We start from the raw sequence: 244,047 nt of genomic DNA on the forward strand, positions 1-244,047 counted from the left end.
ATACATCCCCATTACAGTATTACCTGAAAAGGATAGTTCACCCTAAAACCAGATTATATGGTGCCAAATCTTTCCTACCTAATGTGTATTCCAGACTGTTGAATTTAAAAAGTTGTCCATAGGAGTGCAAATCTATTCATGAATTCACTGGAATGTAGACTGAATTATTGGCACCAACCCTGACGAGAACCCTTTGATTTTGTGGTGAACAATCCCAATTAAAGTGCTATTTGCTTATTACTGTACCTCTCAGTAAGTCATAGGAAAAACACATTTCAATAGTGCAAGAAAATATTTATTTGCTACATATTTACATTCCTTCCACCCCTAGTGGATTGTACAATGCATATTTGAGTTGAAGCCTTAGAAATGAAAACTTACTGAAGGCTACTGTAAGCACAGTAAATATTAATGTACTAGAGCTGATTGCTTTTCTTATGTAGCAAATCCACTCTTACTTTCCTGTGTCTTGTTGTATGTGTATGATGTGTGTGTATGCTGTGTAGGTGTTTTGCAGTAGTAGTGCATGTGAAACTGATCTAGGCGCTATTCTGGGTGTGTGTTTTGGTGAGGGCTGGCCAGTGGTTTGTTACTGAGGTCTCTCCCCTTCTGGTGGCATGCAGCATCCACTCCATCAAGGAACTGTTCTGCTCGCTGGGTGGCTGACGTTTACTGTCGTCTAGGCAGTCTGGGTCCAGTAGACAACTCTCTGTAGAAATAAGATAGAACAATCATATAGTAGACCAAACATCAATATGAATTTTTTTTTTTTGCATTACTATGAACTGAAGTGTCACCTCACTAACCAGTGGATGATTCAAAAGTTAAATATAGGCAAAAAGATATTCTGGGTTCAAGTATTTACACAATAAGTTACCTCTTACTAGTAAAAACACTATCACATCGGTTTCAAGCTCACCTCTCCATTTACTGTCTTCATCAAGTCCAGCAGACAGACAGGCTTGGGCTAACAAAGAAAGAGGACTGTCTTACCAGCATCACAGCACACCCCAGGTGCAGCACAGTGTCCCTCCTCAGACCCACACACTCTTCCTCCGGCCTCACAGGGAGAGGGCAGGTAGTTCTCCTCCACACAACTAACTGCCTCTGGGGAGCCCACGTAGCAGCCCATCCCTTCCCCACAGCAGATACTGGGGCCAAAGCAGAGGCCCCGGTTTCCGGGGCCACATGACATGCACTGAAAATAAAAGGATCCCTTGTAAATAGCTGTGTAGAAGGTTAAAGCCAGGTAAGTTACAACACCGCTGATTGGCCTACTGTGTTTCAGTGGCTTAAATTAATAGTTACTTTTATTTAAGATTCAATACTGCAGGCATTATCAAGGAGTCACATAAAAGGATGATGTCGCAGGCTACATTTGATCTCTGGCAGAGTTCATTTGTAGGCTATTCACATTAAGCTGATTTGATGCGTATCTGTAAGAACTGTTTCATTAACCACGGAACAGAATGAATAGGCTACTTAATTTCAAACCAATGGATTCTTTGCACCAATAGGCCTAAAGTGTATTAAAACACCAAAGCTCTCACTTCCTTCCCGAACAACCTAATTAAAACCAATCAACTGTTAAAATTATTGCGAACAAAACAGTAACTTTCCTTAGAAAAATATTTTAAATCGAAAAATAACTTACCGGTCTTTGCAGATCAGGAAAAGAGCGCTTCCCGCCTCGCGGACAGTTCTGGATGTAGCATGCAGATGAGAGCGCGAGGAGCCCCAGGACGCACAGAAGTGGAATAGTAGAATCTGGCATCTTGTTCCGTCTAAAGTGCTTCGTCCAATTTGTACTGTAGGCTACGGCTACAACTGAACTCCTTCAAATGGCTCGTTGGCTTTTTTGAACGACTAAGAACTTTCCGTTATTTATTGGGATCGTCCAAATTGGTACAACGCTGATAAAGCTTAAGCTTCGCGCCTACGTCATCACATAATTTGCCTCTCCCCACCGTGACCATCGCCAATGTCCGATCTGATCTCTGATGATTCAACTGTCAAAATTAGGCTAATCCCTCTCCCATTTGATTAAAGACTATTTAGAATTGACCAATAACACTGGTAAATTAGATGAATGAGACTGACACTGCCTGTTTATATACAGTGGCAAGAAAAAGTATGTGAACCATTTGGAAATACCTGGATTTCTGCATAAATTTATCAAAAAATTTGATCTGATCTTCATCAAGGTCACAACAATAGACAAATCTGCTTAAACTAATAACACACAAACAATTATACGTTTTCATGTCTTTATTGAACACACCGTGTAAACATTCACAGTGCAGGGTGGAAAAAGTATGTGAACCCTTGGATTTAATAACTGGTTGACCCTCCTTAGGAAGCAATAACCTAAACCAAACTTTTTCTGTAGTTGCGGATCAGACCTGCACAACGATCAGGAGGAATTTTGGATCATTCCTCTTTACAAAACTGTTTCAGTTCAGCAATATTCTTGGGATGTCTGGTGTGAACTACTCTCTTCAGGTCATGCCACAGCATCTCAAATCGGGTTGAGGTCAGGACTCTGACTGGGTCACTCCAGAAGGCGTATTTTCTTCTGTTGAAGCCGTATTTTCTTCTGTTGTTGATTTACTTCGGGTGTTTTGGGTCTTTGTCCTGTTGCATCACCCAACCTCTGTTGAGCTTCAATTGGCGGATAGACAGCCTCACATTCTCCTGAAAAATGTTTTGATAAACTTTGGAATTCATTTTTCCATCGATGATAGCAAGCTGTCCAGGCCCTGAGCCAGCAAAGCAGCCCCAAACCATGATGCTCCTTCCACCATACTTTACAGTTGGGATGAGGTTTTGATGTTGGTGTGCTGTGCCTTTTTTCTCTCCACACAGAGTATTGTGTGTTCCTTCCAAACAACTCAGCTGTAGTTTAATCTGTACACAGAATACTTTGCCAGTAGCACTATGGAACATCCATGTGCACTTTTGCAAACTTCAGACATGCAGCAATGTTTTCTTTTGGACAGCAGTGGCTTTTTCCGTGGTGTCCTCCCATGAACACCATTCTTGTTACGTGTTTTACGTATTGTAGACTGATCAACAGAAATGTTAGCATGTTCCAGATATTTATGTAAGTCTTTAGCTGACACTAGGATTACTCTTAACCTCATTGAGCATTCTGAGCTGTGCTCTTGCAGTCGCTCTGGATAAGAGCGTCTGCTAAATGACTTAAATGTAAATGTAATCTTTGCAGTACGGCCACTCCTAGGGAGAGTAGCAACAGTGCTGAACTTTCTCCATTTATAGACAATTTGTCTTACTGTGGACTGATGAACATCAAGGCTTTTAGAGATACTTTTGTAACCTTTTCCAGCTTTATGCAAGCCAACAAATCTTAATCTTAGGTCTACTGAGACCTCTTTGTTTGAGGCATGGTTCACATCAGGCAATGCTTGTTGTGAATAGCAAACTCAAATTTTGTGAGTGTTTTTATAGGGCAAGGCAGCTCTAACCAACATCTCCAATCTCATCTCATTGATTGGACTCCAGATTAGCTGACTCCTGACTCCAATTAGCTTTTGGAGAAGTCCTTAGCCTAGGGGTTCACATACTTTTTCCAACCTATACTGTGAATGCTTAAATGATGTATTCAATATAGACAAGAAAAATACAATACAGTTTAAGCATGCTATGTTTGTCTATTGTTGTGACTTAGATGAAGATCAGATCAAATTTGATGACCAATTTATGCAGAAATCCAGGTAATTCCAAAGGGTTCACATACTTTTTCTTGCCACCGTACTTCAAGGAGTTGTCTGGAAAACGCTCTTGACAAGCCTATCCACTGTCAGGTTTTTGCCTAGGCCTATATGAAATGATGTGACACCATAGACATTCCAAACATATGCATTACAAAGAAATATAACCATTTCATTACATAATAATGCCAATGACTTCAATAATTGTCTCTAAAAACACATCCTAAACCTGTATTTCCATAACATAGGCCAAAATATAATTTGTAAGTGATTTCAACTCATTTTAGGTCATGCAAATGGTCTCCCCTTAATTAACCGTTTGCATCCCAATCATACAAGAGACTGGGAAGAGGGATGGCAATGTTAAAAGAGAAAGAAGGAACAGAAATAGTGAGTAATAGAGAAATGTTTGACTAAATGTGAAACAAAATGTGTGACATTGATCCAGAGTGATGTGCTTGTGACAGGTTATTAGACAGACAGGCAGACACAGAGAGAGAGCAAGCATTGTAAGACCCAGAGTGATGAGCTGCATCATAAATCTTCCATTTTGTTTATGGCACATCAAGCAGGACCTCTGAACATGAGCTAAAGAAGCTGTCAGTCCTTTACAGCGATGCCACTGCTAATTGCTCTGAATATTTATGACTGTTACACTAAACCAGCTGTTCGTATGCAAGGCAGAAAACAAAATGGAGCAACAGTGTGAAGTCATGGGGAGCCTTCAAATGAATGGAGCAAAAAGAACAATATCTACCCTCCACCCCCATGGCTGTATGGAAATGATGTGATGTCACAACCACAGCCAGTGCAACTAGTTGGGAGAGGAAACATGATTCCCAATGATATTGTTACATTAGCATACAATGGTGCAGCTTGGCACACACATTTCTTAGACTGACCAATTATTCCATACATAGTCTACTGTAGAGCAATGGCAGTTGTGGGGGAACTGTGAAAGAGACCAACATTCTGAATGGAACAATAGTTCATGGTTCCATCCAATAGGCCTTATGCACATTCCATGATCGAACGTTCTAAACACACTTCCTATCGGTTTGGCAATTTCCGGTCAGTCTAGTTGTTATCGACGATATAACGTTACTACCACTATATCGCAGTTTTTTTACTAGGTGTCTTCAGGACTTGCCTCAAATGAATATTGTACATCGAATTGTTACATCAGCCTCCGAGACTCCAGCTAGCAAGAATGACAAGGGGTTCAATATGTATATAGGAAGCTACATAGACAACTATGTTGATAACAACTAGACTGACCGGAAATTGCCAAACCGATAGGAAGTGTGTTTAGAACGTTCGTTCATAGAATGTGCATTAGGCCTATTGGCAACAGATTTCCATGCAAATATTCTAAAATATGCATAAAGAAAATATGCTAATTTTCTCACAAGTGGTGTTTCCACCAAACAGACTTACTGTGTTATGCCATTGTGCACACAAAATGTTATTTTTGCTTAAAAGATTTCATGTACCGAATACAAATCTAAAGCTCAATGTGTTTCTCATAGTTCATTTTACCTCTCACAAAAAGATCCCACCATGTCGAACAAACAAATTATCTGTAGGCATTTATAAAATTGTACCAAAACATCTTGTTTCCATCACAGCTGTAGTGACTTTTTTTATACTGTATGACTTTACTCGCATAAAAACTGTGCATAGAAACATGGTTTATGATAAATAATAAATAATAATAAATACCTTGAAATAAACCTTGAAACCAATATCAGTTGGACATGACATGGACAGATGGAGCAGGGAGAAAATAAGCTACAGCTTGTGTGTGGTTTTGCACACGAGCATATTTATGCAGTGACATTTGACACGTTTTTATTTAGGAATAAATCAAGCCATTGGAAATTCAAATGGGCCTTTCTAAATGAGTGTTAATTCTCAGTGTCCTAACAGGTGGCTTGTTGCATATCATACTGGCGTTAGAATAGTAAATTCTCAATAAGGGTCTCGTCAGAATTAGACAGAGGAAAAGTGACAAACAAATCCAATGCAGAGATGCGCCTGGGGACATCATGTGCATGTCTATAGCTCCGTTTATACCTGTGGTTAACATGCATCCTACATCCTGATATGGTCTGTTTACACTTATAAGATCACAATGCGTCTTTTAAACATCTACCCCTGTCTAAAAATGTGTGCACAATCATAATGTGGATGAGATCAAATCAAAATCTAATCTAATTTTATGGTATCGTACTCATATGTTGTAGATACAGCAAAATGCTTATATATATTTGTATTTATTTTTTATTTCACCTTTATTTAACCAGGTAGGCAAGTTGAGAACAAGTTCTCATTTACAATTGCGACCTGGCCAAGATAAAGCAAAGCAGTTCGACAGATACACGACACAGAGTTACACATGGAGTAAAACAAACATACAGTCAATAATACAGTATAAACAAGTCTATATACAATGTGAGCAAATGAGGTGAGAAGGGAGGTAAAGGCAAAAAAGGCATTGGTGGCAGAGTAAATACAATATAGCAAGTAAAACACTGGAATGGTAGTTATGCAATGGAAGAATGTGCAAAGTAGAAATAAAAATAATGGGGTGCAAAGGAGCAAAATAAATAAATAAATGAAATACAGTTGGGAAAGAGGTAGTTGTTTGGGCTAAATTATAGGTGGGCTATGTACAGTTGCAGTAATCTGTGAGCTGCTCTGACAGTTGGTGCTTAAAGCTAGTGAGGGAGATAAGTGTTTCCAGTTTCAGAGATTTTTGTAGTTCGTTCCAGTCATTGGCAGCAGAGAACTGGAAGGAGAGGCGGCCGAAGAAAGAATTGGTTTTGGGGGTGACTAGAGAGATATACATGCTGGAGCGTGTGCTACAGGTGGGAGATGCTATGGTGACCAGCGAGCGGAGATAAGGGGGGACTTTACCTAGCAGGGTCTTGTAGATGACATGGAGCCAGTGGGTTTGGCGACGAGTATGAAGCGAGGGCCAGCCAACGAGAGCGTACAGGTCGCAATGGTGGGTAGTATATGGGGCTTTGGTGACAAAACGGATTGCACTGTGATAGACTGCATCCAATTTGTTGAGTAGGGTATTGGAGGCTATTTTGTAAATGACATCGCCAAAGTCGAGGATTGGTAGGATGGTCAGTTTTACAAGGGTATGTTTGGCAGCATGAGTGAAGGATGCTTTGTTGCGAAATAGGAAGCCAATTCTAGATTTAACTTTGGATTGGAGATGTTTGATATGGGTCTGGAAGGAGAGTTTACAGTCTAACCAGACACCTAAGTATTTGTAGTTGTCCACGTATTCTAAGTCAGAGCCGTCCAGAGTAGTGATGTTGGACAGGCGGGTAGGTGCAGGTAGGGATTGGTTGAAGAGCATTCATTTAGTTTTACTTGTATTTAAGAGCAATTGGAGGCCACGGAAGGAGAGTTGTATGGCATTGAAGCTTGCCTGGAGGGTTGTTAACACAGTGTCCAAAGAAGGGCCGGAAGTATACAGAATGGTGTCGTCTGCGTAGAGGTGGATCAGAGACTCACCAGCAGCAAGAGCGACCTCATTGATGTATACAGAGAAGAGAGTCGGTCCAAGAATTGAACCCTGTGGCACCCCCATAGAGACTGCCAGAGGTCGTGACAGCAGACCCTCCGACTTGACACACTGAACTCTATCAGAGAAGTAGTTGGTGAACCAGGCGAGGCAATCATTTAAGAAACCAAGGCTGTCGAGTCTGCCGATGAGGATGTTGTGATTGACAGAGTCGAAAGCCTTGGCCAGATCAATGAATACGGCTGCACAGTAATGTTTCTTATCGATGGTGGTTAAGATATCGTTTAGGACCTTGAGCGTGGCTGAGGTGCACCCATGACCAGCTCTGAAACCAGATTGCATAGCAGAGAAGGTATGGTGAGATTCAAAATGGTCGGTAATCTGTTTGTTGACTTGGCTTTCGAAGACCTTAGAAAGGCATGGTAGGATAGATATAGGATGTCATAAGGTGAATGTACCAATTTGTAAGTCGCTCTGGATAAGAGCGTCTGCTAAATGACTTGAATGTAAATGTAAATGTAAATGTCTTTAGCAGTTTGGGTCAAGAGTGTCCCCCCCTTTGAAGAGGGGGATGACCGCAGCTGCTTTCCAATCTTTGGGAATATCAGATGACACGAAAGAGAGGTTGAACAGGCTAGTAATAGGGGTGGCAACAATTTTGGCAGATAATTTTAGAAAGAAAGGGTCCAGATTGTCTAGCCCGGCTGATTTGTAGGGGTCCAGATTTTGCAGCTCTTTCAGAACATCAGCTGAATGGATTTGGGAGAAGGAGAAATGGGGAAGGCTTGGGTGAGTTGCTGTTGGGGGTGCAGTGCTGTTGACCGGGGTAGGAGTAGCCAGGTGGAGAGCATGGCCAGCCGTAGAAAAATACTTATTGAAATTCTCAATTATGGTGGATTTATCAGTGGTGACAGTGTTTCCTATCTTCAGTGCAGTGGGCAGCTGGGAGGAGGTGTTCTTATTCTCCATGGACTTTACAGTGTCCCAGAACTTTTTTGAGTTAGTGTTGCAGGAAGCAAATTTCTGCTTGAAAAAGCTAGCCTTGGCTTTTCTAACTGCCTGTGTATAATGGTTTCTAGCTTCCCTGAACAGCTGCATATCACGGGGGCTGTTCGATGCTAATGCAGAACGCCATAGGATGCTTTTGTGTTGGTTAAGGGCAGTCAGGTCTGGGGAGAACCAAGGGCTATATCTGTTCCTGGTTCTAAATGTCTTGAATGAGGCATGTTTATTTAAGATGGTTAGGAAGCCATTTTAAAAAAAATATCCAGGCATCCTCTACTGACGGGATGAGATCAATATCCTTCCAGGATACCCCGGCCAGGTCGAGTAGAAAGGCCTGCTCGCTGAATTGTTTCAGGGAGCGTTTTACAGTGATGAGTGGAGGTCGTTTGACCGCTGACCCATTACGGATGCAGGCAATAGAGCTACAATAGTGCAGTAATACCGAACAATACACACAAATCCCCCAAAATAAAAATCAAGAAATTTCAGAAAGAGCCATTTCTGAGTCCAGAATAGAAATATGATTAGAAACTGGGTGGTTCGAGCCCTGAATACTGATTGGCTGACAACCATGGTATATTAGACCATACACCACCGGTAAGACAAAATATGTATTTTTACTGATTAAATTACATTGGTAACCAATTTAGCTCTAGGGGTTAAGATTATGGTTAAGGTTAGGATTTAGGTTAAAGGGTTAAGGTTATAGTTAGCTAAAAGGGTTAGGGTAAGGTTAAGGGAATGGTTAGCTAATATGCTAAGTAGGTGCATGGTAGCAAAAAAGTAGTTGCTAATTACCTAAAATGCTAAAGTTGTCCGTGATGAGATTCAAACACGCAACCTTTGGGTTACTAGACTTTTGAGTTATAATACCCTGCTTTCGTTTTTGCCTTAAGTAACTAACCTAAACTCAGCAAAAAAAGAAAAGTCCCTTTTTCAGGACCCTGTCTTTCAAAGATAATTCGTAAAAATACAAATAACTTCACAGATCTTTATTGTAGAGGGTTTAAACACTGTTTTCCATGCTTGTTCAATGAACCATAAACAATTAATGAACATGCACATGTGGAACGGTCATTAAGACAATAACAGCTTACAGATGGTAGGCAATTAACGCCACACTAAAGAGGCCTTTCTACTGACTCTGAAAAACACCAAAAGAAAGATGCCCAGGGTCCCTGCCCATCTGCGTGAACGTGCCTTAGGCATGCTGCAAGGAGGCATGAGGACTGCAGATGTGGCCAGGGCAATAAATTGCAAAGTCCGTACTTTGAGACGCCTAAGACAGTGCTACAGGGAGACAAGATGGACCGCTGATCGTCCTTGCAGTGACAGACCACGTGTAACAACACCTGCACATGATCGGTACATCAGAACATCACACCTGCAGGACAGGTACAGGATGGCAACAACTGCCTGAGTTACACCAGGAACGCACAATCAATCCATCAGTACTCAGACTGCCCGCAAATAGGCTGAGAGAGGCTGGACTGAGGGCCTGTAGGCCTGTTGTAAGGCAGGTCCTCACCAGACATCACCGGCAACAACGTCGCCTATGGGCACAAACCCACTGTCGCTGGACCAGACAGGACTGGCAAAAAGTGCTCGAGTCGCGGTTTTGTCTCACCAGGGGTGATGGTCGGATTCGCATTTATCGTCGAAGAAATTAATGTTACACCGAGGCCTGTAGTCGCGAGAGGGATCGATTTGGAGGTGGAGGGTCCGTCATAGTCTGGGGCGGTGTGTCATAGCATCATCGGACTGAGCTTGTTTTCATTGCAGGCAATCTCAACGCTGTGCGTTACAGGGAAGACATCCTCCCCCCTCATGTGGTACCCTTCCTGCAGGCTCATCCTGACATGACCCTCCAGAATGACAATGCCACCAGCCATACTGCTCATTCTGTACATGATTTCCTGCAAGACGTGAATGTCAGTGTTCTGTCATGGCCAGCGAAGAGCCATTCCATTGAGCACGTCTGGGACCTGTTGGATCAGAGGGTGAGGGCTAGGGCCATTCCCCCCAGAAATGCCTGGGAACTTGCAAGTGCCTTGGTGGGGTAACATCTCACAGCAAGAACTATTATCTAACCATATCAAACGTAACATACCTGTATCATACTAATTTGAGTGTCCTGGATTTACATTTACTATTTTACGTCTAGTCTATGCAACCAGTCTGGATCAGGACAAAGGACGCATGTTAGAACCGGGTATAAACAGGCGTGCTTTTGTTAATGTGCCTGTGTGTGTGTATGAGAAAGAGTGGGAAACACTTATTGCGCAGCACTTATGCGCATCTGACAGAAACCTTGGTGACATTACAAGCTTTGATGCTAATTCATGCTACAGCCTATCATGCTGACACCGTTACATTTTCCCCTTGTTTTAACTGAAATATAATTTTTTAAATACCCTCATCCTTTCAAAAGTTCTTCAAGAAAGTATTTATGTATTAGGAAAATGTATTGATATACCTTATAAAACAACTTAAAATAACAATTACATAAAGTTGTATTCTCTTCAAAACATTAAATCAACCAATTTTACCTGCCCTTTATTGTTTTCACAATCTGTTGTCTATCATGAGGCCCTGTGATTGAAATGATTCACTCTATATGAAAATTAGATTTAGTTACACAATATTTGTTGATGACCTTTGCAAACAAACACTTCTATAACTCCCTCCACGTCCTTTAGTGACTGACTGTTTGTCATAATGGCACCTAATTTTTATTTGACAGTCCACTTAGCAGGACCAGTGACATCTGGCGCACATCCTCTATTTCGTGAAGTATTTAGTATTTTATTAGGATCCCCATTAGCGGTTGCCAAGGCAGCACCTACTCTTCCTGTGGCCCAAACAGAAATAAAACATGACATCATACAAAACATTTCTCCATTATTACATTACAATTTTACAATACATGAATAAGAATAATGTGTGGGTGAGTGTAGAGTGTGTGTGTTAGAGTGAGTGTATGTGTGTGTTCACAGTCAGCATTGTGCCTTTATCTGTTTATTAAATCAGATTTCATTGCTAGCTTGAGTTACCTGAGGTGGGAGAGAGTTCCATGAATGGCTCTATATAGTACTGTGTATTTCTTAGCCTCTGTTCTGGACAGAGACGTCTGCAGTATATCTTGTGGGGTATGCACACTGACATAGCACACCCCCACAAGGCCACGCCACTGGGTATGTATGGCTGTCTGAGCTAGAGGTCGATCGATTAATCGGAATGGCCGATTAATTAGGGCAGATTTAAGTTTTCATAACAATCGGAAATCTGTATTTTTTTTACACCTTTATTTAATCTTTATTTAACCTGGCAAGTCAGTTAAGAACACATTCTTATTTTCAATAACGGCCTAGAAACGGTGGGATAACTGCCTCGTTCAGGGGCAGAAAGACAGATTTTCACCTTGTCAGCTCGGGGGATCCAATCTTGCAACTTTACAGTTAACTAGTCCAACGCAATAACGACATGCCTCTCTCTCCTTGCACTCCACAAGGAGACTGCCTGTTACGCAAATGCAGTAAGCCAAGATAAGTTGCTAGCTAGCATTAAACCTATCTTATAAAAAACAATCAATCATAATCACTAGTTAACTACACATGGTTTATGAGATTACTAGATATTATCTAGCGTGTCCTGTGTTGCATATAATCTGACTGAGCATACAAGCATACAAGTATCTGACTAAGTGGTGGTAGGCAAAAGCAGGCCATAAACATTCATTCAAACAGCACTTTCGTGCGTATTGCCAGCAGCTCTTCGTTGTGCGTCAAGCATTGAGCTGTTTATGACTTCAAACCTATCAACTCCTGAGATGAGGCTGGGGTGACCTAAGTGAAATGGCTGGCTAGTTAGCGTGTGCTAATAGCGTTTCAAACTTCCCTCACTCTGAGCCTTGGGGTGGTTGTTTCCTGTGCTCTGCATGGGTAACGCTGCTTCGATGTGGTGGCTGTTGTCGTTGTGTTACTGGTTCGAGCCCAGGGAGGAGCGAGGAGAGGGACGGAAGCTATACTGTTACACTGGCAATACTAAAGTGCCTATAAGAATATCCAATAGTCAAAGGTTAATGAAATGCAAATTGTATAGAGGGAAATAGTCCTATAATAACTACAACCTAAAACTTCTTACCTGGGAATATTGAAGACTCATGTTAAAAGGAACCAGCTTTCATATGTTCTCATGTTCTGAGCAAGGAACTGAAACGTTAGCTTTCTTACATAACACATATTGCACTTTTACGTTCTTCTCCAACACTTTGTTTTTGCATTATTTAAACCAAATTGAACATGTTTCATTATCTACTTGAGGCTAAATTGATTTTATTGATGTATTATATTAAGTTCAAATAAGTGTTAATTCAGTATTGTTGTAATTGTCATTATTACAAACACATTTTTTTATATATATATAAATCGGCCGATTAATCGGCATCAGCCTTTTTTGGTCCTCCAATAATCGGTATCGGTATCGTCATTGAAAAATCATAATCGGTCGACCTCTAGTCTGAGCTGTGTGTTAACTGATTGAAAATTAGCCTTGTGGTAACTTTGCTACATTTTACATGAACCATTTTACAGAACCATGCTAGCTCTGTGAAGAACGGGACCGCCAAATGCTGAAGCGCATAGTGCATAAAAATCGTCTTTCTTCAGTTGCAACACTCACTACCGAGTTCCAAAGTGCCTATGGAAGCAACGTCAGCACAATAACTGTTTGTCGGGAGCTTCATGGGATCACCATGCGCAATGCCAAGCATCAGCTCGAGTGGTGTAAAGCTCGCCGCCAATAGACTCTGAAGCAGTGGAAACGCGTTCTCTGGAGTGATGAACCACACTTCAACATCTGGCAGTCCGACGGACTAATCTGGGTTTGGTGGATGCCAGGAGAACGCTTCCTGCCCCAATGAATAGTGGCAACTGTAAAGTGTGGTGGAGGAGGAATAATAGTCTGAGCTGTTTTTCATGATTTGGGCTAGGCCCCTTAGTTCCAGTGAAGGGAAATCTTAACGCTACAGCATACAATGACATTCTAGACTACTCTCAGATTCAAACTTTGTGGCAACAGTCTGGAAGGCCCTTTCCTGTTTCATCATGACAATGCCCCCGTGCCCAAAGCGAGGTCCATACAGAAATGGTTTGTCGAGATCGGTGTGGAAGATCTTGACTGACCTGCACAGAGCCCTGACCTCAACCCCATCGAATACCTTTGGGAGGAATTGGAATGCAGACTGCGAGCCAGACCTTATTTCCCAGAATCAGTACCCAACCTCGCTAATGCTCTTGTGGCTGAATGGAAGCAAGTCCCCGCAGCAATGTTCCAATATCTAGTGGAAAACCTTCCCAGAAGAGTAGAGGCTGTTATAGCAGCAAAGAGGGGACCAGCTCCATATTAATACCCATGATTTTGTAATGAGATGTTCGACATTATCACAAGTGTTGTGATAATTGCGATGTTTGCTCTATAACCTGTTAGCTCATATGCCCTGTGACCATGACATATGCCTAAGGCCGAGACAATAAGAAGACACAGTGGCAGAATAAATTCAACAGCAAAACCCTGAGAGCAACCTCTGTCCGGTGAAGTCAACAAAGATAATGTTTCCGACATTTTCCGACAACTAAACAAATATGGATTCAGAACCACGGAGAGTCGCAACATTTCTTTATCATCATAGGGGTATGCTTAGTCTAATTCAGTGACAACTAAAAGATACCAAAAACAATTTAGTCCAATCAATGTAAGCTAAATATGATGTGGCTGTCCATGGTTCTGATTTGTGTGTTTGTGTTCGTGCAAGTAGAAAAACATGTTGACTCACCCTACTCATCCTCCTCTCTCATGTTGAAGAAATGGTCTACGACACTGTCATACAGTACACGCTTTATTTTTTTGTTGTTCTAGGCTACATCCTTCCAGGCTAACTTCCTTTCATGGGCAACATTAGCTAGTTAACATTAGCCTGACAGAGCTGGTGTAACGGAGTCAGGTTTGTAGGCCTCCTTCCTCGCACATGCTTTTTCAGTTCTGCCCACAAATTTTCTATAGGATTGAGGTCAGGGCTTTGTGATGGCCACTCCAATACCTTGACTTTGTTGTCCTTAAGCCATTTTGCCACAACTTTGGAAGTATGCTTGGAGTTATTGTCCATTTGGAAGACCCATTTGCGACCAAGCTTTAACTTCCTGACATATCTTGAGATGTTAATTCAATATATTCACGTAATTTTCCTCCCTCATGATGCCATCTATTATGTGAAGTGCACCAGTCCCTCCTGTAGCAAAGCACCCCCACAACATGATGCTGCCACTCCCGTGCTTCACGGTTGGGATGGTGTTCTTCGGCTTGCAAACCTCCCCCTTTCTCCTCCAAACATAACGATGGTCATTATGGCCAAACAGTTCTATTTTTGTTTCATCAGACCAGGGGACATTTCTCCATGTGCAGTTGCAAACCGTAGTCTGGCTTTTTTATGGCGGTTTTGGAACAGTGGCTTCTTCCCTGCTGAGCGGCCTTTCAGGTTATGTCAATAGAGGACTCATTTTACTGTGGATATAGATACTTTTGTACCTGTTTCCTCCAGCATCTTCACAAGGTCCTTTGCTGTTGTTCTGGGATTGATTTGCACTTCTCGCACCAAAGTATGTTCATCTCTAGGAGACAGAACCCGTCTCCTTCCTGAGCGGTATGACGGCTGCGTGTTCCCATTGTGTTTATATTTGTGTACTATTGTTAGTATAGATGAACGTAGTACCTTCATGCATTTGGAAATTGCTCACAAGGATACACCAGACTTGTGGAGGTCTACAATTGTTTTTCTGATATGTTTTGATTTTCCCATGATGTCAAGCAAAGAGGCACTGAGTTTGAAGATAGACCTTGAAATACATCCAAAGGTACACCTCCAATTGACTCAAATGATGTCAATTAGCCTATCAGAAGCTTCTAAAGCCATGACATAATTTTCTGGAATTTTCCAAGCTGTTTAAAGGCACAGTCAATTTAGTGTATGTAAACTTCTGACCCACTGGAATTGTGATACAGTGAATTATAAGTGAAATAATCGGTCTGTAAACAATTGTTGGAAAAGTTACTTGTGTCATGCACAAAGTAGATGTCCTAACCAACTTGCCAAAACTATAGTTTGTTCACAAGACATTTGTGGAGTGGTTGAAAAACGAGTTTCAATGACTCCAACCTAAGTGTATGTAAACTTCCGACTTCAACTGTACATTAATTATTAATTTTGGTTGCCTATCCTGACGTGAAGCTTGTTTTATAGAAAGTATTTGACTCTGATGTGTGCCACAGAAAGTATTTGACTCTAGCCACAAAATTAGAAGGCGGGGGGAGGATTTCAGCAAGGCCATTTTCTTGCCTGCCTAAATTCCCCACCCCCCCTTCTATCTTGGTACTGCAAGGCCTGGCACACTTTAGAATAATTTTTGGTGACCTATCATGCCCTCTGATGTGTGCCACATGAAGTATTAGACTCTAGTCACAAAAGGAAGTGGTTATTTCAGCAATAATAGTTTTCAGAGCCCTCTACTGTTCTCTCTACCCATCCCTCAATACCCCATCTCATCGTGCTTTTCCCTCCAATGGCTTTTCCTACATTTAAAAAAAAAACACTTTTTCTGTTTTAGTTTTTAAGAATGTAGGTACAGTAGTAATAATAAAATAATAATAACAATAATAAATAAAAAATGTGTACTCTGGGCAAACAAGAAAGTTAAAATATATAAGGCAACTTCAGTGCATATCCATAATCACAGTAAACTTATAATAATATTTAAAAAATAAGAAAAAAAAATACATATATAATAATATAATAAACAAAACTATGACAATGTGCCTCAATGAAGAATCCCTTCCCCAATAGGTCCCTTCGCCCTCAATAGGACACCCCCAGCACCTCCACCCTCCCCATCAACCTCCCCCCACTCATCAACCACAAAACACAATAATGATAATAATAATAGAAATTAAAATAAAAAATATATATATTAAGATATATACACATATGTACAGTAGATATACATAAACATATTCACAGGACACTCAACCTATCTCTTATCTTTGTCACTTACATCAGATATGCAGGTGACATTTCCACCTGAATGACAGCACATAATCAGCAAGACGGAGATGCTCTTCATCCAAAGGAATGCCTGCCCATTCTCAGATGTTAGATAATCGGAGATGATCACTACTTCCATTCACACCCTGCTGGAATCCCTACATTCTCAGATTCCCCTGTTATTAATCTCTATATTGTAATCAATAAACTGTTTCAAAATGCTGTACTTTTATTAACATATATGTTCAGATCATTCCTGAGAGAGAAGGGGTGTAATATCTCCAGATGAGCATGTGGTACCCTTCCTCACCCATGCCAACAAGATATTACTTCTTGTGGGGTCTTTACCTTGAAAGTAAGTATGAGAGTATAAATAATGAACAATTAACCTACTGAAAGTATATTGACTAAAAGGCAAAACAGAACTGTCAAATGATATTACAGCTGCATCATTGTATACTTGCGAATTAGAATCTTAAGTGTAACAATTTTGTTGGGGAAAACTGAAATTGCCATCAAATTTTTTTCCCCAGTTTGCTGAAAGTGTTCTGAAGGAGGAGTTGATTGTCTTTTCAAATACAGACAAAGATGTTAACATCATGAGAGAAGAAATAGCAGTCACTCTCCTCTAAAACACTGGTATGTTCAATTTCTAATTTAATATAATTGTAGATAAAAAATAAAAATAAAAATGTATATGGATCTTTTAAGGTAATCTTTGATCCAACTTCTGACTAGATGGCCACTAAAACACATGTAGTTAAATAATTATGTTACAAGAATCCTATACTATTCCCTTGTTCACTGTTTGCTCAGAAAAAAATATATGTAAAGCTGTATAGACTACTTGAGATTATGTTTTGCTAGATGACCTGAGCCAACTGTACCACTTCTGTGGGGAGGTGGACAATAATGAGGCAGACACTAACTGGGTAATTGCTTGTTCACTTCTAAAGGCACATTTTTAGGAGTACAAATTGGTGTAAGCAGTAATATTTCTAAAGAGTGTATCATTAGTTTTGTCTGATAATGAAGTGATTGTAATTCAAGAAAATGTATTTAATGTTGTAAACATATTAAACATTTTCATCATAAATTTCAGATTGGTTGTGACCGCTGCCCACGATGGTTCCACCAGTCCTGTATAAAAATAAAAACCATCCCATCATTGGAGGATTATGTCTGCGCTGCCTGTCAGGACGAGGTTAGGCTTGAGTTCCAGGCAACGGTATCACCTGGAAAACTTTCCATAAAAAGTGGACTAAATGTTCAGTTGAGCTGTTGCAGCTTTACAATATTTGTTTATGTTATTTATTGTATTTTTATATTTGATTTGTCATTTCATACCTTATTAGGCAAAGATCTAAATTTGTATTTCTTATTTAATGTTTGTTAATTAACAAACGTAACTTTCTTTTATGTTTTTCTGTAATTGTGTGATAATATTTGTGTATTATCATCAATTTCTTAAACATTACAAAATGTTTCTGAAATAAATGTTTGTTTCTTAATACTCTAATTTTGCTTTCTGTGACACACACTAGCAGTCAACATGGCCTACCAAAATGATTCTGAAGTATGCCAGGCCTTGCAGTCCCAAGATATAAGGGGGGGAATTTCGGCAATTTCGGCAATTTCGAAAAGCATTAAACATTTATGGAAATGTAGCTAGTTAGCTTGCACTTGCTAGCTAATTTGTCCTATTTAGCTAGCTTGCTGTTGCTAGCTAATTTGTCCTGGGATATAAATATTGAGTTGTTATTTTACCTGAAATGCAAGGTCCTCTACTCCGCCAATTAATCCACACATGAAACGGTTAACCAAATCGTTTCTTATCATCTCTCTTCCTTCCAGGCTTTTTCTTCGCTTGACTTTATATTGCAATTGGCAACTTTCATAAATTAGGTGCATTACCGCCACTGACCTAGTTCTCTTTCAGTCACACAAGTGGGTATAACCAATGAGGAGATGGCATGTGGGTACCTGTTTCTATAAACAAATGAGGAGATGGGAGAGGCAGGACTTGCACCTGCGATCTGCGTCAGAAATATAACTGATTTCTATTGTAGCCCTTGGCAGCGCAGACGCTCGTTGGCGCTTGCGAGCAGTGGGTGCAATAACTTATTAACATAGATTTCTACATTTATTTTGCAACGCTCCCATGTAGTCAGCCTGTAACGTGATCAGAAATTTCAACAAGCATGCAAGTCGTAACAATGAAGATTTGAGTGCGTGCGCGTTCACGCGAAGGGTGAGGGGAGAATTCTAGCAGGGGGAGCTTTTCGGCTCAACAGTGTTGACATGCTAACTAGTGATAACGCTATCTGTTCTTGTTAGCTAGCAACATATCTATTTGATGTAACTAGCTAGAAATCTAGCTACTTTAGTAAAATTGCGGAGTTCTATCACTTTTCGAGAACTAAATAGTTACATAACAAATAAATACAAAATACTTTACTTGATAGCAGTTTGTCGGACGGAGATCGCTCTCGCGTTGTCACCAGCTGTCTAATACCTTAGATACGGATAATGTGATTGGCAGAGACAGTACCATGGATAGTATACACGTTTTGATTGGTTTACAGTTTAGTACACTGCGGCGTGTGCCTGTCCAGCTAATGAACACAAAAGTTCGTATTTTAATAACATGTGCAAGAATTGACATTGCCAAGAAACGGAAATGTGTTCAGAATAAATAAATATGCACATGTAAAAATGTTCATCATTAGAGGTCTCTCCTACTCTAAATGAAATGCTGCAGATGTGCAAGGCAGGGTTTTCCTAGTTATGCAGTTGGTCAAATTGCATTCAATCAATTGATAATCAATATATGACAATAAAATTCTAATATTTACATGATCATATCATAATACTGAAATTGGCCATAATTTACCAACTGTATCCAAATAATCCTAATTATTGAACATGATTGGCCAATTGTATTTCTAATAAGAAATTAGCTACTGCAACATGTTTAAAACTGAAAGTCATATTAGTCGTAGTGGATGTGTGTACACTCTAGGCCAAAAAGGAGTTCTTCAATATTATTTAATCACGACTTTATTAATTAAATTCATATTAGCTAAGATTTGCTTTCTTCAAGCCATTTTTCAGTAACACAAAATAAGAAATAATACCAAAAAAAAACTTGGCAGCATTTTGTCTTTTAAGACATTGCAAGAGATGAAACAACAATAAAAAGAAACAGACAATGGTTTTTGAACGTTCGCTTTAGTTGTACTGTAACATGTAGTAGATCAAAATTAAAAAGATTTAATATATGTATATATTTATATATTTATATTGATATAGTAAAAAAAATTAAAGCAGAAATGTCTGTCTCATTAATTCACAATAATCCTCTTAAAGTATTCACACGCAATAGCTTGATATATTTGAATATATATGTACACATAAATAAATTATATTTACATCCAAGTACACTGACTTTCTGTCTCTACCAAGAACACAGCAGGACACAACAGAAGTACATAGCAGCAAATGTTGCCCCAAGACAGAGGGTATGTGGGCCTCCATCCCTCTATACTTACACCATCCTCATATAAACCAGTCCTCTAACATTCATTCTCTCTTTAAGTCCTCACTCCTTTCACCCCTCACTTCACAAAGGCATTCTCTAAATTGCCCAGACCCATTATAAAATATATGTCAACATATACTGTACACACTATAATGTTTAGAATAGTTTCGTATATTGTAAAATGTCCCATACAGCCAAATATAATCTTGATATCTATAAAGGTAGTATATATTGACATATACATAGTTTTTTCAAATAATGGTGGGTCCTGTTCAAACAAGTACACCACACAAAACTCCATTGTCTCAAAGAATCATTCCTAAAATACATTACTCTTCCTATAAAGTCTGAATCTCACCATGAGTATCTAACACCAAGTCTGCTGGCTCAGCTACAACCTGATGCTAGTGATCTTAAATAGACACTTTGCTCAGATAAGCAGCTTCATTGACCAACCTTGCCATGCAAAACAAACTCGCCCATTACCTAATCCCTAACATGTCCTTTTCTGTCACTTTAAGAAATATCAATAGAGACCAAAAGCATCTAGAACGTCAACAAATTACAAACTGCTTTTGGCTGTCACCTACATAGTTTCGAAACGAAGAAAAATGCCACAAAAAAAAGAGGTCATCCTGGGATTGATCAAGCCATTTTGTGTCAGTTGTCGCCACATGGTGGCAATCCTCAGTCACTGCAGCTACTGACAGCACAGAGAAACCTACATGTACAGCATCACTGGAGAGGTAGGAAACAAAGGCTTTTAAACCCAGCAATGTGCTGTTAATCATTCACAGCTGCAGTTCCATCAAATATTTGGAGATCTCCGATTGGTTTATACAACTGATCGTGTCATGCAATCCTGCCCCTTAGGGTTCTGAAGCCTCATTTCCATATCTCAACCAAGCACACCTCTCACCAGTCCCCCCCTTACCATGATACAATGCAATACACTCCTGAAAAACACATCTCACATCCCTTAAAAACGGCTTCTGTATCCTAACCTTTTGGTTGTTTCCTTAGTGATTTGGTGTGGTGGTGTGTTCTTATAGCACACATAAAGCCACAGGGGGAGGCTGTGTGGATGGATCTCCCCATTTACCTGAATCATAGCTGTCTTTACCTCGTTCCTATTGTTAACAGATTATTCTAATCTGTGTACATGACTAATAAACTTTGATTGGATTTTGATATAACCATGTGAATTAAGAAGAAGAACTGGCCCTGGACCTGTTGCACATGGCATACCATAACCACACATGCCCAACAGTCATGCCTCAAATCTGACACTTACAACAGTAGTGTTCAATGTTGTCCTTCAAGCCCCATTTTGTATATAGGTTGGTAAAACTGTGTTTTATTCAAACTCTCTGTCATACATTAGTTATTATGATGTCCTAGGCAAAATCTGCAGGATAATTCCCTTGTCTATACTTTTACATTATTTGTTAACTGTAGTAGTAGTATTGGGCTTGATTTAAATAGATTCTACAGGTTTTTTATTTCAAATAATTTCACCCACACACCGTCTTGCTCTTTATGATATATGAATATCATGCTAACAACAATGTAACAATAGCTTTTCCAGTAGTGTGTTACTCTTGACTCCAATCTTCACCCCAACCTAAATGTTCATTTGATTGCCTCATATTGTGGACAGCAGATCAATCAATCTAAAAACCTGCATACAAGGGGGCTTGAAGAGCGGCTTTGAATACCACAGTCTAAACTGTTATTTTTCTCCCCCTTTCCCATTGGTCCTCCATGCCTCTGTCCACCATTCATAGTGCAGTGCGTCCTAGGACCGCCCCGGGGTAGCAGTGAGTAGTATAACCATTTAGGACTGTACCAAATGAATGCTATTGATACAGGTGCTATGTGGTATGGTTTAATTATTGTAAACGTTTGTATTAGCTGAATTTAACTGATCGGCAGTGTTCTGGAAGGCCATATATCTACAGCAAATAGAATCTAGATCTCTGTAGACTCTATCCTCTCCAGACGGGTGGGCACCGGCCAGGGGGGGGGCAGCTGGTGGAGGGCAGGGGGAATTATTGTCCTCGGCGAGGGGAGGTGGGGAGAGAGAGGGAGGGTAGGGGGTGACGGGGGCAGGCAGGGGGATGGGGGCCAGGGACTGTCGGGTTGGTGAGGTGGGCGAGGGGGTGGTGTTGGTGGAGGTGAGCTTGGAGCCCAGCTGGCCGACGCGGAGCTCCAGGGCCTGGTTCTTCTGCAGGGTCTCCACATAGCTGAGCTGCAGCTGGGCCTGGTACTTGAGCACACGCTCCTTCTCGTCCATCCACACGTGGCGCTCCTTCTTGAAAGTGTGGGCCTGCCGCTCGCGCTGCTGCCGCTCGAGACGCAGCTCGCCTTGGAGGCGCTCCAGCTGCCGGCGCAGATCCCCCGCTTCCTCCCACTGCTGGTGGGCCTCCTGGCGCTGCTGGTGGATTTCCTGCCGCAATTGAGCCTCTTGAAGCTGGTGGGCCTCCTGGCGCTGGTGGGCCTCCTGGCGCTGGTGGGCCTCCTGGCGCTGGTGGGCCTCCTGGCGCTGGTGGGCCTCCTGGCGCTGAACTTTAGCTTCATCGCTCTGCAAACTCAGTATGGCATCTGGGGGAGGTACAGGGGGTGGAGGCAAGGCTGGGTAGGAGAAGGCAGAGCCCTCAGGTGGGCTGTGTGGGGAGGAAAGCCCCCCTCGGGTCCTGGATGCTTCCCTGCTTCCTCCGCCACCCCTAGCCTCGATGGCCCTATCCCTCGCACTGAGCTCACCTAGGGCCCGCTTCAGCCCCACCACCTCAGCCTCAAACATGCCCAGCTTGTCCCTCAGCAGAGAGACCTGGAGAGACACAGGGAGGGGAGCAGGAGGGTCAATCAGTAGTTAAAGAAAGAGGAAGTGAGGGTTAATTCACTTGAAGTCCTCACAAGGATAGTATAACAAGGAAAATTCTGAGAAGTGGGGACATTTTGCCAGTCCCCACAATGGAAAAGGTTATGTTAGGCTTATGGTTACAGTTAGGAGTTCGATTTTGAGGTTAAGGTTTAGGGAAAATGGGAATCAAGTGAGTGAGTGAGTGACTGAGTGAGTGAGTGTGTGAGTGTGAGTGAGTGAGAGAGAGTATTATTTGTGTCTTTCAAAGTGTATATGAATGCCTGTATCGGTATGCATGTGACTGACCCAAGAGCGCAAAACGTGTGGTGCACAGAGCAGAACAACTCTTCAAATTGTAGCTAGTGTTTCAGGTCTGTCTACCTCGGTCAGCGTCCTCTGCAGCTCCCCTTCGCAACGCTCCAGCTCCAGGCTCTTGGTGCTGTAAGAGTCCTTGAGGCCCAGCATGGCCTCCTCCCGGTCCCTCAGCTGGGCATTGACCTCCTTCAGCTGGCCCCGCAGGGCCACCATCTCCCCCGCCCGCTGGGTCACCTCCGCCTGGCTCTCCCTCAGCTGCTGCTTCAGCAGGGAGATCTCCCCAGCCTTCTGACACACCTTGAGGGGAGGAAGGGGAGGGGGGATGAAATGTATGAAGATGGTGGAAATAGAGATCAACAAGCATGTCTCTGTCTAATGGTTATACATGTACAGTATAGGACAGCTATTGCATATATGATCATTGGTTTTAGACAGTACCGTCCTTTTGTCCTTTTTTTGGCATGGACATCTAGTAGATGTTATGCTGGGCCCTCACTCATCTCCCTAGTATTCCACACCCAGCCACACACACCACCCCCTTAATCCCAGGTAGTCCCACCCCCCTATCTCACCTCCCACTTGGTCTCCTCCAGGCGGGGCAGGATATCGGCCTGCTCCTTCCTGTAGTCCAGGCACTTCCTCTCCAGCTCCTCCTTCTGGGCCAGCAGTGCAGCCATCTCCTCCTGTAGGCGCCGCTTATCCTGCGACAGACGGCTGATCTGGGCCTGCAAGGCACTCTGGGAGCGCTGAGCGCGACGCGTCACCTGGGTAGAAATACTTTTAGTAGAATGGACATTCCCCATTCAAATCAACATTTGGCAGTGGGTATACCGGTGGCAACCATATTGAGTGTACCATTTGGAATAAAATTAGAGAACAGTGATTAAATCATCTCTTTGCACAGAACTTTACTCTGCATCTCTAAACTGCTCTTTTAAACTCATTATTTGCCTTTTCTCAGTGTTTTTCCATGCAGCCATGGCTAATGGTATTGTGCTATATGATATTGGGTATAGCCTACCACCCCACAACCTGTGAACTGAGGAGCCATTCTATACTTTTAATATACAGTATATTCTGCAATTCCAATATCTATCTATTGTAGTTGTGTGGTCACCTGCTGCAGGCGTGAGGCATAATTCTGCCGCAGCTCGTCCATCTGGCGCTCCCACACGCGCTGCTTCTCCTCAAACACCTGGACGATGGCCGCCTCACTCTGGTCCAGGTTACGGCGCATGTGGAGAACCTTGCGGAGGGGAGGAGGAAGGGAACTCGGGTGTAATTAATGTGTATTGTGAGCTGCTCATATTTCCATACACTGCAGGAGGTGTTGATGGTTATTTCACAAAATGGCTGACATCTATTATCAAGGTAAGTGCATGAGGACCAGTTACTGCCCCACTAGTCTTTCATATTTCTTTGTACTTCTCATATGCAATGTCAATGAATGTTGAATATCAATTGATAGCATTTTAGGTGATCCACTATGTCTCCTTGTATTGCATTGTATGAGGGTAACACACTTCACCCACAAACTGCCACCAATGTGTAACACTCCAATATCACATATCGCTACTTCCAAAACCCTCAGTACTTGAAAACCTTGCACTACTATTTCAGACACAAGGCCTAACGTATCTTACCTACTTGACCATCAGCTAATAAGAATACAGTTGTCCACTCAGCGAGTTTCAAGGCTCACCCAATGGTTTTAACGGTTTATTCTTAAGCCATAGACACTATTATGTACACCGTAAAATCACTGGTACAGTTACCCATGCCCTCTACAGGTCATGCAAACTCCTCAAATAACAGATTTTTGTGATTACACTCCTCTCCATATGTACTTGGACAGTGACTCTAAAATTGTACATTTGGCTCTATACTACTCCAGCATTTTAGATTTGAGATCAAATGTTTTATATGAGGCGGCAGTACAGAATGTCACCTTTTATTCAAGGGCATTTACATACATTTTACAGTTTAGAAATGAAAGCACTTGTATCTAGTCCCCCCCCCCCCATTTGAGGAAGTCATTTGGAAAAGTATTTGGACAAATTAACTTTAAGTGTATTAAGGTAGTCAAAAGTTTAGTATTTGGTCCCATATCCGTAGCACGCAATGCCTACATCAAGCTCGTGACTCGTTGCATACATTTGCAGTTTGTTTTAGTTGTGTTATATTTTGCCCAATAGGAACAGAATGGTGACTTGAGTAGTTTTCTTTCTAAGTGAAAGATGTTTTCTGAACACTTCTAATTAATCCTGATAATGCCATCATTACAGAGGCTACAACAAAACATGCTACCTCTCAACATTGGGTATTGCCAGCATAGATTGTTCTGGCAATTCTCACATACTTAGAGACTTACCCAGAAAGACTGACAAATATGATTCAAACATGTATTGGCTCAGGGGGTTGAATACTTATCTAATCAAGATATATTATAGTGTTTTATATATTATATCATTTTTTGCAAATGTTAGAATTTTTCTTCCACTTAGACAGAGTATTTTGTGTAGATCGTTGACAAAACAATTGACAATTAAATTCTAATCCAACTTTGTAACTCAACAAAATGTGGAAAAAGTCAATCAAGGGGTGTGAATACTTTCTGAAGGTACTGTCTAGGTATAAAAAGAGCCAAAAATGTGCACTTTCATGAAGATTCTCAAAAATGGTTTATGATACAAATGTAAAAAGCATGTTAAACATCCTTCCTCCCAATAAAGTTTTTATGTGAGAATTGCCAGAACTATCTGAGATACCTAAAATGTTTTCGGGCCATGCTGGCGTGGAATAGTCCCATTACCATTAACAGGGGAGGTTAGCATTTTTTGGCGGATATGATCTTTGAGCCTCTAGCCTCATTTTTCACGATTCATTTATGATTATCAATAATCATGTTAGCATCCACATTAATGTAGAAGTGTTCAGAAACATCTATTCTTACACACAATCAAAGTGACTCCAAAATGGCACAATCCCGAAATACAATCCTGAAACACAACCGAAACAAACTGCACATACATGGAACGAGTTTGTGAGTCACAAGCTTGATGTAGTCATTGAGTGCAAGGAATATGGGACCAAATACTAAACTTTTGAATTCTTTAATACACTTGAGGTGAATTTATCCAAATACTTATGATTTACTTAAATGGGAAGGCTAGATAAATAAAGTGCATTAATTTCTAAACAGTAAAACAGATATGTAAGAAAATACCCTCAAAAAGCTGAATTCTGTACTGTCACCTCGTATTAAACATTTTATCTCAAATACAAAATGGTGGCGTATAGAGCCAAATGTGAGATTTTTGCTTCACTCTCAAAAATACATATGGATGGGAGTGTATATAAAATAACTGTATTCACTGTGCTATAGTTTTGATAATTTGTTCCCATTTGTTTGTTACTTCCAATATAATCTCTTAAGACTCCTCCCTTCTTAACCCCCCAATAGTATCTATCCTCTCCCTCCCTCTTTCTTTCCTCATCTCCCTCGCTGTCCTCACCTCTTGCTCTCTCTCCCATAGCCGGTCCTCCAGGTCCTGGATGACATCATCGGAGGAGGGAGAGGGGCGAAGCGGCGCGGGGGCGTCACTCAGGTGGCTGAGCCTCTGATAGGACAAGGAGCTCTTCCCGGAGGAAGAGCGACCACTATCCGAGGCGCTCAGTCCGTTCTGGTATCCACTATTACCCCCGCTACCGCTAATGCCACAAGGCTTGTCCAACTTCTCTGGGGCCCCCGTGGCCCCCAGGTGGTTGATGTGGCTGGTAGAGGCACTCAGGGGCCCCAGGACAGGCGGAGGCCCGTAGCCCGAGCCAGCATAGGTGGGCAGGCTGGTTAGAGAATTCCTCCCTGAGTCGGACAGGCTCCCCTGGCCTCCGCCCCTGCTGCCGCCCCCTCCTCCGCCTCTGGTACCTCCACCCCGGCTGCCAGGGCTGTCTGTGTCTCTGAGGGGTCCTGTTACACTGGGACCCCCACCACCTCCAGACCCTCCTCCGGCGCTGCGGCACACTCCTCCGGTTTGGGGGGGGCACACCAGATTCTGCATGGAGTGGAAGCTCTTGGGTACCACAGGCTTAAAGGCAGACGGGCGGACCAATCCTTCGTTGCTCTGGATGGGGGAGGAAGGCAAATGGTATTGGTGATGAAATATAACGCGAGGATTGTACAATATACGTTATTAGGTTTACAGGGATTATGAATATGCTGCTATATGTATAATTACTTAAACAACCAGCATACTGAAGCTAAATGTGAACTTGTGATCTTAAATTCCCTGATTACAAGGGGTATTCATCTTATTTACTATAGTTTATTAATATACCGGTACACAAACTATATATGTAGATATACATGTACCAGACCTTTTCATAAATCTAATATAGCGTACAGTAATAGCTAAGGCTAATGTTATTACAGTGCATGGATGAGTTGACAGGGGACGAGATCATATTTCATGTAAACAACTCCCTGTCATAAATGAACAACACTGATTTACAGCCGGTAGGTAACAAAGTACAGTACATGAATTTCCGACAGTTTTTTATTGCTTGCACCATAACATACACATGCCTGTGTATACTCATACTCGACCTACAGCCTGTACTTGGACACACACACACACCACACACACACCTGAACCCACCTGAACCTGCTCCATCTTCCCAGAGATGGGGAGGATGTTGGGGGGGTTGTTATGGTTATCCAGCTTGGCTGCGCTGGCGCCCGTCTCCTTGTACTGAGCCAGCTGTTGGCTACTGTTCTTATCATTGTTCAGCACGTTGTTCCCACAAATATCCAAACTCACCGCCCCTCTTGGCACCTCTCTACTCCCATCACGCCCATCCCTCTGGTCCCGCCCATCCCTCTGGTCCCGCCCATCCCTCTGGTCCCGCCCATCACGCCGCCCGCCTCCATTCAGAAACACTGCATTGGCCACCTGCCTCTCACTGTTACCCGCCGCTGCCGCTCGGCTCCCATTGGGAATGCCCCTATTGCCATTGGAGACATGTCTGTTGCCGTTGTTATGGATGGGGGCCCTCCTCTCTCTCTCTGTCCCCTCGCAGAGCGGCGGAGGACGCTCGCTGCCGTAGTAAGTAGAAGATTTTTCAACGGTGGCAAAGCTGCGTTCGTCCGCCGTAGTCCCCTTAGCATGGGTCAGGGGAGGAGGTTGCTGGGAGGACCTCTCGATGCTGTAACTCCTATCTTCCAAACTCCTGCCCCTGTGGGTAGAGTTGGAGGTGGAGGAGGAAGAGGGGGGTGGTGGGGGGGCGCGAGGCAGGCTGTTCTGCTGGGTGGTGCGGGTGCCCACGCTCCGCATGGCGATCTCCTGCTGCTGTTGCTGCTGACCAGAGGTGGTGGTGGTCGAGGAGGATTCCCCGCTGGCCACACTGCCCATGCCCTGGGGGCGCCCCCCCCCTCACTCAGCACCCCGTGCTCCACACGCACTATGATGGAGGGCAGGGAGGCAGCACCTGCCAACACACACTGCAGGACACACAGAGACAGGAACAGGGGAGAGAGGGGGAGAAAGGGTTCGTTAGGAGTAAGGTACACACTGTAAGTAACAGAATTACTTAATAACTATAGACCACATACAGACACAAGGAAGAGAGTAAAGGGGTTGACATAATGTGAAGTAGACACACACACATTTTTTTAGTGACCATACACACATGATCTATAGAGTGAGACATACTATATTGTAGGATATGACTTGATTCATATCTTTACACTAAGCTAAAGTGCCATAGGCCTATACGTCAGCCATGCCATTTCCTCATGCAATGTAATACTGACTGAACACCCCCCCCCTCCTCATCCCCCGGGATACTGATACAGTGGGTGAGGTCATCCTTTCGCCCCCTCCTTACTTCTCTCCACCCGTGATCTCCCCCCCCTCACCATAGCAATGAGTTCCCAATTCCCTGTTCCCTCCTCTCCTTCTCTTTCTGTCTCTCTGAGATAGGAGTCATACTATAAAGCTATTTAGGCGATTCAAACTCTTTAAGAACAAGGTTACTTTGACACTAATTGAGATTTCTTGAGCATTCAAATATGATGTATATTTTTTTGGGACAAAAATAAGTACATTGAATGTATGATTAAAGTATGAATTAGAGTACTTATTTCAGTATGCTTCCCCTTATACGGTTACACCTCATTCCACATCATATCACAATTCACATATGCAACAATAATGAAAGCACAGCTGATATAAAATGTAAAAACTGTTGATATTAAAGGGCCAACAAATAGCCTAGCCAATGCAAATGATTATCAAGTTCAATCAAATCATAAAAAATATTAACTACATTCTACATTAACAGATTGTACCTCAATTACAGATCCTGAATATACAACCATAGAAGGAAAGGTTATTCTGCTCTCTGCTCACACAACCTTCTTGTCTTGTTCCTTTCTCTCACCATCTCACACTCTACTTTGTGATTGGTTAGCAGAGCAGGTCTTTTGTACACCTGGTATAGTTGCATGTTAACCCCTTGCCTTCTGACACATACACACAGTTGTTCCCCCTGTGCCAATGATAATGACAAAAACCCATCTTCTTTATCAAACCTCTAATGGAAGGAAAAACATGGGAGACAATCGTCAATACTTCATTGCAAATAAGGCCTTGCACAGTTTTGTGCATATAAATACAGTACATCATGTATGTATGTATCACTGAGTCCAAAAAGGAACACTATCCATATTTGTATTATATCCCTGTCACTGAACCACACCCACAGGGAGCACTAACTGATTACTCACTAGAATATCTATCTCTGATTGAACATTGACCTAAAGGTAATATGTGAATTTATAGTCCATTGTACCAAGTGTAGCCTACTACTATCTGAGCAAAGATGCAGTCAAACCTTTGTGTGAATTCTCTCTCTCTCCATCGTCTCTTCATGCCTGAAGCCAAGCCTGTGCACATGAAGCTACTATGCTTCTATGTTACTTTGCTATAATAAGGTGAGTATTGACATTCCATCTCAGGTAGGACATGGGAACAGATTGGGATGTGAACAGGGGAGTACTGAATCCTTAGGATGAGGTGCTGTGTCCAAAACGGCATACGGTACGATACTGCCTCGGGCCAGCAGAGGGCCCTGTTCCAGTGTTGGCTGAGCTGTGGCACGTGCCTACACTCGCCTCACTGCCACAGTTACACACTCCTAGGCATTACATCATCGGCTCCATGCTTCAAATAGAGAGCGCGCACACACAGGCAGGAACTCTCTCTGGTGCGCGCTCCCCCATCATTCTCACACTTCCTCTCATTAAGGGAGTCTTCTCAATATAATCTCCTGTGTTGACATGCAGTATGAGATAATTCCTGGATTAATAGGTGTAGTCTACACACCAGGAATACATTTTGCTCCACATATTTTCACTACATTGTCCATACATAGACCCCTATATACACCTCAAATGCAAACAAACCGCCCCCCAAACGGTGACCGCTGCTATCCCACTACACACACTTAATTCAAGGCCTCAAATAGGCCAGGCGTAGAAGTCCCGCAGAGCAGTCACATTGGGTATAGAGGTAACCACTGCACTGTAGAGAATATTAAATAATATGCCAATTTTATCAGAGCTCCTTTGCCATTACCAGCATATTAAAACGGACATGCTAGCTCATACTTCTAGTCCATACATATCCTCATAATAAGCTTTATATCATGTCAATAATACAGTATTTGTTTCATATATGCTTGGTAGTGATGTAGGCCTACAAATCAGCCTATTGCACGTCCAAGCCATCTATTCCTTTTAAGTACCAAGATTGGTCTAAATTCTACTGTAGGCCATTTGCTCTTGGTCTGTCCATTTAAACTCCATGTATTCAAAATCCTCTGATTATTTTTGCAGCCGCTACAACAACCTCCCCATCACCACAGTGATGTGCATAGGCTGTCAGCTGACGCGGCAATGCTAGAGCACAATGGTGAAATGTTACTCGCTCCTCCATACCAGTGAAAAAGACCTAACCCAGCCACTAAAGGCAAGAAGAACGAGATAATTGGCATGATCTATTCTATCCGTTTTTCTTTTCATTCACGCAATAGATAATGCGTGTGTGGGTCACGCAAAGCGCTCTACTCCACTCGCAGCTCTCTCTCCGTGGGGGGAATCGGAAAGGAGCGAGCTCGAGAAAACATCAGCATCCGCTACAACCCTCACGCACAACCTCTCGCTTGCGCCTCACCGATTCCCATCTTTACTTTCAATCCAATGAGCAATATTAAAAAACACGGTCTCTCTCCATCTCGCTCTCCACTTATCTCTCTGCCACAACAACATTTGAATCACCCCAAATCCAACATGGAAAGCGGCAGGATAATGGATTGGCAATGCGGTGAATGACGATAAATATAGAAAAACGCAGGTGTAGATTGTGCGCCGCGCTGCGTCGCTTACTAGGTGCGCGTATTTCTCTATGGAAATGAAAGAGCGCTCGGCTCCATCTCTTCATAGCCGAGAACAGCTCCGCACTTACTATTAGCGGCAGAAGCAGCACAGACAACGCCGAATGAAGCCGAATTACGTCGCCCCACTGCTCCTCGGCGAGCTGTCCGATTCGGGGTTCGCAGATAGGGACGTTGAAGTGGCAGTAGGCCTATAGCCTACTCGTGTGGCTCTGGTCGGGGGAGACTGCAACCGCTATTGCCCGTAGCGGATATCGGGTGATGGAGACAGCGAGAGGATGCGTGTATCAGCTGTGTCACACACCCACCTCCGCCCCGCCCCTTCTGATAGAGCACAGCACCGCCCCCTTCCCAGACCCGCGCCTGCGCCCACACAAAGGTGTGAATTCTTCCTCCACCTTGGAATAGCACACAATGTATTGATTCTGTTCCACACAGAATACGTATGCAACTGCCGGAAAATGGGGACCCCTGCCAATCCTACAACATGTCTCTCCGTTTCTATCACTATGTATGCATCTGCACATTACATTCTGTATTTATTCCTTTGAGTACTGCACAACTGAATTACACATGACCGGACAGGTTGAGTGTGTGTGTTGCTCGGACTTCAGTTCTTAGTACCAAGGGCAAGCGAGGCCTTGGGCAAACATGATGCCCAGTTCCCAGGGGCAAAGAAAGCAGAGCTGGCTGTGTAGGTGAGGAACTGGAGCCTGAAATCAGCCTCACTCAGGACTAATCGAGAGACAGATTGCAGAAAGAGACGAGAAAGAGCATAAAGCAGGGAAAGAGGGCAGAGTGAAAGAGAAACAGACATGTTGAGCTGAACCGAACTGTTAACTTGTCTGGAATTGAATATTTGGTGCTGGTCATAAAGCCAACAGACACCATGTCCCATAAGAGATAAAGTTGACAAGAAGACATCTGTCTAAAATGGCCACTCCAACGACAAAAATAAGGATAGGAGAGAGAGATGAGTAGATGGATAAGTATGACATAGAACTCTGTCCTATTTACCAAAATCAAATACGTGTATGGCGTTAAAAATCACGGAGCTCACACACATAGGCCTTTATAGGGATACAAAAACATTACAACATACTTTCCATGCAAAACACATATATCCTTTCATTGCATATGAGAGTTGCAGGTTTTATTTGGAGTAAATCAGGATCAAATGTCAAGAAATGTGTGACTCGATTGCTACTCATAATGCCTTCTTCATACACACTCCACTGTGTGCACAATCATACCCACTACAACCACTCTTCTACACATAACCCCGTCAACACGATTAGAAAACAGCCATGGTCCTTCACACTAACACACAACTGCACACAAGCCACTCCAACACAATTCACACGCAACTCGCTTTGCCAGTCGTAGAGGGATTACACACGACCGCCAAGAGACTAAAAACACACATACACACTGATTCAGGTTGTCAGAGAAAACAATTAATACTTACATGGTACATACACACGCACTAAAGAAAATATGACCGTTGTCGCCACGTACATGGTGATCCACACCCACTCTGGTCATTTAAAACACATATGTATTCACATTTCATGCTGTACTGACCTACTACACATAAACATAACACAGGACCAGATAGGCTACACAGGGACCGCATTCAAGTACGCAAGTGAAACAGGATCTGACATCCATCTTTAATAACGCCACTGTTCTTTCTCTCCTCTCCTCCTATTGTTTAATTTCTGAGCCGCCATAGTTGAGTGTCACTTAGGGGGAGAATAGAAGAGTCAGAGGAAAACTGAGGGAGTGGAAGAAGGTATACAAAGGGAAATCTCACAGCTCCACTAGTAGGCTCGTCCCCGTCGGTTCTCTCTTCATCCCTCGCTCCACTCCTCCATGTGGAGTTGAACTGTAGTAATTCTCACCGCGTCCCAGCCCCTCTGAGCTACCAATAGCATCCTCTCGTCCCTCCATCCGCATCCATAAAGTACACGCGTGCGCAAACACACACGCGCTTTGTTGAAAATATGTCCGATTTACCTCGCAAAAAGTGTGAATATTAGGGTTCTAAAATAAATACATGTTTTGGAAATGCACCATATTTCAAACTATCTACATGAAAATCTGTACCTTCCCGTATATTTTTGTACAGTAAACTCGTGCTAGCACGTCCACACATGTACCTACATGCGTGTGTGGTGTACACACAGGATCCCACTCACTCACCCATGACCGCAACACCACCACTAAAATATGCTCAAATACCCTGCATTAGTCCTCTCCATTCACAAATTCACTGGCGACATCAACAATTTGTCAAGGTTACTATGGCAATGGTTTCTGTCCAATGAGAGAAGGGGCTGGACTCATGTGACAGAGTAGAAGGAAAGATGGCGGGAGGGGAAAGAAACTGATTATTTCTATTTACCAATGAGTGGTTGGTCTGCTGAAGTCATTGCTTGTAGAGGGGACATCATGTTCACAGAGAGTCCTTCGGTTTGGCTAACCCTAAAATCTTCCTATGCCTTCAGAAAGACATGTGGGACCGTGTTGAGGTATATTTAGAGCCATCTGACTGTCCATGAAGAGAGGTCATCAGTCCCTATATAGTCACATATACCCCAGGATACTTACTCTATACAACAGACAGGGTTCAGATTTCAATTTGGTTTAAGATAAAATCCCTAGACCCCTACTCGATGTCTCATTTGATGACAAGATGTTCCCACAAGGTGAATTTGGGTAGCAATTTATTTTATGGTACTGTTACCACCAGTGTTAGTATGGCTTTAGGTACTTTGATATAATTCACACAATTTCATAACCTATTACCAAATGGTGCCTATTGCAGGGGCTTGTTTAAATGACCCCCCCCCCAAAAAAAGTAATTCATTCTGTAGATTATTACTGGGTAATTATCATTGAATCATCTAACCTGATCATTTGCATACCAGCAAGCAAAATAATGTGTTAGATGATCTCATGGTTTTGCATTAAGATCATGTCCTGATGATGTTGGTTGGAAATAAACCTGTAGTGTCAGAGATGAGATATCAACACAAACAGATGAGTGGGAATAAGAGGAACTGGACTGGAAACTTCTGTTCTGGAACAGGAATAAAATGCATTCACACATTTCACTTAAACACAAAAACAGTTTAATGAATAAATAACATCACAAACAATCACAATGAACAGTCTGATTCATAGAGATGGGACTGTGACCCTGGAATAAGAGAAGGAATGTCTTCCTATGTACCTGAGGAAGAGATTGAGGGATAGTTTCCCGGACACAGATTAAGCCTGGTCTTGAAATAAAAAGAGAATCTCGATTGAACATGTTTCCCAATCCAGGATTAGGATTAATCTGTGTCCAGGAAACAAGTGGGTAAGGAAAACCTGATTCTAGGCAGGCTCTTAGCTATCTTAATTAATTAAGCCAATATCCATGGTCCTACCATCATCTGCAACCAAACACCATCAAGGAGATGGTTTTATTGATTGCCTTTAAGCAGGATAACCCTGCTTTATAGAGTGGTTTGTGCTGTAATGTAACCATCTAAAGATGCCAAACTGGAATATATTTTCACAGTGATATGTATTATCTAGTAACCAATAGCAGTGTCAACATTTTATGAAACCAGAAACATTCGAATACATAACATATTCAATACATCATATTTTAATATCATTAGTATATCAAGTCATATAAAGGCAAGAGCCATGTATTTACACTACCTGTTGTGGAAAGGCAAGCTGTCATATCCCCTTCAATTCTTCCTATAGTAGTAAACATCCATGCATTAATAAATAGTGCATCAATTAAAAGTGATAAAAGCTAGTGGCAATAATAGCCAAACGGGCTTTTTAAATTTAATTTCTCAAAGGAAACTCTAGTTTCAGTAAACTTCAGGTAAATCTATAAATAATCTATTAGATTTCTGTCCTCCATTTTGGAAACTTCAAGTGTCACTATGAAAGACTGTGCAAAGGGTTTAAGAAGTTAAGATAATGCATAGGTTAGAAAACAACCTGCAAAAATCATTTTAAAGAACCTTCCTGTAGGGATTTTTATAACTAGAAGAGGAGAATAGGTGATTGTACAAACATGGGCTATATTTCAACTTATGCTCAATTGAACATATTTTCTGGTTTTGAACTGTTTGAAACCATTCGCTGATCCTGAACACACCCCAGTGGTTATTTTGCAGTAATGGGAACAGGGTCAACGCTTGTGACGCCACGTGTTCAACTATATTGAAAAGAGCATATAATTTGTATAACGCACTTGCCCTGGTCACACAGACAGAAATAGCTTAAACATGTGGCACACTTTTTCAACCATCACAGCAAGCAAAATAACTATTGACCTTGGTCAAGTGAAGTTGGAGACTCTGGGCCTAAACTCCCACAAGGGAAAGATGTTATTCTTTTTAAAATGTATGTTGTGCAACTGTATACACACTGACCCGAGAGGAAAGTTTAGGCAGACAAACATTAAGAGAACATTAGAAAATGTATCGGATCTCTTTTTTGGCTCCTGACAGGATTCTACTATCTTGGTCAAGTGAAGCATTAAAAGGAACCAAAACATGACCAGCGAAGGGGCCAGTACTGCTGTCTAATATAGTCTGTTACAGGCCATGTGTGATCCTGGTTCGCATTCTGGTAGAAACCAAACCACAGCTCACCTTCTGGGCTACACATATAAACAGAACCCCCTTTAGCAGTCTCCACCTCCATCCACCTCCACCTGATTCAGTTCAGGGACCACCTCTCCTGCCCACTCCTCCCCCCTGTTGTCTCCGCCAGACTGGCCTACTCCCTGCTCCCTGGGGGTGAGGGGCTCTGTGTCACTGTCGTCCCCTTCCACCATGGCTGTGTAGTCACTCTGGGTAGAGGTGGGGTCCCCCGGGCAACTCAGGCTAATCACAGAAGCCAGGCAGGAAAAAAGTAGGCCCAGAATGGCAATGTAGAAGCTCTCCCCTGGGTAAGCCTGCATCCCCACTGCCCCTGCTTGGCTTCTGGTGCCAGGCCTAGGAGACCAAGACCCAGGCCAGGTGGTCCAGCCCCCTACCCAGTCCCACAGTAGCCCAAATTTGCCCTCCTGAAGGTTGCCGCTGATGACGTACAGGCAAGCCCCACACACTCCCAGCACGGACATTAGGAAAACAACTGGGGAGAGTGGAAGGGAGAAAAAGAGACAGAGGGAAAGGGAGAAAGAGAGCAAGAGGATGATAAACTCATTAATCCCAGAGAACTGCAGAGAGTGATGTAAACCAACATGGCTCTGCAAACATGACTCATGTCATTTTATGACACTTCATATTTTATGAGACCTGTGAGAGTATACTCTTCAAATTATGACTAGCGGATAAGAGCGTTGGGCCGGGCCTCCCGGGTGGCGCAGTGGTTAAGGGCGCTGTACTGCAGTGTCAGCTGTGCCACCAGACCCTGGGTTCGCGCCCAGGCTCTGTCATAACCGGCCGCGACCGGGAGGTCCGTGGGGCAACGCACAATTTACCTAGCGTCGTCCGGAATAGGGAGGGTTTGGCCGGTAGGGATATCCTTGTCTCATCACGCACCAGCGACTCCTGTGGCGGGCCAGGCGCAGTGTGCGCTAACCAAGGTTGCCAGGTGCACGGTGTTTCCTCCGACACATTGGTGTGGCTGGCTTCCGGGTTGGATGCGCGCTGTGTTAAGAAGCAGTGCGGCTTGTTTGGGTTGTTTACCGGAGGACGCATGACTTTCAACCTTCGTCTCTCCCGAGCCCGATGAGACAAAATAGTAGCTACTAACAATTGGATACAGCGAAATTGGGGAGGAAAAAGGGGTAAAATAAAAATTCATTTTAAAAAAGAACGTTGGGCCAGTAACCGAAAGGTTGCTGGTTCAAATCCCCGAGCCGACTAAATAAATAAAAAATAGGCAGAGAACGTAACCCTAATTTCTCCTGTAAGTCACTGTGGAGTAGAGTGTCCGCTAAATAACTAAACATTTCAAAATATATAAAATGACAGTATAGTGATAAAACCCTCAGAAAGAGAGACAAACAGACAGAGAAAAACAGAGCGGCAGCAATTGAGACCGAACGAGAAAGAAAAAGAGAGAATAAGAAAAGTGAGACAGACAAAGGGAGAAAAGTTAGATTACCAGTGGAGATGTGGAGTGACAACACCAGTCGAGGGTGGGACATCCCAGTCCCCAAGAAGTCCAATAAGAAGGAGGAGCTGGAGAGCAGGACAGCAGTGTAGCACAGAGCCGCCAGGGCATAGAGCAGCCACATCCCCCAGCCGTTAACACCACCCAGAGGACCTACAGGGAGCGAACACACACGTACTCTCAGTCAACTCCACACACACCACACTCCCAGGCTTCTGCATAAGTAGAGAGTAAATACGTTTAAGATCACAAACATGGAATTACGGACAAGTACAGGGCATAGGCCTTTACCAGATATATGTGGGTGCAGTTAAACTGTAGAAAATGTGAACTATACAGTGTCAAAACAGATGACGACTGTCTGGTAGCAGAAATAGAAGACAAATGTCAAACAATCTCTTCTTTGACGGTCCAGTCTTGCCCTTCCCTACCTGTGTCAGTGATGTTCTGGGCAGCGTGCAGTGTGAAGGCCACTCCATAGATGATTTGTTTTCCTCCGGGGTCAGTACTGTTCCTGACCTGGATCCAGTTGGGGTCAGCGATGGACGTGCACAGGGACACCAAAGTAAAGCACTGGCAAACCGCAGCCGGAGACATGCTCAGAGTCATGGCTGGAAGAGAGACGCAATGTATTCCCATCCATAACAATTTGTACAGTCAACTGTTGCTCAGAGAATTTGCAAAAGTTGCCAAATACATAGATGTAACGTCACCATTTAGGCACAGTGTTTTACTAGATTGTCTAACTGTTTCAGACAAATCATGTGTATGGTTAGCTGTCATAATATGACTTCAATGGATGTACAACAAAGAAATAAAAAGAGTTTATGCAATAAATAACCACGCAGCACAGAATGCTGTTGCAGGTTGTAAGAACATTTGACACTGTAAACCTGAAGTTGGGAAACTTTAAATGAAGAGAGATCTGTGGAATGGGTCGGTATTATTAAGGCATCTGTCACCTAACCCTTCACTTACCAGCAGCTAGACTAGCACTAACCCACTATAAGATGAAAATGTAGACTAGCTAGCTACTTGCTGCTAAGGGATAACCTAGCCAAGTAAAACACAACTCTACAATGTACTTCACATCAACATAGTGGAGTTGAGTTAGACTTGGCAAGGGATAACCAAGTGCCACAAAAAAAAAAGTAATATGACAACTGAATTGTCTATTGTTCAGCATATTGTCTGAAAATCAAGCTAAAGTGCCATCAGAAAGTATTCAGACCCCTTGACTTTTTACAAATTTGATTTTGTTAGTCTGAATTTAAATTGGATTAAATGTAGATTTTTGTCACTGGCCTACACACACACACACACACACACACACACACTACCCCATAATGTCAAAGTCAAATGATGTTAGACATTTTTACAAATGTATTAAAAATGAAAAGCTGAAATGTCTTGAGTCAATAAGTATTCAACCACTTTATTATGGAAAGCCTAAATAAGTTCAGGAGTAAAAGCATGAGATGACTACCTCATCTCTGTACCACACACATACACATAATTGTAAGGTCCCCCAGTTGACCTGTGAATTTCAAATACAGATTCAACCACAAAGACAAAGGAGGTTTACCAATGCCTCACATCTATTGGTAGATGGGTAGGGGGAAAAAGCAGACATTCAATATCCCATTCAATACACTTTACACTACAAAGACACAGGCAGTTGCCAGAGAGGAGAGAAAACACTCAGGGATTTCACCATGAGGCCAAACAGTTACAGAGTTTAATAGCTGTGATAGGAGAAAACTGAGGATGGCTCAACAACATTGAAGTTACTAAACAATACTGACTTAATTAATAGAGGGAAAAGGAAGCTTGTACAGAATAACAAATATTCCAAAACATGCATCCTGTTTGCAGCAAGGCACTAAAGTAATACTACAAAAAATGTGGCAATACTCTTTTTTTTGTCCTGAATACAAAGTGTTATGATATAGGGCAAATGCAATACAACAAATTACTGAGTACCACTCCCCAAAGTACTGTTTTCTGGCATCTTGAAGGCTGCGTTATGTTATGGGTATGATTGTAAACGTTAAGGACTGATGAGTTTTTCAGGTTAAAAAATAAACAGAATGGAGTGAAGCACAGGCAACAGACATCCTAGAGGAAAACCTGGAAAGCGGAGTTGACCACCAGACAATGGGAGATTAATTCACCTTTCAGCAGGACAATAATCTAAAACACAAGGCCAAATCTACACTGAAGTTGCTTACCAAGACAGTGAATGTATCGGAGTGGCCAAATTAGTTGACTTAAATCTACTTGAAAATCTATGTCAAGACCTGAAAATGGTTGTCTAGCAATGATCAACAACCAATTTGGACAAATTATGGACAAACCAGGTGTGGAAAATATAAGATTTACCCATGAAACCTCAGATGTAATCGTTGCCGAAATTGCCTCTACAAAGTATTGAATACTTGTGTAAATTAGATATTTCTGTATTTCATGTTCAATAGATTCTATTCTAAAAACATGTTTTCACTTTGTCACTATTGGGTATTGTGTCCAGATGGATGAGGGAAAATCTATTGAATAAAATGTTTTATTCAGGATGTAACATAAAATCTGGAATAAATCAAGGGGTATGAATACTTTCTGAAGGGTGTGTAGTCAGGTTGTACATGTGCAATTTCGCAATGCCTATCTCGTGTCCTGAGAATCAGTTGTCAATCAAGTAACTATAGCAGGCTACCTAGCATGCGCTTGCTATTTCAAATGCACGCGCACAATAATAAATCTACACAAGCTTGTTCTTTCGGAAATAGCTAGGCTAGCGTTACTTACCAGAGATACGAATACAAGGAAATCCACGAACATACAATCTATTTCTTTAAATGTATATACGTGCCTCACGGGTGTGGCTAAATATATGTTTTTTTCTGCGCCGACATAATCTAAAGCCAATTCAAAGCACGGAATCATCTAACTTTCATTTGGCTAATACTGGCTCGTAGACGGTCTTCCGGGATGACCGGAAATTACATTCACGAGTGCAATGTTGTCACTAGTTACCACAGCCACAAAGGCTATATCGTAAAACTTCCTGAAAACAATCATGTGTCTTTTGGTCTTTATTTAAGATTACGGTTAGGCATGAAGTTAACGACACCGCTAAGGTTAGGTGTAAAATCATATTTTTAAAGGATAAATTGGTTTATGACTTTGTGGCTGTGGTAACTACTGACGACACGAGTGCAACGGTGTGCAAACAATTAGTCAGGGATATTATGTAATTAACTAGCAAATCCAACAAAGCGTAAATTAGTATTTTTGCATACTGTACAATTATATACCTGTCTCTGACAGGTTCATATTTATCCCACCAAGGAATCAACAATATGCTAAGAAATCTGGAACATAAATCTGCTCTTAGATTGCAATAATGTGCAACGTACTCAAGGTATAACTGTGGGTAGTGATTGTATGGCCGAGTTTAAGATACAAATAAATATGGGCTGGAAATAGACATAAAAAGAGGAAACATCCAAAATCCAATTCACATGTCGACTTTATTCATATACAATCCGTATACTGAGTATAATGAGAACACTCAAAATAATCCAATAATTCAGTGTATGAAATTATAATTCTGAACCAGCATGAGTGTTGTCTAATCTGTTTGTTTATGCTTCATTACTTATCCGAGTTTGGCATCACAAATCTGGCAGCATTGAATATTTCAGGTTTTACTGTAGATTGATGAGGGAGTTTCTAGCTTTGGCAAAATCTGTCCTCAATGTGTTGTGTGTGTCTGTATATTTCCCATTAGGCGGTGTTTCGTATCTCGGGCGTGAGGTTGATGAGTGAGTTACTAGCTTGGGCCAGCTCGCTGATAGAGACCCTCCCTCTCTGTTTGATGAACTGAGCCACAGCGTTTAACTCTTCTGGCGTGATGGAGATAAACTTCCCTCTATCGTCGATCACTCCTGAAGAAAATAATTAGAATAAAGACGGTCAGACAGCAGAGAAGCAAGAATGCCTGACTGTACTCATTTACTCAGAGAAATAATGTTAATTTTGGCACACACTTTTATTCACATACCTGTGAGTTCACCATCAGCTAAGAGGTCCTGCAGTCTCGCAATTGCATCCTGTGAGCAAAGATTAGTTATGATGACCAATCTCCCTTCTCTCAACCACCACAAAAAAACACTAATATAACCTTGAACCTTGTGGAGACACAATCTGACACACATATTTAAAATGAGAACAGATAATTGAGTGCAGGAATCATAGTCCTGCACTCATGACACCCTTTGATAATTTTCCTGCCATCACCTGTGTGCGCATTCCAAAGTGTGACGCCAGGTCTTCCAGCAGTACTACCTTGGAGTCCTGAGAGATAACCAGAGGAAAAGAGGGTAAAAAACCTATACGTTGTTAACAATAAAATGTCACAATAAGGTGCAGAGCAATCGACTTGCCTGTAGGGGGGCAAGGAGACCCCCTGCTCTGCTAAAACCATTGACAACTGTGTGCCCTTTTCAAGGGAATGTTGAATAAATGTTAAGTATTTAGTTGTACATCACCTCTTGAACAGCAGTCAGAACTACACATTTCTGATTATTCCATACAAAACAATTGCTGACATTTACTGTAGCTCTATCATCATAATTATACAGCAAATAGCCTACCTGCATGCTTTTCATCACCAGTAAACATCAATTGATCATGTGATTTCAGATACAGTTGAAGTCGGAAGTTAAACATACACTTAGGATGGAGACAAAACTACTTTTCAACCACTCCATTAATTTCTTGTTAACAAACTATAGTTTTGGCAAGTTGGTTAGGACATCTACTTTGTGCATGACAAGTGATTTTTCCAACAATTGTTTACAGACAGATTATTTCACGGTATCACAATTCCAGTGGGTCAGAAGTTTACATACACTAAGTTGACTGTGCCTTTAAACAGCATGGAAAATTCCAGAAAAGGATGTCATGGCTTTAGAAGCTTCTGATAGGCTAATTGACATCATTTGAGTCAATTGGAGGTGTACCTGTGGATGTATTTCAAGGTCTACCTTCAAATGGGAAAATCAAAAGAAAGCCAAGACCTCAGAAAAATTGTAGACCACAAGTTTGGTTCATCCTTGGGAGCAATTTCGAAATGCCTGACGGTACCACGTCCAGCTGTACAAACAATAGTACACAAATAAACACCATGGGACGACAGCCATCATACCGCTCAGGAAGGAGACGCGTTCTGTCTCCTAGAGATGAACGTACTTTGCTGCGAAAAGTGCAAATCAATCCCAGAACAACAGCAAAGAACCTTGTAAAGATGCTGGAGGAAACAGGTACAAAAGCCTCTATATCCACAGTAAAATGAGTCCTATATCGACATAACCTGAAAGGCCCCTCAGCAAGGAAGAAGGCACCGCTCCAAAACCGCCATAAAAAAAGCCAGACTATGGTTTGCAACTGCAAAGATCATACTTTTTGGATAATGTCCTCTGGTCTGATGAAACAAAGAAACTGTTTGGCTATAATGACCATCGTTATGTTTGGAGGGAAAAGGGGGATGCTTGCAAGTCAAAGAACACCATCCTAACCGTGAACCACAGGGCTGGCAGCATCATGTTGTGGGTGTGCTTTGCTGCAGGAGGGACTGGTGCACTTCACAAAATAGATGGCATCATGAGGGAGGAAAATTATGTGGATATATTGAAGCAACAGCAAATGGGTCTTCAAAATGGACAATGCCCCAAGCATACTTCCAAAGTTGTCAAAATGGCTTAAGGACAACAAAGTCAAGGTATTGGAGTGGCCATAAAAATGCACTCACCTTAATCTTATAGAAATGTTGTGGGCAGAACTGAAAAAGCATGTGCGAGCAAGGAGGCCTACAAACCTGGGGTCAAAAGGAATGGGTCAAAATTCACCCAACTTACTGTGGGAAGCTTGTAGAAGGCTACAATTTAAAGGCAATGCTACCAAATACTAATTGAGTGTATGTAAACTTCTGACCCACTGGGAATGTGATGAAAGAAATCAAAGCTGAAATAAATCACTATTATTCCTGACATTTCACATTCTTAAAATAAAGTGATCCTAACTGACCTAAAACAGGAAATTTGTACTAGGATTAAATGTCAGGAATTGTGAAAAATTAAGTTTAAATGTATTTGGCCAAGATGTATGTAAACTTCTGACTTCAACTGTACATGACGATAGCCTCACGATCTCTCTTAATATTGGCTACCATTAAGTTGACATTTGGGTGATCTAAAATACAAGTGAAGTTAACTATACCTCAGTGTGAGTGGTTTAGGATCATTTCCCATCCTTTGTGGGCTCTGCATGTCAAGAAGGGCTCGACTGCCGATGTACTGTTAGCTGATCATGTTTACGCATATTGTGTTGCAGCCATGCGGTGTTGTCTTCGGTCTCTCTTTATGTAGATTTGTGGTATCTCTTGTGATGCATGTTTGGTCCTACATTTTTAATCCCAGCCCAGGTCCCCATAGGAGGCATTTTGTCTCTTGTTAAATAAGAATTTGTGCTTAATTTGACTAGTTAAATAAAAAATGCAATAAAATTCAAATACAAATATTACATTGCAATCTACCGGTAGAAATGTTGCACAGTTGGCTAAACAGAAACTATTCATATCTCGACTTATTCCACATTTTGTTGTGTTAGAGCCTGAATTCAAAATTGATTATAGATTCTTTCCTCACCCATCTACACACAATATCCCATAATGACAAAGTAAAAACATGTTTTTAGAAATCTATAGAAAATAAAATACAGAAATATCTCATTTACATAAGTATTCACACCCCTGGGTCAATACTTTGTAGAAGCACCAATTTCAGCTTTGAGTCATCTTTGGTAGGCATGTATCAGCTTTGCACATCTGGATTTGGGAATTTCTTCCCATTCTTCCTCAAGGATTTTTTCAAGCTCTGTCAAGTTGGATGGAGAGTGGCGGTGAATAGCAATCTTCAAGACTTTCCACAGATTTTAAATGAGATTCAAGACTGGGCCACTCAAGAACATTTCTCATTCTTGTTCTGAAGCCATTCCAGTGTTTGGCTGTATGCTTGGGGTCATTGTCTTATTGGAATGGAAATCTTCGCCCCAGTCTAAGGTCGTTTGCACGCTGGGGGAGGTTCTCATTACGGATTTGGCTCCATTCATTGTTCTCTCTATCCTTACCAGTCTCCCAGTCCATCGCTGAAAACCATCCCATAGCATGATGCTGCCACCACCATGTATCATGGTAGGGATGGTGTTAACCAGGCACAGCTCACACCCGTCTTTCTCCACACACAGCGTTTTGCAATTCAGGACAAATAGTTCAATTTGAATTATCAGTCCACATAATCCTTTGCCTTATGCTCTGAGGCTTTCCCATGCCTTTTTGCAAACTCCAGGTGTGATGTCATGTGCTTTTTATATCAGGAGTGGCTTCTGTTGGGCCACTCACCCATAATGCACAGATTGGTGAAGTACTGTAAAGACTTGTCCTTCTGGCAGGTTCTACCATCTCAGCCAAGGAACTCTGTAGTTCTGTCAGAGTGATCATTGGGTTATTGGTCACCTCCCTGACCGAGGTCCTTCTTACCCGGTTGCTCAGTTTGGTCGGACGGCCAGCTCTAGGCAGAGTCTGGGTAGTTCCATATTTTGTCAATTTTCCAACGACTTGGATCAATGAGCTCTTGGAAACGTTCAACACTCTAGTAATAGTTGTATACCCTTCCCCAGATACATGCCGCATTACAATTCTCTGAGTTCTATGAACAGTTCCTTGGATTTCATGGTATAGTTTCTGCTCTGGCATGCCTGTCAATTGTGGAACCTTACAGTACCAGTCAAAGGTTTGGACACACCTACTCATTCTAGGGTTTTTCATTATTTTCACAATTTTCTACATTGTAAAATAATTCTGAAGACATCAAAACTATGAAATACCACATATGGAATTATGTAGTAACCAAAAAAAATCTAAATATATTTTATATTTGAGATTCTTGAAAGTAGTCCCCCTTTGCTTTGATGACAGCTTTCCACTCTTGGCATTCTCTCAACCAGCTTCATGAGGTAGTCACCTGGAATGTATTTCAATTAACAGGTGTGCCTTGTTAAAAGTTAATTTGTGGAATATCTTTCCTCTTTAATGCATTTGAGACAATCAGATGTGTTGTGACAAGATAGGGGTGGTATACAGAAGATGACTTAAATGTAATGTAAATGTAAGATAGCCCTATTTGGTAAAATACCAAGTCCATATTACGGCAAGAACAGCTCAAAAGCAGAGAAACGACAGTCATTACTTTAAGAAATGAATGCCAGTCAATCCGGAATATTTCAAGAACTTTGAACGTTTCAAGTGCAGTCACAAAAACCAAGCGCTATGATGAAACTGGCCCTCATGAGGACCTCCACAGGAAATGAAGACCCAGAGTTACCTCTGCTGCAGAGGATAAGTTCATTAGTGTTACCAGTTTCAAAAATATGCAATTAACTGCACCTCAGACTGCAGCCCAAATAAATGCTTTAGAGTTCAAGTAACAGACATCAATTATTCAGAGGAGACGTGCGTGAATCATGCCTTCACAATTTCTACAAAGAAACTACTAAATGACACCAATAAGAAGAGACTTGCTTGGGCCAAGAAACATGAGCAATTGACATTAGACTGGTGAAAATCTGTCCTTTGGTCTGAGTCGTCCAAATTTGAGATTTTTGGTTCCAACCACCGTGTCTTTGAGAGACAGATTTGTTGAACGGATAATCTCTGTATGTGTGGTTCCCACCGTGAAGCATGGAGGAGGTGTAATGGTGTGGGGTGCTTTGCTGGTGACACTGTCAGGGATTTATTTAAAATTCCAGGCACACTTAACCAGGATGGCTACCACAGCATTCTGGTTTGCTCTTAGTGGGAATATCATTTGTTTTTAAACAGGACAATGACAAAACACACCTCCAGGCTGTGTAAGGGCTATTTGACCAAGGAGGAGAGTGATGGAGTGCTACATCAGATGACCTGGCCTCCACATTCATCTGACCTCAACCCAATTGAGACGGTTTGGGTTGAGTTGGACCGCAGCGTGAAGGAAAAGCAGCCAACAAGTGCTCAGCATATGTTGGAACTATTTCAAGACTGTTGGAAATGCATTCCAGGTGACAACCTCATGAAGCTGGTTGAGAGAATACCAAGAGTGTGCAAAGCTGTCATCAAGGCAAAGGGTGCCTACTTTTAAGAATATAAAATATATTGTGATTTGTTTAACCCTTTTTTGATTACTACATGATTCCACATGTTATTTCATAGTTTTGATGTCTTCACTATTTTTCTACAATGTAGAAAATAGTCAAAATAATGAAAAACCCTTGAATGAGTAGGTGTGTCCAAACCTTTGACTGGTACTGTATATAGACAGGTGTTTCTTTCTAAATCATGTCCAAACAATTTAATTGGCCACAGGTGGACTCCAATCAAGTTGTAGTGACATCAAGGATGATCAAAGGAAATTGGATGCATCTGAACTCCATTTGTAGTGTCAAAGCAAAGGGGTGTAAATGGTTACGTAATTTAGATATCTATTTCATTTTCGATAAATCTGCAAACATTTCTAAACTTTTCACTTTTTCATTATGAGATTTTGTGTGTAGATGGGTGAGGATTAAAATATATTTAATCAATTTTGAATTCAGGCTGTAAGAACAAAATGTGGACTAAGGGGTATGAATACTTTGAATGGATCTTTTTTATTTAACTAGGCAAGTCAGTTAAGAACAAATTCTTATTTACAATGACAGCCTAGGAACAGTGGGGTGCCTTGTTCAGGGGCAGAACAACAGCATTTTACCTTGTCAGCTCGGGGATTCAATCTAGCAACCTTCGATCTAGCAACTGGCCCAATGCTGTAACCACTAGGCTACCTGCCGCCCCATGAATGCACTGTAGCGGTAATGGATTTTTTTCTCCAACCCACGTAGGCCTACCTAATTAAGTTAACACTATTCCCTTTTCAACATTGTTTTTAAGTGTGTTTAATCACAATTGCTGTGGACAGACATGATAGGCTACATTGATTAATGGACGATGTCAAATTGGCTATCTAGCTAATAACAGATCATGTCAATATGGTTCGTTAACATTCAGGGGACATTCTTTATCCAAAGTGTTTGATTTGCTTGCCATCTAGTGGTGATGACAAAAGTCCAATAAAGTTTTTTTTTTTAATGGTTAGGCTATCCTCACACTTCTGAAATGACATGATCAATTGATCATGAAAAGCATGCAGTTAATTTCTATAGCCTATAACTATGATAGAGCTAAATATGGAATAATCAGAACTGTGGTAGGTCTGACTATTCTCTTCAAGAGGTTATGATGTTAAAACCAAATAGTTAACATTTATTTAACATTCCCTTGAAAACAGCACATTGTTGTTAAAGGTTTTAGCGGAGCTGGGGGTCTCCATGCCCTGACGAATTGAGGCTGTTCTGCGGGAAAAGGGTGGTGCAACTCAATATTAGGAAGATTTTCCTAAAGTTTTGTACACAGTGTGTATGGTACTGGTTAGGTTCCTGCTCATACCTTGATGTACTGGATGAACTCTTGTAGAAGGTTGCGTGACTATAAAAAAAGAACAAACATTTACATAAAATAGGGATTTCATGCCAGGAATCCAGGTTACCGAGATTTACCACCCAAAACTACTCCCTTTTCCCGAGATAAATAAGTACGAGAAACCGGTAAATTATTTACATGAACAACATAGTGTGAAATGGAACTGTTAAATTACATGCGATGTCTAAATGTGGCTTCTCTACGGCCTCTACATGATGAATCAACCTTCAGGGTGGGGACAGACAACCCATCTCAGTATGGAGACCTATCATCTCATGGTAACAAAATGTTTTTATTTTGACAGGTAGGTCTACATTTGCTGCAGCATAACCTACACTACAGTAATATAAAAAGACAGAATGCTTGTCTAATTTACCCAACTCCATCTGGCTTTCGGGGGTGACCTTGTTTTTTAATATAACAATTTTCTTATTATTGCAGCTGCTGAGTTTGAAAACAAATCAGTCGAATATCATTGCTTTAAAATCAGTGCCCCCGCAGGCACTCTCTAGCAGTCTCTCCCAACGCCATTGAAATTTTATCCAAACTAGATAATCCTGTTCTAAATTGATTTTTTAAAATATATATGTATATATATATATATATATTTTTTTATATATATATATATATGATGTCTTGGGAGTCCCATGCAGGAAAAGCTAGACTAGAATAGCTTGCTAAGGTGGCTTATGGTTGAGAAATTAACAGTAAATTGTCTGCCAAAAGCTCTGGTGGACATTCCTGCAGTCAGCATACCAACTGCACGCTCCCTTGAAACGTTATAGTGGTCTTTTATTGTCATCAGCTGAAGGTGCACCTGTGTAATGATCATGCTGTTTAATCAGCTTCTTGATATACCACACCTGTCAGGTAAATGGATTATCTTGGCAAAAGAGAAATGCTCACTAACAGGGATGTAAACAAATTTGTGGACATACGGCACAACACTTTACAGAAAAGCTTTTTGTGCCTATGGAAAATGTATGGGATCTTTTATTTCAGCTCATGAAAACAACACTTTACATGTTGCGTTTATATTTGTTCTCTCTCTCTCTCTCCATTCTTTCTTTCTCCCTCCCCCCCTCCCTCCCTCCCTCCCTCCCTCCCTGGGCCAACAAAAGGGGGACAGTGGGCCGTCATTTGCCCAGCCCCAATCTACTTGATAAAAACGGGTTTATGTCGACAGCCACCTAAACCAAACTATGTGAATACACTAGTAAACTACCTCTTCCTCTGTGACATCTTCAGCTTCACCCTGCTCCTCAACGACAAAGGACTGTTTGAGCCTTAGGTACTCCTCTTCCTCCTCCTTCTCCTGCTCCTCTTTGGCCCGCCGCTCCTCTTCCTCCTAAACAGAAAATAATAACAGGAGAAAGAAGGAATGAGTGCAAGAATGGGAATAATAAGTGATGTGTCTACCTGCATCTATGTTCAAAATAGTGAGATAGTGTGTTTATTACCTCTTTCTGCTCCTGTTGTCTCTCTTTCTCATCCTCCTTGCTTCTCTCCTGCTCTCGGAGCTCCTGCATTTTCTTCCTTTCCTCTCTCTCTGCCAGCTCAGCCTGAGGAACACAGCATCAAACCAAGTGGCCAAGAAGAACACTTGCAAACATAACATATAATGATTTGAAAATGCAGGGTGGGTCAAAAAAATATGGTGGATGCCCTTCACCTGCCTGGTTCTATCACAGCATTGCAGCTGAGAGAAGAAGCAGTGCTGCTGAAGGGAGAACGCCATTTGAGGAGAGAAAGCCATTGTAGACTATTGACTAGGCAAATATTATTGAGGCAATATTTTTGTTCATGGCAAACAGGAAAACAAGAAGCAGATTGGTCCTTTAAAAAAACTGCTGTATGTAAAATCAAATCAAATTCGAATCAAATTTATTTATAAAGCCCTTCAGCTGATGTCACAAAGTGCTGTACAGAAACCCAGCCTAAAACTCCAAACAGCAAGCAATGCAGGTGTAGAAGCACGATGGCTAGGAAAAACTCCCTAGAAAAGCCAGAACCTAGAAAGAAACCAGGCTATGAGGGGTGGCCAGTCCTCTTCTGGCTGTGCCAGGTGGAGATTATAACAGAACATGGCCAAGATGTTCATAGATGAACAGCAGGGTAAAATATTGTGTTCTAAACTGGAAAATAAATGTGACACTGGATGACAACATAATTATGTTTGTTTCCAACATTAGGGCTGTTTTCCTAAAGAAGTTAAATCCGCTTCATGTTTTGTTTCCTTGCCACAATACTAACGAGTATTGTGATACTGGTATCGTCCCAGCCCTACTATTGATTGACATGCTACTGATAACATATAATGGACAATCTCCAATGGAGAACTGTTCTCCAGCTGTTCCAGAGTGGTAATACCTCTCTCTGAGCCCGTTTGGCTTGTTTCTCCTCCAGTTTCCTCTGCTTCTTGGCTCCAAGCTTCCCTGTGGCCTGGAACTGCTGTTCCTCCTCTTCTTCCTGTTCCTCCACAGCCACTTCTTCTACAGGGCTGTCCTCTGAAGGAGCATTCACACATTTGTGAAACTTCATTTTCACAGTAGAAACACATGTGATACTCATTTGTGTGTGTATGTCAGATGTGTTACCATTGTCGGATGCGTCCCTCTGGGCTCGCCTCTGGGCCATTACCCTGCTGTTGAGATTTCTACGGCGCCGGGGCATGCCCACCCCACGCTCCTCGGCCACCTGCGGGCGAGGAGCTGCCACCCGAGCCAACACATCCTGCCTCTGTTCACGATCAGCTGGAGAGAGAGAGGGGGGGTTCAATTACAGATTATCGGGTCAATTTAGGCCCAAAACGAGTGCACATATGCGGAGAGGTAAAGAGCAGGAGACATGGGGAAGAGTTAATGGAGGGAGTCAGGGAAGGCAGATAATGGGAGCACAGACTCGATTACGTTTACTAGTATAATGTAGAGGAAGAGAATAGGGGAGGGAGACTTAAGTATAGCAAGATAAATAACGTAAATAAACGTGTCAACATGTTCCTTAGTCAGCTACAACAGTAGCTAGCTAACGTTAGCTAGCTACATTGAGAACTGACAGGTCATGACGAGCAAGTGACAGGGAAAAAAAATAAACACCCAAACAACCTCTACTTTTAACTTATAAATAGCCAGTGTTAAACACGAATAGCAACGCGATTGCTAACGTTAGCTGTTTTAGTATTGGTGTCGTTATCCAAACGCTTGGTAGCTTCAGTTAACTCCTTACCTTCCTCTGTTTTTCCTCGTACCTTCACAGCAAAAACGATCAACACAATAAGAATTGCTGCAGCAATCAAATACACCACAATGTCCATTGCAAATTTAAAATGGCTATTTCAGATTCTATGAATTTCACATTTCAAACTCTCTTCTCCACCATGACAGACACGTATGTTGTGTTGTGCTTCAGCCACCCATGTCACGTGATAGTCTTCTTCTTTAAGTTTTGATTGGCGAATCGCAACCAACGAATAAGTACATACACCGCCATCTACTGTGCTGGAGTGTGAGGCCGGTCACGACCTACCGAAAACACCATATTCTCTTAATTAACTAACCCCGAATTTCGAAGAAAATTAATATTTCCCTAACAAACCTCTCTACTCCCATCACCCCCACCCAAAATATCACCCACTCCACATTCAAGTCCAACCTCTCTGACCCTGTCAAACAACCTCTCATTCAACATCATACATTTCACAAAGTAATAATACATTTTCAAATGTTTCCTCTACCATACAGCCATTACACATTCGAGTACCATGTTTCCCTATCAATTTCAAAGACAAATTATGCCCTAATCTCATCCAACACAACAGAACGTCCTCCCTTCTATTCCCATTATATGACACTACCTCCCGTACAGATTTCCTTGTACTATAAACATTTCTGCCATCACTACTTTCACCCCATTGTCTCTGCCAGCAATCTAACCCATTTTTCAGAATAAATGTTTTCATTTCCCCTCTTCCCAACTGCACCTGTATTTCCACAATAGTTTTTTTCAATGCTTTTTTGCTATTATGAGCAGGAATCCAACAGAACTGAATTTCAATAACCATTCTTTTGTAATCCAGCAACAGCATAAATATTTCTAACCATAAAGCCTCACGTTCTGACTTTCCAGATTTTAAACTACACAAAACGAATACAGAGTCCGAACATATTACTACTCTTCTTGGTTGCACCTCCTATGTCCATTGCAATCCAACCATTATCGCCACTTCATGTAATATACTGGTACATCATTTGTTAGTCTCTTGCATATATTAACATCGAACTCAAGAATAAATACACATTCTCCTGTTTTCCCATTCATAGGATCCTTGGAACCATCTGTATACACTGCAAGGCAAGAACAAAACTGAGTACTAATATAATGATCCACTATTGTTTCTCCATTAGCTTCTTCACAACCACTGTTTATTTTCTTCCATCAGGCTATGATCAACATGTGGCCTTATATAAAACCATGGTGGCACATTTCCTATTGCCACAGATGGCACTATAACAAGGTCCCTGAGTCCATATTTATCAACCCTTTTCCCAATCTCTGACAAAACCCCTATTTTGATGTCGTTCATAGTCCCAGCAGTTTTCTAATACCATCAGTGTTGCCCAGTATGCCAGGGCTAGATGAACTCATCTAAGGGATTGTGGCATTTCTGCAGAATCTACCTGTAAAGCCTCAACAGGTTTAGTTTTAAATGCACCATCACACATCTTGAGTGCCCTCGCTTGCATTCTATCAAGGCTCAACATCGATGTAAAAGCCGCAGAACCATATGCAAAGTACCCATGTCACGTGATCAACTAGCGTTGTCTCATTATTTAAATGTCAAATCATAGAGCGTGAAATACCAGAACCGTGTGGCTAGACAAATTCATAGCATAAAGACGGCAAGGCGCAACAGAGGGTGGTGACTACAGCTCAGTATATCACGGGGCCGAGCTCCCTGCCATTCAGGCAGTGGCGTGTATTCATGGATACTAAGGGAAGCCAGACTTTTTCTAAAAATTGATCAAGAAAAAAATATAAAAACATAAAATAAAGTATATTTTGTCTCTGTGTTTCATAATTGTCCTTCAATGTGAAAGAGGCGAAACATCACCCCCTGTCTCTGTAGGTGTTGGCCATCTACCTGATGCTGTCTGGTCCAAAGGAGTACAACATTGTTTCCGCCCGTAGCATTGAATGCAAGAGAAGCCAGGGGTCATTTTGGCCTCCCTTGATAAACAATTATAACATAATAGCCCATCAGCATTGAGCTAAACTGAGTGAGCTCAACTGTGAATGGTCCTGCCGCACCAAAAGAAAATGTAATGGGAAGTCAGTTTGGACTTGGAGTCAATCTAATAAAATTGCATTGAGAGCATATGTAATTGACAGAAACAACTTGAATTGTTGCATCTGGTTGTGTTGTTGAATTCCAGTGGCTAGCCAGCTAGCTAAAATTGTCCCTTTCCTAAATTATCCATGAATGGAGATAGGGATTTGGACATGTGGTTTTACTTCATTCTCCGTACTGGCCAATGATTATAACGACGATTCTGATCCAACCATTAATTCATACATTGTACTTCTGGCCTGAGTGGATGGAAGTTAAATATGTTGCGACAGTAGATGTAGAAGGCTAATGTTAACTAACTAACGTTGCCTATGATCATCACTCAATGCCTAAGTTTACCTCCACTGTATTCATATTATACCATACCTTTGTCTGTACATTATACCATACCTTTGTCTGTACATTATACCTTGAAGCTATTTTATCGCCCCCGGAAACCTCCTTTTACTCTCTGTTCCGGATGTCCTAGACGACCAATTCTCATAGCTTTTAGCCATACCCTTATCCTACTCCTACTCTGTTCCGCTGGTGATGTAGAGGTGAATCCTAGCTCCAATCCTATTCCCCAGGCGCTCTCTTTCGATGACTTCTGTAACCGTAATATCCTTGATTTCATGCATGTTAACATTAGAAGCCTCCTTCCTAAGTTTGTTTTATTCACTGCTTTAGCACACTCTGCCAACCCGGATGTCCTATCCGTGTCTGAATCCTGGCTTAGGAAGACCACCAAAAACTCTGAAATCTCCATCCCTAACGACAACATTTTCAGACAAGATTGAATGGCCAAAAGGGGTGGTGTTGCAATCTACTGCAGAGATAGCCTGCAGAGTTCTGTCCTACTATCCAGGTCTGTACCCAAACAATTTGAACTTTTACTTTTAAAAATCCAACTCTCTAAAAACAAGTCTCTCACCGTTGCCACCTGCTATAGACCACCCTCGGCACCCAGCTGTGCTCTGGACACCATATGTGAACTGATTGCCCTACATCTATCTTCAGAGCTCTTGCTGCTAGGTGACCTAAACTGGAACATGCTTAACACCCCAGCCATTCTACAATCTAAGCTTGTTATCCTCAATCTCACACAAATGATCAATAAACCTACCAGGTACCACCCCAAAGCCGTAAACACGGGCACCCTCATAGATATCATCCTAACCAACTTACACCTCTGCTGTTTTCAACCAAGATCTCAGCGATCACTGCCTCATTGCCTGCAACCGTAATGGGTCAGCGGTCAAGCGACCTCCACTCATCACTGTCAAACGCTCCCTGAAACACTTCAGCAAGCAGGCCTTTCTAATCGACCTGGCCCGGGTAATAAGCAATAAGCATTTTTCTACAGCTGGCCATGCTTTACACCTGGCTACCCCTACTCCGGTCAACAGCACTGTACCCCCAACAGCAACTTGCGCAAGCCTTCCCCATTTCTCCTTCTCCCAAATCCAGTCAGCTGATGTTCTGAAAGAGCTGCAAAATCTGGACCCCTACAAAACAGCCGGGCTAGACAATCTGGACCCTTTCTTTCTAAAATCATCTGCTGAACCCCTATTGCTAGCCTGTTCAACCTCTCTTTCGTGTCGTCTGGGATTCCCAAAGATTGGAAAGCAGCTGCGGTCATCCCCCTCTTCAAAGGGGGGACACTCTTGACCCAAACTGCTGCAGACCTATATCTATCCTACCCTGCCTTTCTAAGGTCTTCGAAAGTCAAGTCAACAAACAGATTACCGACCATTTCGATTCCCACTGCACCTTCTCTGCTATGCAATCTGGTTTCAGAGCTGGTCATGGGTGCACCTCAGCCACGCTCAAGGTCCTAAACAATATCTTATGAAACAATATTGTGCAGCCGTATTCATTGACCAGACCAAGGCTTTTGACTCTTTCAATCACCACATCCTCATCGGCAGACTCGATAGCCTTGGTTTCTTGCCTCGCCTGGTTCACCAACTACTTCTCAGACTGAGTTCAGTGTGTCAAATCAGAGGGCCTGTTGTCCAGGCCTCTGGCAGTCTCTATGGGGGTGCCACAGGTTTCAATTCTTGGGCTGACTCTCTTCTCTGTATACATCAATGACGTCGCTCTTGCTGCTGGTGAGTCTCTGATCCACCTCTACGCAGACGACACCATTCTGTATACTCCTGGCCCTTCTTTGGACACTGTGTTAACTATCCTCCAGACGAGCTTCAATGCCGTACAACTCTGCTTCCGTGACCTCCAACTGCTCTTAAATACAAGTTAAACTAAATGCATGCTCTTCAACCGACCGCTGCCTGCACCTGCCGCAACAAAGCATCCTTCACTCATGCTGCCAAACATACCCTCTTAAAACTGACCATCCTACCGATCCTCGACTTCGGCGATGTCATTTACAAAATAGCCTCCAATACCCTACTCAATAAATTGGATGCAGTCTATCACAGTGCCATCCGTTTTGTCACCGAAGCCCCATATACTACCAACCACTGCGACCTGTACCCTCTCGTTGGCTGGCCCTCGCTTCATACTCGTCGCCAAACCCACTGGCTCCAGGTCATCTACAAGACCCTGCTAGGTAAAGTCCCCCCTTATTTCAGCTCCCTGGTCACCATAGCAGCACTCACCTGTAGCACGCGCTCCAGCAGGGATATCTCTGTGGTCACCCCCAAAACCAATTCTTCCTTTGGCTGCCTCTCCTTCCAGTTCTCTGCTGCCAATGACTGGAACAAACTACAAGAATCTCTGATACTGGAAACACTAATCTCCCTCACTAGCTTTAAGCACCAGCTGTCAGAGCAGCTACCAGATTACTGCACCTGTTCATAGCCCATCTATAATTTAGCCCAAACAACTACCTCTTTCCCTACTGTATTTATTTATTTATTTTGCTCCTTTGCACCCCATTACTTCTATTTCTACTTTGCACATTCTTCCATTGCAAATCTACCATTCCAGTGTTTTACTTGCTATATTGTATTTACTTCGCCACCATGGCCTTTTTGTTTTGCCTTTACCTCCCTTATGTCACCTCATTTGCTCACATCGTATATAGACTTATTTTCTACTGTATTATTGACTGTATGTTTGTTTTACTCCATGTGTAACTCTGTGTTGTTGTATGTGTCGAATTGCTTTGCTTTATCTAGGCCAGGTCGCAATTGTAAATGAGAACTTGTTCTCAACTTGCCTACCTGGTTAAAGAAAGGTGAAAAAAAATATAATAATTCAAGGGTTTTCCTTTATCTTTAATATTTTCTACACTGTAGAATAATAGTGAAGATATCAAAACTACTAAATAACACATATGGAATCATGTAGTAACCAAAAAAGTGTTCCAGATACTTCAAATAGCTACATTTTGCCTTGATAACAGCTTTGCACACTCTACTTTTTCTTTTTTCGATTGCAGCGTTAGTTCTTGGTAAATGTTGCAATTCTTCAGCAATTCCTGGACCTGTCACCAAAAACAAGCTACATATGGACAGTACCAAAATAAATGATCTAATGACTCTGCCTTCTCGCAGCAAAATCTGCAAAGCTGGGAAGATTGTATACCCATATACAGTTGAAGTCAGAAGTTTACATAGACCTTAGCACATGACATCATGCCTGGAGTTTGCAAAAAGGCATGGGAACGCCTCAGAGCATAAGGCAAAGGATTATATAGACCGATAATGCAAAGTGAACTCTTTGGCCTGAATGTAAAATGCTGTGTGGAGAAAGACGGGTGTGAGCTGTGCCTAGTTAACACCATCCCTACCATGAAGCATGGTGGTGGTGGAAACTAATTTGTGACCAAGCTTTAACTTCCTGACATGTCTTGAGATGTTGCTTCAATATATCCGCATAATTTTCCTTCCTCATGATGCCATATATTTTGTGAAGTGCACCAGTCCCTCCTGCAGCAAAGCACCCCCATAACATGATGCTGCCACCCCTGTGCTCCATGGTTGGGATGGTGTTCTTCAGCTTGCAAGCATCCCCCATTGTCCTCCGAACATAACGATGGTTATTATGGCCAAACAGTTCTATTTTTGTTTCATCAGACCAGAGGACATTTCTCCAAAAAGTACAATCTTTGTCCCCATGTGCAATTGCAAACCGTAGTCTGGCTTTTTTATGGCGGTTTTGGAGCCGTGGCTTCTTCCTTGCTGGGCGGCCTTTCAGGCTATGTCGATATAGGACTCATTTTACTGTAGATATAGATACTTTTTTACCTGTTTCCTCCAGCATCTTCACAAGGTCCTTTGCTGTTGTTCTGGGATTGATTTGCACTTTTTACACCAAAGTACGTTCATCTCTAGGAGGCAGAACTCGTCTCCTTCCTGAGCGGTATATTGTTTGTACAGATGAACGTGGTACCTTCAGGCGTTTGGAAATTGCTCCCAAGGATGAACCAGACTTTTGGAGGCCTACAATGTTTTTTCTGAGGTCTTGGCTGATTTATTTTGATTTCCCCATGATGTCAAGCAAAGAGACACTGAGTTTGAATGTAGACCTTGAAATAAATCCACAGGTACACCTCCAATTGACTCAAATTATGTCAATTAGCCTATCAGAAGCTTCTAAAGCCATGACATAATTTTCTGGAATTTTCCAAGCTGTTTAAAGGCACAGTCAACTTAGTGTATGTAAACTTCTGAAATAATCTGTCTGTAAATTGTTGGAAAAATTACTTGTGTCATGCACAAAGTAGATGTCCTAACCGACTTGCCAAAACTGCAGTTTGTTCACAAGACATTTGTGGAGTGGTTGAAAAATGAGTTTTAATGACTCCAACCTAAGTGTTTGTAAACTTCCGACTTCAACTGTATATAACATTTTATTGGTTGCAAGAATTTTGCATAATCATTTAAATAGAAAAATCCGTTGTTGTTTTGTGTATCAGTTCATAAACCATGTGCCATGGAATTGGTACATCGAAAATCTCTTCCCAACTATTTTGCAATCTACATGGCACAGCGGTCAATTTCTTGGTCCTTAAATGGAACTGGTATAGTTTTTTATTTATCACAATTGTCTTTGGTCATAGTGGAGTTTGGAGTGTGACTGTTTGAGGTTGTGGACAGATGTCTTTTATACTGATAACAAGTTCAAACAGCTGCCATTAATACAGATAACGAGTGGAGGACAGAGGAGCCTCTTAAAGAAGAAGTTACAGGTCTGTGAGAGCCAGAAATCTTGCTTGTTTGTAGGTAACCAAATACTTATTTTCCACCATAATTTGCAAATAAATTCATAAAAAATCCTACAATGTGATTTTCTGGATTTGTTTTTCTAATTTTGTCTGTCATAGTTGAAGTGTACCTATGATGAAAATTACAGGCCTCTCTCATCTTTTAAATGGGAGAACTTGTACAATTGGTGGCTGACTAAATACTTTTTTTGCCCCACTGAATATACTGAGATCATGTGACAGATCATGTGACACTTAGATTGCACACAGGTGGACTTTATTTAACTAATTGTGTGACATTTGAAGGTAAGTGGTTGCACCAGATCTTATTTAGGTGCTTCGTAGCAAAGGGGGTGAATACATATGCACGCATCACTTTTCCATTTGTTAGTGTTTAGAATTTTTTGAAACAAGTAATTTTTCATTTCACTTCAGCAATTTGGAATATTTTGTGTATGTCCATTACGTGAAATCCAAATAAAAATCTATTTAAACTACAGGGTGTAATGCAACAAAATAGGAACAACACGAAGGGGGATGAATACTTTTGTAAGGCACTGTACATTACAAAGTAATTCAAAGTAATTCTGCTGTTATGAAGTCAAATATTTTGTGTTAGGTTCTTCAATCTCTCCCATCTTCCAAAGAACATCTGCCAGGTACTACATCACACACACACACACACACACACACACACACACACACACACACACACACACACACACACACACACACACACACACACACACACACACACACACACACACACACACACACACACACACACACACACAAATCTTATCCTCCTCCCTTCATCCTCTCCTCCCACCCCTGCTTTTTCCCTTATCCCCCTCCTCTTCCACCTCACCAGTTACTTCTCTCCCACACTCCCTACTGTAAACAGTTTGTCTCCACAAGGCTGTGTAATCCCAGACGCATCCTCACGTGTTTTGGTGTTTTTTTTTCAAGTATTAATTACCCTGTGAAGTGAAAGGGAAAATGTGACCCATCCAGCCCTTTTTACTATAATACAAATGGAGTTATGTATCTGTCAACTCCTTTTTTTACAGGATATTACAGCATTCTATAACTCATGACATTCAATGAGGTTTTATTGCTTGGTATTAAATGGGGCTATCCTATATAACTTCAAATAACAACACAGTAATGTATTCTGATTGAACTTGACCATTTTTCATACACAGTATGTGACCGTCTTGCTATCCTTCAGATTTATATATTTTGACAAAAGGTAGAAAGGGGCACTGGATGAGAGGAACGTGTGAACAGCCAATGTGAATGAGACAGATACAGGAAGCAGAAAGGAGAAAAAGAGAACTGGTGACTTGTGCAGAATGTGGTAATGATATAATGACTGTGGTAATGATATAATGACTGTGGTAATGACAGATACAGTAGCTAGAGTGATAGCAAAATCAACAGAGATAACTGTTTGATCAGGCCTCTTCCCAGTCAGCTGCTTCCCACTCCCTTCCCCAGACAGACTGACAGACAGACACAGCTGCCAGACCAAAATACCCCTGCCTGGCCTGAACCAACCCCAAGGATGGGAGGACACCCAGGCAGACCTGGGCAAGTCCCCCCTATGGAGCATGCCTCCCCAGTACTTCCACTCCCAATCCCCTTGACTCCCACAGCTCCCCCTCCCACCCAATCCACACACCCCTGCCCCGTCATGGTACAGTCCCACAGTCCCAGGAAGGCCAGTCTATTTATGGAGGGCGGGGTCTGGCTGAGGAGAGGGGCAGGTGCTCAAAGTTTTTGGAGACTGTGAGAGTCGGTGAATGCACTTCAGCCAGCACTTTCTTCCTCTCCCACTCTTTTTTTTCTGTGAGGTGTTCCAGTCTTCTGTCCACTTGGTAATGACCCTGGATATGGACAATGTGGAGGTGTTTGATACTGGGGTAAAGGGCAGAGGCCTCAGGACCACCAAGGACCTCTGTGCTGGGGAGGTGGTACTCGCTGAGCCCAGCTTCGCTGCAGTGGTCTTCGACAGGTAGGGACCAATGCATGGAGATTTTGGTCATAATGACAAAATTTCTCAGTGGCATGTACACACACATCAATTATTTCTAAGTAAGAAAGACAAATTGAATGCAAAAAGGATACCTTCATGGTTGCTGTATCAATTCATATCCTTAACAATTTGATATTGTGGTTCTATTTATTTTAAAAATACTTACATTCTGCTATGTCTTTGATGGGTAGGGCCTGGTTCATGGTTTGTATCGTGGTGGCCAAAAGGCCATGTATAGTATTGCTATTTCACAGTGGAGTGAGCATATCCATTACTCCTCAGGTGCCAGCCTGGTCTCATACATTACATTTACATTTAAGTCATTTAGCAGACGCTCTTATCCAGAGCGACTTTCAAATTGGTGCATTCACCTTATGACATCCAGTGGAACAGTCACTTTACAATAGTGCATCTAAATCTTAAAGAGGGGGGGGGGGTGAGAAGGATTACTTTATCCTATCCTAGGTATTCCTTAAAGAGGTGGGGTTTCAGGTGTCTCCGGAAGGTGGTGATTGACTCCGCTGTCCTGGCGTCGTGAGGGATGAGTTGTAGGGGGTTAATGGCACAGGCAAGGAGACCAGCCAACAGCGAGTTGCAGTAATCCAGACGGGAGATGACAAGTGCCTGGATTAGGACCTGCGCCGCTTCCTGTGTGAGGCAGGGTCGTACTCTGCGGATGTTGTAGAGCATGAACCTACAGGAACGGGCCACCGCCTTGATGTTAGTTGAGAACGACCGTGTGTTGTCCAGGATCACGCCAAGGTTCTTAGCGCTCTGGGAGGAGGACACAATGGAGTTGTCAACCGTGATGGCGAGATCATGGAACGGGCAGTCCTTCCCCGGGAGGAAGAGCAGCTCCGTCTTGCCGAGGTTCAGCTTGAGGTGGTGACCCGTCATCCACACTGATATGTCTGCCAGACATGCAGAGATGCGATTTGCCACCTGGTCATCAGAAGGGGGAAAGGAGAAGATTAATTGTGTGTCGTCTGCATAGCAATGATAGGAGAGACCATGTGAGGTTATGACGGAGCCAAGTGACTTGGTGTATAGCGAGAATAGGAGAGGGCCTAGAACAGAGCCCTGGGGGACACCAGTGGTGAGAGCGCGTGGTGAGGAGACAGATTCTCGCCACGCCACCTGGTAGGAGCGACCTGTCAGGTAGGACGCAATCCAAGCGTGGGCCGCGCCGGAGATGCCCAACTCGGAGAGGGTGGAGAGGAGGATCTGATGGTTCACAGTATCGAAGGCAGCCGATAGGTCTAGAAGGATGAGAGCAGAGGAGAGAGAGTTAGCTTTAGCAGTGTGGAGCGCCTCAGTGATACAGAGAAGAGCAGTCTCAGTTGAATGACTAGTCTTGAAACCTGACTGATTTGGATCAAGAAGGTCATTCTGAGAGAGATAACGGGAGAGCTGGCCAAGGACGGCACGTTCAAGAGTTTTGGAGAGAAAAGAAAGAAGGGATACTAGTCTGTAGTTGTTGACATCGGAGGGATCGAGTGTAGGTTTTTTCAGAAGGGGTGCAACTCTCGCTCTCTTGAAAACGGAAGGGACGTAGCCAGCGGTCAGGGATGAGTTGATGAGCGAGGTGAGGTAAGGGAGAAGGTCTCCGGAAATGGTCTGGAGAAGAGAGGAGGGGATAGGGTCAAGCGGGCAAGTTGTTGGGCGGCGGGCCATCACAAGACGCGAGATTTCATCTGGAGAGAGAGGGGAGAAAGAGGTCAGAGCACAGGGTAGGGCAGTGTGAGCAGAACCAGCGGTGTCGTTTGACTTAGCAAACGAGGATCGGATGTCGTCGATCTTCTTTTCAAAATGGTTGACGAAGTCCTCTGCAGAGAGGGAGGAGGGGGGAGGGGGAGGAGGATTCAGGAGGGAGGAGAAGGTGGCAAAGAGCTTCCTAGGGTTAGAGGCAGATGCTTGGAATTTAGAGTGGTAGAAAGTGGCTTTAGCAGCAGAGACAGAAGAGGAAAATGTTGAGAGGAGGGAGTGAAAGGATGCCAGGTCCGCAGGGAGGCGAGTTTTCCTCCTTTTCCGCTCGGCTGCCCGGAGCCCTGTTCTGTGAGCTCGCAATGAGTCGTCGAGCCACGGAGCGGGAGGGGAGGACCGAGCCGGCCTGGAGGATAGGGGGCATAGAGAGTCAAAGGATGCAGAAAGGGAGTAGAGGAGGGTTGAGGAGGCAGAATCAGGAGATAGGTTGGAGAAGGTTTGAGCAGAGGGAAGAGATGATAGGATGGAAGAGGAGAGAGTAGCGGGGGAGAGAGAGCGAAGGTTGGGACGGCGCGATACCATCCGAGTAGGGGCAGTGTGGGAAGTGTTGGATGAGAGCGAGAGGGAAAAGGATACAAGGTAGTGGTCGGAGACTTGGAGGGGAGTTGCAATGAGGTTAGTGGAAGAACAGCATCTAGTAAAGATGAGGTCGAGCGTATTGCCTGCCTTGTGAGTAGGGGGGGAAGGTGAGAGGGTGAGGTCAAAAGAGGAGAGGAGTGGAAAGAAGGAGGCAGAGAGGAATGAGTCAAAGGTAGACGTGGGGAGGTTAAAGTCGCACAGAACTGTGAGAGGTGAGCCGTCCTCAGGAAAGGAGCTTATCAAGGCATCAAGCTCATTGATGAACTCTCCGAGGGAACCTGGAGGGCGATAAATGATAAGGATGTTAAGATTGAAAGGGCTGGTAACTGTGACAGCATGGAATTCAAAGGAGGCGATAGACAGATGGGTAAGGGGAGAAAGAGAGAATGACCACTTGGGAGAGATGAGGATCCCGGTGCCACCACCCCGCTGACCAGAAGCTCTCGGGGTGTGCGAGAACACGTGGGCGGACGAAGAGAGAGCAGCAGGAGTAGCAGTCTTATCTGTGGTGATCCATGTTTCCGTCAGTGCCAAGAAGTCGAGGGACTGGAGGGAGGCATAGCCTGAGATGAACTCTGCCTTGTTGGCCGCAGATCGGCAGTTCCAGAGGCTACCGGAGACCTGGAACTCCACGTGGGTCGTGCGCGCTGGGACCACCAGATTAGGGTGGCCGCGGCCACGCGGTGTGGAGCGTTTGTATGGTCCGTGCAGAGAGGAGAGAACAGGGATAGACAGACACATAGTTGACAGGCTACAGAAGAGGCTACGCTAATGCAAAGGAGATTGGAAGGACAAGTGGACTACACGTCTCGAATGTTCAGAAAGTTAAGCTTACGTAGCAAGAATCTTATTGACTCAAATTATTAAAATGATACAGTACTGCTGAAGTAGGCTAGCTGGCAGTGGCTGCGTTGTTGACTTTGTAGGCTAGCTGGCAGTGGCTGCGTTGTTGACACTACACTAATCAAGTCGTTCCGTTGAGTGTAATAGTTTCTACAGTGCTGCTATTCGGCGGCTAGCTGGCTAGCTAGCAGTGTTGATTACGTTACGTTGCGTTAAAAGAACGACAATAGCTAACCTAGAAAATCGCTCTAGACTACACAATTATCTTTGATACAAAGACGGCTATGTAGCTAGCTATGTAGCTAGCTACGATCAAACAAATCAAACCGTTGTACTGTAATGAAATTAAATGAAAATGTGATACTACCTGTGGAGCGAAGCGGAATGCGACCGGGTTGTTGAGTGCGGAAGTTCTATTCGGTAGACGTTGGCTAGCTGTTGGCTAGCTAGCAGTGTCTCCTACATTAAGGACGACAAATAGCTGGCTAGCTAACCTCGGTAAATTAAGATAATCACTCTAAGACTACACACTCTAAACTACACAATTATCTTGAATACGAAGACAGCAAAGACAACTATGTAGCTAGCTAACACTACACTAATCAAGTCGTTCAGTTGAGTGTAATAGTTTCTACAGTGCTGCTATTCGGTAGACGGTGGACGTTAGCTAGCTGGCTAGCTGCTGGGCAGATAGCAGTGTAGACTACGTTAGGACGACGAAATACGATAATTACGCAATTATCTTTGATACAAAGACGGCTATGTAGCTAGCTAAGAAGAAATTGCTAAGATTAGACAAATCAAACCGTTGTACTATAATGAAATGTAATGAAAAAGTTATACTACCTGCGGACCGAAGTGCAGATGCGACCGCTCGCTCCAACCCGGAAGTAGTTTATCACTGTAGTGTTTTTGCAGACTTTACTGTAGTATTCAATATAGTGTTTTGCAGACTTGACTGTAGTATACTGCAGTATTTACTGTAGGGTTTTTGCGGACATGACTGTGGTATGCTATAGTATTCACTGTAGGGTTTTTGCAGACTTTACTGTAGTATTCACTATAGTGTTTTGCGGATATGACTGTAGTATACTATAGTAATCACTATAGTGTTTTGTAGACTTGACTGTAGTATACTGCAGTATTTACTGTAGGGTTTTTGCGGACATGACTGTAGTATGCTATAGTACTCACTGTAGGGTTTTTACAGACTTTACTGTAGTATTCACTATAGTGTTTTGCGGATATGACTGTAATATACTGCAGTGTTTTTGCGGACATGACTGTAGTATGCTATAGTATTCACTGTAGGGTTTTTACAGACTTTACTGTAATATTCACTATAGTTTTTTACGGATATGACTGTAATATACTGAAGTGATGCAACGGTTTGTGACAGGCCACCTATTGAGTTGGGTCAACAGTTCTGAGCAATGCAACAGACCAGACAACACTGTAGCAAAAATATACCATTTTTATTACAATTGTAACATCTAAACGTTAGACACTTTCTAGGCCCATTAAATAATGTAATTGATTATTGTCATTGATAATTGCCATTAACAGCCAATTAATTATGTAGGTTCATTGCTGTTGTGGAGCCTTCGGAACTGTGTCACGCTGAGGATTATTTCTGTCTGTAATAAAGCCATTTTGTGGGGAAAAGCTCCTTCTGATTGGCTAGGCCTGGCTGCCAAGTAGGTGGGGCTATGCCCTCCCAGGCCCACCCATGGCTGTAGCCCTGCCCAGTCATGTGAAGTCCATAGATTAGGGCCTAATTAATTAATTTAATTTGACTGATTTCCTTATATGAACTGTAACTCAGAAAAATCTTTAAAATTGTTACGTGTTGTGTTTATATTTTTGTTCAGTATAGATTGGAATGTACTTTATCTAGTGTAGATAAGCGACACACACACAAACACAAACACATATTACAATACAGTGTATCAATCTCTCCATCTACTGTACAGGTGGATGGCCCATGAATAAGACCACACTTTCAGTTCTGTGCACTGTACTCTGTTTCTAAATGTGTATGAGTATGTGTTTGAGAGTGTGTGTGCATTGAGGGGTCTCAGTCTCATTATCTGCTGGAATGCTGGTCACAGATATCCCTGCTTACTGTTGGCCAGTGTGGAACCATATAAGCGCTAGCGTCGGGATGACAGCAGACATAGCAGGTATGCAATGAAAGGATCACGCTCTTTGGAAAGAGGGGTGTGTGAGCTTTCCAAAACTAGAGAAGAAGAATAGTGTAGGGGCTGTTTGTGTGTGTCTTGTCCCCTGGCAGCTATCTGCTTACAGAAGATGTGTTGAAGCTTTACAGCATGCCAATAATCATTGCAGGCATTAAGCTAGTTCCATTTCCTTTTAGACACACTCCCAGACACTCATAGGATAAACTGTTTACACACACAAGCCTGTCTTCAAGGTGTGGCCATTATTTTATGGCTGTTTAGCATTGTGTTTTTGGCATAGCCATGTCACTTACATATGTTTTTAGTCCTACGCTGAAGCTTTTTGCACAATCTTTGCACACCTAGGAAAATATTGTGTTGTAGTCCACTTAGTCGTTCTATTTTTATATACAAAACCATACTGTACTCACCCGCCTTCACCTTAAGGCAAAGTTCAGAGATCGAGGAAGTTGTGTACAACATGCATGTCGAGAAAGCAAGTTTGAATGCTGCTAGATGAAAATCGCTTAGAAAGTCTGGCCTCATGTGTATTGCGTGATTGTCTATTATAGAAATGGGATCTCAGGAACCTGTTTATTGGCACATCAGGGGAATGATAGCTGGGACCAGTCGGGTGCCTGTCCACCGGGGTGGGGTGTATTTAGTGATTTGGGGGCCTCCCCTACCTTTCCACAGACATTACTTGCTATGATTATGTTTATCCCACAACTGAATATATTTATTTCAAAAGCTTTTTTTCATTTCAGGAATTTATTCAATATATAGGCTGCATAAAGTTGTTAACAATCAGTCAGTGGGGACCACCTGGTCAGCTGGGGCACGTTTAAATGGAAAACTATGAAACATACTGTAGCAAGGTTTGCCTCTGCCTGTCATAAAAACATATATACAAGCGCAATCACACAAACATGATTAAACATTGTTTTAGGGTAACGTTTTGTTGTTTTCCTCATTGTTGAAATGGTTGAGATGTTTGCTTCATGTTCAAGTGTCAAGGTAAAGCAAATCATGTCCTTATTTGTTCAGTTTGGATATTACTTTATAATAAGCTCACATAAAAAAAATACTACAGTTTACTATAGAATACAATACAATACAATACAATTCTATACTTACTATAGAATTCTATAGTACTCTGCAGAGGTGGGAACAAGTCATTGTTTTATAAGTCACAAGTAAGTCTCAAGTCTTAGCACTCAAGTCCCAAGTCAAGTCCCAAGCTAGGTCCCAAGTCAAGACAGGCAAGTCCGAGTCAAGTCTCAAGTCAAGAACGTCAAGTATCAAGTGAAGTCTCAAGTCCTAAACTTTGAATTTTGAGTCCTAAACAAGTCATAATGTGCTCTTCAACAAATGTAATACCATTTCATATTTTTAACAAGATGAAGTTAGTATATTACATTTACGCAAATCATGAATGCTTTTAAAAATATATATATATATTTATTACTTTCCAAATAAATGTTATATTTCCATGGAAATACATGGGTAGCCATGATAAAGACACATCCCCCCAATTGTGATCGACTATCGAGGATTGCTATGGGGCGCAATCGGGCGATGTCGGCTTGTACACAATTGCCCAACCTTAACACACACACACAGAACACACACACACACACTCTCTCTCTCTGTGGTTACGGTAGGCTAACGTATGTCAATGATTTTAGGAACAGCAGTAACTGTCAGGATTTGGCCAGGGTTGTTCCGGTTTTTGGTCACTAGATGCCCCCATTGTGCCTTTTGACCTTTTGTTTTCCCTTGATCCCCATTATTATTTGCACCTGTGCCTCGTTTCCCCTGATTGTATTTAAACCCTTTGTTTTCCTCAGTTCTTTGCTCTGTGTTTGTATGTTAGCACCCAGCCCTAGTACTCTGTGAACTCTTGTTGATCCCGGTGGACTCTCTTGTGGAATGCTGTTTTTTTGTTCTTGTTTGTTTGTTTTTGAGTATCTTTTGAGGCTTTTTGTGCTATACCTTCCACCTTGTGCATTTACCTTTTTGTCTTGGAGGATTACCTTTGTTCTTGTGGAATTCCTTTTGAGGTTGTGTAGTTACATGTTTTCCTGAAGAACTTCACTTTTTACTTCATTAAATACACCGTCTCAAGTACTGCTGTGTCTGCCTCATCTTCTGGGTTCTGCCGACTATTCGTGACTCAGTTGGTTAAGTGACTGTTTCTCACTCCGGAGACCCGGGTTCGTAACCGGGTCCTGACAGTAACATCAGGCAGGATTTAGGCTACCAACTGCCTAGCCAGTTGTAGGTCAATCCTGGGTCCAATGATCACGTTCCCGCACTGACTGACTATGTGGAGGCTCATTGATTTAACGTTATGTTAGCCTACACTAGTAAAGTAATAAAATATATAACTGTTGGCTATATTAGCCACAACTTACCCTTCTTTGTGCAGCTTCAAATGTCGAACAAAGTTGGAAATTGTTGCGTCTCCGTCTGTAATTTCCCCCCCGCATGTTTTGCAAGTTGAAATCAGTTTTTTATTGATACGTCGTCTTTATATCCGAAAATAAAAATGTTGGGAATCATCTTTCCAAGGGCTCCATCTGAATTCACCCGCCGACATTCCTCTGCACTGCCACGCACAACTTTTTTTCAGCTTGCACAATTTGATTGGCTGCTGTCCGATTCAAACTGTAATCCGTTAAATGAAGAGTTGATGCTCTGCCCACTTTTTATAATAGCATCAGTTTTTATATTTGGGCTTGGAGAGGTTATCAAGTCAGGTCGAGTCAAAAGGTTCAAGTCCAAGTCATTGGTGTTAGAGTCAAAGTTGAGTTGCAAGTCATCATATTTGTGACTCGAGTCCAAGTCATGTGACTTGAGTCCACAACCTCTGGTATTGTGTAGTAAACTGTAGTACACTGTAGAATACTATATTACACTCTGTAGTATCCCTCAATCATGTGTAGTGCTTACTATAGAATGTTGTAGAATATTGTAGAATATTATACTACATCACCGTAATATCCCTCGATCGTGTAGCGCTTACTATATAATTTTGTAGTATACTGTAGAATATTATACTATACACTGTAGTATCCCTCGATAGTGCTAATATCCCTCGATAGTGCTTAATATATACAGTAATTTTGTAGTATGCTGCCAAATATTATACTACACACTGTAGTATCCCTTGATCATGTAGTGCATACTATAGAATGCTGTAGTATACTGTAGAATAATATATACTACATACTGCATTGATATGCTAATATTAAATTAGCATATGTCCCTTTCATTCCCCTCCCCCATACCTCAATGTGTGCCACCCATGACTGAAAAACCTTCATGCCAAGTAGAGACCATATATTGTTAAATAAAATATTCTCCATACCTAATTAATTCAATGGAAACACAAATGACATCGGAAGAGCAGGAGGAGGCAAGTTTGATAACGACTCACCCCGCTCCTGTACAAAGGACCGAAGACAGCTTTTTAACATATTTTCCATGTCTTAAAAATGATTTACTTTTGTTAAATCATTTGTACACATTTTAAATGGCTTTTACAGAATTGGATGTTTTACATAGAAAAGTGCTTTTAATTATGGCTTGTTTTTATTGGTTTTAACATGTACTTTTTAACAAATGTACATGTAATATCCAAATGCTGTTTTATGCTTTTATGCCATTTTTACGTGTAAAGAAATGACAAAAATATATAAGAGCTGTTTTAAAGGAAATGCGATAAAACTTTCCCAAAATAAAAAATCAACAATAAGCACAACCATTCATCCCACTACTCAAAAATCACAAACCTCCCCTCCCAGTATCTTGAAGAAGAAGTTTCCATCCCCTAAGTTAAATTTTTAATAAAGTTATTTCCTCTTTCCTCCAACTCAAGTCCCCTAAACCGGGTTTGTATCCTATTCCCAACCTTTACCCTAAACCAGCTTCGTGTCCTCTTGTATTTTTTACTTTACTTCTTTACTTATTAAAATCCATAAAAATGTGTTTTCATCAAGTTGAGAAAAAAAGGAGATCTCCCCCATCCTCTCCCCCTTGTACCTTGCCAAACCTGATCTTCACCAGACAGAAGGTCAACCTAACCGGTCAGACCACTGTCCTACCTACAGTACATACAGGTTATTGTAATGTAGTCTGTGTGTAGCTGGTGTAGAGGGGTCAGGCACAGGACAGCCGATATGAGTAAATAAACGTATTTTACTAAAAAAATAGACAAATAAAACACAAAATAAGCGAGCCCACATAAACGGACCATATTACATAAAAACAATCACTCACAAACAAACATGGGGGAACAGAGGGTTAAATAATGAACAAGTAATTGGGGAATTGAAACCAGGTGTATAAGACAAAGACAAAACAAATGGAAAATGAAAAGTGGATCGGCGATGGTTAGAAGGCCGGTGACGTCTACCAATGAACGCCGCCCGAACACGGAGAGAGACCGAATTCGGGGGAAGTAGTGACAGTTATGGACAATTTGCTTTTTTGTGTTTGTCCAGTAAGTTTCCTCAAGGAGAAAACCCCCATTTTTTTTTCAAGATGATTAAAAAGATAATAAAACAAAAGACAATTCAACAAAAGCACTATAGTAAATACTACATATACTACAGTAATGTCTGCAAAAACAGTACAGTAAACACTACATTCATGTCCACAAAAACACTGCAGTAAATACTACAGTATTCACTCTAGTGTCTAGTGTTTTTGCCCAAAAACCCTGCGCAAAAACACAACCGTGAATACTATAGTCAAGTCCGCAAAAAAGGTACTGTGAATACTATAGTATATACTGTACATCAGTTGGGATCTCTATAATCTTGAATATGAGTTCCTAAACATAGCATGCACGTGTATCCTTGTAGCTCTGTGGGCTAATATAGTCAAAATATTTGCCTCGGTGTAAGTTGAGCCAATGACCATGGGGTAAGTTGAGCCAATAGTTGAGCCAATGGCAAGTTGAGCAAATCTAAGTGTTTTCTTCCTAGGTGTGATGCAAGGCATCATCGCTGAGATGTGAGGTAACAACAGTGCTGGCCTATGTTAAAAGTGTAAAAAATAATGTACAAAATGTTTGTTAGGTTTAAAGCCTGTTAAAAGACGCTTAAAATTATTAACAGACAAAAAAGTGATTGTGATTGTATTGAATTGTGTTTGGGAAGTAAAGATAGACATGGTTTTAAAAAGGTAGTGGTAATATTTCATTCAGTACAGACATTTGGACACGGTTTAACTTTTAACCGGGGGAGGGTCGTGCCAAATGACCACTTTTTTTGGACAAGTTATGTTTTCAAAACTGTAATGTTTACATGAATTCTGATTATTTCCAGGTATACACAACATTCTGAAATATATGCAGATATCTTTGCTATAAAGAAAATTTGATTTCCTTTTACGGAATGATGCTGATTGTAAAAAATGGCTCAATTTACCAACTCTCCCCTACATATAGTAAACCAGAACAGATATAGTGGTGGAGCTCAACAAGTACACGGAATGACAGTGGAAACATTCTCAGAGGAAGTGCAAACAGAGTTTTAGAGAGAGAGAGAAGTTTGGAAGAATACCATCATATTTCTGTAAAGTCATCTCAGTATAGCCCATTACATAAATACAGTGCATTCGGAAAGTATTCAGACCCTTTCACTTTTTCACATTTTGTTACTTTACAGCCGTATTCTAAAATTGATTACATTGTTTTTCCCCTCATCAATCAACACACAATACCCCATAATGACAAAGCAAAAACAGGTTTATCTTTCTTTTTGCAAATATATTAAAATAAACAGATCACATTTACATAAGTATTCAGACCCTTTACTCAGTACTTTGTTGAAGCACCTTTGGCATCAATTACAGCCTCAAGTCTTCTTGGGTATGACGCTACAAGCTTGGCACACCTGTATTTGGGGAGTTTCTCCCATTCTTCTCTGCAGATCCTCTCAAGCTCTGTCAGGTTGGATGGGGAGCATTGCTGCACAGCTATTTTCAGGTCTCCAGAGATGTTCGATTGGGTTCAAGTCCGGGATCTGGCTGGGCCACTCAAAGTCATTCTGGGACTTGTCCCGAAGCCATTCCTGCATTGCCCTTCTACCCTTCAGTACCCTTCTCCAGATCTGTGCCCTGACACAATCCTGTCTTGGAGCTTTACGGACAATCCCTTCGACCTCATGGCTTGGTTTTTGTTCAAATGTATACATTTGCAAAACAAATTACAAACCCGTTTTCGCTTTGTCATGGGGTATTGTGTAGATTGATGAGGATTTTTTATTTATTTAATCCATCTTAGAATAAGGTTTAATGTAACAAAATGTGGAAAAAGTCAAGGAGTCTGAATACGAGGCAATATTTATTGGGTCTGTATGAAAAAGGGCGAGGGAAAAGGGTGATGCACTGAAAAAAGGGCAAGGGAAGAGGATAGCCAGGAAAGACATATAGAAAAAAGGAGAGAGGAAATATGAGGTAAGTAGTTAAGGGACTGAGAGATTTAAATGCTGACACAGAACAGGTCTTTCTCTTCACTGATAAGGTACAGAAATGGCTCCCCACTCAGTTTGCTGTGAGAGCGTATTATCATTCATCCCTAAACCTATACTATCCAGCACACCAACATACCCTGTTTAAAAAAAATCTATTTAATGTCTTCTCCAACCTGCTGGCTTCTCACACTACCATGGCCATCTAATCACCCCCATCTTCAAATAGGCGCAATCACTCGTTTTAAGACCCACCAGAGTGAAAATTGCTAGTGAAATAAATCCACTCCATTATCAGTCCATGATGTCATCCACTGGTCATTGCCTTGCGTTGTTATTCTCTACCCCATATACACTAATTATACTAAACATTGGGAACAACTTCCTAATATTGAGTTGCACCCCCCCCCCCATTTTGCCCTCATAACAGCCTCAATACGTCGGGGCATGGACTCTACATGGTGTCAAAAGCATTCAACAGGGATGCTGGCCCATGTTGACTCCAATGTTTCCCACAGTTGTGTTAAGTTGGCTGGATATCCTTTGGATGGTGGGCCATTCTTGATACACACAGGAAATTGTTGAGCGTGAAAAACCCTACAGCGTTGCAGTTCTTGACACAAACCGGTGTGCCTAGCACTTAGTACCATACCCCGTTCAAAGGCACTTCAATCTTTTGTCTTGCCCATTCATCCTCTGAATGGCACATGTACACAATCCATGTCTCAATTGTCTCAAGGCTTAAAGATCCTCCTTTAACCTGCCTCCTCCCCTTCATCTACACTGATGGAAGTTGTTTTAAAAAGTGACATCAATAAGGACTCATAGCTTTCACCTGGATTCACCTGGTCAGTCTGTCATGGAAAGAGCATTACATTTACATTTAAGTCATTTAGCAGATGCTCTTATCCAGAGCGACTTACAAATTGGTGCATTCACCTTATGACATCCAGTGGAACAGTCACTTTACAATAGTGCATCTAAATCTTAAAAGGGGGGGTGAGAAGGATTACTTATCCTATCCTAGGTATTCCTTAAAGAGGTGGGGTTTCAGGTGTCTCCGGAAGGTGGTGATTGACTCCGCTGTCCTGGCGTCGTGAGGGAGTTTGTTCCACCATTGGGGGGCCAGAGCAGCGAACAGTTTTGACTGGGCTGAGCGGGAACTGTACTTCGTCAGTGGTAGGGAGGCGAGCAGGCCAGAGGTGGATGAACGCAGTGCCCTTGTTTGGGTGTAGGGCCTGATCAGAGCCTGGAGGTACTGAGGTGCCGTTCCCCTCACAGCTCCGTAGGCAAGCACCATGGTCTTGTAGCGGATGCGAGCTTCAACTGGAAGCCAGTGGAGAGAGCGGAGGAGCGGGGTGACGTGAGAGAACTTGGGAAGGTTGAACACCAGACGGGCTGCGGCGTTCTGGATGAGTTGTAGGGGTTTAATGGCACAGGCAGGGAGCCCAGCCAACAGCGAGTTGCAGTAATCCAGACGGCAGATGACAAGTGCCTGGATTAGGACCTGCGCCGCTTCCTGTGTGAGGCAGGGTCGTACTCTGCGGATGTTGTAGAGCATGAACCTACAGGAACGGGCCACCGCCTTAATGTTTTGTATACTCCGTGTATAAGCTATGTTCCCAGGACAGTTTGGAACTTCATTTCCCACAGGGCCTATGTAGTAGTTTGGACTGATTTCTCTAGGGACCATGTGTGTGGGCCTGCCATTAGGTTTTATGGTAACAGGTTTCCACTAAATCTGATAGTTACCAAGGGCAGAAGGGAGGATGAGAGCGCAGCAGGGTTTGATTTTCAATTGTTTCAGGGGGCTGGTAAAACCCCTGAACCCCATAAGAAATCATGACCTCTAACCCTTGACCTCTCCACTTTTCCCAGTCTGTCTCAGCAGGTGTGTCATAGCTGCTTCCGTCGCCAGGCCAACCTCCACCGCTGCGCCCAGTGTAAGTTTGCCCATTACTGTGACCGCACCTGTCAGACTGCATGCTGGGACGAGCACAAGCAGGAGTGTGGTGCCATCAAGAAGAACGGAAAGGCCCCCAATGAGAATGTCCGGTAAGGGAGGAGAGAGAGTGGAGGAGGGAGAAAAATAGAGGAGAAGGAGAGAGAGTTAGCGGAGAGAGGTGGTGTAGGAAGGAGAGAGAGGGGAGTAGGAAGAGAATGGATGGACAGGGGAAGGTGAGTGGTTGCCAATGCCTTGCCAAGTTGCATATAAAAGAAACCAGGCTATGTCAGCCACTCATATAAAACTATAATGCTAACTCTCCCTGTCCCTCTCCAGTCTTGCTGCCCGTGTGCTGTGGCGCATACAGAAGGACACAGGCATTGTGTCGGACAGCCAGCTGACCTCAGTGGACCAGCTGGAGGACCACGTGGCCGACATGCCCGCCGACAACCTCAAAGAGCTCAAGATCGACGTGCACAACTTCCTGGACTACTGTCCCAACACCAGGCATGGTGTGGAGTACATCTCACACATCTTTGGCATAGTACGTATCAATGAGTTAGTCATCTTACCATCCAGATATCTCAAACTTTAGCACAGTACGTACAAGACCACTACTCTCTATAGACTATGAGGTAGTGTCATTAACCATTAATCTCTTTATTCCTCTCTCTCTGTCTTCTTCCACTGTCATTCTCATTCCATCTCTCTCCCCTCTCTTTCTTTTTTTCTCTCCATCCCCCCCTTTCTCCATCCATCTGTAGATCAACTGTAATGGTTTTACTCTGAGTGACCAGAGGGGTCAGCAGGGAGTGGGAGTAGGTCTGTTCCCTAACCTGTGTCTGGTCAACCATGACTGCTGGCCCAACTGTGCTGTCATCCTCAACCATGGCAAGTATGTATCTCCCAAGAGAGGGAGAGGGAGAGATAAAACGTTTGTACGTGATTTGTACTCTTAACTCTTTGACTGCCATCTCTTCCAGTCAGTCAGCTCTGAATGCAACCTTCCACTCTAAGAGGAGGTGGGTCTCTCTGCCTGCTTCAAACTAACATCTAACCTTTGAACCTTGAGCATCCGATCCTCAAAGATCTCATTAACACATGTTATTAACCCTCAATCACTGGACGTTAGTGAGGAAGTCAACAGAACAACAGTACCAAATGACAGTCAGGCATTCTAATCTTGACCCTGACATTGAATAGTGTGATTTCCCCAATATTTCCCTATGTTTCCTTCTTTACCACAGGACCGTTTCATCATTAAGCATGATCAAATTACTCATTATCATAAAATTATTATCAAATCTAACCCCTAAAGTTAATAACTGAGGGGAAAACAGAATATTACGAAACAAATTGTGTCTGTCCGACTATAGCATGGTTTGTTTAGCTCTCAGTAGGATTGAGTTGCTATTCTGCTTGAGGCTTTGTTGTGTGAAATGTGTCTATTGTTAGATTTTGCTCAGTTTTCAGTCAACTACCTGATAAGATTACTTCAAACATCACATCATAACATGAATGTATTTTTAGACTTCTAGACTGCCTGCACTATGTTGGTGATGATGGCTGTTTTTGGTTGTCTGTCCCAAAACATGCTTTGTTAGAATGTTGTTTCAAGTTGAGTGAAATGAAAACCCCCACACTGAGCTTGCAGCTGGGCTATGGATGTTCCTCCAAAGCATATTTATTATTCATCAGGAGCCAACAGTCCAAGATGTTGAGCTCTGAACGATCAATATAACTTTCTCTGAACCACGAGCTGCAAGGATTATCCAACCAGTGATGTTTATGTTTGCTGACTGGTCAATGAAGGTTTCCTATCTCCAAAAAAATACAAAAATGCTGTCAGCTCCCTGGCCAACTATGTCACTGCAATAACTTTCCTGGCCTTTCGCTATTGTAGCAATTGAGAGAGAACATTCGTAGCAGGGCTTGAACTTCCAGACCTGTCCTAGTAGTGCAGCGGTCTAAGGCACTGCATCTTAGTGCATGGTTCAAATCCAGGCTGTATCACATCTGTCTGTGATTGGGAGTCCCATCAAATGTTGTACAATTGGCCAAGTGTCGTACGGGTTTGGCCAGGGTAGGCCTTCATTGTAAATAAGAACTTGTTCTTAACTGACTTGCCTAGTTAAATAAATAAATAAAAACAGGGAAAGCTGTAAAGGTCCAGAGACCTACTAGGGGCTACACTACACTACCCCCTTTACCATCCCTTATGGTGACTACCGTCACACTACACTATCCCCTTTACCATCCCTTATGGTTACTACCGTCACACTACACTATCCCCTTTACCATCCTTTATGGTTACTACCGTCACACTACACTATCCCCTTTACCATCCCTTATGGTTACTACCGTCACACTACACTACTCCCTTTACCATCCCTTATGGTTACTACCATCACACTACACTACCCCCTTTACCATCCCTTATGGTTACTACCCTCACACTACACTACCCCCTTTACCATCCCTTATGGTTACTACTGTCACACTACACTACCCCCTTTACCATCCCTTATAGTTACTACCCTCACACTACACTACCCCCTTTACCATCCCTTATGGTTACTACCATCACACTACACTACCCCCTTTACCTTCCCTTATGGTTACTACCATCACACTACACTATCCCCTTTACCATCCCTTATGGTTACTACCGTCACACTACACTACTCCCTTTACCATCCCTTATGGTTACTACCATCACACTACACTACCCCCTTTACCATCCCTTATGGTTACTACCCTCACACTACACTACCCCCTTTACCATCCCTTATGGTTACTACTGTCACACTACACTACCCCCTTTACCATCCCTTATAGTTACTACCGTCACACTACACTACCCCCTTTACCATCCCTTATGGTGACTACCGTCACACTACACTATCCCCTTTACCATCCCTTATGGTTACTACCGTCACACTACACTATCCCCTTTACCATCCTTTATGGTTACTACCGTCACACTACACTATCCCCTTTACCATCCCTTATGGTTACTTCCGTCACACTACACTACTCCCTTTACCATCCCTTATGGTTACTACCATCACACTACACTACCCCCTTTACCATCCCTTATGGTTACTACCCTCACACTACACTACCCCCTTTACCATCCCTTATGGTTACTACTGTCACACTACACTACCCCCTTTACCATCCCTTATAGTTACTACCCTCACACTACACTACCCCCTTTACCATCCCTTATGGTTACTACCATCACACTACACTACCCCCTTTACCTTCCCTTATGGTTACTACCATCACACTACACTACCCCCTTTACCCTCCCTTATGGTTACTACCCTCACACTACACTACCCCCTTTACCATCCCTTATGGTTACTACCATCACACTACACTACCCCCTTTACCTTCCCTTATGGTTACTACCATGACACTACACTACCCCCTTTACCATCCCTTATGTTTACTACCATCACACTACACTACCCCCTTTACCATCCCTTATGGTTACTACCATCACACTACACTACCCCCTTTACCATCCCTTATGGTTACTACCATCACACTACACTACCCCTTTACCATCCCTTATGGTTACTACCCTCACACTACACTACCCCCTTTACCTTCCCTTATGGTTACTACCCTCACAGTACACTACCCCCTTTACCATCCCTTATGGTTACTACCATCACACTACACTACCCCCTTTACCTTCCCTTATGGTTACTACCATCACACTACACTACCCCCTTTACCATCCCTTATGTTTACTACCATCACACTACACTACCCCTTTACCATCCCTTATGGTTACTACCATCACACTACACTACCCCCTTTACCATCCCTTATGGTTACTACCATCACACTACACTACCCCCTTTACCCTCCCTTATGGTTACTACCATCACACTACACTACCCCTTTACCCTCCCTTATGGTTACTACCATCACACTACACTACCCCCTTTACCCTCCCTTATGGTTACTACCATCACACTACACTACCCCCTTTACCCTCCCTTATGGTTACTACCATCACACTACACTACCCCCTTTACCCTCCCTTATGGTTCTGTTCTTTCAGCATGTGACATGCACAAGCTGATCCTAGAGCAGCTGTTACTCTGGCACTAGGCTAACCTTGCCGCCCTGCTCCCTCAGGGTTGAGCTGCGTGCGCTTGGTAAGATTGCTGAGAATGAGGAGCTGACGGTGGGCTACGTGGACTTCCTGAACGTGTCAACGGACCGCCAGAGAGCCCTGAAGCACCAGTACCACTTTGACTGCACCTGCAAAAGCTGCAGCAAGAACCTCAAAGATGACCTAATGATGGCTGCCAAGGAGACCGAAGGCAACAAGGTGGGAGAAGTAGTTACATGTTGAGGGCAGAGTTGGGGTCAATTCATTCCATTCCAAACAGTGGGGTCCTGGGTCCTTGGCCCCATGCCGTACCCAGACTCACGTTGGGCACATAACCCTATCACGCAGATGGGCATCTCACAGCTGATGCACCAGAAGCATGTAGTCAAATGCACAAATGAACACCTGATCATACCTCTGAGGGCCCAGGGGCCAACAACACATCACCCTAATTACTTTTCAGTTCAATAAAGTTCCATGTGTAACGGATGTGAAACGGCTAGCTTAGTTAGCGATGCGCGCTAAATAGCGTTTCAATCGGTTACAATCGGTCCCTGGTTCGTACCCGGGTATGGGCGAGGGGACGGTTTAAAATTATACTGTTACACATGCTTCCCCTCTCCCTTAATGGATCTCAACTCTCACTGTACTCGTGCCTCACATGAGATCCCAACCCTAAATATCAGCTATCATAGATAGAACAAAATACATGTAGCAGTTGAAATGAAATTAAGCTTTTCTGATTTCATCTGAGATATGGTAACCTAATGCTGAATTCCAATTGATTGTCTGAGACATCGCAAAATAATATGACTAACTCTCTTATCACATGACCATATCTTTAGACATGGGTCAATGCCATGGACCTGGATATGTGTTATATCAGTATCTATGTATGGGAGTTGACTTTGAGCAAATTATGATTAAGTCACAAGGTGTGTAACACAAGTATAAGTCTGTGTCCTACACTAGTCCATTTTTGTAGTTGCCGGACCATTAGTCTCCTCACACAGCTGCTGTGTCTGTGAGAAGAGACTACTGGGACCTGAACACATTATACAACATTTCCTTCAATGGAACACTGTTTTCAGAGTTGTTGGATATGTCACTCTCTTGTGGTTGTCTGCAGTAGTGCATTTTGGTCATCGGGCATTTTCCTTTACTGTCAATGATCAGGAGTGAATGATGGTGGGATGTGCAATGTGCATACTCCCAAATGTTAATACACTGACGCTGTTGTCTTTACTATATTCTCTCTCTCAGCCCTCTGATGAGCTTGTGAAAGAGGTACAGGAGTTAAGTTTGGAGTGCCTGGCCAAGGTTGAGGCAGCTCGTACTGCAGGTGACTTTCATGAGGTAACAACAACAACCCCCTCCTTTACCTTTAGGGATGGCTTTGGAGTTTGGTAAATACCTCTCTTTCACTGTTCCATATAATTCACTCTCCCTCTTTTGTTAAACCTGCTAAATTCCCCCTCCATCCCTCCCTTTCCCTGCACAGGTGGTGAAGCTGTGTCGTGAGTGTCTGGACAAACAGGAACCTGTGTTGGCTGATACACACCTGTACCAACTGCGTATGCTGAGTGCAGCCAGTGAGGTGCTGTCCTACCTGAAGTTCTTCTCTGAGGCTGCAGAATACTCACGCAGGATGGTGGAGGGATACATGTGAGTGTTTGTAATGGGGACAGAGTGGTGGAGACTAATCTAATGGACCATATGAAGATTTGCATGTCTACAGCTTTAAAATCCGATTTCTACGTTTACATTTCAGTCATTTAGCAGACGCTCTCACCCAGAGCAACTTAGTTAGTGTATTCATCTTAAAATAGCTAGATAGGACAACAACATACACTACATGGTCGTTGAACATCTCATTCCAAAATAATGGGCATTAATATGCAGTTAGTCTCCCCTTTGCTGATATAACAGCCTCTACTCTTCATTGCTGCGGGGACTTGCTTCCATTCAGCCGCAAGAACATTAGTGAGGTCGGACACTGATGTTGGGCGATTAGGCCTGGCTCACAGTTGGTGTTCCAATTCATCCCAAAGGTGTTCGATGGGGTGAGGTCAGGGCTCTGTGCAGGCCAGTCAAGTTCTTCCATACCGATCTCGACAAACCATTTCTGTATGGACCTCACTTTGTGCACGGGTCCATTGTCATGCTGAAACAGGAAAGGGCCTTCCCCAAACTGTTGCCACAAAGTTGGAAGCACAGAATTGTCTAGAATGTCATTGTATGCTGTAGCTCTAAGATTTCCCTTCACTGGAACTAAGGGGCCTAGCCCAAACCATGGAAAACAGCCCCAGACCATTATTTCTCTTCCACCAAACTTTACCGTTGGCACTATGCATCTGGGCAGATAGCATTCTCCTGGCATACGCAAACCCAGATTTGTCCATCGGACTGCTAAATGGTGAAGTGTGATTCATCACCCTAGAGAACGCGTTTCCACTGCTCCAGAGTCCAATGTCGGCAAGCTTTACACCACTTCAGCCGTGCTTGGCATTGCGCATTGGTGATTTTAGGCTTGTGTGCAGTTGCTTGCTCCCAACGAACAGTTCTTGTGCTGACATTGCTTCCAGGGGCAGTTTGGAACTTGGTAGTGAGTGTTGCAACTGAGGACAGATGATTTTTACTCACTTCAGCCCTCACCGGTCCTGGTCTGTGAGCTTGTGTGGCCTACCACTTCACAGCTGAGATGTTGTTGCTCCTAGAAGTTTCCACTTCACAATAACAACACTTACAGTTGATCGGAGCAACTCTAGCAGGGCAGACATTTGACAAACTAACTTGTTGGGAAGGTGGCATCCTATGACATTACCATGTTGAAAGTCACTGAGCTCTTCAGTAAGGCCATTCTACTGCCAGTGTTTGTCTATGGAGATTGCATAGCTGTGTGCTCGATTGTACACACCTGTCAGCAACGGTGTGGCTGAAATAGCCGAATCCACTAATTTGAAGGGGTGTCCACATACTTTTGTATATTTAGTGCACTAATTACTTAATCTTAAACATGTTCTCTTTTCCTCCCCTTCCCTTTGCACCAACCCTCTTCTATCTCTTCTCCTGTGCAGGAAGTTGTACCACCCCAATAACGCCCAGTTGGGCATGGCCACCATGCGGGCTGGCGTGACTCACTGGCACGCAGGGCTCATCGAGGTGGGCCATGGCATGATCTGCAAGGCCTACGCCATTCTCATGATCACACATGGACCCAACCACTCCATCACCAAGGACTTGGAGGTACACTAGACTACAGGCTGCCTCAATAGTTTGATTAACCTATGACATTAGAAAAAGATAGCATGGGGCCAGTTCAGTAGGGTATAATGTTACAAAACATTCAATAAAAATGTGTGGAAGGGAGATATGATTGTCAGGTAGAATAGTGAAGTGTAAGCTCTATTGTTTACATATCTATAATTTCACCTCACTGAATACTAATTTCCCAGATTATACCAGACCAGTCTACCTTTTGACCCCTGACCCCTTGTTTCCTAGTCAATGCGTATGCAGACCGAGATGGAGCAGAGGATTTTCAAGCAGAATGAGTGCGTCTACCACAGCATGAGAGAGGCTGCCCTGCAGAACAAGTCCATGGGCATGATGGCTGAGGCAGTCAGTGTTGAGGACAACGTCAAGGCCCTCTTCCACAAGCAATGAGCTTCTGTACACACCACTTTCATACCATTGAAATGCAGTGGTCACCAAATCTGCCCCCCAAAATAATAATTGGCTGGCCCTCAACTACATCTGTAAGGCTCAAAGTTCCTATGAACGCCTTACCTTTTTGGAGTTAGTAAACATTAAATCAGTATACCCACCATGTGCCATATTACCATGTAAAATATTCAATGATAAATGCAATAAAAGCGAACACTGGATAGAGTCTGGAGTCTGTTTTGCTATACATTGCAGCTGAACCAATCAAAGCTAAGGATCAGCTCTTTATAGACAAACCATAGAAGTCAATACATTTTCTTAATTTATTCAAAAAGGGTTGAGAGATCACTAAATGCGCTTACTTATCCTCTTGCAGACGATGGGGCGAAGCGTCATGGTCTGGACAGATAAAGGGTGCACACAGATGAGGTTTTACAGCCCAGTTACATTTGAAGGAGGGAAATTCCACCCCTTGTTGACAATTCAAACCCATTCTAGTCGCCAACCATAATACTCACAACGATGATGTTCCATGACTGACTCAATTCCCTTCAGTGAGACGTTTAGCATGTTCCCAACCAGGTTCACCTTAGCCTGGGAAAGGGTAGAGGAGTTAGTGCATGACATACCATGCAAGAGTAACAAACTAGAAATTCCAATTTAGCACACTACGGCTTGTTATAAGTAGGTTTTAGCACCACTCATAGAATGGGTCATGGAAAAAAGAACACACTCAAAGTAGGGAGAGCAACTGTTCATTGATCGCTACATGTGTAGACTTTTGCTCCAGTTCTAAGGAAACTGATAAACATTTTATATGGTGCAAAAGCTGAACTGGGACAAATGCCTGCACACTTTGGCCCTCCAGGACTGGAATTCCCCATCTATGTAATTTACAGTTTAAGTACAAGTTAGCCAATGTGCAGGTGCGCCCATGAGGCCACAAGTAAGTGTGGGTGTGTCTGGTTGAGCAACTCACCTTGTTCTTCTCTCGTGTCATCGTCTCCAGCTTAGCCCCCTGGCCAACTGTGAATGAGTCTCAAATCAAATCAAATCAAATTGTATTGGTCACATACACATGGTTAGCAGATGTTCATGCGAGTGTAGCGAAATGCTTATGCTTCTAGTTACAACAATGCAGTAATATCTAAGAAGTAATCTAACAATTCCCAAACAGCACCAGCGATGAATATGTACAAATAAATATTTGGATGAGCAATGGCCGAGTGGCATAGGCAAGATGCAATAGATGGTATAAGATACAGTATATACATATGAGATGAGTAATGTAAGATCTGTAAACATTATTAAATTGGCATTGTTTAAAGTGTCTAGTGAGTCTCTTTGTAGGCAGCAGCCAGTTAGTGATTGCTGTTTAGCAGTCTGATGGCCTTGAAGCTGTTTGTAGTTTGCCCCCGGTGATGCATTGTGTAGACTGCATCACCCTCTGGAGAGACTTGCGGGTTGAGGGCGGTGCAGTTGTCGTACAAGGCGATGATACAGCCTGACAGGATGCTCTCAATTGTGCATCTGTAAAAGTTTGTCAGGGTTTTAGGTGACAAACCAAATTTCTTAAGCCTCCTGAGGTTGAAGAGGCGCTGTTGCGCCTTCTTCACCACACTGTCTGTGTGGGTGGATCATTTCAGTTTGTCTGTGATGTGTACTGCATGCCGAGGAACTTAAAACTTTCAACCTTCTTGACTACTGTCCCTTCGATGTGGATAGGGGAGTGCTCCCTCTGCTGTTTCATGAAGTCCACAATCATCTCCTTTGTTTGATTGACATTGAGTGAGAGGTTGTTTTCCTGACACCACACTCCGAGTGCCCTCACCTCCCTGTAGGCTGTGTCGTCATTGTTGGTAATCAAGCCCACTGCTGTTGTGGCGTCTGCAAACTTGATGATTGAGATGGAGGCGTGCATGGCCACACAGTCATGGGTGAACAGGGGGTATAGGAGGGGACTGAACACGCTCCCTTGTGGGGCCCCTGTGTTGAGGGTCAGCGAAGTGGAGATGTTGTTTCCTACCTTGACCACCTGGGGGCGGCCCGTCAGAAAGTCCAGGACCCAATTGCATAGGGCGGGGTTGAGAACCAGGGACTCTAGCTTAATGATGAGCTTGGATGGTACTATGGTGTTGAATGCTGAGCTGTAGTCAATTAACAGCATTCTTACATAGGTATTCCTCTTGTCCAGATGGGATAGGGCAGTATGCAGTGTGATGGCGATTGCATCATCTGTGGACATGTTGGGGCAGTATTCAAACTGAAGTGGGTCTAGGGTGTCAGGTAAGGTGGAGGTGATATGATCCTTGACTAGTCTCCCAAAGCACTTCAGGATGACCGAAGTGAGTGCTACGGGGCGATAGTCATTTAGTTAAGTTATCTTTGCCTTCTTGGGTACAGGAACAATGGTGGCCATCTTGAAGCATGTGGGGACAGCAGACTGGGATAGGGAACGATTGAATATGTCCGTTATCACAGCCAGCTGGTCTGCGCATGCTCTGAGGATGCGGCCAGGGATGCAGTCTGGGCCAGCCGCCTTGCGAGGGTTAACACATTTAAATGGTCATCTTGAAGTGGTCTCCATTCTGCTTGATCTCACCTGCATCCCTTTGCAGACCTAAGGGTTGAGAAGGAACACAGTACACATGGAACTACAGTATGTATACAAGCAATTAGTTATTATTTTAAACATTGTAAACCCTACTTTACAGCCTATGGCAATGGTGTGCTGGCTCCCTTGGGATTACAATACAAATATATATTATTTTCTAGTTTGAATTTGTAGTGAAGACATCTTTAGATGAATGAATAACCGTAGCTGAGGAGCACCATAGTTCGATTATAAATAAGACAGAAAAACTCAACTGACCTAGCAGTAATTTTTGGTGCAGGCATTAAGCCATTGGATACAATAACCATTGGGAGGGGGGGGTATTTTTAAGACCACAAATAACAATAACTGTAGCGACCCTGTGTTTATAAACGCATGCTTTTGTGACACAGTCGGTGCCACGCAGGGCTACCGGCCGGGTAGGTTGAGGGTACGCCGACTACCATGGACGAGTTCACTTTGTTTCGCTAGGCCTACATTACGATCAAACCCAGCTGCAGCTAGGGGGAAATCAGATTTTCATCATTTTGATACCATATTTATAGCTGTATTAAATATATGGAATTAATTTTCAATTCAATATAATGGTTTGCGTTTTCAACGTCACAATAAATAGAATATGTCAATCTCAACCAACAGTAAATACATCCCTCCCTACCTTGTAGGCCTACCCAATAACAAAGGCTTGACAATCTCCGAATGTCATTAAACTTTTTGGTGTTTTGTAACATATGTCTCTTTCCATTCATCTTTCCGCTTCATAGTTTGGATTGATTGATTAATTGATTGAATTTATTTGTCAGATAATATCAAAATGTGGTTGTCTCTTATTAAACTCCTTTGAATGCAGTTTGCCATAATGACCTGCAGGTGACGCTTTAGAGTAGATATTTTTTAAACGTTTGGCACCAGATTGACCTCTTTACTTTGAAATTCGAACTCTGGTGTTGCACCAATACAGTTCCCCGGGTCAACTCGTAGCTACAGTACGCTACTTCGGAGCTATTTCTTCTTATAGCAAGCAGACGGTAAATAATCCTAATTTAAAATTGTCTGGACTAGATGCGATAGTCAGCAGCATTGAATTTACCTAACCATAATTTATTTCAAATAAATAAACTATAATATGTTTTTTCAACAGTAGTTTACTGTAAATTTAAGCTGACAGTTATGTTTTCTATTATGCTATGTATTAATAATGCAATCTAATCCCATAATTAAAAAATTAACATGAACACATGTTTTTGAAAATACAGTAGGCTGACTGTTATGCATTATAATAATGTTATTACATTATAGTCCAATACTCACTTATGAACTGTTGATCCATGTGCCCAGATAGATATGTCTGCCCTTACATCCTCATTGTAAATGATCTGTCAAATTGCTACAACAATGAAGCAAACTTAACCCAAAGGCTTATCATCATACTATTTTTCATCATACTGTTTTGACTACTGACAGGTGTCAGATATGCAGTACTGCAGCACGCGTGGCGGTGTCCAGGGTTGGGACTTTCAGGATGTTTTGTTATCGGGATATGCACCAGACGGGGGGATGTTCATGCCTGAGACCCTCCCCACCCTGACCCCTGATACCCTGAGGTCCTGGAGCTCCCTGTCCTACCCACAGCTAGTGACAGAGGTCTGCTCCCTGTTCATCCCTACAGAGCTGATCCCTCGAGCAGACCTAGACGGTGAGACCTGGAGGGTTTGGGTAGCTGAGTGACACGTTGATGGATTGATTGATGGGTGTATATCAAAATGAAGCAACTCTGTTCATGTCCCTTCCTCACCGCTTTTCCTTCACTCTCTCTCTCTCTCTCTCTTTTGTGTGATCCTTCTGCCCATCTCACTCTTTCACACCTCTCTCCGCTCTCTCTCTCCCTCCCTTGCCCCAGGCCTGGTGAGTGCGGCCCTGTCTGGGTTCGCCGTGCCGGGGGTGGTGAGCTTGGCCAGGCTGAAGGGTGGGCTGTGTGTGCTGGAACTCTTCCACGGTGAGACCCTGGCCTTCAAGGACCTGGCAATGACCTGCACCGTGCGCTTCCTCGACTACTTTCTGCGCAAGGAAAGCCGGCGCGCCATCGTATTAGTGGGTGAGAAGGGGCACTTTGGGCAGCATTTGGAGTGTTTACATGTTTAGTTACATGCTAGGTCTATTATGTTGATGTATATTACATCTTACTTCCCTCTCCCACGCTGCGGCCTACCTTCCTAGGCACATCTGGGGACACGGGTGGTTCAGCCATCCAAAGTGCGAGAGGCCTTGGTGGGGTAGACGTGGTAGTGGTGTACCCCCGGGGTCGCATAACTCTTGTGCAGGAGAAACAGATGATCACCTGCCTGGAGGACAATATCCATGTGTTTGCAGGTTAGAGACAGGGCCAAATAGTATGCGGGAGCAATATTCTAAAGTGGCTTTCTCTCCTTGCCCCCTTCTTTGATAGTGAGAGGTGATGGCCATATCATGGGAAAATATAGGAGTTTTAGTCTTCAGTAATAATGATCTTACCTTAACCTGTGATAAGATGGTCGGTATGATAACACAACCCTAATTTTTCTCCCCTGCACTACTAGCGGATGGCAGTTCTGATGACATCGACGTGCCCATCCGTCGACTGTTTTCAGACCAGGAGCTGGTGAAACAACACGGCCTGATGAGTCTCAACTCAGTCAACTGGTCTCGTGTCATGGTGCAGCTGGCACACTTCATTTATGCCTACCTGCATGTGAGTGGGCTGGAGCAGGCAGAGACGGGGGCACCCCTACCCGCCTTGGAGATGGTAGTGCCCACAGGGGGAGCGGGGAATATCGCCGGTGAGAAGTTTTACAATGACAGAGTGTTTCCACTACCTTTTCCCATTTTTGCCCCTTTTTGTATATATTTGTTTTATTAGAGATATATTTATATTTCTTCCTTACTTTTTTGCTCAGAGGAAAGGATACTAAGCCATTTGAGAGTATTGGAACATAGCTCATGTTTTTCTCTGGTTTTCCTTAATCTCTCTTCATTCTTTGTCTGTCTCTCTGTCCCCTCTCTCAGCCGGCTGCATTGTGAAGCAGATGGGGATACCGCTGTGCCTCGTTGCCATGACAAACGCTAATGACATAGTGCACAGGACTGTGCAGAGTGGGGACTTTTCTATGGCAACCAATGTCACGCAGACCATGGCCCCGGCTATAGACATTCAGGTGCTGTGCGTGATGGCTCATCACTTTGTTTAAGGTTTAAGAAGTGTGTGTGTGTGTACGTACTGTGGCTAACACTGTGCTCTCACCCCAGGACCCCTATAACATGGAGCGTGTGTTCTGGCTGCTGTCTGGTAGAGATGGAGCCCTGGTAAAGGGCATGATGGAGGAGTTTCAGCACTCTCACAGACACACTCTGCCTGAAGCTCTCCACAAACAGGTCAGATGCATGAATACATAATTGACATGTTCTTGTAGAAAGATAAGTGCCCAGTACCGTTGGTTGTTTAATGTTCTCTCTCAAATCACCACACATACTTACCCCTCCCCCCTGACATCTCAGTCAACCAGACAGGTCCTACAGGCCTTAGTTTTGTCACACCAGGACTACTGCCCAGTTGTGTGGTCAGGTGCGGCAAAGAACGACATAGGCAAATTGCAGTTGGTCCAGAACAGAGCAGCACTTATTGTACTTAGATGTACAGTACCTGTCAAAAGTTTGGACACACATACTCATTCAAGGGTTTTTCTTTATTTGGACTATTTCCTACATTGTAGAATAATAGTGAAGACATCAAAACTATAGAATAACACAAATTGTATCATTTAGTAAGCAAAAACAATCAAATCAAAATGTATTAAATATTGTAGATGATCAAAGTAGCCACCCTTTGCTTAATGACAGTTTGCACACACTTGGCATTCTCTCAACCAGCTTCACCTGGAATGCTTTTCCAACAGTCTTGAAGGAGTTCCCACATATGCTGAGCACTTGTTGGCTGCTTTTCCTTCACTCTGATGTCTAACTCATCCCAAACCATCTCAATTGGGTTGAGGTTGGGTGATTGTGGAGGCCAGGTCATCTGATGCAGCACTCCATCACTCTCCTTCTTGGTCAAATAGCCCTTACACAGCCTGGAGGTGTGTTGGGTCATTGTCCTGTTGAAAAACAAACGATAGTCCCACTAAACGCAAACCAGATGGGATGGCGTATCGTTGCAGAATGCTGTGGTAGATATGCTGGTTAAGTGTGCCTGGAATTCTAAATAAATCCCTGACAGTGTCACCAGCAAAGCAACCCTACACCATCACACCTCCTCCTCCATGCGTCAAGGTGGGAACCACACATGCAGAGATCATCCTTTCACCTACTCTGCATCTCACAAAGACACTGCGGTTAGAACCAAAAACCTCAAATTTGGAACCATTAGACCAAAATACAGATTTCCACTGGTCTAATGTCCATTGCTCGTGTTTCTTGGCCCAATCAAGTCTCTTCTTCTTACTGGTGTCCTTTAGTAGTGGTTTCTTTGCAGCAATTCAACCATGAAGGCCTGATTCATGCAGTCTCCTCTGAACAGTTGATGTTGAGATGTGTCTGTTACTTGAATTCTGTGAAGCATTTATTTGGGCTGCAATTTCTGAGGCTGGTAACTCTAATGAACTTTTCCTCTGCTGCAGAGGTAAATCTGGGTCTTGCTTTCCTGTGGCAGTCCTCATGAGAGACAGTTTCATCACAGTGCTTGATGGTTTTTGCGACTGCACTTGAAGAAAATTTTCCGGATTCACTGACCTTCATGTCTTAAAGTAATGATGGACTTTCATTTCTCTTTGCTTATTTGAGCTGTTCTTGCCATAATATGGACTTGTTCTTTTACCAAATAGGGAAATCTTCTGTATACCCCCCCCCCTACCATGTCACAACACAACTGATCAGCTCAAACGCATTAAGGAAAGAAATTCCACAAATTAACTTTTAACAAGGCACACCTGTTAATTGAAATGTAGTCTAGGTGACGACCTCATGAAGCTGGTTGAGAGAATGCCAAGAGTGTGCAAAGCTGTCATCAAGGCCTAGGATGGCTACTTTGAAGAATCTCAAATGTAAAATATATTTAGATTTGTTTAACACTTTTTTGGTTACAACATGATTCCATATGGGTTTTTTCATAGTTTTCATGTCTTCCCTATTATTCTATAATGCATAAAATAGTAAAAATAAATAAAACCCTTGAATGAGTAGGTACGTCCAAACTTTTGACTGGTACTGTACATGGAGGGTGAATGCCAGTAACACGCATGTCAATATCTCCTGGCTCAAAGTTGAGGAGAGATTAACTGCATCACTATTGGTCTTTGTACCAGGTGTTGAAGGTACCGAACTGTCTGTTCAAGCGGTTGGCACACAGTTCGGACACTCATTGGTACCACACAAGACATGCAACCAGAGGTCTCTTCACAGTCCCCAGGTCCAAAACAGACACGGTGAAACACACAGTATTAAATAGAGCCATGAATACATAGAACTCTCTGCCACCCTAGGTAACTCAAACTAGCAATAAAATCTGATTTAATAAAAAATCAGATGGCACGACGGGGACTGGGAAGAGAAAAACAGACATTTTAATGTATTTATTGTATTGTATTTTGCATTGATATGTGATGCGTGGTTCTCTTGCCTGGCTATCTTAAGATGAATGCACTAGCAGTGTGTCGCTCTGGATAGGAACATATGCTAAATGACTAAATTGTGATGTAATTGTAGTGCTATGTACACTGAGTGTACAAAACATTAAGGACACCTTCTCTTTCCATGGCAAAGACTGACCAGGCCAATTCAGGTGAAAGATATGAGCCCTTATTGATGTCACTTGTTAAATCCACTTCAATAAGTGGCAGCAGCTAATTGGGGATCCTAATAAATACTACTCCTCCCCTCCTCTCTCTGTCTCCAGTTGTCTCAGGTCATCACAGCAGGTGCAGTAAGAGATGAGGGGATAGTGGAGACCATGCAGAGATGCTGGAAGGAGAACCAGTATCTACTATGTCCCCACACTGCAGTGGCTGTGTGGCATCACTACCATTATCCCCCAACTGCAGGGGTCAACAGGTAAGAGACACAGACACATACACACACTTTTAGTGTTTTACTAAATAAACACATTTCTTAGTTGCAGGCTCAACCATTTACATAATGCATCATGGCTGCATACCAAATACCGCTGTCTAGCTCACAATTTTAAACCCCTTCCCCTGTCTAGGTGTTGCATAGCAACAGCCTCTCCGGCCAAGTTCCAGGCGGCGGTGCAGAAGGCAGGGCTGACCCTTGACCTCCCTGAGGCAGTGCGGGCTCTGGACAAGATGTCCACTCGCTACCTGGCCCTGGAGCGGGGCCAAGACTGGGGCAAGGACTGGGAGTGCATGCTGAAGCAACACATCCAGGCTATAGGCTCAGCCAGGCAACGTGGAGTGGCCTACTACTCAACTGTGGAGTGTAACTAGTTATTTAAGAAATTATGGATGCACACTGATAATTCAGATGGAACTGTTAACTGGCATTTGCCATGGATTATCATAAATAACAAACACTTATGAACTGATGAGATTGTTTTATAAAGTGGATAATAGACAACTTACTGCTAATACCAGCAATAATATGCCCACAGTTAGATGTTTTATGAACTGTTTTGAAGAGATCAGTTTTATATGATCAGATATTGTTACAGTATAAGAAGATTGTTTATTGTATACGTTTGATCAGAATTCAGATGAAATGGTGTAATTGCCAAATGGTGTGTTTTGCAATCAAACTTCTGCACAATTTATTGCCTGACCATAAATGCTGACAATAAAAGTTGCAGAGGCAATCATGTGTGCAGGAGTAATTACAGTAAATTATTAGAACGGAACTATGAAGTCAGCAGCATACCACCCTGCATACTACTGCTGGCTTGCTTCTGAAGCTAAGCAGGGTTGGTCCTGGTCAGTCCCTGGATGGTAGACCAGATGCTGCTGATCGTGGTGTTGGAGGGTCAGTAGGAGGCACTCTTTCCTCTGGTCTAAAAATGTATCCCAATGCCCCAGGGCAGTGATTGGGGACATTGCCCTGTGTAGGTTGCTGTCTTTCGGATGGGACGTTAAACGGGTGTCCTGACTCTCTGAGGTCATTAAAAGACCCCATGGCACTTATTGTAAGAGTAGGGGTGTTAACTCTGGTGTCCTGGCTAAATTCCCAATCTGACCCTCAAACCATCACGGTCACCTAATAATCCCCAGTTTACAATTGGCTCCTCTCCCCTGTAACTATTCCCCAGGTCATTGCTGCAAATGAAAATGTGTTCACAGTCAACTTACCTGGTAAAATAACAGTTAAATAAAAATGATTCGGTTTTTATTCCCATCACAACATGTAAGAGAGACAGTGTGGTGGTGGACATGATGCCTGTCAATATTGCCTTAAGAAATTTCCTGTGTACCATAGGCTTTAGCATTCACTTCAGAAGACATAGGACCGTAGGTTTATATGGGTAACATGGGTTTCTCTCACAAGCTGTCGGTTTGTATCTTTGGATATGACCTTTTACAGCCCGAACTCCTGATCTATTGTACTGTCAGGCAGCTGAGAGGGACTTTGGTCTCATAAAGATGATGTCAGAGGTTGTTTGTCTCAGCTCTGTTCCTACTCTGTTCATGCATCGTAAAGTAAGACATATACATATACAGTACACACATAAACACAAAAACTCATCCATACCGTTTATATATTTCAGCAACATCTCGTGGTGAGTTTTAGCGTGTGTGTTTTGGTATTGGAAATACTTGAGACCCGAGTTGACTTGAAACATGCAACAATGACTAACCAGAAAGTTGTTTTTGTACAGTAAGCTGCATTTGTCTCAGAGCACAAGCCATTACACAAGCAGTTACAAGCAAAAACCCATATTTTACATCTATATATCTGCTGTAGAAAATGTATGTACATACTGCAGGTATGCCTGACATTGAAACATGCAACAGATTTTTTTACACTATCCTTCAACTCAGGACTGTCCCTGAAAACGCCTAGACTCTAGGCCCTAGAGGCTGTTTTATTGGTGGCCTCTGTGGGAAGGGGTGTGGCTAATCATGTGCAGTAGCTTCATCAGCAGATCGCGGTCATGGCTACTGCTCTCCGGCCTCACAGGGAGAGGTCAGGTAGTTCTCCTCCACACAACTAGCTGCCTCTGGGGAGCCCATGTAGCAACCCATCCCCTCCCCACAGCAGATACTGGGGCCAAAGCAGCGGCCCCTGTCGCACGGGCCACACGACATGCACTGGAAAGATAATAGGAAACATAATGTTATAGTTAGTTGTCGTTCTCAACTAACATCAAGGCGGTGGCCCGTTCCTGTAGGTCCATGCTCTACAACATCCGCAGAGTACGACCCTGCCTCACACAGGAAGCGGCGCAGGTCCTAATCCAGGCACTTGTCATCTCCCGTCTGGATTACTGCAACTCGCTGTTGGCAGGGTCCCTGCCTGTGCCATTAAACCCCTACAACTCATCCAGAACGCCGCAGCCCGTCTGGTGTTCAACCTTCCCAAGTTCTCTCACGTCACCCCGCTCCTCCGCTCTCTCCACTGGCTTCCAGTTGAAGCTCGCATCCGCTACAAGACCATGGTGCTTGCCTACGGAGCTGTGAGGGGAACGGCACCTCAGTACCTCCAGGCTCTGATCAGGCCCTACACCCAAACAAGGGCACTGCGTTCATCCACCTCTGGCCTGCTCGCCTCCCTACCACTGAGGAAGTACAGTTCCCGCTCAGCCCAGTCAAAACTGTTCGCTGCTCTGGCCCCCCAATGGTGGAACAAACTCCCTCACGACGCCAGGACAGCGGAGTCAATCACCACCTTCCGGAGACACCTGAAACCCTACCTCTTTAAGGAATACCTAGGATAGGATAAAGTAATCCTTCTCACCCCCCTTAAAAGATTTAGATGCACTATTGTAAAGTGGCTGCTCCACTGGATGTCATAAGGTGAACGCACCAATTTGTAAGTCGCTCTGGAGAAGAGCGTCTGCTAAATGACTTAAATGTAAATGTAAATGTAGTTACATTGTTATTATAGATAAAAGTGATATATTTATAGAAAAGGGAAGTTGTTTTAAGCTTTGTGGTTTAACAAAAAAAATGGTACAATACAACATACAATATTGACATACAGTAACCTTTGATTTAACTGTGCAATCTCAACCCTTCCAAGGTAAGAGGCAAGCCTCTATGGCAGGCAACCACCAATCTAGCTCTATAACAGACACACAGTTACAATAAACAGTAACAAAGTGGAACTGCTGAGAATGACAGTACCTTTCTGTATGGGAAGTCTAGTGCTGATCTCTTGCCTCCTATGGGGCAGTTGGAGATGTAGCAGGCAGTGCACACAGATAGCAGGAACAGCAGACAGAGGGCAGACACTGGGGCAACAGACATTGCCACTGAGAATGAAGGAAAAAATATTTAAGTTTTATAAAGTGGATGCGTCTTGTCTCAGGATAAATATAATATAGTAAGATTAATCATAGTCTATTGTTGCAATATTTTTTGCAAATATCTGTTACAAAAAACATTTCCTGCAGTTATGTTTTTTAAGATAAAATAGATTTAAAAGATTGTCAGAGAAAATACATACTGTTTGAGACACAAAATTACACACAATGAGTTCAGCTTTACACAGTTCTACGCCACATTCTTAAACATTATTGTATGAACAACAACAGTAGGAGGGAGGATGTTAAGGGTAAGACGGGAGCTATGACTTCAGAGTTGTTTGTGTGTGTGTGTATGTGCGTGCGTGTATGAGAGAGAGAGGGACATATTTGAGTGTGTGTGTGTGCGTGACAGAGAGAGGGAGTGTGAGAGAGGGACGTATGAGTGTGTGTGTGTATAACTTAACTCAGCCTATACATTTAACTCAAGCCATTATTTGAACACTTATTTCCACCACAACTTAATTTTTCAAATTACACTAATTATTACTCAGTCCACCTAATGGAAAAACGTTAATTGACGTCATAGGCCTACATGATAATGCTGAAAAATGAACATTGAGAAAGTGTCACGTTCTGACCTTAGTTCCTTTGTTTTGTCTTTTGTTTTAGTATGGTCAGGGCGTGAGTTGGGTGGGTTGTCTATGTTAGTTTGTCTATGATTTTCTATTTCTGTGTTTGGCCTGGTATGGTTCTCAATCAGAGGCAGCTGTCAATCGTTGTCCCTGATTGAGAACCATATTTAGGTAGCCTGTTTTCCATTGTGTTTTGTGGGTGGTTGTTTTCAGTCTTTGTGTGTTTGCACCAGACAGAACTGTTTCGGTTGTTTCTTTGTTATTCAGTGTTCAGTTTTGATTATTATTAAAAATCATGAACACTTACCACGCTGCACCTTGGTCCTCAACTTCTTCCCACGACAGCCGTTACAGAAAGGCACATTTGGAAAGTCCTAGTGGACATATTTTAATACATCTAATAATAATAAAAATAGCTCATCTTATAATTGTGCGAAAATATGCGACGGACTAAGAAGAATTCATTTATGAATTTGTAAAATGTTAATGTATCCGTGTATAAAATTGCTTTGATGAAAGGGTACATCACAGTTGAGACTTGGCGTGTCAAAAATACATTTAATTTCTGACAGATGACAGAGACATGCTCCTCTGTCAAAAATACATTTAATTTCTGACAGATGACAGAGACATGCTCCTCCCCCGTTGACTGTCGACTCCACCTGTGATGGGCATTCCGTCTTTTCGGCTCATTTGGCTCCGTTCACTCAAAAGAGCCGGCTCATTTCGTTCCCAAACGGATCTTAGTGTAAAATGCGACCTAGAACCTACAAATATCAAATGTAAAGCCCAAAAGGTAGGCTACCAGTATATCAGATCGTGAAATGCGCGTTCAAATACATTTTTACCTGACCAAATTATTAGATGGTCTCAGTGGTTTTGTGGAGGGTATACGCCGCACACCCACTTATTTCTTAATCCCCATTAATACATAACAATTTAGTGTAGTGGATGTATACGCCACTTCGATTAATAAGGCTGATGGAACAGATCAGATGTTTAGCTTTAAATGTTGATAAACTATTTCTTCACATTTTAGTCGCAACCATGTACAGACGACGGTGGGGCTTTGGGTGAATGTTCCAAAATGCAATTTGCAAGACGCCGTTCTAAAATGTGCACCACACATGCGAGCGGTTTCATGAACAGAGATGGACATTTCCGTTAGAAATGTTGAAAGAATGGGTGTTTAAATATGCAACAACTATCATGGGTTGCTAATATGACTAGGATAATGCATTTGGCTGCTAGACAATGAAAGAAAGTTTAAAGAAAACGCATACGAGTAGGCCTAAGTGTTTATAAAACATAATTGCCTACACGTTTCTATGGTGGGGTTTTGGCTATAGGCTACTTTCAAGTAAGGTAAGACATGCGTCATAATATGAGCTAAAAAGTCCAGGTGTCAAACTGTTAAAGAATACACATATATATAGCAATGCTAATGATAAGGATTTGGAGAAAGGCCTCTCTATTAAATGTTAATTACAGTAGCTACAAAGTAGCCTATGCCTACCTGTCAGAATGATATCATGATTATTTGTGTCAATCCAGTAGGCATTTATTTAGCAAGCTACAGAAACACTGCTAACCAAACAACAGTGCTAGGTGCCTGCACACTTGAATTAAACTACACTCCAAAAACAACATTTCTTATATTTTTCCCAGACCTCAAAAGTGGACTTAGAACAGCGTTTCCCAACCCTAGTTCTGGAGTACCCCCCCACCGACCGTGTAATTTTGTATTGTAACCCTGGACAACCACACCTGCTTCAACTTGTCAACTAATCATCAAGCCCTCAATGAGCTGAATGAGGTGTGGTTGTTCAGGGCTCCAACAAAAAGTGTACTGTTGGGGGTACTCTGACTTAGAACATAAAATGGTGTTGTTTTTCTGTTAAAAAAAAGAAAGTGTGGCTTTGAGAGTGAAAACCTGAAAAATGTAGCGAAAATAGGAAACCTGTGATTAAAAACAACAACATGTATCCATTTCAATGGTAGGCCTACAATTAGCCTAGATATACAGTACAGATTGGGTTGGCCTAACTTTGAAAAAACAATATGGGATTTATCGTTTTAGGTCATTCTGAGTGTAGGCTATGTCACTGTTTTTCATATAATTTTTGCGTCTGGAAAAAATTGAGTATACCTACTTCTCCAGGCATCACTACACCATTGGATGGCCTGTTGTCTTTGGGGCACTCAACATATCAGCTTGGATGGGCTCTCCCCACTATTTGTGGTTTCTGCAGTGAGGATTCACCCTCATTAGTTAATCATTTTGTAACTTATCTGCAGAAAAACGTTGTTTTAAACTCACAAAGCAGTAGTAGCAATATGCAAACCAGGGAGCCAAATTAACGTCTCTTTCACCAATGCGATTCGGTTCCCGACGTTCACCAAAAAGATCCGTTCAAAAAGAGCCGTTCGTTCGCGAACGACCCATCACTACTGCCACGGTGAGTCGGACAAACATGGCGGCGGTTCGGTAGATCAAGACCGGACGACGAGCTTTATTTTATTAATGTCATCAATCACGGATAAACCAGAGGCCGAGAATAACTGAATAGAGACTCCGTGTATAGTGGCAAACGGAAACATATTATTATTTTTCATCCAAGAAACGTCATACATGTTTGTGTGACAACAGTGAACAGTAGAACGCTTCACTCACAGCGCAGTGGATAATTTTGCTGGACATCCTGAACCTTGTTTGGGATTTTAGGAGACTCCAGAGAAATGTGTGGGAGGTAAGATGTCAATGGCATTTGTTTACGTGGTTCTATGGTTGTTTTCGTCCCAGTTGGCTTAATTATATTTCTTTACTATCGTGCGTGTGTGTCACTGTCAGCTGACACGTATTTCCTGACAGGTCGATACCCGAATCGGGAGATGGGCAGTAAACTAAGGGAGATAAGGAGAAAAGAGAATGAATACACACAGCATGAGTTATTGTTGGACGACTGACACAGGTGTTGTCAGCCCTAGTTTATAATTACCAAAAGCAGTGTCCATATCAGTCTATTGTCATGGCCATACAGTTCTCAAATATGGTCTCACATTCACATAATTGTTTTGGGGTATGCATTTGCACATAATGCCAAATAGTTATATACCAATATAAAAATGCCTTTGTTTGCATGATAGTAAACGATAGATGTACAAATAATACTAGTCATTGTTGACTAATAACATAGTTATGACATGCGATGTCCTGCATCCAGTACTATTAGTTATTTTCCACTGTAAGCCACAGGCTGACACTAGACCCCTCCCACATGTGATTCATATATGATGTTGAACATTACTATTCAACTCCCCATTCAACCTCCCCTCCTCAACCCATATTCCCCCATGGATGGACTCCCTTCATGCGATGAGCTCTAATGTTTTCCCCATAGCTCATACTAGCCCTCTGTGTATTCTTTGTTTTTATATGCAGTTATATGTCAGTGTACTCAAACATAGGTAAGTGTCAAGCAGGTCAGGCTACTGGTAACCATGGACCATCAGAAGACAATATATATAAAAAAGTACAGTTGAAGTCGGAAGTTTACATAAACCTTAGCCAAATACATTTAAACTCAGTTTTTCACAATTCCTGACATTTAATCAGAGTAAAAATTCCCTGTCTTAGGTCAGTTGGGATCACCACTTTATTTTAAGAATGTGAAATGTCCGAATAATAGTAGGGAGAATGATTTATTTCAGCTTTTATTTCTTTCATCACATTCCCAGTGGGTCAGATGTTAACATACACTCAATTTGTATTTGGTAGCATTGCCTTGAAATGGTTTAACTTGGGTCAAACGTTTCAGGTAGCCTTCCACAAGCTTCCCACAATAAATTGGGGAATTTTGGCCCATTCCTCCTGACAGAGGTTGTGTAACTGAGTCAGGTTTTTAGGCCTCCTTGCTCGCACACACTTTTTCAATTCTGCCCACAAAATTTCTATAGGATTGAGGTTTGGGCTTTGTTATGGCCACTCCAGTACCTCGACTTTGTTGTCCTTAAGCCCTTTTGCCACAACTTTGGAAGTATGCTTGGGGTCATTGTCCATTTGGAAGACCAATTTGCGACCAAGCTTAAACTTCCTGACTGATGTCTTGAGATGTTGCTTCAATATATCCATATCATTTTATTCCTCATGATGCCATCTATTTTGTGAAGTGCACCAGTCCCTCCTGCAGCAAAGCATCCCCACAACATGGTGCTGCCACACCCGTGCTTCATGGTTGGGATGGTATTCTTCGGCTTGCAAGCCTCCCCCTTTTTCCTCCAAACATAATGATGGTCATTATGGCCAAACAGTTCTATTTTTGATTCATCAGACAAGAGGACATTTCTCCAAAAAGTGCCATCTTTGTCCCTATGTGCAGTTGCAAACCGTAGTCTGGCTTTTTTATGGCGGTTTTGGAGCAGTGGCTTCTTCCTTGCCTGAGCAGCCTTTCAGGGTACGTCGATATAGGACTCGTTTTACTGTGGATATACAGTGGGGCAAAAAAGTATTTAGTCAGCCACCAATTGTGCAAGTTCTCCCACTTAAAAATATGAGAGAGGCCTGTAATTTTCATCATAGGTACACTTCAACTATGACAGACAAAGTGAGGGGAATTGTAGGATTTTTAATGAATTTATTTGCAAATTGTGGTGGAAAATAAGTATTTGAGTTTGGAAATTGCTCCCAAGGATACACCAGACTTGTGGAGGTCTACAATTGTTTTTCTGAGGTCTTGACTCATTTGTTTTCCCATGATGTCAAGCAAAGAGGCACTGATTTTGAAGGTAGGCCTTGAAATGCATCCAAAGGTACACCTTCAATTGACTCAAATTATGTCAATTAGCTTATCAGAAACTTCTAAAGCCATGGCATCATTTTCTGGAATTTCAAAGCTGTTTAAAGGCACAGTCAACTTAGTGTATGTAGACTTCTGACCCACTGGAATTGTGATACAGTGAATTATAACTGAAATAATCTGTCTGTAAACAATTGTTGGAAAAATTACTTGTGTCATATGCAACGTAGATGTCCAAACCGACTTGCCAAAACTATAGTTTGTTAACAAGAAATTTGTGGAGTGGTTGAAAAACAAGTTTTAATGACTCCGACCTAAGTGTATGTAAACTTCCGACTTCAACTATGAATACAGTCGTGGCCAAAAGATTTGAGAATGAAACAAATATTAATTTTCACAAACTTTGCTGCTTCAGTGTCTTTAGATATTTTTGTCAGATGTTCACATTGTTAAAATAAGTGGTGATCCTAACTGACCTAAGACAGGGAATTTTTTACTAGGATTAAACGTCAGGAATTGTGAAAAACTGAGTTTAAATGTATTTGGCCAAGGTGTATGTAAACTTCCGACTTCAACTGTATTTAACCAACCACAACTTACCCATTTTAAATTCATACATTATTTTATCTAGCCTAGTAGTGAAGTTAATCTAGGTCTTATACCATTTTTATCTGAGGTTTCTAGGGAATGTACAAAGGCAGCTTCCATCTAGAGTGTAGACTTTGCATTATGGACAAATTTTATGCATTGACTCGGTCGGCATTGTTTGCATATCAGTGTTGCTGATGGTTTTAACACAGAGAAGTGGGTGTTAACCATGACTGATTACATGTGTGTGTCTGTGTCTTTCTGTGTTGAGAGAGAGAGAGAGAGAGAGAGAGAGAGAGAGAGAGAGAGAGAGAGAGAGAGAGAGAGAGAGAGAGAGAGAGAGAGAGAGAGAGAGAGAGAGAGAGAGAGAGAGAGAGAGAGAGAGAGAGAGAGAGAGAGAGAGAGAGAGAGAGAGAGAGAGGATTGGCCCACAGCTGCTGTACAGAGCTAGAGCTGCTCTGTGATGTCTGTCACTGAAGCTGTCTGACTTCCTAGGCCTTTCAATGACTAGACTAGCAACTATGCACTCTGCATAGCACAACTGTTACTGTATACTTAGCTAATCAAGGTTGAAAATGGCCTTACCCCTGTGAAAAGTTTGATGCTTCTTACACCACATCAAACTTTCTATCTCAGGATATAAATCATAACATGTGATATACAGTACCAGTCAAAAGTTTGGACACACCTACTCACTCAAGGTTTTTATTTTATTTGTACTTTTCTACATTGTAGAATAATAGTGAATATATAAAAACTATAAAATAACTCATGTGGAATCATGTAGTAACCAAAAAAGGGTTAAACAAATCAAAATATATTTTAGATTAATCAAAGTTGCCATCCTTTGCCTTCATGACAGCTTTGCACACTCTTGGCATTCTCTCAACCAGCTTCACCTGTAATGCTTTTCCAACAGTCTTGAAGGAGTTCCCACATATTCTGAGCACTTGTTGGGTGCTTTTCCTTCACGCTGCGGTCCAACTCATCCCAATCCATCTCAATTGGGTTGATGTCAGTTGATTGTGGAGGCCAGGTCATCTGATACAGCACTCCATCACTCTCCTTCTTGGTCAAATAGCCCTTACACAGCCTGGAGGTGTGTTGGGTCATTGTCCTGTTGAAAAACAAATGATAGTCCCACTAAGCGCAAACCAGATGGGATGGCGTATCGCTGCAGAATGCTGTGGTAGCCATGCTGGTTAAGTCTGCCTGGAATATGGACTTGGTCTTTTACCAAATAGGACTATCTTCTGTATACATTGTCACAAAACAACTGATTGGCTCAAAAACAAGGCACACCTGTTAATTGAAATGCATTCCAGGCGACTACCTCATGAAGCTGGTTGAGAGAATGCCAAGAGTGTACAAAGCTGTCATCAAGGCAAAGGGTGGCTACTTTGAATAATCTCAAATATAAAATAGATTTTGATTTGTTTACCACTTTTTGGGTTACTATATGATTTCATATGTGTTTTTTCATAGTTGTGACGTCTTCACTATTATTCTACAATGTAGAAAATAGTAAAAATAAAGAAAACCCTGGATTGAGAAGGTGTGTCCAAACTTTTGACTGGTATTATATATATATTACATTTCCTTCAGTGACTCAAGTTTAACACCAGGTCCCTAGCCTCAAGCAAATTAATCCCTATGTCTCAAGACAGGGGTCAACTAGGTTGACTTTAAAACTTGCTCTACAAGCTCTAACACAACAGCATCCATCCAGATAACCAATGCCTCTTTTATTCTTTGTTCCTCTCCCCAGGTAATCTCCAGTCACTCTTTACCACCCCTTTCCCTTTCTCCCCTTCCGTCTCCCCCCACCCACCCTGCAATTATGGCATCATCCCCTCCTGCAGCCCCCTCGACAACGTCCCCCTCTACCCTCCGCCCTCCCTCAGCTTTGGACTCTCTCTCCATGTCCTCTCTCCTGTCTGGGGACCTGGAAGACGAGGCGGGAGACAGAGGGGGGGAAGAGGGTGGCCTGGGTGACCTGGAGGTGAACCCGTACGACGGCTTGCCCTTCTCGTCACGCTACTACTCCCTGCTGGAGGAGAGAAAGAGGCTTCCTGTTTGGAGCCTTAAGTACCGCCTGCTGGAACACCTGGAGACAAACAGCATGGTCGTGGTCAGCGCCCCCAGTGGCACGGGAAAGAGCACACAGGTAAGAGGCATGCATAATACGTACAAACATGCACGCACACACAGGCATGGGCACACACATGAGCGCTGGTGGTGAAGAGCACTCTCACTCTGTCTCCCTCCATCTCTTTGTCTCTATCTCTGTCCCTCACCTTCTCCCTCCAAGGTGCCCCAGTGGTGTGTGGAGTATGCCCAGTCCCATGAGTTCTCCCATGGCTTGGTGTGCTGTTCCCAACCCTACGCTGTGGCTGCAGCGAGTCTGGCCCTCAGAGTGGCTGATGAGATGGACCTGAGTCTGGGCCTGGAGGTGGGCTACTGTGTCCCCCATGATGATGGCTGTACCCCCGATACGCTACTCAGGTGAGGAGGGAGGTATACACACAGGTGTGCATGAAGATTGGGCCATGTGTATGTACACACACATACACATAGGTACAAGCTTGGGTACACACCCATCACACTATATGACGGTATGGTCCTTACTTCCTCTTTATCTTCTTCTAACTAAAATCAAATGTATTTCTAAAGTGCTTTTTACTTCAGAAACCCAGCCTAAAACCCCACACGGTGGTTTGTCTAACTGGTTTGTCCACCCTCCTTTCTGCTCTTCCCAGCCTGGATTAAAATATTGTTGTCCTTGTGTTCTTATCTCTCTTTCTCTCTCTGTCTCCCCCTGAGGTGCAATACAATCAAATTAAAAGTGCAATATGCAGAAATTAAGTGAACTATTGGAATTTTAGCAACCAGGAAATGATGGTTGATTTCTACATAGTGCATCTTTAAGACCGGGAAGCATAGAAATAGCACACACAGAACATATTTACCGCTTCTGTGTAAGAATTACAATGTAATGAGAATGACAGATCTATAACTTCATTTCTAAAAAAAAAGTTACATATTGCATCTTTAAGGGGTGAGTTTGTTTCTCTCCATGATCTCTCTCAGGTTTGTCAGTGACTCTCTGCTCCTGGGAGAGATGATGTCGGACCCCCTGCTGCGTCAGTACGGGGTGCTGGTGGTGGACGAGGTGCAGGAGCGCACGGTGCCCACCGACGTCCTCCTGGGCCTGCTGCGGGATGTATGTGACCAGCGCTCCGACAACCTCCGTGTGGTCCTGCTCACCGACCCCTCCCTCGCCCCCAGCCTTGCCACCTTCCTGGGTGAAAGAGTTCCGCTTCTAACACTGGGTGAGCCTGTCGGAGGTACACCCGACACAGAGACGAGGAGGAGACCACTGGTTGTCATGGAAACGGTGTACAGGGATCCTGGAGGGAGGGAGTCGGCGGCAGCAGCGTGTCATATAGTGTTGGATCTTCACCGCAGGGGGGAGGAGGGGGATGTAATGGTCTTTCTCCCCAGCGCCCAGGTAGATGCACGCACACACACAGTATACTAAATATATCCAAGCTAATCTCATTAACTACTGGGGCTGTTTTTATCAGATCAGTAGACTGTAGATGCCAAGTAGGACTACTGCTGGTACAGAGAGATGGCTCAGTGGGTTACGTTTGGACGGGTTAGTTAGGGTAGTTAGGGCTAGTTGGTGTTAGTGTAGTTGGGGTTAGTGGGGTACATGCAACAGTAGAGTTGTGATATTACTTCCCACACGATGTAAGTCGTTTTGGATCAAAGTGACTGCTAAATCAACTTTTCTATCCCATATTTTCTTGTCCGTTTCTGATCGACTTTCTTCCATCTGAAAATCCCTATTGAACTGAGTCTTATTTCTTAATGCTTTGTTGTGCTGTGTTTTGTAATATGCCATCCTCTTCCTTGTCTGTTGTTGCCTCTCATGCTGGGGACAGAGAAATGGGGGCACTGTAACCTTAGACTGCTGAATGGCATCAGTGTGTATCTGGTGTCCTGGTTAATGCATCCAGAACACACACACACAGATTGATAGATAAATAGATACATACACTTCACCCAGACATGCACATATTTTAGGATATTATTCATTTCCAGCACAGATCCCTGTCATATTCACATCTACCTCTCACATACACACTCCCACTATGTCAACATCACCACAACCTAGCTCCTTGCCGCATTCCCGGCCATGGTTTCAAATCCAGAGGCATACCTGGACTTAAGTACAGTAGTTGACACCATGGCTGTAAAACACAGGGCTAGCTACCCAGCAGAACTGATCTGGTTAAGGCTTATTATAAGAGTCACAATGAACAGAGTACTGTTTGCCAAGTCTCAACTCAGATCAACCTAAACTATGCGTTTAGGGAGAGAGAGGGGGTGAAACACGAGAAAGGAGCAGGAGAATGGGCACAGGGGATATACCCCAATATGCTCAAATAGATTATTTATTCATTTAGATTACGTTTGACTTTTTAAAACAATAAAATCTCATTGGTTTAGATAGCTTAATGTGAGGATGCCATTAAAAAGTGTGTGTAACGCAGTTCTTTGTTTGTGGAAAGAGAGTCGGACCGAAATGCAGCGTAGTGGTTGCTCATGTCTTTAATCAAGAGATCGCGATACATGAAATAACTTATACATATACAAAAACAACAAACGGAACGTGAAACCTATTACAGCCTATCTGGTGAAACTACACAGAGACAGGAACAATCACCCACGAAATACACAGTGAAACCCAGGCTACCTAAATACGGTTCCCCATCAGAGACAACAAGAATCACCTGACTCTGATTGAGAACTGCCTCAGGCAGCCAAGCCTATACTAGACACACCCCTAATCAACCACAATCCCAATGCCTACAAAAAAAAACAATAAGACAATACAATAACCCCATGTCACACCCTGGTCTGAACAAATAATTAAAGAAAACACAAAATACTAAGACCAAGGCGAGACAGTGTGAAGACTTTGCCAGGGGGTGGGGTGGGGCAGTGGCAAAGATGAGGAGTTGCTTCCACTCTTCCCCTTTAATTGCCCTCAGTCTGTACCCTATGGTCAATCCCTTTAACTGGTTAGCATATCAAATCCCACACAGCTACAGGAAGGAGGGAGAAAATGATAGCCTTCAAATCCAATCCAATTGTATTGGTCACATACACATCTTTAGCAGATGTTATTGCGGGTGTAGTGAAATGCTTGTGTTCTAGCTCCAGCAGTGTAGTAATATCTAACAATTCACAACAATACACAAATCTAAAAGTAAAAGAATGGAATTAATAAATATATAAATATAAATATTAGGACTAGCAATGTCGGAGTGGCATTGACTAAATACAGTAGATTTATATGAGATGAGTAAAGCAGTATGTAAACATGATTAAAGTGATTAGTGTTCCATTATTTAAAGTGGCCAGTGATTCCATGTCTATGTATATAGGGCAGAAGCCTCTAAGGTACAGGGTTGAGTAGCTGGGTGGTACCCGACTCGTGCTGGCTATTTAACAGTCTGATCGCCTTGAGATAGAAGCTAATTTTCAGTCTCTCAGTTCCAGCTTTGATGCACCTGTACTGACCTTGCCTTTTGTGGGGTGAACAGGCCGTGGCTTAGGTGGTTGATGATCTTTTTGGCCTTCCTATGACATCAGGTGCTGTAGGTGACCTGGAGGGCAGGCAGTGTGCCCCCGGTGATGCGTTGGGCAGACCACACCACCCTCTGGAGAGCCCTGCGGTTGCAGGCGGTGCAGTTGCAGTCCCAGGAGGTGATACAGCCCAACAGAATGCTCTCAATTGTGCATCTGTAAAAGTTTGTGTGGGTCTTAGGGACCAAGCCGAATTTCTTCAGCCTCCTGAGGTTGAAGAGGCGCTGCTGTGCCTTCCTCACCACAGTGTCTGTGTGGGTGGATTATTTCAGTGATGTGTACACCGAGGGACTTGAAGCTTTCCACATTATCCACTGCGGTCCCATCGATGTGGATAAGGGCGTGATCCCTCTGCTGTTTCCTGAAGTAAACGATCAGCTCCTTTGTTTTGTTGATGTTGGAGGGGTAGAGTGGAGTTTGCAGGGGTAGAGTGGAGAGCGGAAAGAGTGGATGCATTTGGAACACTAAACTCTACATTGCATTCATGCACTGCATTTAGGGAGCTTAAATAGCATGTTCTCCTTTCATTGAAATGACAGTGTCTCTACTTGTCCACTCATTCACTTGTCTAACAAAGGACAAGTTTTAGAATGTCAGGAAATAAAGTTTCTCAAGAGCGTGTCAAGGTGCCCAGGATAGAACAGTATACAGTGCATTTGGAGTATTCAGAACCCTAACATATTTTGTTATGTTAACAACCTTATTCTAAAATGTATTTAAAATGTTTTATCTACACACAATACCCCATATTGACAGGTATATATACCTGTATATAGGGAAATATTACATTTACAGACCCTTTACTCAGTAATTTGTTGAAACACCTTTTGCAGCAATTACAGCCTCGAGACACTACAAGCTTGGCACACCTGTATTTGGGGAGTTTCTCCCATTCTTCTCTGCAGATCCTCTCAAGCTCTGTCGGGTTGGATGGGAAGCGTCGCTGCACAGCTATTTTCAGGTCTCTCCAGAGAAGTTTGATCGGGTTCAAGTCCGGGCTCTGGCTGGGCCACCCCAGGACATTCCGAGACTTGTCCTGAAGCCACTCCTGCATTGTCTTGGCTGGGTCGTTGTCCTGTTGGAAGGTGAACCTTCACCCCAGTCTGAGCTCCTGAGCGCTCTGGAGCAGATTTTCATCAAGGATCTCTCTGTACTTTGCTCCGTTTATCTTTCCCTCGATCTCAGTCCCTGCTGCTGAAAAACATTCCCACAGCATGATGCTGCCACCACCATGCTTCACTCTAGGGATGGTGCCAGGTTTCCTCCAGACGTGGCGCTTGGCATTCAGGCCAAAGAGTTCAATCTTGGTTTCATCAGACCAGAGAATCTTGTTTCTCATGGGCTGAGAGTCCTTTAGGTGCCTTTTGGCAAACTCCAAGCGGGCTGTCATATGCCTTTTACTGAGGAGTGGCTTCCGTCTGGCCACTCTACCATGAAGACCTGATTGGAAAGGAAAGGGGGATGTACAACTGAATGACTTCAACTGAAATGTGTCTTCCGGCTTTAACCCAACCCTTCTGAATCAGAGAGGTGCGGGGGGTGGCCTTAATTGGCATCCACGTCTTCGGCGCCCGGGGAACAGTGGGTTAACTGCCTTACTGAGGGGCAGAACGACATATGTTTACCTTGTCAGCTTGTGGTGGAATGCTGCAGAGATGATTGTCTTTCTGGAAGCTCTGTCAGTGACCATCGGGTTCTTGGTCACCACCCTGATAAAAGCACTTCTCCCCCGATTGCTCAGTTTGGCCGGACGGCCACCTCTAGGAAGAGTCTTGGTGGTTCCAAACTTCTTCCATTTAAGAAGGATGGACGCCACTGTGTTCTTGGGGACCTTCAATGCTGCAAACATTTTTTGGAACCCTTCCCCAGATCTGTGCCTCGACACAATCCTGCCTCGGTGCTCTACAGACAATTGGCTTGGTTTTTGCTCATGCAATGTCAACTGTGGGACCTTATATAGACAGGTGTGTGCATTTCCAAATCATGTCCAATCAATAGAATTTATCACAGGTAGACTCCAATCAAGTTGTAGAAAAATCTCAAGGATGATCAATGGAAACAGGATGCACCTGAGCTCATAGCATTTTTTTAATAAGGCTGTAATATAACAAAATGTAGGGAAAGGGAAGGGGTCTGAATACTTTCTGAATGCACTCTATATTATCAACCATCTCTCTCTCTCTGTTTCTCAGGAGATAGATGAGTGTGGCTTTCTGCTGCAGAAGGAGTCTGTGGCCCTGAGTCCTCAGCTGGGGCCCCTCAGAGTTCTACACCTCCATACAGGCCTTGGGGCGGCCACCCAGCGCGTCTACGAACCTGAGCCAGAAAGGCCTTCTGGTGACACGGAGGGGTCTGAAGGACTGGAAGGGCCAGGGATCGGGGTGGGGATGGGAGTGAGGCGCAAGGTTATCCTCACAGACACCCTGGGGGAGGCCTCCTTCTCTCTATCTGCAGTGCGCTACGTCATAGACACAGGCATGCAACTCAAGACAGTGAGTATTCATTTATCAGAGGTGGGAGGGAGTAGGAGTGTGTGTGGTACGATCTCACACAGTGGGCTCATCCCCGTTGTCAAATGTGGCAATGCTACAATGCCGCATAACCTCAACAAACTATTGAGGTGTACCGAGTTGCAGTGCCATGCATAACCTCCCACTCTTCTGCCTCCGTGTCATAGGTTTACAACCCTCAAATCAGAGCGGACTCACAGGTCCTGCGTCCAATCAGCCGGCACCAGGCAGACATGCGGACGCAGAGGGTAAACGGTGACCTACCAGGTAGGTTAGGGTCAATCAAGCCGTTTAAATCTTCATGGAATGTGGTGTTTTTCTCATTTAAGAGAAAGGACATAGATAGCTGTTACAGGCCAACTATCCTCTCTATGTGTTCTTATGACCCCTCTCTCCTGTCCCTCCAGGTCTGTGTTTCCGTTTGTACCCCCAAGCTCTTTATGAGGAGGGCATGGCAGAGGCCCGCAGCCCAGGGGTGATGGAAGAGAACCTCAGCCACCTAGTGCTGCTGCTCAAGAGGCTGGACATCGCTGACATGGGTCAGTGCAAGTTCCTGGACAGGCCTGGTAAGGAGAGTCATGCATCATCTAGCTAGTTGAGTCTTGCTCTTCTCCTTTGAATGAATAAAGTGCACCTTTTTTTCATGGGAGTTTGTGTTTACTAGGTACCTTCTATTTTGTGATATCAGACAAAATATAAATATAATATCTTCCAATATCCCTCAATTTCTTCAATCCATCCCTCTCTCTTTTATTCCCTTCCCCCCAGCTCCCGAGGCTCTGATGCAGGCTCTAGAGGACCTGGACTACCTTGCAGCACTGGATGATGATGGGAACCTGTCTGAAGTGGGCATCATTATGTCAGAGCTGCCTCTGGAGCCTTCGCTGGCTAAGGCCCTCATCGCTGCCTGCGAGTTCGACTGTGTCAATGAGCTGCTCACCATTGCCGCCATGCTCACAGGTACACAGGACAGACACACACACTACACTCACTACACTGACCACGGTGCTTATTACTGGCTATAAAATGTGCCTTTACTCATAGCTTCTCTTTTTTACGTGCAATTCAGAATATTGCTTTGTTTCTATAACTTTTACTTTTTGTTCTTTAACATTTATTTAAATTCTCTACCTGTGTGTGTTCCCAGCTCCCCCCTGCTTTGTGACCCCACCACCCCAGAGGGAGGAGGCAGCAGCCACTCACAGACGTCCACTGTTGCACAATGAGGGAGACCACCTCACCCTCATCAACATCTACAACGCCTATATACAGCGTGAGTCTATATAATACTACACACACACGCACACCTGCAATGTACAGGAGGTTTGGTTTATGCGCACAAATACACACGCACACAAACATCAACTTATAGATGTACACATATGGGCACAACATGTATTTTACACAGTTCTCCTCCTGAATAGTAATCTGACTGCTCTTTTAGACAATGAGGATGATGCCTGGTGTACTACCAACTTCCTGAACCCCGCTGCATTAAGATTGGCTGGGATGATTAGGGAGGAGCTGCTGGAGGTGATGCAACGAATAGAGTTGCCTGTCTCGCCTCCTGCGTTTGGTTGCCAAGACAACTGCACTAATATCAAGCGTGCGCTCATCTCAGGGTTCTTCCTCAAGGTAAAAAGACTCATCAGTTCACTTCTCCATTGAAGATTAGTTTGTTAGTTAATGTTGTGTGTCTGAAATTTGACAGGGAACTATATATAGACCCTAACCTCTCTCTCTCTCTATCCTCCCCCCTATTTGTCTTTACCTTACTGTCTTTCTCAATTTTCATATTTTCTTCTTTCTTTCCATTCTGGTGTCTCTCTGCCTTTTGCCCCCTCCCCCTCGGTCTCTCCTGCTATTTCTGTACTTGTTTCTCTATTTTGTTGCGTTTTCTCTTCTCCCTTCCCCTGTCTCTCTCTCAGGTGGCTCATGATGTGGACGGCTCAGGTAATTACCTCCTGTTGACTCACCGTCACGTGGCTCACCTCCACCCCTTCTCTTCCTATCTGTGTCGCCGGCCACGCCCCAACCCCCCCTCCTGGGTGCTCTACCACGAATTTACCATCTCCCACGACAACTGTGTCCGCACCGCCTCCGAGGTGCATCCCCACATGTGAGTAAACCCAACATTTTTTTGTGAACTTTTGTTGTAGTTGGTATGCATGTAATGCACACAGTAACCCTGAACTTCTTTAGGCCATCCACATAGTGGCGACTTTGCTCCCTATTGGAATACTAGTCATTTGATAGACAGTTCAGTAAACTGTACTATCTGTCAGAAGATAGTGGGTGCATTCCAGGTTGTCATGCTGCGCAGATGATCAGATCGAACAACCACAAGCGTTAAACTTCTACGGAACCATGTTAATATGATATAGAAGTCTTCTGACATGTGCACATGTCATTACATTGAGGTAAACTAGGCATTTAAGTGCATTACTTTTATGTAACCTTGTTTTCTGTGGGAAGGTTGGTGGAGCTGGCCCCTCAGTACTACCTGGGCAACCTGCCGTCCAGCGAGGGACGGGACCAGCTGATGGAGCTGAGACAGAGTCTGCTGCCCCCAGAGGAGGAACAGGAGAGGGGGCCAGAGGGGACCTATGACACACCCCACATTGAGGACCACTTAGACAGGACCGCAGATCCACGTAATCAGGACAGCACTGAGCTGTGTGTCATACAATAACGGGAACGGAGTGGCCGACCAAAAGCAGAACCAAGGGAGTAGAACCTGAGATGGAGGACATGGATGCACTATGCATACTCAAAGTGCTTACTGGGAACACACTACAGAACTGTACTGTTGCACAGACAGCTGATGAGGGAGAGAATGTACAGTACACTCTCCAGCCATACACAGCTGTATGGAAGCAGTTGTTTACATCAGAGTGAATAGGGCTCACCTACAGGTGTTAGTGAAATATTTTTCAAATGAGATTACATGCATTTTTGGCACATGAAAATGTTTGAGACTGAACCTGCATAGTTCCTATAAAAGAAACTGTATACTGGTACCCAACGTAATATACAGTGTATTTGGAAAGTATTGAGACCCCTTGACTTGATTTTTGCTGTGACATGCACTGTCAACTGTGGGACCTTACATAGACAGGTGTGTGCCTTTCCAAATCATGTCCAATCAATTGAATTTACCACAGGTGGACTCCAATCAAGTTGTAGAAACATCTCAAGAAGTTTCAATATCGAGTCCCATAGCAGAGGGTCTGAATACTTACCAGTATGTAAGTAAGGCATTTGTTTTTTATTTTTTATAAATGTGCAAATGTTTCTAAAAACTGTTTTTCACTTTGTCATTATATGCATTGTGTGTAGATTGATCGCCAAAGAGTTCAATCTTGGTAGAATAAGGCTGTATCGTAACAAAATGTAGAAAAAAGGAAGGGGTTTGAATACTTCCCGAATGGACTGTTGAGAATTATATATTGTCAGAAAAGTTTACTATTTTACAAGGGTACCTGATACTTCACTGAAGATATCAGTCAGCTGTCAGGTGGACATGCATCCTTTCAATGATGACAGTTGAGGTATGGCATTGATGCCGTCACTTCCAGGGAATGTGTTTTTGTTGTTTGTTGTGGCACCAGCACCTATCTCTTCAGTGGAAACTTTGATCCCTTTGTAGAAGTGCCCAATCACAGAAGTTTGATGTGGACTGGACATGTGATTCTCAGGGCTCAGTTGGGTTTATGGAGGGTGATCTACCATTGTACAGAGCTTCCATGTTGAGGGATTTAAAATCCTGTTTTTGCTACCGTTCTTTGTATTCTATTGGGTTTAGTGTTTGTATCTGGACCCCCCTTCCCCCCACCCCAATGTGTTTAAATAATCAAATATTTGTGTGTGCAAATCAAGGGTGTCAGGTCAGCCTCCCCTATCTAAAACAACTTTTAAGTATATGATATTGAACATCAAAATAAAAGGTTAATTTGTTGAATATCGACTTGAAATAGTTAACTACTTAATTTGAAAGGATTCCTCCGGCCTTTGATGTTAGCCGACACCAACCTGTCAAAGATGGAGCGTTTGTGTGGTAGAGGGAATCCAAAACCAATTGTATGCCTTACGAAAACATTTTTTCTAAATATTCTGAAAGAGTATTTGGTATTTCATTTTGGATCCACATTAGCTGTTGCGAAAGCCGCTCCTACTCTTCCTGTGGTCCACACAGAACATGAAACATAATATAGAACATTAACAGACAACAGTTTAAGGACAGAGCTACATACATTTAAAAACGGCACACATAGCCTACATATCAATGCATAGATAATATCTAGGTGGGAGAGGAGTTAGGTTTGCTTTATCAGTTTTAAACCAGGTTTGCTGTTCATTTGAGCAATCGATGGGAATTCCATGCAATAATGGCTCTATATAATACTGTACGCTTTCTTGAATTTGGAGACTATGAAAAGACCCCTGGTGGGGAAATTGTGTGTGAGCTATTAATGGACTTTGCAAACTATTTAGAATTTAACACGTTTCTTATAAAAATAAGTGATGCAGTCAGTCAGTCAAAACATTATTACGGACAGACTTCTTCCCCACCATTGAATCTATACGTTTTGACCATGACACAGTTTACTCATTGTTACCTTAGATTGTAAACTCATATCTTGGAACAGAACCTTCAATGGGAAGTATTGAACAAGTATTGAGAACCTTTGATGTTGGATGTGTTGAACACTGATCGACCCCAGAAGAAAAGCATAGAAAATATTGGTCGTTTTAAATACATTGTACATCAGGGGTAGGCAACTAGATAAGACCTTTGGAAAAAATATGCCCTGCTAGATCTGCCCCGGTCAACTGTAAGTGCTATTATTGTGAAGTGGAAATGTCTAGGATCAACAACGGCTCAGCTGTGACATGGTAGACCACACAAGCTCAAACTGCCTCTGGAAGCAATGTCAGCACAAGAAAAGTAGAGGCTGTTATAGCAAAGGGAGGACCAAGTACATATTAAAATGTTTATCATTTTCGAATGAGATGTTCGACGAGCAGGTGTCCACATACATAACTAAAAGCATGTTTTTCTTCCCCATTTGTGGGAAAATTGTAAACAAATTTCCGAAATTAAACTAATCTTTAGTCAAATTCCTGGTGATTTTAGTCTTTTAAAACCAGAAAATCACACCCTCAATTTTTTGGGGCCTGCAGGACGTCTGTTGCCGACCCGTTGTACAGCAATTGTACAACCTGAGTGCACAGGGCCAATGTGTCAGATTGGTTTAATTACCCCTAGTAACATTACAAGACACCAAAACATCTTATTTCAAGGTCTTCTCTAATAAAAAAATGCAGATAACATAACACATTCTATCTTAAAAATACCAACAGATGACACACACAGAAGTAAACTGTCAAACTTTATTTGAAGATCAAAACCAAGCTACAGCAGTAGGACATGTCCATATCGTAGTGACCAAATATGCAAAGTGTTTGAAAAGGCTGCAATCAAGCACGTTCAAAATGGTTAAAAAGAACATGTTCAGAGAAAAATGTATGTTAGAGTCGATGCACATGGCCATAGTAAAATTAACCTAGTCTGTTTCAACCATCCCCAAAAAAAGTTAAAGAAAAAAATTCATTTCAGAGCACTTTTGGTTAGCACGTTTTGCAATGCATTCAGTTGTTCATTCATTGATTATAAGAAGTAATTTGTGATGATTTGTCAGTATATGCAGCTTGCAACATGGTGGATCACCAGGTCCTGTAGCAGGACACAGGTGGAGGTCAGCCCAGGTAGAGGAGGGTGATAGGGGAGAGAGGGGGGGTTTGGAGAGTTAAGGAAGGCAGGGTCATAGCTGGAGTAGGAAGGTGGGGATAGAGATGGGGGACAGGGGGAAGGGGGGGCTGATTTCGAGGCTTTGTCCTCATTTCTTCTTTGGTTTTGCCTCCAGAGGCAGTCCAATATCTTTCCCCGCGCAGCTTCAAACCTGAGAACAAAAAGTTGTGACATCAGACAAACAAGGACCAATGGTAAAATTAAAAGTACTGATGAATAAGGTGGCATTACGCTACTCTGAAACATGATAAAACATAGGGGTTGATTATTAACAATGTCAGTGACAGTCTGTCCCAGATTCCACTCACCGATTGCTCTCTCAATTTTGCCCATGACCTGATTGTTGGGAATTGCTTTTCCACACTCATAGTCTGCGATGACCTGAGGCTTCTCATTAATTTTCTGAAAGTCAAAGCCAAAAGAGAAGAAATCAGTGACCTAAAAACATGATATTTAGACCTACTGTCAAAAACGGTTGAAATGTCAGTCAGAGGCCATCTCATTTAAGCTACATACACACATGATTAGATGCATCTCGGAAGTGTCCTCCTGTCCTCATCTACAGCTGTACAGATGTGAATGTATTGGACATTGTTTTCACCTACCCTGTGTTTTCAGATGAGTACAGATGTAGAGAAGACGAGGAGAGTAAGACATAGAAATTCTGACTACAGAAATGCACCAATGTCCTTATGCTGTGGTATTCAAAGTCAGGGGGAGATGCAGTGGGGTCCCCCCCAAAATAAAAAATGAATACATATGAATAGTACAGATTATTGTATGGGGTAATATACAAACTATTTTGAGAAAGATTCTTTTCATTTTGATAAGGGATTAAAATGTAACAAATTAAGGGTTATTTGTTAATGAAAAAATCTCAAATGTACCAATTTTAAGGTTGTGTCATAATATTTGGGGTGGGGTGGTAACAAAAGTTACTGCGAAAAACATTGGGTCCCGAGAAATTATGGCTGAAAAATTGGGGTCCTCACTGAAAAACGTTTAATGCCTCTGTCCTAATGAGTCATGTGGGTCTGCAGCAGCTTTACTCACAGTGGCCAGATCTTTCTGGGTGAGGCCACTGTTCTGGCGGCCCTGCTGGATAACCTTTCCCACCTCCAGGGAGACCCTCAGGTGCTGCAGCTCCTCTGTCTCCCGGTCCAGCTTGGCAGTGTTCTTGGTCACCAGGTGCTGCTTGTTCTGCCCTGCAGACCCTGTGGACACAGATGAATTGGCGTGGTTAGTAAACAAGCCATGACATAATTTCATTCAGAAATCAATCCATCATGTTCCAGACCTCCAAGTAGGGGAGATGGTTGCACATGAATTGCTATTTATAATAAAAGGCTTACATTTCTTGGTAGTATCGAGGTCTTCTCCACGTCTCTGTGCAGCTGTGATAGCCTAGAGATAACATAGTACATTATTCAACACTTTACTATATCATTCCATAACAAAGGGATACATTTAGCTAGTATAGATGAGTAGTCCAGGACAGGGTGCGGATACAACACACAATCCAAACACAAGCCAGCTACAAAAATGTTTTTAAATGGTGTTAATTAACAAAAAATACATATTTTCAGTCTCCTGATTTTTTCTTCTTCTTTTCAGTCTCCTGAGGGGGAAAGGTGTTGTGGTGCCCTCTTCACAACTGTCTTGGTGTGCTTGGACCATGGTGTCCACATCACCAAGGAACTTGAAACTCTAGACCTGTTCCACTACAGCCCCGTCGATGTTAATGGGGGCCTGTTCGGCCCGACTTTTCCTGTAGTCCACGATCATCTCCAATGTCTTGCTCACATTGAGGGAGATGTAGTTGTCCTGGCAGTGTGTCTCAGATCTCCTCCCCATCATTGTCAGTGATCAGGCCTACCACTGTTGTGTCGTCCGCAAACTTAATGATGTTGGAGGTGGGTCATGCTTGGCCGCGCAGTCGTGGGTGAACAGGGAGTACAGGAGGGGATGAAGCACGCACCCCTGAGGGGCCCCTGTTGAGGATCAGCATGGCGGATGTGTTACGTACCCTTACCGCCTGGGGGTGGCCGTCAGGAAGTCCAGGATCCAGTTGCAGAGAGATGTGTTTGGTCCCAGGGACCTTAGCTTAGTGATGAGCTTTGTGGGCACTATGGTGTTGAACGTTGCGATGCGTAATTCTTCCAACAATAGTTTACAGACAGATTATTTCACTGCATCACAAATCCAGTGGATCAGAAGTGTACATGCACTAAGTTGACTGTGCCTTTAACTTTCTGGATATAGGGGGCGCTATTTTAATTTTTGGATGAAAAACGTTCCCGTTTTAAACAAGATATTTTGTCACGAAAAGATGCTCGACTATGCATATAATTGACAGCTTTGGAAAGAAAACACTGACGTTTCCAAAACTGCAAAGATATTGTCTGTGAGTGCCACAGAACTGATGTTACAGAAAAAAAAACAGATAAAAATCCAATCAGGAAGTGCAGCATTTTTTAAAAACCGCCTCATGGCAATGACTCCTTATATGGCTGTGAATGGGCCACGACTGAGCTTAGTCTTTGTCGCTTCCCCAACGTGTCGGCAGCATTGTGACGTTTTGGTAGGCATATCATTGGAAGATTGACCATAAGAGACTACATCTACCAGGTGGTCGCTTGGTGTCCTCCGTTGCAATTATTGCGTAATCTCCAGCTGCAGTATTTTTTCGTTTGCTTCTGATGACAAGAGAACTGCCACCACTGATAGATTATTGAATAGATATGTGAAAAACACCTTGAGGATGGATCCTAAACAACGTTTGCCATGTTTCTGTCAATATTATGGAGCAAATTTAGAAAAACGTTTGGCGTTATAGTTTAAGTATTTTCGGTCGATTTCTCAGCCAAACAGGATGAACAAACATAACGTGACGTTTTTCGCCTTCAAAAATATTATTTTTGGAAAAAAGGAACATTTGCTATCTAACTGGGAGTCTCCTGAGTGAAAGCATCTGAAGTTCTTCAAAGGTAAATGATTTAATTTGGTTGCTTTTCTTATTTTTGTGAAAATGTTGCCTGCTGCCAGCACGGCCTAGCATAGCATTATGCCATGCTAAACTTACACAAATGCTTGTCTAGCATTGGCTGTAACGCATATTTTGAAAATCTGAGATGACAGTGTTTTTAACAAAAGGCTAAGCTTGTATTTGAATATATTTATTTCATTTGCGATTTTCATGAATAGAAAAAGTTGCGTTATGGTAATGCGCTTGAGGCTATGATTACGCTCCCGGATACGGGATTGCTCGTCGCTAGAGGTTAAACAGCTTGGAAAATTCCAGAAAATGTCATGTCTTTACAAGCTTCCGATAGGCCAATTGACTTAATTTGAGTCAATTGGAGGTATACCTGTGGATGTATTTCAAGGCCTACCTTCAAACTCATTGCCTCTTTGCCTGACATCGTGGGAAATGATAAAGAAATCAGCAAAGTCCTCAGAAAAAAAAGTCAAGAAAATAAAATTGTAGACCTCCACAAGTCTGGTTCATCCTTGGGAGCAATTTCCAAATGCCTGAAAGTACCACGTTCATCTGTACAAACAATAGTGCGCAAGTATAAACACCATGGGACCACGCAGCCATCATACCGCTCAGGAAGGAGACACGAACGTACTTGTGTGAAAAGTTAAAATCAATCCCAGAACAACAGCAAAGGACCTTATGAAGATGCTGGTAAAACAAGTCCTATATCGACATAACCCGAAAGACCGCTCAGCAAGGAAGAAGCCACTACAGAGACGTCATCTGCTTGGCTCACCCTTCTCACCACTGAGTTGGAGGACTACCACTCCATCGTTATGGATCTGGCATTCATTTTGGTGGCGCAACAATCTGAAACTGCCATTGCCGGTTCTGCTTTCACTACCTATTGGCTTCTGCAGTGGAATGTCAGCACATACTGGTGCTCTCAACAGCGGTACTGTAGCCTCTGCGGTTGTCCATCCCACCCTTCCTGCATCCTGTCTGCCCCGATGCCAGTAGCCGCTAATGCATCCCACACTGCCTCTGCTTGTTGCGTGGCTCCACTTCTGGCTGCCCCCCTCCCTCCAATGCCCTGGTTACATTTTCCTTAAACTCACACTTCGGCACCTGCTCACACCCTCTGCCAGTGACCAACTCTCCACCACCAGTCCCACTGGTCCTGTGACTGCCATTCCCAGAGTCTCACCTTCCATCCCTTCCAGCAATGAACACTGACATCTCAGCCAGTTACTTGCAGCTCCTCATCTCAGCCATCTTAACATGCCGCTCCTTCTGAGCCATTATTAATCAGGTTCCATCGCCTCGGCAATGGTTCCAATCTGAGACTAAATCATCCCTCTATGGCTATCCTGCTGACCAATTCATTGGACACTCGTTACGCATCGGAGCTGCATCCATGGCATCAACACCATACAACTCCCCGGATGCTGGTCCTCTCAAGCCTATCATTCCTACATCTGCTGACCTCAACAGCCACAACATGCTCATCTTTCAGAACCTGCATTAACTCAAGTCCTGCCTCATTTTACAGACAGTCTACCTCACACACAGAATCCTACCCAATCAGCCAAAAGCAGATTGGCTCACCAACTGAGCCTGAATCACCAAAGTTTTTTTTTCTCCTTGCGACAGTCGCTTCTGCTTGCTCTCCTGATGTTTAAGGTTGGGTTACTGTGGGCATCTCATCCATACGCTTGTACTACCTAAACTATAAATCTCCAATGACACGCCACATGCGGTCCAGAACAGCGCATTTCTCTCAATGGTCTGACTACCTTGGAATTAGTTTTGGCGATTGTCATCACCACAGCAGTCTAACTACCATGGCTTGATGACATCTGAGACTCCAAGCAAAACTCGACATAGTAGGGTTGGCCTGATGACATTCAATCGAATATCGTGATATTTGACATTGAAGATAAATTGTGAAGTGAAAGACAGCTGCGATTTTGATTTGTAAATTTAAAAGTAATGAATTAGGCTGCATCTACAATGCATTTATAAATTATTCAGACCCTTTGACCTTTTCCACATTGATTTTTGTATTTATTTAATCAATTTACAATCTACACATCTTATCAAATGTATTAAACAACTTATTTACATATCTGTTCAGACCCTTTGCCGTGACTCAATTGAGCTCAGGTGCATCCTGTTTTCATTGATCATCCTTGATGTTTCTACAACTTGTCAATTGAACGGGACATAATTTGGAAAGGCACACCTGTCTATATAATCAAATGTATTTTTAAAGCCCTAGGTTTCTTCCTAGGTTCTGGCCTTTCTAGGGAGTTTTTCCTAGCCACTGTGCTTCTACACCTGCATTGCTTGCTGTTTGGGGGTTTTAGGCTGGGTTTCTGTACAGCACTTTGAGAGATCAGCTGATGCTTATAGGCTATGAGGGTTGGCCAGTCCTCTTCTGACTGTGCCATATATAAGGTCCCACAGTTGAAATTGTACTTTTAAATTATGTAATGGGAGAGTGGAAGAAGTGAAAATATTGTCTAATCAACAATGACAAGCCACCCGGGTCTGACAACTTGAATGGAAAATTACTGAGGATAATAGCAGACAATATTGCCATTCCTATTTGCCACATCTTCAATTTAAGCCTACTAGAAATTGTGTGCCCTCAGGCCTGGAGGGAAGCAAGTCATTCCACTTCCTAAGAATAGTAAAGCCCACTTTTCTGGCTCAGATAGCCGACCACTGTGCCCGTTACAACCCTTAGTAAACTTCTGGGAGAAGAAAAGTGTTTGACCAGATACAATGCTATTTTACAGTAAATAAATTGACAGACTTTCAGCACACTTATAGGGAAGGACATTCAAAAAGCACAGCACTTACACAAATGACTGATTGGCTAAGAGAAAATTATTAAAAAGATTGCAGGGGCTGTTTTAGACTTCAATCATCTGCTGCTTGAAAGCTTTACACCCCCTGCTATGTTGTGGATAGAGTTTCCTGTAATAGAACAGGGTGTTCTTTAATGGAAGCCTCCAACATAATGCAGGTAGAATTAGGAATTCCCCAGGGCAGCTGTCCAGGTCCCTTTTTCAATCTAATGACAGGCCAAGGGCTTTGAGAAATGCCAGTGTCTGTATGCAGACGACTCAACACTGTACATGTCAGCTACTAGAGACTGAAATGACTGCAACACTTAGAGCTGCAGTTAGTTTCAGAATGGGTGGCAAGGAATAAGTGTGTCCTAAATAAAAATAAAAGCATTGTATTTGGGACAAAGTCATTCACTAAACCACATCTTCTAATGAATAATGTGGAAGTTGAGGTGACTAAACTGCTTGGAGTTACCCTGGATTGTAAAATGTCATGGTCAAAACATATTGATACAAAAATAGCTAAAATGGGAAGAAGTCAGTCCATAATAAAGCGCTATGCTTTAGGCAGGTCCTACAGGCCCTAGTTTCGTAGCCACAGAGGGACTTAGGAAAATTACAACTGGCTCAGAACAGGGCAGCACGGCTGGCCCTTGGACGTACAGAGAGGGCTAACATTAATTATATGCAAGTCAATCTCATGGTGCAGTCCAAAAGCCACTCAGTAGAAGGCACACGACAGACTGACAGATTCTCTGGTCTCAAACCAAGATTGAAATATCTGGCATGAATGGCCAAGCATTACGTGAAAACCTGGCACTATCCCTACGGTGAAGCATGGCGGTGGCAGCATCATGCTGTGGGGTTGTTTTTCAGGGGCAGGGAAAATCCAGAAAATCACATTGTAGGATTTTTTTATGAATTTATTTGCAAATTATGGTGGAAAATACAGACCTGTAACGTCTTTAAGAGGCTCCTCTGTCTTCAACTCGTTACCTGTATTAATGGCACCTGTTTGAACACTTCATCAATATAAAAGACACCTGTCCACAACCTCAAACAGTCACACTCCAAACTCTACTATGGCCAAGACCAAAGAGCTGTCAAAGGACACCAGAAACAAAATTGTAGACCTGCACTAGGCTGGGAAGACTGAATCTGCAATAGGTAAGCAGCTTAGTTTGAAGAAATCAACTGTGGGAGCAATTATTAGGAAATGGAAGACATACAAGACCACTGATAATCTCCCTCGATCTGGGGCTCCACGCAAGATCTCACCCCTTGGGGTCAAAATGATCACAAGAACTGTGAGCAAAAATCCCAGAACCACACGGAGGGACCTAGTGAATGACCTGCAGAGAGCTGGGACCAAAGTAACAAAGCCTACCATCAGTAACACACTACACCGCCAGGGACTCAAATCCTGTAGTGCCAGACGTGTCCCCCTGCTTAAGCCAGTACATGTCCAGGCGCATCTGAAGTTTGCTAGAGAGCATTTGGATGATCCAGAAGAAGATTGGGAGAATGTCATATGAAACCAAAATATAACTTTTTGGTAAAAACTCAACTCGTCGTGTTTAGAGGACAAAGAATGCTGAGTTGCATCCAAAGAACACCATACCTACTGTGAAGCATGGGGGTGGAAACATCATGCTTTGGGGCTGTTTTTCTGCAAAGGGACCAGGATGACTGATCCCTGTAAAGGAAAGAATGAATGGGGCCATGTATCGTGAGATTTTGAGTGAAAACCTCCTTCCATCAGCAAGGGCATTGAAGATGAAACGTGGCTGGGTCTTTCAGCATGACAATGATCCAAAACACACCGCCCGGGCAACGAAGGAGTGGCTTCGTAAGAAGCATTTCAAAGTCCTGGAGTGGCATAGCCAGTCTCCAGATCTCAACCCCATAGAACATCTTTGGAGGGAGTTGAAAGTCAGTGTTTCCCAGCAACAACTCCAAAACGTCACTGCTTTAGAGGAGATCTGCATGGAGGAATGAGCCAAAATACCAGCAACAGTGTGTGAAAACCTCATGAAGACTTACAGAAAACGTTTGACCTCTATCATTGCCAACAAAGGGTATATAACAAAGTATTGAGAAACTTTTGTTATTGACCAAATACTTACAGTGCCTTGTGAAAGTATTCGGCCCCCTTGAACTTTGCGACCTTTTGCCACATTTCAGGCTTCAAACATAAAGATATAAAACTCTATATTTTTGTGAAGAATCAACAACAAGTGGGACACAATCATGAAGTGGAATGACATTTATTGGATATTTCAAACTTTTAACAAATCAAAAACTGAAAAATTGAGTGTGTAAAATTATTCAGCCCCTTTACTTTCAGTGCAGCAAACTCTCTCTAGAAGTTCAGTGAGGATCTCTGAATGATCCAATGTTGACCTAAATGACTAATGATGATAAATACAATCCACCTGTGTGTAATCAAGTCTCCGTATAAATGCACCTGCACTGTGATAGTCTCAGAGGTCCGTTAAAAGCGCAGAGAGCATCATGAAGAACAAGGAACACACCAGGCAGGTCCAAGATACTGCTGTGAAGAAGTTTAAAGCCGGATTTGGATACAAAAAGATTTCCCAAGCTTTAAACATCCCAAGGAGCACTGTGCAAGTGATAATATTGAAATGGAAGGAGTATCGGACCACTGCAAATCTACCAAGACCTGGCCATCCCTCTAAACCTTCAGCTCACACAAGGAGAAGACTGATCAGAGATGCAGCAAAGAGGCCCATGATCACTCTGGATGGACTGCAGAGATCTACAGCTGAGGTGGGAGACTCTGTCCATAGGACAACAATCAGTCGTATATTGCACAAATCTGGCCTTTATGGAAGAGAGGCAAGAAGAAAGCCATTTCTTAAAGATATCCATAAAAAGTGTAGTTTAAAGTTTGCCACAAGCCACCTGGGAGACACACCAAACATGTGGAAGAAGGTGCTCTGGTCAGATGAAACCAAAATTGAACTTTTTGGTAACAATGCAAAATGTTATGTTTGGCGTAACAGCAACAACCTGAACACACCATCCCCACTGTCAAACATGGTGGTGGCAGCATCATGGTTTGGGCCTGCTTTTCTTCAGCAGGGACAGGGAAGATGATTAAAATCGATGGGAAGATGGATGGAGCCAAATACAGGACCATTCTGGAAGAAAATCTGATGGAGTTTGCAAAAGACCTGAGACTGGGATGGAGATTTGTCTTCCAACAAGACAATGATCCAAAACATAAAGCAAAATCTACAATGGAATGGTTCAAAAATAAAGAAATGCAATCCAAGTCATCTCATGAGTTCCGTGTTTGTGGCCCCCACCAAAGTTGCCCATCCTTGATGTTTAAGTTATCAGAGTTAGTAAAAATTTGAAGAGCAACATTCTATGAAAAAGTTGTTTTGTAACTGTAGAATAAATTGAATGTTTATTAAAAAAAAGAAAATTACATGGCAAGTCACCAAGTCCTAGAGAGATTTACTTCAAAATCAAAATGCTGGGGTAAGCCTAAACTACACAGCCCTTATTTTAAGTTTCTATAATCCCTTGTGGGAAAAGCTATTGGAAAAGTTTCCCTGTGTGACCGCTAGGTTTTATGGGTATTGAGACTCCTCATGTGGTACTCTATACAGGCAGAATTTTTTTTAATGTCATACACGTGGTATGTGATATACCACGGCTGTCAGCAAATCAGAATTCAGGGCTCAAAACACAGTATAAATAAATAAATTCGATTATATTTACAATGTGAGATTTTAAAAAAAGTACATATGCTATAGGGCTGTCCCTGCCTAAAAAAAACTAAAGTAGTCTTGTTCTTTTGACCAATATTTTTTTTTTTTTAAACATGTATTTTTCCATATATAGTCACACCCTATGTGACTAAATTAAATCAACTATATGCATGGAGTTTGTCTGATGCTTTAAGCTTACGTTTTGATGAAATACGACAAATGCCTCTCCAGAGATCTAGATAACCAACCAACAAAAAAACAATCTGACCCAACTATTCTCCTCTCGCAGAGTCTGCCATTACTCTCCTGAAATAGGCGGCAATAGGCTACACGAGTCTGCCACCTTTCATGTGGGAAGCCAATTTATCTTACCATTTCTACCGATCTGTGTGCCAGTTAAGGTTAATATGCACATTTTTGTGAAAGTTATTTAATTTATAATAATGTCTTCATATCTCAATCATTGCCATGTGGTTAATCAAAATTCTATCCAAATGAAAAATAAACCTAAAAAGGTAACTTTAATTGCCAACCATATAAAAACAGCCTACATAGCTGCAAGTAGAAAATATAATAAATATCCTATAAATCACATTGTTGCAGACAGGCCATGTGCAGTCAGACTTCAAACATTGTATCAACTATTATCTTGGGTCCGGCTGAAGCTTGTGCTAGCGAATTTGCAACATTGCATAAAATATTCTGGGCCCTCAGTTTCCATAGTGACACACCCTTCTGTATGCTATTTGCGCAAGGTATGAGAAACACACCTGGACTAGGTCAGGAGTACACAGTAGCTGAGTACAGGCACCTCAAATGTTCTACTGCTTCAGCTCAAGAGTATTGTGGAGCACCTGCACCTAAATATAAACAGCACCAGCACCCAAAATGAGTACCGAAACCTATTTCAGTTAAGCATGGATAAGTAATAAGTTAGGCCAATTTTATGACGTTTCCACTGGATCAGAGCATGACATTTTTCCCTTTCACACTGAGTGGTTGTCAAAAGGGAGAGAGCTGGAAAGACTTTTCTAATACATTGAACCACTGTAAATCAATTCTTATTTACAATGACTGCCTACACCGGCCAAATCTGGGCTATTTGTGAGCCGCCATATGGGACTCCCAGTCACGGCCAGTTGTGATACAGCCTGGAATCGAACCAGGGTGTCTGTAGTGACGCCTCAAGCACTGAGATGCAGTGCCTTAAGACCGCTGCGCCACTCGGGAGTCCAAACCAGAGTTCAAGTAACAGACATCTCAACATCAACTGTTCAGAGGAGACTGCATGAATCAGGCCTTCATGGTCAAATTGCTACAAAGAAACCATTACTAAATAATAGGAAGAATAAGAAGAAACCTGCTTGGGCCAAGAAACACGAGCAATGGACAGACCGGTGGAAATCTGTCCTTTGGTCTGAGGAATCCAACCACCGTGTCTGTGAGATGCAGAGTAGGTGAATGGATGATCTCCGCGTGTGTGGTTCCCACCGTGAAGCATGGAGATGGTGGTATGATGCTTTGCTGATTTATTTAGAATTTGACCAAGGAGAGATGGAGTGCTGCATCAGATGACCTGGCCTCCACAAGCACCCGACCTCAGCCCAGTTAAGATGGTTTAGGATGAGTTGGACCGCAGAGTGAAGGAAAAGCAGCCACAAGTGCCCAGCATGTGTGGGAACTCCTTCAAGACTGTTGGAAAAGCATTCCTCAAAGCTGGTTGAGAGAATGCTTAGAGTGTGCAAAGCTGTCATCAAGGCAAAGGGTGGCTACTTTAAATAATATAAAAATATATTTTGATTTGTTTAACACTTTGGTTACTACATGATTCCATATCAGTTATTTAATTGTTGATGTCTTCACTATTATTCTACAATGTAGAAAATAGTAAAAATAAAGAAATACCCTTGAATGAGGTGTCCAAACTTTGACTGGTACTGTGTGTGCGGGCGTTACTGCTCGACTCAAAACAACCTCCGTCAACTAACAGACTAACAACCAAACAATCAAATAATTGTGGTCAGCACTAATATGCACTACTCATTTGGGGGATTTTAAAGTGAAACATGGCCTTTAAGATAAAGAATTAACAAATTCAGAAGAGGACTAGTCTTGAATGCACCCGCTAACTAGTTGCCTTAAAAGCAGCTCCCTAATGTAGCAACTCAACAAGCACCAGCTGCTTCTAATTGCCAATCAGCCTAGCCAAACTCATGGTAACATTCCATCCATTAAACCCTCAGATGTAAAGTCCCCTTTTTAGAGGATCTGCGTGGTTCTGGCCGACATTTTCGCTTATAAAATCGATCTGTGGACACCGTAGATTGTAATGGCTGGCAGTGAGAAATAGCTCTGGTTTCCACCAAGACAGTATATTTTCAGAGCCTGTGTGACTTAGGATGTCAAATCTGAAACCACATTACGCTGGAATGTTCCCCCTACCATTTAATTTACTTTTCCGAATGACTGTCCATAAACTCCTGGCTGAACCCTACATCACAGCCAATGACAAAGCACATGCCTGCAATCATTACATCGTAGTGCAGCAGGAGAGTGGTTTCCTCATGGTTATACATTGAGATCGATTATAGCCATTGACCTAAAATACTTTTCATTTTAAAACAGATAACACAAACGGACAAGATTAATATGAGATGAAGGGCAAGTTCCTAACGACTTCAGGAAGCCAAGCTATAGTAATTTGACATTCACAGCAATGGGGGCAGAAGTTTTGATCAAGAGTGACCTCTCTAACACTAAACATACAACTATTTTACAGTTGTGGAATCTTAAGTTTTTATAAATTTGATTATACTACACTGAACAAAAATATAAATGCTACATGTAACAATTTCAAAAATTGTACTGAGTTACAGTTCATTTCAGGAAATGTATTAATTAGGCCCTAATCTATGGATTTCACATGGATGGGCAGGAGCGCAGACATGGGCGGGCCTGGGAGGGTATAGGCCTACCCACTTGGGACCCAGACCACCCACTGCGGAGCCAGGCCCAGCCAATCAGAATTAGTTTTCCCCTACAAAAGGACTTTATTGCAGACATAAACACACACACACCACCCCCCCGGGCCGATTCCGCAAGTGAAGCTGGATGGAGATCCTGGGGTGGTGTGGGTCCGCGACTGAGGCAAGTTGGAAGTTGTGCCAATTCTATAAAATGACATTGAGACAAATTATGGTAGAGAAATTAACCTTCAATTCTCTGGCAACAGCTCTGGTAGACATTCCTGCAGTCAGCATGGCAATTCCACACTCCCCCAATTTGAGACATCTGAGGCATTGCCTTGTGTGACAACTGCATATTTGAGTGGCCTTAAATTGTCCCCAGCACAAGCTGCACTTGTATAATGATCATGCTGTCTAATCAGCTTCTTGATATGCCATACCTGTCAGGTGGATGGATTATTTTAGCTCACTAACAGGGATGTAAAAAAAGTGCACAAAATTAGAAATGTGGAATCTTATTTCAGCTCATTAAACATGAGAACGCTAGATGTTGCACTTTTGTTTAGTATATATTTGAAAGCTTATTTCAAGCCTTATTCATACAGTTTTGTTGTAGGAAATACATAAGATATTAGTTTTCAAATTTGTACATTAATCAAATATGTAACGTTACTTGATTGTGTGCTCAAGTGAGTACACCTCGGCAATAACCATTTTCACCAGAAAGGTGAGATTACCCTTGGAGTATGCAGCATTACTAGATATTATGGCCCTGATAGGATCTAAATCATTATTTTATACAGATTCACATTGAGATTGCATTCAGTTACATTTAACTGGTTAACTCAATTACACAGATTTCCATGTTTGGTCCTTAACCAAAGTGAATAAAAATATTAAATCGACGTTAGACAATTGACTAGCTAGATGAAAACCCACAGTCGTTTCCTGTCCACGTCGATCGGTTTACCTATCGACCAGGAAATTCCAAAGAGAAGCGAGAAGGTTGTCGCCCGGGATGTATAATATTAGTAAGGTTGCCTGCAGGCAGTGACCGTGTGTAGCCAACATGGGCTCAGTGGTTGGATTCAACCGCATGTTCACATGTTGGCTAATGTTAGCTGCTATAGCTAACGCTAGCTGACTAACCGTACTGTACCTGCTTAGATTTGGCCTGGGCAGCAGTCGGACCCTTCTTCCTCAACACAGTCACAGTGTCCCAGTCGCTTTCTGCCATTTTTCCCAGGAATTATTACCTTAACCGTACGACAATAACTATATATACAAATATAAACCTATCAGCCGGGGGGGTATTGAAACGATAGCTGACAATGTAGGGCGACGTAAGGCTTACTTTGCTACGCTGACAAACGACGGAGTCATTGAGGGGATTCGTTTATGGTTTTACTCCGGGGGGAGGAGTTTAACTGGGTAAAGGTGATTGCATTCGTTTTGGAACCAGACTGCCCCGGGCGTGAGCCGGGTGCCGTTCAAAGCCCACGGCGAAGTATGTTCAAAACAAAAGTGACTTAATTAATCACGTGGTGTAATGAGTAGTATTCTGCGTTTTCACATGCAAAATTGATTGCTTTGATAACTCTGCCTTTCCAATGAAAACTAGTTTGACAATTCAAATATATATTTTATGGGAAAAATGTGTTTCTGAACGATGCACATTGTTGAAACATTACCGAGCGGCGCAGACGACGTTTCGATTTGAGAAGGGCGCTCTTCCCTTCCTGCTTTTGACCGTCCTCGTCATGGGCCATAGACCGGTGCCGCGCGTCTCAGTATAATCGAATACGCCCACTACAGTAAAGACTCACCCGTCAGTGACTCACCGACGCGTCTTTCAATTCCAAAACTTTATTGAAACAACCTCGTTAACAGGTAAATAACAGAGCTACTACAGCGCCCTCTTCTGTTGGAAAGAAAGTGCCTGAGAACCAAGGAAATGTCCATGTTCCAGTCAATGATGTGTGTATATATACAGTAACTCATTGCATATACCTTGATACTACACATAGCAACGATTAAAACATTCCCTAACCAGAAACCGTGGATTGATGGCAGCATTCACGTGAAACTGAAAGTGCGAACCACTGCTTTTAATCAGGGCAAGGTGTCTGGTAACATGACCGAATACAAACAGTGCAGCTATTCCCTCCGCAAGGCTATCAAACAAGCTAAGCGTCAGTACAGAGACAAAGTAGAATCTCAATTCAACAGCTCAGACACGAGGCATGTGGCAGGGTCTACAGTCAATCACAGACTACAGGAAGAAATCCAGCCCAGTCACGGACCAGGATGTCTTGCTCCCAGGCAGACTAAATAACTTTTTGGCCCGCTTTGAGGACAATCTAGTGCCACTGACACGGCCTGCAACGAAAACATGCGGTCTCTCCTTCACTGCAGCCGAGGTGAGTAAGACATTTAAATGTGTTAATCCTCGCAAGGCTGCAGGACCAGACGGCATCCCCAGCCGCGCCCTCAGAGCATGCGCAGACCAGCTGGCCGGTGTGTTTACGGACATATTCAATCAATCCCTATACCAGTCTGCTGTTCCCACATGCTTCAAGAGGGCCACCATTGTTCCTGTTCCCAAGAAAGCTAAGGTAACTGAGCTAAACGACTACCGCCCCGTAGCACTCACTTCCGTCATCATGAAGTGCTTTGAGAGACTAGTCAAGGACCATATCACCTCCACCCTACCTGACACCCTAGACCCACTCCAATTTGCTTACCGCCCAAATAGGTCCACAGACGATGCAATCTCAACCACACTGCACACTGCCCTAACCCATCTGGACAAGAGGAATACCTATGTGAGAATGCTGTTCATCGACTACAGCTCGGCATTCAACACCATAGTACCCTCCAAGCTCGTCATCAAGCTCGAGACCCTGGGTCTCGACCCCGCCCTGGGTACTGGGACATGTTTCGTATTGCGTCAGATGGGAATATTGACGAATACGCTGATTCGGTGTGCGAGTTCATTAGAACGTGCGTCGAAGATGTCGTTCCCATAGCAACGATAAAAACATTCCCTAACCAGAAACCGTGGATTGATGGCAGCATTCGCGTGAAACTGAAAGCGCGAACCACTGCTTTTAATCAGGGCAAGGTGTATGGCAACATGACTGAATACAAACAGTGCAGCTATTCCCTCCGCAAGGCTATTAAACAAGCTAAGCGTCAGTACAGAGACAAAGTGGAATCTCAATTCAATGGCTCAGACACAAGAGGCATGTGGCAGGGTCTACAGTCAATCACGGACTACAAGATGAAATCCAGCCCAGTCACGGACCAGGATGTCTTGCTCCCAGGCAGACTAAATAACTTTTTGCCCGCTTTGAGGACAATACAGTGCCACTGACACGGCCTGCAACGGAAACATGCGGTCTCTCCTTCACTGCAGCCGAGGTGAGTAAGACATTTAAACGTGTTAACCCTCGCAAGGCTGCAGGCCCAGACGGCATCCCCAGCCGCGCCCTCAGAGCATGCGCAGACCAGCTGGCCGGTGTGTTTACGGACATATTCAATCAATCCCTATACCAGTCTGCTGTTCCCACATGCTTCAAGAGGGCCACCATTGTTCCTGTTCCCAAGAAAGCTAAGGTAACTGAGCTAAACGACTACCGCCCCGTAGCACTCACTTCCGTCATCATGAAGTGCTTTGAGAGACTAGTCAAGGACCATATCACCTCCACCCTACCTGACACCCTAGACCCACTCCAATTTGCTTACCGCCCAAATAGGTCCACAGACGATGCAATCTCAACCACACTGCACACTGCCCTAACCCACCTGGACAAGAGGAATACCTATGTGAGAATGCTGTTCATCGACTACAGCTCGGCATTCAACACCATAGTACCCTCCAAGCTCGTCATCAAGCTCGAGACCCTGGGTCTCGACCCCGCCCTGTGCAACTGGGTACTGGACTTCCTGACGGGCCGCCCCCAGGTGGTGAGGGTAGGCAACAACATCTCCTCCCCGCTGATCCTCAACACGGGGGCCCCACAAGGGTGCGTTCTGAGCCCTCTCCTGTACTCCCTGTTCACCCACGACTGCGTGGCCACGCACGCCTCCAACTCAATCATCAAGTTTGCGGACGACACAACAGTGGTAGGCTTGATTACCAACAACGACGAGACGGCCTACAGGGAGGAGGTGAGGGCCCTCAGAGTGTGGTGTCAGGAAAATAACCTCACACTCAACGTCAACAAAACTAAGGAGATGATTGTGGACTTCAGGAAACAGCAGAGGGAACACCCCCCTATCCACATCGATGGAACAGTAGTGGAGAGGGTAGCTAGTTTTAAGTTCCTCGGCATACACATCACAGACAAACTGAATTGGTCCACTCACACTGACAGCGTCGTGAAAAAGGCGCAGCAGCGCCTATTCAACCTCAGGAGGCTGAAGAAATTCGGCTCGTCACCAAAAGCACTCACAAACTTCTACAGATGCACAATCGAGAGCATCCTGGCGGGCTGTATCACCGCCTGGTACGGCAACTGCTCCGCCCTCAACCGTAAGGCTCTCCAGAGGGTAGTGAGGACTGCACAACGCATCACCGGGGGCAAACTACCTGCCCTCCAGGACACCTACACCACCCGTTGTTACAGGAAGGCCATAAAGATCATCAAGGACATCAACCACCCGAACCACTGCCTGTTCACCCCGCTATCATCCAGAAGGCGAGGTCAGTACAGGTGCATCAAAGCTGGGACCGAGAGACTGAAAAACAGCTTCTATCTCAAGGCCATCAGACTGTTAAACAGCCACCACTAACATTGAGTGGCTGCTGCCAACACACTGTCATTGACACTGACCCAACTCCAGCCATTTTAATAATGGGAATTGATGGGAAATTATGTAAATATATCACTAGCCACTTTAAACAATGCTACCTTATATAATGTTACTTACCCTACATTATTCATCTCATATGCATATGTATATACTGTACTCTACATCATCGACTGCATCCTTATGTAACACATGTATCACTAGCCACTTTAATGATGCCACTTTGTTTACATACTCATCTCATATGTATATACTGTACTCGATACCATCTACTGTATCTTGCCTATGCTGCTCTGTACCATCACTCATTCATATATCCTTATGTATATATTCTTTATCCCCTTACACTGTGTATAAGACAGTAGTTTTGGAATTGTTAGTTAGATTACTTGTTGGTTATTACTGCATTGTCGGAACTAGAAGCACAAGCATTTCGCTACACTCGCATTAACATCTGCTAACCATGTGTATGTGACAAATAAAATTGGATTTGATTTACACAATATCCCTCATTCATAATGATGTTACTATACAATGTTACTATGCAATGATGTTACTATACAATTCCCACTTCAATGGGTTGAAGTGGGAATTCAGAAGTGGAATGGAGGAGCCCATATTTGCAACATTGTCTCAGAGCATTTCGTATTATTATGTATGTAAACCCGAGACATCTGTTTGTTTGGTATGTCATATATTTGAATATCCATCATCCATTTCGTGTGATATGTTACGAATTGTAATTTGTGCAATATGTTATGAATTGCAAAATATACAATGTTACAAATGTCCTAAATGTATATGTTAGTAATTCCAATTTGTTGTGGCTAACATTAGCTAGCTCTAGGGATTAGGGTTAGGAGTTAGGTTGACAAAAACATAAGGTCTTTGTCCACGCAGAAATCAAATTGGCACAGCTGGATTGTACAATACTTACCCATTTATTATTTTTTAAATGATTCTGCTCTGTCAAATTTGTTGTTGATCATTGCTAGATGACCATTTAAGTCTTGCCATAGATTTTCAAGCAGATTTAAGTCAAAACAACAACTGATGAACATTCACCGTCTTCTTGGTAAGCAACTCCAGTGTAGATTTTGCCTTATGTTTTAGGTTATTCTACTGCTTCCGGTATGTGGGTCAAATCACTAAGGAAGCCAAGCCAGTAAAAAAGCCATATTACAACCTATGTTGTGATAATTGTGTAGTTTGCTCTTTAACCCATTTGTTCATATGCCACAGTGATGTACAATAAAGCTGTGACATCAAAAAGAAAAGTCACACAATGCTGGAATGAACTCAAGTACAAATGCAGTGCATTCAGAAAGCATGCAGACCCCTTTAAGTTTTCTACATTTTATGTTGTTTTTATTCTAAAATTGACTAAATTTGTTTTTTTTTCCCCATCGTCAATTTACACACAATACCCCATAATGACAAAGCAAAAACAGGATTTTAGAAAATGTTGCACTCAAAATAAACCCTGAAATATCACATTTACATACAGTTGAAGTCGAAAGTTTACATACACTTAGGTTGGAGTTATTAAAACTTGTTTTTCAACCCCACACACAACCAAAAAAACGTTAGTTTTGGCAAGTCTGTTAGGACATCTACTTTGTAATTTTTCCAATTGTTTACAGACAGATTATTTCACTGTATCACAATTTCAGTGGGTCAGAAGTTTACATACACTAAGTTGACTGTGCCTTTAAACAGCTCTGAAAATTCCAGAAAATTATGTCATGGATTTAGAAGCTTCCGATAGGCTAATTGACATCATTTGAGTCAATTGGAGGTGTACCTGTGGATGTATTTCAAGACCTAGCTTCAAACTCAGTGCCTCTTTGCTTGACATCATGGGAAAATCAAAAGAAATCAGCACAGACCTAGGGAAAATAAATTGCAGACCTCCACAAGTCTGGTTTATCCTTGGGAGCAATTTCAAAATGCCTGAAGGTACCATGTTCATCTGTACAAACAATAGTAAAAAGTATAAACACCATGGGACAACGCAGCCGTCATACCGCTCAGGAAAACGAGTCCTATATCAACATAACCTGAAAGGCCACTCAGCAAGGAAGAAGCCACTGCTCCAAAACCGCCGTAAAAAAGCCAGACTACAGTTTGCAACTGCACATGGGGAAAAAGATTGTACTTTTTGGAGAAATGTCCTCTGGTCTGATGAAACAAAAATAGAACTGTTTGGCCATAATGACCATCGTTATGTTTGGAGGAGAAAGGGGGAGACTTGCAAGCTGAAGAACAACATCCCAACCTTGAAGCACAGGGGTGGCAGCAACATGTTGTGAGGATGCTTTGCTGCAGGAGGGACTGGTGCACTTCACAAAATAGATGGCATCACGAGGAGGAAAATTCTGAGGATATATTGAAGCAACATCTCAAGACATCAGTCAGGAAGTTAAAGCTTGGTCGCAAATGGGTCTTCCAAATGGACAATGACCTCAAGCGTACTTCCAAAGTTGTTGCAAAATGGCTTAAGGACAACAAAGTCAAGGCCATCACAAAGCCCAAACCTCAATCCTATAGAAAATTTGTGGGCAGAACTGAAAAAGTGTGTGTGAGCAAGGCCTACAAACCTGATTCAATTACAACAGCTCTGTCATAAATAATGGGCCACAATTCACCCAACTTATTGTGGGAATCTTGTGGAAGGCTAACTAAAACGTTTGACCCAAGTTAAACAATTTCAAGGCAATGCTACCAAATACTAATGGAGTGTATGTAAACTTCTGACCCACTGAGAATGTGATGAAATAAATAAAGCTGAAATAAATCATACTCTACTATTATTCTGACATTTCACATTCTTAAAATAAAGTGGTGATCCTAACTGACCTAAGACAGGGAACTTTTACTAGGATTAAATGTTAGGAATTGTGAAAAACTGAGATTAAATGTATTTGTCTAAAGTGTATGTAAACTTATGACTTCAACTGTAAGTATTCAGAACCTTTTTTTCAGTTCAAGTCCGGGCTCTGGCTGGGCCACTCAAGGACATTCAGAGACTTGTCCCGAAGCCACTTCTGCGTTGTCTTTGCTGTGTGCTTAGGGTCATTGTCCTATTGGAAGGTGAACATTCGCCCCAGTCTGAGGTCCTGAGCACCCTGGAGCAGGTTTTCGTCAAGGACCTCTCTGTACTTTATTCCGTTCATCTTTCCCTCGATCCTGACATGTCTACCAGTCCCTGCTGCTGAAAAACACCACCACGGCATGGTGCTGCCACCACCATGTTTCACCGTAGGGATGGTACCATGTTTCCTCCAGATGCGACGCTTGGTATTCAGGTCAAAGAGCTCAATCTTTGTTTCATCAGACCAGAGAATATTATTTCTCATGGTCTGAGAGTCTTTCAGTGCCGTTTGGCAAACTCCAAGCAGGCTGTCATGTACCTTTTACTGAGGAGTGGCTTCAGTCTGGCCACTCTACCATAAAGGCCTGATTGGTGGAGTGCTGCAGAGATGGTTGAATTCTGGAAGGTTCTCCCATCTCCACAGAGGAAATCTGGAGCTCTGTCAGAGTGACCATCGGGTTTCTTTGTCATCTCCCTGACCAAGGCCCTTCTCCCCCGATTTCTCGGTCTGGCCGGGCGGCCAGCTCTAGGAAGAGTCTTGGTGGTTCCAAACTTCTTCCATTTAAGAATGATGAAGGCCACTAACTTCTTGGGGACTGTCAATGCTGCAGGCATTATTTGGTACCCTTCCACACATACTCCTCCCAGTCGATGAGGTACTGGAGAAGCCCCGTCCAACACCTCAAATCCAGGACTTCACGGACCGAGTACGCAGGACCTCCCTCGATGTCCAGAGGAGGAGGCAGGGCATCACTGGGTCCTGCCTCAGCGAGGGGACCAGGCACCACAGGCCTGATGAGAGACACATGAATAGTTGGGTTAATGCGATAATCAGCAGGGAGTTTATTAACCCTCATGACTTTAAATGGCCCCACAAACCGCGTGCACAGCACCCGGCAGGGCAGGCAGAGGGGCAGGTTCTGGGTGGAGAGCCAGATCCGGTCACCTGGAGAGAAAACAGTTGCCTCACTGCGGTGGCGGTCAGCCTGTTCCTTGTGCCGACGCACGGCCCGCTGGAGACGATTGTGTGCAGTGTTCCAGATCTCCTCAGCCCACCGAAAACACTCGTCCACCTCGGTCTGGCTCGGATGCCAAGTTGCCAGGGCCGGCTGATACTCCTTTCCAGTGCGTGTTGGGGTGAGGTTAGTGGAGGAGTGGCGAAGGGAATTCTGCCCAAGGTAGAAAATCCACCCACTCCCCCAGACGGGCCTGACAGTAACACCTCAGGAACCTGCCCACTTCCTGATTGACCCTCTCCGCCTGCCCATTTGCTTGAGGATGGTACCCGTAGGTGAGACTGACCATGACCCCCCAGGCGTTCCATGAACGCCTTCCATACGCGTGAGGTGAAATGAGGGCCACGATCTGACACAATTGTCCTCCGGGATCCCGTAGTGCCAGAAGACATTCATAAAAAGAGCCTCCGCAGTTTGCATGGCCGACGGGAGCCCATTCAGAGGAAGGAGGCGACATTACGAGATACTCGTAATGCCCCGTGGTCGTGGAAAAGACCGTTTTCCATTCGTCGCTTGCACGAATGCACACCAGATTGTAGGCACTCCTCAAGTCCAGTTTCGTGAAGTACTGTGCCCCGTGCTTTTGTTCGATGATGATTGGGATAAGGGGTAAAGGATAGCTGAACATAATGGTGGCTTTTTTCAGTTGTTCGATAATCAATGCAGGGGTGCAGCCCCCCATCTTTCTTAAGTCTCCTCTCGGACCCCGAAATAACAGGGTTATGCCAACTCAACCAGGGGAGACCTAAAACAACGGGGTGCGTGGGGGTGTCTATAATCAAAAAGGTGATCTGTTCTAAATGATTATGGGTCAGCAGAGAAACGGGAACAGTGATGTGATGTACAAGCCTTGTCCCTATTGGACGAATATCCAGGGCTTGAACCGGAATGGGTGACTGTAAGGGAACCAAAGGAATGCGTAATGCAGAGGCCGGTGAGCTAAAAGATTCCCGGCAGCTCCGGAATCAATCAGAGCTAACGGGAGTGAGGGGCTAGGATATTCAAGGAATCTAATGGGAAAACACACTGGTTGAGTTAACAGAAATCTTGCATCCTCCCTGGGTTGGAGCAGGGCAATTCCCTGGCTTGTCACCTCCTCGCCTATTAGTGGATAGAGGGCAGGTCAGGGAGAAATTACCCCTTTCTCCACAGTAGGAGCAGAGGCCCAGATTCTTCCTTCTCCTAAGCGCTGCCTCGGGTAAAAGTGCAGAGCACACCTCCATCGGCTCTGGCCACAGGGCTCCGGATTCCACGCAGGTCGTCGGGACCACAGGAGGTTGTCCAACCGGATCGCCATGCTGATGAGCTGGTCGAGTGACAGGTTATCATCACGGCAGGCTCACTCCATCTGTACCTCCTCCCGCAGTCCGCTGCGTAAAACGGTGATCAAAGTCAACTCGTTCCATCCGATGGAGGCCGCGACAGTCCGGAACTCCAGGGCGAACTCTGAGGGGGTCCTAGATCCCAGGTGTAGTCTGAGTAGGCACTCACCCCCCCAGGCCCTCCACGGGATGATCAAACACCGAGCGGAAGAGGATGGTGAAGTGCTCTTAGGACTCGGCCTCGGGTCCACCCGTTTCCCGCTGTCTCCATTAGATGGGTTGATTATTCTGTCCCGTTGTATAATGATAGGAGACAGTAAAATGACCAATAAAGTGTGTGTATATATATATTCATTCATTCCCCACACAATACATTGCTCATCCAATTGACAGACTTGAATACAAATCTAACAAGGACAAGGGTTTTGAAAAAGCACAACTGCTTTATTTTTTCTCTCAATAAGGAAAGGGCGATTATGATCACATATCTGAAAGGATAAACATCAGGTAGGATAAATACAGTATGATCAGTTCCAGAGTGAACAGGTCCTCTGACAAATGAAATATGTATCCTAAAAGTACCAACAAAAAAAGCATCAGGACGATATCTTGGTGTAGGTACAGTAATGAGTGAAGACGAGAGCAGGCGGAAACCAAATTAAGTTTCTCATGTGTGTATAAGACGTTTCAGTGTACACCTTCCAGTCTGTCCAAAAAGCACAGTAGAGATGGGCAATAAGCCAATCCACAAGTGAAAGCAGTCCACCCTGTGAGAACATCATAGTGACCTTTGAAACACTTACCCTTTTATTAGTGATACAATACATGACTCAAACATGATTTTAGACTCCCACCCTCCCCGACTGACCATAACTCTGAATATAGTTGAACAGGTATGCATCATGTACAGACGTCAGTGAAACTGCCATAAAAGACGAGTCTGAACATTTTGTAGTGTCATGGAGCATTAATACGCAGAAACATTTATAACCAGTTATGACATTGGAATAGTAAGTTTCAAAATGAGTGCCCCCTTTTTTTTTTAAAATCACAGATGCCAACAGTTCATATTATTTTTCTAACAAAAATGCTTTAATATTTCCTTCTTCAGAGAGCCCAAAACAACTGCAGCGTTCACCAAAAAACCTACGCGAAGAAAGTACATCAATTCATCAAGCAATTCTAAACACCCTCTTTTGTCGTGAAATTATAACATAAAAATAGATATTTGGACCCTGATTGAGAGTTAGGCTGCGTTTATTGCTAGCGCCACCCCAGAGGCCTTACATGGTGCTGAATGTTCACTAGAGAGGTGTGCCTACTCATTCCTTCACTAACCCCTCCACCTTTCCACCGAGTTGTGTTCAAAAAAACAAACAATAGAGAAGTGTTAAATAGCTCTAGGAGCAAAAGCAAAAACACTATAGGAGAGGGAATATAAAAGCACTTGACATGTATCAGATGTGAATTCAGATTTCAGCAACTCATTACAACCAGAAGGATAGCAATAAAAAGCAACATTTCAATCAGCTGTTGAGATCGTACAGTAAGTCATTGAAGCCCGTCGTCACTCCCAAACACTATAGATACTCCCTAACACTATAGAATAAACAACATTTTTTGCCAGCTCGGTTGATCAAAACCTCACACTACGGCAGCAGTGTCTGCTGTCTTTTGAAATGTTGCGATAGGGTCCTGAATTAGGGTCCTGAATTAGGCTCTACGATTAACACACATTCAGCACATCACATGCACACACTGCATCAACGCTAGGATAGCTTCAAATGAGGCAAGATGATGATTTCTCTAAAAATGTCCTAGTTTTTGCTTCTGTTTACAAAAACACATAGGAGAGAGAGAGAGAGAGAGAGAGAGAGAGAGAGAGAGAAGAGACAAAACAAAAGCAAAAGAAACAGCATTCAAAAAAAAATAACGGAAACATTTTCTAAAAATCGAAGCAGTTTTGTCACAGTTCACGAGCTGTGTGAAGTACCCCAGGGGTCTCTGAGGGCGACACGCCCTAATTCACACCTTTCCATGTTTACACACAATGATGTCCTTAAAATCTGTCTTTGAAGTCCTTTAACAATAGAGCAAACAGGCGATGATTACTTAAAAAAAAAAAAATTAAAACTACCAGCAAAAATCTTCAAAAAGTGAAGGAAAAGGACATTTGTTTTTTACGCTTACAGATTTGATTTCTTGTGGTGACATGTCAAGTGTCTGCCTCCTCTACTGGGCTATAGTCCAAAAAAGTAGTGTGGCAAAAACGGGGTGAACTAGGTGTGAACTATCTGCAGGAGCTGTTCGTTTCCTTTTTTGGATGCAGAGCAACACAGAAAACGTGCATTTATTTCAGATGTTTTTTTGTTACCGTTCTTCTCTCGAAAAAGGACAATGTTAATAAATAAGGAGAACCATGAGTCTGCTTACACACACACACACACACACACACACACACACACACACACACACACACACACACACACACACACACACACACACACACACACACACACACACACACACACACACACACACACACTGTTTAATAATAATAAGTGTCCGGTTCTGATAGTTTGGGGAGTTGGTACAGTATGCCTGCTTGCTCCTTAGTTTGGCGCCCGATCTGGGGGTTGGCAATAGAGGCTGGTAGGTGGCTCGAAAGAGGGTGCACGGGGTTGTGTCTTCCAGGGGCAGGTTGGGTGGAGGTTGAAGGTCCATTGCCATGCCTTGCCCTCCACTTTGACAGCCTGGGGTTTGATGGCTCAGGTGCATGGTGCTGGTTTGCCCTGCCAGCCGGGAAGGGACTCCTGGAGTGTGCTGGTCATCAGGCCCCACGACAGTGCCTTCCCCTCACCCACCAGCTGGCGCTCATTTCGCAGGGCTTTACTCTAAAACACACACATGAGAAACGCATGGATAACATTTCATATCTTTTTCAAGTGGACAACAAAACAATAACAAATGTCACCAAGGAGGGAAATAGTTAAAACAATCTAATTTCAAAACGGTCTAATAGCAAGAATTAGACACCATTAGAAAAAAAGCTATTATCAAGCATCATTTTCGTTTTGCTACAAGTATTATGCACGGGAAAAGATTAATACAGTATTTGTGTAACATTTCAACACATTCAAAAGAAACACCAGAGCATTCATGTAAGAACTGCTTGCTGTGTGTAAAGAACATGACCCTCTTACATCCAAGTTGTAAATATTAGAGGTAAATATGTATGACATTTGATTTACAGCATTTATTTATCGCCTATGACATTTTCTTTGTGCATTTAATTGTGTTCATGTAATGATATGGGATTGTATGTGTAATTTGTTTTGTGCATATAATTGTGATAATGTACTGATATGTGATTTTGTATTTCTTTCCTTTTGTTTCCATAAATGCCCATCTAGAGACACGGGTGTTAAATTAGCATAAACTAGAAACCCTCCTGCAATGCATCGCACGATTGTTTGTTCAATGTCTTTGTACTTGTCCCTATCCAAATATACCAGTAAATGATACTACGTGCCTACAAGATTAGGCTACCCATGTCTATGAGCACCATTTGATTAAATACAGTTCCCTAGGTAAGTTTAAAGACAAGTTAATCTTGTGATGATTATTTTTAACCTCAAGTACCATATTACTGGTTATGACACAATATGTTCATTATTAATTACAATAGTTCATAGCAGTGCATCCAGTTGAGTTCATTCAGAGCCATATATAGTCTGTTCAGGGCAACTTTGACAACTAGACACTAGTTGCTTCTTAACAGACAGAGAGTTGAGGTGCTGACAGTGGACTTTAACCAATCAAAATTAAGGTCAAAATCGATGGAAACGGCAACTACCAAACTCTCTTCATATATGGCTTTGATTTCATACATTGGATTGAAGAAAAACAAAAAACGAAATGGATAAAAATCTAATTACCTATATTTACAGTGGGTGGCTCACCTTCATGCCATCCTCCAGCCCTTTGACAGTGGGCTCAGGGGCCGAGGGGGGGCTGGAGTGGGGTGGCTCGCGCCCGGGATTGGGGTAAGGGGGGGAGCGGATGATGACTGTCTTGTTGACCTGCATGACAGGTCTCTGGATGGGGGTGGGAAAGGGGCCGGTGGTAGGGGGACGCATGTGCATAACCATGCTGCCCTGGGGAGGGGGGACCTGGTGGAACACACACACACTGTTAGCATGGCAACACGTCTCAGTATATATGCATGGGTATTTTTTTTAATGCAAATATTAAGGGGGTTGCGGAGATGTGTGCAAAGCTACAAATATTTTCCAGACTGAATTCTAAAATTACATTTCATCAAATTGCTTTATGCTCGTGACTCAAACGTACACTAAGGTCTTGAGAGGCCATTGTGCCAGAACAGTTCAGGGAAGCTGCATGTCAAAACTGATTAGTCATTCAAGTGGTGCAACATCACAGTGATTTGAACAAGCAGAATGATTGAGTTGAGGTTTCTATAACCTTGCCGTGTAGGGGGCACAGCAGGGCCTCATACCAGCCGGTGGCCGGGTCTCTGTAGCAGCAACTACAGGTCAGGCCAGGGCCACTGCAAGCCCAGCCTCGCTGCTGAACGGCCTGCATGGATGAGGTCTTCTGTTTCCAATGAAATGGGAGGGGGAGGCTATATGAGTGTGTATGGGCAGCTGGGATTATGTGTCAGGACCGTTTGTGTGTGGTGGGGTGGGGGTGGGGGGTACCTACTACTGTAAAAGCCTGTAAAAGTGCCTGTAAAATTGTGTTTGTTTGTATGAGAGTGTGTGAAGTGCACTGGAGAACCTTGATTGTCAGTTGACCTAGTTGTTGATTGTAGAATGTGAACAGTAACTAGTACTACCAAGGTGCGTGTATGTACCTAATGTGTGTATGACTGTGTTGGGTCATACCTGCTGGTTGTAATGCCCAGGCAGAGGGCCCACGGGGCCAGACTGCTTCCCACTGGGGCTGGCAGACCCTGGTCTGATGGGAGAGAGGGAAAAATATAGGTTTACCATTGGCTTCCAATTACATCTATATCATCACTTTCATGCCATTATATGATCACTAAATGTTTTTTAAAATATTGGACAAACTAGAAGAAAACTAAAAGTAAATGCAGCTGTGCTGTCAGTTTCTTGACAAGTCTAAACATTTTACTGGCAGCGAACCATGTAGAATCCTTTGGAATGTTATAATAAAATGAAGACGTTTATAAGGATATGAACTAAGAGAAGACGTTTTGTGATTAAACATAAGTTTCAAGGTGACACTTCGCTGTTCCTGCTCACCTGTTGTATCCTCCAGGCATGCCCTGGGAGTGATTGGGCTTGTCAGAGAACTGGAAGCCTATCTTTTCCATCTGGGAGGTCTGGAGAAGGACAACAAACAAACATCCCCATTAAATATACAAGTAAGAACATCTCAATGCCATCTATGAAATGTTGTGGCATTAAAGTGATAGTTCACCCAAGTGACAAATTCACTATAGTTGTTCCTTACCTTGTAAGTAGTATACGGACCGGTAGACATTGGGAAATTCTGCAAAAAAATCAAGTAATTTTGTAATTTAGGTGAACTATCCCTTCTATTTCAAAGGGATGGGTTTCACTACATTCAACGTGCATTTTTGTTTGTTTATACATGAAATGTTTCCAAATCCAACCTAAAGCTAACATTTACCAATCATTAGGGTAGTTAAGCTGTAACATTGTTGGAAGGGACACTTGGTGGGTCTGTAGAGCTCACCTCTCTACTGCCGGTCATGACAGGGGGCTGGGAGCCAGGGGGGAGCATCCTGCGGGCAGCTCCGACGGAGAGGTTCTGGCCCTGCTGGAGCTGGATGGATTGGGGCAGGATGAGGTGCTGCTGGGCAGAGCCATATCGCAGCTGGGAGCCCGGCAAGGGCATGGTCACCTGGATCGAGAGAGAGAGGAAGGATCATTGTTCGGGCCTTTTAAACATTGAATGAAGAGAGTATAATGTTTCCATTAGAAGCAAAGTAAACTGTTCCTTCAAACTAAGTGTGCCACTGACAGAGTTGTTCCCCTTACCTGGATGAGCTGGGAGTCCATGAGCTGGGAGGAGCTCATGCCAGGGCCCTGGTTCATCTGGCCGTCGTAGACCATGGCCTGGCTGCCGTTCATGGGCTGGTAGTGGGAGCCCGACTGGGGCTTGACCATGTCCGATGGCTGCATGCCCGGGAAGGCCGAATAGGGCCCCTTCAGGGGGCCACCGCCTGACAGCACCATGGGGTTAGGCTGAGACAGATTGGGATGCATGTACACCTGGGACCTGAAGGAGGGAATGGAGTTGAACATCTCCTGGGACTGGGAGACGGGAAGGCCTCCCCGGAGACCGAGCTGGGCCTGCAGAGAGGTGTGTAGGGAGATGGGGATCTGCTGGGCAGCCGCGGCCGCCTGCGTGCATACACAGGAAGGAGTGAATTATAATATTACAGTTTACCCTCCCCCCACCAGTGCATTTTCATGACAAATTGGACATATCACAAATTGCCATGCAAAATGTCATTATTGACTCAGCAAAAATCAAGCACTTTTGGCATGTATCACAAAAACAAAACAAAATCCAGGAGGCACCGATTATTGCCCAAAATATAAAATATATATATTTTTTTACACTAACGTTCAAAGGTTTGGGATCACTTAGAAGTATCCTTGTTTTTGAAAGAAAAGCACATTTTCCCCCCATTAAAATAACATCAAATTTATCAGTAATACAGTGTAGACATTCTAAATGTTGTAGGTGGAAATGGCAGATTTTTTATGGAATATCTATTCAGGCATACAGAGGCCCATTATCAGCAACCATCACTCCTGTGTTCCAATGGCACGTTGTGTTAGCTAATCCAAGTTAATCATTTCAAAAGGCCAGCATCCAGGAGTCGCCTCTTCGCTGTTGACGTTGAGACCAGTGGTTTGCGGGTACTATTTAATGAATCTACCAGTTGAGGATTTGTGAGGCGTCTGTTTCTCAAACTAGACACTAATGTACTTGTCCTCTTGCGCAGTTGTGCACCGGGGCCTCCCACTCCTCTGTCTATTCTGGTTAGAGACAGTTTGTGCTGTAGCTCAGTTGGTAGAGCATGGCGCTTGTAACGCCAGGGTAGTGGGTTCGATTCCCGGGACCACCCATACGTAGAATGTATGCACACATGACTGTAAGTCGCTTTGGATAAAAGCGTCTGCTAAATGGCATATTATTATTATTTTTTATTAGTACACAGCAGTGTACGAGATCTTCAGTTTCTTGGCAATTTCTCACATGGAATAGCCTTCATTTCGCAGAACAAGAATAGAAGTTATTTGTTTCTGGTCATTTTAAGCCTGTAGTCAAACCCAAAAATGCTGATGCTCCAAAATACTCAACTAGTCTAAAGGAGGACCGTTTTATTGCTTCTTTAAAATCAGGACAACAGTTTTCAGCTGTGCTAACATAATTGCAAAAGGGTTTTCTCTAATGATCAATTAGCCTTTTAAAATTCTAAACTTGGATTAGCTAAAACAACATGCCATTGGAACACAGCAGTGATGGTTGCTGATAATGGGCCTCTGTAGATATTCCATTAAAAATCAGCTGTTTCCAGCAACAATTGTCATTTACAACGTTAACAATGTCTACACTGTATTTCTGATCAATTTGATGTTATTTTAAACGTACAAAAAAAGTGATTTTATGTCAAAAACAAGGACATTTCCGAGTGACCCCAAACTTTTGAACGGTATTGTATATAAAGAAGAAAAATAATTGGAATAAAATCCTGTAAGACCCTATACTTGTAAGTGTAGTACCTGTTGGTAGCTCTGCTGCTGGGTCATGGTTGGGGGCACCAGCCGAGGCTGGCTGGGAAAGACATGGCCGTCCAGATACAGCGGGGGGACATGGTTACCTACAGAGACGGAAATACAATTGTTATTTCAAAGGTATAATAACAATGCACAGATTTACATTTCATACAACGCATAGTCTTTTGGCAAATATAGCAATAATGTCAATGTTTAATGTGCGAGTGTCCTCTTACCCTGCATGGACATGGAAGGCGCCACGGAGGCAATGGGCATGGGGGGCATGGACACCCCTCCGAAAGAGCTGTAGCTCACCCCACTGGAGGAGCCCACGCTGCAAGGGGGCTGGGCGCCAGAGGCACCCCCACCAGGAGAGCCCTGCTCGGGGAGAGACTGGGAGTTCTCCCACGCCTTACGGGCCGACTCCATCTGAGAAAGATGGGACGAAGGGATAGAAATGGTCGGTGAAATTACACAAAAACTTTTGTGTTTACTAACGTTTATTTGATCTAACCTTTACTTAGCCAGGTAGGTAACTGAGAATTACATTTATTTAAGACTAGTGTTTAGAGATGTCTGGAGTGTGGAGAGTGTGAGGCAGTGGGGTATGTACCTTGAGTGTGAGGTCAGCACTGGGGAAAGAGATGGGGTTGAGGTTGATGCCAGGCTGCAGGTGGTCTCTACGCAGCATGGGAATGGCCTGGGTCAGGGCCGGCTACACACACACAAAGGTTATACACATCAACAACTAGCCAATGACATCCTTTGTCCATTTTACATCTCATTTATGGTATTTATTTTATCAAGCCACTTCAAGTGTAGCACTTGAAGGATTCCTTTTAATAGCCCACCTTATAATCATGAGGTGACAATGGGAATCCAGTTGAACTCAGTGTATTTGTACTCACATTGCTAACGAGGGCGTCCTGCAGCTTGGTGACAGGGTTGGACACGGGCACTGGGGTGGAACCGGGTGGCAGACTAAAGTCAGAGTCCTTGGCACTGACACCAAACTCGATGGGTGGCACAGGCAGCACCGTGTCCACGTGGAGGTCCACGCCGTTGACGGGAGTGATGGGCCTCCCCTCCAGACGCTCCACACCCTCCGAGCCCTTGCGGTGCTTGAGTGAACGTTCGTTGCCGATGGGACCGGGCTTGTGCTGCTCCTTGCTCTGCTCAGGGCCCGCGTCAGAATCCTCCGAGTTGGGCTCGCTGCCTGTGAAGGAGACCTGCTTGGTCCACGAATCTCCTCCAGATGACTGGATTGAGAGAGCTGAGGGAAGGAATAGAACCATAGAACCAATGTATTATGTTATACAGTTGACAGCACAAGAATGTTCCTATGTAGTTTGGAGGGAAAAGCTGAGTATGGGAAACAGTTATCAGATGGGGTGGAAGATGAGGTGTGTGAAGGCTGGGGTGTTGCCCCTATTCCTACCTGAGCTGTTAGTCTCCCAGATATCTGTGCCCAGGTTGTTGGCAGAGAGTCCCTCTTCTGGCTGATCAATGGTCATGCCCCCCTGCTTCTTGGCAAACCGCGGGGGCATCTTGGAGGTGATCGGTCTGTTTTTTACTGTAACCTGCAGTGTGGCAAAGAAATGCTTTTTTTCCATAGATTAAGTAGAACACAGCACCTCAAGTCATGTACAACTGTACTTAACATAACATATGATTGAGATATTTAGGAAAAAAAATAGTATTTTTTTAAAGACGTATCGTTGCTTGCATGAATCCATTAGCAATTATGTCCCCGATTGAGTCTGTAATACCAAAATGTTTCAAGCAGACCACCATAGTCCCTGTGCCCAAGAACACAAAGGCAATCTGCCTAAATGACTATAAACCCGTAGCACTCACGTCCATACCCATGTAGTGCTTTGAAAGGTTGGTAACGGCTCACAGCAACACCATTATCCCAGGAACCCTAGACCCACTCCAATTTGCATACCGCCCAAACAGATCCACAGATGATGCACTCTCTATTGCACTCCACACTGCCCTTTCCCACCTGGACAAAAGGAACACTTATGTGAGAATGCTATTCAATGACTACAGCTCAGCGTTCAACACCATAGTACCCGCAAAGCTCATCGCTAAGCTAAGGATCCTGGACTTCCTGGCTAATGATCCTAAACACCTCCCTCTGCGATTGGATCCTGGACTTCCTGACGAGCCACCCCCAGGTGGTGAGGGTAGGTGGCAACACATCTGCCACGCTGATCCTCAACACTGGAGCTCCCCAGGGGTGCGTGCTCAGTCCCCTCCTGTACTCCTTGTTCACCCATGACTGCAGGGCCAGGCACGACTCTAACACCATCATTAAGTTTGCAGACGACAACAATGATCACCGACGAGACAGCCTATAGGGAGGAACTCAGACCTGGCCGGGTGGTGCCAGAATAACAACCTATCCCTCAACGTAACCAAGACTAAGGAGAGGATTGTGCATGACAAGAAAAGGAGGATCGAGCTCGCCCACATTCTCATCGACGGGGCTGTAATGGAGCAGGTTGAGAGCTTCAAGTTCCTTGGTGTCCACATCAACAACTAGACTGGTTCAAACACACCAAGACAGTCATGAAGAGGGCACGACAAAGCCTATTCCCCTTCAGGAAACTAAAAAGATTCGGCATGGGTCCTGAGATCCTCAAAAGGTTCTACAGCTGCAACATCGAGAGCATCCTCCTGACTGGTTGCATCACTGCCTGGTATGGCAATTGTTCGGCCTCTGACCGCAAGGCACTACAGAGGGTAGTGCGTACGGCCCAGTACATCACTGGGGGTAAGCTACCTGCCATCCAGGACCTCTATACCAGACGTTGTTAGAAGGCCCAAAAATGGTCAAAGATCCCAGCCTTCCCAGTCATAGACTGTTCTCTCTACTACCGCATGGCAAGCGGTACCGAGCCTCCTAATTGTCCCTAGAATTTCTAAGCAAACAGCTGGAGGCAGGGCTTTCTCCTATAGAGCTCCATTTTTATGGAACGGTCTGCCTACCCATGTCAGAGACGCAAACTCGGTCTCAACCTTTAAGTCTTTACTGAAGACTCATCTCTTCAGTGGGTCATATGATTGAGTGTAGTCTGGCCCAGGAGTGGGAAGGTGAACGGAAAGGCTCTGGAGCAACGAACCGCCCTTGCTGTCTCTGCCTGGCCGGTTCCCCTCTTTCCACTGGGATTCTCTGCCTCTAAACCTGTTACGGGGGCTGAGTCACTGGCTTGCTGGGGCTCTCTCGTGCCGTCCCTGGGGGGGGTGCGTCACCTGGGTGGGTTGATTCACTGTTGTGGTCGGCCTGTCTGGGTCCCCCCCCCCCTTGGGTTGTACCGTGTCGGAGATCTTTGTGGGCTATACTCGGCCTTGTCTCAGGATGGTAAGTTGGTGGTTGAAGATTTCCCTCTAGTGGTGTGGGGGCTGTGCTTTGGCAAAGTGGGTGGGGTTATATCCTTCCTGTTTGGCCCTGTCCGGGGGTGTCCTCGGATGGGGCCACAGTGTCTCCTGACCCCTCCTGTCTCAGCCTCCAGTATTTATGCTGCAGTAGTTTATGTGTCGGGGAGCTAGGGTCAGTTTGTTTATTTGGAGTACCTCTCCTGTCCTATTCAGGTGTCCTGTGTGAATCTAAGTGTGCGTTCTCTAATTCTCTCCTTCTCTCTTTCTTTCTCTCTCTCGGAGGACCTGAGCCCTAGGACCATGCCCCAGGACTACCTGACATGATGACTCCTTGCTGTCCCCAGTCCACCTGGCCATGCTGCTGCTCCAGTTTCAACTGTTCTGCCTTACTATTATTCAACCATGCTGGTCATTTATGAACATTTGAACATCTTGGCCACGTTCTGTTATAATCTCCACCCGGCACAGCCAGAAGAGGACTGGCCACCCCACATATGCTCTCTCTAATTCTCTCTTTCTTTCTCTCTCTCGGAGGACCTGAGCCCTAGGACCGTGCCCCAGGACTACCTGACATGATGGCTCCTTGCTGTCCCCAGTCCACCTGACTGTGCTGCTGCTCCAGTTTCAACTGTTCTGCCTTATTATTATTTGACCATGCTGGTCATTTATGAACATTTGAACATATTGGTCATGTTCTGTTATAATCTCTACCCGGCACAGCCAGAAGAGGACTGGCCACCCCACATAGCCCGGTTCCTCTCTAGGTTTCTTCCTAGGTTTTGGCCTTTCTAGGGAGTTTTTCCTAGCCACCGTGCTTTTACACCTGCATTGTTTGCTGTTTGGGGTTTTATGCTGGGTTTCTGTACAGCACTTTGAGATATCAGCTGATGTACGAAGGGCTATATAAATAAATTTGATTTGATTTGATTTACCGGAGTACAAAGTCTAGGACAAAAAGGCTTCTCAACAGTTTTTACTCCCAAGCCATAAGATTCCGGAACAGGTAATTAAATGGCTACCCGGACTATTTGCATTGTGTGCCCCCCAACCCTCTTTTTACGCTGCTGCTACTCTCTGTTTATCTCTCATTCATGTACATACTACCTCAATTGGGCTGACCAACCAGTGCTCCCGCACATTGGTTAACAGGGCTATCTGCATTGTGTCAAGCCACCCACCAACCCCTTTTACGCTACTGCTACTCTGTTCATCATATATGCATAGTCACTTTAACCATATCTACATGTACATACTATCTCAATCAGCCTGACTAACAGGCTGTATGTAGCCGCGCTACTTTTATAGCCTCTCTACTGTATATAACCAGTCTTTTTACTGTCACTTTATTTCATTAACTTACCTATTGTTCACCTAATACCTTTTTTTGCACTATTGGTTAGAGCCTGTAAGGTTGCACTTCACTGTAAGGTTGCATTTCACCTGTTGTATTCGGTGCACGTGACAAATAAACTTTGATTTGGAATTATTTAAATTTGACTCAAAACTGGGTCTATACTCTAGGCTATTTTGAATGTTCTGTCAACTTACAGGAGCTCCTTGTTCCTTTCTCCTTCTGTCGTCTTCCTGTGGGCGCCGCAGCTGTTTCTTGGGCAGGTCTTGGAACCCATCTGGACTAGGACACCCAGAATCCCCCTCAACTGGAAGACACACGTGCGCCACATTAAATCAGTCATCTGGCCCACCAGGTTGAGACCCCTGGTTTAGATTTAATTTGAGCCTTGCTTAATTGACTCAAGTAGGTGTTATTATGAAGTTGGTGCCTAGCATACTCACTGGGGTAGCTGTTGAGGTCGTACTGAGACAGTGGTTTGGCCAGGTCTCCCTTCACAGACCTGGGCTTCAGCTCCTTGTCCAGCTTCTTCCCCGAGGGTTCGTTTGCCTGGTGGCCCTCCTCAGACTGCTCAACATTGTAGACTGGGCCTGACTCCTCTGGGCTCCTGCTGGAATCAGGTAGAGACATTCCATGAGTCAGGTGTTACCACTTAAAACATATTATTGTGCGAAAGTGTTGCTGAGGTTTGTTTTTAGAAGCTCCGGTATATTGATGTCTTGAGAATGTTTTGAAACAATTAAGTCAAGACAAAACAATATCAATAGTTTTGTTGAACGTTCTCACACCAAGTTCGCATAAGCCAAAGTTAGCACAGCACTCACCTCTTATGGTTGGAGGACCCTCCATTCGGCCAGCCGTCATTCCTGTTACAGGAGGGCAGAGTGTTAGGTTTCTCTGAAGAGCGTGTCATCTTGTTCCCATCCACCTCGCCCTTCCTGTTCTGCCGGTCCACCAGGGGGCGCTGGCTGGAGAAACTCCTCTTGGCCAGCTCCCTCTTCTCTCCAGACCCAGGATCCCCGTGGCCTGAGTCTGAGTGCACATCTCCCCCGTGTGTCTGCTGCTGCTGCTGCCCTCCCCCACGCTTCTCCCTCCAGTCACTGAAGTCGCTGTTCTCTGAGCCAGTCTCCCAGTCCTCCGCCTGGCCGTGCTGACCACCGGACCTACCCCCCACTCCGGAGTAGTGGCCACTGGACCAGCCGTCCTCTTTACCTCCCTCCTTGGAGCGGCTCGGCCAGGGGTTCGCGAATCCTTCTGATCCATTGATGTACTCATCGCTGGTCCACTGGCCACTGCCAGGCTCTCTCTCTTGACGTAGTCGGCGGAAACGCGGGGGCTTGTCCTGGCGCGGTGGCCTCCGTCTTCTCAATGGCTGTTGTCCAGGGTTGTCGCTGTCTATGTAGTACTCACCCTCCCCGCTGCGGTCCTCAGCGCCGTTCTCCATGAAGGAACCAGTAGAGCCAGTAAACTTGGGGGTGTATTTGAGGGGCTCACGCTCTGCAGGTGGTCTCCTGGGATAGGTCTCGGTGCCCAAGACGTAGCCGTTCTCCTGCATGGGCCCACCGCCACTGCCAAACTGAGTCCCCCGTCCTCTCCAGGTGGAGATGTCTCTGGAGCCGTTGTTGAACCCTCGGCTGGTGTTGTAGCCCCTGCCAGTATCGAGTCTGGGAGGCAGGGAGCGGCCAAAGCCTCCGAAACCCCTGCTGCTGGCTTTGGCCTTGTCGCGGGCGTCACTGGCCGCCTGTTCTTCCGTGTACACCTTGTTGGACCTCCAAGAGTCTCGGTCGGCCTTCCTGGTCTCTCCCTGCTCTGGGTAGCTGCCACCCTCTCCGTTTTCAGAGCCCTTCTGGCGTCGCCGCTTGGGCAGCTCCTCATACTCTGAGGTCTCGCTCAGAGTCTCGCTGACGTTGCGCCTCCTCGGCTTCCCCCTCTGCAGGTCCTCCACCTTGACAAAGTCCCTGGGCAGTCCTCTGCCTCTGCCTGGTCTCTGGGTTCCAGCAGCGTCCCTGCTGTTGATATTGTTGTTGTAGCCTCCTCTGGGGTTCTCTCGGCCTCCCCGGCCACCACGGTCTCCTCTTGAACTGAACTCCTTGAAGCCGCCACGGCTCCGACCTCTACCCGTTCCCCTGGCTCCGGCAAAGGCCTGCTCCTCATCGATGAAGATCCAGTTGTTGCGTCGTGGTGCACCAGGCTCCCTGCTCTCCTGGCTGTCTCTGGAGGACTGGCTCTTTCCGCTGTCCCAGCTGTTTTCCTTCGGCAAATCCTCACTGTGGGTACTGGCTGGCCGCTCTATTTTAGCAGGAACTGGTGGTTGTTGCTTCTCTTCTGGCTGCTTCTCAATAGCAGGCGAGGCCGATCGTCTGTTACTTACTAGGGGCTGGTTATCTTTCTTCAGGTCATATACGTTGGTGAGCACCTCCTTTTCCAGGCGGTAAGGGACTACCTTCTCCTCAGGCTCCACTTTGGGCTTCTCGTTCTCCTTGTCCTCCACTTTGAGGGCCTTTAGCACAGGCTTCTTGATGGGACCGGTCCTGCGGGTCAGGGTCCTACCGCCAGTCTCAGAGGGCTGGCTTACACTGCTGGCAGGGGTGCTGGAGTCAGGATCAGACCACTGGTTCTGACCACCAACACCAACTTCCTTCCTCTGGCCTCCATCTCGCCTATGGAAGTCTGAGTCAAAAAACTTTTCCTTGGAGGTGTCGAAGACTTCGTCACAGGGTTCAGTGCCGTCCTTCAGGTACCTGTCTTTGGGCTCCTGTTTGGGGTAGTCGCTGTCTGCATGCTGCTGCTGGGGCCGGCTCGGGGCTGAGGAGAGCAGGCCTTGGTCGTGCGGGTGGTGATCCCTGTCGGGACCTTTGCTCTGGTGGTAGGCCTGATGGGAGAGGTCACCAGATGGGTTGTCTAGGCATTCGTTACCACTCTCTTCGTACAAGCCCTGCTGGGAGCATGTCCTGTCAAACCGGTCGTCTGGCTGGCTCCTGTCTGAGCTCTCGTGCTGTCTCTGGTAGGGTGGGGTGAAACTGCGAGGGGGGTAGCCATCTTGGTTCCACAAGGGGTAGGGCTCGGTGGAGGGGGCCCTCCGCTCCTGATGCATGCTTGGATGGCAGCCATCGTCAGAGGGGGACCCTGGGCTGTTCAGATGGTCTGGCTGCATCCTCGATTTCATAATTCCTACACAAACACAGAGGTGGTAATCTACAGTTCGAGATGATACAGATGCAGGATTATTTGGAGATCCATATCAATCTAGAAAGTTTTGACCATGATGTCACTAAACTAAAAAGTCAATTAAGAAATTAAATCAGGAAATTCATCATTCCCTTTAGTAAAATAACACTATTTTCTCAGGTCTCACCTGAAGAGTGGACAGCATTGGGGTAGTAGTCCACGGGGGAGCGGCCCTGGGCCATGCGGGGGTCCAAGAAAGGGGGCATCATCATCCAGCGGGGGTCGAAGCCCAGCATGTGTGGGGGGTAGTACCCCCTCGGGGGGTGGCTGGAGCCCGAGGGGGCGAGGTGGCCAGACTGCTGCTGCTGCCAGTGCTGCATTTTATACACTTGGTCCTGAGAGGGGGAGGGACGACAGCGCATGAACCCATTATGTTCACACTGGTAGAATTATTCACCTCACATAAAAAAGTGACTAGATGCATTTAAAGAAGTGTACTATATGCAGCGAGTGGTTATTTCCTGTTTTGTCAATTGCCTATTGCTGTGCATCCACCACAGAACTGATTAAAACACTACACAACAGAACAAAAACAAACACACCCATTTGCCCCCTTCATAATACACGACGTCCGTCGTTACAGATAACACCTGCTCCTGTGAACTGACGGGCCTTTCTCAAGCCGCTAATCCCACCAGGAATTAGGGGAGGGATAAGGATTTTTGGGGCTGGAGGGAAGGGGCTGCTGGGAAAGCATCAGATGGCGTTGGCCGGGCGGCTCACCTGCTGCTGCTTTTGGAAGCGGGGCGGGACGGGCTTGGAGGCCTGGTGGTTTGTGTAGTCGGGCAGGGGAGAAGTGGGATCAGCCCCGCCATCGTCCTCATTGCGGTAGGGGGCGAAGCCCAAGGTGCCCTCTTCCCTGTAGTCCTGCTGGCCGGGGGAGTGCTCCAAGGGACACTCAGTGTCTGGGACAGGAGAGGGAGCATGTTATAATCCTACTTTTACATAGCTACCCATGTTTCCAGTGTTGCCATGTTTGGAGTTTTCCAGCCAAATTGGACTACTTTGAAAGCGGTGTCGCGGGTGAAAATGTATTTGTCACGGGTGGCAGGTTTTTGGGCTACTTCTAAATTGTACAGTGGCCACCATGGCATTTATCTTAAAAAATATATAAATTTCACTGTGACCTGCTGCTGCTGACTATCAGGCAGTGAGCAAGCTGTTATTGAGTGAGTGAATGGTGGAGAGGGGGAGAGCCGAAGGGGTGTGTGTGTGTTGAGAGCACAGGCTGAGAGAGTGCTGCAGTAGAGGCAGTTGAGTCACGGAGACAGCAGCACGCATACACGTCATGACAACTTTTTACCAGTTGTAGATTGGTCATTACGGAGACGACCTTTTCCATAAAACCTTCTAATGCGCTAAAACTGATATAACAGTGACAAAGCATTAGAAAACTACTTCAGGAGCACTAGAGCTCTTTGGATAGATTTGCTCAGGAGGTGATTTAAAGTAGACTGCATTCTAATGTCAACTTTTCTTATGTCCTAAGAACAGCCTTTAGCCTTGGTATATTGGTCATATACCACACCTCCTCTGGCCTTATTGCTTAATCATAGCAGTCAAAACAAGTTAAATCCACATCCATTGATGGAAAATGATCTGGAGAGATGAATAAGGTCAATTCATTTTTCCCTTGCAATATATTCTTACACTCGCAAGAATTATTTTGACGGAAAACCAAATTTTGCTTCTTAACCTACATCATTAGAAATGACATCGATATTCCTTCTTAATTCGCTCAATAACGTTATGGGAAAAGGGTTTATTGGATAAATTTGGCAACTCTCGGGCAAACATTTTTGGGGGCCTAGTTTTCAAGCCTTGTGGGCAGTTTCAGAGGTCATTGGGCTAGAGATTTGAGTTATTCCTGGCAACCCTGTATGTTTCCTACATGACAAATCAAATCAAATTTTATTTGTCACATACACATGGTTAGCAGATGTTAATGCGAGTGTAGCGAAATGCTTGTGTCATTCAGTAATAGCCATACCGTTTGAAATTAAGCGTTTTACTGAAAGTGCACACTATGACTGAGAATTGCAAGTTAGTATTTTCAACTGATAAATCTGAATAAATAAATGTTTACTAAACAAACACTAATGGCGGTTTGGTGTTACCTTTCGTACCATATTGCCAGCTCTCCTGGTGGTTTTTGCTCTCTCTCCCAGGGGACAGTGCTGCCTCCTTGCTCTCTGCATCCTTCACTCCCTCCTCAGACCTTGACAACTGTCTCTCAGTCTTCCCAAACCTCTCGTCTAGCCTCTTGAGCTTCTCGGCGCAGGCGGCAAGTCTCTCCTCACGGGCGCGTCTCTCCTCCTCCTCCCTGCGCCGACGAGCTCTCTCCACTGCCTCAGAGAGTTCCGGTGATACAAACTTGGCCCGGGCTGGGCCCTGGCGCTCCTCCTGGTCATCCAGGGGTTCACCCTGGTGGGCCATGCCAGGCACGGAGCTCTTCTGCTGGGCCTAGAGACGCCACAGAGGATGGTTCGGGTGTTAAAGTGGGGACTACATGGTTTCTGTGTACAACGGACTTAGACACCAGCATATAAATGTGACTCAATTGTTCTCTTCCTACAGGTGTATGTACTCTTTATGCTTTAACCTCTTCGGGGTAGGTGGGACGGTAGTGTCCCACCTGGCCAATATCCTGTGAAATTGTAGAGCGCGAAATTCAAAATACAGAATTCGTAATATTAAACATTAATGAAAATACAAGTGTCTTACATCGTTTCAAAGCTTAACTTCTTGTTAACTTCACTAGGGTACGTAGGAAGCTAGCGTCCCACCTGGCCAACATCCAGTGAAATTGCAGAGCGCCAAATTCAAAAATAGAAATACTCATTATATAAATTCATAAAAACACACAAGTGTTATAAATCGGTTTAAAGATGAACTTATTGTTAATCCAACCACTGTTTTCAAAAAGGCTTTACGGAGACAGCATACCATGCGATTATCTGAGAACAGCGCCCAGCAGACAAATCATTACAAACAGTTACCAGCTAAGTAGAGTTACACAAGTCAGAAATAGCGATAAAATTAATCACTTACCTTTGATGATCCTCATATGGTTGCACTCACAAGACTCCCATTTACTCAATAAAAGTTTTGTTTTGTTCGATAAAGTCCCTGTTTATATCCAAAAACCTCATAACTTTGTCAATATAAAAGGTAAACAAGAAAGGCGTGCTCTCTGTCACGCTCATGAAAAACCTCTGGGACACTGTAGGGTCCACTCATTCAGAGTGGTCTTACGCTCTCATTTTTCAGAATACAAGCCTGAAACAATTTCTTAAGTCTGTTGACATCAAGTGGAAGCCAAAGCCAATGGATACTGTAATGGCATTCAATAGAAAACTACAAACATAAAACAATCTCACTTCCTGGATGGATTTTTCTCAGGTTTTCGCCTGCCAAATCAGTTCTGTTATACTCAGACATTATTTTAAGTTTTTGAAACTGTAGTGTTTTCTATCCAAATCGACCAATTATATGAATCTCCTAGCTTCTGTGCCTGAGTAGCAGGCAGTTTAGTTTGGGCGCACTTTTAATCTGGAAGTGAAAATAGTGCCCGCTACCCTAGTGAAGTTAATCCAGCCGCTTTGTCAGATTTCAAATGGGCATTACCGCGAAAGCACACCATGCGATTATCTGAGGACAGCGCCCAACGTACAAAATCATGAAACATTTTCCAACCAAGCAGAGGCATCACGAAAGTCAGAAATTGCAATAAAATAAATCACTTACCTTTGAAGATCTTCCTCTGTTTGCAATCCAAAGGTTCCCAGCTACATCACAAACGGTCCTTTTGTTTTATATCCCAAAAAAGTCAGTTTAGTTGGCGCGCTTGACTCAGTAATCCACCGGTTTCCCTCATTCAAATTGCATACAAATAAATCCCAAAAGTTACCAATAAACTTCGTCCAAACAAGTCACACAACGTTTCTAATCAATCCTCAGGTACCCTAATATGTAAATAAACAATCAAATTTAAGACAGAGAATAGTATGTTCATTACCGGAGATAAATAACGAAGTGCGGGCCCTCATCCATGTGCAACACTACAGACAAAATGGGAGCCACTTACAAAAACTACAAATTCTAGCTAATTTTTCAAAAAACAAGCCTGAAACTCTTTCTAAAGACTGACATCTACTGGAAGCCCTAGTAACTGCAATCTGGGAGGTATTTATTTTATATTCCCATAGACAACTATTATAATGAGTGGTGAGCTCAAAAAAAAACATTCTGAATGGATTCTCCTCGAGTTTTCGCCTGTCATATCAGTTCTGTTATACTTACAGACATTATTTTAACAGTTTTAGAAACATTCTATCCAATACTACCAATTAAATGCATATCATAGCTTCTGGGCCTGAGTAACAGGCAGTTTACTTTGGGCACCTCAAGTCATCCAAACTTCCAAATACTGCCCCCTACCCCGAAGAAGTTAAGGCCTAAATATTAGTTAATCTTACAGTGACCTCCACCATATCTCCATATAAGCTTCTGCATTTATATCCTGGAAGTTGTAATTAAACATTCACTTTTTAATCACTACAAGGCACTACAAGGCAATTTGAGTCTTATTTCAATCAAGGGTTATTGATAATAGTCATGTGCATTGTCTGAAGACTTCATAAAGGTAAAGGTGAAATGACTGGACAGGCTTCTGCCACACTTATTTAAACTCAAAACTTCAGAGATCAGTGGTATTGAAGGCTAGGGGACCAGGCAAGGGTAGCAGTCTGAGGCACAGTGGACTCAGGTATGACCTTACCTGTGGTTCTCCAGAGGGGAACCTGCTGTTGGTCTTCCTGTGGGCCATCTGCTCCTGGAAGGCCAGGTAAGCCTCCTCCTCAGGGCCCTCCTGGGGGTACGCCCCCTCTCCTGTGCTCAGCGACAACTGGTGCTCGCGACGCTGGTTCTCCCATTCAGCCCTGGGTCAGAGATAGAGCGCACAATCAGTCACTGCTACAAGGTCACTGCTCTTAAAACTACAGAAATAACACCAACAATATTCCATTCAGTCACAAACACAAAGGGGGTGGGGGTAATTTCACCACATCTTGTTCTTTTCGGCGTGCTCCTCCTCATCGTCACTGAACTTGAGTTTCTCGCCATAATCCACTTCTTCATGGATACCTGGAATGGTAAGAGAACAACATTTTTATCAAGGTCAATCTAGTTCCGCTACGGCACATCCACAGAAATGTTGTTTCAGTCTTTGTATGATGCGATAACAGAAAGCCCCCCCACCTGCCCAGCCATCTTCACAGTCATTGTCCAGCTCGTCCAGATCCTTCAGGTCCTCTGGGTTGATGATGGCCGGACGAGGGGGTCTGTCACCGGGCCGACGGATGGGTCTGGAGGAGAGGTTGCGGGAGGGCCCACGGATGAAGCGGTTTTCTTCTCTCCTAACCTCACCGCTATAAGGAGATTATGAACATGGGGAGGTGAGAGACCTGCGATTATTTTTGCAAAGAAAACAAAAGAATTCACAGAATCTTCAATTGTATTATCCATTTTAATCTTTCATTATTTTAACTGAGCATCGCTTTCAGAGAGTAGGCATATGCTGGTGACAACTTACTTGACAGGCTCTTGGTTGATGTTGGGGTAGGGCTGTCTGAAGGTGGGCCGGTTGTCAAAGCGAACTGGGGCGACCACAGTGACAGGGCCAGTGTGTTCAGCAGTGCCAGGAGCATCACGAGTCTCTTTGGGGCACATCTGAAAACCAATAGACAAAAAAATGTACAGTCAGAATAGAACCTTGCATTAAGGTGTCATGAAGTGAAAATAAATTAAGAGTAGTATTGTGCTACTTACGAAGGCAGGCAGCATGTCGTGGTAGGTGGTGGTGGTAGGGTGGTGGAGCTGGTGATGGTTCAGGGCAGGGGGGGTGGGCCTGCGGAGGGGCTGGGCAGGGCGCAGACAGGGCTCCTTGGGCTCTAGGACTGAAGGGGCGCTGACAACGGTGGCAGGGGTGGGACTGACCATGGAGGCAGAGAGGGGGACAGAGGGGGGAAGAGGTGGAGGGGGGGCTTCCAGTCTCAGCTACGCCGCTGGCCTTGCCCTCGGAATCTGAGGGCAGGCCTGCTGGCAGGGATGAGGGCACAAGGTTCCTCCCACCACCCTCCCTCCAACTTGTCACATCTGGAAAGACAAGAGGAAAACAAATTTGAGAAAATAAGCTTGTGTCTAAGGAGTTAGAGCGTGAAATTGCAGTGTATTCAGTTTTTTAAAGTATGTGCACAATATTTTCCCACAGCACTTATTAGCAACTGCTCCACTATTCAGGCATGTGGATTCCTTTTGAACTGGAGTACATGTTTGTGCCACCACAGCTATGTCCACTGGACTCACTCTGCGGGCGGAGGCTTGGTCCGGGCCCATACGACGGATCGAAGGCGCTTCTTTCCTTGCCAGCCTTGTCCTGTTCCCCAGCAGCCTTCAGCGTTGGAAATTCCTCGTGAGAGAAGGGCTGCAGTCGGTTTGAGGCCCTTAAACCTGCTGCCGCCATGGAAACAAGAGGCACAGCTGTCAGTCACAGCAGAGTCAAAAGAAATGGAGGCTGATGGAAAATCATGAGGTGGAGGCATGCAGTAAATTGTCTGATAGCACCTCCATCAATGTTGAACAAAGAGACAAAGTCATTTTGAACAGTTGAGTTTTCCATTCCAACTCACCATCTAGTTCTACGGCCTTTCCATTTAGCTGGGCCCATTGCTTTGGTCCACCTGTGTTTGTGCTCTGTGGAAACAACAGAGGAAATTGTATTAAAGAGATTTCAGTCTTGGAGGTGTGTTTCCTGACCAATTTTGCATTCAGGTTGGAAGCCTATTTCACTTCCTTAAAATACCCAGAATGAATTGAAGATTACTCAAGTTATCTGTAATGAATTTTGACCGAGGATGTTTTAGTTGCTCAATTTTACATCTAAGGTATTTCGCAAGTAAAAGAAATGCGCAACGTGTGTAAACAGTCAGAGCTGCTAGTCTAACCATCTATGCTATTGATTAGTGAGCAATCACCGCAGCTCTTCACCCCATGTTAGGGTGCAAATAAACATCAAAACCCAACCTTCATTTACCGGATGTACCAAACATTTTAGAAACGATTGACTTTATGCCTAAAATTATCCTATTTACACTTTGTAGTCAATTTTGACACACTTTCAGACTCATATCGATGCCAAATAGGCAATTTTCAAAGGGATTCATTGCTTCTTAAAGGCAGTCACTCTAAGAAAAGAAAAATAACAATTCAAAGTGAAACCGAAAGATGTAGATGACAAAAATCAAGAGGCCAAGCCCACCTCCTGACTGGCTACCGGTGTGGGCTTCTGGAGATTGGAGACAGATTTCTGCAAAGCCAGCTGTGGCTGCAACTCCAGCAGCTGTGCTGTTGATGCAATGGAACTGAGGGAGGGGAGAGAGAGAGGGAACCGTCACTCTAGAGATAGAATAGATACATATACATCTTGATACAGACATGCCATACTGCGCAGTTTCACTTTTACACATTACAGAACTTGGACACTTGTAACCCAGCTATAAACTCTTGATGAATTTATCCCAGCCAAACAGTGAAGAATTAGAAATAAATAGTACTCCCACTCTGTTCTTTCTCACTTGCCAGGCAACATAACACAAACAGACTCACTTTTCTGTTGTCAAATGACTACATTTTAGTCATTGAGCCAGAGGCTCTTATCCAGAGCGACTTACAGTAGTAAGTGCACGCACACATTTTTCTTACTTTTCATACAGGTGCCTCATGGAAATCAAACCACAACCCTGGCATTGCAAGCGCCATGCTCTATCAACTGAGCCACATGGGACCAGTGTGAAAAATGTCATGCCTGCTATGCAAATAAATAACACTATAAAGTAGCAACATGAACGCTGGTTTTATAAATGCCATGTTTGGTGTTCAATCAACATTGCCATATACTCACTGTATGTTAGCTCCTCAGTCTTCCTGCGCCCACTCCTCCAGCCACCCACAGACTCGCACACACCAAACAGAGTGGTCACTTCCCACCAATCAACTCCCACACACAGACAGCTCTACAGATTGCATGTGAGCTAACCTTGAGGTAGCAAACACGAACGCCTCTCAAGTCTGACACAAGGCTATCTTTCCTGCAGCTGTACATGGGGCTAATGCCTTGATCACACCTAGTGTCATTGCGTAAAATTCAACTTCTGCTCAAAATTCAACTTCTGCTACCATTTCTGTCAAGCCGTTTACGCATACAGTTTGACAAATCAAACGTATGCACCACACAGAACGCACTGCAACTACCTCTGCAACGCTGAAAGTCAAACGCAGCCTTCCATTGGAAATGAATGTACTTCTGGTGTACCAAAATGCAATGACGTTGTCTGTGTGATCGAGACGTACACTACCTTTCAAAGGTTTGGGGTCACTGAGAAATATCCTTGTTTTTTAAAGAAAAGCACATTTTTTGTCCATTAAAATAACATAAAATTGATCAGAAATACAGTGTAGACATTGTTAATGTTGTAAATTATAGCTGGAAATGGCTGATTTATAATGGATTAAAGAAGCACTAAAACTGGCCTTCTTTAGACTAATTGAGTATCTGGAGCATCAGCATTTGCGGGTTTGATTACAGGCTCAAAATGACCAGAAACAAATATTCTTGTTCTGTTCTGAGAAATGAAGGCTATTCCATGCGAGAAATTGTCAAGAAACTGAAGATCCCGTACACTGCTGTGTACTACTCCCTTCACAGAACAGCGCAAACTGTCTCCCACTCCTGATGCTCCAGATACTCAACTAGTCTAAAGAAGGCCAGTTTTATTGCTTCTTTAAGCAGGACAACAGTTTTCAGCTGTGCTAACATAATTGCAAAAGGATTTTCTAATGATCAATTAGCCTTTTACAATGATAGACTTGATTAGCTAACACAACGTGCCATTGGAACACAGGAGTGATGGTTGCAGATAATGGGCCTCTGTACGCCTAAATAGATATTCCATAAAAATTCAAATCAACCTACAATTGTCATTTACAACATTAATAATGTCTACACTGTATTTCTGATCAATTTGATGTTATTTTACGGACATTTTTTTTGCTTTTCTTTAAAAAATAAGGACATTCCTAAGTGACCCCAACCGTTTGAACGGTAGTGTACGTGTTTGAACGCATCCATAAAGAAGTGCACGCAGACAGCACTGGAAAGTGTACAGAAACACAAACCTCAGCAAAGTGTGTACCAGGTGAACAAATACCCTTTTCTTTGCTCATCACTCATTCTTGCATCATCCAATGTTACCCTTTGGTTGTGTAAAAGATGACTCGTTCTCTCAGAAAACAAAACCTATTGAATGAATTTAACATATTGCATCATAGCAAAACATTAATCCAAGAGTGCATCTCAATAGTCTATAGCGGCATCCTTTCCTCATCTCCACTAATTAATCTGGAATAACCTGTAAAAAATGATTACATCACAGAATTTAATGCACATCACTTGTCAGTTTTCAGATCAGTGAGATGACACAGCCATTTTAAACTACTGAGACTATAAATCATTAAGCCGCTGTTAGCCAAATTCTATTTCTCCCTGGAACTTAATTGAATATATAGCACTGATTGGCCAGTGTTCACTCAATTGGTTTATTCAATGTACATCAGCTGCTGATTGAAATGGCAAGATTGCTGTGTCTACAGATTTTCAATCTTCAAGAAACTGAGTTGGGTATAAATGCATTCATCTGCTATCCAGGCCACCTTTCCCAGTGTCTGTTCTGGGCTCTCTCACCTACCTCTTTTGATCGGTTTGTTCCTGTGTGTTTGCCCATCCTGTTCCGTCTTTGGGCACGATAATCACGTTTGGATCGTTTCCTTTGTTCTCTGACTTCAGGCTCGGCAGGTGAGCAGGTGGGGGCATGCGCCGGGCTGCGGCCACTTTGCCAAGACTCTGTAAGCCATGTCGCGGAACTGCTGGGAGGAAGAGGGGGAGTGAGCGGACACAAACGGAAGGAAGGAGAGAGGTGTGAATAAAGCTCTTTGCAAACTTTATGTATTGGTCAAGCTTCATGGGCCTTTCAAATCCTTAAAGCCACACACACAGGAGTTGAACACAGAAGTACTTGAGAAAGAATGGACAATGACTTACCTGCTGTTTTCTGAGTTTCTATAGACTTTCCCTTGTACTTATCAAATAGGCTGAGTGAGGAGTACTTGCTTTTCCCATCCTTGGACTTGGTTATTTGCCCCAAACGATCGGACATTGCGATGTAATGTCATCGAGTATGAAAATGTTTCTATGCGCCTCTTCTTGTGCCTTCTTTTTCTGCAGAGAGAATAGAGGATACAATGTTATCTAACAAACTACAGCAGCTTAGAATTGGAAAGGAATATCCTATATATTCTACAGCGTGAAGGAAAATGTATTCAATTTCCCAAATGCAACGTTTAAAGGATCCCCAAACTCATTGCTAAACAAAAAACAAGGCCTACCAGCTAACTACACATTCCACAGCAAAGGCGAAATGCAGCTCTGGCAAGGGAAAAGACTGAGAACAGTAATTGATCAAAACAACATTGGGGGGCGAAATATTCACATAAAACATTTTGATTAAATGGTCAGTCAGGCACATCCAAATACACATGACCAGTTCTGCGTAGTTTTAAGTACATAATATCAAGGGTGGTCTGGAAAGCATCACTCTTCACACTCACGCAGCAAGGCACACACAAATATTTAAAGGAGGTTTATAGCCATAACAGGGCAGTAGAGGATACAGTCTACCACTTTGACGGTTCAAAGCAACAACGTTCAAAGACAGCAAAGATGAGGGCCACTAGGAGTATGGAAGACTGCCAGACAGTCTTCTAGTGGTGAGCAGTGGTAAAACTAAACACATGCAGATGGTTCCACATAGAACAGGCATGGAAAATATGTTCAAATAACACTCTTCTGAAATCCTCCTTTCCTTCAAGACAACTGGTGTGAGAGAAGTGGAAAATGAAATAGGAATGTCAGTGCCATAGTCCTGCTTAGAATAGGGGTGTTAAGGGAAAGGAGATAAGGATAGGAAACCAGTTGTAACCACAGACACAGCCAGGATCACAGTGGACTTCAGAGAGACTACTGCTCTAGAGAGCTGCTCCTGGGCTTTCAGGGTATAGAGTAAACAACTATTCATAGATGGCATGACACGGCCAAGTGATGGAGGAGCAATTGTTATGACCGTTCTGAAACTGCCCTCCTTCGGCAGCGCCATAGTGGTGCCCTAAAGTGGTGATAAGCCCAGTCATTCTGGATGGATGCTAACTACAGTTTAGTCTAAATTGCACTATAAAATTGAAATGTTATTTGTCACATGCTCCAAATACAACAGGAGTAGGTAGACCTTACCGTGAATTGATTTCTTACAAGCCCTTAACCAACAAAGCAGTTCAAGAAAGAGCGAATAAAAAAATAAATTTTACAAATAAAAAAAGTATCAAAATAATAACGAGGCTATATACACTTCAGTCGAGGTCATTTGTACATGCAGGTATGGGTAATGTATAGCTAGTCCGTAGCAGCATTGTAAAAACAAATGGAAGGAAGGGAGGGTGTCAATGTAAATAGTCCGGGTGGCCATTTGATTAATTGTTCAGCAGTCTTTTGGCTTGGGGGTAAAAGCTGTTAAGGAGCCTTTTGGTCCTGGACTTGGTGCTCCGGTACTGCTTGCCGTGCGGGAGCAGAAAGAACAGTCTATTACTTGGGTGATATGGGTCTGACAATTTTATGGGCCTTCCTCTGACACTATAATGTCTGGAAATACGATGACATTGTTAAAAGTAGTGAAATATTTAGTAGGAAACAACTTTGCCCGCATTATCATGTCGTCAAACTTACAGATGGCAATGCTGTCAACAGCTAGCAAAGTTCGCCAAAAATAGCAAGCAATGCTAATGTTAGCTAGCTAAAACCCAGTGGCCTCCAATCTTAGCTAGCTAGCTAACATTATACTGCATATTAAGTCCCCGGGACCACCCATACGTAGAATGTATGCACGCATGACTGTAAGTCGCTTTGGATAAAAGCGTCTGCTAAATGGCATATATTTAAATATGGTGATCGGAGACCCACTTCATCAAAATGATGACAAAGGGTTTTCCTGCAAATGATTTGCCTCCTTTCGAAAGTCACTCATTTCCAGGTCAATTTAATGATCAAATCTTCATCAGCGCTCATCAATGACGCATTGAGTAGAATGCTCAGTCGGGCATAAGTCCAAAACAAACTTTCAAAATAATATTGTGACAAAACATGGAATCCATGAATAGAATTGGGCAGCCACGCAATCTAGGCCTACTCCTTAACAGACTTTGAATTACTGGAGCTACTTTAACAAAACCCTACTGTGATGAGGCCTATTGCAATTTGTGATCTAGAAATAGTGTTCTCTGATGTGAAAGAACATGCATTTACAAAAATGGATACCGGTTAACCTGCTGATACTGATCTGACTGAAGAACCAGACATTGATGCCACCACTTAGAAATGTTAATAGAGTACGCCTACATTCAAGCCGCTTCAGGTTCCAGCCTTCAAATTGGAAGGTTGCCTGGGGTACCTCCACTGAGTATTGAGTTTATTATTAGTAACGATACTAGAATTGGTAGAATGGATGTGCCAATTCAAAGTGATAATCCGCCAATGGATGCATATTGCATCATCTCTCAGGAAGTTAATACAGTGCTCAGAGCACTACATTTCTGCTGATACTGTCCTTGCATTCAATGACATTGCGGAAATATACACTGCTCAAAATAATAAAGGGAACACTTAACCTCTTGAACCTCTGGGGGCAGTATTTCATTTTTGGATGAAAAACGTTCGTTTTAAACAAGATATTTTGTCACGAAAAGATGCTCGACTATGCATATAATTGACAGCTTTGGAAAGAAAACACTGACGTTTCCAAAACTGCAAAGATATTGTCTGTGAGTGCCACAGAACTAATGCTACAGGCAAAACCAAGATTAAATTTCATACAGGAAGCGAGACAGATTTTGAATGTGCTGTGTTCCAATGTCTCATATGGCTGTGAATGCGCAAGGAATGGGCCTACACTTTCTGTCGTTTCCCCAAGGTGTCTGCAGCATTGTGACGTATTTGTAGGCATATCATTGGAAAATTGAACATAAGAGACTACATTTACCAGGTGTCCGCTCGGTGTCCTCCGTCGAAACTATTGCGTAATCTCCAGGTGCGTGCATTTTTAAATTTTGTTCAGAGGAGAAACCAAACTGCCACGAGTGATTTATCATCGAATAGATATGTGAAAAAAACCTTGAGGATTGATTCTAAACAATGTTTGCCATATTTCTGTCGATATTATGGAGATAATTTGGAAAAAAGTTTGCCGTTGTAATTACTGAATTTTCAGGGGGTTTTCTTAGCCAAACGTGATGAACAAAACGGAGCGGTTTCTCCTACACAAATAATATTTTTGGAAAAACTGAACATTTGCTATCTAACTGAGAGTCTCCTCATTGAAAACATCCGAAGTTCTTCAAAGGTAAATTATTTTTTATTTGAATGCTTTTCTTGTTTTTGTGAAAATGTTGCCTGCTGAATGCTAGGCTTAATGCTATGCTAGCTATCAATACTCTTACACAAATGCTTGTGTAGCTATGGTTGAAAAGCATTTTTTGAAAATCTGAGATCACAGTGTTGTTAACAAAAGGCTAAGCTTGTGAGCCAATATTTTTATTTCATTTAATTTGCGATTTTCATGAATAGTTAACGTTGCGTTATGGTAATGAGCTTGAGGCTATAATTACGCTCCCGGATACGGGATTGCTCGTCGCAACAGGTTAAACAACACAATGTAACTCCAAGTCAATCACACTTCTGTGAAATCAAACTGTCCACTTAGGATTGATTGACAATAAATTCCACATGCTGTTGTGCAAATGGAATAGACAACAGGTGGAAATTATAGGCAATTAGCAAGACACCCCCAATAAAGGAGTGGTTCTGCAGGTGGTGACCACAGACCACTTCTCAGTTCCTATGCTTCCTGGCTGATGTTTTCGTCCATTTTGAATGCTGGCGGTGCTTTCACTCTAGTGGTAGCATGAGACGGAGTCTACAACCAACACAAGTGGCTCAGATAGTGCAGCTCATCCAGGATGGCACATCAATGCGAGCTGAGGCAAGAAGGTTTGCTGTGTCTGTCAACGTAGTGTCCAGAGCATGGAGGCGCTACCAGGAGACAGGCCAAGTACGTCAGGAGACGTGGAGGAGGCCGTAGAAGGGCAACAACCCAGCAGCAGGACTGCTACCTCCGCCTTTGTGCAAGGAGGAGCACTGCCAGAGCCCTGCAAAATGACCTCCAGCAGGCCACAAATGTGCATGTGTCTGCTCAAACGGTCAGAAACAGACTCCGTGAGGGTGGTTTGAGGGCCCGACGTCCACAGGTGGGGGTTGTTTCTTACAGCCCAACACCGTGCAGGACGTTTGGCATTTGTCAGAGAACACCAAGATTGGCAAATTCGCCACTGGCGCCCTGTGCTCTTCACAGATGAAAGCAGGTTCACACTGAGCACGTGACAGAGTCTGGAGACGCCGTGGAGATCGTTCTGCTGCCTGCAACACCCTCCAGCATGACCGGTTTGGCGGTGGGTTAGTCATGGTGTGGGGTGGCATTTCATTGGGGTGCCGCACAGCCCTCCATGTACTCACCAGAGGTAGCCTGACTGCCATTAGGTACCGAGATGAGATCCTCAGACCCCTTGTGAGATCATATGCTGGTGCGGTTGGCCCTGGGTTCCTCCTAATGCAAGACAATGCTAGACCTCATGTGGCTGGAGTGTGTTAGCAGTTCCTGCAAGAGGAAGGCACTGATGCTATGGACTGGCCCGCCCGTTCCCCAGACCTGAATCCAATTGAGCACATCTGGGACATCATGTCTCGCTCCATCCACCAACGCCACGTTGCACCACAGACTGTCTAGGAGTCGGCGGATGCTTTAGTCCAGGTCTGGGAGGAGATCCCTCAGGAGACCATCTGCCACCTCATCAGGAGCATGCCCAGACGTTGTAGGGGGGTCATACAGGCACGTGGAGGCCACACACACACAGTGAGCCACTTTTTGACTTGTTTTAAGGACATTACATCAAAGTTGGATCAGCCTGTAGTGTGGTTTTCCACTTTAGTTTTGCGTGTGACTCCAAATCCAGACCTCCATGGGTTGATAAATTTGATTTCCATTGATAATTTGTGTGATTTTGTTGTCAGCACATTCAACTATGTAAAGAAAAAAGTATTTAATAAGAATATTTCATTCACTCAGATCTAGGATGTGTTATATAGTGTATATGTCTGCTCTACCCTCTGCTTTTCTACATAAAACCCCTTGTGATGACCCCAATATCCCGTCATTCACTAGGTCCTCCCGTGTGGTTCTGGGATCTCCCAGATCGAGGGAGATTATCAGTGGTCTTGTATGTTTTCCATTTCCTAATAATTGCTCCCACAGTTGATTTCTTCAAACCAAGCTGCTTACCTATTGCAGATTCAGTCTTCCCAGCCGGGTGCAGGTCTACAATTTTGTTTCTGGTGTCCTTTGACAAGCTCTTTGGTCTTGGCCATAGTGGAGTGTGACTGTTTGAGGTTGTGGACAGGTGTCTTTAAAACTGATGACAAATTCAAACAGTTCAAACGAGTGGAGGAGAGGAGTCTCTTAAAGAAGAAGTTACAGGTCTGTGAGAGCCAGAAATCTTGCTTGTTTGTAGGTGACCAAATACTTATTTTCCACCATAATTTGCAAATAAATTCATTAAAAATCCTACAATGTGATTTTCTGGATTTTGTTCTCTCATTTTGTCTGTCATGGTTGAAGTGGTACCTATGATGAAAATTACAGGCCTCTCATCTTTTTATGTGGGGAAACTTGCACAATAGGTGGCTGACTAAATACTTTTTTGCCCCACTGTATAGGGCAGCAGCCTATAAGGTGCAGTGTTGCATAACCGGGTGGAAGCCGGCTAGTGATGGCTATTTAACAGTCTGATGGCCTTGAGATAAACGGCTTCTATCAGTCCCTCAATCCTAGCTTTGATGCACCTGTACTTACCTCGCCTTCTGGGTGATAGCGGGGTGAACAGGCCGTGACTTGGGTGGTTGATGTATTTGATGCTTTTTGGCCTTCCTGTGACATCAGGTGCTGTAGGTGTCTTGGAGGGCAGACCGCACCACCCTCTGTAGAGCCCTGCGGTTGCGGGCGGTGCAGTTGTCGTACCAGGCGGTGATACAGCCTGACAGGATGCTCTCAATTGTGCATCTGTAAAAGTTTGTGAGGGTATTAGATGCCAAGCCAAATTTCTTCAGCCTCCTGGGGTTGAAGAGGCGCTCTTGTGCCTTCTTCACCACACTGTCTGTGTGTGTGGACCATTCAGATCATCAGTGATGTGTACGCCGAGGAACTTGAAGCTTTCCACCGCAGTCCCATCGAAGGGGATAGGGGTGTGCTCCCATCGCATTTAACTACGTCAAGGTGACTGGGAATATGGGCGAACACAAACAGTGTAGTTATTCCCTCCGTAAGTCAGGCAAAATGTCAGTACAAGAGACAAAGTGGAGTCACAATTCAATGGCTCAGACAAGACCCCTGTGGCAGGGTCTACAGACAATCATGGATTACAAAGGGAAAACTACCCACGTCGCGGACACCAACGTCTTACTCCCGGACAAGCTAAACACCTTTGCCCCCATTGAGGATAACGTAGTGCCACCGACGTGGCCCGGTCCCAAGGACTGCAAGCTCATGTTCCCCGTGGTCGACGCGAGTAAGATTTTTAAGCGTGTTAACCCTTGCAGGGCTGCAGGCCAAGATGGCGTCACTAGCAGCAGCCTGAGCATGTGCAGACCAGTTGGATGGAGTGTTTACAGACATATTCAATCTCTCCCTATCCCAGTCAGCTGTCCCTACTTGCTTCAAGATGTCCACCATTATTCCTGTACCCAAGAAAGCAAAGGTAACCCAACTAAATGACTATCGCCCTGTTGCACTCACGTCTGTCATTCTGTCATCATGAAGTGCATTGAGAGGCAAGTTAAGGATCTTATCACCTCTACCTTACCGGAGACCCACTTCAATTTGCTTACAGCCCCAATAGATCCACAGACGATGCAATCGTCATCGCACTACACACTGTCCTATCCCATCTGGACAAGAGGAATACCTACGTAAGAATGCTGCTCATTGACTATAGCTCAGCCTTCAACACCATAGTACCCTCCAAGCTCATCATTAAGCTTGGGTCCCTGGGTCTGAACCCTACCCTGTGCAATTGGTTCCTGGACTTCCTGACAGGCCACCCCCAGGTGGTGAAGGTAGGAAACAACACCTCCACTTTGCTGATCCTCAACACAGGGGCCCAACAAGGGTGAGTTCTCAGCCCCCTCCTGTACTCCCTGTTCACTCATGCCTCCAACGCAATCATTGAGTTTACAGACGACAACAGTGGTAGACCTGATTACCAACTATGATAAGACAGCCTACAGGAAGGAGGTGAGGGCCCTGGTAGAGTGGTGCCAGGAAAATAACCTCTCCCTGAACAAAACGAAGGAGCTGATCGTGGACTTCAGGAAACAGCAGAGGGAGCACGCCCCTATCCAGATCGACGGGACCACAGTGGAGAAGCCGGAAAGTTTCAAGTTCCTCTGTGTTCACGTCACTGAAGATCTGAAATGGTCCATCCACAAAGATAGGGTGGTGAAGAAGGCACTCTTCAACCTCAGGAGGCTGAAGAAATTCAGCCTGGCCCCAAATACCCTCACAAACTTTTTACAGATGCACATGAGTGCATCCTGTCAGGCTGTATCACTGCCTGGTACAGCAATTGCACCACCCATAACCACAGGGCTCTCCAGAGGGTGGTGCTGTCTGCTCAACGCATGACTGGGGGCACAGCACCTGCCCTCCATGACGCATGACTGGGGGCACAGCACCTGCCCTCCATGACACCTACAGCACCCAATGTCACAAGAAGGCCAAAAAGATCATCAAGGACGTCAACCATCCTAGCCACGGCCTGTTCACCCCTCTATCATCCAGTATAGGTGCATCAAAGCAGGGACTGAGAGACTGAAAAACATCTATCGCAACGCCATCAATGGCCATCAGTAGCCAGCTTCTACTCAGTTCCTCAACCCTGCACCTTAGAGGCTGCTGCCCTATGTACATATCATGACTTGCCACTTTAATAATGCAACACTAGTCACTTTAATCATGTTTACATAGTTCTTTATTCATCTCATATGTATATACTATATTCTATACTACTGTATTTTAGTCAATGCCACTCCTACATTGCTCAGCTAATATTTATATATTTTTAAATTTCATTATTTTACTTTCAGATTTGTGTATATTGTTGTGAATTGTTAGATACTACTGCACTGTTGGAGCTAGGAACAAAAGCATTTCGCTACACCCGCAATAATATCTGATAAATGTGTGTATGTGACCAATAAAATTTGATTTGATGTGCATCAGGCCATGCAAAACGTGCTAAAGCCTTCAAAACAGGCCAAGTCGTGACGTCAGTGATCTTCAGGTCAGATAGTCAGAGCTCTAGAACGACGTCAGAGTTCCCAGTTGGATGACCATTCAAAACAATTTTCCCAGTCAGAGCTCGTTTTCACCCACGAGTTCCCAGTTATTTTGAACGCTGCATCACTCCTGTACTCTTCTTCCCTTGACGTCACTTTTCCAACATGACTTCGGTCAAATTCATATAAAATATACATTTCTCCCAAAATACAAATGCAAAGTGATATGTCGTATTGGGACTTTTAGTTGGATGGATGAAACAAATCAGAATGTTTTAACAGCAACCTAATTCTGTAATCTTTCGTTTGAAGTTCATTTAAAGTTCCAGTGTGTTGTCGCCGTTATTTCTTGACGCGCATCGGTTCTAGCGGGTTAATATTTATGGTAAAAAGACATTCACTCAATTATTTTAAAGATGGATCCAAATAATCATATAAAATCATCAGCAAACAGACGGTTCAAAGGCAACAAACCCCCAAATAAAACGTAACGCAGCTTTCTAGCTAACACCAAGGCATAATTAAAATGGCAGTTTGCAGTGATGTTAGCCAGCTATTTTAAACGGATGCTAGCTAGTTAACGTTAGCTAATATAATTACAAAACATGGCTGATGCTGGCTACACAATACATATTGGTTTATGTCTATCAATTACAATAGTAGTAACAGAGGGAATTAGGCCACGGATGAATCCATGTTGATAGTCAAATCATAACGTACTGTCGCTAATCAAACGTAGTGGCAGGCAGGGGCGAGCCAACTAGTTAGCCATCCGGAATTGCTAACAAGCTACACGCTTGGTCTGCACAGCATCACAGTATGTAAACATTGCGTTGTTTATGTCTGCGAGTTCGTGAAAAAATGAGGTGACACACTGCCATTAGTCCTTAATCATAACAATAATGTATTAGGTATTGATATAACTCAGTTTAAAATAACATTGACAATAAAGTTATTTAGCTAGATGTCAAGTTAGCTAGCCTAACAACTAACGTTACCAGCTAGCGAAGATTGTGAGACGGCAAATCAGCTGAAGTTCCTGTCTTGTATTCCAAAAACAAATCCCCAGAAAACGCACAAATTTGGCATTTGAGACTAGAACACGTAGCTATAATGAAACCCTTGCCTTTTAGCTGAGAACAAAGTATATAAGCAATTTTTCAGATTTCAGGACCACGGAAGGCAGCGATAAATACATAGGACAAGATTATTAAAAATGGCTGCTGCCCAGAACAAAGCAACAATAAAACTGGGCAGTCGGAGAAGTCAATGCAAAAACATACACATAACCCCAAAACACATTAATAACTCACCGATTTTACTTGTTAGTATTTCCTGTGATCAATAATGGCGATTTAACTCCTAAATATTACGTTTCTTCAAAGGATGGCTGATGATTGTGCTGCCGACTCTTAATCTATTTGACCGTTTACTTGAGTTGTTGGTGGGCAACCTACCCGGCCTGAAAAAGAAAGTCCTTGCTCTCGTCGACTGGTGTGGCTGTATACGGATATGACGAACAAAATGGAGCAGTGACCCCTAGTGTCCTTTTTAGAACATTACATTTCAGTTACAGAGATTTATGAACTTGAATTTGCTTATATTCAATGTACACTGATATCACATTTGTGATATGTTTCCCCTTGAGTTCTTCTCCATGTCTTATTTATTTTGTATGATTTAGTGATGAATAGGATGAGAGCTTCTTGCATCAAAACATGTCATGTTTCTTGTGGAAAACATATATTATGGTATGTCATTGCAAAAAAAAACTGTGCACCAGTTAATGCCTTGGGCAAAAACAAGTAATTCTCATGAAAAGCAATGAGTCAGTAGCAATGCTGTGCTTGACATCGGCCTCTTCGAAATTGCAGTGATCTTATGGTTGCTCTGGCTCCAATAATATAATAATATATGCCATTTAGCAGACGCTTTTATCCAAAGCGACTTACAGTCATGTGTGCATACATTCTACGTATGGGTGGTCCCGGGGATCGAACCCACTACCCTGGCGTCACAAGCGCCATGCTCTACCAACTGAGCTACAGAAGGACCAATATCAAGTTCAGTGGTTGAGGAGACAAACTGCAGCCAGCAGCACTGTATCGCATGCTTTTTAATCACTGTCTTGGTCAGTAATGGCAAACTCGATGCCAACAGTCCACCTCCAGTGAGCAGAAAACATGTATTTACAATGGCGTCAGTGAGTGACGGGAGGGTAGGAAGAGCAAGGTAGACAATGATCTGGGTAATCACATTAACCTAATGGGAATCTCCACTACATCCCAAAGGCAGCTGGGATGGGTGGATGCTGCTGTCTGGGTTCACTTTCTATTTGTGTGTGTATGTGTGTGTGCGTGCGTGTGTGAGTTTGGTTTGTGTGTGTGTGTGACTGTAGCTTATGTGTCTTGTGATGTTGTAGTTGCTGATGTTCTTTCAGATTATGATTTAGAGCAGAATCACGTCATTGTCTACTAATCCCATCTGACCTCTACTGAAACCTTGTGATTATGAGTATGGGACTAATGAAAGGTTAATTCAATTTTATGTCACTCAAACCAGTGTATGTGTGTTTGTGTGTGTATCTGTGTTTGCCCACATATGTACGCTTGTTTATTCCATGTGTAACTCTGTGTTGTTGTTTGTGTCGCACTGCTTTGCTTTATCTTGGCCAGGTCACAGTTGTAAATGAGAACTTGTTTTCAACTAGCTTACCTGGTTAAATAAAGGTGAAATTTAAAAAATATATATAATTATAAATCTGTGTGTGCATGTTTTTGTGTTGTGTGCCTGTGTGACTGCGTATCTGTCTTTAAGTGCGTCTGTGCGTATGTCTGTGTCATGGTGCTATGAGGACAGTGCCTGGTGTTTAGAATCCACGGACCCATCTAGTTAAGTAGACAGAAGCCTTGGCCAAACTACTATCAATGTGTGGCACGTACCGCGACAATAGTCTCACATAGCCTTTATTGAGACAGCATACAGACACTAACTATTGATTCATACTTTTAGTGAGACACATAGGTGCACAGTACCTACACATTCAATTTAAAAGACCAACACAGTGATATTTCAGAGCAATAACAGAGTCATTTGCGAGTATTGTACCCTTATAAAATATGGATTGAGAATCAGTCATAGTAGAGTAAGAGCTTAAAATGCCCTCCGGAGGGCGCACTTGTCAAGCTATTTGAATGACTAGACTGGTGCATTGGAATGACAAACCTTGTTCAAATCAAAGCAAATTTCATTAGTCACATACACATATTTAGCAGATGTTATTGCGGGTGTAGCGAAATGCTTGTGTTCCTAGCTCCAACAGTGCAGTAATATCTAACAATTCACAACAGTGCACACACATCTATAGTAAAATAATGGAGTTAAGTAGTATTAGGACGAGCAATGTCGGAGTGGCATTGACTAAAATACAGTAGAATAGAATACAGTATGTACATATGATATGAGTAAAGCGGGATGTAAACATTATTTAAGTGGCCAGTGATTCCATGTCTATGTATATAGGGCAGTTTTAACATTCATAGGCTTTTGCATTTGCACACAATGCACTCATCAATGGTTTGTCAGTAATGTGTGAAGAAGGTGTTAATTACTTTCCCTGCTCTGAGGGGTAAATTGATGGATTGGTCTCTAAGGGAGTGATAAGAGTCGCAGATAGAAGCTATTGTAGCTTAGGGAGGGGATACTATTGAAATAGAGAAATGCACATAATATAAAAAGCTATTGCATAATTAAAATCACATGAAAATAACCATAACTGTCTAATTTTACACAATGACACTTCACTTATTATTGTCCGTGTAGAAATGAATACTGGACTAAATATTATGATTTGTGCAATGCACAGTATCTGTTCTACATCCTGCTTGAATATGTCAGAAATGCGCTGAAAACAATTGTATCATGGCAGAGGAAAACAGCTACGGTCTCTCTCAGAGTTGCTCCAGGCAAGATTGGCTATTGCCTGGCAGCATAAACATGTATGAGGATGAGTCAGAGGGAGGTTCAAGCCCTTTCACTTTTAGATGCAGTTAGTATGCCTACAGATATCAAGCTATAGGCGAGATCAATAAAGAAAGATTCCTTGGGTTGTTTTTTTCAACAATGTGATGTAACTACACATTTCTACCTGTAATCATGTTTCCACTTGTGGAATTTCTGTCCATAAACAGCCTTTTATGAATTAAATTAACAATGAAATGAAATCAATGAATCACTCATTTTTAACCATTAAAATACTGACACAATGATTGGGTTAATCAATACTGTCATTATTACTCTAGGTTTTTATCCGAAAACAAACTGACAGTAACACTGCTTTATGCTTCCCTGTGTGTGTGTGTGTGTGTGTGTGTGTGTGTGTGTGTGTGTGTGTGTGTGTGTGTGTGTGTGTGTGTGTGTGTGTGTGTGTGTGTGTGTGTGTGTGTGTGTGTGTGTGTGTGTGTGTGTGTGTGTGTGTGTGCGTGCGTGCGTGCGTGCATGCGTGTGTGTGTGTATTTTGATGCAGTTAGTTTTGGGGTATAGGATCTGACAAAGTTGTATTGCATTCTATATTTGGCACTTAGTGAAAAAGGGAAAATCTCAATTGCATACTCCTTGCGTCCTCCCTCCTTTCTTCTCATCTCCTTCTCAAAACCCATTGGATGAGAAAGCCAGAAGTCCCTCCCCTCTGTTCTCCTCCAATGGGTTTTGAGAAGCAGATAATGGGGGTGCCACAGGGTTCAATTCTTGGACCGACTTCTCTGTATACATCAATGATGTCGTTCTTGCTGCTGGTGAGTCTCTGATCCACCTCTACGCAGACGACACCATTCTGTATACTTCTGGCCCTTCTTTGGACACTGTGTTAACAACCCTCCAGGCAAGCTTCAATGCCATACAGCTCTCCTTCCGTGGCCTCCAATTGCTCTTAAATACAAGTAAAACTAAATGCATGCTCTTCAACCGATCGCTGCCTACACCTGCCCGCCTGTCCAACATCACTACTCTGGACGGCTCTGACTTAGAATACGTGGACAACTATAAATACCTAGGTGTCTGGCTAGACTGTAAACTCTCCTTCCAGACTCACATCAAACATTTCCAATCCAAAGTTAAATCTAGAATTGGCTTCCTATTTCACAATAAAGCATCCTTCACTCATGCTGCCAAACATACCCTCGTAAAACTGACCATCCTACCGATCCTCGACTTTGGCGATGTCATTTACAAAATAGCCTCCAATACCCTACTCAACAAATTGGATGCAGTCTATCACAGTGCCATCCATTTTGTCACCAAAGCCCCATATACTACCCACCATTGCGACCTGTACGCTCTCGTTGGCTGGCCCTCGCTTCATACTCGTCGCCAAACCCACTGGCTCCATGTCATCTACAAGACCATGCTAGGTAAAGTCCCCCCTTATCTCAGCTCGCTGGTCACCATAGCATCACCCACCTGTAGCACGCGCTCCAGCAGGTATATCTCTCTGGTCACCCCCAAAACCAATTCTTTCTTTGGCCGCCTCTCCTTCCAGTTCTCTGCTGCCAATGATTAGAACGAACTACAAAAATCTCTGAAACTGGAAACACTTATCAGAGCAGCTCACAGATTACTGCACCTGTACATAGCCCACCTATAATTTAGCCCAAACAACTACCTCTTTCCCTACTGTATTTATTTTAATTTTATTTATTTATTTATTTTTCTCCTTTGCACCCCATTATTTTTATTTCTACTTTGCACATTCTTCCACTGCAAATCTACCATTCCAGTGTTTTACTTGATATATTGTATTTACTTTGCCACCATGGCCTTTTTTTGCCTTTACCTCCCTTATCTCACCTCATTTGCTCACATCGTATATAGACTTATTTTTCTACTGTATTATTCACTATGTTTGTTTTACTCCATGTGCAACTCTGTGTCGTTGTATGTGTCGAACTGCTTTGCTTTATCTTGGCCAGGTCGCAATTGTAAATGAGAACTTGTTCTCAACTTGCCTAACTGGTTAAATAAAGGTGAAATAAATAAATAAATAAAAATAAGGAGAGATGAGTGAGGACGCAAGAATTATGCAATTGAGATCTTCCTAAGGACTTGAGGACTTGAGAACAAGTACAAATGTGTGACACTAGCACCCCTGTATATTGATCCATTTTGTGAGATTTCGATTAAAAATGTAGTATTCTTTTACATATCAGACCCTTTCAAGGTCAAGTTCAAGTTTCAACTTTATTTGTCCCAGAAGGCAATTGGTTTTGCAGCAGAGGAGCATATGAGACATAAGAAACATGTACAAATCCACATACACAATGATACTGAATAACATTGGACTAGCACATCGTCCATGGGCTGACAGCCATCGATGTAAATATCTACAATACTAATGTTTAACATTAGCAGCAGCACACAAGTATAGCAATGGTACAAAGTTACATAACAAGTAGAGTGCACATCTTTGAATCATCACATCAATATCATCAAAACTATGCTGACCAAAATCATCATCATCATCACAGTCATCAACCTCACTATCACATTACCATCATCATCATCATGTTATGACAACCAATGATAATGATGCCAGTTCAAGTTTGGACAGACTACAAAGGGCAACAGAGTACCACAGTAGGAGTCATAATACCCATAAAACCTAGCGGTCAAACATGGAAATGGTTCCAATCATTTTTACACCATTAATTCTGCCCATAGGGGATTTAAGAAACACTTCAAATAAGGGCTGTGTTTCATGTAGGCCTACCCTCACGTGACGTTTTGATAACTTTGTAAATCTCTCTAGGATAAGGTGACTTTTATCAATATAAAAGCTGTTAATGTGGCTATTATAAAGAACTACAAATGCCATGATGATCTGGATGAGACTGACAAATCGAGGCAAAGGTAAGAATCTCTGGATTAACTCTCTAATGTTAGCTAAATGTAGTAATTCATAAATTGGCTTAATTTCTTTTAATGGACAATTCTGTGAACTGTCTTGTACTGGTTTTAAATTGACACAATACCTGTTCTCAAAAGCTAGAGATGCCATGCAGGAACTTGTACGTATTTGTAGTTTTGCATGATGTCTACTTTGATGCTTATTACCATTTTTCATCTGAGAGTAAATAGAGCCTACACTAAAAACTAAAATCCCCAATGTGAAAAATGAATGGTAGAAAAATTATTGGAACCATTTCCCTGTTTGACCACTAGGTTTTATGGGTATTATGACACCTTCACTGTGGAGATCTATCGGCTCTGGCAGGCACCCAGGCAGTATTAAAAGTTCAATGCAGCCATTTTTATCTCAGTATAAAATCCTTTCTGGGTAACAATTAAGTACCTTACTGTGTTTGTAGCACATTGTAGCAATTTCTCAAGCCACAATTTTGCTAGAACTGTCTGGTAGTGGTCTGAGTGGGGAGGGGAGAGAAAACTGAAAACTAGCTGTTATTGGCAGAGAGGTTTGGAACTCTCTTTCACCAGGCATGCCAAAACTCCATCCCACCCAAACTGGCTGAAATTTCAGGCGGTCTTTTCAAACAGCTCTTACACTAAAAGGGAATTATCATCATCTTCACAATATCACAGTATTATTCAAACCTCGTAGTTTGGAAATATATATAAAACATAGGAAATCACTTTTGTTGACTGCACTGGGCCTTTAATAGAGTGCTGAGTCCGAGCTGGCCCACAGACTGAGCGGAGGATTTATTTATTTTATTTAACCTAGGCAAGTGAGTTAAGAACAAATTCTTATTTACAATGACGGCCTATCCCAGCCAAACCCGGACGACTATTGTGATCAGGGACGGAGAAAGAGAGGGAGTTATAGTTAACAGCTTTTAGAATCCTAGCATAAGACAAAGAAGGACATGCCAATGACAACGTTATGAAGGATACGTGAAGCTACTCACTGGAGCCAAAGTTTCTAAGATGATCTGGTCCATTTTCTACCATTCTCCCCACCACCATATACACTGAGTGTACAAAACATTAGGAACACCTTCCTAATATTGAGTTGCACCCCCAACTTCTGCCCTCGGAACAGCCTCAATTCGTCAGGGAAAGAATTCCACAAGCTGCCAAAGCATTCCACAGGTATGCTGGCCCATGTTGACTCCAATGCTTCCCACAGTTGTGTTATACACAATCCATGTCTCAATTCTCTAAAGGCTTAAAAATCCTTCTTTAATTAACCTGTATGCTCCCCTAAATCTACACTGATTGAAGTGGATTTAGCAAGTGACATCAATAAGGGAGCATAGCTTTAACCTGGATTCACCTGGTCAGTCTATGTCATGGAAAGAGCTTAATGTTTTGAATACTCACTATATTTCCTAGATCATATATAGTGTAGAGATTGATTTAATTGTCCAATTCCCCTTCATTTGATCCTGGTCTGTATCTGGGTGCATTACATGTTGGCATTGGTTGGGCACAATGACAGGGGTTTTCAGTATGGGATCCACATCTTAGTTCCTGGCCCTCCTCCACCTCCTTCTATCTCTCTCTGTTAGTCTCTCTGTCTCCTCTCTCTCTCTCTCTCTCTCTCTCTCTCTCTCTCTCTCTCTCTCTCTCTCTCTCTCTCTCTCTCTCTCTCTCTCTCTCTCTCTCTCTCTCTCTCTCTCTCTCTCTCTCTCTCTCTCTCTTGCTCTCTCTCAGATTCAGACTCAGACAAACTTTATTAGCATGAATGACAAGGCCACTATTGCTAAAGCGAAGTGAGATACATTTATAATTCTCTCTCTCGCTCTCTACGGCCGTCAGAATCATCCGCCTCTAGTCAGCAGCTACTGGCAGGCAGCGACAGAACCCACTGAAGGACACTCATATCTCTCTCTCTTTCTCTCTCTCTCTCTCTCTCTCTTTCTCTCTCTCTCTCTCAGAATCATCCCCCTCTAGTTAGAAGCTACTGTGAGAAAGCGACAGAATCCACCGAATGACGTTCATCTCTCTCTCTCCTCTTTTCTTACTCGCTACCTACTGCCTATCACTCTTCTCAGCCTGCTGCGTTTCACTGGACATGTTTCAAGTGAATATGTAGGAAATTATTTACCTGTTATCAGTGGTGTAATTGCGTTGGCTCATTGTTGAATGATGCATTATGAAAATGATGAGTAAGAGACTTGGAGGTGATGTATAATGGTGCTATATGGTCTAGGCTAGCAGATGTAGTAAGAACGGGCTGAAAGGACCTGTCAGTAAAGGATGTCCTTCCATAATGAACATGACCCAAATACATGTGCTTATTATTCATAGAAACTCTATAACAGACAGGAAGAGAGAAGCAAGGTTACCATGTCGATAGAGAAGAAGAAAGTGAAAGATGGGCCGAGAAGTAAATAGAATACGATATTGAATGAGGAAGTCTGAGAAAAAGAAACAATCTTTTTCAATTTCTCTTTCTCTTTCTCTTTTCCTGTTATTTATCTTTTTATATGAATATACGGCCTCAGTGCAACAGAGTTGTCTGTCCGAAAATGTCTTGCTATATAAAGGGTGGCAAGGAGGTTATGACACATTTGGCAAAGCACCAAGTGTAAATACCTTTTATTTCACCCTTTATGTGGTATGATTTTGCTTTAGTTGTAAATCATCTATATAGTGCTTATGAAGACTCCATTAATGCTTTATAAGTTGTTACTTTAAAGTGTGACAGAGTTGTGGGACAGAGTTGTCACCAGTCATTTCAGAACACAAACTCAGGCATGAGGCATCGCCAGTACTTCCTGTGTCGGTCAGCTTTCTATTGTAAAAACAAGTGATGACAAGAAGCTACAGTCTCAGTGATACCAAAAGCAAATCATCTCTCTGTGATAATGTTAGACAACTGTAACATAGGTATGTGAGAAGGAGAAATGTGAGTGAAAAAAGCCTAAAATAATGGACACCTCTTTGTTTCTATCCTCAAGATCAGACAGCATTGAGACATGATATGGTCTACACCCATCTGCCTTGCAATTTAACCATGAATGAAAGCAGAAGAGTTAAATATATACTTAGTGAGCACAGTTGAGCTCAGTGCTGAACTATCCAGGTCTTGTACTGCATCAGTTTTGAGGGAGAACTGTACAGGGATGTTAGTTCATCTCAGCCATTATGACACAGATACAGAAATGTTATGTCTATCCAAGTCTATGGTCCTGGCCCATCACCTTATACAATATCATTGCACCCTAGTGTCAAAACAATCTATAGGCCTACAACACAGAAATGGCTCCTAGCCTTCTATGCATACGGCTACTTTCTGTCCCTAAAACCAAAAGTCAAAATGAAATAAATATAAAAACAAAATATATAATATTTTTATCAAACTGACACTAAATAAAAACTAGGGAAAAAAATGGAATATAATTAAACACACCTGATTTTTTTTTTTTGTGATGCACTAAATCAGACATTGTGTTTCTACAGTTTCCTGATTTCTGTGTTGTGTAGGGAGGGGGGGAAATAGATCAGACTACATGTAGCACTCTGAATGCTTACAAACATTCCATGTTCCACTATAGCAATTCTCATCTTCTCGCTCGTCATGAATGCTTTAGACACTGCACATTCTAGGCAAAATGTTCTCTTAAATGTGACTGAACAGAAGGATACACAAACACGAAACAAACACGCAACACTAGATTTCCTACCCGCAAAAAGTCATGATTAATTCATGAGCTAATTTTAAAACTGTACTGTAGTACGCCCTTAGAGTACCCCAGGAAGAGTAGTTGGTTCCTTAGCAACAGCTAATGGGGATCCATAAATACAAATACAGTTGAAGTCGGAAGTTTACATACACCTTAGCCAAATACATTTAAACTCAGTTTTTCACAATTCAATTTTTGTTTCATCAGACCAGAGAACATTTCTCCAAAAAATACAATCTGTGTCCCCATGTGCAGTTGCAAACCGTAGTCTGGCTTTTTAATGGCGGTTTTGGAGCAGTGGCTTCTTCCTTGCTGAGCGGCCTTTCAGGTTATTTCGATATAGGACTTGTTTTACTGTGGATATAGATACTTTTGTATCTGTTTCCTCCAGCATCTTCACAAGGTCCTTTGCTGTTGTTCTGATTGATTTGCACTTTTCGCACCAAAGTACCTTAATCTCTAGGAAAGAGAACACGTCTCCTTCCTGAGCAGTATGACGGCTGTGTGGTCCCATGGTGTTTATACTTGCGTACTATTGTTTGTACAGATGAACGTGGTACTTTCAGGTGTTTCGAAATTGCTCCCAAGGATGAACCAGACTTGTGGAGGTCTACAATTCCTTTTCTGAGGTGTTGGCTGATTTATTTGGATTTTCCCATGATGTCAAGCAAAAAGGCACTGAGTTTGAAGGTAGGCCTTAAAAGACATACACTGTTACACCTCCAATTGACTCAAATTATGTCAGAAGCTTCTGCAGACATGACATAAGCCAGCCGCTCCAATGTGTCGGAGGAAACACCGTACACCTGGCGACCTGGTTAACGTGCACTGCGTCCGGCCCACCACAGGAGTCGCTAGTGCGCGATGAGACAAACCCTCCCTAACCCAGACGACGCTAGGTCAATTTTGCGTCGCCCCACGGACCTCCCGGTCGCGGCCAGCTGCGACAGAGCCTGGGCGCGAACCCAGAGTCTCTGGTGGCACAGCTAGTACTACGATGCAGTGCCTCAGACCACTGCGCACCCCAGGACGCCCGAAAAACGAGTTTTAATGACTACAACCTAAGTGTATGTAAACTTCTGACTTCAACTGTATCTATTTTTCTCTCAAGGCAAGGGGATAGCAGTCTGCACGTACCTTGTAGTGTATGAATGTCTGCTATCTCCCGATTTTTCAAGTCTCTCGGGAGACTTTTTAGCTCTCCTCTCCTCCCCTTTCCTCTCCTCCCCTTCCCACAAAACTATAATAACCTTGTTGCACACATGTTGTTACACATCATTAAATATATTGATGCACAAATTACAGGCAGTAGCCTACAATTAGCAACATGGAACTAAATTTATTGAACATGAAATGTCTATCACATAATTGAAATATATTGGTCTATGTAAGCTTGATTATGAGTTGATTATTTGAATCAGCTGTGTAGTTGTGCTAGGGCAAAACCCCAACATGTCCACTCCTTGGGGTCCCCAGGACCGTGTTTGGAAAACGCTGCTATTGGTCTTTGAACGAGTCAACTGTCCAGTCAATCAACTCAGGAAGAACCTGAAAGAAACGGTAGCTGGACAAGTGGGGAGTTGCAGTAGGATCTAAAAGCAGTTGGTCAGTGGTAGAACAGGACAAGTGGGGTCATGGTTCTAGGTTGACTCAGAATGGACAGCTCTGTAGGAACAGTAGGAATATAATACAAATATGGAGTTATATGTCAACTGGGCAGCACACACTATTTGTTACACAGAAAGCCAAGCCAATAGCACATGGTTGCTGTTCCTGATGACTCGCTAACTTCTTCCCTGTGTGTGAATAGATTGACAGGGTGTGTCAATGTGTGCGAATCAGTGAATGTATTGTTGGTCACTTCAATATGCCATCATTATGTTGTTTTACATATTCATAAGCATGATCAAGATGAACTTTTCATTAGTAATTTCATACTTCACATTTTCTTTACATAACAACTTTTGTCCATAATCTCTTATGACCGAAAATAACTTATAGACATCAGGAATGCAATTACTCACCATGGACTAGCAGAATCCTCTTTTTCCTTTCACGACTGACAAGCCTGATGCGAAGGATATGCTGATTCCTCGTGAACAGGCCCCAATCCCTGTGATATGCGTGAAGAGGAGGCGGAGAAAGAGGGGCCGAAGGTCCAGCTGCCTTCGGAGAGTTTGCAGGCGATCTAATAAACCCCCACTTCTCTCCATTCTGCTAGCAAACATGCAATCTTTGGATAATTTGTAAGTCGCTCTGGATAAGAGCGTCTGCTATAAATGACTTAAATGTAAATGTAAATAATAAAATTGACGAGTTCCACGGAAGATTAAACTACCAACGGGACATTAAAAACTGCCACATCTTATGCCTCACAGAGTCGACAACATCAACATACAGTTGGCTGCTTATACGATGTACCGGCAGGATAGAACAGCGGCGTCTGGTAAGACAAGGGGCGGTGGTCTATGTATTTTTGTAAACAACAGCTGATGCACGATATCTAAGGAAGTCTCGAGCTATTGCTCGCCTAAGGTAGAGTTTCTCATGATAAACTGTGGACCACACTACCTACTGAGAGAGTTTCATTTGTATTCTCGGTAGCTGTTTACATACGACCACAGTCAGAGGCTAGCACTAAGACAGCATTTAATGAGCTGTATTCCGCCATAAGCAAACAAGAAAACGCTCACCCAGAGGTGGCGCTCCTAGTAGCCGGGGACTTTAATGCAGGGAAACTTAAATCAGTTTTTACCAAACTTCTATCAGCATGTTAAATGTGCAACCAGAGGAAAAATAACTCTGGACCACCTACAGTGGGGCAAAAAAAGTATTTAGTCAGCCACCAATTGTGCAAGTTCTCCCACTTAAAAAGATGAGAGAGGCCTGAAATTTTCATCATAGGTACACTTCAACTATGACAGACAAAATTAGAAAAAAAATCCAGAAAATCACATTGTAGGATTTTTACAATTAATTTATTTGCAAATTATGGTGGAAAATAAGTATTTGGTCACCTACAAACAAGCAAGATTTCTGGCTCTCACAGACCTCTTTAAGAGGCTTCTCTGTCCTCCACTCGTTACCTGTATTAATAGCACCTTGTCCTTGTTATCAGTATAAAAGACACCTGTCCACAACCTCAAACAGTCACACTCCAAACTCCACTATGGCCAAGACCAAAGAGCTGTCAAAGGACACCAGAAACAAAATTGTAGACCTGCACAAGGCTGGGAAGACTGAATCTGCAATAGGTAAGCAGCTTAGTTTGAAGAAATCAACTGTGGGAGCAATTATTAAATGGAAGACATACAAGACCACTGATAATCTCCCTCGATCTGGGGCTCCACGCAAGAGCTCACCCCGTGGGGTCAAAATTATCACAAGAACGGTGAGCAAAAATCCCAGAAGCACACGGGGGGACCTAGTGAATGACCTGCAGAGAGCTGGGACCAAAGTAACAAAGCCTACCATCAGTAACACACTACGCCGCCAGGGACTCAAATCCTGCAGTGCTAGACGTGTCCCCCTGCTTAAGCCAGTACATGTCCAGGCGCATCTGAAGTTTGCTAGAGAGCATTTGGATGATCCAGAAGGAGATTGGGAGAATGTCATATGGTCAGATGAAACCAAAATATAACTTTTTGGTAAAAACTCAACTAGTCATGTTTGGAGGACAAAGAATGCTGAGTTGCATCCAAAGAACACCATACCTACTGTGAAGCATGGGGGTGGAAACATCATGCTTTGGGGCAGTTTGTCTGCAAAGGGACCAGTACGACTGATCCCTGTAAAGGAAAGAATGAATGGGGCCACATATCGTGAGATTTTGAGTGAAAACCTCCTTCCATCAGCAAGGGCATTGAAGATGATACGTGGCTGGGTCTTTCAGCATGACAATGATCACAAACACACCGCCCGGACAACGAAGGAGTGGTTTCGTAAGAAGCATTTCAAGGTCCTGGAGTGGCCTAGCCAGTCTCCAGATCTCAACCCCATAGAAAATCCTTGGAGGGAGTTGAAAGTCTGTGTTGCCCAGCAACAGCCCCAAAACATCACTGCTCTAGAGGAGATCTGCATGGAGGAATGGGCCAAAATACCAGCAACAGTGTGTGAAAACCTTGTGAAGACTTACAGAAAACGTTTGACCTCTGTCATTGTCAACAAAGGGTATATAACAAAGTATTGAGATCAACTTTTGTTATTGACCAAATACTTATTTTCCACCATAATTTGCAAATAAATTCATAAAAGATCCTACACCTCCCTCTGCAACTGGATCCTGGACTTCCTGACAGGCTGCCCCTAGGTGGTAAGGGTAGGTATCAACACATCCGCCATGCTGATCCTCAACACAGGGGCCCCTCAGGGGTGCGTTCTCAGGTCCCTCCTGTACTCCCTGTTCACTCATGACTGCAAGGTCAGGCACAACTCCAACACCATCATTCAATTTGATGACACAACAGTGGAAGGCCTGATCACCGACAACGACGAGACAGCCTATACATTTACATTACATTTAAGTCATTTAGCAGACGCTCTTATCCAGAGCGACTTACAAATTGGTGCATTCACCTTATGGCATCCAGTGGAACAGTCACTTTACAATAGTGCATCTAAATCTTAAAGGGGGGTGAGAAGGATTACTTATCCTATCCTAGGTATTCCTTAAAGAGGTGGGGTTTCAGGTGTCTCCGGAAGGTGGTGATTGACTCCGCTGTCCTGGCGTTGTGAGGGAGTTTGTTCCACCATTGGGGGGCCAGAGCAGCGAACAGTTTTGACTGGGCTGAGCGGGAACTGTACTTCCTCAGTGGTAGGGAGGCGAGCAGGCCAGAGGTGGATGAACGCAGTGCCCTTATTTGGGTGTAGGGCCTGATCAGAGCCTGGAGGTACTGAGGTGCCGTTCCCCTCACAGCTTCGTAGGCAAGCACCATGGTCTTGTAGCGGATGCGAGCTTCAACTGGAAGCCAGTGGAGAGAGCGGAGGAGCGGGGTGACGTGAGAGAACTTGGGAAGGTTGAACACCAGTCGGGCTGCGGCGTTCTGGATGAGTTGTAGGGGTTTAATGGCACAGGCAGGGAGCCCAGCCAACAGCGAGTTGCAGTAATCCAGACGGGAGATGACAATTGCCTGGATTAGGACCTGCGCCGCTTCCTGTGTGAGGCAGGGTCGTACTCTGCGGATGTTGTAGAGCATGAACCTACAGGAACGGGCCACCGCCTTGATGTTAGTTGAGAACGACAGGGTGTTGTCCAGGATCACGCCAAGGTTCTTAGCGCTCTGGGAGGAGGACACAATGGAGTTGTCAACCGTGATGGCGAGATCATGGAACGGGCAGTCCTTCCCCGGGAGGAAGAGCAGCTCCGTCTTGCCGAGGTTCAGCTTGAGGTGGTGATCCGTCATCCACACTGATATGTCTGCCAGACATGCAGAGATGCGATTCGCCACCTGATCATCAGAAGGGGGAAAGGAGAAGATTAATTGTGTGTCGTCTGCATAGCAATGATAGGAGAGACCATGTGAGGTTATGACAGAGCCAAGTGACTTGCTGTATAGCGAGAATAGGAGAGGGCCTAGAACAGAGCCCTGGGGGACACCAGTGGTGAGAGTGCGTGGTGAGGAGACAGATTCTCGCCACGCCACCTGGTAGGAGCGACCTGTCAGGTAGGACGCAATCCAAGCGTGGGCCGCGCCGGAGGTGCCCAACTCGGAGAGGGTGGAGAGGAGGATCTGATGGTTCACAGTATCGAAGGCAGCCGATAGGTCTAGAAGGATGAGAGCAGAGGAGAGAGAGTTAGCTTTAGCGGTGCGGAGCGCCTCCGTGATACAGAGAAGAGCAGTCTCAGTTGAATGACTAGTCTTGAAACCTGACTGATTTGGATCAAGAAGGTCATTCAGAGAGAGACAGCGGGAGAGCTGGCCAAGGACGGCACGTTCAAGAGTTTTGGAGAGAAAAGAAAGAAGGGATACTGGTCTGTAGTTGTTGACATCGGAGGGATCGAGTGTAGGTTTTTTCAGAAGGGGTGCAACTCTCGCTCTCTTGAAGACGGAAGGGACGTAGCCAGCGGTCAGGGATGAGTTGATGAGCGAGGTGAGGTAAGGGAGAAGGTCTCCGGAAATGGTCTGAAGAAGAGAGGAGGGGATAGGGTCAAGCGGGCAGGTTGTTGGGCGGCCGGCCGTCACAAGACGCGAGATTTCATATGGAGAGAGAGGGGAGAAAGAGGTCAGAGCACAGGGTAGGGCAGTGTGAGCAGAACCAGCGGTGTCGTTTGACTTAGCAAACGAGGATCGGATGTCGTCGATCTTCTTTTCAAAATGGTTGACGAAGTCCTCTGCAGAGAGGGAGGAGGGGGGAGGGGGAGGAGTATTCAGGAGGGAGGAGAAGGTGGCAAAGAGCTTCCTAGGGTTAGAGGCAGATGCTTGGAATTTAGAGTGGTAGAAAGTGGCTTTAGCAGCAGAGACAGAGGAGGAAAATGTAGAGAGGAGGGAGTGAAAGGATGCCAGGTCCGCAGGGAGGCGAGTTTTCCTCCATTTCCGCTCGGCTGCCCGGAGCCCTGTTCTGTGAGCTCGCAATGAGTCGTCGAGCCACGGAGCGGGAGGGGAGGACCGAGCCGGCCTGGAGGATAGGGGACATAGAGAGTCAAAGGATGCAGAAAGGGAGGAGAGGAGGGTTGAGGAGGCAGAATCAGGAGATAGTTTGGAGAAGGTTTGAGCAGAGGGAAGAGATGATAGGATGGAAGAGGAGAGAGTAGCGGGGGAGAGAGAGCGAAGGTTGGGACGGCGCGATACCATCCGAGTAGGGGCAGTGTGGGAGGTGTTGGATGAGAGCGAGAGGGAAAAGGATACAAGGTAGTGGTCGGAGACTTGGAGGGGAGTTGCAATGAGGTTAGTGGAAGAACAGCATCTAGTAAAGATGAGATCGAGCGTATTGCCTGCCTTGTGAGTAAGGGGGGAAGGTGAGAGGGTGAGGTCAAAAGAGGAGAGGAGTGGAAAGAAGGAGGCAGAGAGGAATGAGTCAAAGGTAGACGTGGGGAGGTTAAAGTCGCACAGAACTGTGAGAGGTGAGCCGTCCTCAGGAAAGGAGCTTATCAAGGCATCAAGCTCATTGATGAACTCTCCGAGGGAACCTGGAGGGCGATAAATGATAAGGATGTTAAGCTTGAAAGGGCTGGTAACTGTGACAGCATGAAATTCAAAGGAGGCGATAGACAGATGGGTAAGGGGAGAAAGAGAGAATGACCACTTGGGAGAGATGAGGATCCCGGTGCCACCACCCCGCTGACCAGAAGCTCTCGGGGTGTGCGAGAACACGTGGGCGGACGAAGAGAGAGCAGTAGGAGTAGCAGTGGTGTCTGTGGTGATCCATGTTTCCGTCAGTGCCAAGAAGTTGAGGGACTGGAGGGAGGCATAGGCTGAGATGAACTCTGCCTTGTTGGCCGCAGATCGGCAGTTCCAGAGGCTACCGGAGACCTGGAACTCCACGTGGGTCGTGCGCGCTGGGATCACCAGATTAGGGTGGCCGCGGCCACGCGGTGTGGAGCGTTTGTATGGTCTGTGCAGAGAGGAGAGAACAGGGATAGACAGACACATAGTTGACAGGCTACAGAAGAGGCTACGCTAATGCAAAGGAGATTGGAATGACAAGTGGACTACACGTCTCGAATGTTCAGAAAGTTAAGCTTACGTAGCAAGAATCTTATTGACTAAAATGATTAAAATGATACAGTACTGCTGAAGTAGGCTAGCTGGCAGTGGCTGCGTTGTTGACTTTGTAGGCTAGCTGGCAGTGGCTGCGTTGTTGACACTACACTAATCAAGTCGTTCCGTTCAGTGTAATAGTTTCAACAGTGCTGCTATTCGGGGGCTAGCTGGCTAGCTAGCAGTGTTGTTTACGTTACGTTGCGTTAAAAGAACGACAATAGCTGGCTAGCTAACCTAGAAAATCGCTCTAGACTACACAATTATCTTTGATACAAAGACGGCTATGTAGCTAGCTATGTAGCTAGCTACGATCAAACAAATCAAACCGTTGTACTGTAATGAAATGAAATGAAAATGTGATACTACCTGTGAATGCGACCGGGTTGTTGAGTTCTATTCGGTAGACGTTGGCTAGCTGTTGGCTAGCTGTTGGCTAGCTAGCAGAGTCTCCTACGTTAAGGACGACAAATAGCTGGCTAGCTAACCTCGGTAAATTAAGATAATCACTCTAAGACTACACACTCTAAACTACACAATTATCTTGGATACGAAGACAGCAAAGACAGCTATGTAGCTAGCTAACACTACACTAATCAAGTCGTTCAGTTGAGTGTAATAGTTTCTACAGTGCTGCTAATCGGTGGACGTTTGCTAGCAGGCTAGCTGCTGGGCAGAGCAGTGAAGACTACGTTAGGACGACGAAATACGGTAATTACGCAATTATCTTTGCATAGACGGCTATGTAGCTAGCTAAGAAGAAATTGCTAAGATTAGACAAATCAAACCGTTGTACTATAATGAAATGTAATGAAATGTAATGAAAAAGTTATACTACCTGCGGAGCGAAGTGCCGATGCGAGGAGGGAGGAGGTCAGAGACCTGGCCATGTGGTGCCAGGACAACAACCTCCCTCAACGTGATCAAGACAAAGGAGATGATTGTGGACTACAGGAAAAAGAGGACCGAGTGCACCCCCATTCTCATCGACACGGCTGCAATGGAACTGTTTGAGACCTTCAAGTTCCTAGGTGTCCACATCACCAACAAACTAACATGGTCCAAGCACACCAAAACAGTTGTGAAGAAGGCACAACAAAACCTATTCCCCTTCAGGAGACTGAAAAGATTTGGCATGGGTCCTGAGATCCTCAAAAGGTTCTACAGCTGCACCATCGAGAGCATCGCTGCCTGGTATGGCAACTGCTCGTCCTCCAACCACAAGGCACTACAGAGGGTAGTACATCACGGCCCAGTACATCATAGGGCCAAGCTTCCTGCCATCCAGGCCCTATACCAGGCGGTGTCAGAGGAAGGCCCTAAAAATTGTCAAAGACTCCAGACACCCTAGTCATAGACTGTTCTTCTCTCTCCAGACCAAATTCACGTAGACTTGTTAGATAAATAACACACATTTCTAAGAAGTGGAAGATATGTTCTATGTGTACAGTTTCTATGCTTCCCTTTCCTAAGTTTTGGTTTTGTACACCAGCTTCAAACAGCTAAAAATACAATATTTTTGGTTATGGAAAAGATATTTAGATGGTACAATTCTCTACACTTATATGTGCTTGTTTTGTCACATAAACTGAAATTAGACAAACTCTTTGAATTTTAGCCACCAGTTAATGGAGGAGTGATTTCAGCATAGCTGGTAACATAGTCCCTAAATCCAATGGTGCAACACAATACAGAGAGGTTGTTGAATTGATAGTAATCAGACACGGAATGCATGTATTGACTAGGAAAAAAGAGGATGTACAACAAATTACTTGGCTAGCTAGCAAGTAAGCCTTCATGGAGCAGAAAACAGCTATCTGAATCTATAATGTTTTTACATTTGATATTTGCTAGGATTCCATCCAATTTGCGACAGATTTTCATGCAAATATTCTAACATCTGCATGAAATAATATGAGCATTAAAAGTCTCTGCTTGATGATGTCGTGTTTAATGGAAGCCTCTCCTACATAATCCAGGTAGAATCAGGAATTCCCCAGGGCAGCTGTCTAAGCCCCTTACCCTTTTCAGTTTTTACTAACGACATGCCACTGGCTTTCGAGAAAAGCCAGTGTGTCTATGTATGCAGATGACTCAACACTATACACGTCAGCTAGTACAAAAACTGAAATGACTACAACACTTAACAAAGAGCTGCAGTTATTTTCAGAATTGCTGCAAGGAATAAGTTAGCCCTATATATTTATAAAACTAGAAGCATTGTATTTGGAACAAATATTTCACTACAGCCTTAGGGATCCCTGCTCTTTTACATGATGGTTTTTCATGGGGGCGGGAGAAATAACGAGGAGGCAACTTGATTTAACTCCGATCGCTTTTATTAAAATGTTTACAGTGCGAACAGTGAAACAATTAATAAATCATGCTGCGAGAGGTACGGGTTCCAGGCAAATAGGTGCCGGAACAAAATAAGTCAAATCTGAGAGGTGCCGTATCCTGTTCTGGCAGGATCCGGCTCAAATTAAGCACTGACTGAAAGCATAAGCTACAGCTACAGTAGCCAGTGCATAAAATGTGGTGAGTTTTTGACTCAAAGAGAGAGAGAGATATTTCGTAGTATGTTTTAAAAAAACTTTCACTTACTTAGCTAGCATTGAATGCACCTGGCTCAAAAGGAAAGGGATGCTATGCTAATTAGCTGACTATGGCTATCCAATACTGGAACTGTCATGTTTTGTCTTATATTGTCTTGTCATTTTGCTTTCCCTTCTGTTCGTTTCCCCCTGCTGGTCTTATTAGGTTCGTTCCCTTTTTTCTCTCTCCCTCCCTCTCTCTCCTCTCTCTATCGTTCCGTTCCTGCTCCCAGCTGTTCCTATTCTCCTACTCAATCATCTAGTCTTTTCACACCTGTTCCCTATCTTGCCCTCTGATTAGAGTCCCTATTTCTCCCCTTGTTTTCCGTTTCTGTCCTGTCGGATCCTTGTATTATGTTCGCCGTGCTGTGTCTTTGTCTCGCCCTGTCGTGTCTTGTTTCCCTCAGATGCTGCGTGTGAGCAGGTGTCTGAGTGTGCTACGGTCGGTGCCTTCCCGAGGCAACCTACAGTTAATGGTCGAGTCTCCAGTCTGTCCTCGTCACTACGAGTGGAATTAAGTTTTTTATGTTTTGTTTTCTGCTCTGATTGTCCAGGAGTATTGCCTATTTCCTTTACTGGAATAAAGACTCTGTTTTCGCCAAGTCGCTTTTGGGTCCTCATTCACCTGCATAACAGAAGGATCCGACCAAGAATGGACCCAGCGACTATGGATTCTCTCTACTCTACTCTCGAGTTCCAGGGAGCGATGCTCGGCAGACACGAGCAGGAATTGTCTGCTGCTCGGCATGCCGTTGAGACCCTGGCCGCTCAGGTCTCCGACCTCTCAGGACAGTATCAGAGTCTTCGTCTCGTGCCACCAGCTACTTCCTGGTCTTCCGAGTCTCCGGAACCTAGGGTTAATAACCCACCATGTTACTCTGGGCAGCCCACTGAGTGCCGCTCCTTTCTCACCCAGTGTGATATAGTGTTCTCTCTCCAACCCAACACATACTCAAGAGAGAGAGCTCGGATTGCCTACGTCATATCACTCCTTACTGGTCGGGCTCGGCAGTGGGGCACAGCTATCTGGGAGGCAAGCGCTGAGTGTACTAACGATTATCTGAACTTTAAAGAGGAGATGATAAGGGTTTTTGATCGTTCAGTTTTTGGGAAAGAAGCTTCCTGGTCCCTGTCTTCCCTATGTCAAGGTAATCGATCCATAACGGATTACTCTATAGAGTTTCGCACTCTTGCTGCCTCCAGTAACTGGAACGAGCAGGCGTTGCTCGCTCGTTTTCTGGAGGGACTCCACGCTAAGGTTAAGGATGAGATTCTCTCTCGGGAGGTTCCATCCAGCGTGGATTCTTTGATTGAACTCGCTATTCGCATTGAACGACGGGTAGATCTTCGTCACTGAGCTCATAGAAGAGAGCTCGCGTTAACTGTGTCTCCCCTCTCTCCGACACTACCATCTTTCCCCACTGACTCAGGTGTTGAGCCCATGCAGCTGGGGGTATTCGCATTTCGACTAAGGAGAGGGAACGGAGAATCACCAACCGCCTCTGTCTCTATTGCGGTTCCGCTGGTCATTTTGTCATTTCATGTCCAGTTAAAGGCCAGAGCTCATCAGTAAGCGGAGGGCGACTGATAAGCGCTACTAGACGGTCCTCTCCGTCAAGTACCTGTACTACCTTACCGGTCCATCTACGCTGGACCGGATCGGCAGCTTCCTGCAGTGCATTAATAGACTCTGGGGCGGAGGGCTGTTTTATGGACGAAGCCTGGGCTCGGGAACATGACATTCCTCTCAGACAGTTAGGGAGCCCACGGTCATGTTCGCCTTGGATGGTAGTCCTCTCCCCAGTATATTATGTGAAACCCTACCTTTAACCCTCACTGTATCTGGTAACCATAGTGAGACCATTTCTTTTTGATTTTTTGTTCACCTTTTACACCTGTTGTTTTGGGTCATCCCTGGCTAGTGTGTCATAATCCTTCTTTTGATTGGTCTAGTAATTCTATCCTTTCCTGGAACGTTTCTTGTCATGTGAAGTGTTTAATGTCTGCTATTCCTCCTGTTTGTTCTGCTCCCTCTTCACAGGAGGAACCTGGTGATTTGACAGGAGTGCCGGAGGAATATCATGGTCTGCGCACGGTCTTCAGTCGGTCCAGAACCAACTCCCTTCCTCCTCACCGGTCGTATGATTGTTGTTCTGATCTCCTCAAGAAGCGTTTTGCATCCGCTCCTATCCTTGTTGCACCTGACGTCACTAAACAGTTTATTGTCGAGGTTGACGCGTCGGGGTGGGCGTGGGAGCCATTCTGTCCCAGCGCTCCGTACTGACGATGGGGTCCACCCTTGCGCGTATTTTTCTCATCGCCTGTCACCGTCGGAACGTAACTATGATGTGGCTAACCGTGAACTGCTCGCCATCCGTTTAGCCCTAGGCAAATGGCGACAGTGGTTGGAGGGGCGACCGTTCCTTTTGTCGTTTGGACTGACCAAAGGAACCTTGAGTACATCCGTTCTGCCAAACGACTGAATGCGCGTCATGCTCGTTGGGCGTTGTTTTTCGCTCGTTTCGAGTTCGTTATTTCTTATTGCCCGGGTACTAAGAACACCAAGCCTCATGCTTTATCCCGTCTCTTTAGTTCTTCTGTGGCTTCTACCGATCCCGAGGGGATCCTTCCTGTTGGGCGTGTTGTCGGGTTGACTGTCTGGGGAATTGAGAGACAGGTTAAGCAAGCACTCACTCACACTCCGTCGCCGCGCGCTTGTCCTAGTAACCTTCTTTTCGTTCCTGTCTCTACTCGTCTGGCTGTTCTTCAGTGGGCGCACTCTGCCAAGTTAACTGGCCACCCCGGCGTTCGGGGTACGCTTGCTTCTATTCGCCAGCGGTTTTGGTGGCCTACTCAGGAGCGTGACACGCGCCGTTTCGTGGCTGCTTGTTCGGACTGCGCGCAGAATAAGTCTGGTAAAAAAAATTCTGCTTCTGCTCCTGGTCTTGCTGGGTCTCAGTCTGTTCCCTGCCACCGCATCTCTCCTGGTCTTGTTCCTGCCCTTGCTGTGTCTCAGTCTGTCCCTAGTTGTTACTCTCCTGGCCTGTTTGGTCCTGTTTGCTCTAAAGCTTTCAGTTCTCTACCCGTGTCTCATTTTTTGTTTTAGAGTAGTACCCTAGTTTCCCTTTTTATCGTTTTCCGTTACGGTCCTGAGGAGAGGAGTTGGGTTCTTTCTCGGGACGTGCTGGACCGTTTGTGATCTATGATTTCCTCCGTTGCCGCCAGTGTTCCTCCTCGAGTGCGCCAGGAGGCGCTCGGTGAGTGGGGGGGTACTGTCATGTTTTGTCTTATATTGTCTTGTCATTTTGCTTTCCCTTCTGTTCGTTTCCCCCTGCTGGTCTTATTAGGTTCGTTCCCTTTTTTCTCTCTCCCTCCCTCTCTCTCCTCTCTCTATCGTTCCGTTCCTGCTCCCAGCTGTTCCTATTCTCCTACTCAATCATCTAGTCTTTTCACACCTGTTCCCTATCTTGCCCTCTGATTAGAGTCCCTATTTCTCCCCTTGTTTTCCGTTTCTGTCCTGTCGGATCCTTGTATTATGTTCGCCGTGCTGTGTCTTTGTCTCGCCCTGTCGTGTCTTGTTTCCCTCAGATGCTGCGTGTGAGCAGGTGTCTGAGTGTGCTACGGTCGGTGCCTTCCCGAGGCAACCTACAGTTAATGGTCGAGTCTCCAGTCTGTCCTCGTCACTACGAGTGGAATTAAGTTTTTTATGTTTTGTTTTCTGCTCTGATTGTCCAGGAGTATTGCCTATTTCCTTTACTGGAATAAAGACTCTGTTTTCGCCAAGTCGCTTTTGGGTCCTCATTCACCTGCATAACAGGAACTCTTCCAAGTCAAGGTAAGGTTCTGGTTTTATTAATGTATTGCCACTGGGGCCTGCCAGTGTAGGTGCTAAACTTCTTTCTGCTGACACTATACTGCATGATTGGAGCGGTTTTACTTACGTGTTACATGCTGACCACTCCACTTGCGTTATGTGCATGAGCTTTGCAAAATAAATGTACACATACATGTTATTCAACCATTGCACCCAGATTGCTCATGCATTTCAACAAGCGTCTGCATAGCCAGGGGCTAAAATAGAACGTGGCTGCAAGTCCCACCTCTCCCATTTCCTCATTGGTTTTTGGAGCATATACCCATGTGAGTGATTGAAAGATTAACTAAGGTCCACACTCCAGTCCAGTTGGTGGTCGTAATGCACCTTAAAGTTGGTTTCCAACTGCCTTTTTAAGTCCAAAGAAGACTGAAGGAGGAGAGATTAATTTAGGGTTCGAAATTAATATAGTTGATTCAACCTGCTTGTCCTGATCACGCCTGGACAAAATCAACATACGTGAGTTGGCATATGCAGACGTGGTCTGGTCAGCATGTTAGTTCAAGCTATCTATGTTGACTATGAAGTTAGCTAATATGGTGACAACAATTTTTTTAATTAAAATTTTACCTTTATTTTACTAGGCAAGTCAGTTAAGAACAAATTCTTATTTTCAATGACGGCCTAGGAACAATGGATTGACTGCCTGTTCATGGGCAGAACGACAGATTTGTACCTTCTCAGCTCGGGGATTTGAACTTGCAACCTTCCAACGCTCTAACCACTAGGCTACCCTGCCGCCCCAATATAGGCTGTGTAGCAGTTAACGGTCAGGATATGAAGGTTTGGTGAGGAAAGTTTTTTTTGCCTGGTCACAGACATCTGATGTGTTGTGCACTGAAGTAGATAGATCCGAGAAGGAATTGTGTATATACAACAAGCTGTTTGTATGTGGCTGCTATGAAAGGGAAGTGTGCTTGCGTGTGATCAGGGGTGTATTCTTATTGTTCAGAAATGTGGTGGGTACTCTCTTCGTTCGCTGGACATTATCCTGCTAACGGTTCCAAATGTCCGAACTGAATTTGGTAAAAGGGCTTTTAGGTACTCTGCGCCATTGTCTTGGAACGCCAAACAAAATACTTTTAAATTGGAAGAACTTGTCACGATTGGTATTTTTAAATCACTGATGAATGATCTTGAGACTGATTCCCTGACCTGTCAATGTTTTTAATTTGCTATGGTTTTTACTAGATTACTTAGTTTTTCATGTTGTTTGCCTGTAATTTTTGTAATGACTTGGTGCTGCATATCTTGGCCAGGACGCTCTTGAAAAAACAGAGATTTTAAATATTTATGAGCCCTTCCTGGTTAAATAAAGGTATAATAATAATAATACAAATTATTTGCTCTGATTCTATTGAAAAACATTTCTTTAACAGAAGCAAACGGGAACAAAACTCTTGTTTGAAACTACACACTATATCAGCTAGATTCAGGCCTGTTTTTAATGGAACCTGATTTTAGTTGGAACTCAACTCCTCGAAAGAAGGTCAGTTTTATTGCTTCTTTAATCAGGACAACAGTTTTCACCTGTGCTAACATAATTGCAAAAGGCTTTTCTAATGATCAATTAACCTTTCAAAATGATAAACTTGGATTAGCTAACACAACGTGCCATTGGAACAGGAGTGATGGTTGCTGATAATGGGCCTCTATATGCCTATGTAGATATTTCAATAAAAACACCCGTTTCCAGCTACAATAGTCATTTACAACATTAACAATGTCTAAACTGTATTTCTGATCAATTTAATGTTATTTTAATGAACAAAAAATGTACTTTTCTTTCACAAAGAATGACATTTCTAAGTGATCGCAAACTTTTGAACAGTAAGTGTATGTTTAGATTTAATTTTGATTACTGTTACAAATGCAATTTGAGTTAATTGGATTCGTTTTGACATTTCTTGATTACTTGTGTTGTTTTGTGTGATTATTTGTGTACTTGTTTGACATTTTACTGCATTGTTAGAAGGTAGTAACATAAGCATTTCACTTCACCCGCTATAACATCTTCTAAACTGTGTACGCAACCAGTAAACTTTGATTTGATACACCACCATCAAAACATAGATGTCACACACATATGCATACACTCATACGCGCACGCAGAGAAAAACAACACGAAAATAAGTCATGGCAAATGGTGTATTTATGAGCATGCATAAACAACCTAGGAAATACTGAACAAGACATTTCACTTTTTCAGAGTCCACATCTTACAAAGGCTATCGATCCATCTTCTTCATTTTGTAAATTGGACTGGATAAATTGAAACACTGCATGAAAATGACTTTTTTTATCATCCATGTGCAAAACAAATCATGCTGACTTGCACAAATGCAATATTGTATCTATACATACAGGTCCAACCCAATTAAAAATATTTTTTTGTGGCAGCAAAAAGGCTACAGCTAAAATAGTTTGGTTCCCAAGTCCATAATATCACAAAAAAAACAACTAAAATAGATTATTAGCAGAAGACCAATAAATGAAATATGTGAATGAAGGCATACACTAGGTAAACTCAGCAAAAAGAAAAACATCCCTTTTTCAGGATCCTGTCTTTCAAAGATAATTCGTAAAAATCCAAATAACTTCACAGATCTTCATTGTAAAGGGTTTAAACACTGTTTCCCATGCTTGTTCAATGAACCATAAACAATTAATGAACATGCACCTGTGGAACAGTCGTTAAGACACTAACAGCTTCAATTAAGGTCACAGTTATGAAAACTTAGGACACTAAAGAGGCCTTTCTACTGACTCTGAAAAACACACAAAGAAAGATGCCCAGGGTCCCTCTTCATCTGCGTGAATGTGCCATGGGCATGCTGCAAGAAGGACTGCAGATGTGGCCAGGGCAATAAATTGCAATGTCCGTACGCCTAAGACAGCGCTACAGGGAGACAGGACGGACAGCTGATCGTCCTCACAGTGGCAAACCACATGTAACAACACCTGCAAAGGATTGGTACATCTGAACATCACACATGCGGGACAGGTATAGGATGGCAACAACAACTGCCTGAGATACACCAGGAACACACAATCCCTCCATCAGTGCGCAGACTGTCCGCAATAGGCTGAGAGAGGCTGGACTGAGGGCTTGTAGGCCTGTTGTAAGGCAGGTCCTCACAAGACATCACCGGCAACAACGTAGCCTATGGGCACAAACCCACTGTCGCTGGACCAAACAGGACTGGTAAAAAGTGCTCTTCACTGACGAGTCGTGGTTTTGTCTCACCTGGGGTGATGGTCGGATTCGCATTTATCGTCGAAGGAATGAGTGTTACACTGAGGCCTGTACTCTGGAGCGGGATCGATTTGGAGGCGGAGGGTCCGTCATGGTCTGGGGCGGTGTGTTACAGCATCAGCGGATTGAGCTTGTTGTGATTGCAGTGAGTTATGGGGAAAACATCCTCCTCCCTCATGTGGTACCCTTTCTGCAGACTTATCCTGACATGACCCTCCAGCATGACAATGCCACCAGCCATACTACTCATTCTGTGCGTGATTTCCTGTCCTCCTGTCAGTGTTCTGCCATGGCCAGCAAAGAGCCCGGATCTCAATCCCATTGAGCATGTCTGGGACCTGTCAGATCAGAGGGTGAGGGCTAGGGCCATTCCCCACAGAAATGTCCGTAAACTTGCAGGTGCCTTGGTGGAAGAGTGGGGTAACATCTCATAGCAAGAACTGGCAAATCTGGTGCAGTCCATGAGGAGGAGATGCACTGCAGTACTTAATGCATCTGGTGGCCACACCAGATATTGACTGTTACTTTTGATTTTGACCCCACCCCCTTTGTTCAGGGAAACATTATTCCATTTCTGTTAGTCACATGTCTGTGGAACTTGTTCAGTTTATGTCTCAGTTGTTGAATCTTGTTATGTTCATGCAAATATTTACACATGTTAAGTTTGCTGAAAATAAACGCAGTTGACAGTGAGAGGACGTTTCTTTTTTTGCTGAGTTTATAAAGATATCAGGTATAATACATATTTTGTACACTTCAGTGAACATTCATGACTTTACCCAGACTGCATAGGTTTACTCATTGACTTTAACCCTCCAAAATACATTACATTTGGCTCACAAAGGCACAAACATAAGAGATCTTGCATGCATTGCACACACACATGCACAGATACACACAGACATGCACAGACACACAGAGACACATACGCAATCATCCACACATACCCACGTCACACACACACACACACACACACACACACACACACACACACACACACACACACACACACACACACACACACACACACACACACACACACACACACACACACACACACACACACACACACACACACACACACACACACACACACACACAGTGTCAATGGTAAGCCCAGGCCTGATGGAGACTTCTCACAGATGTTGTTCAGTCAGTGAGGCATGAAATAAGCATCATTACCAAACCGACAGTGTCTGTTTGGTTAATGCTTATTGCTGCAGGGAAGGAAAACAATATGGAATACACATACACATCTATCATGAAACTGCTAGCCTCAAACTAATCAAAACCTACTTTTGAAACTTATTTGGATAAGATAAATATTTAACCCAGTAGAAAAATCCCTGATCTAGACAACAATGATGCTATTTATTTTACATAATAGCCCATTTCAACGACAGCAGAAATATATTCATTTGGAGTCCAGTCCATCTCAACAATTGGTAGTTTTAACAATTGATAGTTTCCAGCAGAAACATACAAACAACATAATTGAAAGGAAATCAAAGAGCTTCCTAACATCTCTTTTCTTAATATGCAAATGGACCAATCATGTGTGGACACATTTCAAAACCTTTAGAAAACCATTTCATCCCTTCAAAGTACTGGGCAATATTTTGATCAAGTACAATTAAAAACATTTCAAAAGACAAAAAGGGGTAAAGGTTGACAGACAGGAGGAAAGAGGAACGGGGGAAAGAGGAAAAGGATGCAGAAGAGAAAGAGGAAGGTGAGGAGTGGTGGAATAGGCAGAAAGAAAAGAAAGAAACTGACAGCAGTGAGAACCAATAACATTAGATATACGCCAGTGTGGGCTCTCAAGCATTATGATTAGTTCAGTGGAAGAGAAAAGGTGGTAGAGACATTACAGAAGTCTTTGTAAATATGAATAAATATCAACACTACCACATTTTCTTTCTTTGAGTCATCAATGATCAAAATGACTCCAACGAGCACATTTACCTCCCTCAAATAACATTTACGGCAAATACTGTAAATGAGGTCACCCAGATAGGACCTAATTGTGTGTATAGAAGTTATTGTCATCACAGATAAAGCTTATATGTAGGTCTAACACAGCCTTAGACAGTAGGCCCTGATCAGGAAAACCTCTCGTCAGGAAAAACTCCTGGCCTTACTTATATGGCTTCATAAAGCCAGGCTTTACAGCTTCAAACAGGAGTTGAGGGCCTTGATAGATAGCCCTCAATAGAAAGGGCTCCAGCTGAGGGTCCCTATAGAGATGAGGGTCTGACAGGCGCTGGACGACAGCCACACCGTCTCCACCAGGCTGAAGTGCAGCAGGCCAAGGGCGAAGCCACACGCCATGTCGGTTAGGTGGTGCCTACCCAGCAACACCCGGGACATGCCCACCAGGAAGGCCCAGAGCACCAGCAGGATACGGAGTGGAACGGCCAGGACCAGGTGGGAAAGCAGGAACTTGGACACCATGGCAGCGCGACTGGCGTGGGCCGCCGGGAAGGAGTACACGTCCATGGCACAGTAGTCCAGGAAGCCCGGAGTCATCTCCCAGGGTCCTTTGCGTTTGATCAGCTTCTGGACACCGGCCACAGTCATGATGTCAAGTAGGAGGGCTGAGGAGGGAGGATTTTAAAAAACAATGTTGCATGAAAAAGCCCAATTAGATCAATTAACCATAGGGCAGTAAACAATAACACGCAATATCAGTAGTGATGTAATATCTGTTACAAGGCTAAGCATCAATGGTTAAGCAAAGAGGCGGGCCAGGAAGTACCTCAGCAATGCCGCAGTGGATTTAACGAAGAGCCGAGAGTTTGTGGAACAGTAGCGCATCGCCTCACCCCCCCTCTCTTCCCTGTATGTGATCAGAATGTATGAGACTCTATGCTACAGCATCCCAATGGCAACATTATCAGACTAGCAGCCTAGGTACTCTATAAATAGCTAGCTTATATAGCTTATAGTTAGTTCAGCTTTTGCTTAATTTATGTGCACTGTCTGTGTAGTCATTTGATCTGAGGCGACTGTCGCTCAGAGTATTTGCAAGTGAAATACTGAGATAGAAACATTTTCCTCCTCAAACCCTTGTAATAAGACTGTAATAAACTGGTAACAGATGTATAATAGACTTACTTAACCATGCTTGGGTGTGATATAGATACCTATGAATGATTTAAATATGTCTGACTTGATGCAGGCCTAAAGTTGATATTTTCATGTCATGTCTTCTGCAGACCTCTTTTTTAGAGCATCCAACCCTCTTTGTGCAGCCCAAAATATCCCCACAATCACCACCTTTCATTTTTGATTACCCAGCTACCACCCCACCCTGTGGAATCTGTCAGGACTCAGGATTACAACATTGATTACGCTGCCTTCTTCCTGTACACCCACACACACATAACCCCCTAGTTCTGGACTAAAGTAAACTGTTGGCAATTAAAGAATTTACTGTGGTCACCGACATTAACATTACATGACATGGAATGGGACGAAAGAACTGGGTTAAGGATGAAAAAGGAAAAGGAATGTGGGGAAAATTAAAGAAGGCAAAGAGAAGAAAATGGACAGCATGGAAGTGAGTAGGTGGTACATTGGGGTCATTCTGGGACAGTGGGGACACAGCGCTGAGTCGCTTGGAAAGAAAGCAATTGGTACCAACTATAGGACCCAGCTCTGCTCTTTGATACAGCCCACCTCAGCACTACTGAAGGTAAAGGAGGAGACCCATGGATTTCACCAATCTAGAATGTTATGTACTGTATGATGCCCTTCAAAGCAAAAAGATGTGTATCTTTTCTAAAATCGAGCACACAGCCATGTAATCTTCATAGACAAATATTGGCAGTAGAATGGCCGGTACTGAAGAGCTCAGTGACTTTCAACGATGCCACCTTTCCAACAAGTCATTCATAAAATGTCTGCCCTGCTAGAGCAGCCCTGGTCAACTATAAGTGCTGTTATTGTGAAGTGGAAATGTCTAGGATCAACAACGGCTCAGCCGTGAAGTGGTAGGCCACACACACAGAACAGAACCACCGAGTGCTGAAGCGCATAATGTGTAAAACAATCATCTGTCCTTGGTTTCAACACTTACTCCCGAGTTCCAAACTGCCTCTGGAAGCAACGTCAGAACAATAACTGTTCGGTGGGTGGCAGCTTCATGAAATGGGTTTCCATGGCCAAGCAGCTGCACACAAGCCTAAGAGCACCATGTGCAATGCCAAGCGTCGGCTGGAGTGGTGTAAAGCTTGCCGCCATTGGACTCTGGAGCAGTAAAACGAGTTCTCTGGACTGATGAATCATGCTTCACCATCTACAGTTTGGGTTTGGCAGATGCCAGGAGAACGCTACCTGCCCCAATGCATAGTGCCAACTGTAGAGTTCGGGCGGAGGAAGAATAATGGTCTGGGGCTGTTTTTCATGGTTCAGGCTAGGCCCCTTAGTTCCAGTGAAGGGAAATCTTAACTCTACAGCATACAGTGACATTCTAGATGATTCTGTGCTTCCAACTTGTGGCAACAGTTTTGGGAAGGCTCTCTCCTGTTTCAGTATGACCAATGCCCCCTTGCACAAAGCGAGGTCCATACAGAAATGGTTTGACAAGATTTGTGTGGAAGAACTTGACTGGTCTGCCCAGAGCCCTGACCTCAACCCAATCGGACTTTTGGGATGAATTGGAACGCAGACTGCGAGCCAGGCCTAATCGGCCAATATCAGTGCCCCACTGGAAGCAAGTCCCTGCAGCAATGTTCCAACATCTAGTTTCAAGCCTTCTCAGAAGAGTGGAGTCTGTTATGGCAGCAATGTGGGGTCCAACTCCATATTAATGCCCATGATTTTGGAATGAGATGTTCAATGAGCAGGTGTCCACATAGTGTATCTGTCTATTTGACTGTCCCTGTCTATTCCTTGCAAAATGAAGTCAAAGAGAAGTGTTATTGAGAATTATACTGCATTCACAGCTCGCCTTAATCAGGATGTTTGTTTAAGCACAGTGGTTCCCTATCCCACCCTGGTTCACTATTAATGACCTGAACAATGACCTGAACAATGCCCCAAACACAATATCCCAAACGGTCCCAAATAAACAGATTATAGACTGAACACAATACAGCTTCAGTCCACAGATTTGCAGTGTTTTTCTGAGTAATTCCACCTAAACCAGACATCCGGTACAGGAGTAAAAATAAAATCCCTCAGGGGGATATGGTGAATTCACAGGTATGAACCAGTCAACATGGTGGGCCTAAGATAGCAAAGGGGTGTGTAGTAGTACACATAGCTGAATGAGAATAATACACACACCTGTGGCAATCTGTTGGATGCGTGTGGGCCTATAGCACTTTTGAAGTATCACACGCACACACGGATGTACACACACAAACACACACATGCACACACACACAATTTGCCACAGTGGCCCCAATTTGTTCTGAGAAATGCATAATTCACTCAAATCAATCTGGGGGGATATAGTCTGCTGCTCTCCTTCACAGAAGTGTGTAAAAATAACCACCTAAAATGAGTTCACCATCTAGGAGGATTCCATTACCTCTAGTTAGAGAAATCAGGGTCGTACTTTATGTTGGCTATGTCACATTCGTTTGACTAAAGCAACTGTAGGGAAATAAACTATTGATCCTATATCAAGGAGGTAAGTATCATAAAGTATTTATTACTTTCCTAAGGTACTTTGGAAAATGATTCTACTGTAGCATCTGTAGTCACTGCCATAGTGGGGATAAGAAGTGCAAAGCAGTGTGTAGGCCTGTATCTTCATATAGGCCGATGCTTGACACTAATGATACTGACTTCACTGAGTCTTTCGATGTAGGCCCCTGGCTTGTTAAAATGTCTACTTATAGTTCTTCAGTCCAAAGTCAAATCATGATGTGTGGAGCCTTAAGCCTTGCACCTGTTCCCCAGGCCTGGTTCTGTGCTGGGTGATGGAGAGAGTAGAGACCATGGAGGGCTAGGATTTCATAATGACCTGCTTCTGATACTCTAGAATGCTCTAAAATCATATTCTGGTGGACAAGGACATCCTTTGGTAAGATGTTGTTAACAACGATGCTTTAAATATATCCTATATTGACGGATTATATAGGCCTAATACAGGGCCTGGGTCCAGGGACAAGGAAGTAGAGGGAAATGTGATCATATCAGTAGGCTACACCAGAGGTTCCCAACTTTTTTTTCCCAGGCCCCCCTTTTTCACATTTGAAGAATGTCACACACCCTTAGGAAAATGTGGTTGTTTTGAAGCTCAATTCCTGCAATTCTACGTAGTTTAACAAGATGCATTACATAATTTAGGTAGGCTATATAATTATAATAATATTAATAAGTATCATTATTATAATTTACCAAATGGTATTCTGCTACCAAATATAGTTTATTATGATCATTTATATGAAAACCCAATTGAATTATACATATTGTTTTTTACAGAAAGTAATTAATTCAATTGATAGTGACAGAGTCACATATTATATAAGATTACTTTCTAAGTAAATGAGGGTGGGCGAGCCCCTTAGGTTGGGGACCCCTGGGCTACACCTATTACAAATGCACTGATAGACACACTATAATAACCAAGCCATTAAAGAAGAGCTGAGTCACACATGTAGCTTACAATTCAATAACATAATTATTACACAATGTGTTTTGGGTAAAGAGTGAGGAGTGCATTTACCAAGTAATAGATTGACCAAGACCTCTTGTCCGGCCAGCGTATTACTCCTTGTCAGACACACGATAGTGCCAAAGATCCACGTGATTCCGTGCCCTGTAAGCGCGAGCAGGGTGATCATGGAACGAACGCTGCCCCAAGACGACGACGTGTAGGCGCAGACCCCCAGGCGCTTGGACAGACAAATGTCAATGGCGAGGAGGGAGCTCATCGCTATCCCTTTGAAGGAAGGGTTCAGCTGGATACAGTCCTCATCGGGCAGTTTCGCGGGCTCTTTCCGATCCTTGTTGGCACTGTCGGTAGGTTCCTGCGGGTCGCACGGTTGGCTTGCTTGGTGTTTGGGTTGGGCCGGTCGCCTTGCGGTGCCACGGGTCTCAGAGTTAACGCACCGGAGAGGCTGATTCAGGGACATGAACTCGGGTCTGCTCAGGACGTTGTTCCGATCCCGCGTCCTGGACCTAGAACTCGGAATTGCGGGCATTTTGGATTGGTCTCACGTTACTACGTTTCAGAAGGACAATTTCTCGTTTTACGCACGAAGGCTAAATGTCCAAAGCTAAGCCCTGTCGCCCTGTCCTTCCCCTCCTGTGGCCCTATCAGATATATTTAGCCGGTTGGAATGCGTGCAGCCCATGCTGCTGTGTTTAGCCTGCAACGGGATCCATGCAGGCATGAAGAATCTTGACTGACATCTGCCTGGGCCAATCGAACGAGACACAATCTACAGCGAAAACAAAATGTCATCATCAGTTTTTAACATGTCATGAACTAAAATATACAATAATGAGCAACTAACATGGAATGGCATAGAGGTTTTGTCTTAATCCTGAACGGCAGGTGCAGTGGTGCAGTAGGCCTATCACGAACAGAAACTGAAGACACTGGTGTTATGCATAAATAGATGGGCCATATTGTACGTCTGTTATGCTCAAGGAGAAAGACAAATGGTATCATCTTACCAGGCCGAAGTATAGGAATGGGCTATCGTTCAGATCCCTTTCGCGTGCTGCACAACACTGGCTCTTGGATTGGAATTTAGAGAATGCGGAAAGAATTCTAGCTAGACAGTGTCGAGTTAATTAAAGGCAATCAACAAATCCATAGTCATCTCGGCGAGCCAGGTAAAATAAATGCAATATTTAGAAAACAATGAGAGCTCTTAGGGCCGAGTCAGTCGTGGACATGACGTAGCATACGCAACCGTGCTCATTCACGGACACGCTCTTCGGGATGGGAGTTCTCCAAGGTTCTTAAATTGACAGCAACAGAGACACACACTCTAAGCACGAACCCATGGCACGTCTTCGTCAATTTGGCAATGACCAAAAATAGAAGAAAATAAACCGCAAATCAAGAAGCAATAACAAACATTAAATTATGAAAATTGACTTGATCAATTTCTTAAAAGTTTTCTTCTCATGAGGACTGAGGAGCATATATAAGTGGGACTATTATCAGGCGAAAAGCATGGGAAGCAATTTAATTCAAAGTAGGCCTAAATTTATATTATTTTATTTGTATTAAATATTCACCACTGTATTTTTTATAATTAGACATGCAGCCAAACTGATGTGAGCTATAGCCTATAACATCATCCAAAACAGCTATTCGCTTAACATTGACATATAGAATTGGCCTATTATAGCCTATAATTATGTTATATTTAATAAGCGTAGCGAGAAGCCAGCACTACATTTCCCAGAATGCTTGCAGTGGCGAGGGGAAGTGTCGTCTCAAAGGTACTTAAATAAAGGAGCTGAAGCTCAAGCCGCTAGAATAGACCAATGCGGGAGGGCGAAAGTGCTGTGGCCGCGATGGGACCAGCACACAGAAATGACAGTCTGTCTTGGAATTGGGACTAAATTATACTCAAATGACAGGGATTGAGGAGGGAGCATGGTTGGGTTATCGGACATTCCATGTTTTAAAATAGTTTTTTATTAGTTGATCTACAAGAAGATATGCATCCAAACGGAGAGGGGAAAGTTAACCTGGTTGCCTTTGAATATTTCCGGTGTTCATTGTAACCCACGATTAAATAAATGTAAGTTGAAATGATACCACTACAGGACCTTGAAATTGAATGCAACAAAAAAAGAGAAGGGAACCAACTGGGAAGATAACGGAATTACCACTCGAACCATGCGCGCACGCATCTAGGGCAGTCCTAAAAACTGTCTTGAGGGGACAATTCACAAAGACGGGCTTGCATTGGACAAAAGTGTGGTAAACCTCTATTTCCAAAAAATAAAAATAAATATATTTGGTTAATGCTACAACAGGCTTTTTGCAACGAGACTACATTTATATTTACATTTGAGTTATTTAGCAGATGCTCTTATCCAGAGCGACTTACAGTTAGTGCATTCATCTTAAGATGGCTAGGTGGGACAACCACAAATCACAGTCATAGTAAGTACATTTCTCTTCAGTAAAGTAGCTATCAGCAAAATCAGAGTTAGTAGGGGGAGGGGAAAGTCCAGTGCGAGTGTTAGTTCATTCAGCAAAGTAATATTTTCCAATTGTTTTATTGTAGGCTAAACGTCACTTTACCAATATCCTTTTGCATACCATGTCTACAATTTGCGGCGTTGTAAGGACAGCAATATTTATGATAGATGTATTCTTATCCCTCATGTAGTCCCCGTGCAAAGAGTTATTGTGGGATTGCACGCGGGCTGTGTATCTATTGTAGTGTGAACCTTAAGCAACATATTCTAGAGGGGTTATATAATATGTATAAAGGAATACTTTTGATACATATGATTAAATTAATGTGCACGTGCTCCTCATGTAGTCCATTTTTATGTGGCATTGTGGCAAAGGGGGCCTATTATAGCCTACTGTGGTATTAAACGTCAACAGTTTATTGTTACATAATTAAGACGTTGTTCAACACAAGCCATTGCTGACCTCCTATCCACACCAAAACTACTTTTTTTTTAATGGAACGCTTTCACCAGTGTAAAAATGCTTAATTGAGGCAAAAGTTGATTTTACGCATGTTCAGAATGAAAATTGACATGAATAGGGTAAAAAAAATTAGTGGCGCTGAGCTCGGCCAATATGACGTCGAAATGCTATGTTAGCAGTTTTTGTAAATTATGCTTAGGTCACAATTATCAATTAAGTTTGCTTAATTAGACCACAAGGCACATGTGAGCAGTGGCTGTTGCACATATCCAACGGTCGCAAATTGCCAGTAATCCAGGTCGATTTCGAGCTGCTTGTGGAGGTGAGAGAGAGCACACAGCACACATCTGGAGGCACTTCTATTGATGGAGGAAGCTTCAAGACACGGAAAAGAAAGTTGCATCGGCTCTGTTTTGGTGATGTGATCTGATGGCCAATGAAAAGCAGAAAGCATGCTGATATGAATTTAATCACAACTCTTCCATTATTGAGTAAATTATTACATTTTCCATCATAGTGTTGGAATACAGAACTGGTTGCAAAGTGCATGGCTTTTATGAACATGTCAGCAAAGAGATAGCCTAGTCATTCTCAACGGAGAACACTGGCCATTTGACAGTGCCACCCTTTTTCGTTTTTTGGGGGTCTTTTTTGACTATTGAAAATGTGGATGCAATTGTGAATTTCTTGCTGTTTCCATGCGTCTTTCTCCTCCAGACCTCGGGACGTTGTTGTGGATTGTATTGCTATTTAATGCAATGGGCTGTATCCAGAGTATCAGGTGTAAGCCCAAGAGTTTCCGTGAAAGTATCATCGTTCTCGAGGTGAACTCCTCCATTGACTCCACGCCAACCAGCATCGACGAGTCATCCAGCGTGGTTCTGCGCTATCGGACACCGCACTTCCGAGCCTCTGCTCGGGTACTAGTGCCGCCCGTGGCCGGAAAAGAGACGTGGACCGTTGGCTGGATTCAAGCATGCAACCACATGGAGTTCTATAACAAATATGGAACCAAAGGGATGTGAGTATCAACCTAAATCTAAACCCAACCACATTACAATTAAATAATTATCACATTTGATTAGACAAAGGCCTAATAAAAAATAACTTAGAATTAAAATGACAGACAATACCTGCCACCCGCAATCTACTTTATTATTCATGTTCACCTCTCAATGGCGCTGGGGCATTTGGAAAGTATTCAGACCCCTTTACTTTTCCCACATTTTTTTTACATTACAGCCTTATTATAAAATGGATTGAATAAAATGTTCCCTCATCTATCTTCACACAATATAAAATAAAGACAGAAATACCTTATTTACATAAGTATTCAGACCATTTGTTATGATACTCGAAATTGAGCTCAGGTGCACCCTGTTTACATTTATCATCCTTGAGATGTTTATACAACTTGATTAGAGTCCACCTGTGGTAAATTCAATTTATTGGAAATTATTTGGAAAGGCACACACCTGTCTATATAAGGTCCCACAGTTGACAGTGCATGTCACAGCAAAAACCAAGCCATGAGGTCGAAGTAATTGTCCGTAGAGCTCCTAGACAGGATTGTGTCAAGGCACAGATCTGGGCAATGGTACCAAAAAATGTCTGCAGCATTGAAGGTCCCCAAGAACACAGTGGCCTCCATCCTTCTTAAATGGAATCCTTCTTAAATGGAAGAAGTTTGGAACCACCAAGACTCTTCCTAGAGCTGGCAATCGGAGGAGAAGGGCCTTGGTCAGGGAGGTGACCAAGAACCTGATGGTCACTCTGACAGAGCTACAGAGTTCCTCTGTGGCAATGGGAGAACCTTCCAGAAGGACAACCATCTCTGCAGTACTCCACCAATCAGGCCTTTATGGTAGAGTGGCCAGATGGAAGCCATTCCTCAGTAAAAGGCATGTGCCACAGCCCGCGTTGAGTTTGCCAAAAGGCACTTCAATACTCTCAGACCATGAGAAACAAGAGTCTCTTTGGCCTGAATACCAAGTGTCACATCTGGAGGAAACCTGGCACTATACCGGGTGAAGCATGGTGGTGGCAGCATCATTCTGTGGGGATGTTTTTCAGTGCCAGGGACTGGGAGACCAGTCAGGATTGAGGGAAAGATGAACGGAGCAGAGTACAGAGAAATCCTTGATGGAAAACTTCTCCAGAGCACATAGGACCTCAGACTGGGCCCAAGGTTCACCTTCCAACGGGACAATGACCCTAAGCACAAAGCCAAGACAACGCAGTAGTGGCTTCGGGACAAGTCTCTGAGTGTCCTTGAGTGGTCCAACCAGAGCTCGGACTTGAACCCCATTGAACATCTCTGGAGAGACCTGAAAAAAGCTGTGCAGCAACACACCCCATCCAACCTGACGGAGCTTGAGAGGATCTGCAGGGAAGAATGGGAGAAACTCCCCAAATCCAGGTGTGCCAAGCTTTTAGCGTCATACCTAAGAATACTTGAGGCTGTAAACACTGTCAAAGGTGCTTCAACAAAGTACTGAGTAAATGGTCTGAATACTTATGTAAATGTGATATTTATTTCATTTGCTTTGTCATTATGGGGTATTTGTTATGCAGGTGAATGAGGACCCAAAAGCGACTTGGCGAAAACAGAGTCTTTATTCCAGTAAAGGAAATATGCAATACTCCTAGACAAATCGGAGCGGTAAACAAAGCATAAAAAACTAATTCCACTCGTAGTGACGAGGACAGACTGGAGACTCGACCATAAGCTGTAGGTTGCCTCGGGAAGGCACCGACCGTAGCAGACTCAGACACCTGCTCACACGCAGCATCTGAGGGAAACACGACACGACAGGGCGAGACAAAGACACAGCACGGTGAACAATATACAAGGATCCGACAGGACAGAAACGGAAAACAAGGGGAGAAATAGGGACTCTAATCAGAGGACAAGATAGGGAACAGGTGTGGAAAGACTAAATGAGTGAGTAGGAGAATGAGGAACAGCTGGGAGCAGGAACGGAACGATAGAGAGAGGGAGGGAGAGAGGGATAGAAAAAGGGAACGAACCTAATAAGACCAGCAGGGGGAAAACGAACAGAAGGGAAAGCAAAATGACAAGACAATATAAGACAAAACATGACAGTACCCCCCCACTCACCGAGCGCCTCCTGGCGCTCTCGAGGAGGAACACTGGCGGCAACGGAGGAAATCATAGATCACAAACGGTCCAGCACGTCCCGAGAAAGAACCCAACTCCTCTCCTCAGGACCGTAACGGAAAACGATAAAAAGGGAAACTAGGGTACTACTCTAAAAAAAAAATGAGACACGGGTAGAGAACTGAAAGCTTTAGAGCAAACAGGACCAAACAGGCCAGGAGAGTAACAACTAGGGACAGACTGAGACACAGCAAGGGCAGGAACAAGAACAGGAGAGATGCGATGGCAGGGAACAGACTGAGACCCAGCAAGACCAGGAGCAGAAGCAGAAAAAAAATTACCAGACTTATTCTGCGCGCAGTCCGAACACGCAGCCACGAAACGGCGCATGTCACGCTCCTGAGTAGGCCACCAAAACCGCTGGCGAATAGAAGCAAGCGTACCCCGAACGCCGGGGTGGCCAGCTAACTTGGCAGAGTGCGCCCACTGAAGAACAGCCAGACGAGTAGAGACAGGAACGAAAAGAAGGTTACTAGGACAAGCGCGCGGCGACGGAGTGTGAGTGAGTGCTTGCTTAACCTGTCTCTCAATTCCCCAGACAGTCAACCCGACAACACGCCCAACAGGAAGGATCCCCTCGGGAACAGTAGAAGCCACAGAAGAACTAAAGAGACGGGATAAAGCATGAGGCTTGGTGTTCTTAGTACCCGGGCAATAAGAAATAACGAACTCGAAACGAGCGAAAAACAACGCCCAACGAGCATGACGCGCATTCAGTCGTTTGGCAGAACGGATGTACTCAAGGTTCCTTTGGTCAGTCCAAACGACAAAAGGAACGGTCGCCCCCTCCAACCACTGTCGCCATTTGCCTAGGGCTAAACGGATGGCGAGCAGTTCACGGTTAGCCACAACATAGTTACGTTCCGACGGTGACAGGCGATGAGAAAAATACGCGCAAGGGTGGACCCCATCGTCAGTATCGGAGCGCTGGGACAGAATGGCTCCCACGCCCACCCCCGACGCGTCAACCTCGACAATAAACTGTTTAGTGACGTCAGGTGCAACAAGGATAGGAGCGGATGCAAAACGCTTCTTGAGGAGATCAGAACAACAATCATACGACCGGTGAGGAGGAAGGGAGTTGGTTCTGGACCGACTGAAGACCGTGCGCAGACCATGATATTCCTCCGGCACTCCTGTCAAATCACCAGGTTCCTCCTGTGAAGAGGGAGCAGAACAAACAGGAGAAATTGCAGACATTAAACACTTCACATGACAAGAAACGTTCCAGGAAAGGATAGAATTACTAGACCAATCAAAATAAGGATTATGACACACAAGCCAGGGATGACCCAAAACAACAGGTGTAAAAGGTGAACAAAAAATCAAAAAAGAAATGGTCTCACTATGGTTACCAGATACAGTGAGGGTTAAAGGTAGTGTTTCACATAATATACTGGGGAGAGGACTACCATCCAAGGCGAACATGACCGTGGGCTCCCCTAACTGTCTGAGAGGAATGTCATGTTCCCGAGCCCAGGCTTCGTCCATAAAACAGCCCTCCGCCCCAGAGTCTATTAATGCACTGCAGGAAGCTGCCGATCCGGTCCAGCGTAGATGGACCGGTAAGGTAGTACAGGTACTTGACGGAGAGGACCGTCTAGTAGCGCTTATCAGTCGCCCTCCGCTTACTGATGAGCTCTGGCCTTTAACTGGACATGAAATGACAAAATGACCAGCGGAACCGCAATAGAGACAGAGGCGGTTGGTGATTCTCCGTTCCCTCTCCTTAGTCGAAATGCGAATACCCCCAGCTGCATGGGCTCAACACCTGAGTCAGTGGGGAAAGATGGTAGTGTCGGAGAGAGGGGAGACACAGTTAACGCGAGCTCTCTTCTATGAGCTCGGTGACGAAGATCTACCCGTCGTTCAATGCGAATAGCGAGTTCAATCAAAGAATCCACGCTGGATGGAACCTCCCGAGAGAGAATCTCATCCTTAACCTTAGCGTGGAGTCCCTCCAGAAAACGAGCGAGCAACGCCTGCTCGTTCCAGTTACTGGAGGCAGCAAGGGTGCGAAACTCTATAGAGTAATCCGTTATGGATCGATTACCTTGACATAGGGAAGACAGGGACCAGGAAGCTTCTTTCCCAAAAACTGAACGATCAAAAACCCTTATCATCTCCTCTTTAAAGTTCAGATAATCGTTAGTACACTCAGCGCTTGCCTCCCAGATAGCTGTGCCCCACTGCCGAGCCCGACCAGTAAGGAGTGATATGACGTAGGCAGTCCGAGCTCTCTCTCTTGAGTATGTGTTGGGTTGGAGAGAGAACACTATATCACACTGGGTGAGAAAGGAGCGGCACTCAGTGGGCTGCCCAGAGTAACATGGTGGGTTATTAACCCTAGGTTCCGGAGACTCGGAAGACCCGGAAGTAGCTGGTGGCACGAGACGAAGACTCTGATACTGTCCTGAGAGGTCGGAGACCTGAGCGGCCAGGGTCTCAACGGCATGCCGAGCAGCAGACAATTCCTGCTCGTGTCTGCCGAGCATCGCTCCCTGGAACTCGAGAGTAGAGTAGAGAGAATCCATAGTCGCTGGGTCCATTCTTGGTCGGATCCTTCTGTTATGCAGGTGAATGAGGACCCAAAAGCGACTTGGCGAAAACAGAGTCTTTATTCCAGTAAAGGAAATATGCAATACTCCTAGACAAATCGGAGCGGTAAACAAAGCATAAAAAACTAATTCCACTCGTAGTGACGAGGACAGACTGGAGACTCGACCATAAGCTGTAGGTTGCCTCGGGAAGGCACCGACCGTAGCAGTCTCAGACACCTGCTCACACGCAGCATCTGAGGGAAACACGACACGACAGGGCGAGACAAAGACACAGCACGGTGAACAGTATACAAGGATCCGACAGGACAGAAACGGAAAACAAGGGGAGAAATAGGGACTCTAATCAGAGGACAAGATAGGGAACAGGTGTGGAAAGACTAAATGAGTGAGTAGGAGAATGAGGAACAGCTGGGAGCAGGAACGGAACGATAGAGAGAGGAGAGAGAGGGAGGGAGAGAGAGAGGGATAGAAAAAGGGAACGAACCTAATAAGACCAGCAGGGGGAAAACGAACAGAAGGGAAAGCAAAATGACAAGACAATATAAGACAAAACATGACAGTATTGTGTGTAGATTGATGAGGGAAAAAAACTTTAATCCATTTTAGATTAAGGCTGTAATGTAACAACATGTGGAAAAAATAAAGGGGTCTGAATACTTTCCGAATGCACTGTATTTTCAGATAGCTTGGAGGTGTTAATTCTAGAACATCAACAGTCTACTTTAGGCTTCCTTGTAGCTGGATCACTGAACCATGCGTCATGATGAGTTAGTGATAATTAGAAGGAAGATGTATATTTTTATTCATACTGCAAATCCATCCTCTATTGCAGAATCAAATCAATTATTATACTGAACAAAAATATAAATGCAATATGTGAAGTGTTGGTCCCATGTTTCATGAGCTGAAATATAAAATCGCAGGAATTTTCCATATGCACAAAAAGCTTCTTTCTCAGAAGTCTACTCTTCTTTCTCAGAAGTTTTGTGCATACATTTCTTTACATTCCTGTTAGTGAACATTTCTCCTTTGCCAAGATAATCCATCCACCTGACAGGTGTGGCATATCAAGAAGCTGATTAAACAGCATGATCATAACAGAGGTGTACCTTGTGCTGTGGACAATAAAAGGCCACTCTAAAATGTGCAGTTTCCCCTCATGTTTCAGCTTGATAATGCACAGCCCCATTTCACAAAGATCTGTACACCATTCCTGGAAGCTGAAAATGTCCCAGTTCTTCCAGGGCCTGCATACTCACAAGACATTGTCACCCATTGAGCACGTTTGGGATGCTCTGGAGCGACGTGTACGACAGCGTGTTCCAGTTCCCAATATCCATCTACTTCACACAGCCACCGAAGAGGAGTGGGACAACATTCCACAAGCCACAATCACCAGCCTGATCAATTATATGCAAAGGAGATGTGACGCACTGCATGAGGCAAATGGTGGTCACACCATTTGTGACTGGTTTTCTGATCCACACCCCTACTTTAAAAAAAAGGTATCTGTGACCAACAGATGTATATCTGTATTCCCAGTCATGTAAAATCCATAGATTAGGGCCTAATGAATTTATTTCAATTGATCAATTTCCTTATATGAACAGTAACTCAGTAAAACCTTTGAAATTGTTGCTTGTTGGATTTATATTTTTGTTCAGTATAATTTTGATTTACGTTTGGTTGAGTGGTCAACTAATGTGAATTCAAAGTGAAATCAACAAAAAAGGTCACCATATCATTGGATTTAGGTTCAAAGCTGGTTAAAAAGAATACAAAATTCTTATGTTTATTACTTTTTGCAAATGCGATCAGTTAACCACATTGATTCCAAGTTATTACATACATTTTTGGGGTTGAAATTACGTTGAAACACTGTTGACTCAACTATTTTTTTCCCAGTGAGAAGGCTTTCACAAACACTGTTTGTAAAATGTATCAACTCAAGCCAGGTTTCATTGTGAGGTAGACTACTGGAGTCAACCAAAACTGTGGTATGAGAAATCAAATTATTCTCAAAATATTAGGAAATTAATTAAAGGCCAGACACTTCATTAAAATACCCCTTTCGTTCAGCTCGGTGACTGTTTACAGATGTCTGTGACTTACACAATGTCACACAAATTCAGTTTGTCCCACATCCTGTGGAGGCGACCACAAGTTGACGTATACCCAGAATTCTGAGGGTTTATCTTCACCCGTTACAGCATGTGATGTTTGGGTCTGCATGTCACAGATTACACACACCATCCCAATACTGCGATCTCCTCCCCTACATTGCCTTCTCCCCTTTCACTAGTCTGGCTACGTGTGTTTGTCTGTGCGTGTTTGTCTGTGTGTGTGTGTTAATCTCTCGCTCTGGGCCTAAAGAGACACTGAATCGGAAAAACAATATTAATGCTGTGTGAGATTAGAGAGACATGTCCCTCTGCTCTGCAAACAAAACCTAATTTGAAGAGAGACTAGAGTAAGAGAAAAAGAGCGAGAGAGATGAAACAGGCATTAACAACCTCTCTCTTTCTCAGAGCAGCTTTGACCTCAAAGCGACACATTTCTGCTGATTTGAGGTATAAAAAATGCCCCGGTTGTCAGATTTGTAAATATAGTAGCATTTCCCCCTTATGCTTTTCTGTGTAGTATAGAGCCTATTCTCTGAAAGAGAGAACCATGATTTCCCTGTAAAACTTGTTGTTAGTCTTGACAAATGCCTTCATACATTTAATCTCATTGCCATTATCATTCAGTGTTGCCCTTTTGACTGCAATCTCAGAGAAAGACAAAATGTACTTAGTAGCTTCTTAATAACCCAGAGCTGTGTCATCCATGTTTGAGGAGTTAGTTAAGATGCAGGACGTAAGCTCTCCCTCTATTGAGACTCCTGTTCTGAGGTCTGTCAATTACTGCGGTAAACTTCCAGGATGCTCTGGTCTAATTGGACAGAGTGACTCAGGATAATACCCTGGATGATTTCTCTATCAGCTCAGGTGCGTGCCCTGGTTTCTGAATTTGCCAGACACCCAGTCTTACAGCTGCGGAATAGATCAGCAGTAGTCTATTATTCACTTTTAGTGGTATAGGAGTGTTAGGTGTATAGACACAGTGATGTAACACACACACACACACACACACACACACACACACACACACACACACACACACACACACACACACACACACACACACACACACACACACACACACACACACACACACACACACACACACACACACACACACACACACACACACACACACACACACACACACACACACACACACAAAGGATACAAGCACATACAGTGCCTTCAGAATGTATTCACACCCCTTGACTTTTTGTTGTGGTACAGCATGAATTTAAAAATGATTCAATTTTTTACACTACAACAATACCCCACAGACATTGAATATATAATTGACATGCATTCAAGGTGACTACCTCATGAAGCTGGTTGAGATAATGTCAAGAGTGTGCAAAGCTGTCATCAAAGCAAAGGGTGGCTATATGAAGAATCTCAAATATAAAATATATTTTGATTTGTTTAAAACTTTTTTGGTTACTACATGATTCCATATGTGTTATTTAATAGTTTTGATGTCTAAACTATTATTCTACAATGTAAAAATAGTAAAAATAAAGAAAAATACTTGAATGAGTAGGTGTTCTAAAACCTTTGCCTGGTAGTGTAAATGACAGAGTGAAAAGAAGGATTTTTTTCATTTTACCTTTATTTAACTAGGCAAGTCAGTTAAGAACAAATTCTTATTTTCAGTGACAGCCTAGGAACAGTGGTTAACTGCCTTGTTCAGGGGAAGAATGACAGATTTTTACCTTGTCAACTCGGGGATTCAATCTTGCAACCTTCCGGTTACTAGATCCAACGCTCTAACCACTAGGCTACCTGCCGCCCCCGGAAGCCTGTACAGAATAAAACATATTCTAAAACATGCATCCTGTTTGCAAAAGGCACTGAAGTAAAAATGAAAAAAAGTGTGGCAATTTGGGTCAAATTGTTAAGTTTGGGTCAAAGTGTTAAGTTTGGGTCAAAGTGTTAAGTTTGGTTCAAATCCAACACAACACATCACTGAGTACCACTCTTCATATTTTCAAGCATGGTGGTGGCTGCATCATGTTATGTGTATGCTTGTTATTGGCAAGGACTAAGGAGTTTTTGAGTATAAAAATAAATGTAATAGAGATAACCACAGGCAAAATTCTAGAGGAAAACCTGGTTCAGTCTGCTTTCCAACAGACACTGGGAGACAAATTCACCTTTCAGCAGGACAATAACCTAAAACACAAGTCCGAAAATACCCTCGAGTTGCTCACCAAGACTACATTGAATGTTCCTGGGTGGCCTACTTACATTTTCTACTTAAATCAGCTTGAAAATCTATGACAAGACTTGAAAATGTTTGTCTAGCAATGATGAACAACAAACTTGACAGAGTTTGAATAAAAATGTAATAATAATGTGCAAATATTGTACAATCTAGGAGTGCAAAGCTCTTCGAGACTTACCCAGAAAGACTCAGAGCTGTAATCGCTGGCAAAGGTGAATCTAACATGTATTGATTGACTCAGGGGTCTGAATACTTTTGTAAATGAGATATTTCTGAATTTAATTTTCAATACATTTGCAAACATTTCTAAAAACATGTTTTTACTTTGTCATTATGGGGTATTGTGTGTAGATGGTTGAGAAAACAATTATGTTTAATCCATTTTGAATTCAGGCTGTAACACGACAAAATGTGGAATAAGTCAAGGGTTATGAATACTTCCTGAAGGCACTGTAGGTGGGCACCATAGGAGGCTTGATAATTGCTGGAATGAAATTAATGGAACAGAGTCAAACATGTTGTTTCCATATGTTTGATGTGTTTGATACCGTTCCATTTATTCTATTCCAACCATTACAATGAGCCTGTCCTCCTATAGCTCCTTCCACCATCCTCCACTGGTGGGCACGCATGCTGTATACATGCACACACACAGACCCCACACACTGTGCTAAGACTCAAGGGGGCTGTCCCAAGTAGTTTTTCCAGACTGTGCACACTCGCATCGGCACAGAGACACAGGCTCAGACACATCACATCCACTCGCCCACAACATCCAACATCCAACAGACATACTCACACACCCACATTGTTTGTTGAGGATATGTCAAGAAGCCCAGACACAATCAAACCCATTTATGTGTACACACACACGCAGACACGCATACAAATGCTCAAGGATGCTATGATTGATTACCCTGAATTAGTCAACTCGCCACCCATGTGTCTGAGTATCCCGTCTAAATAATCTCTCCCTTCACTGTTTGATAAAAATTTGCAATAAAACCTCCTTTATACTAGCACAATTAAGATATACAGTTGATGTCGGAAGTTTACATACACCTGAGCCAAATACATTTAAACTCAGTTTATCACAATTCCTGACATTTATTCCATGTAAAAATGATCTGTCTTAGGTCAGTTTGGTTCACCACTTCATTTTAAGAATGTGAAATGTCTGAATGATAGGAGAGAGAATTATTTATTTCAGCTTTTATTTCTTTCATCACATCTCCAGTGGGTCAGAAGTTTACATTTTAATTGTTTAACTTGGGTCAAACGTTTCGGGTAGACTTCCACAAGCTTCCCATAATAAGTTGGGTTAATTTTGGCCCATTCCTCCTGACAGAGCTGTTGTAACTGAGTCAGGTTTGTAGGCCTCCTTGCTTGCACACGTTTTTCAGTTCTGCCAACACATTTTCTATAGGATTGAGGTCAAGGCTTTGTGATGGCCACTCCAATACCTTGACTTTGTTGTCCTTAAGCCATTTTGAAAGTATGCTTGGGGTCATTGTCCATTTGGAAGACCCATTTGCGACCAAGCTTTAACTTCCTGACTGATGTCTTGAGATGCTGCTTCAATATATCCACATAATTTCCCCCCTCATGATGCCATCTATTTTTTTAAAGTGCACCAGACCCTTCTGCAGCAAAGCACCTGTCACGCCCTGACCTTAGAGAGCTGTTTTATTTCTCTATTTGGTTAGGTCAGGGTGTGATGTGGGGTGGGCATTCTATGTTCTATTTTCTATGTTTTGTATTTCTTTGTTTTGGCTGGGTATGGCTCTCAATCAGGGACAGCTGTCTATCGTTGTCTCTGATTGGGAACCATACTTAGGCGGTCCTTTTTCTCACCTGTCTTTGTGGGTGGTTAACTTTGTTTGTGGCACATAGCCCTAAAGCTTCACGGTTGTTCGTTTTGGTTCTTGTTTTGTTGGTGTCATTCCAAAATAAAAAGGAAAATGGACGCCCACAACGCTGCACCTTGGTCAACTTCTTACGATGGTCGTGACAGCACCCCCACAACATGATGCTGCCACCCATTTGGTATGGTTGGGATGGTGTTCTTCAGCTTCCAAGCCTCCCCTTTCTCCTCCAAACATAATGATGGTCATTATGGCCAAACAGTTTTATATTTATTTCATCAGACCGGAGGATATTTCTCCAAAAAGTATGATCTTCGTCCCTATGTGCATTTGCAAACCGTAGTCTGGCTTTTTTATGGCAGTTTTGGAACAGTGGCTTCTTCATTGCTGAGCGGCCTTTCGTTATGTCGATATAGGACTCATTTTACTGTGGATATAGATAATTTTGTACCTGTTTCCTCCAGCATCTTCACAAGGTCCTTTACTGTTGTTCTGAGATTGATTTGCACTTTGCACACCAAATTACGTTCATCTCTAGGAGACAGAACGCGTCTCCTTACTGAGCAGTATGGTGGCTGTGTGGTCCCATGGTGTTTAAACTTGCGTACTATTGTTTGTACAGATGAACATGGTACCTTCAGGCGTTTCGAAATTGCTCCCAAGGATGAACCAGACTTGTGGAGGTCTACAATTCTTTTTCTGAGGTCTTGACTGATTTATTTTGATTTTCCCATGATGTCAATCAAAGAGGCACTGAGTTTGAAGGGAGGCCTTGAAATACATCCACAGGTACACCTCCAATTGACTCAAATGATGTAAATTAGCCTATTAGAAGCTTCTAAAGCCATGACATAATTTTCTGGAATTTTCCAAGCTGTTTAAAGGCACAGTCAACTTAGTGTATGTAAACTTCTGACCCACTGGAATTGTGATACAGTGAATTCTAAGTGAAATAATCTGTCTGTAAACAATTATTGGAAAAATGACTTGTGTCATTCACGAAGTGATGTTCTAACCAACTTGCCAAAACTATAGTTTGTTAACAAGAAATGTGTGGAGTGGTTGAGAAACGAGTTTTAATGACTCCAACCTAAGTGAATGTAAAATTCTGACTTCAACTGTGTCACTTTATAAGAGGGTATAGCAAATTGTTGGTGTCTCTGCTTGTCATGTATCTAGTCCGTCACTCAACATCAAAAGAAGCAACGCTCACCACTACAGTTGATTGGCCGTTTAGTCCATTGGGTCCTTTCTACAGATGTAAGATCTTCATTTTCCTTCTGTAGCCAGTTTGCTATAGTAGGAAAATAATCCTGCAGCAACTGGAAATCTGAATTACTATGTGGATTATAATTAATGGGCATTTTGTATGGCATAATAATTAATGGACCATTTTTTTCACAAGGGCAAATCAGGTCTGACATTTCTATGTGGAAATGACAAACTTTAAAAGCCTTTTTAAAAGTCAAATACACTACAAGTTTGCATTTCCTGGAAAATTCTCAGCAACAACAGAGTGATCAAATTAAGATCCTACATCTGTAGGATCTATTTCAATAGAGCACCTCCCAAGGTTTTGAACGACAGCACTATACTGAAAATAGTATAGTACTGTAATGAAAAATAAAGAGTAGTTAGATCCTGTAGTATCATTAGACCTCCAATAGGGGGAGAGAGAAAAGGAGCATGATGAACACAAGGCAAATGTTCTTGCGCTTGGGCATGTTCTGTTCTCAAGAAACCATGTGTTATCAAGATAAAAATATGAGGAGAGTGCTTTGTTGCCGTTGTCTGCAGTCGTTGGCCCTTCACAGTGGAATTGATGTAACAGTTTGACTCCTGTCTGAGATATACAGTATTTATAGATAGAAAGATTGTTCAACTTGTTTTGGAGTGATTTGTAGCAACAAGAATGGACATGGATGAAACATAATCCTTGTTCTTTACACACACACACACACACACACACACACACACACACACACACACACACACACACACACACACACACACACACACACACACACACACACACACACACACACACACACACACACACACACACACACACACACACTAAGAAAAACAATATTTCCCACTCACACCCACTCCCATAGACACACACACACGCTAAAATGTATATTCTATTCTACTGAGCCATTGCCTTTATGTTCGTATTCTTATCTTTTATTAGTTCTTATTGATGTTGCATTGTCGAGAAGGAACCTGCAAGTAAGCATTTCGTTTATCTGTCGGCCCCAACTCAGGCCCCGTGTGTAGTTAACCGATCCTCTCTGCCCATTCATCGCCATTTTACCTGTTGTTGTTGTCTTAGTTGATTAGCTGTTGTTGTTGTCTTAACCTTGTTGCCTTAACCAACTCTCCCAATCAACACCTGTGATTGCTTTATGCCTCGCTTTATGGCTCTCTCAAATGTCAATATGCCTTGTACACTGTTGTTTAGGATAGTTATTATTGTCTTTGTTTACTGCGGAGCCCCTAGTACCACTCAACATGCCTCAGTTAACTCCTTTATCTGCTCCTTTTATTCTCTGCCCCCAACGCACTAGACGACCAGTTTTGATAGCCTTTAGCTGTACCCTCGGGTGATGTGGAGGTTAACCCAGGCCCTGTATGTCCCCAGGCACTCTCATTTGTTGACTTCTGTAACCGAAAAAGCCTTGATGTTAACATCAGAAGCCTCCTCCCTAAGTTTGTTTTTCTCACTGCTTTAGCACACTCCACCAACCCTGATGTCCTTGCCGTGTCTGAATCCTGGCTTAGGAAGGCCACCAAAAATTTGGAGATTTCCATACCCAACTACAACATTTTCCGCCAAGATAGAACTGTCAAAGGGGGATGAGTTGCAATCTACTCCAGAGATAGCCTGCAAAGTTCTGTCATACTTTCCAGGTCTATGCCCAAACAGTTTGAGTTTCTAATTTTAAAAATGAATCTCTCCAGAAATAAGTCTCTCACTGTTACCGCCTGTTATAGACCCCCCTCGGCTCCCAGCTGTGCTCTGGACACCATATGTGAATTGATTGCCCCCATCTATCTTCAGAGTTCGTTCTGTTAGGTGACCTAAACTGGGATGTGCTTAACACCCCGGCAGTCCTACAATCTAAGCTAGATGCCCTCAATGTCACACAAAAGATCAAGTAACCCACCAGGTACAACCCTAAATCCATAAACATGGGCAGCCTCATAGATATTATCCTGACCAACTTGCCCTGTAAATACACCTCTGCTGTTTTCAATCAGGATTTCAGCGATCACTCCCTCATTGCCTGCATCCGCTATGGGTCCACTGTCAAATGACCACCCCTCATCACTGTCAAACTCTCCCTAAAACACTTCTGCGAGCAGGCCTTTCTAATCGACCTGGCCCGGGTATCCTGGAAGGATATTGACCTCATCCCGTCAGTCGAGGATGCCTGGTCGTTCTATAAAAGTAATTTCCTCACCATCTTAAATAAGCATGCCCATTTCAAAAGGTAGAACTAAGAACAGATATAGCTCTTGGTTCACTCCAGACCTGACTGCCCTCGACCAGCACAAAAACATCCTGTGGCGGACTGCACTAGCATCGAATAGTCCCCGCGATATGCAACTTTTCAGGGAAGTCAGGAACCAATACACACAGTCAGCAAAGGCTAGCTTTTTCAAACAGAAATTTGCATCCTGTAGCTCTAACTCCAAAACGTTTTGGGACACTGTAAAGTCCATGGAGAATAAGAGCACCTCCTCCCAGCTGCCCACTGCACTTGAGGCTAGGTAACACTGTCACCACCGATACATCCACGATAATCGAGAATTTCAATAAGCATTTCTCTACATCTGGCCATGCTTTCCTCCTGGCTACCCCAACCCCTGCCAACAGCTCCACACCCTCCGCAGGTACTTGTCCAAGCCTTCCCAGCTTCTCTTTCACCCAAATCCAGATAACAGATGTTCTGAAAGAGCTGTAAAACCTGGACCCGTACAAATCAGCTGGGCTAGACAATCTGGACCCTCTCTTTCTAAAATTATCCGCCGCCATTGTTGCAACCCCTATTACCAGTCTGTTCAAACCTCTCTTTCGTATCGTCTGAGATCCCTAAAGTTTGGAAAGCTGCCGCGGTCATCACCCTCTTTAAAGGGGGTGACACTCTAGACCCCAACTGTTATAGACCTATACCCATCCTGCCCTGCCTTTCTAAATTCTTCGAAAGCCAAGTTAATAAACAGCTCACCTACCATTTCGAATCCCACTGTACCTTCTCCGCTGTGCAATCCGGTTTCCGAGCTGGTCACGGGTGCAACTCAGCCACGCTCAAGGTACTAAACGATACCATAACACCATCGATAAAAGACAGTACTGTGGCCTCCCGGGTGGCACAGTGGTCTAGGGCACTGCATCGCAGCGCTAGCTGTGCCACCAGAGACACTGGGTTCGTGCCCAGGCTCTGTCGCAGCCGGCCACGACCGGGAGGTCCGTGGGGCGACGCACAATTGGCCTCGTGTCGTCCGGGTTAGGGAGGGCTTGGCTGGTAGGGATATCCTTGTCATTCTTAATTTCTCGGTCCGACTATTTTCTCTATGTATATCAACGATGTCGCTCTTGCTGCGGGTGATTCCCTGATCCACCTCTATGCAGAAGACACCATTCTGTATACATCTGGCTCTTCTTTGGACACTGTGTTAAATAACCTCCAAACGAGCTTGCCACACAACACTCCTTCCGTGGCCTCCAACTACTCTTAAACGCTAGTAAAACCAAATGCATGCTTTTCAACCTTTCACTGCCCACACCCGCCCCCCCGACTATCACTACTCTGGACGGTTCTGACTTAGGTATTTGTAGTTGTTGACATATTGTAGGTGTCTAGCTAGACTGTAAACTCTCCTTCCAGACTCATATTAAACATCTCCAATCCAAAATTAAATCTAGAATCTGCTTCCTATTTCACAACAAACCCTCCTTCACTCATGCTGACAAACATACCCTCGTAAAACTGACTATCCTACCGATCCTCTACTTTGGCGATGCCATTTACAAAATAGCTTCCAATACTCTACTCAGCAAACTGGATGCAGTCCATCACAGTGCCAATCCGCATTGTCACCAAAGCCCCATATACCACCCACTACTGCAACCTGTATGCTCTAGTCGGTAGGCCCACTGGCTCCAGGTCATCTATAAGTCTATGCTAGGTAAAGCTCCGCCTTATCCCAGCTCACTGGTCACGATAACAACACCCACCTGCAGCACGCGCTCCAGCAGGCAAAGCCAACACCTCCTTTGGCCGCCTTTCCTTCCAGTTCTCTGCTGCCTGTGACTGGAACGAATTCCCAAAATCGTTGAAGTTGGAGACTTATATTTCCCTCACTAACTTTAAACATCAGCTATCTGAGCAGCTAACCGATCGCTGCAGCTGTACATAGCCCATCTGTAAATAGCCCACCCAATCTACCTACCTCATCCCCATATTGTTTTTATTTACTGTTCTGCCCTTTTGCACACAAGTATTTCTACTTGCACATCATCATCTGCTTATCTATCACTCCAGTGTTAATTTGCTAAACTGTAATTACTTCGCTACTATGGCCTATTTATTGCCTTACCTCCTCACGCCATTTTCACACACTGTATATAAACGCTCTTTTTTTCCTATTGTGTTATTGACTGTACGCTTGTTTATTCCATGTGTAACTCTGTGTTGTTGTTTGTGTCGCATTGCTTTGCTTCATCTTGACCAGGTCGCAGTTATAAATGAGAACTTGTTCTCAACTAGCCTACCTGGTTAAATAGAGGTGAAATTAAAGACGGTGTATACGACGTGGATACTGTACACAACTAATAAAACTTTCAACTGAAACACACACACTTTAACCCCCCCCCCCCAAACACACAGACTGGGGCTTACCTTTTACTATTATTATTATTCTACAGATCATAATCTAGCTCCTCTGTGAATAAATGGCCATGCAGGCCTGTCATGTGTCTGGTGATCACTGTCATCTGTAGTAGTTCTGCTGATTCGTTTACTTCTTCCTGCTGAGGGGGAATCGATAGGTGGACGGACCGGAGTGTTTATGAGGTGCCTCTGTCCCACATTGTCCCCCACTGCGTCTCAATATTCCAAAGGGGCTCACTTAATTCACTCAGATCTGAAATAATAGTGGATGAGGTAAAGCAATCCTGATAGGCTTTTGACAGATCAGTGGTCAGTGCAGAGGTGGTAAAGGAAATGAGAAAAGAAAGCCACGTAAGACTATTGAGATGCACCTATAGTGACTTACTACACAGGTTAAACAGATGGGAGGCTCTTAACAATGGGAACCTGTGGTGTGCTATGATTGTGCTGCCCTGACCTGAATCGCAATACCTCCTGAGCTGATGTTTGTAGAGCAAACCCCCTCAGTCAGGCTGTTTGAGCCTCTCATGGACATAGATAGTCTCCTCCACTCTTCTTATCCTCCAGCTTTTATTTAACAGTGGGTAGGAGCCTATTACGATTGATATCTCTCTCAAGCGATTCTAGGCAGGAAAGCAGTAGCAACATGCAGAGAGATTCTCACTTGTAAAACAAGTCTCACCCTTTTGTTTCCACTTCCACGTTAAAGGATTTGTTCACCCAAAATCAACAATTTCTTCCTGTTTTCACACCATAAAAGTGGTCTAAAATTGTGTTGGGTTGACAGTTCACATCACCTGTTGTGTGGATTTAGCTATATATTAGGATACTTTATTCCCATATGAATGGGAGTGATTCGCATCATTTTTTATTTTGTCGTGAACTATCCCTTTAAGCTTCACTCTGTTTTCCCTACCGGGTTAAATCTCACTGCCTGCTTTTCCACGTCCAGGTCGAGCTGGGAACTCCCTGACCTACGGGATGGCAAGATCCAGGCCATCAGCGACTCGGACGGCGTCAACTACCCGTGGTATGGCAACACCACAGAGACATGCACCATCGTGGGTCCCACGAAGAAGGCCACCAAGTTCACGGTTAGCATGAATGACAACTTCTACCCCAGCGTTACATGGGGTGTGCCTGTGAGCGATAGCAACCTGCCGCAGCTCAGCAGCATCCGCCGCGACCAGAGCTTCACCACCTGGCTGGTGGCCATCAATCAGGCCACGGCCGAGACCCTGGTGCTGCAGACCATCCGCTGGAGGATGCAGCTCCACATCGAGGTGGACCCAGACAAGCCTCTGGGCCAGAGGGCCACGCTGCGTGAGCCTGTGGCCCAGGAGCAGCCCCATGTCCTGGGCAAGAACGAGCCCATCCCCCCCAATGCCATGGTCAAGCCCAACGCCAACGACGCTCAAGTGCTCATGTGGCGGCCAAAGACCGGGGACCCCATCGTGGTCATCCCGCCCAAATATTGAATGACCTTGGTGGGGTTAAACACACTCCTCTTCTCCCACTCCTCTACCTACTCTCACTTTTTATTTTCTCTCTCTTTACCTACTTTCCTTTTTTCTCCTTTTCTCCTTCCCTCAAGCTCCTTGCCTCTTTGCCTCTCTGTTTCTCTCCTCTCCTCTTTCTTTTGTAAGAACTGAGCAAGAGAGGGAGAGAGAGAGAGAGTGAAACAAGGACAAGAGCAGTTTGGAGAAAGAGGACGTCCCCTATAAGTGGGAGCTGGAGCTGACTTTAAAAACTGGAGTGAACAAACTGCAACCATTCTACCTTCAAACGGGGTCGGGTTTCACTGTGCTAGATAAAGTCATTGCAAAAAAAAACTAAAATAAGAAACTTTGCTTTTTGGGATTGGGGTTTGGGGTTGGAAGGGATGGGGAGTGTGTGTGGGTTGACAAAAAGATAGTATTTATGTTCATATTTATGTACATGGTACATACATGTATACATGCACAAAGTTTGCGTATACCAGTTGAGTTTTTATTTATGGGCTGGGAGAGAGCATTTTTTGTGAATAAGTGCTATTTTGTGCTCCACATGAGTGATATGTGAATACGAACCGTATCGGGGTGACATGTAGTTTTAGTACTTTTTTAAACATGAGAGTCATTCAATCCATGCTGCCTTAAGTTTAAATCGCTTTCCACTGCAAATGTTTAGCCTTAAACCAAGTGCAATGCAGTATTCCTTCACCTGTCCTCTCTCTTCTTCCATCCAGACTGTTGGTGCTGGTGTGTGTGGGTTTAGGAACGGAACAGTGGCTTGTGGACAATGGGTTATCAGGAACCAAATTGGGTCCTAAAACTGCTGGAACCCTTTTTCTACCACAGAACAAAAGAGAATAGACATTCAAACAAACCCTCTCAAATAGTCAGTTAGGTCGTCATCTCATCATGCATGGCTGTGGAGGTTTTTCTGACAACATTCAATTCCATTGAGACTGATATTCAGCTGACTTTTAGAGTTGTCAACAATCTCCCTTTACAGAAAGAAAACAGTATTTCATCATGTTATCTTTCATTTGCTTTATTACCACTCCCTCCATCTCAGAGCCCTGTCGCTGTACTCCTCTCTCCCTCTGCCTTTCTTCTCTCCTCTCCACAGATGTCGGAGGGGACAACCCTGCTAGCACCTAATCAATACTGTTATTACAGCAAGCAGCAGCCAGGGGAAATGACTGTGCATTTCATAACAGGGGCAATAAAAAATTGGTCCTCCATGCGATGCTATGGGAGATAAATAATCTCAGCTTTAGGGTGCCTGTGTGTGAATCCACATGGTGCAGAGATGGTTGCTCTCTTTCTGTAGTCCCCCCTTGCTCTCCTCGCACTCTCTCTCTCTTCTGATGTTCATCCCCATTCATACTCTCTCACCCGGTCCCTACTTTCTCCTCTCTGATCAATCTTTCTCTCTGCTCCCATTGATTGGTCTCTATTTCCTCCATCCATCCATCCCTCCACCCTTCACCCTGTCCTCTTTGCAGCAGTAGGCATGTGAGGCTCAGCCTGGCATATAGATGACCCACTTCTGGGGTTGCCACTACCAGTTGTAGCCCGCTGCAGAAATGTGGTGCTTTTTTTTTCTCCTCTCACAGAGCCCCGGCTAGCTAAATACCTCCATAAACGTGACGATGCCCAGCCACTCGTTAATCTATGGGCAGGGCAGCTTTACCCAGAGCTGAAATCTCTCATGGAGGAGGGAGGGAGGGGGCGGGGGTTTAGAGGGATAGCTGGGGGATAGAATTTGGCATCAGGCTTTTTATCTCCTTATAATATCAACGACAACAAGAACAACAGCATCAGCAGTATGAGCTAAAAAAAAAGAACAGAGACTGATGTTTGAAGTGGTCAAGAAAACTGCATCTCTGCTTCTGTCACTGAAGGTATTGTTTTTTCATTAAGTTTATGCTAGTTATGATGTTGTGATATTTTATTGATGCAAAGCTTCCTTGGTAGAGGAATAGCATTTCCATCAAATGCCACCAACAACTGGGCAACATTGTTTGCTCGTTATTTCAACCTACCTTATCAACGTTATCACACTGCATCAACCTGGCTACTTGATTGAATTTGCCAAAAGTCATTGACATTTTGTCTTGATATAACCAAATAGTGTCGACAGGTTTTTGTGGTTTGGTTTATTTCAAATTAAACTCAAATCTATTGACATCTCAACCAAATATCACCCGTAATTTGAAGTTTATCTGACATCTTTACCTGGTTAGAAAAGACAGAGCAGCAAGTCAGTAGCAGCTGAATATAATTAAGAAAAACCAGGGCTCAGAAACCAGAGAGACTGATAGCCTGCTCTGGACTCAATCATCTGGGCCGGGAAGGAGGGGTCTGGTGGGGAGAAGTGCTGTCATTAATAGATTGTCTGTGAAATACTGAGCACCCTTCAGATGCATTGCGCTGTGCCAAGGCTGGCTATAGTAATATATGATGGCCTCTTGGGGCTAGAGGACAAAGGTCAGCGTTAGAAGGGGTTGGGGGTCGGGATTGAGGTGGAAGGGGGTAATGGTGGTAGTCAGGGTGATAGAGTGACAAGGAGGTGGGTTGGTGTCACAATCTGCACACTGCTGAGTGGTTTATTGGAAAGCCCAGCAGGGATTGCTTGTTACCATGTATAAAACACCTTGACACATCAGTAGCTTGCTAGCTGTCCTTAGTCACTGCATGACCTAAATACTCTCATTGATCTGGTGCAGCTGTAGCTGTTGTTGAACTATGGCTCCGTCTGTTCACTCACACAGGGCACATCCTTGTCATAAGACAGCAGGGGCGGTCTCTCCTTGCATGCTATCTGATCATCACAGCATCACACTGGGGCAGAGTGTTAACAGCGTTTATCAGCAGAGCACGTGGCCCCCAGCAACACAAACACACACTAGAGAGGGAGGTCACGGGAAGGCGATTGCCTCGATTTGTGTCTTTCCTCTGACAGTGTTATGTGCTACTGATGAGTCTCTCATGTACAACTACTTCCTCAAAACACATCTCTAACCGAGTTCTGTTTTTAGAAATGGACAAATGGACATTTACGTAAATATTCATGAGATTTTGATTCCATCATTGAACAAGTGAAATTCATGGACTTCATGTCTCCTTCTGGGGTTGTGCCACTGAGTAGCCTTCCATTCCTAAGCCCACAGCTCTTAGTTCTGAGGGCGGCCACCTTTTCTATAGATCTTTATGTAAAAGAGTAATGTAAACTACAGCCCACTACACATCATAGACCAGCAGAAAAGGTTTCTCTTTTAGTTACAAATAACAAGCCCAAGCTCACTCTCAGGATCACCCATCGTTGTTTCCTTTCCTTTACTATTAGTTTACCCCATATAAACAAAAGAGTTGTCCGTCTATCTTGCCATTCGCTCCCTGCAACTCTGACTAGGTTTTCAGTAGCCTTATGGCTAACTGTAGCAGACTATACACAACTGGCTACAATGTATTTCAAATGTTGGGTGTTTTTGATTTGTCTTCTGAAAAATCATCTAATATATTTTGCAGCACTGAAACAAAAATACAGTATGTTTTTTTTTGTATTTGTCATTGACACTGATACTTGATACTTGAACACAGAACAGTACTGGCAAATATTTAAAACTGTGAAAATGCACAATGTTTAAAAAAAAAAATGAAGAAAATGGAAAAAGTATTTTTCATGAATAAATAAGAATGTGCGAATGTTATCTGTTCCTTGTCACTTTTCTCCAAACGTGTGGATAGACCTGTGTGGATAGACCTGTGTGGATAGACCTGTGTGGATAGACCTGGCTTTCACCTCAGCAGTGTGATGGGGAAATATGCATCCTGTAACATATGGGGATTCTTTCTACAGAAGCGCCTTGTCAAGATGCTTCACAAACACCACCAACACCTTAGCTTTTATCAACTGTGATACCATGTCTGAAAAATCACACTTTTAACACTGAGACTTTCTCCCTTCTTTATGAGGAAAAAGAGTTGGTGACACTTTATTTGAAGGTCTGCTTATAAACTGCTTATTAACCATAATCAATAGTTAATAATAACCATTAGTAAACGTTGGAATACATAATCTATGAACAAAAGTAAATACAGTAAATAAACCATTTATTGCAATCAGATACAAATCACGAACAACAATCCATATACATGTACTTACGTGGTTAACAAGTCATATTTACAGGCAGTTTATAAGCAGTTTATCGTCAAATAAAGTCTTACTGAAAAAAGGATGTGGTGCATTTCCTATCACTTTTTTTACACTAAAAGGTTGACTTGTTTTAGAGCTTACGTGCATTAACTGAAATCCCTATTGAAGACCATAGGCGTTCATCCTTTCCCTCTGCTCTGGCCCTGCTAAGATGGACTTCCAAGGCGTTTGATCAGGAAGCCAGAGTCAGAATGGGCCATTTTACCACTGTAAGTATTTGACTAATTCAACCTCAATCTAGTGTTACACTTGTTTAAGGAAGTTGTTCTCATTTGTGCCCCATGACTCAAGCCTAGGAAAAGTAGAGACTCAAACAAGTCCATGATGTAATTTGTTACTGTATATGCCAGCTTTACTTACAACACTGGAGTACAAAGTTTCAAATGTTGCAGATAGAAATGCTATGTATAGAGCTGACACAATTCCCTATTCTACAAGGTGGAGAGTCATTTCTGTTCTACACAATACATTTATATCTGTGTAACGTTGCGCCACCCTGAATAAGTGGGGGAATCAGTCTATTCAAAGTCAAAAGGACCATGTCACGTGTCTGCTGGCTTTTGCCTCCTCTTACTGCTGAACTGCTGATTCAGAGCAAAACCAGGTGAGTAGACACCTCCATGACTTCAGTCAATCCTTGGCTTTCATTCATTTACCTATAGTGTCAAGGGAAAGAACCCTGTATGCACCTCCTAGGGACAGGAGTTGGACACCTTGCTGTGCACAGCAAACACATTGCTGAACATTACTTATATTGATTGTATCAGTTTTGATTATGTAAGTCGTATACAAACTAGAGGGGTGGAAAGAGAGTGAAAGTATAGGGGAGGATTAGAGAGAGAGATGGTCGAAGAGAAAGAAAGAGATGGTCAAAGAGAGAGAGATGGTCAAAGAGAGAGAGATGGCCAAAGAGAGAAATAGAGAGAGAGAGAGAGAGAGAGAGAGAGAGAGAGAGAGAGAGAGAGAGAAAGGAGAAGAGGTTATTGGCCAACCTGGCATCAGAGGATAATTATGTACGTAAATCCGAGGCACTACATTTGCTATGATACTGTATGTTATGTTTCGCATGGTACCTATTCATTTGTGGATCTCCATAACCCATTTTGTACAATATGTTATGAATTACAATTCATATTATATTATTATATGAATTTGCTAAATGTACTATATGTAACAAATTTGCAAAATATATGACATGTTACAGATTCTAGCTAGGTGACTAGGTGGCTAATATTAGCTAGCTGTCTAATGTTAGCTAGACCAGGGGTTAGGGGTAAGTTTAGGAGTTACAGTACCAGTCAAAAGTTTGGACACACCTACTCATTCAAGGGTTTTTCTATATTTTTTCGATTTTCCTACATTGTAGGATAATAGTGAATATATCAACTCTACAAAATAACACATATGGAATCATGTCATAACCAAAAAAGTTTCAAATCAAAATATATTTTATATTTGAGATTTTTCAAAGTAGCCAGCCACCCTTTGCCTTGATGACAGCTCTGCATACTCTGGGCATTCTCTCAACCTGCTTCATGAGGTAGTCACCTGGAATGCATTTCAATTAACAAGTGTGCCTTGTTAAAAGTGAATTTGTTTAAATTCTTTCCTTTGCAATGAGTTGGATCCAATCAGTTGTGTTGTGACAAGGTAGTGGTGGTATACAGAAGATAGGGCTATTTGGTAAAAGACCAAGTCCCTATTGTGGCAAGGAGAGCTCAAATAAGCAAAGAGAAGTGAAAGTACATCATTACTTTAAGACATAAAGGTCAGTCAATCCGGAATATTTCAAGAACTTTTAAAGTTTCTTCAAGTGCAGTCGCAAATACCATCAAGCTCTTTGATGAAACTGGCTCTCATGAGGATCGCCACAGGAAAGGAAGGCCCAGAGTTACCTCTGCTGCAGAGGATAAGTTCATTAGAGTAAACTGCAACTCAGATTGCAGCCCAAAAACTTATTCACAGAGTTCCAATCAAATCTCTTACTATTGGAATTCTCTGTATGAGTAGCTACCATTTTTTCATATACAGTTGAAGCGTGCTCACACATGCTTTTTCAGTTCTGCCCACACATTTTCTATAGGATTGAGCTCAGGTCTTTGTGATGGCAACTCCAATACCTTGACTTTGTTGTCCTTAAGCCATTTTGGAACAACTTTGGAAGTATGCTTGGAGTCGTTGTTCATTTGGAAGACCCATTTGCGACAAAGCTTTAACTTCCTGACTGATGTCTTGAGATGCTGCTTCAATATATCCTCATAATTTTCCTCCTCGTAATGCCATCTTTTGTGAAGTGCACCAGTCCCTCCTGCAGCAAAGCACCCCCACAATATGATGCTGCCACCCCCGTGCTTTATGGTTGGGATGGTGTTCTTCAGCTTGCAAGCCTCCCCCTTTTTCCTCCAAACATAATGGTCATTATGGCCAAACAGTTCTATTTTTGTTCCAACAGACCAGAGGACATTTCTCCAAATAGTACAATCTTTGTCCCCATGTGCAGTTTGGAGCAATGGCTTCTTCCTTGCTGAGCAGCCTTTCAGGCTCAGACTAATTTTGCTGTGGATATAGATACTTTTGTACCTGTTTCCTCCAGCATCTTCACAAGGTCCCTCTCTGTTGTTTTGGGATTGATTTGCACACCAAAGTACGTTCATCTCTAGGAGACAGAACACGTCTCCTTCCTGAACAGTATGACGGCTGCATGGTCCCATGGTGTTTATACTTGCATACTATTGTTTGTACAGATGAACGTGGTACCTTCAGGCGTTTGGAAATTACTCCCAATGATGAACCAGACTTGTGGAGGTCTTGGCTGATTTCTCTTGATTTTCCTATGATGTCAAGCAAAGAGGCACTGAGTTTGAAGGTAGGCCTTGAAATACATCCACAGGTACATCACCAATTGACTCAAATGATGTCAATTAGCCTATCAGAAGCTTCTAAAGCCATGACATCATTTTCTGGAATTTTCTAAACTGTTTAAAGGCACAGTCACTTAGTGTATTGTGATACAGATTATTTCATGTATAATTCATTGTATGTACATTTTGGGGGGAAAAATGTATTGTGTCATTGCCAAAACTATAGTTTGTTAACAAGAAATTGGTGGAGTGTTTGAAAAACACGTTTTAATGACTCCAACCTAAGTGTTTGTAAACTTGTTTGTAAATTGACCTCTCCTAAAACACATAAAAGAGTGTTTCTAAAGTGGTCAAAAGAGATCATTTGGTGGGTGCTAATACTTGTCCTGTTTTTGGAGGGAAAAAAACATGTTTTTTTTGCATATCCCAACTCCCCCTGAGACACCCTCAGAGAGTGGGATCACGGCCAGGGTCCGCCATTATCAATTGCGACCCTGGAGCAATTAGAGTTAAGTGCCTTACTTAACTGACCATTTTTAACCTTGTCAGCTCTGGGATTCAAACTAATAACCCGTAGGCTACATGGCACATGTAGGAGGTTGTGGGGCAGACTGTTTTAGACTGGGAAAAAATCAAGCTTCTCAATTGTAAATATTTGAAGGAATGCCTCTACGGTAAGTCAAATTTGACTTTTGAAATTTAAGTTCTTCAAATGAGCCCCCTTTCATTGTATAATTCCATTACTCTAAATAATTGTCCTGGGTAATTTGGAAACTATATGCATCAGTCTGAGGAAGAGAAATCTCAGACTTCACCCATATTTTTATTGACAGTGCTGATTTTGTGAAGAGAATTCAAGACCAATTCTTCAATTAGAATTACCTAGAATGAGATCAGCAAGCAATATAAAAAAGCTTACTTGATTGATTTCGACTTTCCTTGTGTGTGTATTCGTGTGTGTGTGTGTATGTGTGAGAGAGTATCTCTGGCAGGCCTCCTTCAAGGAGCAATCAGCAGTCCAGACTGATTGAAATATGACATCAAGCAGACCAGCCTTGGGGCTTATGGTATTAGAGGGAGAGGTGACATTTAGATTGGATCCCAAGGCTGGTCCTCTGCGACATCTCGACAAATTATATGAAAGGGCAGGCAAATAGAATCACAGCCACTGCACCGTCAGCAAGTTTTCCCAAAAGTATGACTTCTGAATATTCAATGTTATATAGTTTTGCTGAAGCCATGTGTTGATGAATTACATTTGTATGGAATAGCTCCTTTCACCAACTTCATAACTTATTTATATGTTGTACATGTTTAATTGACATGTGCATATTTTCTACCCTGCATCAATATAACCACACAGCATGAGTGATATAAAGGCATGTATGGTGTGTGATCATCAATGGGTTCAATCTGGGAGGGATGATCAGTCATTTCATCCAATTGCAGCTCTCTTCATCAACTACCTTCTTTTAGCCATCAGTGGTAATTAATTGACAGCCCAGGTTGTGAGAATTCAATCCTTTCATCTCTGGGTGATGAAATAAAATAACTGAAATAGTAATGATGGATGTTCTTTGACTGATGCCGAGTCTATGTGACTGACTGACTGGCTGGTGCTTTTGATGCAGGGGTGGGACCAGAGGTGTGTGTGGTATTGTCCGCTGCTGTGAGCAGAATATCAACTCCTCCACTGGCCCCGTTGGTCTCTTTCCTAAAGGAATAGACAATCTTTGTCCAATAATGAACATAAAGCAACACAAAAGAAATGTACAAACAACTTGTTCCCACCATAACAAAACAAACAAGTATATAAATGGGTAGACAATATTGATTCTTAAAGGTTACAGTATCACAGTAAAGTGGAAGTAAAGGCAGAAAGACACAAGGCAAGAGAAATAGCTGTTCCTCCCCCACCTGTCTGTTGTCTGAAAGTCCCTCTCCCCTTGGACTTGTAATACCGGGCCCTCTGCTTTCTGTCTGTCACAGCGCTGCCAGTGTGGTGTGGGGAATGAGAAGTTGCACGGAACATGGACTTCTATGTGTGTCAATCAAAGCCCACCGTGTGTCACCCATGGAGAGAGAAGAGCGTTGGGATGGAACGGTCTGCTCCGTGGGTCACCAATCAGACGGCTGATACTGGCTTAGGTCATTCCACTGGGAGTGGAGTGAGGATGCATGTTACATGACAGACGAGTAGAGACTGGAGTAGAGACTGACAGAGAGGAATAGATATAGCTAGCCAGACAGACAAACAGGAAGATATGACAGGGACTCGAGAGCACCATCGAGAGCATACTGTCGGGCTGCATCACAGCCTGGTACAGCAACTCCACTGCCGTGAACCGCAAGGCTCTACAGGGGGTGGTATATTGGGTGCACACTGCCTGTCTTACAGGACACCTACAACACCAGGTGTTGCAGGAAGGCCAAGAAGATCATCAGGGACCTCAGCCACCCAAGCCACTGCCTGTTCTCCCTACTTCCATCACTCAGACGCAGTATAGCAGTATCATGGCTAAAACTAACAGACTGGCCAATAGCGTCTACCCCAGACCATCAGGCTGCTGAATAACCACCACTAGTCAGCTACCTGTCCCCTCCTGCCCCCCCAGAAAAGTATGTGGACACCTTCTTGTCGAACATCTCATTCCAAAACCTTTTGCTGCTACAAAAGCCTTCACTCTTCTGGGAAGGCTTTCCACTAGATGTTGGAACATTGCTGCGGGGACTTGCTTCCATTCAGCCACAAGAACATTAGTGAGGTCAGATACTGATGTTGGGCGTTTAGGCCTGACTTGCAGTCGGGGTTCCAATTCATCCCAAAGGTGTTCGATGGGGTGAGGTCAGGGCTCTGTGCAGGCCAGTTCAATTCTTCCATGCCAATCTCGAAGAAAAAAAAAAAAAAATTCTGTGCGGACCTCGCTTCGTGCACAGGGGTATTGTCATGCTGAAACAGGAAAGGGCCTTCCAACAAACTGTTACCACAAAGTTGAAACCTCAGAATCATCTAGAATGTATATGCTGTAGTGTTAAGATTTTCCTTCACTGGAACTACGGGGCCTAACCCAAACCATGAAAACAGCCCCAGACCATTATTCCTCCTCCAACCAACTTTACAGTTGGCACTATGCAGTCGGGCACGTAGCATTCTCCTGGCATTCATCAAACCCAGATTTGTCTGTCGGACTGCCAGATGGTGAAGCGTGATTCATCACTCCAGAAAATGCGTTTCCAGGGGCCTCCCGGGTGGCGCAGTGGTTAAGGACACTATACTGCAGCCATCAGAGGCTCTGTTGTAACCAGCCGCGACCGGGTTTCCACTGCTCCAGAGTCCAATGGCTGTGAGCCACTCCAGCTGACGCTTGGCATTGCGCATGGTGATGTTACTTAGGCTTGTTTGCGGCTGCTTGGCCATGGAAACCCATTTCATGAAGCTCCCAACGAACAGTTATTGTGCTGACATTGCTTCCAGAGTCAGTTTGGAACTCTGTAGTGAGGACAGATGATTTTTACTCTCTTCAGCGGTTCCATTCTGTGAGCTTGTGGCCAACCACTTCGCGGCTGAGCCGTTGTTTCCCCTTCACAAAAACAGCACTTACAGTTGACCGGGGTTTCGCAGGGGAGGAATTTGACAATATATTTATTTTTATATTTTACCTTTATTTAACTAGTCAGTTATGAACAAAATCTTATTGAGAATGACGGCCTACCCCGGCCGAGCCTAACCAGGACGACGCTGGGCAAATTGTGCGCCGCCCTATGGGACTCCCAATCACGGCTGGTTGTGACACAGCCTGGAATCGAACAAGGATCTGTAATGACGCCTCTAGCACTGAGATGCAGTAGCTTAGACGGCTGCACCACTTGATAGTGGTGGTGCCACGTTCAAAGTCACTGAGCCCATCCACTACCAATGTTTGTCTATGGAGATTGCAAGGCTGTGCGTTCAACTTTGGCCACTCTACCATAAAGGCCTGATTGGTGGAGTGCTGCAGAGATGGTTGTCCTTCTGGAAGGTTCTCCAATCTCCATAGAGAAACTCTGCAGCTCTGTCAGAGTGGCCATCGGGTTCTTGGTCATCTCCCTGACCAAGGCCCTCCCCCGATTGCTCAGTTTGGCCGGGCGGCCAGCTCTAGGAAGAGTCACTCAGCTATTTAAGAATGATGTAGGCCACTGTGTTCTTGGGGACCTTCAATGCCCCAGATCTGTGCCTAGCCACAATCCTGTCTCGGAGCTCTAAGGACAATTCCTTCGACCTCATGGCTTGGTTTTTGCTCTGACATGCACTGTCAACTGTGGGACCTCATATAGACAGGTATGTGCCTTTCCTAATCATGTCCATTCAATTTAATTTACCACAGGTGGATTCCAATCAAGTTGAAGAAACATCTCAAGGATCAATGGAAACAGGATACACCTGAGCTCGATTTCGAGTCTCATAGCAAAAGGTCTGAATACTTATGTAAATAAGGTATTTGTTTTTAATTTTAGTTTCTATTATGTGGTATTGTGTGGAGATTAATCTAGAAAAACAATTATTCAATCAACTTTAGAATAAGGCTGTAAAGTAACAAAATGTGGAAAAAGTCAAGGGGGTATGAGTACTTTCCAAATGCACTGTTTATGTAAAGATTTAACTATATTTACATATAAAGTCATCCCCTTAAGAAAGTCATAGCATATTTCTTGTTTGAATTTGTAGTGCATCTTAGTACTAAATGTGTCTTTTCTTTGATGGGATCTAGATTTGACCCCAACTGCAGATTGCCCCGTCTGGATAGTTCAGTAAAATGCCCACCTCAACCCCGTATACCAGAGGTACTCAACTACAATTTGAGAAGGTCCAGTCACACATATTTCCTAGATCGCAGAGGTCCGGATGATTATTTTAATATACCTGCGTAGCAACAAACCCCCAACTCGCATCCCATGCGACCCCAAACTGTTGAAACGGTTCCCAATCCACTTGTTGGCGGAGAGAAAATACTGCCATTTTAAAGCTCAATCGCTGCAATTCTAACCATTTTGTCTAATTTACCCATTTAGCTAATATGGCCAGTAGTTGATCAACTGGCCATTTCTAAAAAATAGCTCTCTAAGGTCTGTCAGTGAATGACATATCATGCGGAAAACTGCCAATGGACTACCAAATTTAGAAATTGAACCTTGTGCATTTTACTATTACGTCTCTCAAAAGCGGTAAGTTAAAAGTCTGTACTAACCTTGTTCTGGGGCCAGATCCAGACCGCGGTCCGCCAGTTGAGTATGGCTGCCGTATACTCTATCTGGCCCTGCCAGCATTCCTCGCTTTCACATTCACAGCTATATTTACAAGGGTCAGCGCTTTATATACTGTAAACTGTGTGTAGCATGTGTGTCCTTGATGTCACAGCCCCATACACACACGCACATACAAACACACACACTCACCATATACTCTCTATTACACCAGGCTGCACACCTGTCCTTCTCTGTAATACGAAGTAATCACATTGCGACTTCCCTGTACTGTAGCTTTGGCACCAGCCGCAAACTATTAATACCAGCCTGTGCTAATATTACGCTAGCAATAGCAGTGTGCTAGTACCCTGATCCCTCAAACAATGTTGTGTGTAGCAAGACACTGAGCCATGGATCTCTATCGTCCAGCCTCTCTGGCCCTATGGGGCTTATAGCTCCATCTCACTGCATCTCTACTGACCCCCGAGTGTTTTCACTGCTTCCCTGTTAGGACCTTCTCCCCCGATTGCTTAGTTTGGATGGGCGACCAGCCTGCTCAAGGAGTCTTGTTGGTTCCAAACTGCCATTTAAGAATGATGGGAGGCCACTGTGTTCTTGGGGACTTTTAATGCTGCAAAAATGTTTTGGTACCCGTGCCCAGATCTGTGCCTCGACACAATCCTGTCTCAAAGCTCTACAGACAATTCCTTTGACCTCATGGCTTGGTTTTTGCTCTGACATGCACTCTCAACTGTGGGTCCTTATATATACACATGTGTGTGTCTTTCCAAATCATGTCTTGTCAATTGAATTTACCACAGGTGGACTCCAGTCAAGTTGTAGAAACATCTCAAGGATGCTCAACAGAAGCAGAAAGCACCTGAGCTCAATTTCGAGTCTCATAGCCAAGGTTGTGAACACTTATGTAAAGGTATTTCTGTTTATTTTATTTGAATAAATTAACCATTTCTAAAAAAAAAAAACTTTTTACACTTCGTCATTATGGAGTATTGTGTGTGTAGAAGTATTACATTGATGAAAGAAATGATTTAAGGATAAGGCTGTTATGTAACAAAATGTGGAAAAAGTCTAGGGGTCTGAATACTTTCCAAATGCACTGTATATACAGTACCAGTCAAAAGTTTGGACACACCTACTCTTTCAAGGGTTTTATTTTGAATATTTTCTACATTGTAGAATAAAAGTGGACATGAAAATTATGAAATAACACATGTAATCATGTGGTAACCAAAAAAGTGTTAAACAAATCAAAATATATTTTATATTCTTCAAAGTAGCCACCCTTTGCATTGATGACAGCTTTGCACACTCTTGGCATTCTCTCAACCAGTTCATGACTTGGTCACCTGGAATGCATTTAAATGAACAGGTATGCCTTGTTAAAAGTTCATTTGTGAAATTTCTTTCCTTCTTAATGTGATTGAGAAAATCATTTGTGGTGTGAGGTAGGGGTGGTATACAGAAGATAAACTTATTTGATAAAAGACCAAGTCCATATCATGGCAAGAACAGCTCAAATAAGCAAAGAGAAAAGACAGTCCATCATTACTTTAAGACATGAAGGTCAGTCAATCCGGAAAATGTAAAGAACTTTGAAAGTTATTTCAAGTGCAGTCGCAAAAACAATCAAGCATCTCAACATCGTGAATCAGGCCTTCATGTTCGAATTGCTGCAAAGAAACCACTACTAAAATGACACCAATAAGAAAAGACTTGCTTGGGCCAAGAAACCAGAGCAATGGACATTAGACCGGTGGAATTCTGTCCTTTGTGAAATCTGTCTTTGTCAGACGCAGAGTAGGTGAACGGATGTGTGGTTCCCACCGTGAAGCATGGCGGAGGTGGTGGGATGGTGCTTTGTTGGTGACACTGGCTGTGATTTACTTAGAATTCAAGGCACACTTAATTAGCATGGCTACCACAGTATTCTGCAGCGAATTGCCAACCCATCTGGTTTGCACTTAGTGGGACTATCATGTTTTTTAACAGGACAATGACCCAAAACACATCTCCAGGCTGTTTAAGGGCTATTTGACCAATAAGGAGAGTGATGGAGTGCTGCATCCTCTACAAATCACCCAACCTCAACCAAATTTAGATGGTTTGGGATGAGTTGGACCACTGAGTGTCGGAAAAGCATATGTGGGAACTCTTTCAAGTCTGTTGGAAAATCATTCCTCATGAAGCTGGTTGAGAGAATGCCAAGAGTGTACAAAGCTGTCATCAAGGCAAAGGGTGAATACTTTGAACAATCTAAAACATAAACATTTTTGAAACACTTTTTTGGCTACCACATGATTCCATTTGTGTTATTTCATAGTTTTGATGTCTTCACTATTATTTGTACAATGTAGAAAATAGTAATAATGATAGAAAAACCCTTCAATAAGTAGGTGTGTCCAAACTTTTGACTGGAAATATAGGTAACGGCCAAAATAAAGGAAACACCAACTCTATTGGTGTTTTGTTGATGGTGGTGGAAAATGCTGTCTCAGGCACCTCTCCAGAAGTGTTCAATTAAACCCCCTACACTCCTTTGAGACCCCACTGTCAAAGTCACTGATATCTCGTCTAGCTACAGTAGCCAAAATAATGGCCAGCATTTGCATGTATGGACCTAAGTATGATGGGATGCGAATTGCTTCATTTACTCAGGAATCATACCTAAGTGGAAGCATCTGCTTTCAATGTACTTTTTCAGTTTATTCAAAAAGTATTCAGACCACTTCACTTTTCCACATTGTTACGTTACAGCCTTATTCTAAAATTGATTAAACATTTTCCTCAATCGACACACAATACCCCATTATGACAAAGCAAAAACACGTTTGTAGAAATAAAAATAACTTAGATTCATAAGTGTTCAGACCCTTTGCTCTGAGACTCGAAATTGAGCTCAAGTGCATCCTGTTTCCATTGATCATCCTTGAGATGTTTCTACAATTTGATTGGATTCCACCTGTGGTAAATTCAATTGATGGGACATTATTTGGAAAGGCACACATTAGTCTATATAAGGTCCCACAGTTGATGGTTTATGCTCTGACATACACGAAGGTTGAAGGAATTGTCCATAGCGCTCTGA

General features: G+C 43.5%; 10 protein-coding genes and 2 pseudogenes across 20 annotated transcripts; 4 read left to right on the top strand and 8 right to left on the bottom strand.

Moving 5' to 3' along the window:
* Window positions 1-277: 277 nt before the first annotated feature.
* Window positions 278-1,932, bottom strand: LOC124048924 (vasotocin-neurophysin VT 1). The gene is made up of 3 exons (XM_046370102.1): window positions 1,655-1,932; window positions 994-1,198; window positions 278-709 (listed from the first exon to the last, which is right to left on the bottom strand). The coding sequence occupies exons 1-3, from the start codon at window positions 1,772-1,774 to the stop codon at window positions 540-542; spliced, it is 495 nt and encodes a 164-aa protein (XP_046226058.1). The 5' UTR covers window positions 1,775-1,932; the 3' UTR covers window positions 278-539.
* A 17,487-nt stretch (window positions 1,933-19,419) lies between these two features.
* On the bottom strand, window positions 19,420-29,531 carry LOC124047678 (leucine zipper putative tumor suppressor 3-like). The gene is made up of 7 exons (XM_046367987.1): window positions 29,438-29,531; window positions 27,747-28,588; window positions 26,607-27,212; window positions 24,209-24,337; window positions 23,664-23,855; window positions 23,158-23,388; window positions 19,420-22,743 (listed from the first exon to the last, which is right to left on the bottom strand). Exons 2-7 carry the CDS (start codon window positions 28,497-28,499, stop codon window positions 21,802-21,804), a joined length of 2,853 nt encoding a protein of 950 aa, XP_046223943.1. The 5' UTR covers window positions 28,500-28,588; window positions 29,438-29,531; the 3' UTR covers window positions 19,420-21,801.
* A 5,131-nt stretch (window positions 29,532-34,662) lies between these two features.
* On the bottom strand, window positions 34,663-40,671 carry LOC124048922. The gene is made up of 4 exons (XM_046370101.1): window positions 40,489-40,671; window positions 38,115-38,294; window positions 37,675-37,836; window positions 34,663-36,696 (listed from the first exon to the last, which is right to left on the bottom strand). Exons 2-4 carry the CDS (start codon window positions 38,290-38,292, stop codon window positions 36,245-36,247), a joined length of 792 nt encoding a protein of 263 aa, XP_046226057.1. The 5' UTR covers window positions 38,293-38,294; window positions 40,489-40,671; the 3' UTR covers window positions 34,663-36,244.
* A 523-nt stretch (window positions 40,672-41,194) lies between these two features.
* LOC124048921 (DDRGK domain-containing protein 1-like) lies at window positions 41,195-69,615 on the bottom strand. 2 transcript variants are annotated; one of them, XM_046370100.1, is made up of 10 exons: window positions 69,604-69,615; window positions 51,521-51,664; window positions 50,893-51,048; window positions 50,666-50,802; window positions 49,756-49,857; window positions 49,521-49,643; window positions 48,263-48,301; window positions 41,983-42,039; window positions 41,747-41,795; window positions 41,195-41,630 (listed from the first exon to the last, which is right to left on the bottom strand). In XM_046370100.1, exons 2-10 carry the CDS (start codon window positions 51,606-51,608, stop codon window positions 41,470-41,472), a joined length of 912 nt encoding a protein of 303 aa, XP_046226056.1. In that variant the 5' UTR covers window positions 51,609-51,664; window positions 69,604-69,615; the 3' UTR covers window positions 41,195-41,469. The 2 variants fall into 2 exon arrangements, with proteins under 2 accessions (XP_046226056.1, XP_046226055.1); XM_046370099.1 differs by lacking the exon at window positions 69,604-69,615 and having other exon boundaries at window positions 51,521-51,722.
* On the top strand, window positions 60,546-82,650 carry LOC124048919 (histone-lysine N-methyltransferase Smyd1-like). The gene is made up of 10 exons (XM_046370096.1): window positions 60,546-60,814; window positions 74,562-74,738; window positions 74,965-75,172; window positions 75,393-75,523; window positions 75,612-75,650; window positions 78,787-78,982; window positions 80,027-80,119; window positions 80,265-80,428; window positions 81,841-82,009; window positions 82,268-82,650. Exons 1-10 carry the CDS (start codon window positions 60,603-60,605, stop codon window positions 82,427-82,429), a joined length of 1,551 nt encoding a protein of 516 aa, XP_046226052.1. The 5' UTR covers window positions 60,546-60,602; the 3' UTR covers window positions 82,430-82,650.
* Window positions 82,651-85,950: 3,300 nt separating this feature from the next.
* thnsl2 (threonine synthase-like 2) lies at window positions 85,951-91,878 on the top strand. Of its 2 annotated transcripts, XM_046370097.1 has the most exons (9): window positions 85,951-86,071; window positions 86,508-86,739; window positions 86,944-87,138; window positions 87,261-87,413; window positions 87,620-87,859; window positions 88,086-88,234; window positions 88,326-88,451; window positions 90,967-91,121; window positions 91,273-91,878. In XM_046370097.1, the coding sequence occupies exons 2-9, from the start codon at window positions 86,517-86,519 to the stop codon at window positions 91,511-91,513; spliced, it is 1,482 nt and encodes a 493-aa protein (XP_046226053.1). In that variant the 5' UTR covers window positions 85,951-86,071; window positions 86,508-86,516; the 3' UTR covers window positions 91,514-91,878. The 2 variants fall into 2 exon arrangements, with proteins under 2 accessions (XP_046226053.1, XP_046226054.1); XM_046370098.1 differs by lacking the exon at window positions 87,261-87,413.
* Window positions 91,879-92,278: 400 nt separating this feature from the next.
* Window positions 92,279-95,113, bottom strand: LOC124048925 (annotated as a pseudogene).
* Window positions 95,114-97,547: 2,434 nt separating this feature from the next.
* On the top strand, window positions 97,548-112,630 carry LOC124048926 (ATP-dependent RNA helicase DQX1-like). Its single transcript, XM_046370103.1, has 12 exons — window positions 97,548-97,864; window positions 102,267-102,665; window positions 102,810-103,003; window positions 103,589-104,009; window positions 108,352-108,651; window positions 108,837-108,936; window positions 109,077-109,235; window positions 109,438-109,629; window positions 109,817-109,942; window positions 110,114-110,304; window positions 110,598-110,788; window positions 111,145-112,630. The coding sequence occupies exons 2-12, from the start codon at window positions 102,339-102,341 to the stop codon at window positions 111,359-111,361; spliced, it is 2,418 nt and encodes an 805-aa protein (XP_046226059.1). The 5' UTR covers window positions 97,548-97,864; window positions 102,267-102,338; the 3' UTR covers window positions 111,362-112,630.
* A 1,799-nt stretch (window positions 112,631-114,429) lies between these two features.
* LOC124048927 lies at window positions 114,430-128,434 on the bottom strand (annotated as a pseudogene).
* Window positions 128,435-137,698: 9,264 nt separating this feature from the next.
* On the bottom strand, window positions 137,699-159,180 carry LOC124048928 (protein PRRC2B-like). 5 transcript variants are annotated; one of them, XM_046370106.1, is made up of 24 exons: window positions 158,873-159,180; window positions 158,637-158,773; window positions 158,303-158,472; window positions 158,107-158,188; window positions 157,824-157,983; window positions 155,170-155,506; window positions 153,767-153,948; window positions 153,171-153,378; window positions 150,640-152,986; window positions 150,259-150,425; window positions 150,013-150,122; window positions 146,516-146,657; window positions 145,986-146,350; window positions 145,691-145,792; window positions 145,314-145,506; window positions 145,084-145,181; window positions 143,326-143,691; window positions 143,021-143,188; window positions 142,775-142,813; window positions 142,564-142,643; window positions 142,183-142,255; window positions 141,761-141,892; window positions 141,238-141,447; window positions 137,699-140,169 (listed from the first exon to the last, which is right to left on the bottom strand). In XM_046370106.1, exons 1-24 carry the CDS (start codon window positions 159,041-159,043, stop codon window positions 140,044-140,046), a joined length of 6,165 nt encoding a protein of 2,054 aa, XP_046226062.1. In that variant the 5' UTR covers window positions 159,044-159,180; the 3' UTR covers window positions 137,699-140,043. The 5 variants fall into 5 exon arrangements, with proteins under 5 accessions (XP_046226062.1, XP_046226061.1, XP_046226060.1 ...); XM_046370105.1 differs by having other exon boundaries at window positions 150,259-150,422; window positions 155,161-155,506; XM_046370104.1 differs by having other exon boundaries at window positions 155,161-155,506.
* A 41,514-nt stretch (window positions 159,181-200,694) lies between these two features.
* Window positions 200,695-207,635, bottom strand: LOC124048931 (inactive phospholipid phosphatase 7-like). Its single transcript, XM_046370114.1, has 3 exons — window positions 207,347-207,635; window positions 206,391-207,108; window positions 200,695-202,305 (listed from the first exon to the last, which is right to left on the bottom strand). Exons 2-3 carry the CDS (start codon window positions 206,866-206,868, stop codon window positions 201,917-201,919), a joined length of 867 nt encoding a protein of 288 aa, XP_046226070.1. The 5' UTR covers window positions 206,869-207,108; window positions 207,347-207,635; the 3' UTR covers window positions 200,695-201,916.
* A 542-nt stretch (window positions 207,636-208,177) lies between these two features.
* Window positions 208,178-232,351, top strand: fam78ab (family with sequence similarity 78 member Ab). Of its 5 annotated transcripts, none has more exons than XM_046370109.1 (3): window positions 208,178-208,799; window positions 210,018-210,321; window positions 228,104-232,351. In XM_046370109.1, the coding sequence occupies exons 1-3, from the start codon at window positions 208,658-208,660 to the stop codon at window positions 228,627-228,629; spliced, it is 972 nt and encodes a 323-aa protein (XP_046226065.1). In that variant the 5' UTR covers window positions 208,178-208,657; the 3' UTR covers window positions 228,630-232,351. The 5 variants fall into 5 exon arrangements, with proteins under 5 accessions (XP_046226065.1, XP_046226068.1, XP_046226069.1 ...); XM_046370112.1 differs by having other exon boundaries at window positions 208,178-208,613; XM_046370113.1 differs by having other exon boundaries at window positions 208,178-208,608.
* The last annotated feature ends 11,696 nt before the right edge of the window (window positions 232,352-244,047 follow it).

The sequence above is a fragment of the Oncorhynchus gorbuscha genome, linkage group LG11 (assembly GCF_021184085.1).
Source record: "Oncorhynchus gorbuscha isolate QuinsamMale2020 ecotype Even-year linkage group LG11, OgorEven_v1.0, whole genome shotgun sequence".
Classification (NCBI taxonomy): Eukaryota; Metazoa; Chordata; class Actinopteri; order Salmoniformes; family Salmonidae; genus Oncorhynchus; species Oncorhynchus gorbuscha.

Excerpts from the sequence above, each read along its gene's own strand:
- LOC124048924 (XM_046370102.1), bottom strand. The coding sequence starts at position 1,774 with ATGCCAGATTCTACTATTCCACTTCTGTGCGTCCTGGGGCTCCTCGCG. Across the intron at positions 1,199-1,654 it reads TTCCTGATCTGCAAAGACCG|TGCATGTCATGTGGCCCCGG; the intron begins GTAAGTTATTTT and ends TTTTATTTTCAG. Across the intron at positions 710-993 it reads TGGGGTGTGCTGTGATGCTG|AGAGTTGTCTACTGGACCCA; the intron begins GTAAGACAGTCC and ends TTATTTCTACAG.
- LOC124048931 (XM_046370114.1), bottom strand. The coding sequence starts at position 206,868 with ATGCCCGCAATTCCGAGTTCTAGGTCCAGGACGCGGGATCGGAACAAC. Across the intron at positions 202,306-206,390 it reads CTTGGTCAATCTATTACTTG|CCCTCCTACTTGACATCATG; the intron begins GTAAATGCACTC and ends CTCCCTCCTCAG.
- LOC124048919 (XM_046370096.1), top strand. The coding sequence starts at position 60,603 with ATGCACTTCAGCCAGCACTTTCTTCCTCTCCCACTCTTTTTTTTCTGT. Across the intron at positions 75,651-78,786 it reads ACCTTCCACTCTAAGAGGAG|GGTTGAGCTGCGTGCGCTTG; the intron begins GTGGGTCTCTCT and ends CTGCTCCCTCAG. Across the intron at positions 82,010-82,267 it reads CCATCACCAAGGACTTGGAG|TCAATGCGTATGCAGACCGA; the intron begins GTACACTAGACT and ends CTTGTTTCCTAG.
- thnsl2 (XM_046370097.1), top strand. The coding sequence starts at position 86,517 with ATGCAGTACTGCAGCACGCGTGGCGGTGTCCAGGGTTGGGACTTTCAG. Across the intron at positions 86,740-86,943 it reads CCCTCGAGCAGACCTAGACG|GCCTGGTGAGTGCGGCCCTG; the intron begins GTGAGACCTGGA and ends CCCTTGCCCCAG. Across the intron at positions 87,414-87,619 it reads CAATATCCATGTGTTTGCAG|CGGATGGCAGTTCTGATGAC; the intron begins GTTAGAGACAGG and ends CTGCACTACTAG.
- LOC124048928 (XM_046370104.1), bottom strand. The coding sequence starts at position 159,043 with ATGGTCAGTCCCACCCCTGCCACCGTTGTCAGCGCCCCTTCAGTCCTA. Across the intron at positions 150,123-150,258 it reads CGACCTCAACAGCTACCCCA|TTGAGGGGGATTCTGGGTGT; the intron begins GTGAGTATGCTA and ends TGTGTCTTCCAG. Across the intron at positions 146,351-146,515 it reads CTGGGAGACTAACAGCTCAG|CTCTCTCAATCCAGTCATCT; the intron begins GTAGGAATAGGG and ends TCCTTCCCTCAG.
- LOC124048922 (XM_046370101.1), bottom strand. The coding sequence starts at position 38,292 with ATGACTCTGAGCATGTCTCCGGCTGCGGTTTGCCAGTGCTTTACTTTG. Across the intron at positions 37,837-38,114 it reads CCAGAACATCACTGACACAG|GTCCTCTGGGTGGTGTTAAC; the intron begins GTAGGGAAGGGC and ends CGCTCCCTGTAG. Across the intron at positions 36,697-37,674 it reads GTCACTCCACATCTCCACTG|TTGTTTTCCTAATGTCCGTG; the intron begins GTAATCTAACTT and ends CACTCTCCCCAG.
- LOC124048921 (XM_046370100.1), bottom strand. The coding sequence starts at position 51,608 with ATGGACATTGTGGTGTATTTGATTGCTGCAGCAATTCTTATTGTGTTG. Across the intron at positions 49,858-50,665 it reads CCAAACGGGCTCAGAGAGAG|GCTGAGCTGGCAGAGAGAGA; the intron begins GTATTACCACTC and ends TGTGTTCCTCAG. Across the intron at positions 49,644-49,755 it reads GACAACAGGAGCAGAAAGAG|GAGGAAGAGGAGCGGCGGGC; the intron begins GTAATAAACACA and ends TTTTCTGTTTAG.
- LOC124048926 (XM_046370103.1), top strand. The coding sequence starts at position 102,339 with ATGGCATCATCCCCTCCTGCAGCCCCCTCGACAACGTCCCCCTCTACC. Across the intron at positions 108,937-109,076 it reads GGTAAACGGTGACCTACCAG|GTCTGTGTTTCCGTTTGTAC; the intron begins GTAGGTTAGGGT and ends CTGTCCCTCCAG. Across the intron at positions 110,789-111,144 it reads TCCGAGGTGCATCCCCACAT|GTTGGTGGAGCTGGCCCCTC; the intron begins GTGAGTAAACCC and ends TTCTGTGGGAAG.
- fam78ab (XM_046370109.1), top strand. The coding sequence starts at position 208,658 with ATGCTACAACAGGCTTTTTGCAACGAGACTACATTTATATTTACATTT. Across the intron at positions 208,800-210,017 it reads AACCACAAATCACAGTCATA|ACCTCGGGACGTTGTTGTGG; the intron begins GTAAGTACATTT and ends TTTCTCCTCCAG. Across the intron at positions 210,322-228,103 it reads AAATATGGAACCAAAGGGAT|GTCGAGCTGGGAACTCCCTG; the intron begins GTGAGTATCAAC and ends TTCCACGTCCAG.
- LOC124047678 (XM_046367987.1), bottom strand. The coding sequence starts at position 28,499 with ATGGGCAGTGTGGCCAGCGGGGAATCCTCCTCGACCACCACCACCTCT. Across the intron at positions 24,338-26,606 it reads TATGGGAGAGAGAGCAAGAG|GTTCTCCACATGCGCCGTAA; the intron begins GTGAGGACAGCG and ends CCCCTCCGCAAG. Across the intron at positions 23,389-23,663 it reads TGGAGGAGACCAAGTGGGAG|GTGTGTCAGAAGGCTGGGGA; the intron begins GTGAGATAGGGG and ends CCTCCCCTCAAG.